General features: G+C 45.8%; 1 protein-coding gene across 1 annotated transcript; it reads right to left on the bottom strand.

Annotated features, from left to right (window-relative positions):
- Positions 1-58,116: 58,116 nt before the first annotated feature.
- Positions 58,117-203,593, bottom strand: LOC144784205 (vomeronasal type-2 receptor 26-like). Its single transcript, XM_078662862.1, has 7 exons — positions 203,516-203,593; positions 190,749-191,576; positions 187,209-187,277; positions 176,179-176,241; positions 154,215-154,442; positions 92,323-92,446; positions 58,117-59,033 (listed from the first exon to the last, which is right to left on the bottom strand). Exons 1-7 carry the CDS (start codon positions 203,591-203,593, stop codon positions 58,117-58,119), a joined length of 2,307 nt encoding a protein of 768 aa, XP_078518988.1.
- Between the last annotated feature and the right edge of the window lie 84,765 nt (positions 203,594-288,358).

The following is a 288,358-nucleotide window of genomic DNA, read 5'->3' as shown; positions in this document are numbered from 1 at the left end:
CACCTTTGAATCCCCAACCTCCCAACATTTGATAAGTGTCTTCACATTGACTTGCACCTACAAAATAATTGTCAAAAAGCGTATTATCTCTTCTAATACAAAGCTTTCCACTTGCAGGTTTATCTATGTGAATAGCAACATTCTCAGTTCTACCATTAAGCTTCTCATCCTCAATTTGCCAAAACTTAGATTTGGTTTGTTTCAGCATTTCATTTCTTTTATAAATTGCTCTTCTCTCTACAACCATGTTTAAGAAAGATTTCTCTTCCGATCTCAACTTGCATGTTAGATTATTTCTAAAAGCATACTCATAAGTAAGTTCATTAGTTACTATGAAAAATTCCCTCATCTGTTTAGCATGTTTCAGTTTATTCAGGCTGTTGTCAACTTTTAGATTAGCAAAAATGTTGTCGTAGTGAGAGTAGTAATACTCCAAACGACCTGTTTTATAGAACAGACTAGCTATTACACTGCATGTGATGCCATAAGTAAGAGGAAGCATGTTATAAGTAACCCCTTCCGAAACAGAAGTAGGGTAATTTCACACAAATGTAACAGTCTTTCACATTCATAACCTTAACATATTCAGATAAGAGCCTTGAAAAAGTATTACTAGAAAAATCACCAACAGATCTATCTTGGTGGATCTCTGGTTTGTGATCAATAACTCAATTAGTTTTACCAACTACATCATGATTATCTTGTTTAAATGCAACTTTACTTGTCATATTAGCTTTGTACATCTCTTTGTCAAATCCGAAAGGAAAAACAACAGCTAAAATTAACCAAACCAAAATTAATAAAATCACACAAATGGAAGACATTTTACAGCATCTCTTAAGTATTGAACATCTTGAATTGTTATTAATATAAGGCATCTTTACTTAGAAACAAGAACCTCTCAGAAAAAACAACATTTTCAAAATCACTAAATATTAAAATAAACCCTCCTGTTTTTTTTTAAAGAAAACTCTACTTTCTAACAGCTTTTCTTCGACCTTACGTCTTACATCAAATGTGTTTTAATTCAGCTAACATAATTTCTTCGACCTTGTGTCACCTAACACAATTTCTTCAGCCTTATGCCAAATACAGATTTTAACCTAATGTAGAAACAAAATTAATCATTGTCACTTGCGTCATCCAAATCTTCCTGACTACTACTATTCACCAATCAGGTGATAGTGATCCCTAAGGTGATGGGGAACACACAGTGTTGTTTAAATGCCCCTCACACACCAACAGGCCCCTTGGTGTCATGCTTCATCATCGGGGCCTTCGCACCCCTCTACGGGATGCGGCGTGCTACGACTCGCGAATACGCAGGAGCACTTGACGTGAACTATGTGTGGGGGTGTGTGTTTTTAACAAGGATGTGAGTGAGGTGAGGTGAAAAAAGTGGGTGGTTAAAAAATACCTGGCACGTGGGAAGAAAAAAAAAAAACTTTATTAAATCCCCGGCTGGTATTATTAAAATTTAAAGTGCAGGGCGTGGTTATAAAAAGATACGTATTAGGGTATCAAACCACTGTATTAAAAGTCAACATGTTTCGGAGGTCAGAGCCCCCTTCTTCAGGACAAGGGTGTATGCACTTACCCTCCCCTTACTCACATGTAAAATGTAAAAGTGAAAAATAAAATTACCACAATGTGTAATGTTCCTCACAATGTTATATGTAAGTGAGTGTAGTTGCGCCCAGTTGGCGTAAGAACCTGTGGAAACAAAATCATATATAAACAGACAGTTTATCACAGTTTTAGAGGAGAAGGATAATGCTTCTCTGAAAAAACATCAGGTGAAACCAAAAAATAATTGGAACCTGGAAGAAGAAAGAAAAAAGACACTACACACATATACACACGCATACCAACACAAATTGCTGCTCAGATGGAATATGAGCAGAACAAAGAGAACAAAAGATCTTACTTAAAGTTCACAACTAGAGGACTTCATGAGCCTTTAACGTATATTGGGGAATCCTTTCCTAATCAGAAACCTAGGAAATCAAAGGTTCAGCAAATCAGTGGAAGAACTCAAGCATCTGAGCGCCACAAGAACAATGTACAACTGCTTCTCAAGATGGTCTCATAACTCACGGTTACAGCAACAACAAATCGCCTGCCATCCCTCAACGCGGCTCCGATGAAGTGAGCAGCAGAGGGGTTCGGGCCTTTAAATACGCTTGTCTGGGGGTAATTAGTGAGGGTTAATTGATTAATGCAAAACGGTACAAGCCCAAATACGGAGAGATATCACCAAATACCCGGTAATGCGCTAACGTCCTACACTGATCCTTCGTGCATGCGCACAACAGAGTACAGCCGGCGCATGCGCGATAGACTGATCTAATGCGCATGCGCACATGCAAACGCTTTGTAAAAGACGCGAAGCTAGCGGTATCATATTGAAATGCTTGGAAGTGGATGGCAAGATCTAATGCGCATGCGCACCTGCAAATGCTTCGTGAAGGACGCGAGGCTAGCGGTATATATTGGAATGCTTGGAAATGAATGGAAAATGGCCTATTTAAACCCAAAAAAACAAAAATAAGGCAGGGATAAGGTGTTATGGCCAGTAGACAAAAAGAGGATTACCCTATTTCAGGGGTGTGCCTACCATTTCCGTAGTTGCTCTCACGGGTGTATTTCACATATAATAATTCTTAAGAGGAAATTTTTAAGAAAGACTGTGGTGAGAGAGGTTAAGGTCAGCTCCAGAAAGGGTTCAACATCCATCAAAAATCGATGGTACCACGTTGAGCTGATGTGTATAACCCTATTGGTCCACAAACAATTATTAAGTAACCATATGAGTATATTGACCAAAGCTCATTGTAAAGGGTGGGCAGATCGAGTGTTTATCTAAGAAGGTTCCATGGAATGGAATCATTCAGTCCAGTGGTGTCGGTCCCCAACCGAAACACCCACCGTTGTTCTTTTTCCAGCAGACCTGTCTCTGAGGGCAATTGTTCAATAACTGTCCACTGCAGCTCATTCACACAGTGTTGATTTTCAATATAATGGGTTGACATTTTGGTAGTTTGTTTCTTGCACCTGATGTTGCTCTTGTGTTCATTTAACCTGACCCTAACAGGTCTGGTGGTCATGCCCACATATTCCTTTCCACATGGGCAGGTAATTAAGTAAACTACATTTTTGCTGTTGCAGTTAGTAAATGCCCGCTGTTCCCATGTGGTGCCATTGGAAAAGATTAGGTTCTGCGTCTTTTTTGTGAGGTGGCAGTTATTACAGTTTCCACATGGGTAGTGCCCATGTATGCCTTGCAACCTCGTCTGATCCTTGACCGGGGGGGGCGGTCGAGTGTGGACAAGTATGTCCCTCAAGTTCCTACCTCTTCTGTGTGCAAAGAGGGGTTTCTCCAAAGACAAGCCACCACTCGTTAAAGTGCGCCAATGTTTGTGGACCAACTTAGTCACTTGGTTGCTGACCGGGCTGTACGTGGTAACACAAACCGTCCTATTGGCGGCTTCCTCCCTTGGTGGATTGTCCTCCAGAAGGGCATCCCGGTTGTTGTTACGTGCTCTGGTACAGGCTTTTTGGATCACCCTTTCCGGATATTTTCTCTGTCTTAACTTTGCACTCAGATCTTTGGCTTGAGTTTTGTATCTGGCTACATCGGTACAGTTCCGCCGTAGGCGGAGGAACTGCCCATAAGGGAGGTTCTCTCTCAGATGACGAGGGTGAAAACTGTCAAATCTGAGGAGACAGTTCTTAGCCGTTGGTTTAAAATGTGTTTCAGTTTTTAACATGCCTGCTTCGTGGTAGATATTCAAATCTAAGAAAACCATGTTGGTATTGGATGCCTGGTAAGTGAATTTCAAAAAGGCATTCTGATTGTTGAGCCAGTCGATGAAATCCGTTATCATGGTTGCATCCCCATCCCAGATAACCAGGACATCATCTATATACCTTCGCCAGGAACGAATCCTCGCCCTGTGTGGATTGTCTTGGTGCAGGATTTTGGTCGATTCCAAATGGTGGACATAAAGTCCAGCTAGGCTCGGGGCAAAAGTGCTGCCCATACTGGTCCCATGCTTCTGCCAGAAAAGAGTGCCCTCATATTCGAAAATTTTTTTCGTAAGTGCCAGGGAAATGCACTCCATCACTACATTCCGTGGGGTGTGATATTCCCAAACTGTAGAATGTAGTACCTCCTCAATGATTTGAATGGTCTCATCGTGGGGGAGACTCGTGTAGAGGCTCTCCACATCCAGGCTTAGCAACATTTGCGAGGTTGGGTCAAATGGCTGATTGTTCAGCAGTTGTAATACTGCTTTTGTGTCACGTAAATAGGTGTCAGTGGCCTGTACCAGAGGTCTCAAGAAGGCATCAGCAAACTTGGATAAAGGTTCCAGGAAAGATGAAATTCCCGAAACAATGGGGCGACCAGGTGGGTTCGCCAGGTCTTTATGCACCTTCGGGATGGTGTAAAAGTAAGGAATACGAGGGTTCTTCTGGGTCAGAAATTCTGACTCCTTTTTCGTAATCCAGTCATGTGTGAGTGCCTCTTCCACCATACCACCAATCTGAACTCTTAGAGATTCTGTCGGATCCTCAGTAAGGATCTGGTAGTTCCTGTTGTCGGAAAGAAGCCGTCTGCATTCTTTATCATAGGCTATGGTCGTTTGAATGACCACTGCACCCCCCTTGTCTGCTGGTTTTATAATCAGGTTTTTGTTCATCGCCAGTTCTTTTATGGCCTCATTTTCTGTTCTACTCATATTCTGAAAGACCTTCTGTCTGGTTTCTAGGCCCTTCAATTCCTGCATCATGGCCTTTTCAAAGGCCAGGACTTCCACAGGAAGCTGGTTATCAAGTGGAGTGAATGTTGACTTGGGTCTCAGACCAGTGTCAGAAGACTCCGTTGGTAGGTCCTTATCTTTGAAGAATGCTCGCAACTTTATAGTTCTTATAAACTCCTGCATTTCCTTATGTAGTTGGAAAATGTCTGGTCTGTTGGTAGGGACGTAACCCAGGCCTCTATTCAGTACCTCCTTTTGCAGGTCTGTCAGGGGCCCTGGGGTTATATTGATGACTAAGTCCCCCTGTGGCTTGTCGACGCCTGATTGGCTGCCATGCTCCTGGTTACGACACGCGGGTCTGCCTCCTCTGTGGGCTGCCAATTCACATTGTTGCCCTTCTTGTTCCGCCCTCTGCGGGATCCCTGGCCCCAAGATAAAAAAGGTTGTTGATTCTGGGGTGCATTGGTTTGGTCTGGGACCCACTGGGGGTACATTTGTCCCATTTGGGGTGGGACAAACTGATACTGCGGGAATTGAAAAGGAGGTTGATAAGGATTAAACTGAGGACCTTGGAAACCACGCCAACCTCTTTGCCGTGGGAATTGGGCTCTTTGTTGACGAAATCCGCCCCTTTGCTTTCTTTGTTGGAAACCCCCCGATTTGGTACTAGAGTTACTGCCATCTGAGTTGACACTGTCTGTGTCGCTCATATTATTCTTCATGACATAATCTGCACGGGTATACGGGTAGGCTTTTTCAGGGGTAAAGCGGTCTTTATCTTTTTTCAGTTTGTTAAATTTGCTTTGTTTTAAGCCCGCCTCAAATTCTTTCATCTGTTGGTTCAGTTCCTCTAGGCCCTTTTTGAGATCCGCTGGTGAGATAAAGGCCTTAAGCTGTACTTCAAGTCTTTGGATCTCTACTTTCAGCTCAACTGACTTCCTGGCTGCAGTTTGGACTATAAGCACTAGCCAATCCCTAGTGCAGTGCCAAGAGATAAGTGACCATGCCTTTTTAAAAACAAGGTCATCCTGGAAAATAAACGGTTCAGTTTTGACCAATAAACCCTGCGGGGCCATCTTGTTCCTCAGGTACTCCCTCATCAATAAGCCGTGAAGGGCTGTCCTGATTTGAACCTTGCGGGTGTTCATCAGTTCATCCCAATCAGCTACTGCAGGCCCCGGGTCGCTATTGCTGAGGCCTTCAAAAGGTTCATCGTCTGCTAGAATGCGGTCGATATCATCCTCAGTAAAAGTCAATCCATGTTCATCCTCCATGTTGACAGATGAGGACGACAGGAAGCTACTTTGAAAATGTGGAGTGGTTGCGTGTGGAAAAACTATGCGTGTAGGTCCGAAGGGAAAGAGAGAAGGGGACTCCCACAGCTGTATGCTGTCTACAAATAACTACTAACAGGAGGGGGGAGAGAGAGAGTCAGTGGATTCAGTCTCCCGAGTCATATACATAAACAAAGTGGAATCCACTCAGGTGATAGTGATCCCTAAGGTGATGGGGAACACACAGTGTTGTTTAAATGCCCCTCACACACCAACAGGCCCCTTGGTGTCATGCTTCATCATCGGGGCCTTCGCACCCCTCTACGGGATGCGGCGTGCTACGACTCGCGAATACGCAGGAGCACTTGACGTGAACTATGTGTGGGGGTGTGTGTTTTTAACAAGGATGTGAGTGAGGTGGTTTGATACCCTAATACGTATCTTTTTATAACCACGCCCTGCACTTTAAATTTTAATAATACCAGCCGGGGATTTAATAAAGTTTTTTTTTTTTCTTCCCACGTGCCAGGTATTTTTTAACCACCCACTTTTTTCACCTCACCTCACTCACATCCTTGTTAAAAACACACACCCCCACACATAGTTCACGTCAAGTGCTCCTGCGTATTCGCGAGTCGTAGCACGCCGCATCCCGTAGAGGGGTGCGAAGGCCCCGATGATGAAGCATGACACCAAGGGGCCTGTTGGTGTGTGAGGGGCATTTAAACAACACTGTGTGTTCCCCATCACCTTAGGGATCACTATCACCTGAGTGGATTCCACTTTGTTTATGTATATGACTCGGGAGACTGAATCCACTGACTCTCTCTCTCCCCCCTCCTGTTAGTAGTTATTTGTAGACAGCGTACAGCTGTGGGAGTCCCCTTCTCTCTTTCCCTTCGGACCTACACGCATAGTTTTTCCACACGCAACCACTCCACATTTTCAAAGTAGCTTCCTGTCGTCCTCATCTGTCAACATGGAGGATGAACATGGATTGACTTTTACTGAGGATGATATCGACCGCATTCTAGCAGACGATGAACCTTTTGAAGGCCTCAGCAATAGCGACCCGGGGCCTGCAGTAGCTGATTGGGATGAACTGATGAACACCCGCAAGGTTCAAATCAGGACAGCCCTTCACGGCTTATTGATGAGGGAGTACCTGAGGAACAAGATGGCCCCGCAGGGTTTATTGGTCAAAACTGAACCGTTTATTTTCCAGGATGACCTTGTTTTTAAAAAGGCATGGTCACTTATCTCTTGGCACTGCACTAGGGATTGGCTAGTGCTTATAGTCCAAACTGCAGCCAGGAAGTCAGTTGAGCTGAAAGTAGAGATCCAAAGACTTGAAGTACAGCTTAAGGCCTTTATCTCACCAGCGGATCTCAAAAAGGGCCTAGAGGAACTGAACCAACAGATGAAAGAATTTGAGGCGGGCTTAAAACAAAGCAAATTTAACAAACTGAAAAAAGATAAAGACCGCTTTACCCCTGAAAAAGCCTACCCGTATACCCGTGCAGATTATGTCATGAAGAATAATATGAGCGACACAGACAGTGTCAACTCAGATGGCAGTAACTCTAGTACCAAATCGGGGGGTTTCCAACAAAGAAAGCAAAGGGGCGGATTTCGTCAACAAAGAGCCCAATTCCCACGGCAAAGAGGTTGGCGTGGTTTCCAAGGTCCTCAGTTTAATCCTTATCAACCTCCTTTTCAATTCCCGCAGTATCAGTTTGTCCCACCCCAAATGGGACAAATGTACCCCCAGTGGGTCCCAGACCAAACCAATGCACCCCAGAATCAACAACCTTTTTTATCTTGGGGCCAGGGATCCCGCAGAGGGCGGAACAAGAAGGGCAACAATGTGAATTGGCAGCCCACAGAGGAGGCAGACCCGCGTGTCGTAACCAGGAGCATGGCAGCCAATCAGGCGTCGACAAGCCACAGGGGGACTTAGTCATCAATATAACCCCAGGGCCCCTGACAGACCTGCAAAAGGAGGTACTGAATAGAGGCCTGGGTTACGTCCCTACCAACAGACCAGACATTTTCCAACTACATAAGGAAATGCAGGAGTTTATAAGAACTATAAAGTTGCGAGCATTCTTCAAAGATAAGGACCTACCAACGGAGTCTTCTGACACTGGTCTGAGACCCAAGTCAACATTCACTCCACTTGATAACCAGCTTCCTGTGGAAGTCCTGGCCTTTGAAAAGGCCATGATGCAGGAATTGAAGGGCCTAGAAACCAGACAGAAGGTCTTTCAGAATATGAGTAGAACAGAAAATGAGGCCATAAAAGAACTGGCGATGAACAAAAACCTGATTATAAAACCAGCAGACAAGGGGGGTGCAGTGGTCATTCAAACGACCATAGCCTATGATAAAGAATGCAGACGGCTTCTTTCCGACAACAGGAACTACCAGATCCTTACTGAGGATCCGACAGAATCTCTAAGAGTTCAGATTGGTGGTATGGTGGAAGAGGCACTCACACATGACTGGATTACGAAAAAGGAGTCAGAATTTCTGACCCAGAAGAACCCTCGTATTCCTTACTTTTACACCATCCCGAAGGTGCATAAAGACCTGGCGAACCCACCTGGTCGCCCCATTGTTTCGGGAATTTCATCTATCCTGGAACCTTTATCCAAGTTTGCTGATGCCTTCTTGAGACCTCTGGTACAGGCCACTGACACCTATTTACGTGACACAAAAGCAGTATTACAACTGCTGAACAATCAGCCATTTGACCCAACCTCGCAAATGTTGCTAAGCCTGGATGTGGAGAGCCTCTACACGAGTCTCCCCCACGATGAGACCATTCAAATCATTGAGGAGGTACTACATTCTACAGTTTGGGAATATCACACCCCACGGAATGTAGTGATGGAGTGCATTTCCCTGGCACTTACGAAAAAATTTTTCGAATATGAGGGCACTCTTTTCTGGCAGAAGCATGGGACCAGTATGGGCAGCACTTTTGCCCCGAGCCTAGCTGGACTTTATGTCCACCATTTGGAATCGACCAAAATCCTGCACCAAGACAATCCACACAGGGCGAGGATTCGTTCCTGGCGAAGGTATATAGATGATGTCCTGGTTATCTGGGATGGGGATGCAACCATGATAACGGATTTCATCGACTGGCTCAACAATCAGAATGCCTTTTTGAAATTTACTTACCAGGCATCCAATACCAACATGGTTTTCTTAGATTTGAATATCTACCACGAAGCAGGCATGTTAAAAACTGAAACACATTTTAAACCAACGGCTAAGAACTGTCTCCTCAGATTTGACAGTTTTCACCCTCGTCATCTGAGAGAGAACCTCCCTTATGGGCAGTTCCTCCGCCTACGGCGGAACTGTACCGATGTAGCCAGATACAAAACTCAAGCCAAAGATCTGAGTGCAAAGTTAAGACAGAGAAAATATCCAGAAAGGGTGATCCAAAAAGCCTGTACCAGAGCACGTAACAACAACCGGGATGCCCTTCTGGAGGACAATCCACCAAGGGAGGAAGCCGCCAATAGGACGGTTTGTGTTACCACGTACAGCCCGGTCAGCAACCAAGTGACTAAGTTGGTCCACAAACATTGGCGCACTTTAACGAGTGGTGGCTTGTCTTTGGAGAAACCCCTCTTTGCACACAGAAGAGGTAGGAACTTGAGGGACATACTTGTCCACACTCGACCGCCCCCCCCGGTCAAGGATCAGACGAGGTTGCAAGGCATACATGGGCACTACCCATGTGGAAACTGTAATAACTGCCACCTCACAAAAAAGACGCAGAACCTAATCTTTTCCAATGGCACCACATGGGAACAGCGGGCATTTACTAACTGCAACAGCAAAAATGTAGTTTACTTAATTACCTGCCCATGTGGAAAGGAATATGTGGGCATGACCACCAGACCTGTTAGGGTCAGGTTAAATGAACACAAGAGCAACATCAGGTGCAAGAAACAAACTACCAAAATGTCAACCCATTATATTGAAAATCAACACTGTGTGAATGAGCTGCAGTGGACAGTTATTGAACAATTGCCCTCAGAGACAGGTCTGCTGGAAAAAGAACAACGGTGGGTGTTTCGGTTGGGGACCGACACCACTGGACTGAATGATTCCATTCCATGGAACCTTCTTAGATAAACACTCGATCTGCCCACCCTTTACAATGAGCTTTGGTCAATATACTCATATGGTTACTTAATAATTGTTTGTGGACCAATAGGGTTATACACATCAGCTCAACGTGGTACCATCGATTTTTGATGGATGTTGAACCCTTTCTGGAGCTGACCTTAACCTCTCTCACCACAGTCTTTCTTAAAAATTTCCTCTTAAGAATTATTATATGTGAAATACACCCGTGAGAGCAACTACGGAAATGGTAGGCACACCCCTGAAATAGGGTAATCCTCTTTTTGTCTACTGGCCATAACACCTTATCCCTGCCTTATTTTTGTTTTTTTGGGTTTAAATAGGCCATTTTCCATTCATTTCCAAGCATTCCAATATATACCGCTAGCCTCGCGTCCTTCACGAAGCATTTGCAGGTGCGCATGCGCATTAGATCTTGCCATCCACTTCCAAGCATTTCAATATGATACCGCTAGCTTCGCGTCTTTTACAAAGCGTTTGCATGTGCGCATGCGCATTAGATCAGTCTATCGCGCATGCGCCGGCTGTACTCTGTTGTGCGCATGCACGAAGGATCAGTGTAGGACGTTAGCGCATTACCGGGTATTTGGTGATATCTCTCCGTATTTGGGCTTGTACCGTTTTGCATTAATCAATTAACCCTCACTAATTACCCCCAGACAAGCGTATTTAAAGGCCCGAACCCCTCTGCTGCTCACTTCATCGGAGCCGCGTTGAGGGATGGCAGGCGATTTGTTGTTGCTGTAACCGTGAGTTATGAGACCATCTTGAGAAGCAGTTGTACATTGTTCTTGTGGCGCTCAGATGCTTGAGTTCTTCCACTGATTTGCTGAACCTTTGATTTCCTAGGTTTCTGATTAGGAAAGGATTCCCCAATATACGTTAAAGGCTCATGAAGTCCTCTAGTTGTGAACTTTAAGTAAGATCTTTTGTTCTCTTTGTTCTGCTCATATTCCATCTGAGCAGCAATTTGTGTTGGTATGCGTGTGTATATGTGTGTAGTGTCTTTTTTCTTTCTTCTTCCAGGTTCGAATTATTTTTTGGTTTCACCTGATGTTTTTTCAGAGAAGCATTATCCTTCTCCTCTAAAACTGTGATAAACTGTCTGTTTATATATGATTTTGTTTCCACAGGTTCTTACGCCAACTGGGCGCAACTACACTCACTTACATATAACATTGTGAGGAACATTACACATTGTGGTAATTTTATTTTTCACTTTTACATTTTACATGTGAGTAAGGGGAGGGTAAGTGCATACACCCTTGTCCTGAAGAAGGGGGCTCTGACCTCCGAAACATGTTGACTTTTAATACAGTGGTTTGATACCCTAATACGTATCTTTTTATAACCACGCCCTGCACTTTAAATTTTAATAATACCAGCCGGGGATTTAATAAAGTTTTTTTTTTCTTCCCACGTGCCAGGTATTTTTTAACCACCCACTTTTTTCACCTCACCTCACTCACATCCTTGTTAAAAACACACACCCCCACACATAGTTCACGTCAAGTGCTCCTGCGTATTCGCGAGTCGTAGCACGCCGCATCCCGTAGAGGGGTGCGAAGGCCCCGATGATGAAGCATGACACCAAGGGGCCTGTTGGTGTGTGAGGGGCATTTAAACAACACTGTGTGTTCCCCATCACCTTAGGGATCACTATCACCTGAGTGGATTCCACTTTGTTTATGTATATGACTCGGGAGACTGAATCCACTGACTCTCTCTCTCCCCCCTCCTGTTAGTAGTTACTACTATTCACCTCCACCACAGGTGGGATGATAATATACATCCATTCAGGGGACTTATACTTCTGGTTAGGCTGTACTACTCTCTTTGTTCTATTACTAATCACTTCTATTGTCTTTCCTGCTTGATCTTTCTTGTCTCCTTTCTGACTTGAGATCTCATTTCAAACTCGCAAAGTTAAACTTCCATAATAAAATAACTGTATTAATAAGTTTGTGATGAAAAGTACTAATCCACTTAGTTTTAAAATGCATTACATGACACAAGGGACTAATTTATGTGCTCTTTGTTGCACTTGCAAGTACGTTGAAAAATAATAAACTAATCTTGTCTATTGTCTTTGTCAGTATTACATGCGGCTGTATAACTAATGGCATGTGCTTATTTTTGTGCTTATGTTATTTCTTTTCTGTGTCGAAAGCTCTTGGAGAATATTGCGGCCTAAATGAAGATGGTAGATACAAAACGCTGCTTTTTATGCTAAAGCTAGGTAACATAATTAATGGGTTAATTATTAGCAAAGGGTGGTGGGTAACAGAGTGGGTTTCAACACTCTAATTAATTAATGTCTTGTCTTTGTTTGAATACTAGTTTCCAAGGGAGAGAGGCTTAAGGCCTAGCGTTTTAAAGATGGTGTTTAGAATCCTGTCCAGAGTGAAGACCTGCACGTATTCGAAGTGGAAGCCTTTACCACATTGACAGTTGTCAAAGAAATACATTCAAAACGAACTGTGCAGAACGCGCTTTTGGAGAGACAAATCCAAGGACAGAAAGCGGCAAGTTTGCCAAGTTATGGAAGTAACGGACTGTTACTCAACAAATGTTGCATTTCTGAGGAAGCCAAAAGTCGTGTATTAAATTGAACAATAGAGTCAAATAAAAGGCTCGATTTTGGTATGAAGACGTGATGACACGTAATGGACTGACATCAGTCAGCCAATAACGACACTGGACGGCAAAGAAAAATGTATTTCTTAGTGGAGATTAGCTAGTTAGAAAGGTATAAAACCTAGTCCCATGGGCAGGAGGGCATCTCTCGCTTCCTGGTTCCTGAAGGGTGTGTTGTGCTATTGGACTTTGGTGCATGTAAGGACAGCAGTCTTTAATGACTATTCTTTTAGGTGGAGCGAGTTTTAGACAGGGAAATAGATTTAGGGAATGGAAACTGTTATTTACTTTGGCTCATGCTGAATGATTTGTTTTTTAATGTCAGTCTAATAAGTCCTTTCCTCAATAAAATGCTGCTAATTTGCTAATAAATAAAGATTCTTATTTGAAAAATGCACATACTTTGAATAATAAAGCTAATAAAATTAGATTTTGAAACGAAAAGCTGGTCTTGTTCATTCATGGTCTAGTTACCATCAGTTGATCCATTTACCTTAGTGACTTAATTACATGATTATTGTTTAAAACCATGGTTAGAAATGATAAACTGCAGATGTATGTAAATGTGTAAATAGTTTTATAAATAGTTCTGATTAATTAGGTCACATGATTCAGTTGTCCAAAATTTGTCTCGTTAGTTTATGGGCCTTGTGAAAGATTTGTGATTAATGGTGAGTATCATGGTGTTGGGTAGCGTTGTTGAGACAGATTTTCCATAGGGGCGCTGGATCAATTACTTGGTAGCAGAGTTACGGTTACTATGGTAACGGACATGCTACATGGTAGTTACATAGGATTCATGACTAAAACATGTTAAGTTTGTCAGGTTCTTATATATTGTCGAAAAGGTTTTTTCCAGCAGTGTGAAAATTCCTGTATGCCGGCTAAAGTGTAGTGTAACAGGTGAAGTTGCACAGTGCATTTGTTCTGTTTCAAAATAGTGGTATTGTCATATATCACTAGTGTTGTGGACGTACAGCACAAGTTTAGGGATTTTAGGTGTGCTAGGTTAAATGTAAAGTGAGGATTGTCTATGAAATTGTAGCTTTGAGTATAGGGACTTGGAGCCTGTTTTAAAACTCACTGTGTAAAGAGTAGTAGAATTATCCAAGCTTGAGTGAAAGGTAAGGAAGCATCGTCTATCTTACTGGCGAGTGTGGGTTTTAATGGTTGGTTAAAATCCTACCAAGATTCATGTTTGAATGATTACGGTTTCTTCCGTTTGAAAGTGCGCAAATAATTTTGTAATTACGATCAAGTCAAACTTTGAATTACTACCATATGTGCATTCATACGGAAACAAGTTAGTTATTACTTGTTAGAAGGGTGGGTAAGGCTACTTACTTTATCAACGAATCTGAATATTCTGTGAGAATAGCGTCGTCTATTCCACGCAAAGAATACTTGAATGATTGTAAAAACTATCACATTATTTTAGCGAAACAGACAAATGGTTTGTTTTTCTGTAGTTACTAACTGAATTCCATTGAAAAGAATTGTTAAAATGGCGCTGTGAAAATATTTTGTAAAGGAGGGGTGAGTTTGTGGAGAGAGAGACAGCGAAGCTGCAGCGGCAGTGTACGTCACAGAGTCCGCGCCGTGATTGGCTAACATACGTCACAGCAAGCACGTTGATTGGTTCACGTGACTAAAAAAGTCAAAAGTCAAAAGTCAAAACCACTTTATTCGATTTAGTTAAAAATCATAAAAGCATTCTACAATCATACAAACATCAAAAAGCAGAAAAATTCATGAGCAAATACAAGTGCATCGTTCAGTAAACATTCATAAAAGTACAAGATTTAAAAAAGCGACATTGATAGTTCATTAATATACAAAAATACATCATAATGGATAAAATACTCAGTAAAATAGACATTTAAAAATGATAACAACGTCCCGTTCATTTGTCTTCACAGAACACTAATATTTATATCTTTCAATCTTTTCCTCCTGCTCCTAACCGCAGCGACAAGATAATTAGCCACGCTCCACATAACCTGCGTAGAATCCATTAATTGGAGAAACAAGAGAGCAGGTTTTGCCTGAAGGAAAGCTTTTTCCTTCAACAATGGTACAAGATATTTCTGTCTGGGCTCACTGAAAAAATCACAAAATAGCATAAAGTGCATATTGTTTTGTGCAGAAAAACTATCACATTTACAAACAGGGGCATCCTCCTCCTTAAACCATCCGTGATTGTCACATAAAACAGTATAAATCTGGTTAAACCGAAGTTTAACCAGAAGCCACCTATGAAAGGGGATAGTGACGATGGTAAGGTACGGTTGAATGGTAAGACGCGTAATGGTCAGATAATGGGCTCTGACTGTGGGCTTAAGTAATTGGGATTCTTCCCTCACCACATTTTTCCTATATACAAAATTGGCCTTCACCCAGATTGAATCTGATTTCTTAAGACCCTGAGGGAAAAAGAAAATATCAGGGCGGCCCAAATCCAAAGAGCACTTCTTTACATGTGAAAGCCAATTTATACTTTTATAATTATCCAAATTTAAACAATCCACCAAAATTTTATGGTTAAGAACCAGGTTTTTGTTGGTCCAGAGCCTTATCCATAGCAGAATAGGAGCCATAAGAAGGGTATCCGATATATAACCAAACCCCACTTCCTGGTGGACTGAAAACGTAGCTGTGGATTGGGGAAGCCCTAGAGTGGAACGCAGGAATTTATTTTCTTCCCTTTGGATTGTATCGCTATTTACGTAGCCCCACAGACCAGCGCCGTACCTGGCTATTGCCAAAGATTTTGCCCTGTATAAATTAAGTAAAGCACTTGTTGGCTTCCCACCCAGTCTCCTTGCGAAACTTAGGATGGCATTGGTTGAGCTTCTAACCGATTTAGTTTTGGCTACAATTTGCGGAGCCCAACTCCCCTTGTTATCAAAAATTATGCCCAGATATGTGAAGATTTTAACATTTGTAATTACATCGCCATTACAAAAAAACTGTCTGGAGTTGTTTTTACCAGTCCCTATGGCCATGACATGTGATTTGGAGTTGTTTATCACTAGGTCTAAGGATGACATAAAATCATTAAAAGCATTTAAAAGTTTTTGTAGACCAATGGGGGTCCTCGCTATTAGAGCGGCATCATCCGCGTACAGAAGAACGGGAATACGAGTTTCCCCTGCACGCGGAGTGTCCAAAGTCGCGGATAAAAGAGTTTCCTCAAGTGAATTAATATACAGGGTAAATAGCATGGGCGCAAGAATGCAGCCCTGCCGCACTCCCCTGCTAGATTTGAACCAGGCGGTACGATTACCATCCTGATCCATTCTGATCGATGCTTTCAAGTCTTTGTGTAATTCTGCCAGAAAATATACAAGGGGGGGGTCCAAACCCAGCTTTAATAGCATAGTCCACAGTCTAGCTCTATTGACCAAATCGAAAGCTGTGGATAGGTCCATGAATGCAACATAAATTGACCCTTTTTTGACAGTTGTGTATTTCGAGATTAATAAATGAAGATTTAGGCATTGGTCCTCAGTCCCCCTCCCAGCACGAAACCCATATTGGGCATCAACTAGAATGTTATTTTCTGTGGACCAGGTGTTGATTCTAGCAAGCAGGACTTTACCCAAAATCTTCATTGATGAATCCAATAATGAAATTGGCCGAAAACACTTTGGGTCATTTCTGGAACCCTTTTTAAAAATAGGTACTATAATTGCACATGACCATGATTTTGGCAACCCCCCCTCATAAACACAATTAAAAACATTGGCTAAAATTTCAGCCCACAATTCAGAATTTAATTTGTATAGGTCCGGCGGCACCCCATCCGGACCCGGGGCTTTATTTGCAGCTGAGCCCAAAATAGCCAGCTCTACTTCAGATTTGGTGAAATCAAGAGTCACAGGAGAAACGGAGGAGTAAGGTGTTTTAAACACCTCCGGATTTTCATTGGAACCATATATGTTGGAAAAATGATTAATCCAATCAGCTTCCGGTATATTGATATCAAGGTCCTGATTAGATGTATGAGAGAACAAGGGATTATTAATTATAGCCCAAAATTTGGAACTATGCTTAAGGGTTATGGGGTCCATCAAAGAGTCCCAGGCTTCATCTTTAATGGCCTTTTTACGCAGTTTAACTGCCAAAGTATATTGTCTTCTTAAATCTGCTACCAATGTTCTATCTCTTGGCAATTGTTTGAGACCTTTCAATAAAGCTGCGTGTGCCTGTGAGCAGGAGTGGTCAAACCACCTATACACAGGGAGCGAGCCCCTCCCTGGTTTGGCTCTAAGGTCTTTCTCAACTCTAGCACAAATGTCTTCAAAGGCGCTCACAACTTCCCCTCCCCTCAACTCTCTATTCAAACAAATCCCAAATTCAACTCCCATATCCTGCACAATACGACCATAAAAATCCTCTGGGCAGATTTTACACCATTTAAGGCGTCTGCCTTGATCTTTACTCCTCACATCTCTTATAGAAGTAGTCCTAACTACTCCTTTATGCAAACCCGAGAGAGAATCTAAAACCAATAACACAGGGTTGTGGTCACTAAACCCACTGACAATTGCATTATAAAATAATACATAACGAAGGAGCCCTGGGGTCATAAAAAAATAATCTATAATTGTTTCACTACCCCTTGCGTTATACGTAACCACCCGGGTTGATATATCTAAGAACCCTGGTTCATATAAATCATTTGATGAAAGCATGTTTTCCATTGCCACACCCTTTGGACTATGTTCAAAGTGTGGCGGTGAGGTGTAATCAGGAGCGTTTTCATCAATAATCTGGCAATGGGACTCACACAAATGGACATTAAAATCGCCCATCATTATACACTGGACAAAAGTGGTTTGTTTTGACATGTATTTAGTTAAAAAGTCTAAAAAGGCTATCTAAAACAAAATTAGGGGGTCCACCCTGCATGGAATTATAACAGTTGATCAATACAATCTTGTTCTTGTCTGCCAAACCAATTTCCAGCATCTGAAAATAGTGGGAGAAGCTAGGAATTTCTCTGACAGTACCGACAATTTTGACTGAAACAAGAAATAGCAAACCTCCTCTGTCCCTACCCGATGTAGAACCCAGGGCCTCAACAAAATAGGAAGTATATCCTTCTACCCAGAAACCTTTATCTTTCGTCCAGGTTTCCTGTAGTGCTACAATATCATGATTCTTCACTACTTGTAGCCAGATAGAGTCATCCTGTTTCGCCCGTAGGCCCGCAATATTCCAAGATAGTAGCCGTAAATGCCCTTCCCCTAGCTGGAATGGGTCATTAATTACAGAATCAGATCTAACAACAGGTAGGGTCACATCAGTATTCATTTGAAGTTGACTAATCGAGTTATCCTTTTCAGGTACAGATGCTAGTCATTCAATATCTATGCTATCAGCCAAGGCTGAAAACATGTTTGACAAAGGTAGATTGTTAGGTGGTATATTCCTTGCAACATTTACTGTACCATTAGCTTTAGTGGGCTTAGTTGTCCAAACATTAAAAGGCATGGTTGATATGAGGTTATCATCTGCCCAGGAGTTTGCACTAGACCGTAACTTAATATTCTCATTCACAGCTAACCTATGTGGACGAGGATAGAAAAAACGTTGATTGGTTCACGTGACTAAGACGAGCTGACAGCTGATTGGTTCATTCTGAAAGCAGCAATTCTATTGGTAGAGCAAGGTGGTGATGTAGCTTAACCTGCTAGGCTTGTTGGTGAGTTTCGCGCACGGATTGGCTGGTTTTGCGGAACCACAAGTAAATATTTACGATCATTTAGAATTAAACGGATTTGATAAAAAACATGAGTTATTACTACAATAAAGAGGAAAAGAAGCTTTCATGGTTTCAGAAATTGAAAAATATATTTAAACCTGATAAGAAAATTAAAACGCGAGGTGGAAGATTACTTCATAAGTACAAAACACCTGCAGCTTATATGGAAGGTGAATATGGTTATCATACTTGTCTTTGGATGGAGAATTTGATGGAATATACCAAAGATGATGGTGTATTAGCATGGCCGGAAGACAGATCATTTAATATTAAGGTTTTGAAAAACTTGAGAGAAAAAATGATGGCTCTTGTGCCAAAGCCTAGACCTACTCAATTTGAGGCTTTAGTTGAATGGGAGGATGAGATGTTTGAACTCGAACGAGAAAACAGAGGTGTAACAAGAGGTCCAAAATTAGATATTAATAGGGAAACTCATGAGGATAGAATGCGTCGATTGATTGATTGATTGATTAATTTAACTTTCATTAACAGCATCATTCAGGCATGAAGCCTGCATACTGCAGATGAAACTCCGCTGGCACCACTTCTACCATTGAGTTGGGTAGTAATAAACATCTGTTATTCAGTGCAAAGAGACCCACGGGTGAGCATGCGCTTTACAAACAAACATGTTATGTGTATGTTGCTAGACCCTTTGCAAGGGGCTGAGAGACAAATGGATATCACCACAGTCAGTTTAAGTCCATGTGTGGCATGAGGCAACAGCTCACTGGCCCAGCACCAATTCACCTTTGATAAAAAGCTTCTTTAAAGTCCAAACAAGAGGGCGCAGCAAACGAAAGCTTCAGTCCATCAAGCCTGATGAAACAGGTACAACATGATCGACTTTAAACCCACAAATAATAGGTGAAGAAACTCTAGAAGCAGCAGACATGGGCATCCCTGTCGTCACATGGGGAAGGGGCTCTCCTGTCAACCATGGGTGCAGTGCCTACAGCAATTCACCGCCAAGCCGATAAATAGGAACTTCAGATAGATCTTCTTAACATACTGGCAGTACACATAGTGAGCATTGACAAGAAGCTGCAAGCCCTCAACGATCTGATACAGAGGGCTCAAAATCACAATTATACACAGCGGGTTACATGCCAGTGCTCAATCAATTTTAGAGGTCAAGCCACAAGCTTTATCAATTGTCCTTACCAACATATTGAGAGAAGTAAAGTCGCCAGCAGCAAAGCTTAAAAAACTCCAAGTCCTAGGATTTGATGCAAAAGAAACATCAGTAATTAAGGGCAGACAAGAAAGCAAGGACCTCACAGTGACGGCTACTCAGACCCCCTGCCGGGGAAATGGACAGGCGGCAAACATCTGCGACATAAGTCCCTGAAAGGAAGACGAAAACAGGTAAATGAAGAGCTTCCTTAATTGGCATCTAGCAGAGCAGTCGTCCCGGCAGTAACTGCCATAATCCCACATTCTTAGTTCCATGCAAGGAACACCAAGGAAGAATGTCACAAGAAAGCCCTTGAGGTAAGAATATGAAAACACCCAACACATCCCCCTCCCTTCACTAAAAAAACACCCACTCCTATGACCTAAATCATAACAACGAATACCCCTAACCACCCCCACCCATCACATAACCATAACAATGTGCTTCTGTATATGAAGATAACAAAACTAACAACAGAAAGAAGAAAAGTAAAAGAAAAAAACTAAGATCTCACATAATCCTGAAATTTGACAGGAGAAGACCTAGTTCTTGAAGGATTTCTTCGAGAAACAGCGTTTTTGTTCAGTACTATATCACTAGAAATACCAGTAGGGAGAGTCGAACAATGAGTACTTCCTCCAAAGTTGCTTCTCACAAACTCAACCTTAGACTTAGGGACCTCCGAGATAACAGACTTGTTCCAAACTTTCCCATTCTCCAGTACAACAACATGGCCTCTCACTTCTTTGACCCTAGCAGGAGCAGAAAACCGAGAAGAACCCTTTATAAAACAAGAATGGGTTTCTTAATCCTTACCCAGTCTCCTTGACCCACTGGAGACACTCTGGCATTATCAGATGCATACTTGGCTTGAGCAGCAGCTCTAACATCAGCCACTTCACTTATTTTTTTCAAATGCACTTCCTTTCTCAACATCCAGTCTTTATTAAGCTTGGGTCCTGCTACTCTGCCTCTGAGCAAAGAAAAAGGAGGCACACCCGTACTAGAGTGGGGAGCAACTCTCATTGCCCATAGCATGTCAGAAATTACCTCCTTCCAGTGAAGACCGGTTATGGAAGCCAACAGTAATTGATCTTTTATTACCCCGTTAAGACGTTCCACTAAACCATTGCTACAAGGATGATAAAAATTCTGCAGTTCAACAGACACAAGCTGAGTCCCGTTGTCGGTTACCAATTCCTCCAGAAATCCCTCCCGAAGAAAAACATCTTTGAAAAAGTTGACAATTGTAGCAGAATTAATACCATACACAAACCTAACCTCTGCCCATTTTGACATTTAATCAATTAATTAAAACTAATGCATATTTGGGAGAACAGCCAAGACCACTAAATGGACCAGCCACATCAAAAACTAGTTTGCCCCAAGGAGATTCTTTGACCTGGGTTTTATCACTTAAAACACACGCTCCGTACTCATGAACACAGTGCTCAATAGACCTATCAACACCGGGCCACCAAAAATCTTCCCTAACTCTCCGCTCCGTAGCACAAATGCCTAAATGACCTTCGTGAGCTAAATCCCAAACATTTTTCCGTAGAGATAAAGGAACAACCAGTAATCCTCCCCTGCGCAAAATCCCATCTACAAGAGACAACTCTTCACTGATCCTCCTATAGGGAACTAACTCAGAAGGAAGGACGGTATCATTAGGGCAGCCTTGAGCTATAAAATCTATCACTTTACTAATTTCAACGATTCACAGATCTAACTTAAGACATAATCCTAAACTTACTACCATTTTGGTATTCACAGAAGGCACTTAGGGCTATATATATCAAGCACTACTGCGTTCACAAACGCTGAAATTATGCGAATTTCAGCATTTGCGAACACATTTGTGCTAAATTGTATGTATGAAAGAAATCTGCTTGCAAAATAAGGAATCGTAGAATTTGTGATTCCTTATTCTGCGATTGCATTTAAGGAATCGCACATTTTGCGATTTCTTAAATGCAATTTAAGAAGCATTAAAAAAATGCAAATTGGCCTTAAGGAATCGCAAATTACCACCAACTTCAAGTTGGTGGTAATTTGCACTTTCCTTCATAAATGCACTTTTTTGCATTATTCAAAGTGCAATGTGAAGCACATACATGCCCTTAGGGCATGTATGTGCACCACATGTGCACCCATGCTAATTTCAGGGGTGCAACAGGGTGTCCTTTGGACACCCCTGCACCCTTGAAATTATTCTCAATTTGCGATTTCCAAATTGCGAATCGCAAATTGAGAATAACTTCCCATTCATTCCTATGGGCCTCCTGGCCCATAGAAATGAATGGGAAAGTATTCCTTAATTGCGATTCGCAATTTGCTAATCACAATTAAGGGCTACTAAGAAATCGCAAAAAAATTGCAATTTTGTACATACATCCCTATTTGCGATTCTCCAAATAGTGATTTCTAAAAAATCGCTATTTGAGAATCGCAAATCAGGTTGTTGATGCATATGGCCCTTACTCATTTTGGTATTCACAGAAGGCACTTACTCATTTTGGTATTCACAGAAGTTAGGAGTCCTAACATTAGGACTCCTAAATGCCTTCTGTGAACACCGAAAGAATTAAAGTTAGGATATTTCTCAATTTAGAAGTCCTAAAGTTAGCAGTCCTAACTTTACTACTCCTAAACTGTGAAAAATCCTAACTTTAAGACAGTATTCACAGAAGGCATTTAGGAGTCCTAAAGTTAGGAGTCCTAACTTTACTACTCCTAAACTGAGAAAAATACTAACTTTAAGACTGTCAGTATTCACAGAAGGCATTTAGGAGTCCTAAAGTTATCAGCCCTAACTTTACTACTCCTAAACTGAGAAAAATACTAACTTTAAGACTTTCGGTATTTACGGAAGGCATTTAGGAGTCCTAACGTTAGGACTCCTAACTTCTGGGAATACCAAAATGAGTAAGTGCCTTCTGTGAATACCAAAATGGTAGTAAGTTTAGGATTTTGTCTTAAGTTAGTTCTGTGAATCGGGCCCGACATCTTCAGAGATGGCAAGTTTCAAATCAACTTCAGATAAGGCAACTCCTGTCCAGGCTACCGTGCTGACAGCACATACCATTTCTAAATGATCATTTTCAGGTTCACACACATTCTCAGTAATGGGTAACCTCGAAAGGCAATCAGAAACACAGTTTTTTACACCAGCCACATACTCCAGACAGCAATTAAATTCATTGAGTCTGTACTGCCATTTAGCAATGCAAGGTGTGGCCCTACCAACGCTCTTAGTAGTGAACAGATCCACCAAAGGTTTGTGGTCGGTCCTTAGACCAACACCACGAAAATATTGTACACCCTACCATAAGGCTAATGCTTCCTTTTCAATTGTGGAATAAGTTCCTTCGGCATCCCGGAGTGCTCTAGAGGCAAAGGCAATGATCTCTTCCCTATTGTCAGATCTTTTCCTGGATAAGAACAGCCCCAAGACCAACATTGTTAACATCAGTGGTTACTATACATCGATCATTTATGTTGAACAATTTGAGAGGACGTGCTTGCACAATTGCCTCTTTCAACAATTTAAATCTTTTGCACAATGGTCAGACCATACATAGTTCACTTTTTTTTAGAAGACTACGCAAACACACAGTTCTATTGGAAAAGTGAGCTACAAATTTTGCATAGCACTCGACTAACCCCAGAAAAGAACATATTTGGTCCTTATTCTGAGGTTCAGGTGCATTTTGGATGGCATCTAGAAGCTTCATTTTGGGCTCGATTCCACTAGCAGAAATATGATGACCCAGATAGTCTACACCTTCTTTAAGAAATTTGCATTAATCTTTCGTTAGCGTTAACCCTCTGGATTTAACAATTTCTAGCACTTGCTTGACCCTGACATTGTGCTCTTGTACAGTTTTTCAGTGAATGTTATCCTGAAAAAATACGACTCCCGCAGTGTTCTTAAATAAGTTTCAGGCGTTGGAACACTATGGAAGCCAATGTCAACCCAAACGGCATACATAAATAACGGACCGCTCCATCAGGAGTCACAAATGACATGAGGTGTCTGGATTTATTACATAATTCAATTTGATGGTAAGTGAAAGATATGTCAAGTGAAGAAAAATACTTTGCACCCTCTAAAGTTGACAACATCTCATTGATGTTGGGCGAGGTTTGATGGTCTACCCATATACAAGCATTCAGATCGCGCACGTCCACACACATTCTAAGTGATTTGTCCGCTTTGCTCGCTAAATCAATGGGGTCAGCCACTCAGACCCCTCAATAGGTTCAATCACTCCCATAGAGCATAATCGATAAAATTCTAGTTTCAGTTCACCAGGCATACTTAGTGGTACCTTGTGCACTTTTTGTGCTACTGCTCTAGCAACTTCTTTAAGAACAATGCGATGTTGAAATCCTTTTAGCTTGCCAAGCTTATCATTAAAGTCTTCAGGATAATTTTGAAGTCACACTCAACAGATGAATCAGTAGTAACAGAATGTACAAAAGAAACATCAGGAAGACTAGCATAATATTGTTTAGCTTCACGTCTAGATAAAACCATGTCAGGATGATTGGGATCAAGAATGATTCTGAGCTCACTCTGTTCCTGCCATCCCAATAAATTGGCACCTTCTTTCACAATATACACTATGCCCAGAGTACAATCACCTTTGAATTCTAATTTTCCCTTAAACTTGCCCAAAACCTCTACTCTTTTACCACCATAAGCAAAGATTTTTATGCTTGAATGAGCTACAGAAATGTCACCAAGACTCTCAAAATCTTTGATATTGATTAGAGTAAAAGGTGAACCTGAATCAGCAAGAAACTTAGTTTTTTTGCCATTTGAACTTATAGTAAACACAGGAGATTTCTTCCTTTGAGACTTATCGATAGAAGCAATTTCTACTGCACCCTCAGATTCTATAGAGGAAGCAGATAGCATTAACAATTCATAACTGGTATTATCCTCTTCATGTTCCACACTGTCATCTTCGATGGCTTTCACAGTGCGTGACGGTCCTTTGTGAACCGTAGTCGTTTTACACATGCGTGCAGATGTCCCTTTTTTTCACACTTGAAACAAGTTTGATTTATGGCAAAACAAAACTTGAAATTGCCCAAGTGAGATATACTGCCACCAAAATAGCATGTTAAGTCTTGTCCATCAGTTTTAGTTCTAGGTGGATTGTGTGCAGGTGGAGCACAAGAAACATTCGTATTGGCACCCTTGATTGGTTTGACAGTAGGTTTTGTGCTAACCAACTTGACTTTATTAGATGTTGTAGATGGTGTAGATACACTTAACTCTTTCATACAGAATTGAAAATGTTCAATGCTCTTTGCTAGAATGAGAGCAGTCTCTAAATCTGGATCCTCAGAAGATAAACGCTTTTCCTGAACTTTTTTAGAGAAGTGTGGCTCAATGGTTAGAGCGGCAGACCCTGATGCAGAGGTCTAGCCCGGGACCAGGGTTCAATTCCCCGCCTCGGCGGGTCTTGAGCTCAAAAATTCCACGGACCTGTTCATTCTCGCCTCGGTACCTATTCCAATCTTGGAGTCCCACTCTGCAACTCTGGGCAATAGCTTGCTTAATCTCCACAACGGCCCCCACAACGCTAATGATGCCTGGCCTCCACCTTGGGGGTGCCCAGGAGTGGACACCTCACAGTGAAAGCCAGGATGGGTTGATAGAGATCGCAGGTCACCCGACCAATAATTCCATCACTAATGTTTCGGGCCCATATACTTCAATTCACCATATATACATTGATCAGATGACCTTACAATCTACTACCAATATTCTAGAGTCCTTTCTAATATTTCCAAAGTACCCGACTTACCATCCACCGTTACGGGTACCTAAGACCACGATGGGTCAGGGAGCTAACTGTAAAAGGAAAGGCAGCAAAATATAAAACCCACTTTAATAAACTTTGATATTCATAAAATGACCACGGACAACTGAGAAGTTTTATGTGTTTTATCTAGAAATCAGTTTCAGATAGCATCAGATTCACTGTAATGAGACCATCAATAATCAAAATGACGAAAATCACATATCCATAAAGGAACAAAGTAAGGGTAACCATTTAGGCTTTCTAATGATAGAGTAACCGGGAAAACACGCTAAAAATGAAACTTAAGAATAGACATTTTAAAAGGGTCAGTTTATGCAAGTATACATTTATACTTTGGGCATGAAGATGAATGGGAAATTAGAACTCTTAAACAACTATAACCAAGTGAAAAGTGGAATACACTATTTCTAGAGATTTACTTCAGTCAGTTTTATGTGAGAAAATTATAGACCACATCAACAAATTACAAACTGCAATGGAGAAAATGATTTCTAAAAGGTAGGGTAACATAGGAACATGCTATGAAATTAAATGTAAAATGACTTAGGATATGCAATGGTTGCGGAAAGCATGGAAAAGTATCATATGCAAAGGTATGTCTTTATTGAAGCAAAGACAGAAAAATAGAAAGGTGCATTTAGAGTTTGCAGCAGTATATTTACCTAGACTGGTGTGAAAACCAACCCTGGCCACGGGTCAGTTAAGGACAGGAAATACCCCCAGGAAGGAGAGACATCAACGGGACAGCAGGTGTAGAATGGACAACCCAGGACAGGACAGGAAACCCAGATTAGGATCAGGACAGGACCACCAAGGCACGACCAGCACCCACAGTTCGGAAGCAACGCCTGCGCTCCACCCTCTCTGCAGCTATCAGTCAGAACCCCGATTGGGTTAGCGAACTCCCCAGCAAAGTGCTCCGCCAGCACTTAAGGTTTAGTAAAACCTTAGAGTCTATGGTCAAATTCGGACAGAGTGCTCCGCAGCTCTCTGTATTCAGTCACCAATTGAGTGCGTTGGGTCAGTGACAGGTCAGCTATTCGGACAAGTTGGACAATTTCTCTAGCTAAACCTAGGCTAGATATACTCTTTTTGGGTCAGTGAACCACCCCCAAATGTTGCAAAGTGTCAGAATCCCCAATTTCGATTGGTCCTAAGGTAGGATGGGTTAACACACCAATCAGAACAGACTTTTCTCAGGCCTAATTTACATTTTTGGGTACCGCCTAGCAAGGTTGGGGTTCCCATGAGAAGTCGCACGGAATACAATGGGAAGAATACATTGTAAATAATGTAACACAATTTTGTTTCTCTGGCTGGGTGAAGGTGCATCTTCTCAGGCCCGTCTTGGCAGCAACCTTCTCTTGGCTCGGTTTCAATGCCACCTCGCCTTTTCGGGTCCTGCGCAGTACTGCACTCCAAGATGGACGCACAAACCCCCATCACCCCTCCGTGCCAAGGATACATGAAAAGTAAGCGAAAACAAATTAAAACATAGAAATAAATGAATGTATTACATATCACGATTTCGTACTTCAGGTTTATCATTACAAAAATATACTATGCGATTAAGGGTAAGTGCTACACATAACGATACGATGAGCAACAGCACGAGCCTCACTTTGTTATCTCATTTAAGCAGCCATCTTATGGCTATTACGCATGCGCACCCTTTCCCTCCAAATCACAACTGCGTCATGTCACGTGAGTGTGACTAACGCATGCGCAGAAGCGACAAGTCAAGCAGCGGCCATTTTTAGAAACATAAATTAATCGTATTAGTAAACACATAGGCAAGCATCCCTAAGATACATGCACATTCAAAAATAAAAAGGAAATTAGTACAACATACAAATTTTGTTACCAGGTTATGACAGATTTCGAGGTTTTTGACTCGAGCAAGTCGTGATACGAAATCTTGCTCTATCAATCCCCTCTTTGATGATATTTACTATCATCATAAAATAACGGAACCAGATGCCAACTTTCTTTCACACCTTGTACATTTCTATCTCCTCCAACAGGCGATTCAGTTTCTCTTTCTCATTTTTGGTAGGGTGAGAATTTTTCACCCTTTTGTAAATTTCATTATTCATTTCTTCCAATTCAAGCTCATCCGCACTTCGTTTCACACCTCTCGCATTCACTTGATACTTCTTTGTGTGTTTGCGACATTTGCAACATACGAATATGAGAAAGAGAATAAGGCCTACAATTCCAATTGGCATCAATACTTTAAACAGTAAGCTTTTACCTAAGCTAGCAAACCAATGACCTACATTGGAGAGACCATCAACCAGTCTCTTCCAGGCACTGTCAACCTCGAGTGGTTTGAGTTCCTTTTCCAAATTAGTAATGTTTTTCACATATCTTTTGAGTTGCACACTTTTGTCCGGAATGTAAGTGCAACAATGTTGCGCCTTCAACATCCGGCAGACTCCGCCCTCTTTTGCTAATAAGGTATCAAGCGCAAGTCTGTTCTGCAAAACCATCAATCTGATCGCAACCATTTCGGTATTGACCAGCAGAAATCCATGAGCCGTGTCAGTAGACAGCACATCCACTACTGTGGATAATTTGCAAATTCTGTGAGTGTTCAGAACCACTCCCACTCCAGGTATCAGTGCACTAAAAATACTACCCATTATTTCACCTACGCTTTCTCTTTTGCTACGCACTAAGCCATTAGTATTTTCATTGCTTCCAGCAATTTCATTCACATGGTATATTTTCGGGAAGACAATGCCAAAGTAGCAGCTTCCATACCAGTGATCCGGCAATTTGAAATAAGCCTTGTTTCCACATATATAATAAATTCCGGGAAACACAGGTTCTGACCCATTTTTGAAACCCCAACCTCCAATTACCTTGTAATTGTGTTCACATTGACTGGAACCAATGAAAATGTTATTATAATAACTAGTCTTCTCGCGGTGAAGACAGAGTTTCCCTTTCCTTTCGAAATCCAGCAACAAAGCAGGCCCTGCCCCGCCACTTGAGGTGCTTTCCATGTCTTCAGCCCATTTTGGGGTTTTCTGTCTTTTGTCATGTGCCTTTCTTTGGAAACTCTCCCTTCTTTTCTCTGCCATGTTTAAAAATATTTTCTCTTGTTCATGTAATGAACAGGTTAAGTTGTCCCTGTGTGCGTCATTTAGGTCTATGGTACCTATAATCAGAAAGTACTCTCCCATATAACATGTAACGTCACTTTTAGTATGTACAGGATTCAGATTTCCACGTATAGGAAGTTCAGAAAATATCACGTCTGAATTAGAGTAATAGTACTGTAACGGTCCTCTTTTGTAAAATAAGCTTGCTAAAATACTACAAGAAATTCCGTAAGTCAAAGGTAAGTGGTGATAAGTCATGCCTTCAGCTACAGAAGTAGGTAGCTTCATGCAGACATAGCAGTCTTCTATTTCCATAGTTTCTACATAATGTACTAACAGGTTTGCGAAAACATTTAAATGAGTCTGGTTCTTAATTCCATGATAATGTAGTCCTTCCTCATCTGATGTTTCTAAGTCTCGTTTTGTTTGTCTGAGTGCTTTTTCACGTCTTTCTACCCTTCGTGTTGTCAGTTCTTCAGTGTCAGTAGTCTGCGTAGGGTCAATATTAGTATTTTTGCTTACCATAAAATGAATAAAAACTGTTAGGCCTATCCAAACTAGTATAACTATAACTATACTACATATACATAACTTGCAGCATGTTTTGCAACAACTGCGGCTAGGTCTACCACTCACGTTTGAATCAGACATTTTGGCTCAGAAAAGAGATTTTCAACCCCTCTTTGTAGCCTCGCACTGGTATCTTTACTGAACAAATTCACGGTGGTTCGTCCTCTTCTTCTGCAGAGTATACAGCAATCGGTTCCCCGTCGCTTTCGTCAGTGATATCAAGCTCCTCAAAATTTTCCAAAATCAAGTAAGTCCACTCAGGATCTTGATATTTCTCGTTCAGTCTTTTTATTCGATCACTCCTTCGTTTGGAGCTTTCTCCAGCTTGTTCTGCTATTCGTATGCTTTTTCTTCTGTCAGCAAGTTTCTCATCTACTGTTTTTATTCTCAGCTTTAGTCTCTTAATATATCTTGGTTCGATATTTTTCTTTTTCTTAAGTCTTTTGACTGGCACTGTGTTTTGACTTTCTTCTAATGCTCTTTTGTTTTCACTTGGTTGTGGCACTTCTGTCTCTGTTTCTTCCCTTCCTATCTGACTAGTCCCAGGTCTTGAATCTATTTCTTCTGCCTGGTTACTAAGCTGGCCTTGTTCAGGTGAATTTTGAGCTTGGCTTTCGAATGTCTCTGTTTCTGTGTCCTGAACACGTTTTTCTAGTTCTGTCTGATCCTGTTCAAGCACTTCGATCCCTTGATTTTCTTCTGCTCGAACTTTTACACTAGTTCTAGTCTGTCCCTTCTCAATTTCAGGAGTCAGTGGAGGAGTATCGATCACTTGTTCTGTCCCTGTCTGACCTTCTTCTTCGTCCTCAGACTTGATGTGAATCTCAATAATCTGAGGGTCTTCGCCTGTGCCTATCTCGACCTCCCTAGTCCACTCTCTATCTTCGTTTATTCGCTCTCTTGTTCTGATTGGGTCCTCAGTGAGATTGATTACAGGTATCCAATCATCTGGGCTGGTGCTCGGCTGTTCGTCATCAGCTACTTCAGGACCGACATCCGCAGACCCCTCAGCTGGACAACCTTCAGCTCCAGGCTCCTTGTCTGGAATTACCTTCTGTGTATGACTGGCATGGATCCACTTGGGAACGCCTGCACACTTCACCGCAGTCATGGTCACCAGTATTACTTGGCGTTTTTCTCCCCACCTCGGTGCAAGGCACCTCGAACGAGTGTGCTTCTTTATTCTAACCCAGTCACCAGGAACCAATTTGTGAACTGGAGTTGTCGGGTTGGCGATGGCGTCTTCCCCAATCTGGCGAGAGATAGAACGCACTTGGTCACCCAGTTGCCTGCAGTACTCAAGTACCAAATCATCAGTAATGCTTAACAGTTTGTTTCCTGGTACCCATGCTTGTCTCATCACTATTCCCATTATTATTTCATGGGGGCTCAGGCCTGTTCTCCGGTCTGGAATACTTCTGAGTCCCATCAGTACAAGGGGCAATGCAGTAATCCAATTCATTCCAGTTGAGTCACACATTTTCGCCAATCTCGATTTTATTGTGCCATTTATTTGCTCTACCACTCCAGAAGCCTCTGGACGATGTGCACAGTGCAACTTTTGTGTGATTCCAAATGCTTTACAGAGTTGGTCCATTATCTCATTCTGAAAATGTCCGCCTCTATCTGATTCAATAGTGACTGGCACCCCGAACCTAGGTATCAGTTCTTTCAGTAACAATTTGGCTACAGTTAAGGCATCACTCTGTGGAGCAGGGTAAGCTTCCACCCATTTTGAAAATAGGCAGACAATGACAAGGACATATCTTTTTCCCTCGCAACGAGGCATGGTGATGAAGTCAATTTGTATTCTCACAAAGGGACCCCCTGATTTTCCAATTTTCCACAGTTCCACTACTGTTCTCTTGCCCGCGTTAAACTGTTGACAGGTCAAGCACCTCTGGCAAAGGGATTCTGCTACCTTCCTGAACTTCGGGTTATACCAGGTCTGCTGAAATACCAGAACCATGGCATCCCTACCAATGTGTGATCCTTGATGTATCAATCTGGCCATAGGGGCAAGCAGGTGTCTAGGTAACACAGGCATACCATTTGGGCTCACAATGACACCATCCTCACGTCTTGGCCGACAACCGAGTTCCTTCCATTTCTCTTTCTCTTCCCAGGGCACAGCATGCTGCCATTCTCTCACTTCATCCCAGGTAGGCACTTCTTCAAACACCATAAGTTGGCAGCTGTTTCCAGTCCCACCCAGTCTGATATTCATTGACATGCAATCTCTAGCGCATTGTTTTGCTACCCGATCAGCAAAATCATTTCCCAATGACACAGGGTCAAGGCCCTTTTTATGGGCAACACATTTGACCACTGCCAATTCCTTTGGTAATTGGATTGCCTCTAGAAGGTCTTGGATAACTTTTCCATTTCGAATGGGAGTACCTGATGAAGTCAGGAATTCTCTTTGTAGCCATAATTGGCCAAAGTCATGCACAACCCCATAACAGTACTGGCTGTCAGTATACACTGTTATTCTTTTGTCTTTTCCCAATTTGCAAGCTCTTATCAGAGCAATCAATTCGGCTACTTGTGCAGACTTTATTCCAAATAAACAGGATGCTTCTTTAACTCTGTCTAAAGCAACCACATCGTAGGCAGCACTTAGGCCTACTAGTTCGTGTCTCATACACGAGCCATCCACAAACCATTCCTCATCATGTTCAGGTAAGGGTGTTTCTTTAATGTCTGGACGGGGTTTGGTACTGAATTCTGTCAGGTCAATGCAGTTATGCTCATTTTCACCCCCATCTTCCATAATCATTGAGTCAGGGAGTAGAGTGGCTGGATTCAAAGTATTACACCGAGTAATGGCCACATTTGCAGCACCCACGAGAATCCTCTCGTATTTAGTCAGCCGACTAGGGGTGAGGTACTGAGTTTTAGTTCGGGTCAGCAAAATTACAACTGCATGGGGAACATACACAGTTACAGGATGTCCCATGACAATGGATTCACTCTGCTCTAAGCTAGTGCAAGTGGCAGCTACCGCTTTCAGACACCCAGGTAATCCAGCAGCCACTGGATCCAAAGTGGCAGAAAAGTATGCCACGGGACGTCTGGTCAGACTATGCTCCTGTGTTAAGACTGACAATGCACAATTATCACGAGTGTCACAGAATAGAGCAAATTCCTTAGAATAATCAGGCATCCCTAGAGCAGGTGCTGTACACAGACAATCTCGTAATTTAGTGAATGCTGTTAAGCTTTCATCATCCCATTCCACAGGGTCCTGTGCTCCTTTCTTTGTCATTTTTATTAAAGGCTTTGCTAGGACTGCGAATCCCACAATCCATTGTCTGCAGTAACCTACAACTCCAAGGAACATTCTGATTTCTTTCTGAGTACGGGGTAATTGCATCTTTTGAATTATTCTGACTCTTTCTGAGGTGACTTTCCTGATTCCTTTTTCTATCTGGTGCCCCAGATATTTCACTGATTTGGAACAGAACTGCAATTTTTCAGGGGCCACTTTATGTCCCTTTTCACTTAGGTGATTCAGTAGGGCAATTGTGTCAACCACGCAATCTCTATGACTTTTGGACGCCACCAATAGGTCGTCAATGTATTGCACCAAAACAGACTTTCCAGGTAAGACTAAAGTTTCAAGGCATTTTTTCAAGATCTGATTAAAGATAGAGGGGCTTTCTGTGTACCCCTGGGGGACACGATTCCAAACATACACGTGACTGTTAAAAGCAAATGAGAAAAGAAGTTTGCTGTCTGGATGCAATGGGATCGAAAAGAATGCGTGACATAGGTCTATCACAGTGAACCACTCAGCATCCCAAGGAATCTGATATAGGATTACTGCGGGGTTCGGGACAATAGGACAACAAGGAACCACAATTTTGTTTACCTTTCTCAGGTCCTGCACTACTCTGTACTTGCCACTAGGCTTCTTGATTCCAATTATAGGGGAATTACACGGGCTGCTCATCACTTCTTGTATGATGTTTGCTTCTAACAATTTTTGTATTTCAATGGCAACTCCTGCTCTCACTTCAGCACTCATTCTGTAAGGCTTGGTATTGGGGTAAACTGCATTTTCTTTCATGGCTATTTGTATTGGGTCTACATTGGCCATTAATCCTACATCCTTTCCAGTAAAGTCCCATACTTCTGGCTTCACTGACTGTTGGAGTTCTTCAGGTAAGTCTTGTATAGTCATTCGCTTAATTTCTGAGTCAGGTCTGATTAACATTAGCTTATAAATACCATCCTCATCTGGGGTTTGTATTTCGACGCCCTTTGGGGTGCAAAAGATAGTGCAGTTCATTTTGCACAGCAAATCACGTCCCAGCAAGTTCACTGGACTAGTATCACAGACGACAAATCTGTGCATTTCTTTAAAGTTTCCAATTGAGATCTCCATTGGTTCTGTAACGGGGGTACTAATCAATTGATTAGATACACCCACTACTTGGATTGCTTCTTCCGAGAGGGGTAGGTTTGGAACGTCCGCTGTTCTCACAGTAGAACGGGTAGCACCAGTGTCCAATAGGAAGGTGACATCATTTCCATCAACCTTTCCTTCTATGTATGGCCCTGACTGGTGTACCGGCAAGGAGGCGCCAAGTACACACTCCTTGTCCTCCCCTCTCAGGCCCCGTCAGTACTGATCGTCACAGAAAAAAGTATCACTTAGTAAATACTGTGAAGTTGCTGCATTTCTGTTCTCAGTGCCCCCCCAGATCTCTATGTCATCCCCCTGCGGGGATTTTCCCTTAAAAGTGGGCTTGGGCGCTCGAGGTACCTGAATCGTTTTTACCTGTTGCTGGGTCTTTCTTGGCTTTTCATTCTGCGTCTGTGAAATTAAATCAGGGGTTTGGGTGTTATCACCTTGTAAATATGGACACTCGTCTCTCCGGTGCCCGATTTCTCCGCACTGGTGGCAGGGAAATTTATTTTTAACTTCCTCCCTACTCAATTTTGCTCGGGGCTTTCCTCCACTTCCACCCCCTGTTACTTGATTTTGGGTATTTTTATTTATTTTATTCAATTGCTTTTCCTGCTGTTCTGCGAGTTTTACTTGTGCCCACATCACTTTTTCCTTGAGTGCCTTTTTCTTTTCTGCCATTTCGTCCTCACAGTATTTTGCATACCGTAGGACCTCGTCTATTTTCTTGGACTGCCAACAGATTTTGTTATCTTTGATCCACTGACAAATTTCGGGTCTTAAATCGTTTACAAACCTGTAAATGAAGTGAGTCATGTCCTTCATCTCGATGCTATCTATACCACTGTATGTTTTGAACACCTGTAACAGCCTTTCATAATAGGAATGCACAGTCTCGTCCCTTTCCTGCGTTGTTCTATCTATCTTGGTCCAATCAGTTTCCTTTGCTGGCACCTTTGACTTCAGATGCTGAATTACCTGATCATATTTTCTCATTACTTCTTTAGATGGTTCTCCTGTTTTAGAATCCCTCGCGTATTCCTCACTAGGCCAGGCTATGGCTATCCTACACTCGGTCCATAAATCTACAGGGACCACAATATCAAAGAACCCATCCAAATCTTTCCACAGGCATTTCTGCACCTTTACAAATCTTTCTACCTGCCTGTACCAATCCACTGGTTTTTCTCGCAATTTTGGAAAGTCATTAGTAAAGGACACAATATCCTGCCTGGACCATGGAACGTGCACATATTTTCCACCTGGCACTTCGCGCATAGGATACAACTGCTCTGGCTTGTCAGCTTCTTTTAGAACAAATTCTGGGGTCGCCTGTCTGGATCTAGCCTCATCCTGAAGATGAAGTCTTCGGGAATTATCCCCCTCACTGGAAGGTCTATTTCTTTCATTATAAGGAGGCGGACTTCTCATAAATAGGTCATCTAATAATTCATCATCCGACTCTCCAATAGGCACCCAATGTTTACTTTTTTTCTGTCTTCCTTTCCCCTGCAGGAGGATCATTTACTGGCATCATTGGAAACAATCCTTCTACAATCATACTCTGTGCTACCAGTACAATACTGATAGAGATCGCAGGTCACCCGACCAATAATTCCATCACTAATGTTTCGGGCCCATATACTTCAATTCACCATATATACATTGATCAGATGACCTTACAATCTACTACCAATATTCTAGAGTCCTTTCTAATATTTCCAAAGTACCCGACTTACCATCCACCGTTACGGGTACCTAAGACCACGATGGGTCAGGGAGCTAGCTGTAAAAGGAAAGGCAGCAAAATATAAAACCCACTTTAATATACTTTGATATTCATAAAATGACCACGGACAACTGAGAAGTTTTATGTGTTTTATCTAGAAATCAGTTTCAGATAGCATCAGATTCACTGTTATGAGACCATCAATAATCAAAATGACGAAAATCACATATCCATAAAGGAACAAAGTAAGGGTAACCATTTAGGCTTTCTAATGATAGAGTAACCGGGAAAACACGCTAAAAATGAAACTTAAGAATAGACATTTTAAAAGGGTCAGTTTATGCAAGTATACATTTATACTTTGGGCATGAAGATGAATGGGAAATTAGAACTCCTAAACAACTATAACCAAGTGAAAAGTGGAATACACTATTTCTAGAGATTTACTTCAGTCAATTTTATGTGAGAAAATTATAGACCACATCAACAAATTACAAACTGCAATGGAGAAAATGATTTCTAAAAGGTAGGGTAACATAGGAACATGCTATGAAATTAAATGTAAAATGACTTTAGGATATGCAATGGTTGCGGAAAGCATGGAAAATTATCATATGCAAAGGTATGTCTTTATTGAAGCAAAGACAGAAAATTAGAAAGGTGCATTTAGAGTTTGCAGCAGTATATTTACCTAGACTGGTGTGAAAACCAACCCTGGCCACGGGTCAGTTAAGGACAGGAAATACCCCCAGGAAGGAGAGACATCAACGGGACAGCAGGTGTAGAATTGACAACCCAGGACAGGACAGGAAACCCAGATTAGGATCAGGACAGGACCACCAAGGCACAACCAGCACCCGCAGTTCGGAAGCAACGCCTGCGCTCCACCCTCTCTGCAGCTATTAGTCAGAACCCCGATTGGGTTAGCGAACTCCCCAGCAAAGTGCTCTGCCAGCACTTAAGGTTTAGTAAAACCTTAGAGTCTATGGTCAAATTCGGACAGAGTGCTCCGCAGCTCTCTGTATTCAGTCACCTATTGAGTGCGTTGGGTCAGTGACAGGTCAGCTATTCGGACAAGTCGGACAATTTCTCTAGCTAAACCTAGGCTAGATATACTCTTTTTGGGTCAGTGAACCACCCCCAAATGTTGCAAAGTGTCAGAATCCCCAATTTCGATTGGTCCTAAGGTAGGATGGGTTAACACACCAATAAGAACAGACTTTTCTAAGGCCTAATTTACATTTTTGGGTACCGCATAGCAAGATTGGGGTTCCCATGAGAAGTCGCACGGAATACAATGGGAAGAATACATTGTAAATAATGTAACACAATTTTGTTTCTCTGGCTGGGTGAAGGTGCAACTTCTCAGGCCCGTCTTGGCAGCAACCTTCTCTTGGCTCGGTTTCAATGCCACCTCGCCTTTTCGGGTCCTGCGCAGTACTGCACTCCAAGATGGACGCACAAACCCCCATCACCCCTCCGTGCCAAGGATACATGAAAAGTAAGCGAAAACAAATTAAAACATAGAAATAAATGAATGTATTACATATCACGATTTCGTACTTCAGGTTTATCATTACAAAAATATACTATGCGATTAAGGGTAAGTGCTACACATAACGATACGATGAGCAACAGCACGAGCCTCACTTTGTTATCTCATTTAAGCAGCCATCTTATGGCTATTATGCATGCGCACCCTTTCCCTCCAAATCACAACTGCGTCATGTCACGTGAGTGTGACTAACGCATGCGAAGAAGCGACAAGTCAAGCAGCGGCCATTTTTAGAAACATAAATTAATCGTATTAGTAAACACATAGGCAAGCATCCCTAAGATACATGCACATTCAAAAATAAAAAGGAAATTAGTACAACATACAAATTTTGTTACCAGGTTATGACAGATTTCGAGGTTTTTGACTCGAGCAAGTCGCGATGCGAAATCTTGCTCTATCAGGGTTCCACAGCGGTATTCGTACAAGCGCCTTGAGACCCTTGCGGGTGAGTAGTGCGCTATACAAGTATCAATTTACAATTTTCATCACAAGTGCGTTCAATTAACTGGTCATGAATTATTTCATCTCTAAACTCTCTGTAATTACAATTCACAGCTAAAATTCTTAAAGCAGCAACAAAATTGTTTATGAATTCACCAGGCATTTGTGCAAGTTGTAAAAATGTATGCCGCTTCAAGACAATATTCTGCTTAGGGTTAAAGCTTTTTTCTAGTGTTTTTACAAGTGCAGCATAATCATCAATGACTTGCGAATCACCTTCATCACTTCCACTGACACATGTTCTTACTTGTTCAAGAGCTAAAGTTTTTAAAATGGATCTCCCTTCAGCGCCTAAGTTGCAGACAAGTAAAGCTTTCCTCTTTTTGGAGGTGAAGGTATCACCATCAATTGCCTCAAGATATGCTTCAAATGTATCTTTCCATTGTTGCCAAAGCATGGGAGGAGTGCGAGGTGACTGTAAAAAGGGAGGTGGTGCAATTACTCCATCCATTAGGTGACCTTGCGTGGGTGAGTTGCTGCCTCAAAGAAAGTCACAATAAAATGATAAATTCCTCTTCCTTCTTTATTATTTTTTTTTTTATGATTACTGACACACGTTCGGTGCTTATCAATGAACCACGATGAATTAATGCAGGTTGGATGGGAGTGCACGCGCCGATATGCACGTCGAAGACGGTAATGAATTTACTTATACAACGTAATGCCTCAAAGAAAGAGTCAATAAAATGATGAATACCTCTTCCTTCTTTATTTATTATATTTTTTATGATCACTGACACACGTACTGTGCATATGACTTAACCACAATGAATTAATGCAGGTTGGATGGGAGTGCATGCGCCGATATGCGCGTCGAATACAGTAATGTATTTACTTATACCACGTAACTCTAATGATGATGTATAATTAAATTGACTCTGTGAAAATTTGTTGAAATGGTGCCAAGATCAATTAAAGGTTAAACGTTATATTATTGAGCAGCACTTTTGGGAAGAATCACAGAGAACTGTCTACAGCAAGCTGTGAGCATTAGAGTTATGGTCGTTGTCAAAATTATGCAGCATTACGTTAAGCGATGCAGACGCGGTTGTCATGACAACGCGCGTCATGTGCACTGAAAACCGCTGCAAGAAACTCGCGCACCGGGGAAATGGCAAAAGCGAGACGGAGACAACGAATCAAAACTGTCTCACTGGACAAGGATCATCAGAAGGCACAAGCACACGACGTGGAATTCTTCAAACTCAGATGACTCCACGACCTCCGAATCTCGATGACAAAGCGTAGGGGCTTCTGTCGTTGCCTAGAAGTGGAAACTCTACCACAACGCCCGGCAACTTCCGAAGAGGGAGACTGGATACTGGACCAGTCCGTCGACAGTGAAAGGAAGCTGAAAACAGGTAAATGAACAGCTTCCTTTATCGGCATCCAGCAGAGCAGTCGTCCCGGCAGCAACTGCCGTAATCCCACATTCTTAGTTCCATGCACGGAAGAATGTCAGGAGAAAGCCCTAAAGGTAAGAATAAGAAAACACCCAACAGTCCCTCATGACAAGTAACAGCTGACACCAGAAGAAAAACTCAAGCACCTAGCGCTTTGGAAAGAATAGAGTTGGTGCAGGCGACTACAAAAAGGGTAAAGAAAAAGCAAAGAAAAGCATGCAAGTAAGGTAAAGTTCCACAACAAAACACCGTATGACAGCTATTCTCTCAATGCATAAACGTGGAGGCCTCTGATGCAGAGAAAGTAAAAAAAATTGAAATTGAATTAATAGAAATACCGCAGGATAATACACATGGAACAGAAACCGCCCTAGGCCCCCGAGTACACAATCTAGTGCATCAGCAAAACAACTTTGAACAGTCACCAAATTGTCATGACACAGTTTCAAGGGCAACAAGTACTCAGGTGGTTATAACCACACAGTGGGAAAAAACTAGAACAAGCATATAGATAAAATACAGCAACATTTTGAAGAGCCAGTCTCGAATTCAAAGATCAACAAAATTGCCCAGTAAGCAAGGAAAGCCCTAACACTGGAACGACATGGAGAAAGATCCAAGTGCAACAAGTTGAAAAATCAATTCAAGGCTCCGGGCAGGTGCAACATTGTCAGGAAGATGAGGGCCAGCCTCCAAACATTCAGGATCTCCCAAGAATTAAACTCTCTGAGTTGCAGTAAACAATAGGGGGTCTCATGGCTAACACACTCTTATTAACTCATAACTACACGTAAATAGGGGTGTTCAACACTTTAAATGGAGGAACCATCATAAAGTTAACAAACAAAATAAAGGACCTTGCGTACTTTAAGTCTTCAGTCGAATTCAGACCCCATCCCAATAGAAACGATAGAGAAACGAGAAATAACGTGGGTCTTTCCTGATATAGTTGACCAAATGTTAGCAAATCAAGTCAGCTTCAATTCATGGGGGATAGAGCTACAAAAGATCAATCCCCCACGCCCCCACTATTCAGGACCACTGCTCCTATAAAAGCCAGAGGGAGTTGAGTCCTAAGGGGAGCGGCAGGGCAGGATTGAATGCGAGAACTTTAGAAAACCTAACAATTGTGACATTTTCAAGCAATAACCATCAGGGCCAGGTCCAGCAGGTGTATTATGGCTTCTCAACAGTCAAGTCATCAACCAGTCCTGACAAGAAGAACAAAAGCTCTGAAACTGAGTCAAAAAACATAAACACATCTGGTCATGGAATACACATGGGCTGGAGAATCTGCTACAAGAAGAGGACATGTGGTCATCTCTCCAGAACTTTTACATCATCCTGATTCAGGAAATGTTGTGTTCCGAACCAACACAAATTGTAAGTTATGTAGAGTATCATGTACCGTTGACAGAGTTTTCAAAATTCCAAGGGCTGCCTCTCCTGGTTCTGTGTTAGAAAACGCAACCGGGCCATAGAACAAATGGATCTCTATGTAACCTGGATTTTAGCAATTAAACTGGAACCCAAGAAGGCATGTCTCATGCCCATGGCAGTGCTGTCTACAAATGTATACATTCATCCCAGCAAAAAAAAAAGGGAAAACATGCAAACTTTGCTCAAAATAATACAAACATTACAGAAACAATACAAGCAAGCAATCTTCATTATCTCTGTAGATTTTAATACAGAACTAAGTAATCTAAGTACAAAAAGGGGCAATTTCGAAGGTGGAAGGATTTTCAGAAGGCAGCTGGAAAAACTAGAACTAAGGTTTCGGAGCGGAAATACTTAAAAGGACTCATCAGCATCAACCCCCTTCGAGGTAGAGAAAGCTCAATAGTAGATCATACATTGATAAGTGAATCTGCCTTGCCACAGGTGTGTAAATTTCAAATCCTCACTCACACAGAAAGTAATCCTTTTCCCCATTTTATCTGGACAGTGTGTAAGATCTGACAGCTGCGTCCAATAAAAGATCTAATCACCTCCACAGCAACTTATAATTTAAAAAGTTTTAAATGGTGTGGCCTGGGTATTGAGATGCTGATGGCAGAGGTTTATCAGTGTGCCAGAACCATTGAGGTCATAAAAAGAGAATCTAAAAGTCAGGAAAAAGCAAAAATGGAAGTAGGTGAATGAGAAAAGGCAAGAGCAATTTTAAATGATCCACTATTGACAAATGTATGCAGCAAAAAAAACCTTAAAAGAATAAACACATTAAACAAAAAAGTTGGTACAGGAAGGTAAGTCTGGTATATCAGGGAGCTACATAATCAAAAATCTCAAATTATAAGAGAAACTAATAAACTGACAAAGCATTTACATCAAGAAAAGAGGATGGACACAACCACACGACGAAATTTGAGAATTAAATATACTGTTGGTGACAACAAATAAGATACAATGAGGATCTGTAGAACAAGCTCCTCCTGTTCAGTAAACAGCTGAACAACAAAACATTCTGGCGGCTGGTGAATGTGTTGTCAACTGGAAAGGCCAGATATCACAATGCAGGGATTGATACAATCTTATGGAAAGCCCATGTGCATGCCATGTATGTAGCATCAGAGATAGACAGCGTGGGGGAGAGTCTGCTTGCAAAATCCAAAAGAAAAGTATATCCAGCTCAGGAAGATGGGTTTATGGTGCAGTAACTCCCCACTTTTTGCCAGATTTCTGATGCACCCATATAGATTCTTAGAGGGGCCCCCTGAAAAATAAGGTCAGTGGCCCATTGGCTACTGAACTGAAGACCCCTAAAATGCACCCTAAATATAGTATTTAGGGGGCAGCCCTGAATCAAGATGGCAGATTCCCACAACCTACAGGGAAGAAGGATTAACAAACACACCCAGCAGAGGAGACTGCGGAGAAGAACTGACTTGGCCCCAGCTCACCGGCCCGTCTGCAGTTTCCGTAGATCCTGCACAAAAAGTCACCTTGTTCTGCAGCCAGCAACCTCCAGGACCCCTGGGAGGGTATACACCCATTACAACGCATTTTTTACAACGCACTACCATTACAACGGAACTTTTACAACGCAAATACTATTACAACGCATTTATTTACAACGCATGTTTTTACAACGCAGGTACTTTTACAACGCATACCATTACATCGTAAGTATTGGTAAGTATATAATTATATTTAAAATGTTATATGTTAGTTTTTTTTTAAAGGGGTATTTTTAGGGTTCAGGGTCAGTTTTGGGTTTTTGGGTAAAGGGGTATTTTTAGGGTTCAGGGTCAGTTTTAGGTTTTTGGGTAAAGGGGTATTTTTAGGGTTCAGGGTCAGTTTTGGGTTTTTGGGTAAAGGGGTATTTTTAGGGTTCAGGGTCAGTTTTGGGTTTTTGGGTAAAGGGGTATTTTTAGGGTTCAGGGTCAGTTTTCAGTTTTTGGGTAAAGGGGTATTTTTAGGGTTCAGGGTCAGTTTTCAGTTTTTGGGTAAAGGGGTATTTTTAGGGTTCAGGGTCAGTTTTCAGTTTTTTGGTAAAGGGGTATTTTTAGGGTTCAGGGTCAGTTTTCAGTTTTTGGGTAAAGGGGTATTTTTAGGGTTTAGGGTCAGTTTTGGGTTTTTGGGTAAAGGGGTATTTTTAGGGTTCAGGGTCAGTTTTGGGTTTTTGGGTAAAGGGGTATTTTTAGGGTTCAGGGTCAGTTTTCAGTTTTTGGGTAAAGGGGTATTTTTAGGGTTCAGGGTCAGTTTTGGGTTTTTAGGTAAAGGGGTACAGGGTAAAAATAAAATAAAATTAAATTTAAATTAAATTAATTAAATTAAATGAAATTAAATTAAATTAAATTAAATACAATTACATTACATTATATTAATTTTAAATAATATACAATTAAAAAAAATATATATACTTACCAATACTTACGTTGTAATGGTATGCGTTGTAAAGGTACCTGCGTTGTAAAAAAATGCGTTGTAAATACATGCGTTGTAATAGTATTTGCGTTGTAAAAGTCCCGTTGTAACGGTATGCGTTGTAAAAATATGCGTTTTAACGTCATATATCCCCCTGGGAGGACTGACTGCCTTCAACAAAGACCAGACCGCCTCTGAACAGCAGCTCTGTTCAAAAGAAACTTCCAAGACAGACTCTGAGCCTGCTGAGAACTAAAAACCCGATGCCTGGAACTGCCACAACACCCGTCGCCTACAGCCCGAGTACGAGTGGCCCACAAGTCTCAGCAAGAGCCCACAGTGCTTCAGAGTCCAATTCCACCATGGGTTGACCCCTCTAGGACTCTCCGACGTCGCCTGCAGCCTCTGCAGGGAAACCCCCCCACTAAGGTGAAATCCAACCTCAAGAATCGCATCTGTTAAAATCCAGTCAATGCAATACGCAGATGACACGATTTTCCTTGATCAAACTCAGGTGGGCCTTCAACAACTTTTTCATTCCTTGGCAACATTTTGTGATTCAAATGCTCTGAAGATTAATATCTCTAAAACCAAGGTGATGATAGTCTCAAGATGTTGAGTGAGGCAGCGCCCCTGGTACATCGCTGCGAAACCTACAGAGGTAGTTGCCACATATAAATATCTTGAAGTCTGGCTAGACTACAGAGGGAGCCTGGGTCCACAAATCACTGCAATGCAAGGTGTTGCTCGCAGCCTGGAGGGGGCCTTCTTAAGAACCAAGAAAGTTCTCCATTCTCCAGACTTCACCCCGTTAATCAGAGTGATAGATGCCAAATTACTATCCACTTTAGCCTTTGGCACCACTACTTTTAAAGATAAAATGTTAACCTGGTTGGATAGAATGCAATCAGCTTGTTTTTGCAGAGTGTTTCACTTACCCAACACGACCTCTCACGCCCAAATCCGTATGGAGTTCCGCTTGCTTTCCCAACATTGGATCATGAAAGCAAGATTTATTGCCTACTGTGCAAAAACCAAAATGGCTCATGACTCCACACTAAAGAGTTGTATCTGGTCACTGTTAAACAACCCCAGCACTTCCTGGAATACATTTTTAATATTCTGCTTGGATGCACTAGAAGCTCATGATTTATGGGCAAGTTAGCTGCCCATAGGGGTGGCTGCCAAAGTTCTGACCAAACAAGCAAAGATCCTCTCAGTTGAACACGATGCATCAGCCGTGAAAAATCTATCCCATGGCAGCAGGACATTTAAATTTTATGATCTTAAAACCCTACCATATGATCTGTCATCCTCCATGAAGCCATCAGTGAAACTTTTATTAGAAACCAACAAAGGAGCGTCAACCACTAGTTCAAGGGATGACTACCAGTGAAAGCAACAAGAAGCCATTACACTCTGTTGTTTGAAAGGAAAAAACCATAGTAGGTTTTTATTGAAAGCCCTCACTCACCGACCTGGTCAGTGACATGCTTCATCATCGGGCCCCACCAGGAATGGCCTAATGCCATCCCGGTGTGCTTCAACGCCAGTGTTACTGCGGAGCTGGTTTTGTGATTGTGCAGTGAAGAATTTAAAATGGCCAATTTGATCAAAAAAATCTTTTATTAGTTTCGCCAAATGGACAAATAAAAAATGTGAAGGATAACGGACACCAATTAAAGGTCCACTGTTACCCCAAGTGAAGAAACGGTCAACATGTTTCAGCCTATGTGATAGGGTCTATCAGGCATTCGTCAGGACCAAGTGAGTGTGAATATATTTACAGTGCTGTGTGTAAATCCTCGGTGGTATGGACGTGCTAAGGCCCACCCAACCAAAGGACTGTTATGTTACAAATACAAAAATTATGTATTTGATTCCATTAGGATTGGAACCAAGTTTATTCTGTTTGTGGTGCAAAACATATAAAACAGAACAAGAGACAAACAACAAGAAAAAGAGAACGACAAAAATTAAGATGGCATCCTCATCAGTACATAGCAAATTGCCAATATACAATGTTAGAAGTGCTTCAATAGAAGTTGCTCATGGTAGAACCAGTGTGCGTGTAGCCAAGATGATCTCTACGTACACATAACTTTTTAAAAAATAGGTGCACTCATACAAAGATTTAATGCTACCGGTGAATTGTAATTATGGTCGTGCGGAGGCCTCTGAATGTGGAACTCAATATTATGTGGTATATCTAAGGGCGAAAAAGGAGTGATAGACGCAGGCCTGCGTCTACAAACCAACCACCTACACACGACTATGGTGTCTGGATACACATGAACAAACGGTGATAGCTGGTAAGCGCGTCACTCTCATGCGTGTGAGAATTCGGGGCAAAGAAAAAGCCGCAATCCTTACAAAAGTGCTCTTTCGGCACTTCATAGGTCACGGGAGGGGGGTGATAGCTATTTGTCACACCCTATGCAAAGAAACATAAAAAAAAGTAATTAGAAAATGGTCCGCATTTTCTACCGATATGTGGGAGACGGCATTGCTGGATCGCAAGGCGCGTTGTACTCACGCCCTGAAAGCTATGCACCCGCTTGGTCCCTATCGTTTCCTCATTAACCGGACCCCGAAGATCTATGCTGGAGGGGTTGTTCCGATATAAATCGACACAATAAAGTTAATCGCCATTGTTGACGGAGCCGCCAGCAGCCGGCTCTCCAGAAAGGACTTACGTGATTGGACAGAGAGCGCTCACGTGGTAAGCAGTGGTCCAACCACAGCGCGCGTAGTTAACCAATGGCAATGTTGCTTAGTGAACATGCACGTAAGGGGAAACCAATCAAGAAAGATATATGGTTGTCATGGAAGTAGTACGAACACACAAACAAAAACTGGCAGAATTAAAAACGGTGTATCGCAGTATGATATTAGTAGTGGAAGAAGGACCCACATAGCTCACTTAAGGGTGATATAGAGTAAGACCCTTATAATACGCTAGAGATATTGTCATGTTAACAAGACCCACGCGCGTTGCCAAGGGTCAGCTGTGCTCAGCGAGACATACATCAATGGATGTTATGATGCACTAAAGTTGCAGTTTTCAGTAGTTCAAAGATCGCTTTTGTCTAGAAGGTCGCATTACAAATAAAAAGGCTAGTGACTGCGGGATACATGCAAAAGAAATCATGAGGAAATACAGCAATACTATTTGGTGGAGAGAATCATCTATTCAGTACAGAAATCCACGGAATATTGTCGTTGAGACCGTATTTATGGGTGCCCAACCGATAGACCCATCTTTGTTCTTTCTCCAACCGGTCCTCTGAGTGTTCTTGTTGGATTGTATCTGTTCGATGATGTTCCACCGCAAATCATTAGTCGTATGATTTTGCTGTAAAAAATGTTCACTCAATTTTGTCGTAATGCGACCACACCTGATGTTACTGCGGTGCTCGCAAATCCTCTGTTTTACTTTGCGTGTTGTCATCCCCACGTAGCGAAGGAGACAAGGACAGGTGATTAAATACACCACATTTGTAGAGTTACAATTCGTGTGTGCTTTCTGTATCCAAGTCTTGCCTGGTTCCAAGTTGAGTGTCTTAGTATGAGTAGTTAAGTGACAGACACTACAACTAGAACAGGAATAGTGTCCTGATACTCTTGGCAGTCCCCACACTTCTGTTATCGATCTGATGCCCCTTTCAATCGTTGTTATAGGGCGAGTATTGACCAAACTATCTCGCAAACTGCGTCCTTTTTTAAAAGAAACAAGTGGTTTCTCCCACTTTTTGTTGTTACTATTAAGTATGCCCCAATGTCTTTGAATACTCGTTTTCACTATATCTGAGGCAGTGCTATATGTAGTGACACATGTAAGGGGGATATCTCCCAGTGGTCGTATGTAATCCTCCAAAAGCACTTCCCTCGGCTGATTTCTAGCCCTTTTGAAACCTTTCGACAGAATGCGCCTTGGGTAGTTTCGGTTTGTCAATTTTTGTGTCAAATCCATTGATTGTGCTTTAAAATCTTCTAATTCTGTACAATTGCGCCTTAGACGGAGGTATTGACCCTAAGGGAGGTTTCCACGCAATGCTCGGGGGTGAAAACTTGTGAAGTCAAGCAAATTGTTTAGTGAGTTTTGATTGTAAACGACCCATTCTTTTTGGAGATGATTACATCTAGAAAAACTACCTCCTCCTTATCCACTGTGTGTGTAAATTATAAGTTGGTATCCAGCGAATTGATCCAGCTTAAGAAAGACTCCAGAGATTCATCGGTCCCTTGCCATAACAGTAGATCATCGTCAATATACCTCCTCCATAAACCTATGGAGGAGAGATATGGATTGGTGGAATTCTGGATGTTCTTCTGTTCGAAGGCATGTACGCACATTCCGGCTATGCTCGGAGCAAAGGTACTCCCCATTGAGGTACCGGTACACTGCAGGAATAAGCTGCCTTTGTACTCAAAGAACTTTTTCTTCAATGCTAAGGTGGCACATTTCAATATGAAGTCTCTCTGAGTGTTGTACTCCCACAGCGTGTCATTCAAAGCCTCTCCCTGGACTTGGATGGTATCGTCCTGGGGAATGCTTGTGTAGAGACTTTCTATGTCAAGGGGGACCAGTGTGGTGTTGGTCGGGTCACACTGCAAGGCATTGAGAAGGTTCAGCAGACTTTTAGTGTCTTTCAAGTACGTCGGTGTTTTCTGAACCAGGGGTTTAAGGGCTCCAAAAGTGACCCTATCCCCGAGACTATAGGGCGACCAGGAGGCGGTGTTTTTCCCTTGTGAATTTTCGGGAGTATATAAAAATAAGGTATAGTCCGTCACCGTCCGTCAAAAAAGAGGCTTCATTTTAAGAGATGTGACCATTTGATTCTGCATCCTCCACCAATTCCATGATCATATGTCTTAGATCAGCTGAAGGATCTACGGTTAGTGGAATTTAGTTTTTTCTGTCATCCAGCAGTCTCTTACATTCGAGTTCATAGTCTTTCGTATCCATGACCACTACTGCGCCCCTTTTATCTGCTGGTTTTATGGTTAGGAGCGAGTTGTTACATAGCTTGTCAATGGCCTTGAACTCGTCTCCCGTAAAATTTTTAAAGGTGTTAGGAGTCTCCAAGTTCTCTATGTCATTAAAGACAGCCTGCTCAAATGTGGTAATTTCCACTGGCCCGGTGTAAGGTGGTGGATTAAAGGACGACTTCACCCGTAGTGAAGTGTCCTCTCTCGTGCCTTCTTGTGTCTGGTCTTCTTTTCCCTCGAAGAAAGCTTTTAATTTCAGCTTCCTAAAAAAGTTTGAGAGTTCACAATGGAGTCGAAATTTGTCTAAACGGGCTGTAGGAACAAAGCCTAAGCCCTTCTCTAGGACGGAGGTCTCGTCCTTAGTTAGAGTTGTAGTAGAGAAATTTACAATCAGACTCCCAGACTGCTGGGGCCGGCTACGGGTTCCCTGCTCCTGGTGTGATTCCCCACTGGGTCGTCTTGTTGCCAGTGTACTTGTGGTTGTCCTTTCCTTCTCCCTCTTCCCCTTCCGACTCTCCCTAAAAATGGCGGGCCATGGGGGTTTGTTTGGTAGAATTGATTGGGGGCAAAAGGCGGATTCCAACCCATTGGCATCATCGGTTGATGTTGATATTGCATTGGGTACATTTCTCCAGGCCCCTGGTTGGGGTAACTGGGCCATATTGGTTGCTGGAAGAAGGGACGTGATCTCCCTCTCCTGCCTCTCTGATTTCTCTTGTAGCTACCAGTGCTGGATCCGCTACTGATTGAGGAATTGTCATCCAAACTCCCCATGTTGGAATTGGGTTTGTTCGTTGTTGTGTAATCCGGCTCGGAATACAGGTATACTTTTGCAAAACAGAATTTTTTCAGGTCTTTCTGGAATTGCGAAATTTTGGATTGAGTTAGACTGTCTTTATAGTCATTAACAGCCTGATTCATGTAGGTAAATTGCACTCGCAAAGGGCCAGATTCTGAGAATCTGGCCCTTTGCGAGTGCGATTTTTGCATTTGGTATTCATGATACCAAATGCAAAAATCGCTATGTAAGAATTCGCATATTTGCGTGGAATGGCATTTAAGGAATCTCTAATAGAGATTCCTCAAATGCTATTCATGACACAAAACAAAATAGCGATTTTGGACTTTTGGGGCCGCTATTTACCGACAGGTCAGACCTGTCGGTAAATAGCAAAAACTCAGAAAAATGCTTTTAAAAGCATTTTTCAAAGTTGCATGTAGCACACACACATGTCCTTTGGACATGTGTGTGCGCAACACCTGTCCAAAAGTGCATTTTAGGGGTGCTACAGGGCGTCCTTTGGACACCCCTGCCACCCTTAAAATCGCTATCTTAGTTGCGAGTAGCAAATTGCTACTCGCAAATAAAGAACATGTAGGAATCGCTATTTAAGTAGCAATTCCTACATGAATGCCGTTTTGCGTGTCCTCAATAGCGAATCGCTATGATTCGCTATTAGGGACACGCAAAACGGCATGTACATGAATCAGGCTGCAATATCCTTATTTATATCATCTAACCGTTTCTTATAACCAGTCAAAGTTGTTTTGAAGTGGGATTCGGTTTGCGTAATCTCCACCATGATGGCTTCCGATAGTCTTACAGCCGTCTTTATGATGAGAACGAGCCAGTCGCGTGTGCAGTGCCACGCGATCATGGCCCATTCTTTTCTGAAGAGTGCATCCTCCATAAAAATCCTTGGCGCATTAGTAACTAGAAGACCCTTGGGGGCCGTGTTAGTCCTTAAATATTCCGTTAAAATCGTGCCATGAAGAATTGTGCGTATCCTGTTCTTTTTAAGTTCAGAGAGTTGTTCCTATTTATTGGTATGAGTGACCGCCTGTGATATTGACGGGTCTGCAAAAAGGGAGGGTCGAGCCAGAATTGCATCTACCTCAACATCTGAGAAGGTAAGCCCCAGATTCGCCATGACTGAGACTATAGTCAAACAAAGGAGGAGGCTCTCACAGCTGTGCGCTGCTAATTTACTTAGTAACAACAAGAGAGAGATGGAGACCAGGACGCTCCTATACCCCCGGGATAATATTAGAAACTAACAAAGGAGCGTCAAACACTAGTTCAAGGGATGACTACCAGTGGAAGCAACAAGAAGCCATTACACTCTGTTGTTTGAAAGGAAAAAACCATAGTCGTTTTTTATTGATAGCCCTCACTCACCGACCTGGTCGGTGACATGCTTCATCATCGGGCCCCACCAGGAATGGCCTAATGCCATCCCGGTGTGCTTCAACGCCAGTGTTACTGCGGAGCTGGTTTTGTGATTGTGCAGTGAAGAATTTAAAATGGCCAATTTTATCGAAAAAATCTTTTATTAGTTTCGCCAAATGGACAAATAAAAAATGTGAAGGATAACGGACACCAATTAAAGGTCCACTGTTACCCCAAGTGAAGAAACGGTCAACATGTTTAAGCCTATGTGATAGGGTCTATCAGGCATTCGTCAGGACCAGGTGAGTGTGAATATATTGACAGTGCTGCGTGTAAAGCCTCGGTGGTATAGACGCGCTAAGGCCCACCCAACCAGAGGACTGTTATGTTAAAAATACAAAAATTATGTATTTGATTCCATTAGGATTGGAACCGAGTTTATTATGTTTGTGGTGCAAAACATATAAAACAGAACAAGAGACAAACAACAAGAAAAAGAGAATGACAAAAATTAAGATGGCATCCTCATCAATACATAGCAAATTGCCAATATACTATGTTAGAAGTGCTTAAATTGAAGTTGCTCGTGGTAGCCAAGATGATCTCTACGTTATGTGCATTGGTAGAATCTTACTCCCCTTTCGAATTTTTGGGTTGCACCCCATCTAGAGAATTCTCAACGTGCGGACATGCCAAGAAGCCTTAAAGGAGTGTTTGAAGGGGCACTCAGCTCAGATGGCCACCCGATTTGTAAAATTCATGACCAAGATTAACTCATTTTCACCAGCAGATACCACCCATGAACCTCCCCTTTTCCTTTTAAAAAAACGTATTTTAAATCGAGAGCTTAAAGTGCTTTTTATGTTATTTTTGTATGAATTGCAATTATTTTAATTAGTTGTGCAAATAAAAATATCTACCTATCTATCTATCTATCTATCTATCTATCTATCTATCTATCTATCTATCTATCATATGAGTGCATTGACTGCTTTCTTGTGAAAATTGTTGTGTGTGTGTGGAGTTGGTTTGTATGAAACCCTAAGAAGCTGCAAAAGTACAAAAACTGATTTGCTTATTTCTCCTGTAGGAAATTTCCCAGTGTGATATCTAGGCATATCACACTGAGTGGAAACAGTAACTTAAAAACTAATCTGCATAGTAACTTGAAAAGTAATCTGAAAAAAAATGCAAGTTTTTTTTTTATAAACAAATGACTTACTCATAGCTGGAACAGACAATATTGTCAACTAAAACATTTTCTTATCTCTGCATTTTGCTAGAGGATACTGGTTCGTGGAGCGCTGCCGTAAAGAGTAGGGCTCTCTTATTCAAAAGATCCATAGTGGCGTGATGTCTTTTAAAAAACAAATGGGTAGGAGGCCACCAGAGATCCTATTAAAAATCTACCAGGACAAGTGTATAAGCATCGCCTCATATGGGGCAGGGGATTTTATGACGTAACACCAATTCAGGTGGTTGAAAATGCTTTTCTTAGATTTATATTAGCTCTTCCTCAGAGTGCAGCTGTTTTTAATTGCCATAGTGAACTAGGTATCCACCACATTACTGATGTGATTAAAATGCAACCTATGCTACTTTGGCATAGAGCCTGGACCGGACCCCAGCTTGGGTTAAACCGAGATATACTTAGAGACTCTATTGGCCTGGACCAGGTAAGAAAAATTCCTTGGCTAAATTACATCAGGAAATTATCCAATGATCTGGGGAGACCTGCGTTCTATAGTGACCCTGATTCCTTACACTCAATAACTAGAAAAGACCTTAAAGCTGTGTGCCTGAACCATTTAAGAATGGGGTCAGAGTTTACCAAAAAAACGATGATCCAGCATCAACTTACCCTGGTATATAGCTCCATTCAATCTTCCTTAGTATGGTGTCAAGGGGGTTTACGATAGATACATCTTGACTATGTTTAGGTTTGATTGTTTTCATCGCTTGGTCTCATTTCCTAAAGTTAATGACTGGTCCAGACAGCTTTGTCTCTGTCCGTGCGATGACTCATCTAATGAAACGACCATGCACGTGACTCTTTTTTGTACATTCTACACAAATGAACGGACCAGATGGATTATTCCTTTTCTAAAAAAGGGTACATGGCACCAATGCCGTCCGGCGTTTTTATTTCTCAAATTATTGAACAATGAGTACTGTGTTTGAATCTTGTCTGTTTTTTTAAAAAGCATACTGAGAAAGATAAAAAGTTTAAATTGATTGCTTATTGATGTGTTTATTGTATTTTTAAATGTATATATTTAATGAATTGACATTTTTTATTTTCTGCTTTTATGATTTTATGAACTTAAAAAATCGAATAAAGCATTTTCTGATTCTGACTTACCTGTAAACAAATCAAACATGCATTCAAAGTGAATTGCACTGCATAATTCTTGCAAAGTGTTATTGTACTTACCTGTAACAGGCCTGACTTGGTTCTAGAAAATAAAATACAACTAACATTTTTTAAACAGACAAATTAGTCTGAGTTCAGTCTTTGAGTCTGTGACATCATTTCTTGCCTGAGTGTGTACAATAAATGCTTAGTACTTCATTCTGATTGAGCCTTACTGCTCGCCCACACTACCACAAATAGAGAGTAATGTATAATCGACTTTTATCTCTGCCTACCTTTGGGGTTCCACTGGACTCTGTGCAAACTAAACCTTACTTTGTGTAGTAACTTGGATCCAGACTGAAGGTAGCTTTTAAGTAGATTTATTAGGACAAGTTATACATATACAAAAACCCCACCAGGAGCGTCTGGCTAGATGCTCAGCCCAAGACCAACTGTGATGAATCAGGTCATAACATTCTAAATGACATCATATTTACAGAGTTCCACTGGTGGAGTAGAGGAAGACATGTGAACACATTTATTAAGATATTACATATCCTCCTTTCTCAAAAGAACACAAAGAAAGAAACTTAGATAAGAAAATAATACATCACAGAAAAGCATAAGAGTGAGCAGAATCAGAATAAAAGACGTTCAAAAGAGAAGTAAAGAGAATTGAAGATCCAGCAATAAAAGTAAAGACAATATAAGAGAGATGAGGAAGTAAATTAAATACAAATAGAGATTCGTTATTGAATTCCATAAAAGATATAATACTCATCCTCTTCTCTAAACACAGAAAAGGAAGAAAAGATAAAGAAGAGGTAGGAAAACCATCAATGGCAGTTCAATTCACACCTACTGGCCAGGTAAGTTAGAAAAGGACAACACAGATCAGGAGAAAACGAATAAACAGTGAAGGAAAAGAATAACATCTCTTAACCCTCACTATCATATAAGAAGAAAATTAATTATAAGAAAAATTCAAACTGGGCAAAAGTGGAAAACACAAAACAAGTATGATGAACAAAAACGCCCAGAGTAACTTAACCCATGTGTCAAGGTGACAGAGACCAAGCACCCATAAAGGGTAATATTTACTTAAGCATGGGTATCCTCGAATGGAGGAAAATAATTTGCACAGTAGCAAACTAAACTAAACCCACACTAAACATTAGAAGGAATATAAGATGTGCACAATAGTGAGGGTTTATACAAGTAAACTAAAATGCATATAATAATGGGAAGACCCAACAAACAAACCTTAGGAAAGGTTAAAATGTATGCATAGTAAACAGAACACCCCTTGAAGAGGTCTACTTTGTGCACTGGAATGACAGGACTAAATATGTTTTCGTGATACCCTTTGCGGAGTAAACAAAACAATGTGTATTAACAGACAGGACCATAACCCTGTGAGACACCACGACTCGTGGTACAGATTGTGCATCGTAAAAAAGAAGTACAGAAAATCGTGCACTGCAAAAAAAACAAATTTCCTGTAGACATTGTATACTGAAATAACATGAGGTACGTATTATTTGGGTAAGAATCCAAAAGAAAATGAGAATCATTTTTTTGCCAACTCTTAAGAAAGAGAAACAGCTATACAACTACAAACCTTGAACCGACTGAAGCTTAAAATTTGTGCACTGTGAGACAAAACGAATATACACTGTATAAGACTAAACTTAATTGTGCACAAATAACTGCTGTATTATTATAATTTTATAAACTGTACTGTGCTTGAAATAATAACGGCATTACTGTACGCTAATAATGCGTAAAATAAAGTTGAAAGCATGACAATAGTGTGCCTAAAAAAAACGAGGTATTTTTGAGCTCTGCAGAAATAGATTTGTCAACTTGAACATAAAATGAATTATGTAATACTAACTCGACTCAGAAGATGGCAGTATGGTATAGTAAAATGAATTCTGTGGAAATATAGGAATCTTACAGATAAATTTGACGAATGCAGAACACTCTTATGGATTGTTAATATGAAGCAGTCCAGCATTGGGGCTCAAGTTTTCATATGTGTTTTGACAATAATTTTTGCATGCCATAGCTCGATCTTAGCCTCCGTGAATGTATCCTCATTGAAATGAGGAACAAACTGTCATTAAAAGAAATAGTAGATCCATAATACCTTCTCGTAGGATGTCCTTCAAGATCAAACTGTAGAAGTTCACTTCCAAAACTCCCATCGCAGTGGTTTGTGAAATGTAGAACGACGGGAATTAATTCCGGTGGTGACAGGACATACTAGTGTAACAAAATAAAAGATGGCGGCACGTACAGTGGCGTAAAGTCGGATGGCTCACGGTGTTTCTCCACATTAAAGCATTGGAGAATCTGGCAGGGAAGGCAGTGCGTCATAGGAGCTCCGTAACAGAAAGCAGGTGAGTGCGCAAAGCAAATGGCGCGCGCTGCATTTTTTTTTTGTTGTTTTAAACGTGGAAAGGCAGTTGAGCAGTTGATATGACGTTGGATTAAGTTGCACGATATTTCTTCAAGCTTATTAAATATTGAAAATAATAGAATCATCACAATTGTATTCAAAACTTGGCATAAAAATTAACGACAGTTTAAGACGACCAATTTAAGACAGTAAGGTTTGTTCTGTCGTAGTTGCGTGACCCCAAATCCATCTCGTGACCTGGTTTTGCTCTTCCTAGTATCACAACAGATGAGATTAGGGAAATAGACATAAATCAAGCAGATTCTTTATGTATGTCCGTTTGAAGCCAGATGGTCAAAAGTCAATTACTTTGGGAAATGCGAGTTAAACAAACGAACTGGCTATTTGTACTGAGAGTGTCTCTGTGCAGTTTCTTACACGCATGTAATATTAATTTGTTTGGACATTGAACAGTACTCTTTAGCTGTGGTTAAAATGAATTGCTGTAAGGGCAGTAGGGACTGAGTTCTTGATGCGCTGTTGGAACAGCTTGTAGGACTTTGTTGAAGTCCAGTTATAAACAAAATGTCAAACTCAGCTTACAACATGCAAAGCACAGCAGCCAAGGGTCTCAATATTGAAGGAAGACCAAAGCAGGGCAGAGTGTGTCTGGAAGTAGTGTAGATCAAATAAAAGTAATTGTCTGCTCACCCTGTTTTGTAGATTTAGCACGCAAATATAGTTGAGGAGTGGCTTCATACCCTCATGAAATCATCGCTGAAGACATGGGTTGTGGAGTGTCTTGCTTGCTCTCACTGGGAGCACAGCACGGGAACCAACTTGAAGGCTGATGAGGGCGACCGGTGTAGAGGTCACTGGTGGGGTTGATTTCTTGGTAGTTGGTTACAGCAGTGTAGATAACTTGAGGTTCCCAGACACATCTTCTTTTCCTTTTTGAGGTGGAAATTGTAGGTTCTTTCTTGAAATCGTCGCCAAATAAATGTAGTAACTTGGATCCAGACTGAAGGTAGCTTTTAAGTAGATTTATTAGGACAAGTTATACATATACAAAAACCCCACCAGGAGCGTCTGGCTAGATGCTCAGCCCAAGACCAACTGTGATGAATCAGGTCATAACATTCTAAATGACATCATATTTACAGAGTTCCACTGGTGGAGTAGAGGAAGACATGTGAACACATTTATTAAGATATTACACTTTGGCATAGCATATACAGAGCCATCTTCCTACATTCAGTCACCATCAAATTACGTTGACCAAGTGAATGATGACAAGTATAAGGATTACACGAAAATCATCACAAAAACAAGACTTCAGTAGTGGATACAGAACAACTGATGAAGATTTTAAAGAAACTAAAACCAGAAGGTGCAGCAGCTCCGAACAGAATCCCTAATGCATTATTCAAAGGAGACCTAACTGACCGGGCTCAGTATTTTGCACTGTTTTTAATAGGTTGCATTGTACCAACTGAAATCCAGATTGTTGGAAATGCAGCATCTTAAAATCTATCTACCAACGTGGAAACCCAACCTTACTAGCATACATAATAATAAAATAAATAATCCATATTGTATCCATCATGAATTATACTCGCCTAATCAACATCGAAGCGAAGCTCTGTAATAAAAGAGTACGGTTGGTTCATAATTAAGACCATTGAACTCTAGAAGGCGCTTGCACTTTATTTGAGATTTGAGCAGCTCACTTACTCAACATTGGATTGCTAGATTCTAGGTATGAACAAGGTACCTGAACTTTAATTCATAGAGGGAGCAAGCAGGCACAAAATATCTGCTGCTAGTGGGGAAATAGAATTAGCAAGGTCAGATGACCGGTTAGTCACTGGTTTACTTAAGACCACTGGTTAACAGGTGCAATATTGGACTAACACTGGACTCACACCTACATTCACTTGTACTTATTCACAAATGTATTTTACTTGCAGGATAAATGGCATATCACTAGGTTCATTGTATATAGCAGACAGCCATAGCAGAGGTCAGTGTACAAAGTTTTCAGAGTCGTTATTTTTGTATTTTAAAAAAATGCATTTGAAATATTTTTTTACTGGCATGAAGTAGTTTTTAAACTATACAAACAAACTTTACTTTGACACACATCATGGCCGCTCCAGAAATCAAGGTGGAGTTTATGTCTAGTTTGCACCTAGATTTGACAAGCACATGAAAATAGTTTTGCAAAGGGCATTTTTTGTTTTAGCGCAAAAATATAACAGTAGGCACAGATTTAAATAATTTGAAATCATGTCTCTCAGCAGTAAAGCTTTTATTGCTAGAATACTAAGCTGATGAAGTATTCACTAAAGGATCACATGTTCAAGGCAGTAGAATTGTGATGTGTACAATACAAAGCTATATTTGTGTAAATGATGAACTGTGACAATACCCCAGTACAACATGACATCTCTGCGCTCGCTCTTAGTTGGCCTCTAGTGGATTTTTTATCACAAAATGAGTGCAGTATATTGGCTGCACAAATATCAAGTCAGGATGGCGTCTGCAGATGTATTGTCAAGGTAAGTATATTGGTAAGTTTAGATTTTGGATCATATTACTGACATCTCATGCAGCGTGTCACCTTGCTGTGCTGCACTGCATGATAGGGAAAGTGCAGGAATGAACCTTACTTAACACTATCTGGTGCGTTCCCGACATTTCCCAGCACTGGTGCACAATATGCTGCCTGGTGCTAACGCAGGCACCCTTGCACATGGTGCGATGGCACCTGCATTGTAAGCTGAATTGTATTTGTGCAGAAAAGGACACATTCCTCGCCATAACAAATTCCATGAGGTATTTTCCTGCATAATGGAGCACAGATAGAAAGAGGAAGTAACAAGGTGAAATACAGAAACTCGTTATGCCTCATATGGGAAGACGTAGCATTCTGACACATTCCCAGGTCTTCCAGTATTTGTAAATATGGGAATGCTTCAGTACAAATGGGTGGATGCATGGGAGCACCCACGGTTCACCCATGGAATGCCTTCCCAGGGCAGAGTAACACAATGCAATGTTGTACTGCGTTGAGTTTCTCTGGATTTATCAAGCCACTCCGGGCCACTCCGGGCCTCACAAGGTGGCTTGTATGGCTTGATAAATCAGAGGCTTTGCGCTGCCCTTGGGCCCCGTTGCATGGCGAAAGAGTAATGCAAAACCTAATTAAATAAGCCCCCTAATATTTCTAACTCCACACCAATGTACCTTGATGATATATATTTTGTCAAGAAGCATAGATGTGAAGTTAAGAACAGTAAATGTAAACACACACTTATATATACCTACATTGAAGAGACCGTGCTATCCAATATTCTGCACTTGGTATTGTTGCAGGTCGATAATTTCCCACTCATTACTGTGCTATAAGTCCCAGGTGTTTACTTGTTTTCCCATTAGATAGTCCTTGGTGTTCAGCTCAGGCCTAAGGAGGATGAAGTAGACTTTAGGGATGAAGATACAGCCTAGCAGTCCAGAGCTGGAAGTAAGGATGGCGAAGATCTCCACGGCCACCATGTACCTGCCCTTGGTGCTCAGGTACGCTGGGATGAAGGAGACCCAGACGCTGAAGAACACCAGCATGCTGAAGGTGATAAATTGGGCCTCGTTGAAAGTATCTGGTAACTTTCTAGCTATTGAAGCAACAATAAAGCTAATAAGAGCCAAGAATCCCACATAACCAACCACAGCAAAGAATGCAGCGACAGAACCTTCGTTACACTGTAGGATCATCTTCCCGATTTCTGATTTGGTGTCAGTGTCTGGAAATGGAGCAGCGAGAAGGAGCCACACAGTGCAGATCACCACCTCCCCCAGTGAGCAGCCCAGCATCACAAAGATGGACAATCGAGGGCCCACCCACTTTTTGAGTTTACTGCCTGGCTTTGTGGCATTGAATGCGATGATAACTGTGAGAGTTTTTGCTAAAACTGAAGAAACAGCAATAGTGAAAATTATCCCAAAGGCAGTTTGACGGAGGAGACAGGATGTCTTGGACGGGCGCCCAATAAACAAAAAACAGCAGAGGAAGCACAGCATGAGGGAGAGGAGGAGGATGTAGCTGAGATCCCGGTTATTGGCTCTAACCAGAGGAGTGTTGCTGTATTTAATAAAGATTCCCAGCACTGCAGCAGTGAGGAGGGAGAACAAACTTGTAATGGAGGTTAAGGTAACTCCCAGCAGATCCTCATAGGACAGGAACTCTACCACCCGTTGAATGCAGGAATCTCTCTTCTGATTGGACCACTGGTCTTCAGGGCATGTTAGGCAGTTTGGCATATCTGCAATGAAAGAACATTTCTCAGTATTACAGAAGATGCTTTCAAATAGAGAAAGATGAGAGAGATTAATGGCATGTGACAGTCTAATTATTATGTCCTGTCCTATGGCTAGCTATGCACCTGTAGGCCCCTACTTGGAAAAAGTCTCCATACTGTATTTCCACTGGTGCTGCTGGATTGGAACTTCTACCCCTTCTACTACATTGTGACTATCCCAGTTCAATCTAGTCTCCTGATCTTACATAAGCCTCAAAAACACCAAGGCCCATCCACTGCAGCATACACACAATCTTGAAATGACTCATCTCCCTGTTTTTTCTCTAAATAACGTTTATGTCATAAACATTCATTCCCTTAAATAGATAAATATATTACTAATACCATAAAAGCCTAATATGGTTAGACACTGAAAAAATGAGCACAGGCAAACTTTGTATTTTTGCCAATGTGTTACATTTTCTCAAATACAAGTGAACTTTATAAACCTCAGCAACAGTGTCATTTGGTTTGCCCTCTATCCAAAACTAGAAGGCCCAACACACATAGCTGGGCACACATTGGATTTCATATTCAGAACTTCTCCTAACCTATAGGTCAAATCCCTCACGACTCAGATCTGGACAGACCATTTCTCTAACAATTTTCTTCTCCATGTGGGAGAATCCCAGGACCTCAAGACCGTGTCACCTAGAAAGGTCAGACGTGGAGAAAGGTGTCTTTACAGTCCTTTACTTCACATTTTACTCCTTCCCTCCCTACCCCTCACAGAGATATTAATCTTGCTCTGATTTTGAGGAAGCATTACCCAGGCAATAGATATCATCACACCTCGAAACTCAGAAAGCCATGTCTCCCTGGTTCTCTTAGGCTCTAAAGGCAGAAACCGCAGTCTGTATGAAGCTAGAACACAAGTGGAGAACCACTAATACTTGTGCAGACAAACTCACTAAGTAGCCTCAGGCATTTACCAAAGAAACATCAAAATAATTAGGAAGTCCCATATAGTGGATTGAATTAACAACAAGGGAAAGACGACGAAGGAATAATAAATGATTTCAAATGAATTTACCAAGCATTTGGCATGTGCCTAATCGACCCCAGCATATCAGTCTCTGTGTGATGACTTTGCCAATTGTTTTGAAGTTTAAACTCATTTCATATGCGGATGAGACACAACTTATAATGACCATGGGGAAAATGCTGAATCTACTAATATCAGTTTCAGGGAATATATGAAGAATGAAGCCCTCTGGTCGTCGTCCAATTGCCTTCAACTAAACACAGGATTAATTGATTGATTTGAGATTTGTATAGCACTTGAATGTCCAAGGGCGTCTTGGTGCTGTTGCCAGCAAGAACCAGTAAGCTGCCTATGAAAGAAATAGTGAGTATTTCAATTAGTAAAAAGCCATGTTTTTAGAGATTTTCTGAAGAATAATAAATTTGGACTGTTATTTATATCTGCCAGGAGCAAGTTCCATGTTTTGACAGTTCATAAAATGAAACTCCTTCTTCCCCCGTGTGATCTGCTGAAGCTGGGGGTCTGTAAGAAGTTACTATGAGAAGACCTTTAGTTTCTAGAAGGTAAATTCTAAATCAGATGGTTCTTCAAATAATGTAGACCATCACCGTACAGTGCCTTATGTGCTAAGCAGAGGGATTTGAGTTTCCTCCTTTTCCCAACTGGAAGCGAGTGCAGTGTTCTTAGACCATGGACAACTGTCTGATATTTTGGGATATCCACAGGGGCGTAGCTAGAAGGGGGCAGTGGGGGCGGTCCGCCCCAGGCGGCACAATATTGGGGGCGGCTGCGCAGCACTGGTGGCCCGTTGCGGCCTTTATCACTTATTTGGGGCCACTGGTGTCCAAATAAATTATAAAGGCCGCAACGGGCCACCAGCTCCACGCGCGTCCCAGTTTGAAAGTGCGCGCTTGAGTGCACCTGACCTGCTGTTTAACTGCTAGTGTGCCAGCGGCAGTCACAGTGCTTTCAAAATTGCGGCCACGACGTCCTGCCACCACATTTGTATCTGCTCAGCTCTTGACTGTTGGTCCACAGGTCCTTCAGGTCCCTGGGCGACATTAAATGCTTTATTTTGGCCAGCCCTGCCCTCGCGATGAGAGCGACGTAGCAGTGACGCATCATACGCTTCACCACTATGCGCTCTCGTGCTCATTCTGGTCTGGGGCAGTCAGTGCAGTGCTGCTCTCTGAGCGATTTGCTGGCTCTGGAGACTGGTCTGGCTGCTGATTAAGTTCGGACCAACCACATCTGCCTGCCATAGAGACCCTGGAGCGAGTCACAAGTGAGGTACGAAGAGAGTTTTCAGAGGGGATATTTAGTTATTGGCAGAGTGGCAGCATAGCTGCCAACAGGGCTTTTAGTGGGATGAAGAAACTGGGGGTCTCTCGAGGGGGGTGACCGATTTAGTTAAGGACGTGGCTTTAGAACACTTACGCTAAAAATCTGTGTTAAGCATAGTGTGCGGCCTGACTTGTATTTTGCTGTTTGTCATTGCATCCAGTCCAGTTATGTGATACAGCAAGTAACATCATACCTACAACCAGGCCCGGTTCTAGAGGGTGGACCAGGCCCACACAAAGATTGCCCTGGCCCACCCTAGGCCATTGTGAACAGGAAAATGAGCATTTTTCATCCTAATGTCTCACAGTGGCTTGAAGCCCCATTGTGCCCTGCCGCATTGTTGTCTTTAATTGTTAACCATTGACATGCTCTGGTTTAAGGCCTGGGGACAGGTGTGAAATCAGCAGAGATAGCAGCTGCTATGATGTGCAAATGAACTGCACAGACATCCTGAACACTTTCACTCACTCACACTAAAGAGGCTGCAGGCTTCCATCACAAGGTACCTAGGAGTTGCAAAAAGTGATATGACAGAAACTCTTTGCAAAGGATTTCCTTTCTCCCCAAAAGTTATTGAAAATGTGTTTATAATTAGCATATAGATTTACTCATGTTTTTCTTTAAATTTCTTCCAACTTTGATGCCATTACTAACTTGCAGTATTACATAAACAATAAATTAATGGAGAAGTAAAACAAAAATATGTATGATCTTTCCCTTGGGTAAATGAAAAAACATTCTACTCCTCATTAATTCACACCTCAATAATTTGTAAGTCGATTGTTACAGGTGATAGAATGATTCCTTGAGCAGGGACCTATGGGCAGGGCCACCCGAATTATGTTGTTGTGCAGGCGTGGCATTTTTCGCATAGCTAAGGATTTGCCGCATTTGCCATATAATCCATTATCTTCTGCATAATCTGCACATTTTTAAAGAGGTTGTTTTGAGCTCAAATGGTTCAAAAGTTATAAAATTGCATTGACATGTGGTGGCGCTGAGTGGAAGGTTCTTTCCTAAGGTTGACGAGTCGGGGCGTGGCTTGCAGGGCTGCGAAAGGGCCGCTGCCTAGACGAGCTCGGCCGGCCCAGTCCTTAATCCTTCATCGAATCCTTGTTTGGCATCGCCTCTGAGGGCACGACGGCAGAGATCCATGCCCTGAACCCTGCTGCATTAACTGGCTGATATCCGGGCAGGTTCCGTACTGAGGGCGGCGAGATATCTGCATCGCCGACGCTGCGGAGGACGACCGCGGCTGCCTGCCGGGGGGCGACGACCAGGGCTGTAGGCGCCTTTCCGCAACGGAGCTCGGGGCTTTGAAGGCCGTGACCGTGGGCGCGGACCGGGACATGCAGGGTGCGCTGCCGGCTGCACGCAGGTAAAGCGAAGTGCCCCCACCTGTGAAACGGTCATTGCGACCTCCCGCCGACCGCCGCAAACCCTATCTGGGGTCCGCACCCTGCCGCGCTGCCTCAACAAGTCTCTCGGGGGCGGCGGCCATTACACTCGCAGCCTGTGAGGAGGACCGTGTGACGACTGGGGACATGGAGGCTAGCTGCTGAACTCCCGGGCTGGCGCTGAAGTCTGGCCCTCTTCTGTGCACAACCGAGGCGGCCCAGCATAACAGTGATCGCCGCCTCTGAGGGGACTCACGCTTTTGGGGATAATCCACTGTGCCCACCTGTGTCCCCCCCTAAAGCCTTGGCCAGGAAAATTGCGTCTAGGTGGTGGTCACTTGCCTCCCTAACACTGCTACTGCCGCTCAACCACCCGGCCACAAAACGCGCTGTATGCTGGCTCCATTTTGTGTCTTTCATCGCATGTTGGCCTGAGCTACGGTGCCATCCTCCCTGACTGTCCAGTACGCCTGGTGGGTAGATTCACTGCGAGACTGCTGCTCAGGAGGATATTGACTGATAAATATTCCGGGAGGGGGGCAGTCCCTGTGGTTGTGTTGCCATACTATAGCCTGAGCTACACCCTACAGCCATTTTGCTTGCTGGAGTGCGCACATGGTGATACAGTGATACTGCACGCCCCCCTTGTGGCTTGAGCTTGGCGACACCTCTGGAGCTGGGCTGCTACTCCTGAGGGTACACACTACTGAGTGACTGTTGGGGGGGCGGGGCGTGGCGGAGGCGGTGATAGCACGCACACTTGATATCCTTCTGTGTGCTGCCTATACTGCGCCATTACAGACAGTGCCCCCAGTGCCCCCAGATGATGTCATTTTCGGACCTCTTCAGTGACAAGTGTTGATAGGTTCCCAACTGCAAAGTGGGCATCACATTCCTGAAGGGACGAGCTAGTTGATAACCTGTTATTGCCTTGTCCTGTGCCCTCCGACGCGCTGCATCGTTGGACTACACAAACTGCGATCCTGGTCGCTCATCGCAGCTGCGCCATTGGTAAAACTGACGCCAGGCAGCCCAAGATAACCTTCACCAACACAAGAGAGGGCAGACAGCCAGATCAAAGTCAGAAAGTCCACGGTGCTACAGGAGCTGGGGATGGCTCGGACGAACAAGGCGAAGACCTGAATGCGCTTATGCTCGAAATGAGGTCAAGCCTGAGGAGCATAGACGCAAAATTAGACACCCTAACATCGCAACTTGACATAGTTAAAACACAGGTCAATACGCATGAAACCATGTTAGACAGCCTAGAGAACAGGCAGACGGAGTTCCACGAATTCCAGCAGGACACCAAGGAACAACTTCTCAACATGGATAAGCTTCCAACGGTCATAAGGGCGATACTGGCAATTGGTTAGCTTATGTTGCTTGCTATTTTACGCTAAATGTGAGGAGAGATACATTTTATATTTTCGTTTCTGCTCTTTTTTTTCTGTCCCAGTGTGCTCTGGTGTCTTCGGCGTGGACTTAAGAAGGCCCACCTTCTATGTGTCTTGACATACCAAATCTAGCCTTAGGTGAGTGCTTCTTCTCTCTGTTTTGTGTTTTTTTCTTTGTATTTCCATCTTTATTTGGTTCTGCTTTACCTTTCTACGTGGTTCGGATCACTACTTGTACATATAGCACTTTTGATTCTATATCTGAATGTCTTACTTGTTTTTTATGCAATGTATGGGTCTATGGTATCATGCTTTCTTACTCAAGTTTGTGGTTTAGTTATCACATCACAAATCTTTGCATGCCGTTTTCGGTCACGTGATTTGGTAATTCCAATTCTCTTACTTTGCTTATACTCCAGTGGTCCTATACTTAAACTGGCATCTGTAATGGTTTAACTACTATGAAGATAGGATGTTTGATCCATTTTCAAGGTATTTCTACTTTGAAAATCACAATAATATTATTACTGCTGCTGACACCTATTGGTGTTTTGATCGTGTTAACAACTGGGGGGTTAGGTCACAATATGATTGTTTAATATTTTTGACCCCAAACTCAGGCCACTTTGTTTTGCTGTGAATCTTTTATGGGTACTGTGGTTTCCCTTGTAATATTTATCTTCAGTAAGTTTGAGTTTTACTCAAAATGAACAATTGTTTTTGGTTTTACACCTCTGTGATTATGTGTATTGTAACTTTCTAGCCCTGAAGAAGTCGTTTGGTTACCACACCAAGACGAAACACGTGTTGGCGGCTAGTGTGTGTTTGTTTGAAGAAGACTGAAATAAATCAAGATGAAATGATGACTAATCGTCTAATTGAATTGAATTGATGAACTATAATACTTGGCTTGGAGCTCAGGATATACCCCTTGTTTTTCTGCTTTTTCTTGTTGCACAATTGTAAACACTGCTGCACAATTTGACCCATGCTTCAGCCTGAATTTTCCGCATCTACATTTTAAATTTGTGACAAGCAAAGTCCTTCTCCTTTCCCAAAGCTAGAAGGGCAACAGAGAAAGTGAAGTCAATAGCTCTTTGGGTGGTAGTTATTGTCTTAAAAATGTCAAAAGAGGACAGGTGCCAACACCTAAAATATTGAATCTCTGAAATACTTACTGGAACCCATTTGCCTTCATGGCCCACCCATGCTTCTTATGGCCTACCCAAAAAAAAGATCCTTGAGCCGGGCCTGCCTACAACAAGTCAGGATGATTGGCTTTGCCAATGGTTATTAGTTCTATAAGATAAATAAGCTCCAACTATGGCTTGTTACATATTATATTGAAAAAGCTTCCACTTAAAGCCCTGGTGACAATACCACAATGTTGCTGCTCTTGCATTCCAAAAAGAGAAGGGAAATCCAGAGAGAAAATGACTCTTTAAAGGATTTCCTTTCCCCCACAACACTCATCTGACATGACGTCATGCCGTAACTCCACTAGTGAGAAGTGAGCAGTGTGAGCTAGCGCACATCGATGTGCTTGCTGTCTCGAAATGGGTCTCCATCTGTCTGTTTTGCGCCCTGGCACTTTTTTCCAGACTGCAGTGACAGCAAACTGCTGTCACTGCAGTCCGGAAAAAAACAGACCATCTGTGCCAGGTCTCAAAACAGAGCCCGATAGTGACCTGTTTCGGGGCCCCCTTTAAAAAACTGCCGCTGCTCAGACCCCTTGAGACCCAGCCCACTTAAAGCCCATGCTGCCAATGTTTCAGATGTGTGACATTTCCTCAAAACTTCAGACTCTTCAGTGTAATTATAATTTACATTTCAACGGCTATGAGCATAGCTGCCAAGGTTTCAAATTGCTATGTGTGACATTTTCATAATTAAATTGTAATTATGAGTGTCATTTCAACAACTATGAGTGACACTTTTTTGTTAGCAAAACTCAAGCAATGAAGACAAGGGAAACATGTATATTTCAGTAATTAGACCCATTTGAGCAATGAGAAACTCTAAGAAGACTAAAACTGGTGCAAATGTCTGAGGTGGCGGACTCATAATTACAATAAAATTATGAAAATATCACACCGAGCAATCTGAAAGCTTGGCAGCTATGCACTTTGAGGCTACTCTTTACCAACTGACATTGGAACTACTCAAAACAACAATGTTCAGAAGAACGCTTCTTACTGTGTATCATCTGTGACTTGACCATGCACACCAAGGGTTGAATCTCTTTGGCAGGACCCCCATATAAGTCATGTAGATTGCACAGTTTTCTTCTTTAATGTATAATTCAGATGTAGCTTACTCACATTATTTTAACTTATGTTGGTAATATATTTTAATGGGCACATCTAACGGGGTCACAGTAGTGTAGCACAATACAGCCCATCCCATAATCTCCATGATTATCTCATGTACATCCAGGGTTCGACTCCCAGTCTTTACATCCCTTCATTTTCCGTTTGATTGTTATTGTCTTCTTTATTTTAGTCATAATGTGTGGTATTATTTTGACAATATGTTTAAATAGACACACCTAACAGCACCTCATGAAGTTTAGCATAATGCAGCTTACCTGGTTTGCTCAAGACTCACCTATGTACATCTACTACTTCCTTTAATCTAGGTGTATTTCACTTGTATTTTAGCAGCTGACAATCACACTTGTTGTGCTTCACGTTGTCTTTGTCTTATATCTATTTATTTGCCCTGCACATTTCTTTATTTCGAAACATTGACCATTCTTGGCCCACATCACTGTGGTAGAACATGCTTCACCACCTATCAACCATTAATCCCCAGGGCTTGATTCTCAGGTAGCATCTTTCAACATTCCATTGCTTTGTTTGCTTTCTTTTATTGTAATTAATTTTCTAATTACTTTTGTGATGGTTAACCCTTAACGTTGCGCCAAATCTCTGTATTTCAACCAGATGACTTTACATTACACATACATTATGCAGCTTCAGTGCTTTCTGCAAGTGTGTTAATGCGCCTCACATGAGTGTTACAAACAATTATGTCACTGGCCTCCACCAGGTGACAAACTATCTTATCTTATGCTGCGTGCAGTAAATGTTATACTGTGTGTATAACATTTCTCGGATTTTCCTAACTTCTTCCACTGCTATTAAAAGTGTCGTTTCTGTACCACGTTGTGGTCAAAATCCATTCTGTAATGGATGTAGATGAGAATTGTCTTCGAGGAAGAAGGATAATGTCAAGTTTACATGCTTCTCTGCTAGTTTACCCATACCTGGTAATAAAGAAATAGGGCGATAGTTATCCAGATACATCGGGGTCTAAATTGTTTTTTTCTAAAGTGCTCTCACCATGTCCTGTTTACATTGCGAAGGCACTGTTCCAGTTGCTAAAGAGGCATTTATCACATTTAAAACAGCCAGAGATACGTCTCAGTAATTAGAATATTACGGGGAGCTAAATCTGACGGTGCTCCAGATTTAGGCTGACTAAGAAGTCCTTGAAGAGAGGGAAGACTTAAAGGAGGAATAACTACAATAGCAGGTCTCTATCTTGGCTTATCTCTTCAGGTACCGGTAGGTTATGTGGGGCCAGCACTTGAGGAAAGGAATTATAAATCGTTTGAATTTCATTAAATAAGAATTCTGCCATATCATTACACCATTTAGGTGTGTCTACAACGATAATGGGAGCCGTGGGGGGGGTGATAAGAGCCTTTACGGCCTGGCAAATTTCACATGGACGATTTGTTGACAATGTGATTCTTTCCTCGTAGTAGAGAGCTTTGACTGCCTTTATTTCTATTTTGTAAATCGTTATAGCCTCTCAATATTTGTTTTTATCAGTTGCGGACCAGTGTTTTCTCCACATTCTTTCCATCTTTTTGCTAGATTGTCTAAGCTCCCTAAGTTTAGGCGTATACCAAGTATTTTGGTTGGATCCCGGTTTATTATGGATCCGTTTTTTTGGTAAGACCTTGTCAAGAGATGACTCAAGCCAATTTACTAGGTTTTAATTTGCGGTGACTGGGTCAATTTCCAGATTGGGGGTCGCATTTTCCAAGATAGTCACCCATGATTTTATGGGCAGCTTCGACCAGATCTTCCCCAGCTTGCTAGTTTTTTGGGCGGAGCAGTTCCAGCCTGTATTATCCAGGAATATGGTATTAAAAAGTGATCAGTCCAGGGTAGTGGTATAGGATCGTTGACCAGGAGATCAGAGATATTTGAAAAAATTGGATCCAATAAAAGGCCTTTACAGTGAGTAGGGCCTTTCACTAATTGGGTAGATTGAAGCATCTCCAGTCCTTCTATTAACTCGACTCTAGATGGAGATAAGGTATCATCAAAATGGAGATTAAAATCCCCTAGAAGGGTCAGGTTGGGAAGAGAGCTAAATTGGCAACCGTGTCAGGGAAATCTTTACAAAAGTTGCCTAAAGGTCCTGGTGGTCAGTATATAAGAATCCCTGAGAAGGTCCTGATGTGGGAAATACTCAAGATAAAATGGAAACTTTCGCAATCTGGTAGGGGGTTATTGGTGGAACGACATTCAAATTTATTTTTGTATATAATAGCTAGACCGACTCCTCTACCAGTGACGTGATCTAGCCTTAATATTACATATCCTGGGGGGGTGCTTGGACAGTCATAGGATCGGCCTCCTTGTTCAGCCAAGTCTCTTAAAAGAGAACATCCGGGCTTTCCTCTTTGAGTAAGAGGTACATTTCTAATGAGTGTTTAGTTAAGGAACAACAGTTCAATAGAAACATTTTAATGGTTTCTGCGGTTGAGTGGGCTAAAGATGCTTCAATTGGGGGGAGAAGTTTAAAACCACAAATATGACGGTGCTTATTGAAACTATTTGGGGACATTGTGTGTAGGCACTTACTTCGTAGTGACCCTCTAAAGGAGGTGAGTTGGTCCTTTGTATAGGTAATTCTTTCCCTAGTGAAACCGGCAGGGGATGTGGCCCCTGGTCCCGGTTGGGCAAGGACAGGCTCAGACAAGCTTGCCTTAGATGCGCCAGCGGCATGCCAGCTGTGCGCGTCTGCTGCGCAGTCGCGTCATCGGCTTCTTTTGAAGACCGGGAGGAGCACGTCAACGTTTGGAGACTAGAGCACTGACCTAGGATAGTGCCGATCATTCAACCCAGGCGCACCGTAGCATTGAACACAGCTCCTTTCAGTGCAAGGGTCAAATTAGCAGCATGAGGTAAAGTTTAAAAACACAATTTCAATTAAAATACAATTAAAAAATGTACCCCACTCTGAGCATTGAACACAGCTCAAAGAGCGTAAGACCAAAAGTAGCATCCTAGGATAGTTGTGCAACTGATTATAGTTAGAAACGCTGCTCCATATAATGCTCCATATCCCGTACTGTGAGTCCCCTCCATCTGTGGGGAAAATCAGTTTGTTCAGGACTGTATGCTGGGAAGGCGAAACGGAAGGGCAGCAAAGTAATAAAGAAAAAATTTAACCTATTAGTGAAAAAAGCATGACAATTAAAAGTGACCCAATAGCCCACTAGGCCCAACTACGACACCAATAATTAATTTATTTGAGAGGTTGTCATACACCAATAATCCAATCTTCCCCCAAAGCTATGCACCTGAAAATTGGTTATCTGTGGACTGAGTATGCATGGTTATGTACTGTGCTGCATAAATGGAGATTTGTGCTCTGACTAGGCAAGATGCTGTAATGTGGAAACTGAAATCTGTGCCCTGAGTGTGCACAATACTGTACAGTGGCAGTAAAATGAGGAATATGTACAGGTAAATGGAAGGAGTTTGGGCAAGAAGGGATTTAGGAACAGGTAAGGAAGTGTTTATGAAGGAACACTCTAATACATAACACACCCACAAAAGAATAAGACCGTTGTTATTCACAAATTACATTTATGAAGTTGCTATGGCACTAAAGGGGACTAAGCAGCTGCAAATATACACCAGCCAAGCCTTGGAGTAAATTCAGCACCACACAAGGCCATTCACAGGTTCTGAAACACACTTTCATAGAATATAGTGGGTGTAGGAACTTAATTTAAAAGCCCATAGGGATTATGTTTGTAATAATTTAATTATTTTGACTTTTAAATTATTATAATTGTAATCCCACTTATATAGCACTTATCACCCCTGCCAAGACATTAATGCACTTAACAGACTTTACGCCAGGCAGCAGACTGCTACAAAACCCAAGGTTAGTAGTTAGTCCAGTGATATCACTTACTGTTAGTTAATTATGTGCATAAGTGTATGTGTTTGTGTGTTTTAAGAAGTGCACACAATTAATATCTAAATATATTATTAGTTTAGCTATTAATATTTGCCATAGTAAAAAATATATATTTAAAATTAAAATGTAATATACAATAATTAAACTCAAGTTTTAATTCAATGTGTTTAATATCAATTGAAAATAAAATTTCTAGGTTATATATTTATTTTTTATTTAAAAATGTATATTTATTACACTTGAAAATTGTGAATACCCAAAAGTATGAAGTTCACAAAAAGTATAAGAGTGAATTCATGCTCACTATTTACAAGGAAAATATACAAATCTAAATGTTAAAATGTAGACTTGCAGTGTGCAATAAATTTACTAGCTTTGGCTATTAACCATTTCTGAATATAAATATACTACATAGGGGCTGATTATATATAGGGGCGGATAGATGGCGGATATATATATATACTAGGGGCGGATAGATGTTCACGGCCGCCCAAGGTTCTACCGGGCTCCGTGTTTACTCTAGAGGCGACGTGATATTTTAACATTGGAATTGTGTTCTTTTTATTGAATCCTGCACACTGTGTTCTAACCCTCTTTTGTTGTACAGGCTAATTTTAAAAATTGCAATTTGCACATTTAGAGCATTTGTCCTAGATTTGTCCCCTGGCAGGCGATTAAAGCACTGCCCGGGACCCGACTTTGGCCGCCATTTTGGGTGAGGAGACTGGAGTGGAGCGGAGGCGAGCGGACTAGCCCTCGGCCCCTCCCGACCTCAGCCCTACAAAATGGCACCCCTCCCCAGGAAGCGCAGCGGACGAGCGCAGCGGGCGCGACGCAGGCGCGCCGGATTTGCGCCTGAGTTAAGCCCGTCTGCGCTCGTCCGCGACCGTATGGGACCTGGGGCCCCCCCCTTGCTTCTGGCTCCATTATCTCCAGACTAGACTAGCTTTGGCTATTAACCATTTCTGAATATAAATATACTACATAGGGGCTGATTATATATAGGGGCGGATAGATGGCGGATATATATATATACTAGGGGCGGATAGATGTTCACGGCCGCCCAAGGTTCTACCGGGCTCCGTGTTTACTCTAGAGGCGACGTGATATTTTAACATTGGAATTGTGTTCTTTTTATTGAATCCTGCACACTGTGTTCTAACCCTCTTTTGTTGTACAGGCTAATTTTAAAAATTGCAATTTGCACATTTAGAGCATTTGTCCTAGATTTGTCCCCTGGCAGGCGATTAAAGCACTGCCGGGGACCCGACTTTGGCCGCCATTTTGGGTGAGGAGACTGGAGTGGAGCGGAGGCGAGCGGACTAGCCCTCGGCCCCTCCCGACCTCAGCCCTACAAAATGGCACCCCTCCCCAGGAAGCGCAGCGGACGAGCGCAGCGGGCGCGACGCAGGCGCGCCGGATTTGCGCCTGAGTTAAGCCCGTCTGCGCTCGTCCGCGACCGTATGGGACCTGGGGCCCCCCCCTTGCTTCTGGCTCCATTATCTCCAGACTCACTTATTCTCGTTCTACTTTACATAGTTTACGACCTTCGCCCAGTAAGTACTGCTCTCGCTTGCGTGGTCATGACGCCCCTCTATCTTGCCCTGTATGCGCCTTGGCTCTTACATCTCTCCCCTCGGAGCTGTGTATTCCCCCTTCCCCTCTCTGGTTTGATACCCCTCTCCCAGTGAATGCTCATCTGTCCAACCCTTCTCCCATTTTCAGTTTTATTAGTTTAAATTGCCGCTCACTGCCCAAACACAAGAGGGACATATTTGATCTCCTCACTTCATCTAGTCCTTCGGCCTTGTTTCTAACTGAAACTTGGCTGAAGGACTGCTCTGGGCCGGATATTGCCACCGCCCTCCCTGATGAATACACCTTTGTGGGGCGTAATAGACCTCTCAGGGATGGAGGAGGCATTGACATTATTTTCAAAAGGATCTACTCCTGTAAGTGGGAAGACCTTGACATCCCTAACTGTGAAGCAGGCAATTTTAAATTGCTATTATCCCCGAATTTCACACTGTCTGGTGCTCTCTTGTATCGCCCGCCTGGTGCGGCTGGTGCATGGGCAGCTGCCCTTCCGGAACTTATTGCCCCCCTTTTGCTGGACTCTAATAACTTCCTGTTATTGGGTGATATGAATATACACTTTAGCGACACGCTTTGCCCTACTAGCACTCATCTAATACAGGACTCTGCCGCCCTCAATTTAAGTCTCCTAAACTCTGGTCCTACTCACAAAGGCGGCAACTTACTAGACCCAATCTTTGCTAATATGGACACTGTTACCTGTCTACCTTCCAGACCTATTAATTGGTCGGATCGTTTTATTGTAGAGTTTCACATTAAGACAATGGGTGCACCCTGCCCCCTTACTAGCCCACACTCCCTTAGAACTAGTAGAAACTGGCAAAGACTTAATCTGGAGCAACTTAATAATTCCTTAGAAAAAACCTTACCTTCTCTTGATAACATTTCCACCGATGATGTGGGCAAAATTAACACCTGGCTTACCTCTGCTATCGACTCTTGCCTTCCGACACGTAAATGTAAACAAAAGTTCCTACATCCACCTGCCCCTTGGTTTAATGAAGAACTTAAAATGGAAAAATCTCGTTGCAAAAGATTGGAGCGTATCTGGAGATCCAATTACTTTTCGGCAGACAAAGGAAACTACAAACTTGCATTACATAAATATCACACTCTATGTAATACTGCCAGGGCCAATCATGTTAACAACACGATACTGAAAGCCCAGAATCGTCCTAAAGTCCTCTTTAAGGCAGTTCAGGAACTATCTGGTATGTCATGTGCCCCAAAAGCTCCATGTCTGGATAGCAAGCAATGTAATTCTTTGGCAGATTTCTTTACAATGAAAATTGACAACATCTATGCGGGTTTTAGAGCTTCACCATCCGCTCCACCCAGGTCATCCATTCAGCAATACGATCGTCCTTCCATACAGGACGACCCAGAACGACCCTCTTCTCCTTTATTAGATAAGTGGGAACGTATTTCTTTGCCCGCTTTCCAGAAACTATTGGCAGAGATCAAATCTGGCTCTCCATTGGATCCCATGCCCCCCCAGATTCTCTGTACTTTAGCCACCGTCCCTCTGGACTGCATCTTGGCTCTCTTGAATGCCTCTCTCATGGAGGCAATTGTTCCTAACATCTGGAAACATGCGATGGTGGTCCCACTTCTGAAGAAAGCTAATGCGGATGTTAGCAACCCTGCCAACTTCCGGCCCATTTCCCTGCTTCCCTGCCTCTCGAAGGTGTTGGAGAAGCATGTTAATCGTCACCTCACCAGCCACATTGAATCAGCGAACGTTCTCCACCCTTCCCAGTCAGGTTTCCGGGCGGGCTTCTCTACGGAGTCCACCCTTCTGGGAGTCTCGGAGACAGTTAGGCGTCGGGTAGATAGAGGGGAGACAGTGGCACTCATCCTTTTGGATTTGAGTGCCGCTTTTGACACCGTCTCCCATAACATCCTTCTCTCTGCCTTGAAGTCCGTTGGTATCTGTGGCTCTGCTCTTGCTTGGATCTCTAATTTTCTTTCTAATCGTACTTTTCAGGTCTTTTCCCCCTCTTCTGTGTCCACTGTTCACAATTCTCCATATGGTGTTCCCCAAGGTTCTATTCTCAGTCCTTTATTCTTCAACCTTTATGTTAGACCTCTTGCTTTTCTTGCTGAACAGGCTGGACTTTCTATTTTTTCTTATGCAGATGACACTCAAATCATTTTCTCTCTTTCTTCTAATCAGCACTCCCCCCTCCTCCTCTCTTTGTTCTGGACTCACTGACATCGCCAATTGGATGCTGGCGAACAAACTAAAGTTAAATGGCGACAAAACAGAGCTTCTCCTGTTTGGGCCGGACTCTGCGCTCTGGGGCCCGCAACATTGGCCTCAGCAAATGGGACCATTGCCGGCCCCAGCAACTACAGCACGCAATCTCGGGGTCCTCTTTGATAATCAGTTATCTATGAGACAACATGTGGTCAAAGTCTCAGCCACCTGTACTACCATCATCAGGTGGTTGAGGAAGATCACATGGATGCTTCCTCCAGACACCCAGAAGTCAGTGGTCCAGGCCTTAGTGACATCTCGCCTGGACTACGGTAATGTACTTCTTCTGGGCGCATGCAAAGAGGTCACCCGGAAGCTCCAAGTGGTTCAGAACATGGCCGCCCGTCTACTCTGTAATTTGCCTAGAACTACCTCAGTCTCTTCTTCCCTGCGTAGCCTGCATTGGCTGCGCATAGAATCCAGGGCCAAATTCAAAGCACTATGCTTTATGCACCGTATCAAAGCTGGAAAATCCCCCCACTATCTATCCACTTTAGTCCAACAATATTGTCCCTCCCGCACCCTTAGATCCTCTACTCACTGCAGATTCTCTGTCCCCGGTTTCAAGCGTGCTAGAGTTGGTGGGCGCTCTTTTTCATACCTGGCACCCACGCTCTGGAATTCGCTTCCCATCCCTTTGCGGTCTGAAACGTGTTATCTTAAGTTCCGCAAAGGAGTGAAAACCTGGCTGTTCTCTTTGTAACCTGTTCCTTACACTTCCGTTTGCCCTCTATTACTTCTGTTCTCCTAGCGCCGGGAAACCCACGGGTAGCTGCGCGCTCTACAAAATCAGATAGAATAATAATATAATAATAATAATAATTACGATGTATGCCATAAAGCCTCCGACCCTAGGTCATCGTCGGGTTCAATTCCGACTTTTTGATTATCATACAGCCAGTCAGAATTGAAATGGGCTGGTCATTCCGCATAGCTCTGACAGGCTCAAGGAGCCCATTGGCCAATCGTAACCGTCCCATAATCAATATGGACGGCGGTTTGTGTCGTCCGGATTATGATGCGGGGTTTCTGGCAGGGTTTCTATCCCAGCCTTTCTGACATGGAAGCCCTGTCAGATAGCGTGTTTGGGGGCCCCTAGCAGTGCCCCCTTTCCCGTGCCACCTCCCGTCGGTGGCCGAGGGAGCACCTATGATGCCTCCCTGTTAATCCCTGCACCTTGTGGTAGGCACGCTGATGTGCCTGCCACGAGGTGCAGGGATTAACTCAACCTCCCATTTCCCTATGGGAGCATGTCCTAAGGCAAGTTTATGGCTGTACCACATGCTCCCATATGGAAATGTGGGAATGCAACTGCACCATGTGCGGTCGCATCAAAATTAGGCAGTCGGGACCATCAACTGGAGGTCAATAGGCCCAGTTTCCACCACTGTGTCGTCCAGAGGAAACTCTGACTGACATCGTAATAGGACCCTTAGTGTGGACTTACTTGTCCCAGTTCCCTGAAACCAGGAGGTAGATCCTCAAGGGCGGAGATCTCCTAATGGTAAAGTATAGGATCATATTTAAAAATGTATTAAACTTTCAAATTAATTATAAAAATAGTTCTACTACATATTAATGTAAACTAATTTTATATATGTACTTTAACAGTAGAAAAAATGAAAACTATTACAGCACAATAAATTTAGTTTTGAATTAAATATTTAATATTTTGAATATATTGAATTTTAATTCCTACTTAAATAACATGTCCATATTTATTTATTAGGTAGTAATGTTACCAAAAATATTCCATAGACTTAATTTAAATTAAATTATGTTTAGATAACTATTTTTAAGTAATATGTTATTTCTTTAACATTAAATTACAGTTATACACTGGTTTTAAAATTCTAAATACATTATTTTATTTTAACATTATCTGCTATAAATTGCTGCATGCAATAGCAAATTTAGCGGCACAAATATGTAAATTTTGAGGCACTTAATTTTAGGCATGTTTAAAGTATCTGTAGCTCTACAGAAGCACAGCTCCAGTCCTAACCTCGTGGGAGGGAGCTGTATTTCTCCTTGGGATGTTCTAGTGCCCATGTGTGCGCCCCTGTCGGGGCACCGCTCGCTGCCTCTGGATCTGAGAGGCAGAACACCTCTTCCTCAGACACAGGATCGTAGTGGCTGATCCAAATAAGGGAGACAGACTGCAATGGGAGGTCACCTCCTTCTTACCTGGTCCAGTCCTCTTAGTTCAACTTGGGCACACACCTACCACCCTAGTACTGTTTTTTGCATGTTGTTGCTTTGTTGGGTTGGCCTGCAATTGCTGATTCTATCTTGGGCAGTGAAAGGACTGGACTGAACTATCTTTACTTGTGCTGAGTATCTTCAAGGGCTTGAAGTAGAGTTTGCCTCCTGTTCTCAAGTCTCAGGGACTGCAAAGACTGCACAACCTCTAGGTACCACTTTTGGAACCGTTGTTTCAGTTGCCACAGAGAAGGGAAAAGCAACCGACCCGGTCACCAACTTTGTCGCTGGCTCCATGTCCTGAAGGCACTGCAGAGGGCACTGCCACATCTCAAAATGGAACCCTGGTCTCACTGAAGATGATGACGACTGCTGCAGCCAAGCCGCAGCTTGCACCATGACCTGTGGGCACCGCACTCTGCACCGCCTCACTTCACTTCGGCGCCTTGGTCTCACAGACTCCATCACTGCCTGCTGACTTCAACACCTGTGACCGCATCGTGGCTGGGGGCACCACTCATAAGTTTCATGGCGCACCGCCTCATTCATCACCGCAGTCTGGGCTACCACTAACCGGCTCTGTCACTTGCACCTTGACCTGCCAGCACTGCAACAAGCACTGCCTCACTCTGCATCATAGCTCTGGTCCCACTGATGCCGTTGGATGACAGTCACCAAGCTGCTTCCTGCACAGCACCTTGAGGGCACCGCTTCACTTCACATCACAACTGTGATGGTTGCAATGACTGACTCGCACCAACTTGTCGGCCGCAACGCAAAAGATTCTGTTTACGAGTCTGCCGACACCCCTGACCGACGTGGTCTTTTCAGTACCGCATTAACACCGGATGGAGCTACCAACCCAGAAGAACTGTGTCTTTTAGATATTTCTGCACTTTCAAAGGATATCTTGCAAAGTATATATTTTTAAGTACTGTATATTGGATTCGTATTGTTTTGGTCTTGTTTTGGATATATAAAAATATTGGATATTTTTCTAAACTGGTGTGGTGTCCTTTTGTAGTGTTTTCACTGTATTACTGTTGGTTATGTGCAAATGATTGCTCGTGCCAAACTACCAGGGGGTTGAGCAGTGTTATTTCAGGAGTGTAAATCCCTTGCCCTGAGTAGGAAGCAGGGTCCCTACTTGGACTAGAGACTCCCATTTCTAACATTGGTTGTCAGCAGTGAGGATAGGACTTGTGTTTGCACTTGACTTACAGTGATTGGTGTGCACTACTACCATTTTGTAGACCATTACATACCACATGCTTGTACTTTCTTTCTTTTTGGCCTATTTTTGATCTTGCCAGATTGAACTTGCTAGTTCAACATGCCTGAATCTAGAGCAACATCAAATGCATAAATGGAAATTGCCTTTGAGGAGGATAGGTTGGAATCCTACAACGTCAAGGAATTGAAAGCAATTTGCAAGAACCTGAACGTTTAGGTCAGATGCCTCTCCGCGAAGGATGAGCTGCAAAAGGCGCTGAGGGCCTGGGTACGCTCTGGTGGTAAAACGTTCAAAGTATGTGCTGCCTCCCACTGGAACAAGGTCCATCTCCATTCGGATGATTTAGGAAGAGCTACCATTCCGAAAAGCCCTGAAAACATTCCTATTCTGCTAATTCCTTCTGAGTCAGATCCAGTTTACACTCACACAGGAGCGCCGGGACACCCCATTGGGGTAGCTGCGCGCTATACCAAAAAATACACTAAATAAAATAAAATAAATAGCAGACAGACATGCCAGTGGGAACTCTGGTGATCTCAGCGGAGAGGCGGAGGAGCGTACTTCTAGGGTGGATGAGCTTTTGGGAGGGGGGGAGCCCTCCAAGCTAGGCAGCAGTCGCTTGTCCCGAGAGGAGCTGGAGGACAGGCGGGAAGCAAGGAAGTTTGAGTTGGAAAAGCTCCGGATGGAGAGGGAAATAGAAGACAAAAGAATGGCCATGGAGGAAAGAAAGAGGATCTTGGATCATGAACTTAAAATGAGAGAACTGTAGCCTGATTGTGAAGCCAGTAGGGTTTTTGTCCAGCCCAGATGGTGGCAGGAAAAATGTAATGTCCAGCACTGAGAGTGAGGTACAGGGACACACAGATTTGGGGCCCTGCTTCAAGGAGGGGGTTGACATACACCAGGGGGTTCAGGATTGTGAGGTTACTCCAGTGGTATGCAGTGTCCCTGAGGTGCATTGGGGAACTGGCACAGGGGATCATATTCCTGGTAGTGGGAGGGACACTCTACTGACTCTAGATGAGAGGTGCAGGGAGAGAGGTTCCCCATGATAGAAGCCCTGATAAGTGAGTATGGAGACCAGCCAGAAGAGTATGGGTTAAGACAGCAACAGTCAGACACTGTCTCACCAATCTTGTGAGAATGATGTGGGATACTTGTCTGAGGCACTGGATGGTTGGGTGAAGGGTAGTGTGATTAACATATGTGTGGGGCTGTGTGTTTCAATTGTTGGAGAGCATATTTTAAATCCCTGTTTTCCAGAGCTATGCCAACACCCGGTGGAGTGTGAGCTCTCTGACCCAGGGATCTTGCAATGGAGGCAGACCTTTTGGTGGATTCCACAGTGTCTGGAGAAGCATCTGGGGGTAACCCGGAAGGAAGTGGATTAGGTATTTCTCAACTGAGGGTGGTGGGAAACGTTTGTGGTAGCCCAGACAGATCCCGGTGTCGTGGGAAGGGTGTAGGGACTGACGTCCTGTCTCTGCAGAGAAGGAGTGAGAAGGGGCTGCGGCCCAAGGTGCCCAAAACCCGGTGAGGAGCCTAAGCTGTACTGCAGGCAACCCATTAAGGGGATCCCCTAGTGTCTGGGGAACTGCGGGAGACTGCTGTAATGAGCATCCCACTGGTTCTGGTGCCTGGCAACACTGCTCCAGTTGGGAGGGTGCAGAAGTCCAGAAAAGGGGTGAGAGGGGGATTTGTTCCCCAGTGGGAGAACCAGTGGCCCAGGGGCCAGCCAGAAGGGTTGAGCCTCGTAGGAGTGGCCATGGTGACACCACTTCTGTCCTGGGGATCTTCGTGCACTGTCAGATGGACAGAGGTCAAGAAATCTGCACCAGGCAAACTATCACACAACACATGAGTCATGTGTTACCCTCAGGGGGGTATGAGTGTTCCCAAGGAAATCCTGGTGCGCCAGGCAGGTGCTCAGCTGCAGGATTTAGTCCCTAGGTTGGGAGGTTCAAGTCCTGCCTGACCTGGAGGGAAGGATGATTGTAAGCAGCATCCTAACAGGGTTGTCTTCTAGGGGTATCACTCCAGGTGGGAGGGTGCAGAACTCTGGAAGGAGGTGAAGAGGGAGGGGTTCTTCAACTCTGACCCTGGTTCAACCTGAGGGTTTAGACCATAGGACGGTAGACCAGTTGCTGGAGAGAGGTCCTGAACTGGAGGGCAAATTGGGCAGGACACCTGCTGCAGGTGCCCTGACAATACCAAAAGGACCAGTGGGTCAGGGGTTGCCCGCTCTGAGGTCAGAGCACCCCAGGACTAACCGTGGTGAGGCCACTTCGGGCCTGGGGGGCCTTCATCCTCTGCCAGGTAGACAGGAGGCTGGAAACCTGCACCAGGTGGACTCTGGCACAACTCATGAGGAGTGTGATTCCCTTTTGGGGGGTGGGTATACTCCCCCAGAAGTCCTGGGTTGCCAAGCACAGGTCCAGCCTAAGGGTACAGACCCTGGGATGGAGGGCCACGTTCGGGGTGTCCCCCCTGACCTGGAGGGAGAGGTGACTGCTAACAGTCCCTCTACCAGTTTGTCTTCTGGGGTGCCGCTCCACGTGGGAGGGTACAGAGCCCCAGGGAGGAGGACCGGGTGTTGGAGAGTCCACCCCAGTCCCTTGTTCAGCCAAGGGTACAGACCCTGGGCTGGTGTACCAGTTGCAGGATAGCACCCTTGAACTGGTGGGTGAGTTGTACAGAACACCTGCCACAGGTGACCTGACAATTCTGGAAGGGGGCACCGCTCCAGGTGGGAGGGTAGAGAGCCCCATGGAGGAGGACAGGGTATGGGAGAGCCCACCCCAGCCTCCTGTCCCGCCACAGGGTACAGACCCTGGGCTGGTGGGTTAGTGTTAGGATGACATCCTTGACCTGACAAAAGGGAGAGTGGACAAAGTGTGCCAAGCACCTGGGGCTACCACCCCCCACTCTCTGATGCCACAGAGGATAGAGAGCCCTGAGAGGCATAAGGCCTGGGTCTCTCCACTGACAACTGTTGGTAACAACTGTGGCTTGCTGTCCTGGTGGACAGGGTTGCCCCTGGGAGGGGGACAGTAGTCTTTCTCTGGGGGTGGACTGGGCCACACCAGTGTGTTGGCCATGTGGGTACTGTTGGCCTGTTGGGATACATTTGTGTGCAAAGTAAGTTTAGGCTCTGGACAGATGGTGTTCACAGGTGAGGAGAAGGTTTCCGCTTAGTGGACCCTGAGAGTATGGATAGAGGGATCCAACTAGGTTCAGGAAGGCATAGAACGGGAATGAAACCCTTCTGTTGCTTGCCAGGTTCCATGTTCTATCGCCCAAAGAAGAAAAGTCCATTGAGGTATGGATTGGTCTACCCTGGCTTTAGGCTGGAAGGGGGTTGTGTTGGAAATGGCCCTTTTTGCAGGGCTATCCCTAAACTTTTTGCTTTTTCGTCCTATTTTTTTCCTGACCTATGTGTGTTCGTTTTAGGACTTTGGGCACTTTACCACTGCTAATCAGTGCTAAAGTGCATATGCTCTCTGTGTAAACTGTGTTATGGATTGATATTTCCATGATTGGCTTATTTGATTTATGTGTCAGTCTCTAGGAAAGTGCACTGCGAGTACCAGGGCCCTTAAATCAAATGCTGTTGGTGGGCTGCAGCACTGGATTGTGCCACCCTCGCAAACAGCCTGTAAAGTATATCTCTGGCCTGCCATTGCAGAGCCTGTGTGCACCTTGGGGCTGCCATGTCGACTTAGCAAGTGCACACACTTGCCAGTCCCTAAACCTTCCCTTTTCAACATTTGAGTCACCCCTGAGGTAGGCCCAAGGTACCCCCAAGGTCAGGGTGCGTTGTATGTGAAAGGTAGGGCATGTCCTGGTGTGTGTGTGGCATGTCCTGATAGTGAATTAGAGTCTACTTAGTTTTCACTACTGCAAGGCTACCTGCTCCCCATAGGCCAGAGTTTAGTATGCCTGAACTCGGAACGATAAAATGCATCTTTTAGTGAAGGAGGTTTTAACATTGTGTATTTGAAAATACCACTTTTAGGAAGTGGGTATTTTCTGACCTAACCATCCAGCCTGCCTCTGCTAGCTTGTGTATTTTCTGTCTGGTTTGTGAGTGACGGGCTGGGGGAGATTCCAGGAGACAGGGTGAGTCCGCACAGGGCTGAATAGACACATCTACACATAGATGGGTGGAAGGAGTAGCACCTGGGTCTGAATAGGGCTGGGCTTGCCTTCCACAATGCTGGCTCAACCTCCTGTGATGCGTCTGAGGACCCTTGCCCACACTGACAAAGGAAGAAGGTGCGCACTGGCAGAATGCACCCAAACTGGTTTGCACTAGGTCCTGGCCCCTCTGTCTTCAGAGGACAAAGAAATTGCTGGTATAAATATTGGGGCCCAGTCCCCATGACTTTAGAACTCGCTGGAATCAAGGAACTGCCAAGAAGAAGAGCTGAAAGAGCTGACAGGAGGAGTACTGCCCCTTTGCTGTGTTGTTATTATTATTCCGAGTTTTGTATAGCGCCTGGTTACCAATAGGCATCCCCGCGCTTATCAGAACATAACACAGCTACAAGAATGCAAGGATCAAACAGAGAACAAAAATGTTTTAAAAAAATTGTTGCTTTGTTGGGTTGGCCTGCAGCTGCTGCTTCAGCCTTGGGCAGTGAAAGGTCTGGACTGAACTTTCTCTACTTGTGCTGAGTATCTCCAAGAGCCTGAAACTTAACTGGCTTCCTGTTAAGAAGTCTCAGGAACTGCAAAGACTTCACCAAGCTCTGGTGACCACTCCTGGAACCGCTGTTTCAGTTGCCACAGACAAGAGGGAACCGCGACCGACTCTGTCACCGACTCCGTCGCTGGCCTGGTGTCCTGAAGGCACCGCAGGCCACACCGTCTCCTTGGTCTCACCAACGCCGTCTGCGCGATCGTCATTGAACCACTGCCTGCACTGCATCGAGAGGACACCGCGGCCCGCACTGCCTCACTTCACTTCGCTGGCTTGGTCACACCGACACGATCGCCGCTGGGTCGACATCCGTGACCGCCTCGTCCCGCACAGCTGTCTGACTCCGCCAGCACCAATTCCTGCCAACCGGCTCTGTCGCTTGCATTGCAACCTGCCAGCACAGCATCGAGCACTGGCTCGCACTGCACCGCACACCTTGGTCTCACCAACGCCGTCTGCACTATCCTCACCGAGCCGCTGCCTGCACCGCAATGAGAGGATACCGCACCCTTCATCGCTTCCACTTTGCTCCTTAACAGCGACAGACACCACGATTGGCTCTGTCACCTGCATCAGAACCTGCCAGCACTGCATCGAGCACCATCTCATCCTGCACCGCAAGCCTTGGTCTCACCGACATCGTCTGGACGATCATCACCGAGACGCTGCTCGCACGACATCGAGAGGACACCGCACCGAGCACCGCTTCCACTTTGCAATACATCTGCGACGGATGCCAAGACTGACTTGCGAATTAACTATTTTTAAAGTACTGTATTGTGGATTTTTATCGTATTTGGTCTTGTATATAAAAATATTGGATCTTTTTCTAAACTGGTGTGGTGTCCTTTCGTTGTGCTTACACTGTATTACTGATGGTTATGTGCAAATGCTGTACACACTGCCACTGAGATAAGCCTGACTGCTCGTGCCAAGCTACCAAGGGGGTGAGCAGTTTTTTTGGGAGTGTAAATCCCTTATCCTGACTAGGAAGAAGGGTCCCTACTTGGACAAAGGTGCAGGCCCTTGCCAACTAGAGACGCCCATTTCTATCAGTCTGTATAAGGACCTGTCTCTGTTAATTTGGATAGGTGGTTGTTGAAGTATCAGTGGTTGGCCATTCGTGATGCTGGGCTTACTCCAGGTCGAGCTGGAATGCATTTACAAATGCTTCATGACCTTTTTGCCTATGGTAACTACAGAAGTGCAGTTTGTGAATGTCAATGGGCTTACTGTTTTGGGAGGTGAATGTTTGAACCTTCCTAAACCTCTCCTTAACTAATTTGCTAAAAACTTTATTTTACCATGTGCAGTGACTAAAGCTATCCATTAAGATATGGTGATGTTGCTCTGTCCTCTATTGCTGGCATACCTTAGGCTGCCTTGTACCAATTACACCCTAAACAATAGGGAGAGGGTGATTGAATTATGTCAAATAAAACATTTATATTGAAAATGTATCCTTCCAGCACAAAATTCAATGTTTGATAAAGTTACAACTTGCCAATTAGAAATATTTTCTCCAACTTTACTCCTGCCTTAGGGCGCTAGAGGGCGCACACGCGGAATGGCTGCCTGACACTGCAGCTCCCGCACCTTGGCCAGATATCCTCCGTATATCCTTGACCACAACTGACCAGCACTACCTCCGACCCAGCCATCTGACGCACGGAGCTGCCTGCTACCTCCGTTCCGGAGCCCGGCTTTGTCCTACCCTTGGGAGCGGAGATCTCGCCGAGGGAAATCTGCCCGGTGGGGACCCGTGCTGCTGCTGGACGCGGCGGCCGGCTGCGGGGATCTGCGCAAGGCCGGTGCTCGCCACGCGGCCCTAGGCCCCACTTGCCCCGGAGCCCGCGGACTTTGCTGTGTGCCTCATCCTGCCTCTGACTCGTTGCAGCGCCGGGTGCTTCGTGGCCCGGTTGCTGGCCCCTCACGGCGTGCGGGCACGGGGGGTGCCCCTCCTCTGAGGATTACCGGCGGGACCTCCGGGTGTCTGGGCTGCCTGGCGGACCTGTGCCTTCTACTGCTGCCCGACGGAGGATTTCACTGCAGCTCCGTACGTGGTGAGTGGCGCTTTCCCCCCGCGGTGCCCACCTTCTGCTTTTGCCCTGCGCCTGTCATCCTCTGCAGCTGGGGCGGGCTGTGAGGCCCCGCACCGCTCCTGGCATATCCTGCTCGGGCCCCGGGGCCTGCCGACTAGCTTGTGCTCACCCTGCTCCGTGTGGGAGCCCTGGGCGCCTGCCGCCTCACTGCAACGTGGCCCTCCACTTCTCCTGATAGTGCTCCTGGTCGGGCCTGCTGGATACCAGTACCACCACTATACATTGGCCTCTCTGAGCCTGGGGTCGGACCCACCTCGCCTGGGGGCCCTTGCGCTGTAGTGGCCCCATCAAGCTGTGCGCCTCCACCGGGCCTGCCGGACACCAGTGCCACCACTTTCGGCGTGCTGTGTTTCCCTCCGCGCGTCTAGGCTGGGCATTGAGCCTGCCTCCCTGGAGAGCATTTGCGCTGTCGTGGGCCTAGCTTCTCTCACAGCCGCACAGTGGACTACCTGGACCTCCGGCCTACCCCCTCTCGCTTGCCGCATCTGGTGCTGTGCGTGCTGCGTTGCCCTCTTGTACCGCGGTTGGACACTCCCTCTCATTGTTGTCGGGAAAGGGTTTCTCCACGCATTGCGGCCTTCCTGGCTGTCTTGACCTGGCTGGAGCTGCGCCGTTGCGGCCTGCACTACTGGTGGCCCCGACCTAGAGACCCAAGATGGTTCGTCCCGAGAACCGCCAAACGAAGATCAGCTTCGATGGCGCCAGGAAACCCACGAAGGCAGTTCCTGCTGAACCTAGCTCCAGTGCTGCTTCCACCTCCGCTCTTTCTTCCCCGGCCAAAGAACTTGACCTGCACCACTTATTTCAGGAAATGCGACAGGGTTTTGCGACAGTGGTGGAGAAGGTGGACGGTGTCACCGCTAGACTTGATTCTCTAGCCCACAGAGTGGATCGGCATGAGGAACGACTTACCGCTACGGAGCAACGCATTTCCGATGTAGACGATGTCGCCTCCACTCATACCACACAGTTGGCTCGCATGGACAACCTCCTCAGGATTATCGCTGCGAAGAACGAGGATTTGGAAGCCCGTAGCCGACGCAATAACATCCGCGTCACGGGTATTCCGGAGTCCACCAACACGGGCAGGATGGAGCTCTACGTGGAAAAGATCCTTAAGGGTTCCATAGGCGAAGATGCTTTTTCACCGCAATTCATTGTCGAGCGGGCACATCGTTCCTTGGCGCCTGTGCCTAAACCTGGCCTGCCACCCCGGCCAATCATTGCCAAATTGTTGAACTACCGTGACCGGGATGTGGCTTTGAGAGCTGCACGTACTCAAAGAACCCTCCAATATGATGGTGTAACTTTTTCTATCTATCCGGATTTTACCCCTATGGTGCAGGAGGAACGGCGTAAATTTCTTCCCGTGAAGAAGAAATTACGTGAAGCGCAACTGGACTACGCCCTACTCTACCCGGCGAAACTGCGGATCACGCACCAAGGGAAACAGCGTTTTTTCACTAACCCCCAAAAAGCTGAGGACTACTTGAAATCACTCCGCAGGGCCAGGAATGGCGATCGTGCTGCTGCTGACGACCTGGGGGATGATGATCCCACTGCTGAGGGGAACGATAACTGATCATGAACATCTTGCTGCACTGCCTTTGCGCCCACCCAGTGCAGGCCTGCTACCTCTTCATCCTGTTTGATCCGAAGTGGCTGCCTCCTTGTTGGGACTTGGTGATGTCTGGACTCTTCTGTGGTAATGTATACCAGGATCCGCTTGCCTAGCCCTGGCCTCCACCGAGGGCGGTACAGTTTTTGGAGGCCAATGGCGGGTACAGCGGTTGTGCGCCCTCGATGTTGTTACCCCATCGGGTGTACCCCACACTGACTGTTGATATGTTGGACTTTCCTGTTGGGGGTGGGGGAGGGGGAGGGGGATTGGGGGGGGGGGGTTGGATGGCTGCAGACGAGTTCGGGGCGCTGCGGTGGGTGGGGGGGAGGGCCTGTTGGGATGGGGGAGGTCTGCACACAGAGTATTGTTTTGGATTATGTTATTTATTGCTATGAACATAGGATCGAGCCCTTTGAGAATGCCTGCATTGCTATGCGGGGGTCATGATATTATCGTACACCGTAATACATGTCGGTCTTGGAGCCTCTAACACAGTTACACTGTATGTCATGGAATGTCCGGGGGCTCAACAATGCCAGGAAATGTCGTAATGTTCTTGCTTACCTTACCAGGCATAATGTGCATGTTGCCATGCTCCAGGAAACTCACCTGTCGCCACAAGGGCGGACCACCTTTGCAGGCAAATGGGCTTCCACCCGCACTTTCTCATCCTACTCTACATATGCTAGGGGGGTGGTCATTCTACTTAGGAATACTGTCCCGTTTCTTAAATGCGGGGAACTGATAGATGGGGGAGGTCGTTACGCTTTGCTCTGGGGGAGAATGGGTCATGACACTGTTACCTTTGTCAATTGCTATGCCCCTAATGTGGACACTCCTTCTTTCTTCAGCACACTTTGGGGTAAAATCCTTGATGTGGGCTCCCGTCATCTCATCTGGGGAGGGGACTTCAACCTTGCGTTGGTGCCCAGCGAGGACAGAGCTGATGGGGCTGCCCTGTACAAACCTAAAGCGCGAGAGGCCCTTAAGGGCATTATGGCTGAGGGGGCCTTGGTGGACATCTGGCGGGCCCTACACCCGATCAGACAGGAGGGTACCCACTTTACTTCACAGACAGGCACCTGGGCACGACTGGATTATTTCCTTGTTACCCCCGGTATGACCTCCGGAGTCTTGACGGCCACACATTTACCGAGGACGTACTCGGACCATAGCCCGGTCCTGTTACATACTAGGCTCCCGGGGTGGGACTGTCCTAGACCCCCTTGGCGCTTGCAACTGGCGGCCCTGCTAGATGCACTTTTCCGAACTGAGCTGGGGGAGGAAATTGCGGACTTCTTTCCGAGGAACAAGGGGTCGGTCGAGTCGGTGGAGCACATCTGGGAGGCCTTCAAGGTCACTGTTAGAGGCTTCTGTATAGCTAAAAGTTTTGGGGTCCTCCGGGACATACAGGCCACTATCCGTAGACTGCACGGGGAACTGCGAGCGTTGGAGAACCGTATGATCGTGGGGGGTACTCCCGCCTTACATGCTGAGTTCAGGGCCACTCTATCCAAATATGAGGAGGAGGCGGACAGGGAGGCGAAATTCAAGGGGAAACACTGGCAGGCTCGGAGGTTTTGTGAGGGGGACCGCCCGGGTAAGGCCCTAGCGGTCTTGACTCGGATTCCCCGCGACCGTAACGCAATTCTGGAACTCACTGACGCACAGGGTCGCAGGATCAGGGACTCGGAGGCGCTTCTCTCCACTTTCACTTCACATTATCACGATTTGTACTCCACTGCTGCTCCAGCAGAGATGCCGTATGCTGACTATCTGAATGCTGTGGCGCTTTGTTGGCTCAGTGACGGCGACAGGGCCTTTCTGGCGGCCCCGTTTGAGCTAGACGAAATTCGTGAGGCCATCATGTCCCTTAAAAACGGCAAGGCGCCTGGACTAGATGGTTTGCCAGCCGAATTCTATAAAACGTATATCGATATAATGGCCCCAGTTCTTCGTGAGGTATATGAGGAATCGCTTGCTGATGGCGTTCTTCCAGGGTCCATGCGCGAAGTGGTCATCACCTCCCTTCTTAAACCTGGTAAGGACCCCTGCTCATGCGGCTCTTATCGTCCCCTTTCCCTCCTGACTTGTGACGTGAAGATATTAGCTAAGGTCCTCGCTACAAGGTTGTCCTTGCTCATGACTAGGATTGTCTTGCCGGATCAGTCGGGGTTTGTTCCCGGGCGTTCCACTTCTAATAACCTGCGCACTTTATTTTCGCTTCTCCGCACAGTTCATCCTGATCTTCCTGTTGCTGCAGTGTTTTTGGACGCTTCTAAAGCCTTCGATTCGGTCGAATGGCCCTACCTGTTTTCGGTACTGTCAAGTATGGGCTTCCCCAGGCTGTTCCTTTCCTGGATAAAGCTTCTTTACACACGACCGACGGCGCGAGTCCTTATCAACGGCAACCTCTCTCGCCCGTTTGACGTCACGAGGCGCACGCGCCAGGGCTGTCCTCTATCCCCCCTCCTATTTGCGATCGCAGTCGAGCCCCTAGCTTGTCGGCTCCGCCAGCTGCATCGGGAAGGCGCCGTGCAGTGCCTGCAGCGCCAGATAGATGTCTCTCTCTATGCGGACGACATCACCCTTTATGTTAAATATCCTCATCTTCATCTCAACCCTTTATTGAGGGAGTTTGTAGCTTTTGGGGGCATGTCAGGGATACATATCAATTGGTCTAAGTCCCAGCTCTTTCCCCTCACGCGATCCGTGATTGACTTTCCCCTCGACTACCCTCTAGAATGGTGCCGTTCGGACCTTCGCTACCTGGGTATACAGATTTCGCGGGATCGGGAGGAGACCCTTCGCTCTAACTACGGTGTAGCGATCACGTCCCTTACTTCCACGGTCGACCGCTGGATCGCGTTGCCACTTTCCATGGCTGGTAGGGCGTCCCTCATCAAGATGGTTGTGTTGCCCCGCTTCCTGTACCTATTCCTCAACATCCCGTACTATCCGGGCGCTTTTTTTTTCAAGACCCTGAAATCGGAGCTTTGTCGCCTTTTCTGGGGTGGTAAGTCCCCGCGGCTAAAGTGGTCCACACTGATATTGCCCTACGAGGCTGGAGGATTTGATGTCCCTGACCTTGAAGCTTACTACCTTTGCGCGCAGGCCCATTTTGCTTATCATTGGATGGCTCCCACGCCCTTCATGCCGCAACTGGCGGTGGAGGACTGGATCGTACATCCCACACCCCTTAATGGTCTACTTCATTGTCCGGAGTCGATGATCCAGACTCCGCACACATCGGTTTCCTGCACCCTGGACGCTTGGCGTCGTCTGGCCAGGAGACTCTCCTGCTCTTTCCCATACTCTCCCCTCCTCCCCTTGTCCTTTCATCCCTCCCTTGAGCTTCTGCAGGAACGTGGCTTCCGGCTTCTCTGCGGTCGATTGCGTATTGTCAACTGGGGTGATCTTTTTGCGAATAGAGTATTCAAGTCAATGGATGTCTTCTTCGACACCCATCTCCGCTCCCCACTCGATGTCTTTTATTACCTTCGCCTCCGACAGGGGATGAGGGATATCCTTCCGGATTTTCCCCATGAGCCGGAGCCCCTTTCTCCATTACACTTTCTACTTAGTTCGCAGGATGGGGCACACTTGGTCTCCGGCCTATACCGCCGACTCCGGTCGGACATCGACCCTCTTGAGGCAGGTGCTCGGGCGGCCTGGGATGCAGATTTACCGGTCGCTGTCACTGATGAGCAGTGGCGGTACTGCTGCTCACTCACTGCCAAGATCTCAGCTAGCAGCAGGCTCAAGATGATCCACTACAAGTTCCTGCAACGACTGTATTATACTCCGGTCAAAAAATTCAGGTTCCGTCTCGCTGATACTGACGAATGCGAGCGTTGTCATGCTGCTCATGCCGGCTTCCTGCACCTCGCTTGGGAGTGTCCAGCCGTGCGAGCATACTGGCAGCAAGTGGTGGAGGCTCTCACTGAGATGACCAAGATTACCGTGGGAGCAGACCCGCTTGTTACTCTGTTGGGGCATACGTCGCACTTTCCGTCTTCTGATAGGAAATTCATAGACACCGCTCTGCTCTTAGCTAAGCGACGTGTGGCATGTCGTTGGGGCCGTGGCAGGGCACCTAAGTTCAAGGACTGGATTTCGGATATGACCTATTGCCAAGCTCAACACGTCACTTATTCCGAACTTTTACCGCTTTCGACTAGGCCCAAAGACATTTGGGAGCCACTAGTCTCCTATTTGCTTCATTTGGACGACGATGGTACGTCTTCGCCTTGACGACCGGGGCGGTGCCTGGCTGGCCTAGACGCCCGGGTGCCCAGAGACGTGTGTCCCCAATGCTTTCTGTCCTGCCTCTCCGGCGAGTCGGATGTCTCCCGCCTGACACATCACCTGTTCCGCTGCGACGCCCAGTGTGCCTGGCTGTTCCTTCCCGTGCCCCAATGTGAGTCATACTCCCGCCCCTTCCACACGCCCATTGCTACATTGGGACGTGATACATGATCCTGGACTTAGTGCTGACTGTGCCCACTGGTTGCCATGATCGCCACCACTGATCCGACTTGTGCTCTGTACTTGATATTCTCTGAATACCTATATGGACTTGTTCTCTTTTCCTTTTCCCTTCTACTCAAATGTGTAAGGCCTCTCAATGTTCCCTTTTTCTTTGCTTTTTCCTTTTCCTGTTTCCTTGTTTTGGGTTGATGAAAGTTGGGGAGAAAACACTAAAAACCTGTTCTACTGCTGCGAATCCTGATGTGAACATGCCTACCCGCCCTCCCATCCCCCTCCCTCCACCCGCCCTCCTCCCTCTTCTTCCCTTTCTCTCCCCCCTATCCTACCCACCCCTTTTTTTTCCTTCCCTCCCCCTCTCCCGCCCAACGCCCTCCCCCCATCGCATCCCAATTCGGATTATCGCCACCGGGCCTCCGGGATGCCGGTACCCAGGCTGTGTCTCTCGATGTTAGTGCTTGACCTATGCCACTATTGTACTCTTGCTGCCGGCCTCCGGGTTGTGGGCATACACAGCAGTGTAATTTTCTAACTATGCAATAAAGCAGTTTTGAACACCAAAAAAAAAAAAAACAAAAAAAAAAAAAAAAACTTTACTCCTGCCTTGAGGATGCCTAATTGTTTGATGGCTATCCCTTTCTATTAAAGTTTGTAGATAGGGATTGGTGTCAACATTCATCGGTGAGTGCATGTAAACATCCATGTACTACCCATGGTACGCCTCCATGGAGTAAACTAGCTCATAGTGCAACTTTGTGCTACATAGTGCAACTGTCCAAATCAATTCAGGATCTGCCTGGAAAGTAAGCCTCAAATTATACTTTGCACCAGGTTTGCATCACTTTTCTGATGCAAACCGGGAACAAACTCTTATTAAATCTGCACGTAATCATAACACAATGAGTGTTATTAAAATTGTATTGCTAGCTAAAGCAGTCCACTTTCCCAACCTTAGAATGACACAAGGTTGAGGGGAATAAACCCTAAGGTTCTGAGTCTATGCCTTTCTATTTGCATGCAGCATCTTGATGCCACTTCAAAAAGAAGTGTTTCTGCAACAAAAGAAATCCCCACTAAGATATCACCAGAAAATACGAACATGATTTGCAGCAGGAGCATTATACGTTGTGATTTGCAGCGGGAATATTAATACTCCAAGTTACTATTTCATGAGTCAAAACTGTGACTAGCTAAATAGCAGATCTCTCCTTGTAGTGGTTTAACCACCATGGGTATCATGCCATTGCAATTATCCCCTGAAAAATGCTGTGCATGCAAAAGATCTCTGCAGGCTGCTCCTATATTGGTTCAGCCTGCCATGCAGGGGATGCACCCTTGATCTTGGACCTGGCGCGATGATGTCAGTCACACTACCCGTAAGCCAGCATTGGTTGGGAGTAGGTAGGGAGAGAGAGCAAAAAAGAGAGAGAGAAAGGGATTAAGGTGCGGTTTAGTTGATGACAATGGACTGGTTCTGGCTTTGGCAGATCCTAAGATAATGGTATAATTCTGTTCAAATAATTTTATTTCCATGTTTCGGACACAGAGAAAATATGTAAACTAAATAAATAAAAACTACAAAGGCAATTCAAAAAGGTAATTTACACTTGTGAGTAATTTACATGTGCAAGTCTTCTCCTTCTGGTGTTAGGAAAGGATCATTGGTTGGCATGCAGTGTTTTATCACCTACCACTCTTGTTGGTAATCTCTCCTTCTGGGCAGAGGGCACAGGCATAGCAGCAGATGGGCTGGCCCTCCAGAGGGACCTTCCTGTACCCAGGAGGGCAGCTCTCACTGCACACAGAGCGAGGGACCTGGAAAGGAGGCGAAGAAGGGCTTTTTTGAGAAATAAACCGGGCAAGAGGCAAACATCCAATGTGACATGATCACACAAGCAGCGGATTGAGAGACAACTTGTATATATGCTCATATGAGTGATAAGAGGAGGTATAGATAAAGGGCAGATGTCATAGCATCAATGTGAGCGATACTTGAAGGAAGAGATGCAGGCACATGTGATAGCATCAGTGCGAGGATCTAGGGAGTGAGAGATGTGGAGCACATGTGAGTGCATCAGTGTAAGTGATACTTGGAGGAAGCAATGTGGGCACATGTGATTGAATCAGTCTGAGGGATTTGATTGTGTAAAATTACTTTAAAAACAAGATTATTTTCTGAGTAAACAAACATGTTTGTGGGCATTGACAAGATTTTTCTGACTCATTCCCACCTTTTAAATGGTGGAGATTTACAAAAGTCATGAGTAGAGTGCAAGTGTGCAGGAAACAACTCCAGTATTTGTGAAAATGCAGAGGAAGTGGTTCTCAGCAGTAGTGCAACATTTGCTTTCTAGGAGTACTTCTGAAAATGTTTAGGAATTCCCCCTCCCAAAAAAGGGGAAACTTGATGGATTATTTGTATATTTAAATTTGTGTATGTGACAGTCACAGAACAAGTCCTTGGAGGGAGAAGAGAAAAGGGTAATCTGTCAACATATTAATAATAGGTATCTGCAATTCAATTAAATGTCTATTTATTGTGTTATGGAACTCAACAGAGTTCCACATAAAGAATACAGTAATTCATTCTCATCTTCAATACAACAATAGTAAAGCAAAAAAAAAAAAACATACCACTATTGTTGAAAGATAAATAAGTTCATCCATACAAAGGTATCACACGGGATCCATAGGGCATCCCTCAGATGGCCTAAAACAGTGTAATTGACAAATCGAATACAAAACCTTATTCGCTGAGAATATATACAACCTTATTAAGTACAAATACACAATAACAGTACTGAATACAATGCTCTACTATAAATATAGTACAGGTACGCAATTAAATCAATTTAGGCAATACAATAACGTGATCTCTGCAGTAAAGAATGCTGTACACTCTGTTAAAAGGCATGGAGTAAGAAGTGCAAATGAGCAAATAAAGTGCTTGAGGGGCAAAGGATAGGCAGAAAATACAGTGCTGAGCCTCATTACATCTGTCGAGCATACAGCTTCACACAGCATGTAAACTACTAATTAAGCTTATGATGAGCATAATAACATTTACTGTCCTCAGCAATTCAAATAAAAGGTAGAGGGTAATTAGTCATATGATTACAAAATGTAAAACATATTTAAAACATTTTTATATTTATGTTTCAGTTGGGGGGTACGCATAGACATTAGCGAGCTTCAACTGTTATAGTTATGTTATGCTTTAAAAAGAACAGTCTTAGAAAGTATGACTTCCCATGTTCCAGTGATGGAACCTTAATAACAGAATTATTCTGTTTACTCCGTGTCAGAGATTCCATGAAAATTAGGGTTAGGGTTTTTTTTGCAGATGCTCCTCTCTATTATAGTTTCATTCCTTACATGCTGTGAAAAAAACAGAACATCCCTTTTTCAACTCATTGGTCATTGCATAGAAGGATTTTTAAATCACATTTTGAAAAAAAGGATTTTGGAAGGATTTTGGCTAGTCTCAAACAATTCCAGAGTATATAATTGGAATAAAGGGTGCCTCTTCCCTTCAAGCTATGAAACATTTGAAGCTTTAGTGCAGCTCGGATAGAACCCATTCCACTTCACAGTACACTATACCCACACCTCAGGACGCCAGCCATAGCAAGTACGATTGTAGAAGGTAGCCCAAATTCAAGCCGAAAGGCAGATGACAAAGAATCCAGGTCATAAATTTGGCACCATTTGTGTGTTTCTACTTTCTCAAAGAAGGATCAGTGCCGCTTGTCCATCACTACATAGGGATAACTCAGTGATGGCGGTATATTTGTCTTATCAATCAATCAATCAATCAGAGTACTTGTAAAGCGTGCTACTTGCCCTGTCGCAGGGATTCCATTCTCCCACAGCACTGTGCATAGAGACTAGGAACCTCAGTGAATTAGGGTGTGCCAAAATTCACCTTGTACAGGAATGTAAATGTACAGGAATTTATATAGCGCAAATCACCGAGCGGTTTCTAAGCGCTTGCTTAGGGAACCCGTCCTGGTATTCCCCTGTGAGATAACCCCGGCAGGGTATCCGCAAAGTCAAGTCAAAGTCAAAAAAGTTTTTATTTGCTTTGGTACTCTACTGAGGACCACAAATTTGAAAACATTTACAGAAAAATAAACATACACATCAATATAGTATTAAAAAAGATTTAAAAAATTTATAGAAATTATAACAAACCCATTCATCTGTCGGTTGTTTACATAATGATAATAAACTATTTACTGAAGTAATGTTGCATTTCTGATATATCGGCTGAAGATATCTTATCCGCGCTCTAACTACGCTTGCGTGAGGACAAACAAATAAGATGTGCACAATATCTTGATCACCGCCTAAACAAAGATTACAAATAGGGGAGTCTCCTGTTGACCATTTAGATGTAAAGGCAGAAACAGGTAAGATGCCTAAGCGCAACATAGTTATGGACCTTCTTGCTCCGTGTGTAAGACAAAGCCCCAAATATGGCCGCAATTGCTTATATTCCAATGACTCTATGAAGATTTTATATGTAGATAGCTTACTACAATGCATAAAGTCGAGATCATAGCTTAACCTTGGAGTAAAGCATTTCAAAAAAAGTTTTAACTGGGATTTTGTCCAGGATAACAGAATATCTTTAGTAAGGTTTGCTATTTTAAATGCTTCAGACATATTCTTGGAAAAGTTAAGATGTCGAGAGTCTAATTTAAATATCTCAGTCTTTAACAAGAATCTCAGTGTTCCTTCTTTTGCATGCAAGATGTTATAGGCCCATCGGATGACATTTGCCACAGCTGTGGCATACGAGCTTGTTAATGCAAATTCCAGTCTGATAGCCTGCACAGATGTTGATGTAGAAACCTTTAGTATTCTTTTCAAAATCTTTCCTTCTGTTATATTCATGAACGACCATTGGCTTATTGGTAAGTGTTCTGTTGCATATGACAGGACCGAGGGTATTTTTACTTTATACACTTTGAGCAGAGAGGAAAAATGCCTATTTCCTGTGGCAGTATACAATCTCGAAAGTGCCCCAGCATGGATCTCAGATTTTTTCTTTAGATTGTTTATTTGTTTAGTGTTTTGTAAATTCTTTGTAAAAATCCTCCCAAGGTAGGTATATTCTTCTACTTCCTCTACTCTTATCCCATCAAGATTCCAGTTATACTTGGCACTATTTTTCCGGCCAGAGAACGCTACCACTTTAGTTTTCGTTAAATTAGGAATTAAAAAATGATCCTTCGAATAAACGTTTAAGGAATCCAATAAATTTTGGAGGCCAAAAGGTGTGAGGTCTAACATAACTATGTCATCTGCATACAACAACGCATGTATCCTCTGAGAAGCAACCTTTGGGGGCAAGCTGGTGCATTGTTGTAGGTGTGATGGTAAATCGCTCAAGTATAGCGAGAATAAAATTGGTGCAAGAAGGCATCCTTGCTTAAGACCATTCAAAGTATTAATCGGTTTCGTCAAACCTTTTTCACTTCCCATTTGTACTTGGGACCAGGTGTTAGTATGTAACATAATTATAAGTTGCAATAAGTTTTCAGAAATCCCCAGTTTTCTCAATTTTTTCCATAAGGTTAACCTATCAACGCGATCAAACGCGGTGGAATAGTCTATAAATGCAGCATACACTGGTTGTGATTTCCTCTCAATGTATTTGTCAAGTATAGTCTGGAGAATTGAGATGTTATCTGTTACTGAGTGATTGGGACGAAAGCCAGCTTGATACATCGGTATTATTCCCTGCGAAAAGCACCAGTCTTTTAATCTATCCAGTACCTCCGCAGCGAAGATTTTGCCTGTTGCGTCCATTAATGCAATTTGGCGGTAGTTACTAGCAATGTTTTGGTTCCCTTTTTTATGTATGGGGATTATAGTACTTCCCTGCCATGATTTTGGTATTCTCCTGGTACAAAAGATAAAATTAAACAATGATGTTAACATCTGACTCCATTCTTTGGGATTGGATTGCAAAACTTTGATCGGTATCAGATCAGGGCCTGACGCAGAAGTATTTCTCGCTTTTCTAATGTGTGTTTCAATAGAAAAGGCTGTAGTTTTTTCAATTAATAATAGTTTATTTTCCGTGCGAATTTCAGCAGCATTACTTTCAACTTCAGTTGAGTTTGCTTTGTATAGGTCAGTTAGATAGGCTTCCCATTCCTGAGGGGGTACTGGTATGGCATATAATTTCTTTTTAGTCCCAGTTATTTTGGCTATCATAGACCAATATTTTCTTTGATTGTATTGTTTTGCCGCCTCGTGAATGTCCACCCAATTTTTGTCCTGTAGCCTTCTCTTTTTGCTATTCTTTTCTCTTCTTTGTTGGTTTTTTAATTTATTTATCTCTTGCTGTATTGTGGGTGAATAATTTAAAAATTGCCCTCGTATAAGTTTGTTGAGTTTGCTCCTATTAGTATTTTCGTCGGAGGTCTTGTACATTTTGTTTTACGTGGTTTTTCCCTGTTAAGCAGAGTTCTTTTAAGATTTGTCATAATACATTCGAAATTTATTATTTGATCTTCCGAATGTTTTTTAGTTAAAAAATTGTTTTGTAAGATCTTTCCATTTATATAGTCTAAGGTCCCAGAGTTCCAAAAGATTCGCCTCTGTTTTTTATTAATTTCAGTATTCCCATTAAGGTACATAATTGGATTCAACAGGGAAGATTTTAGCGACCACCCAGTATTTAAACAGAGAAGCGCATGGTCACTATCTTCTGTCAGGGTATCCGCAAGGTGAAAGCCAGGCATCCCGCCGCGAGGGGTCGTTGTGGAGATTAAGCAAGCTATTGCCCAGAGTCGCAGAGTGTGAACCCGTGAATCGAGTAGGCACCGGAGCGAGAATTGTCGAGTCCATGGACTTTTTAGGACTCAAGACCCCGCCGAGCCGGGAATTGAACCCTGGTCCCGGGCTGACCTCTGCTTCCAGGTCTGCCTCCTCTAACGAGTGAGCCACACTTCTCCACTTCTACACCTTAGTACCCAAAAGTCTGTGAATCAGCGCTGCGGTACGGCCACACCCATACAAAGTGTGTGCATGAATCAACTGCTACTAAGACGTACTTATATGCAGTATCTGAAGAAAAAGGACCGCAGTGATCTAAGTAAACACAACCTAGTGGTTTATTAGAAATGAACAACTGTGTTTGGGGCGGACGTGCAGCAGTTGAAGGTTTAATCTGCTGGCAAATGTCACATTGAAGGACATAATCTCGCGTCTGTTTGTACAGTCCCCGCCACCAAAAACGCTGTTGTAATTGAGACACAGTGGCAGAAACGCCTGCATGCGCAGACGCAACACCTTCATGTGCTGCTGTGATCAACGTGTGTCTGCGATCCGAGTTGGGAATCAATCTCTCTCCAACATCAGGTATTTTCACATAAGGAACCTTATCTGGACTTAAGTGGTATGTGTACTTCGAAGGGAACCCTTTAGGATATTTACCTCCCTTCTCAGTGGCAGCAACAGCCGCCAAGATATCATCATCCATCTTACTTTTGGACCGTGCAACTCCTGCAACTAAATATGACGACACCGCTGATTTCGTTGCCTCATCAGCAAGCGAGTTGCCAACAGCGTGGACTCCAACGCGCTGATGACCAAGAGTATGAATTACAAACACAAGTGGTAACTGCTCTTTGAGCTCAGCCACTTGGACCCAGATCATTTTATGTTTTATTGTGCTACTCTTGGAGTCACGAAAATCATTCTGAATTCAAAAGAACAAGTTTTCATTGTAAGACTGGACACAGTAGTAAGAATCTCTTACAATAAGAGTCGTTACACTAGGATCAGCGTACTCCAATGCAAGCATCAGAGCACGAAGCTCTGCCAATTGTGCGGTGCAGTCCCCTAGAGTGTGCGTGTGCACGACTCTGGACTTGAACTCATCGTTCACCATGGCACCTACCACAATGGCGCATGCAGAAACGTAGGCGTGTTTAGAACAATGCGCAACCTGGGCCAAACCATCAGTGTATATGATGCAATGGAAATCCTCCAAAGGCCGCATAGCCAAAGGTGCAGGATGAACAAATTCATATTGCAAAAACTCCTGCGACCGAAAGGAGGCATCAAAAATAAGTGTGATATCCGGAGATGTCAATGAAGCTGCCCATTGTATCCTCCGAGGGTGCAAAGCCTTAGAATTAGGTACACTTGCTTTCGTAACTGCTTCCAAAGCAGGACACGGGGTAACAACCAACACGCGTTTTCCCTGTGACAGAGCACGTCCCTTAAGAATCGCCATCTGCACACCCGTTAAAACCTTCTCCACAGTAGAAAATCGCATTTCAGCCGAAGTGTACAAGTGTGACTTGTAGGCAATAGGTACTGTGTCTCCTTCGTTAAAAGTAAGGTACGTGAAACCCACCGTCCCAGGAATGATTATTATCACCAGGTTGGTGTGGTTATCACGAGTCAGTAAGTATTTAGAAGCGAGCAGATCAGCCTGCAAAGATTGCAGTATAGCGGAGTGTTCAGGCAGCCAGCACGATTTGGTAAAAGTAGGTTGTATCAAAGCATACAAAGGCTTGATACGCTGGGCATATTCCAGAATGTATGTCCTCCCAAAATTTAAAAATCCCAGCAAAGACTGTAATTTTTTCAGAGTTGTCGAAGCGTGCAATTGTGCGCATTTCTCCAAGAAGTGAGGAGCCAATCCTCTAACTTAATTGTTGAGCTCATAGCCCAGGAACAACACTGTGTACTCTGCAATGTGCGATTTTGCAAAGTTGAATTTGTAACCGAAGTCCGCAAAGCTACAAATTAAACGGTCAGCTTGACACAGATGCTCCCAAAGTTCGTCGTCTGTGAGATAACTGTCATCCACATAACAAAATGTCATAGGTAGTTGTGAGATTTTCCCAAAATACCCCTTTTATGGTACATTGTATGTCACCTTCAATGAACAGGACTATTTCATAAAGTCTGTCAGGGGGAGCAACTCTAGTGTCAGCTGTTTCTACAACAACATAACGGTCAGTCGCTGTCACCTTCAGTAGTGGACGGAGTGCCTCTTATACTATGGTGATCTCCGCCGCGTTGTCCAGCAAGGTCAGAGCCTATGTCTGATTCCGAAACTGCGTTCACAGTATCTGTGGCATATCGCGCTGTTAAAGCGGCTTTCCTTTTCTTAAACTGGGGTCTTTCCGGTGTAGAATCGTCCTGCTTGCCTTTACCGTCTTTCGGGCGGGGCTGGTCGCGTCCTTGCTAGCAACCCCGACCCCTGCCGCCTCCTCCTCCACCGGTCGCCGATGACTCCTGAAAAGAACAAGGAGAGCGTTGATCAGAAACCTGAAATCGATAAGGTGATTTTATCGTTGCGCGAACGCGCAAGTCATAAACACGTTCTGTGGGCACAGGCAATGGGGACGCAGGACGAGACTCCTGTCTCTGTTGTTGTTGCTTACCCTGTTTTTGTTTTTTTGGCCAATTTAGTTTTTTGGTCTTGGGCTGTTCGTCAGTTTCTGACTTCTGCCCTTGGGGTTGCTTTTTCTCTTTTGTAGAAAAAGGCTTGAGACCCCTACTATTGCGGCCCACGGTTTTATAAGCCACAATAATACGTGCTAACTGTCGGCGTTTGTCGACTTCGGGAATTGCCTGCAAAGCATTGGCTACCTGAAAGTTCACCGCATCCCACTTGACATTAGCAATAATGAGATCGTAAACTACATAAAAGGAGCCACAAAGGCGCATACCCAATTCAACAGCAGCCTCAGGTCCGTGCTCATCCTGAACACGCTTAAGGACCGTCGGCAGGACAGTCATAGATGGAGTGCGGTAACACCTCTCATAGACTGCTGCAAATGTTCTTCCCCATGTCTCACAGTCACCAATTTCTGGGGTCAAGTCTTTTGGCATGCTAATTGTCAGAATCCTGTGATTTTCACCAGGCATCGTGTTAGGAAATACTGCTTCCAACTGGTCAAATTTCTCGGCAAGCCAGAAAGGAAAGTCATCCCTATCCTGGGGGCACCTGCCCATCACAGCATTGACCATCACGGGACTGAGCTTCATACTGCCCTGTCCAGCAGGAAGTACCGCACCTCCAGAGGCCCTGCCTGGGAGATTACGGTTTATGTATTGTACCGAATCACGCTAATTGCGACTACATGAAGTCGTCTTAACTCAACCACGGAACATGCGCCGTGTTGAGGATGAGGTGTAAATCCAGCCAAAACAGGCCAATTTGCGCCTGGAATGGACAAAGGACCTAACCTCGGAGCTGTCAAAGAGTGGGGTAGGGCACCATCAAACCAAACGCGGCGCTGCCAAGCATCAATAGAAACTTCCTGTGCCCTATATGGAGTATATTCCTGTGGCACAGCTGTGGCAGTGTATGTTTCGAACACATTAGAATTTGCGTTCACTGCCGGAAAGGTCACCCACGAATAAAAGATTTCGTAAGAGTAAGCTACCTCCGCACTCACGACCATAATCACGGCCATGCCGTCCACGGTAACATTATAATGCTGCAAATGATTGCGCACCGCAATGCGACTATGCTGCGGAATGTTCACCGCGGCCATAACGACACAGAAAGAAAGAGGTACAAAGCAATCTTTGTAGCACAACTGGGTAGTAATTGAAGGAAACCGTTTTTTTGAAAGATTCAAGCTTGAAAAGACCTATGCAAACATAGGTACGTTTGTCCGACACCACCGTTAACCGGAAACAATAGTGAAGGGGTTAAGGACTGAATATTGCACTGCTCAAGTGTCATGTTATAAGACCACCAAAACGCTGGGCGCCATGTCGCAGAATTCCGTTCTCCTACAGAACGGTGTATATAGACTTGGAACGTCAGTGAATTAGGGTGTGTCAAAACTCACCTTAGTACCCAAAATCCCCTACCAGACTAGCTACAGTGTCTCATTGGTCATTACAAACTCCCAATGCTTAGACAAACCAGAACATGGACTTAGAATACCTCAGGTAACGTGGAACACATGAACACTCTTTCATTATATAATCATTTCAATCCAGAACTAGGAGTAGATGAGGACGCGTGCACATTTGAAATGTTTATTTACTAATGCAGTGTTCTTAAACGCAGTATCTTAGCTAATACAAGCAAACATATTATAAGAAGCAAAGTAATCAGCATAGTTACTAGTCCATAGAATACAAAAGGTGACAGCATGCTAAAATGCTAAAATGATTAGGGTTAAACAACACCTAATTCTCACCCTCCCTAGCTAGTATATTATATTATATCTAAGAAGGTCTCTTTGGGTTTTAGCAGGGCGGTCCTATACCTCAGATCCTAGTGGTAAGGGATCACATCATCTTCCACCACCTCTGTGCATGCGAAGCACCATCAAGTGTGTGTGTATGCTCTGTGCAAAGCAATATAAAACGTGCCTAAAGCCAGAGTTTGGCCGCAGCTGCAAGTATGTTTTGTCTAGAAAGGTGCTAAGATCAGACCTCACAACAACCACTGTGTCGAGTTATCCTTGAAGGTTTCAGCACTCACTGTACAGACACAGCTCACTAAGCAAAGCTGATATCAGAGTAACAACATATTATTCTCGTGTGAATCAAAACACTCTACTAGGTTCAAAGCTAAAGAAAAAGTTACTTACCTTCGGTAACGCTTTTTCTGGTAGATAGAATATCTGCCTGTGGATTCCTCACCTTGTGAATATACCCTTGCGTCAGCAACATTCGGAAATTCTTTTCGTAGCATCGCGCCGACGTGGACTTGGACGTCATAGAGACACGGCCTCGCACGCGACTCCGCTGACGTCACCGAAGCCTATAATAGGCCCACGCCGGCGTGATGACATCAGTTCCGCCCTTTTTACCGTGCCATCGAGGCACACGGACGGACCAACGACAGTAGATATATACAAAATATACACAGTACACAATAGTCAAGGCAAAACACACAGTCTAAAGCAAATGCAGGAAAGCAATTGAAAAGTGTCCTTGACAACAAAATAAATATACATTACATTACAGTAACTCTGGCATAGAAGAGAGGACAACGGGGAGGCGGGTGGGTCAGTGAGGAATCCACAGGCAGATATTGTATCTACCAGAAAAAGCGCTACCGAAGGTAAGTAACTTGTTCTTCTGATAGATACATCTGCCGTGTGGATTCCTCACCTTGTGAATAGAGTCCCACAGCAGTCCCCACTCCCGGAGGAGGGTGTCCACTCTTCTAAACCAGGAAATCCTGAAGGACAGAGCGCGCAAAGTGTCCGTCCCTCCTCACCTCGGTATCCAAGCAGTAATGCTTCGCGAACGTGTGGAGGGAAGACCAAGTTGCCGCCCTACAAATGTCCTCTACAGGAACACCTCTAGCCAATGCTGAGGTTGACGATTTAGCTCTAGTAGAATGAGCCCTTATACCCTCTGGAGGTTCCTTACCGGCCAAAGAGTAGCATATCTTAATACATAGTATGATCCATCTTGACAAGGTTCTTTTATGGACCGCTCTTCCTCTTTTGCAGCCAGCAAACCCAACGAAGAGCTGGTCATCCAAACGACAGTCTTTAGTTCTGTCCAGGTAAAAAGACACCGCCCTCTTAGGGTCCAGACGGTGTAACCTCTCCTCCTCCTTGGAAGGGTGTGGGGGAGGATAAAAGGTAGGGAGGGTAATGGATTGACCAAGGTGGAAAGGAGTAACCACCTTAGGATGAAAAGCAGCCCTGGTCCTAAGAACCATTCGATCAGCATGAATGGTCAAGAAAGGGGGCTTGGAACTAAGAGCCTGAAGCTCACTTACCCTCCTTGCAGAGGTTATTGCAACGAGGAAGACTGCCTTAAGAGTCAAAAGCCACATTATTTGTGAAGAGGCTCAAAGGGAGCACCCATCAGAAAGGTCAAGACAAGATTTAAGTCCCACTGAGGCACAATAAGAGGAGTTGGAGGGAACTTATTTGTGAGGCCCTTCAAAAATCTTAAAACTACAGGAGACTTAAAAAGAGATGGCTGTTCAGGCAAACAGAGAAATGCTGACAGCGCAGAAAGATAACCCTTAACTGTGGCAACAGCAAGCTCTTGCTGCGCCAGAGAAAGGGCAAACTGGAGAACATCAGACAAATGGGCTCTCAAAGGGTCAATAGAATTCCCTCCACACCAAGCGACAAATTTCGACCACCTATAAGAATAGATGGACTTAGTGGAGTCACGCCTGGCTGACAAGATGACATCCACCACGTCAGGCGGGAGAGAAAAGGAATTCAGGTTGCCCGTTCAATCTCCAGGCATGAAGGTGCAATGTCTGGAGGTGGGGGTGTAGAACCTGCCCCTCCATCTGAGAGAGGAGATCTGCCCTGAGAGGGAGACGGAGCGGCGGGTGAGAGGAGAGGTGGAGAAGATCTGTATACCACACCCTTCTTGGCCAGTCCGGGGCGACCAATATGACTTGGGCCCGGTCTTGGCGAATCTTCCTCAGAACCCGAGGAATCAAAGGTATGGGAGGAAACGTGTAAAGGAGTTGATTTCCCCAACTCAACTGAAACGCGTCCCCCAAGGCTCCTTGCATCGGATACTGGAGACTGCAGAAAGACAGGCAGTGAGCATTCTCGCGAGTGGCGAACAGGTCCACCCGAGGAGTCCCCCCACATCTGAAAGATGTCGTGAACCACCTCCGGGTGAAGCCTCCACTCGTGGTCGGCAGAGAACTGCCGACTGAGACTGTCTGCACGAACGTTCAGAACCCCGGCCAGATGATTTGCCATCAGACAAATCTGATGGTCCTGAACCCAGGACCAGAGATGCAGAGCCTCTCTGCAGAGACACTGCGACCCCACTCCTCCCTGTTTGTTGATGTACCACATCGCGGTCGTGTTGTCCGTCATGACCTGTACCGACTGACCGCGAAGGGAAGGGAGGAAGGCCTTGAGCGCCAAACGTATCGCCCACAATTCTAGAAGGTTGATGTGAAGCAAGCTTTCCTCTGGAGACCAAAGACCCTTGACCTCCAGATCCCCCAGATGAGCACCCCACCCTAGAGTGGACGCATCCGTAATCACTGTGGCCACCGATGGAGACAGTTGGAAAGGCTTCCCTTGAGACAGATTGCCTTCCACGCCCCACCAAGACAGATCCGCCGCAGCTGCTCTGGAGATCCTCACTGACTCCCCGAGATCTCCGTTGTGCTGATACCACTGCCTGCGGAGGCACCACTGGAGCGCCCTCATGTGCCAGCGCGCATGGTTGACCAACAGAATGCATGAAGCCATCAAACCGAGCAGGCGAAGGACCTTCAGGACTGGAACGACCGCTCCATTGTAAAATAAAGGAATCATTTCCTGTATGTCACGAATCCTTTGAGGAGGAGGGAATGCACGACACACAGTTGTGTCCAGTACGGCACCTATGAACAGGTTGCGCTGGGAGGGCACCAGGCGAGACTTGGGTACATTTATCGAAAAACCCAACCTGTACAACAACTGGGTTGTCTCTCGCAGATGATGGAGCACTCTCTCTGACGACTCCGCTTTGATCAGCCAGTCGTCCAAATAAGAGAATACTGGAATCCCTGATCTTCTGAGATGCGCCGCCACCACTGCCATCACCTTGGTGAAGACTCGAGGTGCAGTAGTAAGTCCAAACGGAAGGACCGCAAACTGATAGTGCTGCGATCCCACCGTAAAACGGAGATACTTCCTGTGTGACTTCAGGATTGGGATGTGAAAGTAAGCATCCTGCAAGTCGAGTGACACCATCCAGTCTTCTTCTAGCAGCGCTTGAAGAACCTGAGCAAGGGTGAGCATCTTGAATTTCTCCTGTTTCAGATAGAGATTCAAGATCCTGAGATCCAGGATTGGACGAAGTCTGCCATCCTTCTTGGGAATCAGGAAATACCGGGAGTAGCATCCCTGACCCCTTTCCTGCTCTGGGACCATCTCTATCGCACCCTTTCTAAACAGAGTCTGCACTTCCTCCTGTAGAAGCAACAGGTGTTCCTCGGTGCAAAAACCTTGACAAGGCGGGTAATTGGGAGGGAATTCCCGAAAGGGAAGGGCATACCCATTTTCTACAAGATTGAGAACCCAAAGATCTGATGTAACCGATTCCCAATCCTGTAGAAAATGGGTAAGCCGACCCCCCACCGGACCCACATGCTCCTGAATGGCGGATTTAGGACTGCTTTTCTGGGGCAGGGGGGTTGGAGGAAGTGGAGGAGGAAGAGGCTTGACGCCCACGAGGACGTGCTCTCTGCTTTCCCCTGTATGATCTGTACATGGAATTTTGCTGCTGCTGCTGTTGTTGCTGCTGCTGCTGACCTTGTTGGTAATTCCGAAAGGAAGAACGACCAAAACCCCTGAATCTCTTGTTGGTCGAAGAGCCCTTTATCTGAAGACCTAAAGACTTAGCAGGTGCCCTACTGTCCTTAACTCTCTCAAGGGCTGCATCAGCCTTCTTCCCAAAGAGGCCAGACCCATCAAAGGGAAGATCCAATAAAGTTGCCTGAACATCCGCCGAAAAGTCCGACGATTTTAACCAAGCAGACCTTCTAGTAGCGACAGCAGTGCCCATGATGCACGCTACAGAGTCCGCAGTGTCCAGACCACTTTGTATAACTTGGCGAGCTGCTGCCTCTGCGTCTGAGATCACCTCCTCAAAGTCCTTCCTGTTGGCATCAGGAACCTTAGGAGCCAGAACACGCAAAGAATCTATAAGGGCATGCACATATCTCCCCATCAGACAAGTGGCATTTGTTGACTTTAATGCTATACTTGCAGAGGAGAAGGTCTTTTTAGCAACCTGATCTTGTTTCTTTGCCTCTTTTTCACATGGAACCTGGGGAAAGGCACTTACATTCTTCTTAGAACATGCAGCTTGAATGACCAGGCTCTCCGGCGAAGGATGAGAGGTCAAAAAAGCAGGGTCCTCAGGAGCCACCCTGTACCTCCTGGCCACACTCTTCTAAACCGCAGGAGCACACAATGGTTTCTTCCATACCTCCAAAATGGGCTCTGTCAAGGCATCATTAAATGGAAGCAAAGGCTCCCCACAGAACTTGGAGAATGCAAAACCTCAGTGAGGATATTGGATTTAAATTCCACAGTTGGCAGTCAATTGAAGAAGATCAGCAGCCTTCCTCATAACCAAATGGTAAGGTTGGACGTCCTTAGAAGGAGTACCAGAGCCTGAGGGCAACTCCCACTCCGGAGAGAAATCCAGGCTTCCTGTGTCAGCCAACTCCTCAAAACAGTCTTCCTCTAATTCACCTTCTTCCACCTCAGAATGTGAATCCAAGTACCTTCGCTCCTCCAACAGGCTCTGAGCCTCCCTTCTGGATCTTTCTTTCACACGCCCTGCAACCGGATCCACCAGTGGCTCCGACGGATTCGGTATCGACGCCAGTATTGAATCCGATGGCTCAGTGGGATGCCCTCGAGGACGACTTGGAGCAGGCAATGTCGGAATCGGCGTCGAAGGCCTCGGTGGAGCCGGAAACTGCCAAGGCGGCGTCGGAGCCGGCATATAAGGCATAAACGGAGCCGGAGGATAGGAGTGAGGAACTCCTAAACTGAAAGCCAGAGGACCCATGGGACCCGAAGGTGCACCAGAGGGGTACCACGCCCTTGAAAAGACGCCATACATAGCGTTCAGAAATGCAGATGGGACCCGCCTGGGGTTGAAAAGGGTGGCTGAAAACCCTCAGGCTGGCCTTGAGGAGTGCTCGGATTCGGCTCTTCGATAGGCGCGGAATCCACATCCTCCTGAACCACTTCCTCTTCTCGGGCCGGGGACGGCGCCGGAGACGGATTCGGAGATGGAGTCGGAGACTGCACACGCGACTCCGAAGGTGAGGCCTCACCTTCAGGTTCAGATACATCCAGAGTAACCACCTTAGAACGTACCTTCTTCGGTGACCTCGAGCCCGACTCCTTACCGGAACGATGTCGGGACTCATGTCTCCTCTTCTTATGCTTCTTCTTCGACTTCGAAGCATGATCTGAAGCCGACCTCGAAGATGACCCCTCTCGAGATCCAGACCTCGACTTCATTCTCGACCTCGACCTCGCCCTTCGAGAACGAGACCTCGACGATTTCTCCTTCCCAGCTTTCAACTTTGCCACCAGGAGCTTGGTCTCTCTTTCCCTCAGGGCCTTCGGGTTCATCTTCCGACATGAGGAACAACCATCCACATCATGGTCAGAACTTAAGCACCAGATGCAGTCATTGTGCGGGTCGGTAATAGACCTCATTTTACTGCATTCCCTGCAGGGCTTGAAGCCGGTCTTCTTTGAAGTCATCGTCGAAGAGACAGGATACAGAGAAGCAGAAAATGGCAACAAAAAGACAACAAAGTATCAGTTGGCTACTGAGATTAACCGTTAGCGTCGACGACGCGGAAAAAATGGAACTGATGTCATCACGCCTGCGTGGGCCTATTATAGGCGTCGGTGACGTCAGCGGAGTCGCGTGCGAGGCCGTGTCTCTATGACGTCCAAGACCACGTCGGCGCGAGGCTACGAAAAGAATTTCCGAATGTTGCTGACGCAAGGGGATATTCACAAGGTGAGGAATCCACACGGCAGATGTATCTATCAGAAATAACAGTTATGTGTCATGTGCAAAAGCAGCAGAAAGGTAAAATGGCGTTTAAACATCTAATAAGCTCATGCTAACTTAACACAGTATATAGGCAAAGCATATCTATATGACAACCCGTGAGGGTCTCAAGGGGCCGAGGGAAGGGGGTGCCGCTACTGCTCGAAGAGCCAGTCATGAGGAGTCTTCTGAAGGCGAGTAGGTCTTGGGTCTGCAGTAGGTGGATGGGGAGGGTGTTCCAGGTCTTGGCAGCGAGGTAGGAGAAGGATCTGCCGCCGGAGGTTGTTCGTTGGATGCGGGGGACAGAGGCGAGGGCGAGGCTGGCAGAGCAGAGCTGGCGGGTGGGGGTGTAGAAGCTGAGTCTGCTGTTCAGGTAGGCTGGTCTGGCGTTGTTGAGTGCTTTGTGTGCGTGGGTGAGGAGCTTGAAGGTGATCCTCTTGTCGACGGGGAGCCAGTGTAGATCTCTTAGGTGGGGGGTGATATGGCTGCGGCAGGGGATGTTGACGATCAGTCAGGCGGAGGCGTTTTGGATGCACTGTAGTCGTCGTAGGTGTTTGGCTGGGATTCCTGCATAGAGTGCGTTGCCATAGTCCAGTCTTGTGCTGACAAGGGCCTGTGTCACCGTTCTTCTTGTTTCGGTCGAGATCCACTTGTAGATCCTGCGGAGCATGCGGAGGGTGTTGTAACAGGAGGAGGAGACGGCGTTGACCTGCTTAGACATGGAGAGGGAGGAGTCGAGGATGAATCCTAGGTTGCGTGCATGGTCAGTGGGTGTTGGTGCTGTTCCCAGTGTGGTTGGCCACCAGGAGTCATCCTAGCCTGAGGGGGTGGGTCCGAGGATGAGGACCTCTGTCTTTTCCGAGTTCAGCTTCAGACGGTTGCTCTCCATCCAGTCGGTGACGGCCTTCATTCCCTCGTGGAGTTTGGTTTAGCGGTGTGTGGGTCCTTGGTGAGAGAGAGGATGAGCTGGGTGTCGTCAGCGTAGGAGATGATGTTGAGGTTGTGATGGCGGGCCACTTGTGCGAGGGGGGCCATGTAGACGTTGAACAGCGTCGGACTGAGAGATGAGTCCTGGGGGATGCCGCAGATGATGTTGGTGGCTTTGGATCGGAAGGGTGGGAGGCGGACGCTCTAGGTTCTGCCGGAGAGGAAGACGTGGTCCAGTCAAGGGCCTTCTCTTGGATTCCGGCTTCTAGGAGGCATGACTTTGCTCTTAGATATATTTATTTTTAGAAAGTGTTCTTTCTGATATTTCTCCAATACACATAGGCGTTTATGCATGCTTATTGGGGTTAAGTCCAGAAAAATAACAAGACAACCAACATACATTAAACCTATTTAGATGGATCCCCCTTTGTCAGGCCAACTCTACATGGACTATCATGAGTGAAGAGTGAGGAAAGAAGAGGCGCAAGCAGGCAGCCCTGCTTTAGACCATTATGCATCGCCACTTCACGGGACAAACCCTAGTTGCCTCCCATCAGAACCTGAGTCCAAGTAGAAGAGTTCAAGGCAATTATTAACCATCCAAAGATGATCAGGCATCCCAAGCGCAGACAATTTTGTCCACAGCATCCCTCTGTCAACCCTGTTGAACACTGTGGAGAAATCAATAAAGGCAGAATACATGGGCCTTCCCCTAGCCAAAGGATATTATCAAGGAAAACACAATTCCTACGAAAGCCAGCCTGCTCAGCAGGTATGCGCTTATTGCAGAATGCCCTTTCCCGAAGGCGACATACAATACTTTTGACACATAACTTGCCAGTCTCATCCAGAAGGGCGATTTGTCTATAGCTGTCAGGAGAGGCTTTTGAATCCCTTCTATATAAGAGTACCACAATACTTTCCTTGCAAGAAGATGGAACATCACCAGACCAATAGAAGTTCTGAAACAGAGGAAATAAAAAGATAGCCCTTAAGGAGGCTTCCTGTTTAATGAGTGCTATCGGGAGTTCGTCAGGGCCCACAACACCTGAAGTTTTTGCACCCTTAATGAATCCCTCAATCTCCTCACAGTAAGGCGGGCCGTATGGTTCCAGTAAACCTGCTTCAACACTAAGCACAAACTGGCCACTGCGGCTTCAATATTTACGAGAACTAAATGAAGTAGCAGCTTCCCTTAGATTGGTCCATTTCCAACCATCCTCCTTCCTTCATTCAGACACCTTCAGTCTAGTTCTTATACGCTCAAGGCGCTTGGTTTCCTTCTGCTTCAGAATTAAGGAACATTTAAATTGTTTTCTTACTAGGGAGTTTATTTCACACTTCACCTTTTTCAAAGCCCAAGGGATCTTAATAGGTGACTTGACACTTTTACCTCTATCTTTACTCCCACATGCTTGAAAAAAGGTCAACTGCTTTTCAAACCAGGAGATTTGGTAATCTAAATGAAAAGCCAGAGGGGCCCAGGCTTTCTGTGTAAATACTATGGCCAGGTTCCTTATGGTGTCACATGACCAGAAAGTGCACCCATTAGATTTGTTATAGGCTACACTATCTATCCCAGAGTTCCAGGAATATAAATCAATAGACACTGAAAGTACACTATGGCAACTTAAATCAGTCCCCAAAACCTCCAATTATTTACACACTCCAAACATTTGATGGGATAGCACCATAAAATTGATTCGGGATTGCCCTCATGGGGGGTGAAAAGTGTATGAAAGTCTTCAGGAAATCGGTCATTTAAAAAAAATTATTTGTGTAATTCAGGCTTTCCAGGAAATGTAAATTCTGCCTGTCTGATCTAACCTTTTCAGATAAAACACCGTCGGAATGCACCACTCCTCATCAATTTGGTGTTACTAAAGGTCATGCAGGCAGAATTTCAAAGTTTAGCATTGAAGTTCCCTATAATAATAACCAAAGAGCACTGCTCCAAAAAACTAATGCTATGAATGAATGAAGCGGTACAAAAGGGGGTGGTGATGGACGGAGAATCTGAATCAATCAAACACTCACACCCAGTCAAAAGATCTGGGTTTAATCCATCACCGTTCTTTAGCCCACTCTGCCACCCCAGTTCAGACATGGCTATATGCAAATCAGTCTGACCCTGTGCCTCATGGGAACAGTCCAGCCCGAACTGCCAAGCCATGCCTTCCCTGGACCGGAAACAATCTTCCGAGGACCGGTTTCTGGCATTCCAGCCGTCTTCATCCCGGCTTGCTTGAATCCAGTGGCAAAGTGAGCAAGGGACTCACGTCTGAGCATACCCTGCCACACTTATGGGGGCCAAAAGCGGAACAAAAGGGGGTGGTGATGGACAGAGCATCTGAACCAATCAAACACTCACACCCAGTCAAAAGATCTGGGTTTAATCCATCACCGTTCTTTAGCCCACTCTGCCACCCCAGTTCAGACATGGCTATATGCAAATCAGTCTGACCCTTTGCCTCATGGGAACAGTCCAGCCCGAACTGCCAAGCCATGCCTTCCCTGGACCGGAAACAAGCTTCCGAGGACCGGTTTCTGGCATTCCAGCCGTCTTCAGCCCGGCTTGCATGAATCCAGTGGCAAAGTGAGCAAGGGACTCACGTCTGAGCATACCCTGCCACACTTATGGCGGCCAAAATTGGTACAAAAGGGGGTGGTGATGGACGGAGCATCTGAATCAATCAAACACTCACACCCATTCAAAAGATCTGGTTTAATCCATCACCGTTCTTTAGCCCACTCTGCCACCCCAGTTCAGACATGGCTATATGCAAAGCAGTCTGACCCTTTGCCTCATGGGAACAGTCCAGCCCGAACTGCCAAGCCATGACTTCCCTGGACCGGAAACAAGCTTCCGATGACCGGTTTCTGGCATTCCAGCCGTCTTCAGCCCGGCTTGCTTGAATCCAGTGGCAAAGTGAGCAAGGGACTCACGTCTGAGCATACCCAGCCAAACTTATGGCGGCCAAAAGCGGTACAAAAGGGGGTGGTGATGGACGGAACATCTGAATCAATCAAACACTCACACCCAGTCAAAAGATCTGGGTTTAATCCATCACCGTTCTTTAGCCCACTCTGCCACCCCAGTTCAGACATGGCTATATGCAAATCAGTCAAAAAGTCAAAAGTCATGGTGGCCAAAAGCGGTACAAAAGGGGGTGAGTGTTTGATTGGTTCAGATGCTCCGTCCATTACCACCCCCTTTGGTACCGCTTTTGGCCGCCATGGGTGTGGCAGGGTGTGCTCAGACGTGAGTCCCTTGCTCACTTTGCCACTGGATTCAAGCCAGCCGTGCTGAAGATGGCTGTAATGCCAGAAACCGGTCCTCGGAAGCTTATTTCCGGTCCAGGGAAGGCATGGCTTGGCAGTTCGGGCTGGACTGTTCCCATGAGGCACAGGGTCAGACTGATTTGCATATAGCCATTTCTGAACTGCGGTGGCAAAGTGGGTTAAAGAACGGTGATGGATTAAACCCAGATCTTTTGACTGGGTTTGAGTGTTTGATTGGTTCAGAAGCTCCGTCCATTACCACCCCCTTTTGTACCGCTTTTGGCCGCCATGGGTGTGGCAGGGTGTGCTCAGACATGAGTCCCTTGCTCACGTCTTCCGGGTTGCGGCTCGATTACACTGAATCAGTTTCACTTGATATATCCTTATTTCTTCTTGGTGAATGATACACATTTTCCCCTGAAGAAGTGATATTTTTAGCACGAAATGCATTGGGGCTTTAAATCAAATCGAGAAGAATAATGTAATGGATTGCTACAAATTTGAATTTATTCATTTTCATAATCCAAACAACATATGAAGTTAATATGTCTTAAGGATACCTTTTGGATTTACCTGAAGTACTCCACTAAATAAATCTTCTAAAAACAATTGGAGGACTGTTATATTGCTGCAGTTTATTACTTTGCCACGCCCTATTTGTGCACCAAGAGTGCTCTGGGTCAGTTCTTACCTCCTGTAAGACTTTCTTGATATCCCTTGCTCACTTTGCCACTGGATTCAAGCAAGCCGTGCTGAAGACGGCTGTAATGCCAGAAACCGGTCCTCGGAAGTTTGTTTCCGGTCCAGGGAAGGCATGGCTTGGCAGTTCGGGCTGGACTGTTCCCATGAGGCACAGGGTCAGACTGATTTGCATATAGCCATGTCTGAACTGGGGTGGCAAAGTGGGCTAAAGAACGGTGATGGATTAAACCCAGATCTTTTGACTGGGTGTGAGTGTTTGATTGGTTCAGATGCTCCGTCCATTACCACCCCCTTGTCTACCCCATGAATGAATGAAAGCATGGAATCGATGAAAATATTGTATTTTCCAGGGGGATAAATATACTTACAAGCAAACGAGATGATGACAGCCCTCCATTCTCATTAGACAAAGCCAACTTTAAGCACAGGCAAAGATTAGAAGGGTGAGCAAATACCTTTGAATTCCAATTAATATCATTGCTAATAGGTGTAAACCAGCATTTATTTATTTGATTTATTTAGTGTTTTCTGTAGCGCGAACATGACCCACAGTAGGGTATCAGAGCGCTGTACATCAGCATTTCAACAAACCAGACATTAAAGAAAAACCGGGCATTACTGTTTTACGACATTACACTTCATGGTAGCATATAAACACATATACAGTCAATAGTTAAATTACCATAACGCAGCTTAGGAACAAGGATAACCTTATGTACAATACCCAAGGTTAGCGGTACCTTGAACACAAATGAACAGTTTATAGACACAAGTTCTGCTATTTGGCCTTATGGGAGAAATGCACTCATATAATACAATTTTGCTTTCTTTTTGAATGTTGCGATGGATGTAATTCTAATGTTTGGGGGGAGTGTGTTCCAAATTCTCGGTACTGCCCCTGAGAATGCTCAGTTATAAGTCTTTTTCTTGCAGGAGCGAGCCGGTTTCAGTAGTAAGTCTGTTTTGCTCCTGGAGGATCGGTTTCCTCCCGAAAGCGTGAGTTTCTTTACAAGGTAAAGTGGAGTTTTAAGTTGTTTTGCTTTATGAGTGATGCATGCTAACTTGAATTGAATTCTTGCTTCGAAATGCAGCCAGGTTATTATTTTCAGGTGAGGGGCGATATGGTCAAATTTTTGGATCTCGCTATCAGTCCTGTGGCTGCATTAAGACATGCTTTCAATGGGGCTGTTGAGATATTGGGGAGCCCAGCCAAGGTTGTGCACCCATATTCGATCCTTGAGGTGACCAGCGCCTGAACTGCTGTTTTAAGATCTGGTTTATTTAGGAATGGTTTTAGTTTTCGCAAGTAGCTAAAGTGGAACCGGGCGTTTTTTGCCATTGTATGGATATGTGCTAACATGTTAAGTTTTTTATCTAGAGTAATTCCCAGTGATTTGGTGGAGTCGACAATCTTTGGAGTACAATTTAGAGCAGTGATAAGGTTGACCCATTCATTCATTCATTCATTCTTAATCTTTATTTCGATCACAAGATCATAAAAGATATACACTTAATACTATACAAAATTTAAAAGGCATATTAAACAACATTGGTGATCGGCTAAAACTAAGTTTAAAATATGACGTAGTTTTAAGAATGTCTTGAGACTACAAGTTCCTAACACATCATTTTTAAGCAGCGACATCGGGCATACCACATTGCGGTTAAAAATTTTGATAAAGCAAATACTACAGTGGGGGATATGTCTGTTTTTAAGACTCTGTAGGCAGGTAGAAAAGTTCTGAATCCCAAGTTCTTAAGTAAGGGGACCAGCCAGAATTTCCTGCTTCTTGCATACCCCCTGCAAAAGAAAGCAACGTGTATGTCATTCTCCTTTGCGTAGCCACAAGCCAGGCAGGTTTCTGAAGAGGAGTGAGAAGACTAGGATGCTGTAAAAGATGCTAAAGGGAGAGTTCCATATCTCCATTGGAGAAATAATTTCCTTGTTAGTTGTGGAGATATGGGATCGAGGACGCTTTCAAGGTGGTAGGAGTCTTTTACTTGTGTGAACTTATTGGACAATGACCCCTCCCGTGCACGTGCACTATCCATGGATCTAAGGAGCATGTGATCGTAATTAACCCTGGGCGTAGTGGGCGTAGTGGGGCTTCGTGGAGCTACGTGAAGTGGGCGAGAAACTACGCCCACCTCCGCACTCCGCGTAGCCCCACTACGCACCGCAGGCCTCCCTCCCGCCCTCCCTAAATACTTTAAATTAAAAGTGGAAAAGAATTAAAAGGCACTTACCTTGCCCGCCGCTGCCCGCCGCGTCCCCGGGGCTCGCTATCTTCATGGCTTCCGTCTTGTGTATCTAATGCGCATGCGCGGGCGACCGCGCATGCGCATTTCTCGTGAGAAATGCGCATGCGCGGCCGCTCGCGCATGCGCATTAGATACACAAGACGGAAGCAATGAAGATAGCGAGCCCCGGGGACGCGGCGGGCAGCGGCGGGCAAGGTAAGTGCCTTTTAATTCTTTTCCACTTTTAATTTAAAGTATTTAGGGAGGGCGGGAGGGAGGCCTGCGGTGCGTAGTGGGGCTACGCGGAGTGCGGAGGTGGGCGTAGTTTCTCGCCCACTTCACGTAGCCCCGGGGACGCGGCAGGCAGCGGCGGGCAAGGTAAGTGCCTTTTAATTCTTTTCCACTTTTAATTTAAAGTATTTAGGGAGGGCGGGAGGGAGGCGGGTGGCGGCCAGCTACGCTCCGTCTGCGGAGCGTGCATAGTGCCGGATTCTACGCCTGCTACGCAAAATGCGTAGAAGCCGGCACTACGCACACTCCGTGCATGGAACGTAGCCGCCCGCCCAGGGTTAATCGTAATAAGCTCTCGCCAGTGTCTTTTTTGAAATTTTTGGGGAAGTGTTTAGTGGGTCTGTCCATAGTTCATAAAGTCCAATTGCCTCCAGCGTTCTCCTGATGTAAATCAACCATGGCATTGTTTTGGCATTAGGTAGCTCTAAAAATTCTTGGAACTCAGTTCTATAGCTTGTGAGATCTGGACTTCTCCATAGACGCCGCCAAAATGTAAGGGGCTTTAGTCCCAACTCCTCCGTTATAGGTCGAATGTCCAAGTCCAGTCTGAGTGGGAGTAGTGGAGTACTCTGTGGTAGAGCAACTATCCTTCTCAGAAATTTATTTTCTGTTATTAGTAGTTTAGGTGAAGGAATGTGCCCCCACAGCTCACCCCCATACGTGACACCACCCCGTGCTTGGGCTTTATAGATGTGTATAATGGGGCTGAGTTGGCGGAAGGGAGATTTGTTCGCCAGTTTCATGATTCCACCCACCAACTGTGCCAGTTTGATATTCACTTTCATCTGGTGAGACGACCATGTTAGGTGTTCGTTTAAAGTAATCCCCAAGTATTCGATTTTATGGACTCGTTCCAGTTGTACTTCTCCCAACCTAGGCGGGGGTCGATTGTGCGGCCTAGGATTAAGGATCATATATTTAGTCTTTTGGGGGTTAATTTCAAGTCCTCGATCTAAACAGAACTCCATAAATCCGTCTAAGACTCGTTGGATGCCCATCGGGGATTTAGACAGCAGCAGGGTGTCGTCTGCAAACATAATTGCGGGCACCCTGCTGCCAGTCAACCTTGGAGCATCGGTGTTCGGAATCCTGGTTAGGTGGTCAATTATCCCGTTCACAAAGAGGCAAAACAGGGTTGGTGCAAGCACACAACCCTGTCTTACCCCTCTGGGAACAGGAAACCTTTCAGTTAGATTGCCCCCTCTACCATACCTAACGCGGGCATAGTTGTTATGATGCAATCGCATCAAAATACCCAGAATGTCTCCAGGGACTTTCAGCTCCTCCAACACCTTCCACAGCTTCGGTCTTGGTACCAAATCAAAGGCGGCACGCAGGTCCACGAAGACTGTGTACAGGGTGCCGCCCTCGATTATAGCTGTCCTCCAGTATAGCATGTTCAACCTAAAAATTTGGTCTGTTGTGGATACTCCTTGTCTGAACCCTGCCTGGTAAGGAGTCAGTATGCCCATCTCATCAACCCAGTTCTGCAGTCGGTTCAGAACCAATCTCCCGAAGAGTTTCTGTGATATGTCTATAAGGCTAATTGGACGGTAGTTGGCTGGGAGCAGAGGGGACCCCTTTTTATAAATTGGGACCACCTCTGCGCCCAGCCAAGTATCCGGAATTTCCATGCCTCCCAGTATCGCATTAAATATTAATGTGAGGTATGGGGCCCATATTCCTGGTTCTTGTTTAAATAAATCCCCAGGTACCCCGTCAAGACCGGGAGCCTTTCCAGCTGGAAGGCCAGCTATAGCCGCCCTCACTTCTTTTTCCGTAACACTATCGCCTCTTATACCTGGGCCTGGCATGCTGAAAGAGCTGTTAGGAGACCCTTCCTCTTCTGAGTATAGTGCCTCGAAATGGCTCTGCCATATGCTGGGAGCAATATTAGGCTTGGTAGCTGAGGATAACTCCTCTGTACCGTTTGAAACCAGGCGCCAAAATTTGCGCGAGTCACAAGTACTTAATGACCTCGAGAGATTTTCCCAATATTCTTGGTCCCATTCGGTCCTTGCATCTACCAGGAGTTTCTTATAAGATCTTCTCCTTGCCTGTATTTCATCCCTATCCTTACCGCTCTTAATAGCAGATAGAAGTTTGGTCTTGGATTCCCGACAAATAGCATTGTACCAGGTGGACCTGGCTGGGGGTCCCGTTTTTTTTCCTGATTTGAAGAAAAGGTCCATCTCTAGGGTGCCAATTAGCTCACCATGGACCCGAGCGAGCTTTTCCCTATTGTCTGGCCCTGGTACTTCTTTCCCAATCTGGAAGGCCTTCTCCAAGTGCGGGATGATCCTAGCGTATAGTTTAGGTAGACCATCTCCCCTGGTAGCTAGTTTCTCCCACCTAACTTTCCTCCGGTTGTTTTCTAGTAAAAGCCCTGACCCATCATTATCTATACGTAACAAAGTGGGTTCATCCCCTGGTGAGATATAGATAAGTTCAATGGCATTATGATCACTGTCCCTTCTCTCGGTGATTTTCAAATCGACTACTTGTGGCCACATAGATAGTTTGACCAAAATATAATCTATTCTCGATTCCCTGCCATTTTTATTATATGTGCAAATGCTAGGTATATCTGATTTGCAACGGCCATTGCAGGCCCTTAATCCTTGATTAAGGGTGAGGGCTGTAATCTGCAAGGCCAGGGGAGTCCATGCTCTCGCAGGGGGTGACGCAGTCGCCGGGATACGCCAGCGTGTGTCTTCCTCCAGAGAGAAGCCATCAAGTAGACCTACTAGCGGTTCATACTGTGCGTTTAGGTCACCTCCCACCAGACAAGGCAGTTCCCCGGGAATGCCATCTAGGAACACAGAAAGTTGCTCTATGGTGTTTGATTCCTTGGACATTGGTACCGGCCTGGAATAAATGTTTACAACCACTAATTTCGATAAATTTGGCCATTCCATCAAAACGGCCAAGATGTCATCTGAGTCTGTCTCTAGGGATTTTGCCTGGCAGCCTAAATCTGTTGCTATCCATGTTACAAGTCCTCCCGATGGTCTTCCCCTTCCACCCCATTTAGCAGGTTTGGAAAAAGATGCAAAACCCTGGAGCAAAATTTCCTCTCGTGCCCAGGTCTCCTGGAAAAGTATAATGTTTTTGGATCTAATGAACGATTCCCAGTCAGGAGAATCAATCTTATTGGCCAATCCTGCTACGTTCCACGACACCAGGGTTAAGGGGCATGGTTTTGAAAGGAGTGGACCCGTGCTGGTGCTGTTATTGGCTTCCTGGCACCCATGAGTAGCCACCTGGTGCGCCAAGGGACGTCTTATTTTATTTTGGATCACCTTAGGAACCTCTAATAAGGGCTCCAGTGCTTGGTTTGGTTCCAAAGGATTTCGTGTCCCTATAGGCAGAGTAGCTAATAGAAGTGGGCTATTCCTCATCCCTTCCTGTAATGTCTGCTTGTCCCTCATATTGTCCATGTGTCAATCCACCATTTCCAGAGTACTATATCTATTGTATACCGGGAGATGTACTGGATAGTGCATTCTATGGGGCCCTTGGATACCTCTGACGGGTCCTCCACCACGACCCCTCCTCCTTGTACTAATTTCCCAACCTTCATCTTGCTCAAACTGCGTGAAATGGTCAGTAGATTTTCCTCTAAAGTTGGGGGGGCCACTTCTCTCCCTTCGGCCATTTCCCCAATCATCTAGCAAGTCTTGGTGATGTCCCCATCTTTGGTCCTCCACGTTATATGGGCTTGATGGATAAAAGAAGGAGAGGGGGAGAGGTTGAATAATGCTGTCTTGGTCATCAGAGTCCCAGTCACAGATGTAGGCAGCAGTGCCCTGTTCTCTAAATGTGACCAATATACAGTCTCCCTTTACTGATTTTCTGGAATATCCCACCCATGTAACCCGCCTGGCCATTGAAATGTCGCTAATTATTCCTCTCGGGAGTGGTCTATATGTGGATAGCCAACTAATAACTTTATTTCTGAGTGATGATGTTGATTCTATTGTTGTGGATTTTAATTCTGGAACCCCTGCCAAAACTAACGTGTAAGGGGCAGCCTCAGGAGGGAGATTGACAAATTTTGATTTGCGATTGTAGTTGGACTTATCTCCCGCAAGTGTTTGATCACCCTTGGGTTTAGACTGGGTAGGAGCTGTGTCTTTAGGTGTGTTGGTAGTAGTTGGTGTAGCTGTTTGCGATTTGGGCATAGCTGGTAATGCCTTGTTGGCGTTTGGTTTGGGCGGAGGTAGAGGACTAGGGGCTACTAGATTATTAACGTCAGTGGAGGATAGAATGTTCTTTGCGACTAGGGTTTCATGATCTTTTTTTGGTTTGGGGTCATGTACTACTATGGGTGTATTAGAGTCAAGTTTCCTTGAGTCAGCTAGTTGGACAATAGATCTTTCAATATTAACTAGCCTGGCCTCTAACTTGATCAATCGTGCTTCAAGAGGGCTCAGTAGTGATCTAAGTAGTACACCAATGTCCTCCAATGTAATATCATCACTGGAGTTATTAGCTGGAGTGGTAGTTGTGGGCATTACTGGTGCCATTATAGTGTGGGTTGTGAGGGTAGTTGTTGTGCCCTCATTTTCTGGATTATGTTCAGTGGGACCTTCCATCATCCCTTTTCCCCTCGGGGGTTTCGATTTCAGGGATTTTGTCTTATTATCTTCTTTGGTGGGGACTCCCCTCTTTTTTTGTATAGCGCCTTCCCTTTCCCCCCTGTGTCTGTCAGGGTTGGGGTCCTGGGGCTTAACTACCGTAATTTTTGGGTCAAGCGGTAAAGGTAATATTACCGGTGAGGTAGATGACAGATGGATGTTTGGCAAGGCCATTATACTAAAATCATCTATTTCACTGTGGACATCGATAGTTCAGTCCGTGTCAGTAATATTAGGGTTAGGTAGGTGGAGTATTACCTGATTAGTACTTTCTTTGGTTAAGGTTTCACTTCTCCCCTCGGGTGTTTTGGCTTGAGCTAATGGCCCCATTGAAGAACGTCTAACCCAGTCTATTTCTTGGGAAATTCTTCTTTCCAGGACCGCAATTTCTTCGATTATCAGGGAACCGGCTTTAACAAAGTAATTGTCTATTGGGCCCTTCGCGGTTCCTGCCGCAGCTAATGTAGATTTACTTCTGGTTTCTCTGGTGCACATTGTTCTGTGTGGGAGAAGGGCCGGGGTTGATGAATCAAAGGGGGGGGGCCCGGGCCGGGCTCTCACGTGCTCGAACGGCCTCAAACGGCCCGCTCTTTGCCCGGTCTTCGCCCCGTGCTTCGTCCAGCGCGCGTCCCGCGTCGCGGTAGTAACTGAGCCTGTTAAGTACGAGTAGGCTGGGGGTGTGGCCGCCGGGGGAAGAGGCACCAGCTGTGTAAAGCTGAGGATGCTGGTCCTCGCAGTCCCCCGGTAGGCTCCACGCGCTCTCCTCTGACCAGAGGGCTCTACCTGGTCCGTCTGTTACTGGGAGCGTTTGTGCTCTCCGCCGACTGCGGAGCCGCTCACACCAGCGGAAACGGACCCAGGGAGCAGATGAGCGGCACCCGCGAAGCGGGTGTCGCGAAAAGTAGCCGGGCAGAGGGGGTCTAAGAGGCAGCAGAAGTCTAAGGCAAGCCGCGTGTCCAGGGGAAAATCCAAGTGAGTCACTCGCTCAGCCGATAATCCCAAGCGTTAATGAGAGGCTGGGGGCGTGGCCGCCGGGGAAAGAGGCACCAGCTGTATAAAGCTGAGGATGCTGGTCCTCGCAGTCTCCCGGTAGGCTCCACGCGCTCTCCTCTGACCAGAGGGCTCTACCTGGTCCGTCTGTTACTGGGAGCGTGTGTGCTCTCTGCCGACTGCGGAGCCGCTCACACCAGCGGAAACGGACCCAGGGAGCAGATGAGCAGCACCCGCGAAGCGGGTGTCGCGAAAAGTAGCCGGGCAGACGGGGTCTAAGAGGCAGCAGAAGTCTAAGGCAAGCCGCGTGTCCAGGGGAAAATCCAAGTGAGTCACTCGCTCAGCCGATAATCCCAATCGTTAATGAGGTGCTGGAGGCTGGGGGCGTGGCCGCCGGGGGAAGAGGCACCAGCTGTGTAAAGCTGAGGATGCTGGTCCTCGCAGTCCCCCGGTAGGCTCCACGCGCTCTCCTCTGACCAGAGGGCTCTACCTGGTCCGTCTGTTACTGGGAGCGTGTGTGCTCTCCGCCGACTGCGGAGCCGCTCACACCAGCGGAAACGGCCCCAGGGAGCAGATGAGCGGCACCCGCGAAGCGGTGTCGCGAAAAGTAGCCGGGCAGACGGAGTCTAAGAGGCAGCAGAAGTCTAAGGCAAGCCGCGTGTCCAGGGCAAAATCCAAGTGAGTCACTCGCTCAGCCGATAATCCCAAGCGTTAATGAGGTGCTGGAGGCTGGGGGCGTGGCCGCCGGGGGAAGAGGCACCAGCTGTGTAAAGCTGAGGATGCTGGTCCTCGCAGTCCCCCGGTAGGCTCCACGCGCTCTCCTCTGACCAGAGGGCTCTACCTGGTCTGTCTGTTACTGGGAGCGTGTGTGCTCTCCGCCGACTGCGGAGCCGCTCACACCAGCGGAAACGGACCCAGGGAGCAGATGAGCGGCACCCGCGAAGCGGGTGTCGCGAAAAGTAGCCGGACAGACGGGGTCTAAAAGGCAGCAGAAGTCTAAGGCAAGCCGCGTGTCCAGGGGAAAATCCAAGTGAGTCACTCCCATTCTTCTGTCTTTAGTTTTAGTTTTTGTAATCAGTAGGAATTCGGTTTTCTGAGGGTTTAGCTTCAGATGATTCTTGGTTAGCCATTGGAGGGTTCTCGATAGTCCATGGTTCATGGTCTTTATATCTTCTGCTGATGCGACCTTGATGTACAGCTGAGTGTCATCCGCATACATATGGAAAGCGATGTTTCCTTTTTGTAATATTTCCGTGAGTGGTTCAACGTATAAATTGAATAGCGCCGGCGAAAGCGTTGACCCTTGTGGAACTCCGATTGTATTACTGGTGGGCCTGAAAGGGTTTGGTTGACAATTAATTTTTGTGATCTGTTCTCTTTTTTTATTTTTTTATTTTATTGGTCAACTGGAGATTAGTACAAAAGCATTCAACAGTATGTACAAAAGACATAAGACAAGGGAAAGAAACAGAAGTCATTTCGACTATATTTACATCCTTCCAACCTAAATCAGTTTAACACAATGCCTTTGTCGGTCAAAAACAATGACCCCCAAATTGTCATAAACTTTACCATTGACTTAGGGCCCCTTACTTTAGACAACGCCTGCTCCTTATCGTATATTTGTCTCACCAACCACCACCAATCCATAACAAATGGTGGTTTTGGAGATCCATTCTCTGGCTATAGTTAATCTAGCCGAAACTAACAGTATAGAAAATAAGCTATTATTTTTAGACTGCTCGGGGCTATAACCCATCATGACCTCCCTAAGTGGTAAAGAAGCCCCTATCCCCAACTTCTGAGATCAGACCCTCCGTACATCTAACCAAAAAGTATCCAGTTCTGGGCAAGTTACACACATATGTGTTATATCAGCAGCATATAATTTACACCTGGGGTATCTTAAACGTTCGCTGATCGTAATATTATCTTTAGGCCATCTAGCTATTCTTTCCAGAGTATTCTTACAGGAGACATAACGTACGATGTTGTTGCAGTCGTAGATTCGTAGAATGAACCGCCTTATCTATTATGCTAAAGGCTTTTGAAATAAGTCCTGCCGTTATAGGCTCCCCTAACACATTGCTCCATTGTCTTGCTAGTCTACCAGCTTCCTCTATTCTATGACTATTTAGCCACTTGTAGACTCTACTAATCAATTTCTTTAATTCTCCTGCAATTAAAAAACCCCATACCTCCGAGTCCGTTGTATTCAGCAGTTTTATGTCTCTTAAGAAATAATCCCATATCTGATAATATTTAAACCTCATATAATCAGGCAGCCTATATACAACCAGCAGTTTCTCAAAAGACATAAAACCATTATAATCATATAAGTCCCCCAGGCTTTTAACCCCACACGTGTCCCAGCTGTTGCCCATTGCATCCCGAAATATTTTTGCAAAGCCTCGATTATGCCATAGTGGATAGTTATAATGATACACAGACATATTATTTTTAATCATAATAGCATGCTATATGGATACGTTATCCTGAATAGTCTTAAATTTAACTCTTTTAAAATAGTTTGGGTCAGTTATCATATACAGAAACATATTGACCTCATCAGTTAAAGCAAACTCATGGCAAAAAAGAATATTCTCAGGGTTAATAAGGCTCCGAAAATGAATAAAGCAAGCGCCCCAAAAGTACAACTTAAAGTCTGAAAATTCTAAACCCCCTTGTGTAAAAGGTAATTTTAATAGTTCTATCTCTCATCGCGCTTTCTTGTATCCCCATATAAAACTACTTAGAATACCGTCTAATTGTTTGAAAAATAAATTCGGGATCCGCAATGGTATAGCACGAAAAATAAAAATAAATTTGAGTAATACCTTCATTTTTATTATATTAATTCTACCAATAATTCCTATAGGTAGATTGTGCAATTTGTTCAGGAATTTACCTGTTTCTTTCAGTAGTTCATCGTAATTCAAAGAGAAAATTCTCCCTATTTCCGCAGTTATTTTTATACCCAGGTATGTAGCCACCGAGCAGACTCCCGGTATAAAATCTGATGGTTCATAATTTAACAAAGCTTGAGTCTTGTTTTTGTTTAGCTTGTAGCCTGCTACTAGAACAAACTCGCAGGCTGTTTCATGTATCGCTATTAGCGCATCTGCTGGCTTTGTTGAGAAAACCGCTACATCGTCTGCATAGGCGATGACTTTAAGCGATTTAGTTCCCACCTCAAAAGCACTTATACATGGATTATTTAAAAGGACTTGTATAAACGGCTCTATATACAAAGCAAATAATAACAGTGAAAGGGGACAGCCCTGTCGAGTGCCACATAATATGGGGAAAATAGATGATTGCAACCCTAAATATGCAAGTTTAGCTCAAGGTTTATCATATAGAGCGAGTATCAGCTTTTTAAATTGGCCCTTAATCCCAACAGCTGATAGTGTTGCCCATAAAAACTTCCACCCCACAAGGTCAAACGCCTTTTCTGCGTCTAATAATATCATACCGAGTGGGGTGGTTGTAGTCTCTGCCACATCAAAAGCAGTCACTGCCAGATTAACGTGTGCTGTTGTGCCTCGCCCTTGGATAAACCCGTGCTGATGGGAGGAAACTAGATTGGGCATTATAGGGGATATCAAATTAGCAAGAATTTTGGCATATACTTTTACGTCTGCGTTTAAAAATGAAATCGGCCGGTATGACCCACACTCCTCTGTTGGTTTGTGCTTTTTAAAAAAAAAAGATTATTTTAGTCTTGTTCCAAGAGTCCGGAATTTTACCATTAATGCCAATAAATTCTATAACCTTGCTAAAAGGCTCCAGCATGACATTTTTAAAGATCTTATAGAATTCCAAGGGGATTGTGTCCTCCCCTACTGCCTTACCAGAAGGCAGGCCACTGATTGCCCTCTCTAATTCTTCCACTGAGATACTTTCATCTAATAAATCAGAAGTCTCCTTCTCCATACTTTTTAAACAATTATTTTTAATGTAGCTGACAATATCCTCTTGATGAAGATCAGATAGAGGAGTATAAAGTGCTTGATAGTATGAAACAAACTTATCTAATATCTCCTTTAGTTGTTTATACAAAATACCATCTTTTGCCTTCATTGCCTTAATTTGAGTCTTAGCCCTATCATCTGCGACCTTATAAGCGAGAATCTTACCTATTTTTTCACCAAACTAATATTGCGATCTATGATATTTATTAAACTTTACCATCATTTTCTCTAAAAATTTGCTTTTAAGCTTTGACCGAAGATCTATTAAAGAGGATCCCAGTTCTTCCAGTTTATTGAAACCCCTAGCCCCTTTCATTGCGACTTCTGCATGTTGGTCTTTGTGATCTGTTCTCAAGAAAGGAGCTGAACCAATTAAGGACTGTACCCTCTAGTCCCATTCTATTTTTCAATCGATCTAGAATTTTGGCATGGTTTACCGTGTCAAAAGCTGACGACAGGTCCAGCAGGATTAAGAGGCAGGTTTCATTGTGGTCAAGAGCCAGCAATGCGTCATCTACAATGTGCAGAATTTCAGTTTCTGTACTATGGTTTGGTCGGAAGCCAGATTGGCAATCATTTAACAGGTTGAAATCAGAAATGTGTAGACTCAGTTGTTGTTGTACATATTTTTCCAGGACTTTGGCTAACATGGGAATGTTAGTTAAAGGTCTGAAATTGCTTGGATCAGAGGGGTTCTCTGTTGTTTTTTTTTAATAGAGGAATGAATTGTCCTGTTTTAAGGCAGGCCAGTATTTGTCCTTGTGATAATGAAGCATTTATGACCTTCGTCCAAAATGGGATTAACAGGTGGTTTATGATGGACCAGCACTTTGCTGGTAGGGGATCGATATAGTGGTTGTTAGGTTTAGTGGTCAACATGATCTTTGAAATGTCCAATTCACTGTCCGGCTTAAATCCTGACCATCTGGCATTGTTTTTGGGTTTAGTTAATTCTAGTTGAACCAGTTCTTCATCCCTCGTACCCTTCAAATTTTCAATGTCTTCTGCTGCTTTTTTGAGTTCCCTCTCCAAAGAGTTAGCTTTGTCTACAAAGAAGACCGAGAAATCTTCACTATTTAGGCTATTTTTAGTGATGACTGGTGCTAATTTAGCTGATTTATTAGACTGTTCTTTAAGTAGATCAAATAGTTTCCTGGGTCTATTTACTGCATTATCCAATTCTTTCCTGAATAAGTCTTTTTTAGATTTAATAATGCTTTTATTGTAAGCTTTCCTAGATTGTCTCAATAGGGTTAGGTGAGGCAAGGAAGAATGTGGTCGCCATTTGTTTTCTGATAGTCTCATAGATCTCATTTCTTCATTGAGGGCATCATTGAACCACGGGTTTTTGACTTTGTCAGAGAACCTTTTCAGTTTTAAAGGTGCTATGTCCTCGATAATGTTTGACATTGTCTTGTTATAGTGCAACGTGAGGTAATTGACGTCAATCATGCTCTTGGGTGGTTGGAAATCTAATTCACAGCGTGCGGCTATGCTTTCCATATTAATTCCTCGAGTGTCCCTAGTCCATTTTCTGGGTTTATTAGCTTGTGCAGACGATTTTTTTTTTTTAGGGTATTTCGAATATGATCATGTGGTGATCCAATCAAAGGTGGAGCCTTTTGCAGTGAGTGGGGAGATGACATCCTTGGTCTAACGCTTGCTCTGCCAGGAAGGTTTTAAGGATGGTGATTTGACTGTCAACCTGATCCTCCCAATGAATATTAAAATCTCCTAACAAGATATCGTTAGACTGCGCTGCTCGTATACTGACTCCCCGGGGGCGGCTGTCGCGTCTCAGCCACTGAGGACAGATGGACCCTATTGGAGCGGCTACAAGCACAGAAGGCACAGACCGGCTGGCAGCCATTTTCTTTCCCGATTCCCCATCAGCGGCCTGGGAAGAGAAGGTGAAGGAACCGCAACGGACATAACACAGGTGGGGGTAACACGCAGTTATCATCATGGGCTATCCAGGGCTGTTTCAGAGCCTGGTACACACTTGGAAGATGGTGTTTTGTCTCGAGCGAAGGAAACCCCTGTTGGGCCACAGTACAGTGGAACCCGGTGCTTTCCTTGGCAGCGGTCGCCACGGACCACCCTGCGAGCTCCTGAGACCTGGTGGCATCTGCACGGACCCGGGAGAAACAGCACGACCGTCAGGGTGCACCCATTGCTCTCTCATGAGGAACACACCCGACTGCGCTAAAACGTGGGCCGATTGCTTGGTCCTAAGATGCGGCGCCCTAAAGAAATCAGTAACACTGACTCTGCCTTTGTGTGCCATCAATGCTGCGGCAGTCCTAGAGAAATGTGTCATGGGAGTGCTTTTGTTTGTGCGTCTGTGCGTGTATAAGGGGGTGTGTGCGGATGCACGTATGTGTGTGTGCGCCAGTGCCTGTATGAAAAACTATGTTCACATTTGTGTGTGCTTGTGCATGTCTGTGCGTGTGATGGTGTGGACATGTATTTGGGTGTTTTAGTATTAGAGCATATGATACTATTTGTGCTTTTGTTTGTGCGCGCAGATGTTTCTGCATGTGTGCTTATGTCTTTGCGTCTGATGGTGTGTGCATGTATTTGAGTGTTTTTATATTAGACCATGGGATTGTATGTGTGCGTGTGAATGTTTCTGTATGTGCGCCCTCTGTTCACGTATGAGAGTGTGTGATCACATTTTTTGTGTGCTTGCGCATATCTGTGAATGTGATGGTTGTTGTGTGTATTTGTGTGTACGTCCTTGGGTATTTTTATACAAGAGCATGTGATTGTTTGTGTGCTTGTGTTTTTGATAGTTCCTGTATTGCGTGCTTGTGTGTTTGTGCGTGTCTGCGTGTATGAGAGTGAGCGCATTAGTGTGTGCTTGTGTATGTCTGTGCATGTGATGGTCTTTGCGTGTGCATGTATTTGGGTATTTTTGTATTAGTGCTTGGGATTTTATGTGTGCTTGTGTTCTTGGATGTTTCTAGCTATGTGCGTCTCTGTGTGCATCAGTGTGCATAAGAGAGTGTGTGCTCACATTGGTGTGTGCTTGTGCATGTCTGTGCGTGTGATGGTGTGTGCACGCTGCATTTGTTATTTTGTGGTGGCCGCTGTTCTGGTTATTGACTTTAACTGCCTGATGCCTGACTTTAGAATGGCACCAGAGTACCAGTGTACCGTACAGTCCCCTGCCTGACCCCAAGATGGCTTTCCATAGTGGACCCCGACACGTTGTTTTACTTCCCTGGGACAACAATTGGACATTGACCAGACCTTGAACCTATTCCCTAACCTGCCTACACATCAGGACTTGGAACCTGCAGAACTTACCCCAGACTGTGGGGACCTAGTGATTTGGCTGATGCCCGGTGGAGTTACCATATAGTTAAAGAGGAGATGGGTTGTGGACTCCCCCTCCCTGCCGTCACCTACCCAGCCGGACCTTGGGCAAATGTTCCCCTCGTCTCTACATCCCATCTTCAGCCTACCCCTTTACCCTATCCCCTTACCCTTCCTTGCTCCACTCACCTTGTCCCCTATGTTCTTTAAATGCTTTTCTTAATACTTATGGAACTTTTAACTGTTGTAAATTGCCCTGATTCCATCTGGTCTAGCCAGCGCTTTATAATAACGTATTAATTAATTTAGTACTCTTTCTCTCTTTGTCTTCCTCCCTAGCTCCTAGCTCCTATCCACTCTTCCCTGAATCTCTCACCTTGCCTGCTAGTCTGCCTAGCCCCCTGTCCTTTGTGCGCTTTTACTAAGCACTCCTTCTCCCCTTGTTGGGGAAAGATCCACTATTTATACTCTGGAGTCTCAGTGTACCGCTGAGAGAGTCCACTGCGCCAAGGGAGCCACTCACATCTGAGGTATGTTATGGCAGCCCTTGCCAAAGCACTCCCTCTCCCCTTTTTGGGGAAAGATCCAGTATGTAGGCCTTGGAGTCTCAGAGTCCCCTCTGAGAGAGTCCACTGCATAAAGGGAGCCTCCTGCAACAGAGATAGGGGGTAAACATCCTTCACAACGCGGTCAAAACACCTCGGTGCCACTACGACGCGTCTTTTACAAAGCAAGTCGTTACCACGACTTGCGCTGGAGGGCGCTCTAGACTAAGGAATAGTAGATTTACTATTCCAACACCTTCCCTACTGTACATAGGCAGGAGTTGGAATAGTAAATCTTACTATTCCAAAGTCCAGCACCCTCAGCGCAAGTCGTGGTAACGACTTGCGTTGTAAAAGATGCGTTGTGATGTACCGCGATCATTTTGATCGTGTTGTAACATCATACATCCATTCCCCTAGGATCACAGTTTACTGGACTTTGGACGTTGCTTTGACTCGTCTACAGGTTTGTGTCCCAGTCACCCTTCCCCTCCTCTTTCCTTGCGGTGTCCTACACCCTCCCCTCCTTTTTCCCGCCTTCATTACCTGTTTACTTCCCCAGCTCCTCCCCCCGAATCCTTCCCCTTGCCTGCTTTTCCCCTTACATATTTGTGCTTATTGTTTATCCTGACCTTACAAGTAAATATTTTGCCATGCTCTAATAACTGTGTAACCTTTGTAACGATGTAACCTGTAACTATGATCTGATGCTCATGTAAAGCGCTCTGATACCTCCGTTAGCCAGAGCTATATAAAACCTTTAAAATAAATAAAATAAAAAAATAAAAATATTCACAAGACTCTAATGGGTCAGCATTTATTTTTGTGATGAAAATGTCTGATCTGTGAATACAGGAGATGCCTCCACCCAGTCGGTCATTTCTGTCCTGTCTCATAATCTGGTAGTTCGGGGGGGACTAACAGGTCTAAGCATGGGGAAGACGAGTCAGAAAGCCATGTTTCAGTTAAGATGGTAACGTCTACTTCATGGCTTAGTATGAGGTCAGCTATGTCAGCCGCGTGTTTATTTGCTGAACGACAGTTCAGTAGTATACACCGCATGTGTTCCTGATCATTGATCCTAGGCGGAACAGACTCTTCAGGCATTAATGGCACATTCTTTAGGTTGTTGGCATTAAGCCTTCTATCCTTGGACTGAGAAGTTCTGTCCACATTCGTTATGATAGTTTGGATGTGATTTTCTCCTGTCTTGTTATGAGAAGTAGAAGTGGGTTCATATGAGACAGAATGGATAATAGCTCACTATTTGTCAGATAGTTGAGTTGAGAATGTGGACGGTAAATTCTGTTTGAAGCCGCCATAGGGGTGGACCGGTGTTTAACTTGTGTTTCCAGTGAGGTAATTTCTAGCAAGCCATTTCTCTGATAGGCACAGCAGGTTTTTCATATCTCTAATAGCTGATAGCATAGCTTTGTAAGTCTTGCTAGATTGTGAACTGAGATTTATAAAATCCCCATTTGTAAGTGGGGTTCTGTTTTTTCCCACGTCAGATCTGTGAAGTATACTAGTGGGTTGTTGAGTGGGTGCTCCAATTGGATGGCAAGTTTTGACTATCTCTGCAGTATCTGTGCGTGTTTTTTTATGCCTAGAACTGGATCCGCAGCTCCCTGTGGTGTAACCATGCGTGTCCCTCCCGCTATCATATTCAACTAGTGATTTTTCCAACCTACTGACTGTTCCCATTAGAGGGTCAAGATCAGAGTTAGGAGTAGGATGAGAGCTAGAGTCGAAGGGTGAATTGGAGGGTGAGGGGACTGCTGAGCGCTTTGTGTTGATGCCCCTACCTTTAGACTTGCTAGCTTCCTGATATAATTGTTGTGGCTCATCATTGGATGAAGTGTCTTTAATGACAAGGCAGGATCCAACTGTTGTGGTTCTAAACTCCTGGTGGTTCTAGTTTCGCTATTACTAGAAGAATTGACTTCCTGGGGTAATATTTGAGGCTCGACATTGGGGTTTATGCTAGCTAGCTTACATCCGCTATCAATTGTAATAGTCTGCGAAATATTGGTTTCCTGGTACAATGGTTGGGGTTCTTCATTGGTGTTAGTGTAATGAAACGATATACCTTGAATAGACTGTTGTGAGACACTCTCCCTGCCTATTTCAACCATAGCTGGTAGGTTCCCATGTGGGACTATGTCTTGAGGGTTCGTATGTGGATTACGTCTTCTTGAGGTGGAACTGCTTTTGACCTGTTTTTTTAATATTGAGAAGTATTCTTCAAAGCGTTCCAGATCTTTGTTGGCAGCTTGAATGAGACACGTGCCATTTTTATAACACGTAATATTTAATGTTGCTCGCAGATTTCTAGACAGAGTAATGAGCAACTTAGTTCCATAGGGAATATTTTTTCAATTCTGAATTTTCAGCGAGTTTCTTAATGTGTTTCTCAGTCTGGCCATTGTAGTAGTAAAGAAAAGAAAGTCATTAATAATCGCACCTTTTTTTAAGTTGAATGTTTCTGGGTTAGCTCTGAGAATGTTTTGTTTAAATGATTTGGAAGAATTTTTTGTCATAATGGTAGGGTAAATTATTGAGTATGAGTTCATTCCTTCTGTTTTTAGATGGTGCCTTGACCACTGGCGTAGCTATCGGGGGTTGGGAGTGGCGGTCTGCCCCAGGCAGCACTATTTACGGGCGGCGTGCGTCACTGATGGCCCATGGAGGCGGGCTTTATAATTTATTTGCAGACACTGACAGTGTCCCCAAATAAATTATAAAGGCCGCCGCCATGGGCCATCAGTGCTGCGCAGGCAGGTGCTGCCACGTATTTGGGTCCCAGAGCCATCAGTGGTAGCGCGCGAAAGCGCAACCAATGATGGATCTAGGAATCATTTTTGACCAGCCCCCCCTGCCGCTGCAGTGACGTGCTCCACCACCATGCACTCTCGAGTCTGGAGAGTCCAGGGAGATTTGCAGCGGCTTGCTGAACTTGTAGTAAAGAACCAAAATAAAGTCATCAAAAGTGTGTTTTAAGCACATTGGAGCCAGTGCATGTTTTGTTCCCGCTGAACATCTCGAGGCCTGCTTCATGATGTCAGGGAGGTCACGGCGGCAGAGGGCAGAACATGTATTCAAGCTACGAGGCACGGTTAACACTGAGTGAGCCGCCAATGAGGGGATCACGGCCAGACTTCAAGTTGTGCAGAACACGGCTGCTCGCCTTGTTCTTAATGCCCCGGCTCGGACTCCTTCTAAACCCCTACTTAATAAACTTCATTGGCTTACGGTAAAACAAAGAGTGATGTTCAAAACTTGTTGTATCATTCACAAATGCCTGTCCGGTAATGGCCCGGATTATCTAACTAAGAAATTTATCCCATACATCCCCGCAGGATCTCTGAGATCTGGAGACCGTGAATTACTGTGCGTCCCCAGATTCTGGAAGACACGACAAGGAGGAAAGGCTTTGTCAGTAGCGGGCCCGAACCTTTGGAATGAACTTCCATTTGATATCAGATCATGTAGGGAACACTTTCCCTTCAGAAAAAAATTTAAAACGTTCCTGTTTAACTATTAATTCTGGTTGAGCATTTAACAACACATGACAGCTACTTGCTTTTTGATAATGCCAAAGGCGCGGAGATACTCCTCAGGGAGTCGATTCCCAGCGCGGTACAAGTGTGCAAATAAATAAATAAAATACATTTACAATATAATAAACGCCTTGTGGTGGTAATGAACATGTCCCAAATGACGTACAGCCGGTTTTATTGAAAAACATTTGCGTTTGTTGCTGTTACGGGGCCTTTGTTACGCCACTGGCTGGGACAGATTTTAATAATATCGGTGAAATTTGCAATGACTGGAATACCAAGTATTCCTGCACTGAGTGCCAGCAAATTCAAATGAGTCATGTGCTGTGAAGTTAAAATTGCGCAAACGTTTTAGGTGTAGTGGAATTATGTTAAAACAAGTTGCAAATGTTGAATGCATCACCTTGTTGAAGTGATAAAGAGAGGGAAAAGAAGAGAGGAAGAGTGAAAGTGTGAAAGAGAGAGATAGAGAAATTGAAATAGCTTACAACATTGAAAGAAAATTCCTTGTCCAGATCTGAAGAAACTGTGTAACTAACAACCTTCAATCAATGTGTGTGATTAAGCGTCAACCACCATTTGTTTTCTCAGTCAGTACGTTACAAGTATGCAGGCACATGCTGATATGTGCAGTATGCAGGTTCCGAAGGAAATGAGGGTTAGCCAAGATTATTGTGCTCTTACTGATGTACTGGGTTGATTTGCTTACTCAACTTCTAAATACATTCGATGTTTATTGATAAAGCTGACTACAGGTTGGAGAGTAGAAAGGATACGCTGCCCTAACAGCCATGCTCCCTAGTACCCATTAGGGGTGCCTATCTACTGGGCTTCATTTGAGTGTTGGTTGCAGGTGGGATCCACTGACACTCTTTGATACAGGTGGCTTGTGCACATGTCTCAATTTACTTAATGGCAAGTATTGTATTGTAATTGCATTTATATAGCGCTTACCTTCCCTGAAGAGGGGTCAAAACGCTTTTCGGTGAGTAGCACGCTACTCTGGAACTTACTCTGGAACTTAAACACTATTAGTTGATTTGGTGTAATGAAATTAATTTGAGTGTGGACATGTTAAAATATTATTTGGACTGAAAAGGAATAGTGGGGGATATGTGGAGTTGGACAAGAGGAAGTCATTGGGCCTCTTTTTATATTTAATACCTATGTTTTGTTCGAATTAATAATTTTTGTATTTCAATTGCAAACAGCGTGCCAATCGCAGGCAGTTTAGCTTGCTTTGAGGTCACTTAAAACATTGATGTATTGTCTTCTTCTCTTTAAGTGTCTTGATCCATAATGCCTGTCAGAGTAGTATGTATGTGAGGGGGTTGGCAGGGCAGCTGCTGGAAAACGATTACTTGCATAGTTGTAGATTTAGGTTTCTCTCTGAGTTTTTCAGATCCAAGCGTGAGGCGCTCACTCAATGCATTTTTTCATCAGTGAGAGGATGTAGCGTTAGGGCCAAACTCCAACAACTATGAGTGACACTTCCACACAAGCCAAATCAAGCAATGAAGAGGAGGGAAACATATAAATATTATAATTTACAGCCATTTGAACAATGAGAAACTATAAGAAGATCTTAAAATGGCTGGAAAGCACCAGAAATGGACAGGCACGCACATAGCTAGGGGGTCACAACCCAGGCTGGAAGGTACTGAATGTGGTGATGAGGAATAAGGTTAAAAATACATGATAATGGGATGGAATAATGTAGTATGTATAACGTTATGATGTAAAGCATGCTAAGAATGTCAGAACACATAAGCAGTGTGCGATTTCTCTGTCACTAGGCCTTGTGTGAAATGAACTACAATATATCAATAACAAGCTGGAGGTTTTTGGCGTGACAAAGCCAAGCTACCTGGTTGACTTCATTGGGGGCTCTGGAGCAAATACGTCCTTTTTTATGCAGCCCTCTCTCCTCCCCCTCCCCGATCCCGCTATCGGCCAGGGGCGGCAATCTGAGGGATAGCCCCGGGCGCCAGAAGCTCTAGCTACTCCTCTGGCCCTGACATGTTTTAGATTGGAGAGTTCGGACCTTATTTTTACTGATATGCTTCAGAGGTAAAAAACACTTTCCCTAGATTCTTTGGCAGAAATCCAGGCCAGTGAAAAAATAAAAGAACAGTTTTCAGTTATAAACAGAGCTCTGCCCCAACCAAAATGGCTGACAAGGTAGCATCAGGATGGAGTGGAGTGAAGTCCTATGTCTCTGTTAGTGGATTAGATTCCCTGAGAATAGTTGTCCTTTGTTATTTTTACTCTACTAAAATAGCAGTCCTTTGTTAATTTCTACTCATCCCTCTCTGAGCTGTAGTCCTCTGTTAACTTCTATTCAAAAGACCCACTCGCTGCAGTCCTCAGGTGCTTACTTAGCTCATAAGTCCTATCTCAGTTTTCCTTCTACGCCATTTTGCGCAGAGCCTGACTACTTTCCATCAGTTCGAACAGATAGCTCCTCAAAATGGTGGGTGCACCACTTATATTCTAGATACGCCACAAATATGGTCCAGCTTGTTCTGCAAATAGCCCAGGGGTGTACCAATGTTACTCACAATCCTTGATGTCTTAGTCATTGTCTGCTGCATATTCAGCATTAAATGCTTCTAACTCAAACGGACAATCCTGCAGATCAATGTGGATTCTGACAGTCTTTAAATGCCTACCCGGTCGGCGCCCTGGATGTTATTGTATTCTGCTGTTCAAGAATGTGGGATCCTCTCTGCAGATGGTGTCTCAAGTTTCAAGTTTACTTTATTTGCATAGTTAATTAAAACCATTGCAATACAAAAAATATACTCATTTAAACTATCATGTACATAATTAAAACTCTTGTCTCTAAAAAGCCATATTGTCTGGATTCTTGAATCATATACTCAGAGTGTTCACAGACCCCTTGCGTTTATGCAAGTGCTATTTCTGGTTCGGTTCCTGTTGTCAGTAATTCTGGCATCTTGCTGCCGCACAGTCTCAGATATTTTACTGTTCTACAGTTCAATTGTGGGTTGCTCGGTTCGAAACATGCTAGCAAAGCTTGCCTCCTGGTGCGGATCCCTCGTTGATTTAAAGGATGTTTGAGAAATTTAACTTGTTCCTTTGTAAGTTCTTTACAGGAGCATAGTAGGTGCAGCATGTCTTCCTGAGCCAATCCACATAGGCGGCACGCAGACCCAGCTTGGATCCGAAGCCAGGGAGGGAGATGCTTGGCACAAGGGATCAGTCCGAGCCTATTTCTCATAAAAGCAATTTTTAAGTTTTTATCATAACCTAAGTTGAAATAGGTTTGTATGCCAGGGCTTCGTGTATGTGTTCATGGTCATCCAGCCGTGGGATCTCTTTGATAGTGCATCCTTGTCCTCCAGCCATGAGAGGAGTTTCACGGTTTCCATACTAATTTTTTAAAAGTATGGCTGGTTGTCGGTATCTCCCAGAGCTGGTTTAGCCTCAAATTATGAAGGCTACTATATAGATATTCCGCGGCTGGTAATGCAGGGTGCGATTGTAGCTCCTTCCACGACTGTTCGTTTAGTGTGCCACGTTTTGCTCTTCGCACTTTGTCCCAAGTGATGATGAAGGTCCCTTGTCTAGCAAGTGATTGTTTCAGAATGCCGAATTCGAGTCTAATTTGGGCCGGTCAGGTGTATTTCGGCAGCCCGAAGATGACCCTATATGCCATTGTTACTGTGGCATCCAGTATTTTTGCATCCTTCCCTTTCTGTACCTCACTGCCATAGGTGATTGTTGGCAGGAGTTTTGCCCGAGCAACCTCAACAAGTGGTAGGATCGATGGGCCTGTTAATTTAGAGTTTAATGTTTTTAGGGTAATTGCCAGAGCTAGACCTTTGTGTCTTATGCTGGTCTTCTGTGCCACAAACCGGCCTCCTGTATCCAACTTCACGCCTAGATATTTATATTCCATTGTATCCTCTATTCTGGTCTCGCCCCAGAACCAGGCAGCAGTTTGACGTCTTTTCCTCCTGACTATCATTGTTCTTGTTTTGCCAAGGTTAATGGTCAGGTCATTTGCTTGGGAAAAATCCTGCGTTGTGTTTAAAAGATGTTGTAGCCCTACTTTTGTTTTGCTGATCAGGACTATGTCATCTGCGTAGAGGAGACAAGGTAATAAAATATCTCCTAATTTCGGGGCATGGGAGTTGCAGCTGGTTAGTAGCGGGACTAAATCGGCAATGTACAGATTAAAAAGTGTGGGTGCTAAGACGTAACCCTGCTTTAGCCCTTTTTCTGTCGGTATGCGCCTTGATAGATGCGTTCCGTTTCCCAGCTTCACCTGTAGCCACGTAGTCGGCGTGTAATTTGGCTCAGAGATCTTCCTCCTTAGCTCTGTTCGCGTCTCTTTTCAGTTTTTTAAGGGCTGCCCTTTGATTCTGTAATGCTTACAGTCGAGTTTTATCACTGGGTCTGTCCCGAAGGTATCTCAAAAGTTGGTTAATCCTTTTTTTTGCATATTTAATTTCTTTTTTTGCCATGTGTGACATGGGCATTATGCCACTGAATCTTTGCTGGTTTGGTGGTTTAACCTTGGTAGCGTATGATTCCATCCCAGATAAGAAGTTTTTCCATTTCTCGACTTCTCCGTTTCCGACCCTTTAAAAAAAAAAGTTGTTTTGCATTTTCCAGCATCTCGCCGCTTGCTGCTAATTTGAATTTAATTCATCTTAGGTCGATGGTAGTTGTAGTTCCTTGAGGCTCCCAGCAGCATTCGAATGTTGAGGTCACTATTCTCAGAGCTATTTCTTGGGGCCGGTGATCGCTGTCGCCTTTATCGCCCATCTGAAAAGATGTGATTTGGTGGAAGAGGCCTAAAGAAACAAAGGTGTATGCAGATGGTGTCATAAACCTCATGTAGCTGCTGTGGTGGAAGTGACTTCACTATGGCCCAGATTTACTATAACTGTGTGTTGTGGTTGCACCACTTTTTTGATGGAGCTGCGACACAAAATATGTTAGTTCATATTTGCTAAGCCACTCAATGGGCGATCTCCTTGCATGGCTTGGTAAACAAAATGTAAAACAATAACGCCTTGTGCTGCGTTGCATTACACATCACCTGGGTAGCAATCCATGGGTGGAGTATAGGTGTTCCCAAGCACCCACCTATAGATGTTGGCGCATTCACAGAATTACTCCAGTTAAAAATGCTACACCTTCTTCAGTGAGATGTAATAACTCGAAATATGCCAATCTCTCCTCTTTACTTTCTCTTCCTATGCGTGATGCATTCTCCATCACCAATAGGAAGTTGAAATTGCATTACAAGATTGTTTTGTGCAGGACGGTATACCTTTCTGCACAAAAAACAACTTTGCCCCTAATACAGGTTTTCTTGCAGCATGGTACAAGGATGCCTGAGTTGGTCCTTTGAAGCAATTTGAGGGAGCTGACGAGGACCATATATTAGTAGATCTGGCGATATATGGAGGCATATAGAATTGTCTGCACTGGCACAAGTGGACTGATGGTTTCTTCAATTTCCAGCTGTCTAATGTCAGCGTGGATCTGGTGTAGTATGTGTGTACAAGCAGTAGCAGTTTAGGAAATGGCAAAGTGCCGGCTGCACAAAAAAGAGAGTTTCATGTTGATGGGAGTAAATTAAAACAAAAAAGGTTTTTAAACAGTTGTAGTTGGGTGCACTGCCAGTTTGCACGCGTTCAATTATGATCATTAGGGTGTCTAAGGTGCTTCACGGCGAGTGGACAAACCTGAACCACTCTCTAGAGTAGAAAAAACTACTACTAATTACTTTGCAGATTGCCGAAGCACTCTAATGTGAGTAATAGAATTGTCCAGTTAGACTTCACAAAATTACAAACACCAATTCTGACAGAAGTAACAAGATATCCAAAAGATGAGTAAATCCTGGAGTCTTTAATGGGGATTACAGCCAGCCGACACGTGTTTCATCGCCTTCGCGATTCATCAGGGCTGAAACAAACAAATAGGTAGCGTCTAGCATATTTTGTGAGCACTAACAGTTACATACAAGGCCATAGTATCTGGCCGTTATGTCACATTCAATACAACTTCCTCCTGCAGTGGACATATAGTGAGTGTATCATTTCACACGTATTGTCTCGCTCGTGCCACCACAACACATCCGTGTCGGAATTCCGGTGTATACTACCGATTATCCATAATGACGTGCCTATATGTGATAGTGATGGTAATGGACATGTGCGGGGACGAGATCACCGTTGTATCTCTGAAAAACAAGCAATGACACATGCTCTATATTTATGGCTAAAGTGTCCTAATCGTGTACGGCTCTTGCATCATCCATGCTAGTCATTTTGTGAAAATCGTGAGAGACAAGTGTCATTTCAAAAGCATACCTAGAAGGCCGTATCGACGTCAGAAGGTCTGTATGTATTAAAGAAAAGAAAGAAAAAACCGAAAAAATCTCATCACTACCTATAATTCCGGTAATATTCAGGCAAAATGTCACCAAATGAGACTGTTAGCCACTAATTGTGCGCCAGCTTACCACTCAGCTGGTGATAATTCCGACCCAGCCGGGCCCTTGAATAATACTACTGGTAGTAGTGCGTCCAGCAGTGATCAGTATCTCTGTTTCTATAACAAAGTGAAATAATTTATGTTTTATTCAAAGTCGAAGAAAATAGTCAATTTCTGTTCACTCAGACTTCAAATGACCTTCTCACTGGAGTCCTGGTATTTACAATCCAAGATTTAATTATAAACTGATATATTAACGGGTAATTCTCTGTATTCTACTTCAACCTAAACCTATGATCCAGCGCACTATCATTATCTAGCGTAGTACGTAATACACATATATTGCTCATCCACTTACATGGGTGAAGATTCAAAACATTTGATAAAGGGCTCGGAGGTGACCCGATATAGTCGTTCTGGTTTGCGATTTTCGTTATCAATTGATATTACTGTTAAAGAGATAACACATATGTTACTTTCGATGGGAGTAAACCCACTCATGGTTTTAATGTTCTTTTATCTTTTAACCATTATGTGATTAATGAATTGTTAGAGTGTATGTCCTATCTGGGATGTCCGATATAGCACTTTATCTCAAATTTGCACATCTTGCAACTGGGGGGGCAACGTAACCCATAGACACAAGTAAGCCCATGTTCTAGAATGCCACTATGGCAGTTTCAGGATTGTCAATTTCGGCACTTGTGATCCTAAATTTTAACTCGATGTTGTGTAACCCTCTGTAGAACTATGCTCAGCACCAATACCCTCAACCAATTATTTTTATTATTCCTTTATATTATAATGTATTTAATGAGCACTTGCACTCTCTGTGGTCCAAAATTTCTCTTGAAACTTGTATCAAGCACGCAGTCAACATGTTTATAATCTCATAGTGTTATGTATATTTAGATTTTAGCTTCTGTGATAATGAGCTATTTATCAATGTATTAATGTTTCTGATTTCTGATGATATTCATTATGATTTTGTTTTTATGTTTTTTTAATGTATGTTGTACTTTTATGATCCTGGAGATCGAAATAAATGTATTATGATGATGATGATGATGATGATGGTGGTGGTGATTTTTTCTTGAGAAACAAAAAGTCAATTGTCCTGGAATTTAAGGATTTTTTTCTGTTGGACATGGCCCTTCTTAGGGGAAATTACCCCAACGCTTTTTGCTTTTTTTGCTAGCTTTTGCTGTATCTTTCTGCCTGACCTTAGGACTCTGGGCACCTTCCCGCTGTACTGCAGAGGGAAGGCGTGCGCGCCCTTCCTGCACGCAACAGGATGGTGTGTGTATGTGGTTGGTTTTGGTGCCGTACCTACACATACCCCATAAACAGGTACCTCACATACCCTCAGCAAGGTATGACACTGGCTAGTAGTGGGACATAGCACTGAGTGTGCCACCCACTGGATAGCCTGTCAACCATGTATTGGACTTGCCAACGCAGGCCTGTGGGCACCATTACGCCCCTGATTAGATTGGCATGATTCATGCCTCAGACAATTCTGAGTGGACCACTAGGACACCGCCAGGGAAGCCCTGAGGGGTGAGAGGGTGGTCGGCTGAAGGCAGGGTGGGGGCAGATAGCTGTCCTCTATCCAGGTAGTGAGGAGCACTCGTGTGGGTTTTTCTCTGTCTTGGAGTTTGAATCCCCACGGTGTACTCCTGAGGCAAATGCTCTTTTGTGGCTTTAGGGCCAGAGGCCCTTTCTCACCATACAGACCATACATGTCAAGTCTGCCACTGCAGGCTTATGGGTGCACACTTACATAGGCATCTGTCCTGCTATCGCAAGTCAATGTGTGCATACCAATGAAGATGATGTTTCAAGAACCGGGTCAGGACTGCAGTTGCCAGCCTAAGTGTTTGCGCTTGCACCCATATTGTTAGTGGCTACGTATCCGCCCGGCCATCACAGGCCTTTGTTAGCACACTTGCCCCGTAGTGGGTACACCCCGGTCTGGCCTGCCATTGCATACTTGCGCATGTGCACCTGCACCTATGGTGCTCAGGGCTATGTGTCCCAAATACCCTTGCAGGCTTGGGTGTCGGACTCGCACCGATGGCACTAGGGACTACATGTCCCACCTGCCTTGTGACATGAGTGTGTGCACTTGCACTGATGGTGCTAGGCACATAAGTCTTGCAGACTTATGTGTGCGTGCTTGCACCTATGGTGCTCATGACTATTTGTCCAGACTGCTCTCGCAGGCTTGTGCATGCGCACTTGCACACATGGTGCCCTTGACGACATGTCCAGCCTAGCATTGCAGGCCTATGGGTGAGCACTTGCATCCAGAATGGCTAAACCCATATCCAGTCTGCCATTGCAGGCTTCTGTGAGCACACTGGCACTGATGGTACCAGGGCCCATGTGTCCATCCTGCTATTGCATGTCTGTTTCCTATCAATGGATTCTCCGTGCCACAGCTGGTTTAGGCATAGCTTGCTTAGAAATGCCACTTATAGAATATGAGCATTTCTATGTTCTAAAACTCTTTTTTTGCCTTGGGGCCAGGTTCCAATCAATCCTGGAGGACAGGGGAGCACTTCTGCACATTCCCCAAAGGCAGCTATAAACCATGGGCATGCCCTGGAATAACAGACCTCTGCCATTTCAGGGCAGAGTGCAATAGATTGGTACAGTGAGTTGTGACACTTAGCCTCTAGGGGCCATGTTAGACCTGGCACCATTTGTCGCTTCCATCTCCTCTGTTCTTGCTGGTATTAGAAGTTCTGGGTGCTTAGCCACTGCCATTCAGTGCCACAGCGCAAATGCTCCTTATTATCAACTGACCATATGAATTGGTATTCCCCTAATTGGTTCATAGGAGTTGGTCTGGTAGTCTTATGCCCTCCTGACGAAGTCTCAGGGGCATAAGACTTCACCCCGCCAGCCGTCCGAATTCCTGCGACAGGGATACTACCTACAGGTGAGGCTCCTGTCGAGAACTCCAGGGCCTCTGTGTTACTGCGAGGGTGCCGGCTGGGAATAATTGTCACCCCTACGTGTGGGCCGCTGCAGCCAAGAGCTGTTGCCGCTGAGTGCTCGCACTTTGCATCGCAACCGGGCAATCGTCATTGTTACTACTTGTGGGCCGCTGCAGCCGAGAGCTGTTGCCACAGAAGTGCCCGCACTTTTACCGCACCGAGGGAATAATCGCCATTACAATCTGTGGGCTGCTACAGTCATGGAGCTGTTGCAGCTGAGTGCCCGCACTGTCCTCATCTCGAGGGAAGCATTGCCATCGTCATCTGGGGGCCACTGCAGCCGGGAGTCACGTTCCAACGCCCGAGCTGCGGCCGCTGAATGGTCCGGATATAAACATTACATGGGGAAAAGACGCTTGCAAATGACTAACTGCATCTAATAGACGATTAATACGAACACTGTCGCTTTAAATGGGAAATTCTGCCTGTGCATGAGTCAGTCTGACTGACGTGTGTCTGACGTAGTATAGATGGTGGGAAAACTTGTGCATGAGCAGTGATGCTTAAAATGGCGTCTTGCCGACTCGCAGGCATGGCACCTGCTTTGCTATATTTTCAAGCCTTGTAAGCTACATGAAATGCCTCTGCTTAACATATAAGATTAACATGGGGTAGAGGTGGGTGGTGAACACGGATACACTAAGTTTGAAATTCTAACGTTTTTCTTTTCTGCTGTTTATTATTAGTATTCATTCGGGCCGCTCAAGAAAAATAACGTGGGCTTGAGCGTCATCTTGCGCACATGCGCAGAAGGAGTACAAACCGACCCGGGGAACTCATTGCAGAGCTCCTGCCAAGTAGTCAAGAACAAGCAAGCCTGGGAAAGGTGCTCTATGAACTCTTTTTTTGAATGACACCTTTATATGAATTGAATAAAATGTATTACAATCAGTGTTCCCCTGACGTCAGCGCGCACCACCTAGCGTGGAGCACGCACACAGGACGTCCCTAGAGAGTCGCGCCGCCTGCCGCTTTTAAAAAGCGAGCGGCGCGATCATGAGGCACTTTTCCGTGTGGCGGCGGAGCGGGCGTGAGTTCAGGTAAGGAGGCGGGGGGGCTGTTGGGGGCTGGTGGCGATTGTGGTGCTTGCAGCGATTGTGGCGCTTGCGGCGCTTGCGGCGCTTACTGCTGTGTGAGGGCGTGGCAGACTGTGTACTTTTGTTTAAGTATTGCTGATATTCAGAGCCCGTGAATGGGCTCTGATTATCAGCAATACTTATACGAGAGGCTACAGCGGCTGGGGAACGAGCGGAACAGATGGCAAGATGGCATAAAGGCACAACAACGAGTGGGACAAAGGGCATAAAGGCACAACAACGAGTGGGACAAAGGGCCCGAAGGCACAACAACGAGTGGGACAAAGGGCATAAAGGCACAACAACGAGTGGGACAAAGGGCATAAAGCACAACAACGAGTGGGACAGAGGGCAGAAGGGCATCAAAAACGAGTGGGGCAGAGGGCAGAAGGGCACCAAAAATGAGTGGGGCAGAGGGCAATAGGGCACCAAAACCGATGGGACAGAGGGGAAGAGGGCATAAAGGCACAACAACGAGTGGGACAGAGGGCATAAAGGCACAACAACGAGTGGGACAGAGGGCATAAAGGCACAACAATGAGTGGGACAGAGGGCAGAATGGCACCAAAAACGAGTGGTGCAGAGGGCAGAAGGGCACCAAAAACGAGTGGGGCAGAGGGCAGAAGGGCACCAAAAACGAGTGGTACAGAGGGCAGAAGGGCACCAAAAACGAGTGGGACAGAGAGCAGGAGGGCACCAAAAACGAGTGGAACAGAGGGCAGAAGGGCACCAAAAACGAGTGGGACAGAGGGCAGAAGGGCACCAAAAACGAGTGGGGCAGAGGGCAGAAGGGCACCAAAAACGAGTGGGTCAGAGGGCAGAGGGCACCAAAAGCAAGTGGGACAGAGGGCAGAAAGACACAAAAAACGAGTGGGACAGAGGGCAGGATGGCACCAAAAATGAGTGGAACAGAGGGCAGAAAGGCACAAAAAACGAGTGGGACAGAGGGCAGGAGGGCACCAAAAATGAGTGGGACAGAGGGCAGAAGGGCACCAAAAACGAGTGGGACAGAGGGCAGAAGGGAACCAAAAACGAGTGGGGTAGAGGGCAGAAGGGCACCAAAAACGATGGGACAGAGGGGAAGAGGGCATAAAGGCACAACAACGAGTGGGACAGAGGGCATAAAGGCACAACAGCGAGTGGGACAGAGGGCATAAAGGCACAACAATGAGTGGGACAGAGGGCAGAAGGGCACCAAAAACGAGTGGTGCAGAGGACAGAAGGGCACCAAAAACGAGTGGGGCAGAGGGCAGAAGGGCACCAAAAACGAGTGGGACAGAGGGCAGAAGGGCACCAAAAACGAGTGGGGCAGAGGGCAGAAGGGCACCAAAAACGAGTGGGACAGAGGGCAGGAGGGCACCAAAAATGAGTGGAACAGAGGGCAGAAGGGCACCAAAAATGAGTGGGTCAGAGGGCAGAAGGGCACCAAAAGCAAGTGGGACAGAGGGCAGAAAGGCACAAAAAACGAGTGGGACAGAGGGCAGGAGGGCACCAAAAATGAGTGGAACAGAGGGCAGAAAGGCACAAAAAAAGAGTGGGACAGAGGGCAGAAGGGAACCAAAAACGAGTGGGGTAGAGGGCAGAAGGGCACCAAAAACGAGTGGGGCAGAGGGCAGAAGGGCACCAAAAATGAGTTGGGCAGAGGGCAGAAGGGCACCAAAAGCGAGTGGGACAGAGGGCAGAAAGGCAAAAAAAACGAGTGGGACAGAAGGCAGGAGGACACCAAAAACGAGTGGAATAGAGGGCAGAAAGGCACAAAAAACGAGTGGGACAGAGGGCAGAAGGGCACCAAAAAAGAGTAGGACAGAGGGCAGGAGGGCACCAAAAACGAGTGAAACAGAGGGCAGAAGGGCACCAAAAAAAAGAGTGGGACAGAGGGCAGAAGGGCACCAAAAACGAGTGGGGCAGAGGGCACCAAAAACGAGTGGGGCAAGGGCAGAAGGGCACCAAAAGTGAGAGGGACAGGGGGCAGAAAGGTACAAAAAACAAGTGGGACAGAGGGCAGAAGGGCACCAAAAACGAGTGGGACAGAGGGCAGAAGGGCACCGAAAACGAGTGGGACAGAGGGCAGAAGGGCACCAAAAACGAGTGGGGCAGAGGGCAGAAGGGCACCAAAAACGAGTGGGGCAAGGGCAGAAGGGCACCAAAAGCAAGTGGGATAGGGGGCAGAAAGGCACAAAAAACAAGTGGGACAGAGGGCAGAAGGGCACCAAAAATGAGTGGGACAGAGGGCAGAAGGGCACCAAAAACAAGTGGGGCAGAGGGCAGAAGGGCACCAAAAACGAGTGGGGCAAGGGCAGAAGGGCACCAAAAGCGAGTGGGACAGGGGGCAGAAAGGCACAAAAAACAAGTGGGACAGAGGGCAGGAGGGCACCAAAAATGAGTGGAAGAGAGGGCAGAAAGGCAAAAAAACGAGTGAGACAGAGGGCAGGAGGGCACCAAAAATGAGTGGGACAGAGGGCAGAAGGGCACCAAAAACGAGTGGGACAGAGGGCAGAAGGGCACCAAAAACGAGTGGGGCAGAGAGCAGAAGGGCACCAAAAAAGAGTGGGTCAGAAGGCAGAAGGGCACCAAAAGAGAGTGGGACAGAGGGCAGAAAGGCACAAAAAACAAGTGGGACAGAGGGCAGGAGGGCACCAAAAACGAGTGGAACAGAGGGCAGAAAGGCACAAAAAACGAGTGGGACAGAGGGCAGGAGGGCACCAAAAATGAGTGGGACAGAGGGCAGAAGGGCACCAAAAACGAGTGGGACAGAGGGCAGAAGGGAACCAAAAACGAGTGGGGCAGAGGGCAGAAGGGCACCAAAAAGGGCAGAAGTGCACCAAAAACGAGTGAGGCAGAGGGCAGAACGGCACCAAAAGCGAGTGGGACAGAGGGCAGAAAGGCACAAAAAACGAGTGGGACAGAGGGCAGGAGGACACCAAAAACGAGTGGACAGAGGGCAGGAGGGCACCATAAACGAGTGGGACAGAGGGCAGAAGGGCACCAAAAGCGAGTGGGACAGAGGGCAGAAGGGCACTAAAAACGAGTAGGGCAGAGGGCAGTAGGGCACCAAAAACGATGGGACAGAGGGGAAGAGGGCATAAAGGCACAACAACGAGTGGGACAGAGGGCATAAAGACACAACAATGAGTGGGACAGACGGCATAAAGGCACAACAATGAGTGGGACAGAGGGCAGAAGGGCACCAAAAACGAGTGGGGCAGAGGGCAGAAGGGCACCAAAAGCAAGTGGGGCAGAGGGCAGAAGGGCACCAAAAATTAGTGGGACAGGGCAGGAGGGCACCAAAAACAAGTGGGACAGAGGGCAGAAGGGCACCAAAAACGAGTGGGTCAGAGGGCAGAAGGGCACCAAAAGCGAGTGGGACAGAGGGCAGAAAGGCACAAAAAGTGAGTGGGACAGAGGGCAGGAGGGCACCAAAAATGAGTGGAACAGAGGGCAGAAAGGCACAAAAAACGAGTGGGACAGAGGGCAGGAGGGCACCAAAAACGAGTGGAACAGAGGGCAGATGGGCACCAAAAACGAGTGGGACAGAGGGTAGAAGGGCACCAAAAACGAGTGGGACAGAGGGCAGAAGGGCACCAAAAACGAGTGGGACAGAGTACAGAAATGTACAAAAAACGAGTGGGACAGAGGGCAGAAGGGCACCAAAAACGAGTGGGACAGGGGGCAGAAGGGCACCAAAAACGAGTGGGACAGAGGGAAGAAAGGCACAAAAAACGAGTGGGACAGAGGGCAGGAGGGCACCAAAAACGAGTGGCATTTGGCACCGCAGACAAGCGAGGTTTCGTTCCTGGCGCACATAGCCATGGTTGCAGCGCACAGAGACCCTCCACTGCCGCACACAGAGGAAAAAAATTAGAGGGAACATTGATTACAATGTATAATAAATTTGTACAAGTAACAGGATATTGAATAATACATTAAGGGGCAGATTCAAGTAACAATAAAGTCTTATACATTTGCATATTCAGCAGTGGTGTGAGCCTGACACCCCCTAATAGGTCCAATCAAAGCCCAAATTTAGAGGTAAAAGTTACTTTAGAGAGTGGGACATGAATAAAGTAAGGTATAACTAGGGTAGATTAGACAATTAGTTGGAACCAGATGCAGAGATCGAGAGACTCCTGAATCGAGATTCCAGAGACGCAGATGCAGACACCGACACCCCAGAGCAGTGCAGCACAGACTCTTGAGAAAAATTACTGCAGATCCAAAGCTGATTGCTGATTAGAAGAAGATTTGCGGAAGAACACTCGAGGAGGGAGAGAGCTGGAGTAATGGTGCGGCGCTGGTCGTCGGAAGCGCAGAAGAGGTCCAACTGTTCTATCCTGTCCTGATCCTGTCCTGAGTCCTTTGCCCCCTGAAGTCTTGTGTCGGGAGGCCCCGATGGTCCCTAGGCCTGGGGATTGGTTTTCCAGCATCTCATTTGGGTAATATATATTTTCAGAGATTAAGTTAATGATCTTCTCAATATGTACTTTTGTCGTCTTCTCTATCCACTCCATATTGTTCAGGTGACAGTAGTGACTGATTTTTATGAATTTCTGCTAACGCATATTTTCTCCTTCAAGTATTTCACTGTATTATTAAGTGTTTACATTTCATTACAAAATTTTAGATAAAGATTTAAACGACAAACAGAGTCCGTGGCTATTGGCGTCCGTAGTTATTATGCGTGAGAGAGTGACAATTGTTACAATAGCCATGAGCGTCTAGCCAACTAATTAGGATTCATCGAGTGAAAGAATTGGTCTATTTATGTAGGGATCGGGTAAGTAAAGTAACAGATCCTGAATTGGTAATAGAAAAATAGATCAATCCAAGCAGGAAGTCAGAGAAGAAGGGTGTAAGTCGGGAAAACATCAGAGGTACAATGTATGGTTTCAGGTGCAGAGTGAGAAGTAAAAGAGGAAAGGGCCCAGGTGAGTACCTGATAAGGCATGGGTACTCACAAACTTTCTTCGGGGACCAAATTTACAGTGTGGTTTGTGTCCGAGGGCCGCACCGGTGGAGGCGGGGTCAGTGGGGGAGGGGGCAGGGCTAGAGCAACAAAAAAAACTGTGACCATGAGGTTGAACACAGGTTCCTGCAGCAGACGCCTTCGCCCACTGAACTACCAGACCCGGAATACACACATCTCTCTCTCTCTCTCTCTCTCTTTCTCTCTCTCTCTCTCTCTCTCTCTCTCTCTCTCCCTCTATCTCTCTCTCTCTGTCTCCCTCCCTCCATCCCTCTCCCTCTCTCTCCCTCCCTGTCTCCCTCTGTCTCACTCACTCTGACTGTCTCACTCCCTCTCTCTCTGTCACTCTGACTGTCTCACTCCCTCTCCCTCTCTCTCCCTCACTCTGACTGTCTCACTCCCTCTCTCTCTTCCTCTTTCTCTCTCCTTCCCTCTCCCTCTCTCCTTCCCTCTCTTTCCCTCTCTCCTTCACTCTCCCTCCCTCTCCCTCCCTCTCCTTCCCTCTCCCTTCTCTCCCTCACCCTCCTCTTCTTCCCTCTCCCTCACTCCCCTTCCCTCTCCCTCACTCCCCTTCCCTCACCCTCCCTCACTCTCCTTCCCTCCACTTCCCTCACTCCCCTTCCCTCACCATCTTTCCCCCTCTCTCCCCTTCCCTCCCTCCCTCCCTCACTCTCCTTCCCTCTCTCTCTCCCTCACTCCCTCCCTCCCCTCCCTCCCCTCCCTCCCTCATTCCCTCCCACACTCCTTCCCTCACTCCCTTTCCCTCACTCCCCATCCCCTACTCCCCTTCCCTCTCTCCCTCACTCCCCTTCCCTCACTCCTCTTTGATGGAGCAAGGTTTTGCATGTAAAGTGACTTGCTTGTACTCAACCCTCTCGAAATGATAGCTAAAATATTAATCAACATGTTTTGTTTACTTATAATTACATTACCCGACATTTCTAGTATCTAGGAGAAGCTTTTCAATGTGCTTTTACTAACGGTAACCCGAGTGATCTAATATGGCCGCCGCAATGTGGGAACTGTACTGCGCATGCGTCTGTCACACTCACGTGACATGTTGTCTTCTCTACTTGGTGGGAAACCTTTGCTTCTGTGCACTAGAACTAAGATGGCCACTTTATGTTTTAATGTGCTAACACTTGCATTGCTGCTTATACTAGTTGTTCGTTCTGCCTAATAGCTAATGCTATAGTTAAAATTAAGTAATGGGAATAGAGTAGAGATAAGTGGTATATAGTATATTAATTTATTCTGTGTTCTAAAATAGTTTCTCTTTGAATTTGCTATTAGCTCGTATTTGGGCCTGGTGTAACCTTACCCAACTCCATTTTGAAAAACTTGAGTCTGCGCACAAGATTCCAAGAATCCTCAAGGCATGGCATTGGACCACTGCCGACGACAGTCTTGACTGAGATGCGCATGGGAAAGTGAACCCATGACGCTCCAAGAGGAAGTCAACTTACAAATCTTCTTCTACATTGTATTCATTATTGAAACATTAACTGTCGGGTGGAATAAAAGTGCATGGGAAAATAAAGATATTGGCGGGAACGTTAATTTTAATATTTGAAAGAAATGATCTCATAATGGTATGGTGTGATGACCTCTCCTCATCTCTTGACCAATCAAATTGTGGGAATACACGAACTCGCAACATTGGGGGTTGGTACACTGCCCTGGAAATGGTATAACTAAGGTAGGCTTAGCTAGCTAGTTTGTCCGACTTGTCCGAATAGCTGACCTGTCACTGACCCAACGCATTCAATAGGGGATCGAGAACAGAGGTGCCAGCGGAGCACTCTGTCAGAAGATATCGATAACCCAATCGGGGCTCTAAGGGAGAAGATTCGATAACCCAATCGGGGTTCAAAGGGAGAAGATTCCATTACCCAATCGGGGTCCAACTGTTAGCCGCAGAGAGGGGTGTGACGCTGGCGTTGCACTTAGCTGGGGTACCAGTCCTGACCTACAGCTATCCTGATTTTGCCTTCACCTGTCCGGATCTGAACCTGTTCTTTCCTGTGGACACCTGAACTATCGGAAGGTTCTGTTTCTTGTCTCAGCCCGTGGCCAGGGTTGGTCTTCACACCATTCTCGGTAAATATAAATTCATGTGGGTATGTTATTGTACATTTCCCATCCTCTCCCCTTCCTCTGTTTTCAATGCCTAAAAGAAATATCATAACATTTCTACATATCATTGCTTTAGTCCTTATTTTCTTAATCGAAAAGGCCCTGATTTCACATTTATGGATTGTATTATTTGAGAATTTACATAAATGAAGTGTTCAAACTTTTCCTGAGTCTGTGGTTATTTAAGGAAATGTTATGTTTATACCTATTATGCTAACTCCCTTGATCCTTAGGACTTTAGGTGCCAGCGACAAGGATTGGTAAGTCAAGGTGTACAAGTTAAGTCCTAAATGAGAATATATATATAATCCCTGATTAGAGCAGGGTTACCTGGTTAATGTGTGTATGTTTATGGGCCCAGGTGAGTACGATAATTAGTCAGGTGACCTCGTGCTCTATCACCTTACTTCACTCCCCTTCCCTCACTCTCTCCCTAATTCCCCTTCCCTCACTCCCTCCCTCATTCCCCTTCCCTCACTCCCTCCCTCCCCTTTTCTCCCTCCCTCCCTCACTCCCCTTCCCTCATTCTCCTTCCCTCCCTCCCTCCCTTACTTCCCTTCCCTCACTCACTCCCTCCCTCCCTTACTCCCTTCCCTCACTCTATCTCCCTCACTCCATCTCCCTCACTCTGAATCCTTCCCTCTGTCTCCCTGTCCCCTCCTCCCTTTGTCGCATTCCTCCATCTGTCGCCCTCCTCACTCTGATGCCCTCCTCCCTCTGTCTGTCTCCCTCCCTCTGTCTGTCTCCCTTTCTCTGTCTCCCTTTCTCTTTCTCCCTTTCTCTGTCTCCCTTTCTCTGTCTCCCTTTCCCTCGGTCTCCCTCTGTCTCCCTCCCTCCCTCTTCCTCTGTCTCCCTCCCTTACCCTCCCTCCCTGCCTTTCCCTCTGTCTCGCTCCCTCTCCTTCCCTCCCTCCCTCTACCTCCCTCTGTCACCCTCTGTCATCTCACCCTGCCTGTGTGTCAGCCCTGGCTGAGACAGCTTCCCGGGCACACACTCCGCTGCACCCGAACACTTCACAGGTCTTTAAAAGATCATTTGCATGTTAATGGGGATGTGTTGTATTTCACCTCCTCTTAGTATGAGTACCCATGTGCTAAGGTAACCATTTGCCTTTGGTGATGAAGAGATAGGTGTTTCCCAGTTACTGCCCAATAAACATGATTTCTGCTCCATCAGTCTGATTCATATGTGCGACCCTCGGAAATCGGTGTGTACCCGTAGTAGTGCCTCATTCTACTTCATATTGCTCTGCTGAACTTGCACCTTTGTGTTTGACCAGGCTGGTCTGGCGTAACCCATATCAACATGAACCGGTCATTGTGCCTCATTTCTAGGGACATACGGAATATACAACTCTTTGTTTGTGTGACCTGAAGTGGTTGGTATGACTCATCCCAATGTGCACCAGACCTTGTGCCCGGACTGCCTGGGTATGACACAGATCCACATGTGGCTGAGGGGGTGCCTTCTGCATTCGAAAGGCTCCCCTCCGTTATTCCCCATTCATTTTTGCTTCCTTCCTGACCCTCATCTCGGCAGACCAACTGACCTCTTCTCACCTGGCCTCTTCCAAAGACATCATGGCACCAGGTAGTAGCAAACAGATTAACTGGGCTGGAGCAGTGCTTCTGAGTCAGTTCAGAAGCGGGTCAAGAGACTGCGTGACTTCTTTCTGTTTTGAGACCTGTGGGTGACTTCCTGAGTGGCGGCCAAACACCTGATATTTATGTCTAACTCTTAATTAAACTTGTTACTTTCTTCACCTGTTCCCGAGAACCCATTCTAAGTGCTATCTGGGGATCTTCCATCCGGGGTTGTGGAACAGCCAGGGTGAACTGGAGGGTGGAGGAAGGTTTGGGCCACGGGGTCTGCAGAGTGTTATCAGTTGACCTGCTGAGTATCAGTGCACTGCATTTGGGTGCTGAGTGTGTATGAGTGTAAGAACATTCCGTACAGACTGGCTGGTACCAGTGACACCGCGTAGCGGTTTGGAGTGAATGTGTGTGGAAGTGACAGTGTTCGTACAGCCAGTGTTTCACAACATTGGACTGCAGTGCGGTTTTATGTGTTGATTTCATACCAAAAGCACTTTACATTTAACACTGGTTGTACCTGCATGGCCCTGGCCCGAGGTGCTGCTAAAAAGTGGTCTAATTTCCTAAATGTACATGTTTCTGATTTTGCTGTGACCTAGGGTGCCCCCTATAACTGTGTGGGATTAAATTATAAGGATTGTTGGGGTGGATCTGGGTGTATAACGTTTTGCACAGCTTAAGCGTGCTATGTACTGTGTGGGGGGGTTAAATTAGGAATTGTCCCCAGTGTGCATATTCGTGATATTGTTACAACACAAGTGAGCCTAGGATTCCTAGTAATAATTCCAAGTGTGATTTATGCCAAAAAGTACATGACGTTGATGTTGCATTGATTATATGCATGTGCTGAATACAAACAATTTCTACATGCTTCTTGTGTGAAATCTCTTTTGTACCGCGTGGGGTATTTATCATTAGTGAGTGCTCTACCAATGCTTTACACATTGCCTCTGCGATAAGCCTGACTGCTCAGTGCCAAGCTACCCCAGGGTGAGCTCAGGTTATACAGTGAGTGTAATCACCTGCCCTTTGACGGGGGTGGTGGTTTCTGTCTGGCTGGATCTTTGTCTCAGCCAACCAGAAAACACTGCTGCCAACATTGTCCTTGAGTTTCGGAGTCATTAAACAATTCCCCTGCCATGGGTCGCCAAGTCTGACATTATAGCCAGAACTATGTGTTGACCTTCGTTCTGCCCAGTACAACACTTGCGTCTGTTACTATAAGCTGGTGGTCAAGTGGAAGACAAGCCATCAGGTAAAGGTTTCTGCTATCTGAGCCAATTTAAGCTCTGTGATGGAAACCCCACATTATTCCATCTCTAAATTGACCAGGGACACTTTTTTTGGCGCACCAGCCATGCAGAGTGCTGACATATCTACGAGGCCACGCAAAACCACTTTATGTGGCTTTTCATGTTCTTGTAGATATGAGTTAGGCAAAGCAGCGCAAGTCTCTATGTTGCCTTACTCTGCGTCAAAGAGGCATTCCTTGGGCGGCTCTGTGGGTTTAATCCTGGGAATGCACGAGGAGAAATAACTTTATTTCTCCTCTTTCTTTGTGTGCTACATTCTGCAGCACACATGAGAGAAAAATTACTCCAATTTTTGTTTTTGTGTGGGAAGGTGTCCCTTCCTGCACAAAAACAATAAGTACTATAATTCAGGCACCCTTGCACTGGGAAACATTGTTTACAACGTGGGGATTACATCGCGATGCTATTACATCGCGTTTTTCACAATGCTAGTCGTTACAACGACTTGTGCTGGATGGCGCTCTAGGACAATTAATAGTATAATTTACTATCCAACACCTTCCCTACTGTATGTAGACTGGAGTTGGAATAGGAAATTATAATACTCCTAAGTCCAGCGCCCTCCAACGCAAGTCTTTGTAATGACTTGAGTTGTAAAAATCGCGATGTAATGTACTGCGATGTAAATGTGTGCGTTGTAACGTCATACATCCTCTTGCACCATGGTGCAAGGGTGCCAGCATTGACGCTAGGCAGTCAATTGTGCGCCAGCGAAGTGAGAAAGCACAGGAATGCACCATATCTCAGCGATATGGCCCATTCCTGCACTTTTCTTTTGATGCATTGTAGCGCTGCAAAGTGACTTGTTGCTTTGCCATGCATCAAAAACTAGTAAATAAGCCCCTTAGAGTTTTGTGGGGGAACCGAACTGTGATTTACTGGTGTTCACCCTCTGGTACAAACTGTCAATGAAGCAACAATTACTTTTCCATTCGATTATTATTTTCCTTTCACATTCACATGTTTCTCTCCTTTTTTCCAAGTTTGTTCCCAAATCAGACAGGAGCCATTACCTCTTTAAAGTTGGGGTGCCAGTGAATGGCGCGGTCATCAATGACGAACTGTTCTTCCCCGGAAGGGTTTATTTGGAAGCTTCCCACTTTGATCCTTGTGGCATTTTTGAGGTCATAGTAAATCCAACTGGAAATGTCAAAGCGTGTGGGAGGGTCCCCTCCAAAATCAAAGTAGATTTCATCACCAGAGGAAGTTTTAAAATGAAGATTCTGCATGTAATGATGTAACTGGAAGAAGACAGAGAAATTGAAAGAAGACACAGCAAATAACCATAAGCCCCAATAATACCTACAGCAGTGGGCAGGGCATGACTTAGCTGCTGCTTATCGACATACCATTTTTGCAGAAGAAGCTTTGAATAAAGCACATTTGGTGGGTCAGAGGTCATAAAGGGTCCACCCCAATGCAACTCAGGACAACTGCAGTTGTCCAGGTGTATTTCTGCAGCAGACGATGCAGTGAAGAGCTGCAGCCATGCCAGACTGAGGCAGTGAATTTGCTCTAGTAATAACAAGATGGCTGGAGTGGTAGAGACCACACCGTGCCTGTTGAAGGGGCGTTGGATGCTGGTACTCAGCAGACGCGTGCAATTGAAGTGATAGGTGTCGCAGGAGTTGGTCATGCCATGAGGGCAATAACTGGAGTCATTCAGTGGTCAGTACCAGGATAGGGGTGGCAGGACTTGGTACAAAGGGGCAGATTTACTTAGGGTTTACGTTCCCCTTGTGTCATGCAGGGTGACGCAAGGCAAGGCAAGATCTGGAAAGCCACCTTGCATGGCTTTGCGTGGCTTAGTAAATCCAGAGTAACAAACAGCATCCCCAATCACTGCCTTGCAGTACCCAGGTTCTGAAAATATTTCAAAGGTGGGGCATGGGGTTTCCCAAGCTTCCACCCATGGATACTGATGCAAACCCTCATGTAAAGCTCTCTGATACCCGATGTCTCAGGTCTAGTTCGCACTATATAAAACTTACAAAAAAACAAACAAACAGAGTTAATCATAAGAAGTGAACTGGGGTTGCATCAAAAGGACACGCCTTTCCAAGTGAGATGTAATGAGGCAAAAGAACTTTATTTCTCATCCTTATTTCCTTGTTCAATGTGTACTGCATTCTGTGGCACACATAGAAAGAGGAAAATAGCTTATAAGATTGAATTAATCCTCTTAACACAGGCCCCCTTGAAGCATGGTGCAAGGGAGCCTAGTTTGGTGCTAGGCAGTACAGAGTGCAGCGGTGCAGGGCGTGAGCAGAAATGCAGCATATCTTAGTAGATATGGCTCTGTCCCTGACATGCATCGCATCACAGCAAGTTGTCCTGCTGCGTTGCGTTGCATGACTTCTTAGTAAATCTTCCCCAAAGTGCCTATGTCTGCGGTCGTGTACTATTTATTGATGAGGGAGGTGAAGCATGGGTGTGTAGAATCTGTTGTGCTCATGCAGAGGTCATCACAGAGATACTCATGGCTTTGCTAGATCAGGGAGTGTTGTCTGAAAAATGACCTGGGTAAATCTGTCTCTAACCGCCCGGGTATTTCGATATTGGCTTCTTGTTCTTTATTGATATATTTATTTATTTATTTAGAGGTGTTTGGATGCAGGTCTGTCTGTGGCAGCGGCAGACGCATCCACTTGGTGTGAGCTGCTTTGCCTGGTACGTGAGGTCCCCGGTGACTCACTCACTTGTCCCGCAAATTGTTTTTAAATTTAATCTTTTTTAACATTCCTGTTTTAAAGTTGAGCTGAATATGATCTACCTCACTGTCGCTTTTGTGGCCTGCCCCGTTCTGCCGCGTCCTTGTGGGCATTTGTTCGCGGAGGGTGAGGCAGCCCAGAACTTCCGGGCACGCCAGGAAACAGGGAAGCGCTCTAGTCGCGCTGTCCTGCCCCAGATTTAAGAGGGTGGTTCTGTGGCCGCGCTGTGGATGCAGGTCTGTCTGTGGCAGCGGCAGACGCATCCACTTGATGTGAGCTGCTTTGCCTGGTACGTGAGGTCCCCGTGACTCGCGCATTTGTCCCGCGAATTGTTTTTAAATTTAATCTTTTTTAACATTTCTGTTTTAAAGTTGAGCTGAATGTGATCTACCTCACTGTTGCTTTTGTGGCCCACCTCGTTCCGCCGCGTCCTTGTGAGCGTTTGTTCGTGGAGGGTGAGGCAGCCCAGCACTTCCGGGCACGCCAGGAAACAGGGTAGCGCTCTAGTCGCGCTGTCCTGCCCCTGATTTAATCCGGGTAGCACAACGGCTGCGCAGCGGGTGCAGCGGGCGCGCCGCCGGCCGCCGAAGGCGCACCAAAGGCAAGCCAGTCTGCGCCCGTCCGCGGCTGGTCGCGGCCAGGGGCCAGAACCCCTGCCCGAGTTAACATCGTAGGACTAAGTAGGTCACAGTATACCAGAGAACAGCTGCTTAACTGGTGCCCCAAGGTTGTATGGAATGCGCCTATGATGCCTTAGCATTGTGTGGTAACGGGGGGGAGGAAGAAACAATCAAAGCTATTAGCATGATGCTGCTGAACTGGCGCTCTCTGAATAAGCACAAACTGGAAGTCCACGACCTATTAACGGATGGCCAGCCGGATGTGCTCTTTCTGACAGAGACATGGCTTGACGAGTCATCTGCCCCATAGATCCTAGAAGCCCTTCCTCCAGCATACGGCCTGCTAAGAATTGACAGGGGGGCCCAGCGAGGGGGGGGAATTGCGATGGTTCACAAACGGGAGCTAGCGTGTGTGCTAGATGCAGTAAACATTACGAATAGTGAGGCAGGATTCTTTTCGATCAAAGTTTCCCCGAAAAACACTATTAATGGCTTTCTTATTTATCGGCCTCCAGGGACGGTCACTCAATTCATAGATAGCCTGGTAGAGGTGGTAACTCAGCATGCACTTCGCTATAGCAAGCTCCTCATTTTGGGTGACCTTAATATGCACTTTAAGGACGCAAGCTGTACAGAGGCGCAAGCTGTCATAACCGCTATGAAGCCCTTGATGCTAGAACTTCAATCACTGACACCCACGCATCAATTGGGCCATCTGCTAGACCCTATTTTTGCTAATTGGGAAGGAGTGGATGTTCAGCCCCCCACCAAGGTTCCCTGGTCTGACCACTGTCTAGTATCGTTTTCCGTGGCATACAGCTCGACGGAACTGAAAGAAAGGCAACCCCTACTCCCCAAACGCAGGAATTGGAAAAAATGTACCCAGGAATCATTCAAGCTGGCCTTGATGCTAGAGCCTCCACCGCGTAGTGACACCCTCAGTGAGGCCTGGAAAGTCTATGAAGAGTGGATGGCGAAGGCGTTAGATAAAGTGGCCCCATGGACGAACAAGGCCCCTGTAAGGCTTACTAAAACTGCTCCATAGTTTAACAAGGAGCTTATGGCAGCTAAATCTATATGCAAAACCCTAGAACGTAACTGGCGCAAAGATTACGGATTAATTCCCAAACAGCAATATAAGGACAGTTTGAGGAAGTATCACAAACTGATAAGAAAAGCGAAAGGAGAATTCCTTAAGGAGAGGATTGAGTCAGCGGAGAATCCCTCCAAGGAATTATTCGCTATATATAAGGAGCTCACGGCTCCCACCAGGATAGTAGCCCAAGACACCTTTTCCGAGGAGGCCTGCAAATTGATTGCAGACCACTTCGAAAAAAAGGTGGAGAAAATATACGCCTCCTTCCCGGTTGGGACCGGCATGTATACAATTGACCCGAAGAGTTGCATGAAGCACACTGAGGACATACACCTGAACTGCTTCGAAGTTCCTTCTAGACAGGAATTGCTGAGCATTGCGTGCAGTATTCAATCAGGCTCCCCCAATGATGCTGCCCCACCCAAGAGTTTTAGGAATCAGTTAGAAACTGTAATTTATCATATTGGTCACATGGCCTTACTCTCCTTTCAGGAGAGCCATGTGCCTGATGAGTGGAAAAGGGCCCAAGTTATTCCTTTAAAAAAGAAAGCAAACCTCAACATATCGCAACTGGAAAATCTCAGACCCATCTCGCTTCTTCCGTTTTGTATGAAGGTTGTGGAAAAAATAGCAAACATCCAGCTTATGAAATTTATGGAAGAAGGTCAGTTTCTCCATCCGACACAATCTGGCTTTAGGGCCAGGCATTCACAGAAACAGCCCTTCTTTTCTCTACGGAGATTCTCCGGCAAAAAGTGGACGAGGGACAGACAGCGGCCTTGGTTCTATTGTACCTGAGTGCGGCGTTTGATACCGTGTCGCACACTACGATGCTGACTCGCCTCACAGAAATTGGAGTTTAGGGATTGGCTCATAAGTGGCTATGCTCATTTTTAAAGGATAGAAGCTTCCAAGTACACTGTCCTCCTTTTAAATCTACCTGCCGATGGCTACGGCACAGGGTTCCACAGGGCTCGAGTCTGAGCCCCACCTTATTCCACCTTTACATGGAGCCCCATGCACGAATTGTGGAATCATACGGGGTGGATATTGTTTCATACGCCGACGATACACAATTAGTGATTACCTTAGCCCAAAGCCAGGTCGAGGCGGCAGCAAAATTTTCCACCTGTCTTATGGCTCCAGCCGATTGGATGAATAAAAACTGCCTGCGCCTTAACGGAAATAAGACCGAGATACTGGTGATCGGGAGAGCACCCTCTATCTGGTCATCGGCCTGGTGGCCGTCTGAGTTGGGACCTACATCTACCCCCTCAGGGATGGTGAAGAATTTAGGCGTCCTTTTGGACACTAACCTTTCCTTTGGACAGCACATTGGAAGGCTGTCAGGTAAATGGTATGGCATTTTAAAAACCTTACGCAAAGTCCTTGACCTTCTTCCCGTCAACTCTAGGAAAATGTTAATACATGCCCTAGTCACCCCCCATCTGGACTATGGGAATTCCCTACTCATTGGCCTGAACAAGAAAGGGATTCAACAGCTCCAATGTCTTCAAAATGCGGCGGCCTGACTTGTCCTGAATCTGTCTAGAAGGACATCAGGGAAACAGGTCTTGTCGACCCTTCATTGGCTTCCCATATGGGAACGCATTTTGTTCAAAAGAGTGTGCATTACACACCGCATCGCTCAAGGAAGAGGTCTTATTTATCTACAAAAACTGTTGACCATTCAGTGCCCCATACGCAATTTGAGATCGCTGGGAAGTATGCAGTTCCGGGTCCCCCGCATCCATAAAGCGCGAATGGGAGGTCACACATTTAGGTACCTCACCTGCAATCGGTGGAACGAACTTCCCATTGAACTCCGTATGGAACCGTTGGAAGTAAGGTTCCGCCTCAAACTCAAAACACACCTCTTCCCGAGAGTCTAATTCTTGTAAGTGGGGTCTCTACCTCCTCGTGTTACCGAGCTACCAAAGTCATGCTCCCTTGTTGGACTGTATCTATAGCGCGGGGACACACTGATATAGTGTAACCAGGCGCTTTATAAATGATTTTATTATTATTATTATTATTATTATTTGTTTGTGAGGAAATACTAAGTACCGTTTGTATACAATCAAAGCACTGACATAAAGGAGAATTAATATAATTTAAGGAGGACATTGGAAGTTAGAGTCTACTCAGCAGGATACACCCAAAAGCAGTCTTCATGAAATGTGGAGCTGGTTTAGCATGTTCAGTCTTTTAGAGGACCTAAACATGTATAATGCATTGTATCGAATATTGACTGAATCTGACACTCAGGGCAGGTTTACTTACAATTCAAGCAGCGAGGCAACTTCTTGCGCAGTGCTCCGTGAATGGGAGAGAGTTGAAAACCACCATAACTATATGAAGCTCTTGAGCTCTCTCCCGGTAGTGGCACACTTGTGGCTGTCTAGCACAAATGTATCTATCCTGAAATCTAGAAGCATTTACACCAGCAGTTGCAATGCTGCAGCAAAGTTTGGGGAAGCTGTAGAAGAAGAAACAGTGGGACTGTAATTAAGTAGGTTGAGCGGAGAGCGTAATTTGTCCTTTTGGGAATCTCTGAGCTCAAGTGGTGGTGGAGGCGCAGTAGCGCCACAGCTCGAGAGAGCAGCGTGTGCCAGGCTGGGCATGCAGTGGTGGCCCATAGAGGGCAGACCAGAACTGTCCAGTGCTGGAGGAAAACAGTGGCGGCAGGCAAGGCTCACAGGTGGTGGGCTGAGGGGCTTGTGGTGCAATCTTGCCACTGGGTCCCGGGTCTCTGCTCCTGATCTCCTCGTCGAACTCGAGGAACTGGAAGCACAGCCAGGACCCACTGACCAATCACATTTGGTCTGAGCGTCCTGGTTCGACGCTCAGCCAGGGTATGGGGGCCTGGACATGTTCTCCACGTATGCTATAATGCAGCCTGCATGGAGAACAGGGAAAGTGCACATGACTGTTATAGGTGGCCCGAGAGGGCCTGCCAAACAGTCATGTGCAATTAGGAGTGGGCAAACCACTCCTCCCCGGCCCTGCTCTGAGAGCTCCAGAGGCAGAACAGCCCTAGTAGAGCAGCACAATGCATAAAATGATAACTCACAGTTATTATAGTTTTATGTTTCTACTTTGCACTGCTTAAAAGCAGTGGGGCGACGCTCCTCTGCCATAGGGAAGGAGCCGCCACTGGAGGAAACACATCATAGAGCCCGTTGCTCACTGGTCTCAAGATGTTCTGCTGACAACAGGATCCGGATTCGAACAGGCCGTGGCAGCCAGTATAATTATCTGGCCCGCCAATATGCCCCTGACAAATTTGGTGAGTGGACCATGACAAGACTGACATGGCCCGCTAGGAAATAAATGCCGGACGTGGAAGCTACACTCCCAGCCACACCAGAACTGGGCAATGAGAGCTAGGTGCCACAGGGAAGGGTGGAAGGCTGAGGGGGTGCAATATAAATACTGCCAGTGCTACTGGCAGGCAACATTGAGTCTCACCCCTGAGCTTGTTAGGTGGGGGCATTCTGGGGGGTTGCAGAAGCACACAAGGGGTTGCAGAAGCACACAGGACCTTATTAGAGAGTCCTCCCCAGGGACATTCAATATCTGGCAGAAGGGGTGGAAAGGGTAACCAACAAAACAAAATGGATAAATATGCGTTGTCTAAGACATTCTCAGCACTGCCTTCCCATCTGGGGGATCAAAGCAAAAACAACAGTTGATGGACAAAATGCAGAACAATGTCATACATTCACCCCAGTACAGAGATCTGGGCCTAAATCCATCGTATTTTTGCTCACCTTGCCATTCCAGTTTGAACTTAGCCATATGCAAATCACTCTTGACCCTGTGCCCCATGGGAACAGTCCAGACCGAACTGCCAAGCTAGGTCCTCCCTGGACTGGAAACAAGCATCCTAGGACTGGTTTCGGGTTTTCAGCCATAGAAAAGTCATATCTGAACTGGGATGGCAGAGTGAGCTAAAGAATGATGATGGATTAAACCCAGATCAGTTGACTGAGGGTGGGTGCTTGCATTGTTCAACACTCCGTCCATCATTCCCTTTGGTTTTGCTTCACATCTGGGGGAGCAGGCACCCCATCTCTAAACAACAGAACCACAGCAAGAAATAAAGCTCTCCTTAAAAGATACATTAGTGCTTATCCAAGGAGTGCAGGGGTCGCTAGACTGACATCATGAGAAAGGGTGAAAGGGTCACAGAGACCGAGACCTCGCTGGCCACACTAAAGGCTGTTGAAAAGGCCCTTTGGGGTCAAGGGGACCACTTAATGAAAGACAATTTGATGATGATGTCCAAGCTGTGAGACTACGAGGGCTCCTCCAGAAGGAACAATATTTGAGTGGTGGGGTTCTTGAGTGGGCAGAAAGGCCAAGTGTTGAACTCTACCTGGAGGACTTTATAATGCACGCTTTGAAGCCCAAAGCCCTCTACAAGTTTATTTTAGTAAAACGTTACTATAGAGCCCCATCATTACCACCCAGTCCCGTAGCCCCACACCAAACCATTATTGCACACATTTCAATCATTGAGATAGGGATGCAATCCTATAAGTCCTTAAGAAACTTACAATATTAAAATGCCATCATACATTTTTTCACAGACTTTAAGCTAAAAGTACAACACTTTTGAGGGAGCTTCAATGGTATGTAAAAGGTACTGAGAATGAAAGACCCTTAATATATAATGTTTTTCCGCTGAAAGTACGAGACCTGACACTTTGTGACTCTAGAGAAGAAGAAGAGAAAGCCCATGTGAAGCATTTGATGAAGTGATAGCAACACTGGGATTGGAGACTAGGGACTTTTCTAGTGCTGTTGATTCCAGTAAGACCTTGGAGACTACTGAACTGGTAGATGCCTTCCTTCATCATAGTAGCCTTGGCATACGCACATCGCCTGGACTCTTCTGGACCTCACTCCTGCTGTGTGAAGCCCCAGATATGACTTGGAAATATAATGGTATTCTTGGGGGTGATAAACGATGACAAATTATCAGGGACTTCACACAGCAACCTGTTCGCTCTACACTTTCTTTGGAGTAACAGGTGCTCTGCATTGTTGGGGAGGCAGGTAGTTTCAAGTCTGGCACACAGCGTTGCAGGGAGGGGGGAATTTACCAGAGGGAAAGTTTGATTATGTTTGAATCTTATTTTTCACATCCACTGGGAAGAAACCCTGAAGTAACTATAACTTGTGCCCCCACCATGCACAGTATTATCAATGATGTTATTTCAGATGTGACTAAGGATGTTATAAATGTAGTTAATGAATATGTCATGAGTGATTTACAATGCAAGGGTAAAAGCAGTGCATGGTGAGGGCGCAAATTATAGTTACTTTAGGGTAGAAGTTATAGTTACTTGAGATAACTATAGCGTGAATTTCAGTGGTTTTGGTAGTTTCAAATGGTATGTTTCACATGAAATTCTCATCTAACTATAGCATCCCTTTAACCTTTAGTTTTTCAGCGAATTTCGAAGGTTTTTTAAATGTAAATGTAGATATTCTTATAACTTCTAACAATTATGTCACTGTAACCTTTGGCTTTTTCAGTGATTTTTTTGTTAAAAAAAAAGTAAAATAAGAAGCCTATCGTAATGCACGGTAGAGGGGTCTGGCCTGGCATTGCCCGTTGTGCTGTCCCATCAATGCTTTCCGCCCCTGCCCTACTCTTCCTTGCCCTCCATAGCCCAAAACCTCTTCCCACTCGTTTAGCTCTGTGTGGCCGTTGTTCTGCCATTGCCCTTCCCACCTGCCCTGCACAGTTAGCTTGCTGCCAGTACCCACTTCCTCCCTGCCTTCTGTTGTCCGAGTCCATGTATCTGCCTCCTCCCTGTTGTCCTGCATGATCCGATGTGCTGCCACTGCCTTCTAGTCAGCTTGATATTCCTGCCACTCCTCCTACCCTTCACTGCCTGAGGCTATGCTCTTATCATAATGCGAAGCTCCTTGGATGACTACAGGTGAGGAAAGCCCTGACTGGAGTCCCACTGGGATTATCACTGAGCCCAACACTCTTCAATATCTACATGGTCCCACTTGCAGCCATCGTCCGAAAATATGGCCTCAGCATCGTATCCTACGCCGATGACACCCAACTCATCCTCTCCCTCACTCGAGACCCCACCACTGCCAAACTCAACTTCCACAAAAGAATGCAAGACGTCGCAGACTGGATGACCTACAGCTGTCTGAAACTCAACACCGAGAAAACAGAAGTCCACATCCTTGGAACCACCCCTTCAGCATGGGACAACACCTGGTGGCCGACAGCCCTCGGGAACCCACCCACCCCCTCAGACCACGCAAAGAACCTGGGTATCATCCTCGACTCCTGACTCACCATGAACTGACAGGGCAACACCGTCACATCTAGCTGCTTCAACACCCTCCGCATACTCTGTAAGACCTTCAAATAGACCCCCCCCGAGTCAAGGAAGACCGTCACCCATGCACTCATCACCAGCAGACTGGACTATGCAAATGCACTCTACGCAGGCATCAACAAGTCCCTACTCCGCTAACTCCAGACCATACAGAACACCACAGCCAGACTCATCCTCGGCATTCCCCTGCAAGAACACATCAGCCAACACCTACGAAGACTCCACTGGCTCCCCGTGGAGAATAGAGTCACTTTTGAAATCCTCACCCACACCTAGAAATGCCTACACAATAACGGATCTGAATACCTCAACGAAAGAATCAACTTCCACATACCCAAAAGAAACCTCCGATCCTCCAACCTCGCACTGGCCAAAATCCCGCGCATCCACAGAGCCAGAGCAGGCAGAAGATCCTTCTCTCACATTGCAGCCAAGACATGGAACGAGTAACCAGCAGACATCAGATGCGCATCCTTCCTGAACATCTTCAGAAAGACTCTCAAGACATGGATCTTCGGCTAAACAGACCAGTGGACCCCCCCAACAGCGCCTTGAGACCCACACGAGTGAGTAGCGTGCTTACAATGACCCTAATGGATTGATTGATGGATCATTGCACTCTTGCTTAGCCTCTGTGCCTAGCTTGCTGCCCCTACCTTCCTTCCCCCTGACCTCTGAAGTCTGTGTGCACACCCCTGTTCCCGCCCTTTTGCCCTCCAAGTTCCATGGATCTGCCACTGCACCTCCTGTCTACTCTGAGTGCTCGGTTGAGCTGCCACTGCCCCTCCTGCCTGCCCAGCATGGGCAGATGGCTGTCACATATCCTGGACCCTGATCCCTCCACCCTTCCTTCCATTGACCGAGTTCCATTACCCTATCCGCTCACTTCTGTCTTCCATGGTCCATTTTGCTGCCACTCCCTTCTGCCCTCCATGATCAGTTGTGCTACAACTGCACCTCCTGCCTGCCCTGCGTGATGTTTTGTAAAGTCCCTGTTCCATTCCCCTGCCCTCACTTGTCTGTTTCCAGCCCCTACCTCTCCCTTCTGCCCTCCACGGTCCTTTGTGCTTGGTCTTGCCCCCTCCCTCTTTCCCTCTATTGCCGTTGTGCTGCCATTAACCCTCCCGCTTGCAATGGATGGCTTTTTGTGCTGTCACTGCCCCTCCCACCTGCCTTGTGTGGCCAGCTTGCTGCCCTTGACCCCTCCCACCTTCCTTATGTTGTCTGTGTGCATGCCATTAACCCCTTTGCTGCTAGGCCTCCCCCACCCCCAGTGCTAAGCCTTTTTTTGGCTATTTGGGCAGTTTCCGCTTGGCCCTTGTAACTTTTTGACCACATAAGGTATCAACACCAAATTTGCGTCCTTTTCTTCCAACATCATGCAGATTTTAAAGGTGCCCAGATTTTGTTGATTTCCCTGGAGTGGACCCATAAAGTAGCCAAAATACAGCTAAATATTTTTGATTTTTTTGAAAAATAGGAAACATGTGCTGCAGATGAAAGTGTCTGTTTTTTTCCCTGCAAATGGTATCAACAACATCTTACCAGATTTAGGTGACTGACAGACTTTAGTCAGAAAACCAAAATTGTCTACGCAGTTTGGTATTTTACTGGGACATAGCCTATTTTTTTTTTTTTTGTGCTTTCAACCTCCTTCCAGTTAATGGTAGAAATGGGTATGAAAACAATAATGGATCGTGAACAGCTACACATTTCTGGAAAGTAGACTAAATTCTGAATTCAGTAAAGGGTAATTTTTGTGGATCCTTCAAGGTTTTCTTATAGAAACTAACAGTTAAAAATAGGAAAAATTGAAAATAAGTTGAAAAAAACAGCCATTTGTGCCAACGTTTTCACCTGCAACTTCTTCTAAGTATGACAGATTTTTAAAGCAATATAGCGTTAATTCCACAGGACCCTTCTGGGTGTGGGGATATATAAGACTTGTAGGTTCACCTAGAATCCGAGGAACCCAGAGCCAATAACTGAGCAGCATCTTGCAATGGTTTTTTATTGTGTACTGGGTATATAGCAATTCATTGGGGAACATATTAATAGTGAAAAATCGGTATGAAAGACACCTATGTATTTCTAAAATGGGACCAAAATATAGAGTTTAGAAACAGTAGCTATTTGCACATCTCCAAAATTGTGGGTACCCAAACAAGCATGTGAATTATAGGACATTTTTCAAAGTGACATCTTTTTTACACATTGTCTTGCATTTGGAAGGCAGAAATGCATCGAAAGTCAATAGGTAGCAAATAGTTGCTCTACAATTCTGTGTTCCCCTAAGTCTCCCAATGAAAATGGTACCTCACTTGTGTGGGTAGGCCTAGTGCCCGCGACAGGAAACGGCCAAAAACGCCACATGGACGCACCACATTTTTACAGTGAAAACTGACCACTTTTTTTGCAATGTGCCTAGCTGTAGATTTTAAACCCTAGCTCTGCCGGCACCTAGGGAAACCTAGCAAACCTATACATTTTTTAAAACCAGAGACCCAGGGAAATACAGGATTGAGTGACTTGTCTGGCTCTCACCAGGTTCTGTTACCCAGAATCCCTTGCAAACCTCAAACTTTGTATAAAAAAAACATTTTCCTCACATTTCTGTGAAGGAAAGTTATGGAATCTGCATAGATCCACAAACTTCCACCCACCCAGCATTCCCCAAAGTCTTCCAATAAAAATGGTACCTCACGTGTGTAGGTAGGTCTAGTGCCCATGACAGGAAACGGTGCAAAACGCAACGTGGACACCTCATTTTTACGGTGAAAACTGACCTTTTTTTTTTTTAAACTGCCACTGCCTAGCTGTAGGTTTTGAACCCTAGCTCTGCCGGCACCTATGGAAACCTAGCAAACCTGTACATTTTTGAAAACTAGACACCCAGGGGAATTCAGGATGGGTGACTTGTCTGGCTCTCACAAGGTTCTGGTACTCAGAGTCCCTTGCAAAGCGCAAACTTTGTAAAAAAACAAAAACAAATTATCCTCACATTTCTGTGATGGAAAGTTCTGGAATCTGCATAGATCCACAAAATTCCATGCACCCCGCATTCCCAAAGGTCTTTTGATAAAAATGGTACCTCACTTGTATGGATAGGCCTAGTGTTAGTGACAGGAAATGGCCAAAACCTCAACGTGGACTCACCACATTTTCACCGTGAAAACTGATCATTTCTTTGCAAAGTGCCTAGCTGTAGGTTTTGAACCCTAGCTCTGCCGGCACCTAGGGACACCTAGCAAACCTGCAAATTTTTTAAAACTAGACACCCAGGGGAATCCAGTATGGGGTATCTTGTCTCTATCAATTCTGTGATGGAAAGTTCTAGAATCTGTGTGGATTCACAGAATTCCACCCACTCAGCATTCTCCAAAGTCTATTGATAAAAATGATACCTTACTCGTGTGGGTGGGCTAAGTGCCCACGCCAGGGAAGGGCCAAAAACTTATTGTGAAGACATCACAATTACCTATCACAAAACAACCTGGTTTTGCAAGGAGGGTCACCTGGGTATTTGGCCCCGGGCTCAGCAGCCATCTAGGAAAACCTACTAAAGCCACACATTTCTGAAAACAAGACACCCGGGGGGAGTCCAGGGAGGTATGACTTGCGTGAAACTGACTAACATTTTCCTACCCAGAATGCCCTGCAAACCTCAAATTTACCTGCAAAACATCACCTTTTTCTCATATTTCTGTGTGGGAAAGTTGTGGGATCACTGGGCTAACACAAATTTCCTACCACCCAGCGTTCCCTCAGGTCTCCCGATAAAAGTAGTACCTCACTTGTGTGAGTGACCCAAGTACCTGCGGCAGGCAGGGGTCCAAAACATATTGAGGAGACATCAAAATTACCTATCACAAACCAACCTAGTTTTGCAAGAGGGGTCACCTGAGTTTTTGGCCTGGGGCTCGGCGGCCATCTATGGAAAACTACCAAACACACACATTTCTGAACACCCGGGGGAGTCCACGGAGGTATGGCTTGCGTGGATCCCCCAGAGTCTTTCTACCCAGAATCCAGTTGCAAACCTCAAATTTTGCTGAAAACCAAATTTTCCACATGTTTTTGTGTGGGATCACCGTGCCGGCACAAATGTCCTCTCACACAGTTTTCCCCTCAGTCTCCTGAGTAAAATGATACCTCACTTGTGTTGATGTCCAATGCGGAATTGGCTGAAAACATATTTTTTTTAATGTAGTGCTTCAAATTCACTGTTCTATACCCTTAATCCCTATGTTTTTGGCTTTTCCCAGTCACAGGCCTTTTCCCCACTCACACAAGTGAGTACTCAGAATACTGAGGGAAACGCCGTGTGGTAGGACATTTGTGTCGGCACGGTGATCCCACACAAAATTTCTTGCGGAAAGTCTGTTTTCTTCAGCTAAATTTGTGGTTTGCAGAGGATTCTGGGTAGGAAAACTTTGGGGGATCCTCACAAGCCATACCACGCTGGAGTCCCCTCGGTGTCTAGTTTTCAGTAATGTGTGGGTTTCATAGGATTACCTAGATGGCCGCCGGGGCCAAAAACCCAGGTGACCCCCCCTTGCAAAATTAGGTCGTTTTGTGATCGGTAATATTAAAGTCTACTCAATACGTTTTGGGCCGTTGCCTGTCGCGGGTACTTGGGCCACCCACACGAGTGAGGTACCATTTCTGTCGGGAGACCTGGGGGAATGCTGGGTGGTAGGATATTTGTGTCAAGTCAGTAATCCCACAACTTTCCCAAACAGATATTTGAGAACAAAGTGATTTTTTCAGCTAAATTCAGGTTTGCAGGGGATTCTGGGTGAGGAAACATTTGGGGGTCCACACAAGCCATAGCTCCCTTGACTCGGCCAAGTGTCTAGTTTTCAGAAATATGTGGGTTTGGTATGTGTCCCTAGATGGCGGCCGAGCCCACGGCAAAAAACCCAGGTGACCCCCCTTGCAAAACCAGGTTGTTTTGTGATAGGTAATTTTGATGTCTCCTCAATATGTTATGGGCCCTTGCCTGTCGCGGGTACTTGGGCCACCCTCATGAGTGAGGTACCATTTCTTATCGGGAGACGTGGGGGAACGTCGGGTGGTAGGATATTTATGTCAGCAAGGTGATACCACAACGTTTTCACACAGAAATTTGAGAAAAAATTGATTTTTTTCGGCAAAATTCGAGTTGTGCAGGGGATTCTGGGTAATAAATCTTTGGTGGGTACACACAAGTCACACCTCTTTGGTCTCCCCCGGCTGTCTTGGGCCATTTCCTGATGTGGGCACTAGGTCTACCCACACAAGTGAGGTACCATTTTTATATGAAGACTTTGAGGAATACAAAGTGGGGTAAATGTGTTTCGTTTTACAAAGTTTGAGGTTTGCAAGAGAGTCTAGGTAACAGAACCGGGGGAGAGCCACACAAGTCACCAAATCCTGGATTTCCCTGGGTGTCTAGTTATACAAATTGTATAGGTTTGCTAGGTTTCCTTGGGTGACAGCTGCGCTAGGACCCAATAGCCACACGTAGGCACATTCCGAAAAAATGTCGGTGCCTAGTGGGCTTTCTTGTTATACCCATTCTGGGCACCCCACCCCTATGTTTTAAAGCCAGCATAATTACTGGTGCCTAGTGGTCTCTCTGCCCAGCGGGGGCAGATCAGGGGTTACTGCACCCATCTGCCTCCTGTGGGGGAAAGAACGACTGTGGCATCCTTTTTGGAGGCTGGGAGCATTGGAACACCCATTCTGGGCAGCCCTCACCCCTGATTTCTTTGATTTTTTATCCCTGGTGCCTAGTGAGCTTTCTGGCCTCCGGGTGGCAGATAAGGGGCTACTGCCCCCATATGCCTCATGGGAGGGCAGAAAGACTGTGGCGTTTTTTTGTTGGGGTGGGGGCATTTGCTTGCCCATTCTGGGCAGCCCCCAACTCGAACTTTGAAGAAAAAAATCTCTGGTGCCTGGTGCGCTTTCTGCCCCCACCGCCCCCACGGTGGCAGATATGTAGCTATTGCCCCATCTCCATCCCCGGGTGGGACATAAATACTGTAGCATTTTTTTGGGAGGTGGGGGCATTGACATTCCCATTCTGGGCAGCACCCACCCCTACGTATATATATATATAAAAAAATCCCTGGTGCTTGGTGGACTTTCTGCCCCCCTGAGGGGCAGAAAGACTGTCTGTACCACAATTTTATGGGGATAGCAAATGCCTTGCCCAAGGGACTGCTCACCCCTTCCTGATGGCTGGTGGGTGGATCCCTGCTTGGGGATCATCCTCCTGGGGCGCTCCCCAAGCAGGGATCCACTGGGGAAGGGTACCATTGGAAAGGGGAGATTCTCCCCTTTCCAATGATACCTCTCTCAAGAGTTTCGGTGCTCGGGGGACTAAGATAGCCCCACAAACACCGAATCAATGAAACTGAAATAAGTTTCAGTTTCATTTTCAATGCAATGACATCAGTGCGCCATGCGTGTGATTGTCATTGCAATGAAAATGGAAAATGGCCTCGGGAGGGTGGGGAAGCTCTTCCACAACCTCCAGAGGCCAATATTAAATAAAGGAAATCCCTCTGCTGTCTGCAGCAAAGGGATTTAGTGCCCCTGTTCTCATGACAGAATGGTTCTGTCATGAGCACAGGAGCATTTGTGCTCATGACGGAACCATTCCGTCATGAGCACTGATAGGATTAAAGTCTCCCTGTTGCTCACCATGGTGTGTTATGATTTCAGTGCCTATCCTGCCTACCCTGCATTGTCATGTTGGTTCACCTGCCCTGCCATCTTTCCCCCCTGCCCTCCTTTTGCCATGTGCTGGCCCCTATCCCATCCATGGTTCGTTGTACTGCTCAACGAACTGTTGTACTGCACTGCTCCCCTGCTTGCTCTGTGTGGTGTATTGTGCTGCTGCAACCTCTGGTGGCTGCCCTGTAAGGTCAGTTTGGTGCCCCTGCCCACTTCCCTCCTGCCATCTATTGTCTAAGTCCATGAACTTGGTAAGAGGAAAATTGTTAAACTAATACATCTGGGAATTGATTTTCTCCTTCGACTCAGATCGAAAAAGAGGAGATTTTAGGCAGGATACAGCGAAAATAAAGTCTTTTTAGGGTTAAAAACATTGTGAGTCTCCTACCCGAATCGGGTCCATTGGCATGTATGGTTGTACTGACACTGCCTCTCAATTCTGCCCTCAATGCTATGCTGTATTACCGTAGCCTCTCTTACCTGCCCTACATGGTTGATTTGTTGACCCTGTCCTCCATGGTCTATTGTGCTGCCACTGCCGCTCCTGCCGATCCCAGCATGGCCAACTTGCTGCACCCTCCTCCTTCCTGCCCTCAATTGTCCGAGTGCATGCCCCTTACCTCTGCCTCCCCACCGTGTTCTAATGAACAACTAGATCACTAACATGCTATGTTTATTGATGGATTGAAAACTGTAATACCTAAAGCATTTCCTTTACAAATTATAAGCATTAGGCGGTCTTTGCCCATAGAAATTATGGTTAGTCCTCTAAAGAACTAATATGAGCAAACATTTATGAGTTCTCAAATAGCGGTAATGCGCTTTTAAATGATTTGCTATATCAATATATTTGTATCCAGTTGATCACTTGATTACTTGTTGCACCTAGAATCAAGGTTATGGCATTACGGTCAGAGCTGCAGACTTTGCAACTGGGGAGCCAGGTTTGAGTTTCAACGTCGGCTCAACATCCGGTGATTTTGGGCAAGTCATGTAATCTCCCCATGCCTTAAACCAAAATGAATGCTTCCTTGTGTAATGTAACCGATGCTCATGTAAAGCAAGCCAATATCTTTGGGTCAAGTCTCTGCTATATGAAACTGCAACAAAAAAAATGAAGCCTTTTTCACACATCTGTCATTGAGTATACTTGGGCTACATTTGGATGATATTTGTGCTACATTTGGGCTCTTTTTCTCTGGGGCCCATCTTGGAAGACCTTTTGTTATGAAGCTCCCTAATTTCCTCATTTAGTGCAGTATCCTCAGTAGAAAATGCTTTCAGTTTTCCACTTCGATTCCATCAAGATAGTGGTCAGATTGACATTCATTCATTCATTCATTCAATTGACATTCATTCCTATGGCCCTCCAGGCCCATAGGAATCAATGGCAAATACCGAATCGGTAAATACCGATTCGGTAATTACCGAATCTTACCGATTCGGTAAAAAATACCGAATATTTACCTACATCAGATTTACCGATTCTAAAATACTGAATCGGTAAAATTCGGTATTTTAGAAACGGTAAAAATGATTTACCAACATCTAGCCCCTAGTGTTGTTTTGTATTTTTTCTGCACAATGTTAATCATTAATGCGGCACTATGTGCATTTTGAACTGCAAATGTCTTTGTGCAAGTGTTTAAATGTCTGTAATCTAAAACTAGATGATATGAGTTGTCCGGTTTTATTACGGGAAACAAAGGATTGTTCATTGGTGAGGTACATGTTTCAATGACCCCTTGGTATACAAGTTGATCTAAGATCTCCCTGACCTGTTTTTAAGCTTCTTGCTTTATTGGATATTGCCTCTGTCCATTTGGATAAACTTTTAACGGAATCACGTAGTTGGTTGAATCCTCATCCCATCCAGCATGATTTTTGTATAATGCCGGAGCTAGGGCTACTACCCTCTCCCGTGCATATGTGTGTTTAAAATTAATGGGAACGAGGTCGGAGAAGGCTGGTAAAATTACAGTTTCTCCCCTAGGGCACTCCATAACGAATGCTGGCGGCCAATTTTGTTCACCTAATAGGAAGTCATAACCAAACGTCAGGTTCTCCCAAAAGAGACCTCTAACTTTCCTGGGTTTGTCCCCCTCCATCTGGAGTGTTATTTCATATAACTTATCAGGGACACTCACCCTAGTATCAGGTGTTTCCACCATGATATAATCATTCAAGTCCGCTGTCACCAGAAATTCCATCAGGTTCTGGCGAGCTATTGTTACTTCTGCCGCACTGTCCATCATCGTCAGAGCCCATTCCCCTTTCAGAAGTCGTGTCCTCAGAATTCTGGGTATGTCTGATCTTTAGACCTGCAACCTTCTTCTTTTTGAACTGTGGCTTTGATTTTGTATCCTGATACCTGTCAGGTGTCCCTATTTCTAAGGTTGTACCTCCTTTCGGATGGTATACCATGAGTTCTGGTGTAGATTGCAGCGAAGACCGTACCCCAAGTGGTACAATCCTCTATTTGTGGTGTAAATCCCATGGGAAAGCAGATTGTCAGAACTCTGTGTTTTTCATAAGGGCTGGTATTTGGAAATACTGCTTCTAACTGTGTTATTTTCAGAGCTACCCAGAATGGCAATTGTTCACGTTTCGAGGGCATTTTTCCCATTACTGCGTGCAACGTTTGAGGTGTAATTTTAGTTGCTGTACTCTGGGTAGGAGCTGTATATGTTGTAACTATTGTTGGTTGGACTGTTAGTGTCCTCATGACGAATTGCGTCATGTTTCTGTAAAGTTTTATCAACTCATTGTGTTGTATGAGTAATTCATCTTGTGGCATTGTGTCAATGTGTGTAGGCCGCTAATGGACATGTTGCTCCTTCTTGTCCGAGTGGACCAAGCCTTACTCTATACTTCTTATATGGGGAGGGCGCCATTAAACCAGTATAGGTGTTCCTGGTACTTGAGTGGACCTTCAATGCCCTCATTCAATGCCCTCATACGGACCATATACGGTGGTATTCCTTCTTCTAGGTAATAATGAGAATGTTTTTGTTCTTGCATTTGCTGCTGGGAATGTAACTCTCGAATAGAATATCTCTGTCCGAAATGCTTTGTGCGCCTCAATCACGAAAAGTACTACGCCGCCCCTAGTTGCTAAACCATGCACAAATAGTTTTAGGGTGACTGCATGTCTGATGTTTGGTGCAAAATGTATTGCATTTTCATCTTCCTCTTCTTCTGAGAGGTTCAGTACATTGATTACAGGAACTATATTTTCTTCCTGTTCATTTTTTTTTTTTTTAGAAAGGAAGACTTTCTAAAGGGAACTAAGAGAAGGTGTTTTGCACAATTTTAGGAAAAAAGTGTCCTTCAAGCATGATTACCCAGCAGCTAATAAATAAGATTTTTCGCCTACTCAGCTGTGGCTGAGTTTGCGCCCACCACTCCAGACGACTCTGGGGTATTGTGAGTAGGGATCTCTGAGAATAGCAATACTGAACTACTCAGACTCTACTGTTAAATAAGTACCCAACCAAAGTTGGTGGTGAAATGTCATGTAGTTCCTATATAACCTATACAGGACCTGCACGTTTGGCTAACATAAACTGTGGGATTGGTGGCAGACTGGTTCCGTATGTTAGCCTTTCTGTATTCGCTAGCTCACAGTGCCACTAGAATCTCTTCTTACCAAGGAGAGAATAGTTATTGGCAGCCAGAGAACATGGCAAGCCTGATCCCTCAGGATCATGGAAACTATGTACTACCTTTCTCTCAGTCACTCGTGCTTACTTAGTTTGTCTCAGAGAGATACACAGAATAAACAGTTGGGCCTGTTACAATAAGAATTTAGTGCACGGTTGTTATTCTAGTGTAGAATAGATGTGCTGCAACAACTGTTAGACAGTAGCAGAGATATATGATCAGCAATACAATAAAAGTAAAATGATGGTATAGTTCTACCTTCTTGCAGTAGTCATGAATACATGCAAGTATCTAAAATACATGACATTAAAAGGTACATACTCCTATGATGCGACCTAACTAGATGTACCTAAGTGTACTCAGGGGTTAGAGGCAGCAGACCCGGAAGCTGAGATCGGTCCTGGACCAGGGTTCAATTCCCCGCCTCGGCGGGTCTTGGGCTAAAAATTCCACGGACTCGATAATTCTCGCCCCGGTACCTCCTCGACTCACGGGTTCACACTCTGCGACTCTGGGCAATAGCTTGCTTAATCTCCACAACGGCCCCTCGCGGCGGGATGCCTGACTTTCACCTTGTGGATACCCTGCTATCTCACAGGGGAATACCAGGAAGGGTTCCCTAAGCAAGCGCCGGGACACCCACTGCGGGTAGCTGTGCGCTATATAAGCTCAACTACATTTACATTTACATTTACCTAGCATGTGTGTAGGTGTTAAGCCAAGAATCCCTCTGGGATTTAGTCTAACCCCATTACCTGAAGTGAGAGAATGTGGGACCCCGTCCTGGTCTCGAGTTGGACACCCCACAAGGGATGTTAGACCACTGCGGGCTGGAGTATCTGCATGCAGGAACTTCAGCGTCTCTGGTCAGTGTGTGAGCCCCGGAAGTCTTGGTCTCCTCTGTCTTTCTAAGCAAGACATGTTGTATATATACCCATAGGTCTCCCCAGGGGTCCTACCTTGCTGTGTTACTGTGTCGGCCTCAAGGGTGATGTCGGACCTGAAATTTGTACAGAGACATTATACAGGAGATGGAAGTCCTGCTGTGCTTCCAAGAAATATCATGTATAATGTATGCGACTCGAACATAGGGAAAACCCACATTCTGAATGCAGTGTCGTAATTGGGTAAAAGGTCAGTTCCTGTAAACCGTTATGTGTGTAATGTAGGGAAGGATATAGGTAAAAGGTTGCAATGTTACCTGAGCCTATATTAGGGTACCTATATGGAATATAACAATGTCGATAAAACACAACACTCCTTCAACGCCTCCTTTGTTTCAGACATCCAATGCCTGAAACACTACCTGCACATCATCCCTACCTGAAGCTCATTTCAACCAAGGCATGGTTTACCAAGAACAGCCTACAATAACCAGCATAAACCTGCCTCATTGACATGATCACTGATGGTTTCAAGCCCCAAATTTCACCAAATCCCAAGTTACTTATATTCACTCTGAACAACAGCCAAACCCTCAGCTCTCTTCTCTAAAGAAAGTAAAATTCTTCCTTCCAGAAAACAGCTTCAGAACTGCTGCTAAAACCTTCATACACTCACATTAGGATGGTGGAAAACCCCTGTGCCATGGCCTCTCAGATGCCCCTGGGGCACCACTTGGGAGCATTCCACATGCTGCAGCATGTTTCATTCAGGGACTGAAGAAATATGATTACATAGTCCCTATCCTGGTGGAAATCCATTGGTTCCCCTTGTAGTCCAGAACCATCTTCAAAACCAGCTGCATCATTTACAAAGCTATCACGACCAGCATCCCCGCTTACCTTGCAGACAAGCTTACCATCTCCGGCGATTCTCAGTGCATCCATGGCCAGGACACCGTTAGACTACAGATTAAGAAATGTTAAAAAGAAAAAAATAAGGTAGCAGGCCTTTTCTATTTATACATGCTAGATGTTGAACAACATCCATGTATTCATCAGGACCGCCCCAGGTTTCTCCAATTTCACAATGCAAAAAAAGGCCGCAAAAAAAGGCCACAAATCAACTACCTCTCCTATTGCTCATGGACTTCATGCTGGTCCTGTACCGAACTCTAATTCTTCTTGGTTACGTTTGCACTATAGAAAATCCACTTTCATGCAAACAAACATACATAGATACATACATGATTGTCTGTCAAATGGGGGAGTATGTTGGATACAAATGTGGCTCTGGATGACAGTATTTGAGAAGTATAGCTTAGCTAGTTGTAATACTTTACTCGAAAAAATATTTCACAAAAGTACAAGTATTCATCATACGAAATACATAAAACAGTGTTGCAAATGTTACAGATCATAAAGCATTAGAAGTACATAATGAACGGTTCTTACTTGAGAAAATAATCAAACATTGGGTAACAATTTCGACCTGATGAACCAAGCATTCGCCACATATTTGGCTACCCCACAAACAATATACATTGAAGAAGCATTGGTTAGAAAAACACGCATTGCTGATCTGTGGTCCCTAACCCCAAGCTCCCTACAAACAGGTTTCAGGCATTTTGCTCTCGTCTGTTTATATGCAACACATGCAAACAAAAAATGACCCAGCGATTAATTCGGGAAAGAGAAACCTGGGCATTTTAGATCAATTCCTCTCCATCCCTTCCACCCTTCCTTAAATGAATTAAGGGGTAAGATGCCATATCTTAGTTTTAGAAACAAAGTTCTGTCGCGGGGGGACTGGATGAAGTCCAAAAATGGCTCTAACTTTCTGAGGGGCTTGTGGTCGAGGAATATATTAGTCAAGGGGCCCCAATTTGGATTCCTTGATTCCTTTGCCATCACCCAATCCCAATACAGTTTTTTAACAGTTAGTTTTGGCGGGGGGGTTTGTGAAATCCAACAGTCCCCTAGACCAATAGATATCACCAACTTCTTTAAATTGTTGAGCCATTTTATTTTGTTAGCTACATTCAAACTGATTAGCTCGTCCAATACTAATGCATAATTAAAAAGTTTGGGGGTCCTTCTAAGCCGAACCCAGTATAGCAAAGGGCGAAATTGGACTAAATCAGAGATATTTCTTTTACCCAGGTCTAAAAATAAAGGTTTCAGAGGGGTCGATAAAGGCAGCGAGACTATATCTCATATAAACTTATTTTCAGCCACTGCCAATGCTTTAGTGTTCTCCTCACCCCAAAGTTCAGAACCGTATACTGCCGCTGCTAACGCCTTCCCCTCATAAATTCCCAAGGTGGGAGCTATGGGTCTGCTGGTAGAGAGCCGCTGATTCTTTGTTATCGCTCCGGATACCCTTTTAAGGTTTAAAATCATTTTAGCGATATGGCAAGTCCAACTCAAATTGTTACTGAGTCTTACTCCGAGATAATCAAATTCTTCCACCACCTCAAGGGGAGTGCCATTCAACAAGAGGTTAACCTTCCTATGTTTTTTATTGGCGGACAACACCATCAACTTTGTTTTGGTGGTATTTACCGACAATCCCCGGTCTTTACAAAAAATACAAAAGCGATCAAGCAGTTTTTGTAGACCCATGGGGGATTTGGACATCAGAAGGGTATCATCGGCAAAGAGTAGTGTAGGTGTTTTCTCTCCTGCGAGGACAGGGGCATCGGCGGGGTCCTCCCTCAAATGGTCCACCACCCCATTTATAAAGAGGGAGAACAGGGTGGGAGCCATCACGCATCCCTGTCTCACTCCTCTATTGACCGGTACCTTCTCTGTCAGATGGCCCTGACTTCCCCATCGAATCCTGGCATAGTTCCCCTCATGGAGTTTAATAATGAACTGCAGTAAATAACTTGGGAAACCCATGTCAGATAGGACTGACCAGAGTTTGGCCCGTGGGATAACATCGAATGCTGTCTTCAAGTCTATGAAAGCCAAGTATAAACTGCCCTTGACAATTAATACTGACTTCTAGCAGACTGCACAGAATCGGAAGACCTGGCCTATTGCACCGACATTGCTCCCGAACCCAGCCTGGAAGTGGGACAGAATGTCCTTGTCCACAAGCCATGCTTCGGTACGATTTATGATGACCCTGCCAACCACCTTTTGGACAGTATCTATCAGACTTATCGGTCTGTAGTTGTTAGGGTCATCTCTTTCGCCCTTTTTATATATAGTTATGACCTCTGCGCCCTTCCAGGATTCTGGAACTGGGTGGCCGTACTGGATCAGATTCATCAGACATGCTATAAACTCTGCCCATGTTTTGGAATCATACATTAAGAAATCCCCCAGAAGGCCATCTGGCCCGGGTGCCTTCCCTGGTAGTAATTTAGAAATGGCGTCTTGAACTTCACGCTGGGAGAATAGGTCTACCTTAAGAACTGACTGCTCACAAGATTTACTTTGAGGGTTGGTAGCTGGTGATAGTATTGAGCTTTTCAGACTGTCCTCACAATATGATTTAAAAAACATGGGAATACCATTGCTGCTCGGTTATATGATTTAAAACAGGTGCTGCCCCCCTTCTGTCAAATGCATTAATTAATTTCCCAAAAATAACTGAGTTTTTCCCGCAGGCTGCGACCTTCAGCTGCTGCCAGTGCTCTTCCTCCCAATATTTCTTTGCTGTTGTTAAACTATTAGAATATTCCTTTCTGGCCAGCCGGACAGCCACAGGGTCCTTGCTTTTTATTGCTTGGGTAATTGCTTTCCTTTTGTTCCTACAATTTGTCGAATACCAGGGGTTACTCTTTGAGGGATCACAGTTAGAACGTGATTTCACCCGGGGCTTCTTACAGAAATGGGCTCCCAATTTAATTATTAGATTTTTATAGGAAACCAGCAGGCTACGTTCAGCATGATTAAAAGATGCTGATGCCAAGGCAATAAGTCTGCTGGTTTCTTCTAAAACCAACTCTTTGATGTTTTGGAGCTTTTCCTCATCGCATTTGACCACATTCCATTTTAATTTCCTATTGTCATTTGTAGGGAAAACCTCTTTTGTGATCATCTCTGGTTTCCCTCTAATATCAATCCCTCTTACCCAGTGGATTTCCATGCATAATGGATTGTGGTCGCTATCGGAAGACTGCCTAATCTCCATATCAATTACGTCAGGCCAAGATTGTATATCTAAAATGATATAATCAATACGAGATGGGCAACCTAGCCTGTTAAAAGTCATTGCCCCATCGCGATCCGACCTGGTCCGGCCATTGAGAGCCCGTAGGTTGTGTTCTAACACCAAGGCATTCAGCTGGATAGCTCTGGCTGTCCATTTCTTAATGGGTGCAAGCACTAGGGGAGGTATAAACTGTCTACAATCCTCTGCATTGAAACCCAATACCTCTTCATCGTCTAGGGGTTCAAATGTACAGTTAAAATCCCCCCAACCAATATTTTAGATCTGGGGGGAAGGTGTGATAACCTCACATCTAACAGCTCAATTATTGGGGAGGATAGCCCACCCTGGAGGCCTCTAGCATAAATACAAAACAGTTCAAAACTATGACCCCCAAAAGGTTAGCTAGCTTGTATGGAGCTTCCCCATTGGTTACTATTGTTGAGCTACAATCGTTGGATTTTCTTGGTGAAAGCAATGTCATAGCTGCTGCCCAGTTTTATATAATGTTGCCTGTTCTTTAATCGGAGGATGGTGTGTGAGAGGCTGGCCTGGTGTATGATGTCCACTGATGTAAGTGGGCACCTTGCACCAGTTCAGACAACCGTTATGGTGATTTGGGATATCTCAGACAACCTTAGAAAGCTATCCAAGTGGTAGCTGTGGAGAGCAGCCTTCAGGCCTAGTCTTGCAGTAGTGTAAAGCAGCGTGTTTCACCAGAATGCAATCTTATAGTATAGATTAAATGAAAAGAACCACACCAAGTGTTTATAAAAAGATGTATTTATTATATAATACTCTCTAGTATGTTCCAATGTCTCCAACACAGAGATAAACTTAACCCACATAATACTTTAGCAAAGTAACACAGTAAATAGCATGAACTACACAGTGGGCCCCATGGGGGAACCAAACCATTTACTAAGAAATTGGTATAAAAACCACAACTCTACTCAGGACAATGTCGTAAGGATGTAGAATTATTGGGGACCCACAGAACCACCCAAGGTAAGTAGATAGTGACCCCATGGAGAGAGTGTGCAGTGTGTGAACACAACCTCATGCTCCGTACAAGTTTATGTGCGTGTTTTGGTTGGATTTTTAAAGATTAGGGAACCTACCCCGTGAACCAGGAAGAAACCCAGTGGACGACAGAAGGTTGGAGAGCCAGCCCAACCGGGATACTTTGGTACTAAGTTACCTATCCCAGGGAAGCTAGATGCATAGGTGTGAAGTGGATCCCAAAAGTAACAAGTGTGATTGTCAAGTGGACCCACAGGCCTGAGACACTGGAGTCGCGAGAGGACCTCAAGCAGCTCACCAAAAGATGCAGGCCACGATGCACACAATGTGGTGTGGCCGAAGAGTCTGGTCGCTGGAGGTGCTCGAGGTTGGGGCTACTTAGAGCCCAAAGTTCTTCTTGCAAAGATGACAACAAGCCTTTGCAACTGCAAAATTGACACAGTAGTCAGGGGTTTGGTTATTGCAACCACCACAAGGACTACTGGCCTAAAACTTGGTGAGAGGGTAGAGCAGACATCGGGACCTGTGGGAAAACCACCACCTGTGTTGCAGAGCTCACAGAGTCCGGAGGAGCTCAGGATCTACAGACCAGTCAACTTAGTTGCTGTGCCTGCGAATGCAGGGTAGTGACTCTTTCACTCCAAGGGAAATTACTTTGGTTGTCCTTAATGCTTCACAGGCCTTTGAAGGTTCCTGTATGATGCACTGGCACAGGCCCAAACGAAGTCCAGCGAAGTACAGAGTGCCCAGACAGTAGAGTTGCAATGTTGTCTGATCTGAGTCTTATCCCACGGTTAATCTAAAGACCTACTCCCAGGTAAGCCCTTAAGTACCCTAGGGAAAGGGTTGGGAAGATCCAGGGGACCCTCTCAGGGGGGAATCTGGACAGAGGGGATGTTACTCCCATGTCATTTGTCCAGTTTCGCACCAGAGCGGGAGCCAACGGCTCTCAAGTCTGGTTTGAACTGGACTATGCACAGGGACACAAAATGTGCTCCTCATGCATACTTTCTGGTGCTGGCAATCCCTAATACAGCCCTAATATACTAACTCCTGTCTGGGAGGTGGTCACACCTCCCTGTGACAGGATGTCTGTTGTTCCTCCTTCCTCTGCTTGGTCTTGACTCAGCAGCAGGAGTACTAAAATGTGTCTCTGGTTGGCAGCAACCATTTTGTGCTGTCTGAGTCAAGAAGGCTGGTACCGGGAATACTGAGAGCATAACGGAGGGCTTTTCCAGTGCTTGGAATCATACCCCCCACACCGATTACGGTGTGGGGGGTATGATTCCAACATGTTCGATACCAAACATGATGGGGTTCGTTTCAGCCATTTTCGAAATTGTCATTGCGCGATTACACGGTGCCCCTCTATATAGTATATGGCTGCTTCACTGACAACCCGGGAGAATGGACTCCGTAGGCTGCAAGAGTGTTCTGCTCATGCAGGGGCACTGTAGAACTTGGCCTTTTGGTTAAAGTTCCATAAACTTTTTGCTTTCCCCCTAGACCGTTTTCCTGACCTAGATATGCAAATCGGAATGCTTAGTGTCAAAGTACAGGAGTTCCCTATATAAAATGTAATGATGATTGGTTGGCCATGATTGGTATGTTGCCTTACTAGTAAAGGTCCCTAGTGATGTGCTCTGTGTGTGCAAGGACTAATAATGCAGAGAAGGGAATTCAGGCCTTCAGTGTAGGGCCTGCTCGCAGAATGCTAAGTTAGCACGTAGTCCTGACAAGTGCAACCACTTGTCAGGCCTGACTTTTCCTTTTACATACACATGGGGCACCCCGGTGGTATGTACCAGGTAACCCCTGGGCAGGGTGAAGTGTAGGTAAAAGGCAGAACATAAGCTGAGGTGTCTGTTATGTTCTGACAGTGAAAAACTCTCTTTTCCCTGCTAAAAGGCCATTCTGCGCATAGGACAGAATGGGGGAGGCTGGGTGTGTGTTTCTTAGCCTAGTTTCCTGTCAGTTTATAATGGAGAGGTGGTGTTTAGTATGTATGGATTCACAGTGTCATAATGCATCTTTCTGTGAAGTTGGTTTTGTCACTGTGTGTTTATAAATCACTCTTTTAGAAACTGGCTGAGTTATGTGCTCTGACCATGTCTGTGTGTCTCTGGAATGTGAATTGTCTATCTGGAACTGAAAGGTGAGAGGAGCTGGGAGAGGTCTTAACCCAGGGAGGGGTTGAGAGATGGGACCAGGCTGCCCTGTATCTGGAGAGTAGGGGAAGGAGAAGCCCGGGAGGTGAAAAGGCCTGGGCTGGTGCTATAAACCAATTGATCCATCTCCTGCTGAGTGATTAAGGATCTGGCCCCCAGTATCAAAGGGAGAGAGGTGACACTGGGAGGGAGACACCCTTGACTGATGTAGGGAGGGGTCATGGACCCCTGAGCACATACAAACTTCAAAGACAGTAAGGGGTATAACTATGAGAGCTGAAACCCCTGAACATTGGAATGAAACAGATATGGATTAAGACTGAAATGGCTTGGACCAATTCTGTGGTCAAGAGGAACCTCTGCAAAAGGAGCAACTGAAGAGACTGCTGTGGGTAGACCAATCCTTGCTTTGTGATCTGGGGCTGGTCTGCACTATGCTGTTCTAACTAAGGAAGAGGGTGTTGGGACTGTGCTTGGAGGTGCTGGGTCCCCCTGCTTGAAGAAGGCTATGCTTTGTGCTGTGTCTTGTAACCCCAAGGGGCTGAGGTGAGCTGGTTCACTGTTTTGGAAGCACATGAATATAAAAGTTTCCAGAGTAGACCCTCAGATAAGCCATGTGTGCGTGTGCTCTGTCTAGCCTGAGACCTTCGCTAGTTGTGCCCCGTGATCTTGGGCACCTGGAGCTTCAAGTGAAACTTGGACGCGCTGGGAGCGTGTTGTGGTCCAGCCCGGGTGTTGGTGAAGAGCGCCTGGGCCTCGTGTGCACCAAAGGAAGAAACGAGACCCTGCCACGCAAGTGTGCATGTCGTGGTGCAGCCAGGGCATTGGTGAGGAGCGCCTGGACATCGTGTGCACCACCGGAGGAAGTGAGTCTCGACGCACTGGGTGCGTGTCGTTATGCAGCCCGGGTGTTGGTGAAGAGTGCCGGGGCCTCGTAAGCACCAAAAGAAGAAGTGAGTCTCCAACATGCAAGAGGGCGTGTCGTGGTGCAGCCAGGTCATTAGGGAAGAGTGCCTGGACATCGTGTGCACCGGGAGAAGAGGTGAGACTCGATGTGCAAGAGTGCGTGTCGTGGTGCAGCCAGGGCATTGGTGAAGAGCGCCTGGACATTGTGTGCACCGGGAGAAGAGGAGAGGCTTGAATGCGCAGGGTGTGTGCTGAGGTGCAAGCACCAAAAGAAGAAGTGAGTCTCCAACATGCAAGAGGGCGTGTCGTGGTACAGCCAGGTCATTAGGGAAGAGCGCCTGGACATCGTGTGCACCGGGAGAAGAGGTGAGACTCGATGTGCAAGAGTGCGTGTCGTGGTGCAGCCAGGGCATTGGTGAAGAGCGCCTGGACATCGTGTGCACCGGGAGAAGAGGAGAGGCTTGACCGCGCAGGGTGCATGCTGAGGTGCAAGCGGAGCATTGGTGAAGAGCCCGGAGCGTCATGAGCACCAGAGAAGAGGCGAGTCTCGGACGCGCGGTGTATGTGTTGAAGTGCATCCTGAGGCGCTGGTGAGGAGTGCCGGGTTAGGGTGTGCACCCAATTGAAGTCTCCACAGTGTTGAGGGCGGGTCTTGGTGTGGACTGAGAGCGCCGGAGTGAGGGCCAAGTCGTTGGGGCCCTTGGAGTCGATCAGCAGCGGCCCGGCAGCCACGGAAGAACTGAGCCACCGGCCAGAGTCCGCTGCAGCCCGTGATTGAGTTCTGGGTCAAGGCCCATGTCGCTGAAGTCGGGGAGGAGAGTGGGATCGCTCCACCCCAGGTAACGAGGAGCAACACCTGGGGTGGGGTGCGGGCCCGGAGGGACACTCTCTCGGCATCCCGCTTCAGTTAGCTGTGCGAGCCATTGCTTCGGCTCGGATCCCGGCCAGTGCTGACCCAAGACAGGGCAGTAGTTTTTGTGTCATCATTTGATCCATAACGGGGGCACTGTTAACGGAGCACGTAAAACTGTCGTATTACACTTTGCATTATTACTGCTAACGAACTATCGAACTGTCGTATGACGCCTAACCTCATTTGTGCCGGACGAAATTTATGTTTGATGCATTACGTACTGCGTTATTTCTCCCTTGCATATTACCTGATTGTAACGTGGTGCATTACATTATTTCTTCAGTGCACAGTATATGAGTATAACGTGGTGCAGTGTATTCATTCTTCATTGCACCGTACAGGATTCTAGCGTGACGCATTGCTTTGTTTCTTCCTGGTACTGGGCATGCTGGTGGTGATACACATTGCATTATTCCTTCAATTTCAAAGTACATGACTGTGGCACTACGTATGGCAATGTTTCTCTGTTGCACAGTATAAGAGAATATCGTTACGAATTGCAGTATTTGTTTCCTTTTGCAATGTGTGTGATTCTAGCAATACGACTGGCCTAACTTTTTGGAAACGGTTAGAAGTGATCTTAACTGTTGTTTAGGAGTGGTGGTTGGGATTAGAACCTACCAACCCACCGCAAATAATACTACCCATTCTTATATGTTGATTTTGTATCGTGTGGTCAGATCGTACAATTGCTTATATAAAAATTATACTCATTTTATCAATACTCGTGTGGAGTCTATTTGTGATGACATCATGGGGTTACTGTGAGCGTGGTTGCACATACTGAACACTTGTGCCTTGAAGATTAGCCTAGCTGCTCGTGCCAAGCTACTAAGGGGGTGAGCAGGGCTATCTCAGACGGTTTCCTTACTTAGCCTAACGTATAAGCGAGGAGTCGGGGACGCACACCTCCAGCATTTGGTGGTGGCGGTAAGCGACAGGGACCTCCACTTCCAACAGTCACCCTCTCACTTAGAACCACACACCCGGCCTTCAGGATTGCTTGGGCCTGCTACAGGGGTGACTTATAGGTTTTAAGTGCAGTTACCCTTAGATATAGTAAACCTATATCTTTAGTAAGTGGTGCATGCACCAACTTACACAGACTCCAAGGGCAGGCCTGTAGTTCATTGGTCTCCCATGAGTGGCATAATGCATGCTTCAGACCATGGGAGACCTCTGGGGTACCTATGCCCTGGGTACCTTAGTACCATATACTAGGGACTGATCCCAGTAATCAATGTGGATTTTACCTAAGTACTCAACACAACAATTTATGGAGAAAGCAGAGAGACTGGGGTCCTGAGTAGCAGAATCCCAGTCAGACTTGTCAAAATACAGCATAGCCCCAGGCAAAATGTGGGGATAACCATGGAAGTAGATCCTATAGTATGAAAGAATTACAACTTCAACTGACTCAAACATTAACTTTCTCTTTCCCTTTCTCTTGCTCTCTCTGTTTTAGACTAAGCCAGACATCTTGACAATAAAATGATTTAATATTACCAGCTGTTCTGTGGGCAATTGTTTATACTGGACTTATTCTTCCACGTATAAGTAATGGTTCAACCCAACAGGATTTCCTATTCTGCATCAAAGTAACGGCGTGGATGGTACCAATATTACTTTGATGCAGAATAGGAAATCCTGTTGGGTTCACTACCTTTGAACCATTACTTATACGTGGAAGAAGAAACGAATATGACCTTCTCCACCAGAATCTTAAACATCGGAGCGTGACATTTCACTAATAGGGGAATTCTCATAATCATCCTGTGAGCCCTGAAGAAACTCCTTGGTAGGGAGTGAAACGCGTTGGCTGACTCTGTTGCAAATTGCATTGTGACTGCTTTTAAAAAGAATGAATAATATTAAATAAAGAGAAACTTTCATATATCCAAAACTGACAGCTCTCTCTTGGACTTCTTTCCTGTGCGCCCCCATATGAGCTTAACAAAAAAAACCTCAATTTAATATTGAGGGGCTTCCCTGAAACTTGCCTCCTCAGATTTGAGGAAGAAAGAGGAAGGATTGAAGAGCCATTCTGACCCTCACTTCTCCGACTTCCCTCAAGCTTCAATCCGATGCCTACAGCCTGAACCTGAGGGGTTCCTCCTGACCGCAATCAGAGCTGGTAAAAAGAACCTGATGCCAAAAGATACCCCTGCACCAGACGCCCCTCTGCCTTGTGTGGCCAACCGATGGTGTCCAGGCTTCCCCCAAGATCCCAACTTATCTCTCCAGCCAGTGGTTGCCTTCAGGAAGTTTCCCTGCCTGAGCCTGCAGCACCTCTGCTTAACCGAAGGTCTCCATTGGAATGTACAGGGTCCCCAACGTCTCCTTGGCACACTGCACCCGGCCGTCCCTGTGCTGCAGCTCCTGTGCTGATTGTTGTCTCCTATAGTGCAGACTTAACCTGAAGAGCTTTGCTCCCACACTTGAGTGGCCTGCTCGCAAGCAGTCCCTGACCGAAGGCTTCCTTAGCCCCATTGTCTAATGTTGGGCACCTGCACTCTGCATCTGGCTGCCCGAGTGCCACTGGTGGTGCAATTTAAGTGCCTGACAAGACCTTGGGTAATCTTGGTCCTAACCCCTAAAACGCCCACTAGTAAGCCATTTACTTACCTGAGAACCGTTAAACCTTTTTCTCCCATAGGAACCAATGTTACAAGTATTGTTCCTAAAAATATTTTGTGTTGAGTTGAACTTTGGATGAAAGAAAGTAACTAGATTGCAAATCTTAAAACGTCTCACTTACCTTGTATTGTGAGATCCTCAGTGTAGTATTTAGGCATTCCACAGAGTAGGCACTGTAATCCAAAATGATCTAAAAGTATTTCAAAAGTAATTACTGTATAATTTAACCTGTTTTTGAAACCCAATACAAACCTCTAACGATTGCAATTTCATCTACAACTGCATTTCCTTATAACGTTTTGCATTTGAAAGTATATTTTAGTTACCTGTGCCAAGTCCTGCTTTGTTCTAGAAATAAAACAGAAGTATATCTATTTTAGAATTACCTAATTGATTTGGATTCTTTCTCAGAGTGTGTGTAATCTGTCCTTGATTGTGTGAATACAATAAATGCTTTACACACCCTCTGGAGAAGCCTAACTACTCACTTGCACTACCACACAGAGAGCTGTTAGTTCCTGTCTAATTTAGCCTCTGCTATACCTCTAGGGACACCCTGGACTCTGTGCATACTATACGTCACTTTGGTATAGTATATACAGGGCCAGCTTCCTACACTCATCACTTGTATATGCCCTTTCTTCAAAACTGAGTTGGTTTGATCCCACTGAAGGGCTCCTGTCTAGACAAATTGAGGGTAAAAATCAAGTGTGAAAGTGAGTGAGTGTAAAGTAAGTGAGTGGGTGAGTGAGTGAGTGAGTGAGTCAAAAGTGAGTTAGCGAGTGGAAAGTGAGTCAGTGAACATATCATTTAGCATGTAAGAAGGTTATCAAAACAGTAAGGGAGGTTAGAAGAGAGTACTAGAGAGGCCAAGTAAGTAAGTTAACAAGTTGATAATTATTTCAGTGACTAGGGGGTCACATAGAGTTTGGGGAAGTTCTGTGACTAGGGGGTCCTTTAGAGTTTGGGGAAGCAAGTGGAGTGCCATAAATTGGCAATTCACCCATCTGCCAAACTCATTGTTCTGCCACCATGTTTAGAGGTTAGTGAACCTCGGCGGTTCCATCGGTGGAGTTTCAGCTGGTTCCTCTATCAGAAAAATTTGGCCTATCACTTGCTCTATTGGTGCTTGAATCCCTTGATTAGGATGAGGCAACAATAATTAGATTTCCCTTCATCTGACCTCCATGGGAAGCATGATGGTAGCAGGTATGGAAATCCATCAATTGCCCCTAAGATGCAGGAAAAATCTTTGTGCATCAGGGCTGTTGATTATTTTACATAAATTCCCACTTTGGGAGTATATTTATCTAGAACAGACAGAAATGCTGAGCAGGGTTCGAAACAACATGGTGCATACTCAACATTTCACTGAGCCTATAGGGGAGCTGCTGATGGGACCGTAGCTAGAAGTTAGCGTTCTCCAACTGGGGCAGACAGTTCTCTGCCAGGAAAGTGGAGGCCACATCCCACTAACCTGGTGACCCACAGGGTCTCAAGCTCACATATAGATGTGCCCTGCAATGAAGAGATATGGATACTCCACCTGTGACCCCATAGATAGAAAGGAGCCTAGGAAACACTTTCAAAGCAGATCCCTGCTTTGTAGCTCATGCCATCCTCACATCAATATTGTACTCTCAGGTGTCAACATACAAGGACCCGTGCTTTGGAAAGACTTTGCACTTCTGTGTCTTATTAAATAGTTAATTGACCAACCTCAGAAATGTATAAATCAAGCTCTTAGAGAGCCTGAACCTTCAGGTCCAAGCTGACAATAAAAAAGCTTTGAAAGCTCGTCACTGGCAGAATCGAATATCAATTTTACAATACAGTGCATTTTAGTCTAGATTGACAGGAACAAAGGCCTGGGATACCTGCTAAGGTCAGCATCTTACTTCTTCTTGAAACAGCACAACGTCGCATCCCATCCAGCAATCACCTTGCAAACGGCTGGAGCAAGCAAAAGTTTATTGGTAGTCGAGAGCCTCAATGCCATTTCCTGTTTGTAAGACTAAAATAATGGGCCGATTTACTAGCTGGTTTGCATCGCTCTTCTAACACAGACCGTGGTGCAAGAGCGGCGCAAACCTTAAGTTAGATTTATGAAGCCACACAAGCCACTTTGCATGGACCTGAGCGGCTCCAAAATCTGGAGTAATGTAACGCAGTACAAATCGCTGCGTTGCCCGACTCTGCCCTGAGAAGGCGTTCCATACGCATTGCATGGATTAACCACACAACGCTAACGGTTTTTGACACATTGTCAGATTTAGTAGAACTGGTAAACCTGGGAATGCGCCAAAAAGATACGCCTCTCCAGGAGAGGTGTAACGAGGATAAATATCTTTAGTTCTCCTCATTACTTACTCTTTCTATGTTTGCTGCATTTGCAAACATAGATAGAAGAAGATGGAGGAATGTGCCTCTCAGGATTGTTTGTGTGCAGGAAGGTGTTCTTTCTTGCGCAAAGACCATCCTGCATGCAATGCAGGCACCCATGCACCAAGGGTCAAGAGGGCCATCATTTGCACTAGGCGGCCAAAATGGCACCAGAGGAAAAGGCAGGAATGTGCTGTATTGTGTTCAATATGGTACATTCCTGCCCTTTCCCTGTCATGCTGCCCAGCAAGGTGATTTACTGCGCTGCGTGACATTTTCATAAATTGACCACTAAATTACCAACATTTAAAAAAAAAATCACAATTTTAAGATTCCATACAATATTCAGGAATAGAAGGCCATAGAAGTATATCTACCCACTGACTGGACTGGAAGGAGTAGATTCGCTATGTTTTCGTGCATCCAGTCCAGCAACCACATTTGCTGCGTTTCATTGCGTTGAAGATAGGGAGCAGAACTGCACCAAATGTACTAAGGCGTGGTGCTGCTCCTCTCTCCATGTGGTACTGTAATTCAATGTGCACACCCGCACACTCCTGAGGGTGTGTGCACACTCGCACACTCCTGAGGGTGTGTGCACACTCGCACACTCCTGAGGGTGTGTGCACACTCGCACACTCTTGAGGGTGTTTGCCTAATGTCAAGCACAGTTTATACTGTGCTTTGCCAAGTTGAACACTCTTTTGAAGTTTGTGTTGTACAGTGCAGCAGACATGCAAAGCTGAACAAAGTTTGAGAAATAAAAACTTTTCTTAAACTTTATGCCTGCCTCGAGAAGAAAGAGGAAAAATAAAGGTCAGCAACGAGCAGAAAGAAAAATAAAGGTCAGAAACAAGCAGAATGAGGCCAAATAAAAGTTAGAAACAAGAACAACAAGACAAAATAAAGGTCAGAAAAAAACAGACAGAGGCAAAATCACAGGCAGAACTTGCAGAGAGAGGTAACATAGAAGGCAGAAAAAGGAGCAGAAAGTGACCAGAAAAGAAGGCAGAAAGCGAGCAGAAAATGAGCAGATGAGGCACAAACCTAAGGTAGCAGAGAATAATGGACTGGGGGGAAGCTGGACAGGAGAATGGTTGCAGGGGTAGATGGCACGAGGACCTCAAGAAGTGACTTCAATGTGACAGGCTGCAGGGTGCCAAATGTCAATTACGTAAATTAGTTTATCTCTTGGGGAAGTGCATTAAAAGTGCACTATTTGAGTCTAACAATATTTGGTTGCGATATATATTTAGAAATAGAAAAGTGCCTCTCCTACCTGCCATGGTTGGAAGTCCTTGCTCAGACTTTCACTAACTGAGGAATGTCCTGAGTTGGCTTTGGCTGAGATCATGTTGTGTAAAGCGTGAGCAGCTGCGTAGACCGCAGTGTAAACACTGTATGTAATGTAGAAATTGTAAGCATCATATCTAAAGAGGTCCAACATTCGCATCGTCTCGTTCCCTTTACAACGAGGGAAAAAGGATTCGTAGGCAAAAGTTCCATCCGGCAAAGCAGGAGCGCACCTGAATGTTATCACCCAAAACTCCACAAATATGGAATAGTCTGAGAAATTTAAAGGTTTCACACTGTATAGGAAATCTGTCAGTCCAGGAATCTGTCCCTTAGGAATGGAAATTTCTAGTGAGCCATTGAAAAGATTCCCTCCAAGGTGATAAATAAAATCTTTCAAATGTGATGAGATTGCAGAAGCGATCCAAACTTTGGCAGGCAGTTCTTTCAAGGACCAAATGAGGAATGGATCCATGTAAGCTCTCGAACAGTGAACTATCACCACATTGACAGAATAACCACTCATTGTTTCAGCTATTTGCCTCATCTCATTCCACCCGGTGTAAGGGGGCTTGCGGAGTCTTTGTAAGAAGGCCACACAACCCCCACTGTTGGTGATGTCTCTCTCCAGCTCCTCACCAGCCCTCCTGCCGCTCTCATCCTCTGATGTCAGGATCCCAACCCAGGTCCAGCCAAAGTGCTTGAGCAGCCGGGCGATGGCGCGCGTCTCGTAGATCTCATTGGGGACAGTGCGGTAAAAGGATAGAAACCGATGTCTGTCATTGAAGATTGGATCCATGGCTCCATAGCTGACCTGAGGAAGACATAGACATGAGCTATTAGACATATAGTGCCGCAGTCCACTAACATGCATCACTGGACGATGGTGCGTGGCTTGTGGATCTCATTGAGGACAGTGCGATAAAAAGATGGGAACCAATGCCTGACATTGAAGATTGGATCCATGGCTCGATAGCTGGAAGGCATAACCATGAGCTATTAGACATATTGCACCACCATCTACTAACACGCATCACTGGTGGATGACGAGTGACTTGTGGATCTCATTGTGGACAGTGTGGTAAAAGGATGGGACCTGATGCCCATCATTGCAGGTTGGATCCATAGCACCATAGCTGACCTGAGGAAGACATAGACATGAGCTATTACAGGGAGGGCTGAATGTTTCAAGTCAAGGTGTTTGCTGCAGTTTGTGAAGATGCAACAAATCCCTTTAGGTCCAACATGCTTTCTCACTACAGGAACAGAAGTCTATTACTACTTCACAGTGACATAGATCAAACATGTTCAGACAATTTGCATTACTTGATACCCGGACAATATATGAGTATTTATCTATCTCAATCACATCTGAGAATGAGTTTCTTTTTAAAACGGCATATCTGCTCCATAGTTTAATACATCACATGCCATTAGATTTAGCATTTTCCTCCAGATCTGCCCAATGTTGTGATGTAGTGTTGTTTCTCTAACAAGAAACTCTTCCCTCTTCCCTGCGGCATTCTCATGCTCTGCCATCTCGGGGGTAGGGGGAGAGGGTATATTTACTAAGATTTTGGGCCATGTTTGCATTCACAAAAGTGACGCAAATTAATGCAAAATCATTTTTTAATAATTTACTTTCCAGCGCAAAGCTTGTTTTGCGCTGGAAAATCACTTGAAAGTAGCGCAAAGCATAGCGCTGCTTTACATTACTTAGTGTCACGTGGCCATTCTATGGGGGATGCTTGGGCATTCCCTTGCTACCACCGATGGTTTTTTAATGCGAAACCATATTTACTAAAAAAGTAGACAGGATTTGCATCAAAAAATAGAGCTCACCTCAACCAGGCGCTATCACTGAGAAATGCTTTTATTTCTCTCTTCTTTTCCAACTTTGCCTGCGTGCTGCACTGTACTGCACGCATATAAGGTGGAAAAAGTTTTAAAGTTAGTCTAAGCATTGTAGGGCATATTTGTAAGCCCCTTGCGCTGCCGTAGCATCACTTTTTGTGGATGCCTAGCAGGTCGAGCAGGTCTTGTTCCCTGTCAGGATGTCCGCCAAGTTGTGTGTCAGCTGCTGCTAGGTGCGCATGAGGCCTTTGGTGCCGTGCATACAGTGCCGCACTCACCCTCAGAGAACCTGATAATCCTGCACGGCTCAATCCTTCTTGGGCCTGCTGCCTACATTGAGGGAAGGTGGCACTGCACCCGAAAGATGAGCACAGCCAACTCTGCCTCACCAAAAAATATGAGCAGGTCAGAGCCAGGAGAAAATAGCAGGAGTAAGCTGAATAAAATAAAATTACAATGCGCTTGCATTCCACATTGTGTTGTTCATTCTGATTTTCAGCGAGGGACATGCTACCGGCAGTAAATCTCTGTACAGCATGCATTTTCTTGTGGAATCCCAAAGAATCTAACAGAGTTTTATGTAACTTCATGGAATGCCGCTAAGTGAAATGCAGTGAGTTCCTCTCAGGTCCATACTCGATATGGAGGTTGACAGTGGTCTGGAAATTTACCACAATTCTTTTTTTCTCTCCCTTGAGCAATTAAGTAGCCTAAAAACCCTACACTTTAGTTTTTCACATAGTCATCTCCTGGTTGCGAACAGCCATGCAAGTCGGAGACAAGAGTTTGTGTTAATGTTTAAAGTTTTAAACTCTGATAAAAAATTCTTCTGTAATCGCATAATTACAACACAATGTTTTCTTGTCCACCATAGATTGCCCACCTTCTGATTTTGTCTGCCCCCTCATTTCCCTTCGTGTGTGTGCCCTGATGAAGGTGCGATACAGAAAAGGGGGTGGTGATGAACAGAGTGTCTGAATTAAGCAGACCACTCTTACCCAGTCCAAAGATCAGGGCTTGATCCATCACCGTTATTTATCTCACTGCCCCATCCCAGCTCAGAACCTGGCTATATGCAAATTAGTCTGTCCCTGGCCCAGTGCATCATGGGAACAGGGCAGACCAAACTACCAAGCCAATTCTTCACCAGAAAGGAGACAAGCTACCGGGGACCGGTTTCTGGCATTTCAGCCTCTTCGGCCCGGCTTGCTTGAATCCTGATGGAGCAGTGAGAAAGGGACTCATGTCTGAGTATACCCTGCCACACCTATAGTGGCCAAAAACGATACAGAAAAGGGGGTGGTGATGAACAGAGTGTCTGAATTAAGCAGACCACTCTTACCCAGTCCAAAGATCAGGGCTTGATCCATCACCGTTATTTATCTCACTGCCCCATCCCAGCTCAGAACCTGGCTATATGCAAATTAGTCTGTCCCTGGCCCAGTGCATCATGGGAACAGGGCAGACCAAACTACCAAGCCAATTCTTCACCAGAAAGGAGACAAGCTACCGGGGACCGGTTTCTGGCATTTCAGCCTCTTCGGCCCGGCTTGCTTGAATCCTGATGGAGCAGTGAGAAAGGGACTCATGTCTGAGTATACCCTGCCACACCTATAGTGGCCAAAAACGATACAGAAAAGGGGGTGGTGATGAACAGAGTGTCTGAATTAAGCAGACCACTCTTACCCAGTCCAAAGATCAGGGCTTGATCCATCACCGTTATTTATCTCACTGCCCCATCCCAGCTCAGAACCTGGCTATATGCAAATTAGTCTGTCCCTGGCCCAGTGCATCATGGGAACAGGGCAGACCAAACTACCAAGCCAATTCTTCACCAGAAAGGAGACAAGCTACCGGGGACCGGTTTCTGGCATTTCAGCCTCTTCGGCCCGGCTTGCTTGAATCCTGATGGAGCAGTGAGAAAGGGACTCATGTCTGAGTATACCCTGCCACACCTATAGTGGCCAAAAACGATACAGAAAAGGGGGTGGTGATGAACAGAGTGTCTGAATTAAGCAGACCACTCTTACCCAGTCCAAAGATCAGGGCTTGATCCATCACCGTTATTTATCTCACTGCCCCATCCCAGCTCAGAACCTGGCTATATGCAAATTAGTCTGTCCCTGGCCCAGTGCATCATGGGAACAGGGCAGACCAAACTACCAAGCCAATTCTTCACCAGAAAGGAGACAAGCTACCGGGGACCGGTTTCTGGCATTTCAGCCTCTTCGGCCCGGCTTGCTTGAATCCTGATGGAGCAGTGAGAAAGGGACTCATGTCTGAGTATACCCTGCCACACCTATAGTGGCCAAAAACGATACAGAAAAGGGGGTGGTGATGAACAGAGTGTCTGAATTAAGCAGACCACTCTTACCCAGTCCAAAGATCAGGGCTTGATCCATCACCGTTATTTATCTCACTGCCCCATCCCAGCTCAGAACCTGGCTATATGCAAATTAGTCTGTCCCTGGCCCAGTGCATCATGGGAACAGGGCAGACCAAACTACCAAGCCAATTCTTCACCAGAAAGGAGACAAGCTACCGGGGACCGGTTTCTGGCATTTCAGCCTCTTCGGCCCGGCTTGCTTGAATCCTGATGGAGCAGTGAGAAAGGGACTCATGTCTGAGTATACCCTGCCACACCTATAGTGGCCAAAAACGATACAGAAAAGGGGGTGGTGATGAACAGAGTGTCTGAATTAAGCAGACCACTCTTACCCAGTCCAAAGATCAGGGCTTGATCCATCACCGTTATTTATCTCACTGCCCCATCCCAGCTCAGAACCTGGCTATATGCAAATTAGTCTGTCCCTGGCCCAGTGCATCATGGGAACAGGGCAGACCAAACTACCAAGCCAATTCTTCACCAGAAAGGAGACAAGCTACCGGGGACCGGTTTCTGGCATTTCAGCCTCTTCGGCCCGGCTTGCTTGAATCCTGATGGAGCAGTGAGAAAGGGACTCATGTCTGAGTATACCCTGCCACACCTATAGTGGCCAAAAACGATACAGAAAAGGGGGTGGTGATGAACAGAGTGTCTGAATTAAGCAGACCACTCTTACCCAGTCCAAAGATCAGGGCTTGATCCATCACCGTTATTTATCTCACTGCCCCATCCCAGCTCAGAACCTGGCTATATGCAAATTAGTCTGTCCCTGGCCCAGTGCATCATGGGAACAGGGCAGACCAAACTACCAAGCCAATTCTTCACCAGAAAGGAGACAAGCTACCGGGGACCGGTTTCTGGCATTTCAGCCTCTTCGGCCCGGCTTGCTTGAATCCTGATGGAGCAGTGAGAAAGGGACTCATGTCTGAGTATACCCTGCCACACCTATAGTGGCCAAAAACGATACAGAAAAGGGGGTGGTGATGAACAGAGTGTCTGAATTAAGCAGACCACTCTTACCCAGTCCAAAGATCAGGGCTTGATCCATCACCGTTATTTATCTCACTGCCCCATCCCAGCTCAGAACCTGGCTATATGCAAATTAGTCTGTCCCTGGCCCAGTGCATCATGGGAACAGGGCAGACCAAACTACCAAGCCAATTCTTCACCAGAAAGGAGACAAGCTACCGGGGACCGGTTTCTGGCATTTCAGCCTCTTCGGCCCGGCTTGCTTGAATCCTGATGGAGCAGTGAGAAAGGGACTCATGTCTGAGTATACCCTGCCACACCTATAGTGGCCAAAAACGATACAGAAAAGGGGGTGGTGATGAACAGAGTGTCTGAATTAAGCAGACCACTCTTACCCAGTCCAAAGATCAGGGCTTGATCCATCACCGTTATTTATCTCACTGCCCCATCCCAGCTCAGAACCTGGCTATATGCAAATTAGTCTGTCCCTGGCCCAGTGCATCATGGGAACAGGGCAGACCAAACTACCAAGCCAATTCTTCACCAGAAAGGAGACAAGCTACCGGGGACCGGTTTCTGGCATTTCAGCCTCTTCGGCCCGGCTTGCTTGAATCCTGATGGAGCAGTGAGAAAGGGACTCATGTCTGAGTATACCCTGCCACACCTATAGTGGCCAAAAACGATACAGAAAAGGGGGTGGTGATGAACAGAGTGTCTGAATTAAGCAGACCACTCTTACCCAGTCCAAAGATCAGGGCTTGATCCATCACCGTTATTTATCTCACTGCCCCATCCCAGCTCAGAACCTGGCTATATGCAAATTAGTCTGTCCCTGGCCCAGTGCATCATGGGAACAGGGCAGACCAAACTACCAAGCCAATTCTTCACCAGAAAGGAGACAAGCTACCGGGGACCGGTTTCTGGCATTTCAGCCTCTTCGGCCCGGCTTGCTTGAATCCTGATGGAGCAGTGAGAAAGGGACTCATGTCTGAGTATACCCTGCCACACCTATAGTGGCCAAAAACGATACAGAAAAGGGGGTGGTGATGAACAGAGTGTCTGAATTAAGCAGACCACTCTTACCCAGTCCAAAGATCAGGGCTTGATCCATCACCGTTATTTATCTCACTGCCCCATCCCAGCTCAGAACCTGGCTATATGCAAATTAGTCTGTCCCTGGCCCAGTGCATCATGGGAACAGGGCAGACCAAACTACCAAGCCAATTCTTCACCAGAAAGGAGACAAGCTACCGGGGACCGGTTTCTGGCATTTCAGCCTCTTCGGCCCGGCTTGCTTGAATCCTGATGGAGCAGTGAGAAAGGGACTCATGTCTGAGTATACCCTGCCACACCTATAGTGGCCAAAAACGATACAGAAAAGGGGGTGGTGATGAACAGAGTGTCTGAATTAAGCAGACCACTCTTACCCAGTCCAAAGATCAGGGCTTGATCCATCACCGTTATTTATCTCACTGCCCCATCCCAGCTCAGAACCTGGCTATATGCAAATTAGTCTGTCCCTGGCCCAGTGCATCATGGGAACAGGGCAGACCAAACTACCAAGCCAATTCTTCACCAGAAAGGAGACAAGCTACCGGGGACCGGTTTCTGGCATTTCAGCCTCTTCGGCCCGGCTTGCTTGAATCCTGATGGAGCAGTGAGAAAGGGACTCATGTCTGAGTATACCCTGCCACACCTATAGTGGCCAAAAACGATACAGAAAAGGGGGTGGTGATGAACAGAGTGTCTGAATTAAGCAGACCACTCTTACCCAGTCCAAAGATCAGGGCTTGATCCATCACCGTTATTTATCTCACTGCCCCATCCCAGCTCAGAACCTGGCTATATGCAAATTAGTCTGTCCCTGGCCCAGTGCATCATGGGAACAGGGCAGACCAAACTACCAAGCCAATTCTTCACCAGAAAGGAGACAAGCTACCGGGGACCGGTTTCTGGCATTTCAGCCTCTTCGGCCCGGCTTGCTTGAATCCTGATGGAGCAGTGAGAAAGGGACTCATGTCTGAGTATACCCTGCCACACCTATAGTGGCCAAAAACGATACAGAAAAGGGGGTGGTGATGAACAGAGTGTCTGAATTAAGCAGACCACTCTTACCCAGTCCAAAGATCAGGGCTTGATCCATCACCGTTATTTATCTCACTGCCCCATCCCAGCTCAGAACCTGGCTATATGCAAATTAGTCTGTCCCTGGCCCAGTGCATCATGGGAACAGGGCAGACCAAACTACCAAGCCAATTCTTCACCAGAAAGGAGACAAGCTACCGGGGACCGGTTTCTGGCATTTCAGCCTCTTCGGCCCGGCTTGCTTGAATCCTGATGGAGCAGTGAGAAAGGGACTCATGTCTGAGTATACCCTGCCACACCTATAGTGGCCAAAAACGATACAGAAAAGGGGGTGGTGATGAACAGAGTGTCTGAATTAAGCAGACCACTCTTACCCAGTCCAAAGATCAGGGCTTGATCCATCACCGTTATTTATCTCACTGCCCCATCCCAGCTCAGAACCTGGCTATATGCAAATTAGTCTGTCCCTGGCCCAGTGCATCATGGGAACAGGGCAGACCAAACTACCAAGCCAATTCTTCACCAGAAAGGAGACAAGCTAACGGTGTTGGATCTAGCCCTGATCTCTTGACTGGGTGAGAGTACTCTGCTTAATTCAGAGACTCTGTCCATCACCACCCCTTGTTGTAAATACTGATGAAGGTGCGGCCGTAGATCGGGCCTGGCACCGAAACGCGCGTTGGCGCTTCCACTCTCCGTCCTGATATTACCACCTTGGGTCTCCGGCATTTTGCTGAGAGGATAATGCAGGACATCTTCAGTTTACAACTGTTGGATCTGTTTGGATTATGATGTATTGGCTGTTATGAGTTGGATGTGTTGAATGGCTTGTATGAGGATATGTTAGTTTGGTGACTCTGTTGTGTTTGAATGAATGACGTTAGGGTAATGTGCGGTTGTTTTTATGATTGAAGTCTTGTCATATGAAATGTTTTTTTATGATGTAACTAAAATAAAAAAGTAAAAAACATATTCTTTGAAAAAAGAAAATAAATAAAACTAGGTTTGTATCTTCCTATCTCCTGTTCTGTTCATGATGTGGGGCAGCCTTGAAATGTAGTGAGCTCACTATTGCGCATCTGAAATCTCTGGACTCATTTTTAGCCATTAATTTAAACTTATAGGGCAGCCATTCCTTTGATTGTAACTGGTTTTTCCCCCTGCTGGTTTGCCCTACATCATTCTCAGGGGGGCCCCTTCTTGTATTGGCTACACATTGATACTGGTCTCACTCGGCAATTCTGGTCAAATACAGAGATGCAGGCTCAGCAGTGCCACACAAAGTAGAATGCAGTACTACTGCGGGTACACCCTAAACTCTGAGCGTCGCACCCCATTAATCTGACACAGCAAGCAATAAGCATGCAGTCGGCGTTTCGCACGAGAGAGATGCAGCACTATCGACAAAGCGGGCCACTCTGGATTCTACAACCAGTGAATCTGCTCACCACCAACAACACACTTATACTTGTTGAGGCCCCCGACTCCTTAGATGAGGGCAATGTTTTGGGGCTATGCACCAGGCAATCCGGTCTCCATCCACAATTCTTAGTTCCACGTTCACACTGCGCTATCAGTTTCTATTCAGCAGACGCTGTGGGCACTTAAGAGGGCACATCTCTCCAGGTGTCACGGGTAGATGGTGTGGGTCCCTTGTGGGATGTCTTTGATGTTCCTGACACCTCCGCAAGAGAACAGAGGGCAAGCAAACAAGCCCTTGGAGAGCAAACTTCAGGGTGCCACACAGCAACTGGTTGTCATCCCAAGCCAGGCACTATTAAGGAAGGGCGCGTGGTCTCCGTTTAATGGCATAATCCTCCTTGTGCTCAACACATTTCTCTGGCAGTGAGCACAACGTAGTTCCAGGTTCTCTGGTCCCATGTCTTGACAAGTGTATGTCTGACCTGCTGAAGTACGGCAACAGTAGTTATACTGGAGTGTGCCTTTGAAGTTGGAGGTGGTTCAGAAGGTTTCCCTTCGGACCAAAGATGTCTCACCTAAATTTCAGTCCTGTCTGTCATTAGACCATGGAATGCAGATCCTAATCTTTAGTGGGGCCATGATGTGGCTCCAGAGGCCAAGTGTCAGAACCTCTTTCTCCAATATATTCAGCTAGGCCCTCAAATGTCAGAGGTCTGTCATTCCCATTTCATGCCCAATGTTTATAGCTGTCACTGTGGTATGCAGGAATGTGCTCACCAAGCCTCCAGTGTGGGATGGAATCAAACTAAAAGGCACACAAGGAGTTTTAGAGCAGGGAAATGGCCACTTTCTAGAAGTAGTACAAGAAAGAGTGGGAGACCCAATAAACCCTTGGAGGCTTGGGCAATCAGTGTATTAGCAGGTAAATGTGCCTACAATGGATTTTCTTACTTTCGCACAGTTTAATATCTAATAAGCAAACAATGATTGTAAGCTTTATCCAAAACTTCACATTGAGTTATTCAAAATTGAATTGGCTTATTCCAACTTGGATGACTCTGTCACAGATGATTTAAGACAGGTGTAGATTTTTCAATACGTACATTTATAATGAGAAACTTCTCAGAGAGTACAAAAAACGAATACATATATCAATATAAATCGACACATGGTGACTGAGGTTTACAAATGATTTGTTGTTACAGGCATAATTCTCAATGAATTTCGGAAGCCCTTCCGACTGGGTTTCCTAGGGGTGGGCGGAATTTTCGTAGTCACACTACACAAGTTCCGGGAAACGGTAAAAAATCTCTGCGAGCATGCAGAAATTCGTGAACACGCGGAATTGCTTGTTCCGCCCGTTCTCGATGCTTTTCTCTTGTTGAATGCTGTTTGCGTGCTTGGGGGACATATCTCACAAACACGCATTTTGAAAGCGCGAACAAGCAAAAAATTCCGCAAAGCAGCGGATTGCGGAATTTTGGGCAATTCCACATTCTCCGCAGCACGCAAAATTGCCCAAATTACCCAAATTCGGCAAACGTAACGGAATTCACTGCCCACGCCTAGTTTCTACCACAAATCTTCAAGATAATTCCTCTAACAACCTCTACTGCCACTCCAGTAAGAAGAATCTTTTTTTATATATTTTTTTAATTTCGTCATATTGTAAAAAATACATTAAAAGCATTTCATACAAGATAAAACATCAAAAACACACGTAATCAAACATCCGTAAAAAATCAAACAGGTAAGGGTGGATTTACCCAGCTAATTCCATGCCATGAGCCAATATACTGACTGGCTAGGCAATGCCATAAAACAACTGGTACCCCAAAAAATCATATCCAGAAACAGATCAACTCCGTCCGCTCCATGGTTTTCGGAATTGTTAAGAACGCAAAAACAAATTTGTAGGAACAGGGAGAGGGCCTGGCATAAACTCTATGATGCAGAAAACAAGTCTCGTTACAAGGCTTCTTTGGCGAACTATAAAAAAATGATCACCGAGGCGAAAAGAAATTATTTTAGCACCCAAATTGAGACTGCAAAAAACTCAAATAAACAACTATATGAGGTCGTTAAACAATTAGCCGGGAACACCCCTGATCTGGCTCCGCCCCCGTCTCAACTATTTTGTGATGCACTAGCTGACTTCTTTTATACCAAAGTTAATGACATCTATATAGCCTTTGCTGCCAAGGAGGATCCTTCCATACTTCCTACTTGTTTCACACCATCTGATAGTCCTCTCTCCCAATTTAAAGAAATAACTGAGCAACAAACCATGGATATCATTAAATCCATAAAAACAGGATCGGCCTTAGACCCTTGTCCCCCTAAAGTTCTTCAACCTGTGTTGGACTTAATAGTTCCTATAGTTACGCAACTTTGTAATAGTATGTTTAACTCAGGGAGCTATCCCAAAGTTCTGAAGAACACTCTCGTAAAGCCGCTTTTAAAAAAGCAGCATTTGGCCATGGATGAGCCGAAAAGTTTTAGACCAATAGCCAGTCTCCCGTTCTTGGCCAAGGTAGCCGAGAAAGCTATAAACCAGCAGCTGTCTGAGTACCTGAAGGAACATCAACTGTTGGACAATACCCAGTTTGGCTTCCGAAAATACAATGGAACGGAAACCGCCCTCATTAAAGCCGCCGATGACATCATTCCATTCTGATCGACCGTGTCGGAAGGATGGGCCTTCAATCGGGAGCCATAAGCCTACTAGCATCTTTTTTGTCCGGCAGAACTCAGACAGTTATGCTAGGGCCATTTCCATCAGCTGAGCTGTCATTACCTTGCGGGGTCCCCCAAGGCTCATCCCTGAGTCCCACACTATTCAATATCTATGTGTCAGACCTAGCTAGAGTCATCAAGCAATATGGGATGGGCCTTACCTCTTATGCTGATGACACCCAGCTAGCCCTCGCCATTAACAACAACGGGGAAGAGGTGGCGGAGCATTTGTAGCAGGGTATGCAAGCAATAGGAGAATGGATGTCCTCAAGCTGCTTGAAATTGAACTCCGAGAAGACCGAGGTGGTTATCTTCGGAAAACTTTCCCCTCGCTGGTCTTCTGTCTGGTGGCCTGCATCATTTGGAACCCTGCCTAACCCTGATTCGAAGGTCAGAAATTTGGGAGTTATGTTTGATGAACATCTCAACTTCTCTGCTCATGCTAACCAGACAGCAGCTACAGCTTTTTACAAGTTAAAACTGATTAAAAAAATTATAGCGTTCCTGCCTGATAGTGCAGGCAAAACTTTGGTTAGCACTCTGGTACTATCCTCACTCGACTACTGCAATGGCATCCTCGCCAATGCTCAAGTTCGGGTTGTTAACAAAATGCAATCAATTCAAAATGCAGCAGCGAGAGTATTATCCAAAACACCCAAATTCAATTCTATTGCCCACATTATTCGGAATTACCACTGGCTACCAATAAAAAAGCGTATACAATTCAAAACATTATGTCTGGTGTTTAAAGCACTGCATCATCTAGGTCCGCAGTTTCTTAGGAGTCAATTCCAACTCTATCTTCCGGCAAGGCAATTAAGATCCACGACCTTGCACCAATTAATGGTGCCTCGCACTAAGACTGTCACCTGGGGTGACAGACGTTTCTCAGTCACGGCACCCAGACTGTGGAATTCCCTCCCGCTTTCAATCAGACAAAGCCACTCCCTTTACTCTTTTCGGAAAGATGTGAAGACTTGGCTATTTGCCCAGTAAATCATGCAGCAAACACATGGGAAGAGACACGAGTTAAGTTCTTAGCGCCAAGACGCCCCCGGGTAAACGTTCACGCTTAACAAATTTCAAAAATAAATAAATAAATAAATAAATAAATTCCGGGACCACAGGGGAACATGGCGGCGCAAGGTAAATGGTTGCGGGATGCCGGGAGAGGAGGGCGCATGTAACGGACTCCCCCCCACCCCTCATCCCTCCGCTCCACCCGTCTGTATTGAGAATAGAGTTGTCAGCAATGCAGTCAAAAACAGAAGTTTCCCGATGGAGAATGATTAAAAGAATACCTGAGAGCTGCCCTGGATCCAGCGCCGGGGGAGTGAGAGAATTGGCATGGTTTGCGAGTACCGGGGCTGTTCCGGCATGCTAGAGCCACGTGCGTGTTGCAGGGCAGCGTTGGTAAAGTCAGCCCCAGTCGGAGTGCGGTGTGCACGGAGTGGAGGAGTGTATCACAGGGTGCATGTTGCAGAGGGGTGCCGCAGTCCAATGGAGGGGGTCTGAGAACTCTAAAAATCATACAGTGTCCATGCCGGAGGGGGAACTCCCATATGGAGAAGGTTAACTGCACGGCAGAGAAGGTTGGTGAGAAGGTATCAAGATAAGCTCTGCGTGAGCGAGCCTTTGGTACGCTAGGCGTTAACGGGGTAAGTGACGGTTCTACTTTTTCTGCCAATAGAACCCCGGGAGACAGTTCTGCCAGCATTATCCCCCTAAGAGTGGTCAGGGGAAAAAAAGCATCACAACTGCAACAGAGGAGCCCACGGGGGCGAGAAAAAAAATCTCCCCTACACTACCTAAAGTCACCCCGTCTTTAAGATCCTATTATAAAGTCCTAACTCACGGGATGGCCTCAGGAGAGAAAGTGGTAGTTGGGAATATAAGTTCAGGGGAGCCGTCAATGCCACACACTGAAGTGGAGATAGGTGATATAAGTGGAACTGACCCCAGTATGCCAGAATGTAGCATTAGTGAAGGAGGATTAAGGGGGTATAAAACAGGGAGTAAACAGGACGACAAGACTCTTTTTCTGATCACCACTCAAAATATGTTTAGTGCGCTGGCCACTCATGAGGTGTACGACCAATCTGGAATGGAACAAGAGCAAGAGAATGTGTCAACTCCATTAAGTTGCCCCCCACAAGTTGAGCCTTCTACAGTTATTCGGCCCAATCTAGATACGCCATTGGCATCCATTCTTATGAGCCTTCGGGACGAACTTAAAACGTGATTTGAACCATCAGAGGCAAACCAAGCTGAACTCAAAACGCGATTTGAAACATCAGAGGCAAATCAAGTTGACATTCAGGCCTCTTGCTCAGTGCTGGGGCAAAAATTATATGATGTGGTCGCCCGGACAGGGCAACTGAAAGTGGAAGACAGCTCAATGCGGAATGATGTAACCAAAAACTCAAAAGAAGTAGAGGCTCTGCTCAAAGAAAATGCTAACCTTAGAGACGACATGGAGCGGATTGAAAACCATTCCCGTAGGAATAACCTGCGGTTCATCAATATACCCAAAGCAGAGGAAGGACCAAATATTAAGACTTTTGTGGTATAATTATTAATGGAGACAGCCTTAAAAGAAAGACCGGACATTAACTTGACCTGGAGATCCAGCGGGTCCACAGGGATCCTTTCAAGAGGAACTTGCAGCGTCAAAAGCCAAGGAAACTTTTGGTCAATTTTCTATCATACTAAGTTAAAGAGACTATTCTGCTTGCTGCTCTAAAAAATGGCCCTTATACACTTCAGAACCAGACGTTTAATATCAGATCAGAAGCAATGAGAGCTGGGGAAAAGGATGGGGGAGTTAAATAGCCTGGGGGCTAAGGCTCAACTAAAATTACCAGCAATGCTCTGTGTTATGTTGAATAACCAAAATGCGTAACATACGATCTGTGGAGGCGGCAGATAGCCTGATTGCAGGGGCGTAACAACCGCCCCCACAGCCCCTGCAGCGCGGGGGGGGGGGGCCCACTCTCTTCAGTAAATGAAGGGGGCCCGGACCTCTCAGCTCTTCGGTGAGAGCTGTGAGAGAGGCTTGCGCTGAAGCAAGCCTCTCTCCCTCTAAAGCAGGTGCAGGCTGCAGCCTGCTCTGAGCCCCTCCCGCTGACTGAAGAGAAACAATGTTTCAACTAACATTGTTTCTCTTCAGTCAGAGCCAGGCCCGGAACAAGGGTGGGGGTGGGGGCCCCAGAGACAGCATACCCCGCAGGGCTCTGCTCCTTAAGACATATCAGCTACTCCCACATCCCACCAGTGCCAGTCTCACACTGTGCCATCAGTGCCTGATCCTCCCACTTCCCACCAGTGCCTGCCGCTCACTCTGCCACCAGTGCCTGCCGCTCACTCTACCACCAGTACCAGCCTCTTACTCTGCCACCAGTGCCAGCCTCTCACTCTGCCACCAGTGCCTGCTGCTCACTCTGCCACCAGTGCCTGCTGCTCACTCTGCCACCAGTGCCTGCCGCTCACTCTACCACCAGTACCAGCCTCTTACTCTGCCACCAGTGCCAGCCTCTCACTCTGCCACCAGTGCCTGCTGCTCACTCTGCCACCAGTGCCTGCCGCTCACTCTACCACCAGTACCAGCCTCTTACTCTGCCACCAGTGTCAGTCTCTCACACTGCCACCAGTGCCAGCTTCAGCCACTGCCCGCCCATGCCAGCTTCTCACACTGCCACCAGTGCCAGGCTCTCACACTCCCACCATTGGCAGCCACTCACTCTGCCACCATTGGCAGCTTCTCACACTGCCACTAGTATCAGCTACTCCCACTTCCCACCAGTGCCAGCCTCTCACATTCCCACCATTGGTAGTCTCTCCCTCTACCACCAGTGCCAGCCTCTGACACTTCCTACCAGTGCCAACCTCTCACTCTGCCACCAGTGTCAGCCCCTCCCACTACCCACCAGTGCCAGCCACCCACTCTGCACCAGTGCCAGCCTCTCACACTCCCACCACTGCCAGCCTCTAACTCTGCCACCAGTGCCAGCCTCTCACTCTGCCACCAGTGCCAGCCCCTCACACTGCCACCAGTGCCAGCTGCTCACTCTGCACCAGTGCCAGCCTCTCACTCTGCCACCAGTGCCAGCCTCTCACACTGCCACCAGTGAGAGCTGCTCACTCTGCACCAGTGCCAGCCTCTCACATTCCCACCATTGGCAGTCTCTCACTCTACCATCAGTGCCAACCTCTCACTCTACCACCAGTGCCAGCCTCTCACTCTGCCACCAGTACCAGCCTCTCACACTGACACCAGTGCCTGCCGCTCACTCTGCCACCTGTGCCAACCTCTCACCCTACCACCAGTGTCACCCTCTCACACTACCACCAGTGCCAGCCTCTCACTCTAACACCAGTGCCAGCCTCTCACACTACCACCAGTGCCAGCCTCTCACTCTGCCACCAGTGCCAGCCTCTCACTCTGCCACCAGTGCCAGCTTCAGCCACTACCCACCAGTGCCAGCCTCTCACACTCCCGCCATTGACAGCTGCTAACTCTGCCACCAGTGCCAGCCTCTCACACTGCCACTTGTGGCAGCTGAGCTCCTCTGACTACCCACCAGTGCCAGCTTCAGTCACTACCCACTTGTGCCAGCCTCACACTCTGCCACCAGTGACAGCCTCTTACACCACAAGTGCCAGCTGCTCACACTGCCCATGTTTGCTACACTCCTGCCCAGTGCCAGTTCCTGTACAGTGATGCCACCTATACCACACTGTGCACCCACGCCCAACAGTACCAGCTCTGTGCACTGCCCTCATGTGTACGTCAACCCCCCTCAGGTAGTTGATGGAAAGGTTTAGACTCCTTGGCCAGCACTAATATTTGTTCACTGTCTCGCAGCTTATCTTTTTTAGCCTATGTTTTCACATGAAATCCCCTTAACTCTGTGCCCAGAATGCATTTGAAAAGGTTCAGTCAAAGCGCTATAACTTAAGATACCTAATTCATTCAATAAACTTCTCACTACACAAAAGCCAAAGCAATTATCTCCATTAAGTAGGCACAATTAGGCACACGGCTGTGAAATTCATTGGGGCCTCTTCGCAAAGGTAAGTTTACACATGTACATTTACTCAGGGCCCAAGTCCTAAAAAAAGAAGTGGGGGGAGTGCTGTCGTCACGACAGTAAGTGAAGTGACGAAAGGTGGCTTGCACCATCAGACTCATTGCCTCCCCTCACTCACCCCTTATATACGATTGCATCAGAGAAGCCGGCGCGTGAGCAGCGTTATGAATAAGCTCTGATCTCGCCCCGAGAGGCCAAAAAGTGAATGCGTGGCTCCATTTGCTCCAGTTATTGCCGTCCACCCGCGTGGTACCCCGACTCGAGCCCTGCATTTACTCCTGTAAACCCCTGCACCTAGGTATAAATCTAAACATTTTTGCCGTCCAGCATGTCCTACTGTAGATCTACACCTAAGTGTAAGCTCACATGTTTCCACCCACTAGTGGACTTTCCTTCAATAGGATTTATGAGTCTAAAATAACTACTAGTAACTTTTCACTCGTAGGTAGTGATTTCAACCACTGTAGTGGAGATCTCCCTATGAGGAAGTATAGGGAAATTATTAAAGCTTATTTTTAATTTTAAAAAAAACTGAAAAAATTGAAATATAAAATATAAATGTCAATTTGTTTAGGATATTTATAATAAATCTAGATGTAATAAAAAAAATGTTGCAGCTCGAGAGACAGTGGAGAGAAAGTGGAGAGAGACAGTGGAGAGAGACAGTGGAGAGAGAGTGGGGAGAGTGGAGAGAGAGAGAGTAGAGAGAGTGGAGAGAGAGACAGTGGAGAGAGAGTATAGAGAGTGGAGGGAGACAGTGGAGAGAGAGTGGAGAGAGAGAGTGGAGAGAGTGGAGAGAGAGAGACAGTGGAGAGAGAGTAGAGAGAGAGTGGAGAGAGAGTGGAGAGAGAGAGTGGAGAGAGAGTAGAGAGAGAGAGTGGAGAGAGAGAGTGGAGAGAGAGTGGAGAGAGAGAGTGGAGAGAGAGAGAGTGGAGAGAGAAAGTAGAGAGAGAGACAGTGGAGATAGAGCGGACAGAGTTGAGAGAGAGAATGGAGAGAGAGAGAGAGTGGAGAGAGAGTAGAGACTGACTGACTGACTCAGAGACTGAATACTGACTGACCGAGAGACTTACTGGCTGAGAAACTGACGGAGAGAGAGAGAGAGACTGGCTGACTGAGAGAGTGACTTACTGACTGACAGAGAGAGACTAATTGAGAGTGAGACTGACTGACAGAGAGACTGACTGACTGACAGAGACTGACTGCCTGGGGTAGGGAGATACTGACTGACAGAAAGAGAGACTGACTGACAGAGAGAGACTGAGAGAGAGAGAGACAGAGACTGACTGACTGAGAGAGATAGACTAATTGACTGTGAGAGAGACTGACTGACTGAGAGAGACTGACTGAGAGAGAGACTGACAGAGAGAGAGAGACTGACAGAGAGACTGGCAGATAGGGAGAGACTGATTGATATAGAGAGATAATGACTGACTGAGAGAGACTGACTGACTGGGAGAGAGAGAGACTGACTCAGGGCACAAGTCCTAAAAAAAGAAGTGGGGGGAGTGCTGTCGTCACGGCGGGAAGTGACGTGACGCAAGGTGGCTTGCACCATCAGACTCATTGCCTCCCCTCGCTCACCCCTTAGATACGATTGCATCAGAGAAGCCAGCGCGTGAGCAGTATTCTGAATGAGCTCCGATCTCGCCCCAGAGAGGCCAAAAAGTGAATGCGTGGCTCCATTTGCTCCAGTTATCGCCGTCCACCCGCATGGTACCCCGACTCGAGCCCTGCATTTACTTCTGTAAACCCCTGCACCTAGGTATAAATCTAAACCTTTTTGCCGTCCAGCATTTCCTACTGTAAATCTACACCTAAGTGTAAGCTTACATGTTTTCACCCACTAGTGGACTTTCCTTCTATAGGATTTATGACTCTAAAATAACTACTAGTAACTTTTCACTCGTAGGTAGTGATTTCAACCACTGTAGTGGAGATCTCCCTATGAGGATGTATAGGGAAATAATTAAAGCTTATTTTTAATTTAAAAAAAAAATAAAAATATTAAAATATAAAATATAAATGTAAATTCATTTAGGATATTTATAATAAATCTAGATGTAATAAAATAAAATGTTGCAGCTCGAGAGACAGTGGAGAGAGAAAGTGGAGAGAGACAGTGGAGAGAGACAGTGGAGAGAGAGTGGAGAGAGAGAGTGGAGAGAGTGGAGAGAGAGAGACGGTGGAGAGAGAGTAGAGAGAGAGTGGAGAGAGAGTGGAGAGAGAGAGTGGAGAGAGAGAGTGGAGAGAGAGAGTGGAGAGAGAGTAGAGATAGAGAGTGGAGAGAGAGAGTGGAGAGAGAGTGGAGAGAGAGAGAGTGGAGAGAGAGAGTAGAGATAGAGAGACAGTGGAGAGAGAGAACGTGGAGTGAGAGTAGAGAGAGAGTGGAGATAGACAGTGGAGAGAGAGAGTGGAGAGAGTGTGGAGAGACAGTGGAGAGAATGAGCGAGAGAGAGTGGAGAGAGAGAGAGTAGAGAGAGAGAGTGGAGAGAGAGAGAGATTGGAGAGAGAGTGGAGAGAGAGAGAGAGTAGAGAGAGTGGAGAGAGAGTGGAGACAGAGTGGAGGGAGACAGTGGAGAGAGAGAGTGGAGAGAGATTGGAGAGAGAGAGAGAGAGAGAGTGGAGAGAGAGAGAGGGAGAGTGGAGAGAAAATAGAGAGAGTGGAGAGAGAGTGGAGAGAGACAGTGGAGAGAGAGGAAGAGAGGAGAGAGAGTAGAGAGAGAGTAGAGGGAGACAGTGGAGAGAAAGCGTGGAGAGAGAGTGTAGAGAGATAGGAGAGAGAGAGTGGAGAGAGAGAAAGAGAGAGAGAGAGGGAGAGGAGAGAGAGAGAGTGGAGAGAGACTAGAGAGAGAGTGGAGAGAGTGTGGAGAGAGAGTGGAGAGAGGGAGGAGAGAGAGTGGAGAGAGAGTGGAGAGAGAGTGGAGAGAGTGGAGGGGGGCAGTGGAGGGAGACAGTGGAGAGAGAGTGGAGAGTGAGAGAGAGAGTGAGAGAGTGGAGAGAGTAGAGAGAGAGAAAGTAGAGGGGGAAATAGTGGAGAGAGAGTGGAGAGAGAGACAGTGGAGAGAGAGAAAAGTGGAGAGAGGGTAGAGAGAGAGTGGAGATAGACAGTGGAGAGAACGTGGAGAGACAGTGGAGTGAATGAGCGAGAGAGAGTGGAGAGAGAGAGAGTAGAGAGAGAGAGAGTGGAGAGAGAGAGATTGGAGAGAGAGTAGAGAGAGAGAGAGAGAGTAGAGAGAGTGGAGACAGAGTGGAGGGAGACAGTGGAGAGAGAGAGTGGAGAGAGAGTGGAGAGAGATTGGAGAGAGAGAGTGGAGAGAGAGAGAGAGTGGAGAGAGAGAGAGAGTGGAGAGAGAATAGAGAGAGTGGGGAGAGAGTGGAGAGAGACAGTGGAGAGAGAGGGAGAGAGTAGAGAGAGTAGAGAGAGAGTAGAGGGAGACAGTAGAGAGAGAGCGTGGAGAGAGAGTGGGGAGAGATTGGAGAGAGAGAGTGGAGAGAGAGAGAGAGAGAGAGAGAGAGAGAGGGAGAGGAGAGAGAGAGAGTGGAGAGAGACTAGAGAGAGAGTGGGGAGAGTGTGGAGAGAGAGTGGAGAGAGAGTGGAGAGAGAGTGGAGAGAGTGGAGGGGGGCAGTGGAGGGAGACAGTGGAGAGAGCGTGGAGAGTGAGAGAGAGAGTGAGAGAGTGGAGAGAGTAGAGAGAGAGAAAGTGGAGAGAGAGACAGTGGAGAGAGAGTGGAGAGAGAGACAGTGGAGATAGAGTGGATAGAGTTGAGAGAGAGATTGGAGAGAGAGAGAGTAGAGATGGACTGACTGACTCAGAGACTGAATACTGACTGACCGAGAGACTGACTGGCTGAGAAACTGACTGAGACTGAGAGAGAGAGAGAGAGAGACTGGCTGACTGAGAGAGTGACTTACTGACTGACAGAGAGAGACCAATTGAGAGTGAGACTGACTGACAGAGAGACTGACTGACTGACAGAGACTGACTGCCTGAGGTACAGAGATACTGACTGACAGAAAGAGAGACTGACTGACAGAGAGAGAGACTGAGAGAGAGAGGCAGAGACTGACTGACTGAGAGAGATAGACTAATTGACTGTGAGAGAGACTGTCTGACTGAGAGAGACTGACTGAGAGAGAGACTGACAAAGAGAGAGCGACTGACAGAGAGACTGGCAGAGAGAGAGAGACTGATTGATGTAGAGAGAGAATGACTGACTGGGAGAGACTGGCTGACTGGGAGAGAGAGAGACTGACTGGGAGAGAGAGAGACTGACTGACAGAGAGATAGACTAAGAGAGAGAGAGAGAGACTGAAAGACTGACTGGCTGAGAGAGAGACTGACAGAGAGAGAGACTGACAGAGAGAGAGAGAGAGAGAGACTGACTGAGAGGGAGACTGACTGACAGAGACTGACAGAGAGAGAGAGACTGAGAGACTGACAGAGAAAGAGAGACTGACCGACAGAGAGAGAGAGACTGACTGACAGAGAGAGACTGACTGAGAGAGAGACTCACAGAGAGAGACTGACTGACAGAGAGAGAGACTGACTGACAGAGAGAGAGACTGACTGACAGAGAACAAGACTGACAGAGAGAGTCACTGACTGAGATAGAGAGAGTCTGCCTGAGAGAGTATGGCTGACTGTGAGAGAGAGAGAATGACTGACTGGGAGAGACTGAAAGAGGGAGAGAGAGAGACTGTCTGGAAGACTGAGTGACTGAGAGAGAGAGACTGAGAGAGAGGCTGCGAGAGAGAGACTGACAGAGAGACTGAGAGAGAGACTGACAGAAAGAGGGACTGACAGAGAGAGAGACTGACTAAAAGAGAGACTAAGAGAGAGAGACTGACTGACTGAGAGTGACTGATTGAGAGAGAGACTGGCTGAGAGAGAGACTGACTGATAGAGAGACTGACAGAGAGAGAGAGAGAGACTGGGACTCTGACAGAGAGAGAGACTGACTGACAGATAGAGAGACTGACTGACAGAGAGAGAGAGACTGTCTGACTGAGAGAGAGACTGGCTGACTGAGAGAGAGAGACTGACTGACTGAGAGAGAGAGACTGACTTACTGAGAGAAACTGACAGAGCGAGACTGTGAGAGACTGACTGACAGAAAGGGAGAGACTGACTGACAGAAAGAGAGAGACTGACTGAGAGAGAGAGAGACTGACTGACTTAGAGAGACTGAAGGAAAGAGAGAGATAGAGAGACTGACAGAGAGAGAGAGAGAGAGACTGGCAGACAAAGGGACTGACAGGGAGATAGACTGACAGAGAGACTGACAGAGAGAGAGAGACCGACTGACTGACAGACTGACAGAGAGAGAGAGAGACTGACTGACTGACTAAGAGAGTCTGACTGACTGAGAGAGACTGAATGACAGAGAGAGACTGAATGACAGAGAGAGACCTACATGTACCTTGTATGCGCGTGCTCCTCTGCGCTGCAACTGGCTATTTTTGCGGGGCTTAGTTAGACTCTAGGGCTTCTTGGGAAGTGCTTGCGGTGTTTGGCCGCCATCTTGGGTGGGTGTGCTTGGAATCGGGCCAACTTTAGGCGCCATCTTAGAGTGGGTCCAGTGGCTTCACTCGTTGGGCTCCGGCGCACTGGAAAGGTATTTAAACCCCTCCTTTTCAGTTTTCTGGTAGACCTACATGTACCTTGTACGCGCGCGCTCCTCTGCGCTGCAACTGGCTATTTTTAAAACTTTTATTCGCTATTGGGAATTCGCGCTATCTACCTCGTTTGTAAGCGATTGTAAGCGCTCATAGCTGTACTTAGGGGGTATTAGGGGGGCAGACAGTCAGGCACTCACCTGCACTATAATTGTTGTCCCACCCGCATTTGCAGGGCTTAGTTAGACTCTAGGGCTTCTTGGGAAGTGCTTGCGGTGTTTGGCCGCCATCTTGGGTGGGTGTGCTTGGAATCGGGCCGACTTTAGGCGCCACCTTAGAGTGGGTCCAGTGGCTTCACTCGTTGGGCTCCCGCGCGGCACACTATATAGGGAGATGCGCAGACAAGCGCGCAGCGTGGGCGCGCAGCGGGCGCGACGGCGGGGCGCCGGAGGTGCGCCAGAGGTAAGCCCGTTTGCGCCCATTCGCGCTCCAGCCGCGCTCAGCGCCTAACACGCTGCTTCAATTCGCCTGGTTTATTCCAGGGAAGAACTTTGTCTGGTAATTCAATACCCTTGTATGGGTAAGCTACCAGTGTGCCAGGCGGCCCCTCTGGTGAATGTAAACTGCGGATTACTTAATGTCCGATCGCTCTGCAAACATCATGCAGAGACGGCTCTTCTCATTGAGTCACTACAGTTGGATATCTTGTTTCTGACTGAAACCTGGACTAGAGCGGAGAGTAGTGTGGAGCTCGGCTGGGCTTGTCCGTCGGGTTACGCTATTAGGCTTATCCCGCGAGCCACGGGGAGGGGTGGTGGAGTGGGCTTTATTTTTAAGGACTCACTTACGCTCCCATATCTCGAAGTCAAACCGGTTCTGGGCTTTGAGCTCATGGGTTTTTCTCTGAAAGATCAGAGTGGAACACTGGCTGCGGGTTACTTTGTTATCGTCCACCTGCCAGTGCAACTTCATCTCTTCAAGATCTGATAGACTTGATTTACGACTTGTCTAACTCCCATGCTAGGTTCTTATCCTTGGGCGATTTTAATTTATGGCCCGGTGGTTCTTATGAGCCTGCATACCGGGAACTTTGCCAAGCGTGCAGCAATCTCCATCTTATGCAGCTTGTATCCGCTCCTACTCATGCACAGGGTCACACTCTGGATATGATCTTTGCGACTGAGTCGCTAGTCTCGATTAAGGAGGTAGCGGCTCAATGCTGGACAGACCATGCACTGATTCATTTTTCAATTCTTTTACCAGCCGGTTCACTGAACAATAGCATCCCAGGCAGGCCTAAATTTAGTAGGCAATGGTCTCGGCTGCTGAAGAGCTCTAACCTACCCACACTACTGCCTGTTTTTTTTCCCTTAGGTCAGAATGTGGAGGAAAGCTATTCCACCCTTTTGTGGAAAAGTAAATTTTGCCATGTTCTGTGTCCCTACGTGTTCCCCATCTTATGTTATATGTGCATGATTAATATGCATATGAATTCCCTTATGATCGATTAAAGACGCAATTCTAGTTGTGTCCAACTCTAGTATGCTAGTTTCCAGTTCTCGTGAAAGCTACGAGTATCAGGCCTATGTAAAGTTATGTTGCCACGTTCCACAGTGTGCACGTTAATTCAGTCAAAGTCCCCGTTTCTAGGCCTCAAAAGGGCCCGGACACCAGATTCAGCTCCTGTCTCCTGAAACCTCGCTGAGGAGCGATAGAGCCCCCACCTGCATTCCTGACCCTTCACTTACTTCCTGCCTCACAGTGCCCGGCACGGCCTGGCTCTGCCTGCCAGTCTGCCAAGAGTATGTTATGATTCTAGTTATCAGTCCAGCCCTCCTTCTCTGCATTCCTAAGCTACTGAATCGCATCAATAGTTTCAGTCATCGTCTAGCCTTTACGTCTCCATGTGAGAGAAATACTGTATTAATGGTCATTTAATATTCCTCGACACACACTACATGTAGAATAATGCATGCACCAGTCTTAGTGTCTGTTAGCCTTTACCCTGATAACTTTTGGATTCTATCAACATGTTCTCTAAACATCAGATACTAGATAGTGTTTAGGTACATGTCGCTCTGACTCTCCAGACTTTAGTCTCCTTTTCTAGCGCAGAAGTCATACCCCCAGCTTCTCCCTGGTAACACGTCATTGCCAGCTTGCGCGCACCACTAGGTCAGAGGTCCCGGCTCCTTAGGTAGCCCCCTCCATGTTTCCGCCCCATTTATGACATATTCTGTTACGTTTGCATCACATGTCTATGTATACGCCTCTTGTTACACCCACTTTCAGCCTTATCTTTCGCGACTGCTACAAACCCCGCCCACTGCTACGCCTACTGTATGTACTGCAATGCAATTGTTTTACTATATATATATTGTACATTGTTATTAAAGTTAGCTGTTGTCCCGATCCTGCCCCCGGCAGCTGCCATCCTATTCCCGTGCAGGTTGTCCTGTTGCTGTCCTTTATGCTGTATTAAAACCTGCGAACTCCAGCTACCTCGAATCTTGACTCTTATTTATTGAGCTATCTGTTATTAGTATATCTTGTCAAAAATAGCACCGGTATTTAATTATTTATTTACCACATAATGGCGCCCGAATAGGGACTTGCCCTTTCCCCAGGCGCCGGAGAAGCCACGCAAGCCCCCTGACCCTCTGCAGCCGTGACGGAACCATACCGTGCACGTGCAGATATTTCTGCTTCAAGTATCCCTCAGGCCCACGGAGGAGACGGAGGTTGCGGTCCAGCATCCAGACGAGGCGGTGGAGGAACGCGGCGAGTCCCGAGCAGAGCCCAAGCCGAGAGTCCAAGGTCCGAGGTATCCGGAGGCCCACCCGTAACTGAAGTCCGAAGTTCGTCCGTCCGTCGTCGTAGCAGTCCAGTCCAGTCCGAGGCCTTCCGTTCTTGCTGCCCGGTGAGTACCGTTGCTGGGGTAGTATCTAGACAGGGTCAATCTAATTGTCTCTGGTCCGTGGGTTTGGGTACACAGATCCAACACGAAGTGTCCACTTAGGTGGGTGCGGGTCCCGACGTGTCTCTTTATGAGACCGGTAAGTTTCGTACTGTTTCAGCAGTGCATCTAGTAATTCTAGTAAGTTCTGTTCTCGAGAAATTCATGTATTTCTGTTCTCAAGTATTCCAGGTAATGTTTCTGTCCGAACTGTTATTTTAAATGTTATTTCAATGTGTTTTCAATGTCGTGGTATGAATGTGTTGTTATTGTGTATTGTATTGTGTCTAGACTCTAGTTCAGCCATGCCTCTGTTCTCCAAGTTACGTCAGTTAAAAACTAGAAAAGGGCTGCTCGAGGAAGCAGTTCTTGTCCCGCCTAGGGACAGTCCAGGTCATTTTATGTATCAAAAGCATGGCATAAGTGCCATATTATATCTAGATTTATGGTCTGATTATACCAGACATCTCAAAGAGAAATATAGATGGCCTGTATCAGGCACATGGGATGCCGAGTGCATCATGCGAGTAGAGGAAGTATTATGGAAAAAGAAAGCCAGACAGTCACAGAAAGATGCCATCGAGTTATGGCGCAAAGAATCTCATAAAAGAACTGAAAAAGAAATCAGAAAGTCAGAATTAAGTAGAGAATCCTCAGAAAGAGCCCAAGAAAGGGAACTAATCGAAATAGGTGAACGAGTTAAAACCGAACAGTCAGACAGACAGAGGAATGCCCTTATTAAGGGTATGTACCCTCTTCTTGCCGAGGGCTTGCCAACAGCAACCCCAGAGGCATCCAGTAATTTTCCGCCACCACTAGTTCCGACCAAGCCACGTCACAAACCGACCGCAGCTGATATTTTTCTCTCGTCCTACTTGGACGACACAGTCCCCGAATATGCAAATCCTGTTCCGCCAGCTCCTGTAAATAATGTAATTCTTGCTCCTCCAGCCACCGGGGCACCTGTTACAGTACCCCCGGTCCAGCCTACATTACAAGTACCCGCTACATCAGTCACTCTGTCAACACGAAGAGTATCAGTCGACGATTCCAGTTTAGGGGCCGCGGGAGAAGGTCCCCCGGGAACCCCGCCGCCACACAAACGTGTAATATTAGCCGAGTTACATGAACGTGCGTTACAGCGCACCCCAAACACCAGTCCGTTGCAGATATCAGGCGAGCTCTTACCGAATGTCGTTATGATCCAGTCCCAGGTGATGATAGTATGGTTATATATTCATTGCGTGTAAGACGGGTGACCGAGTATTTGGACACCCTACCGAATATGAAAGAAGATCTAGACAGAATATATCGTTTTGTCCGTACAGGAGAAGACCCAGAAAGTGTTGGCGAAGTTATTTCTCTGAGGAAAGCTGAGACCCAGCTCATACTATTAAAGTTTCTAATTAATTGTTTAATAAGGGAACAAGATTATCCGACTAAAGATCAGACCGAAATGAAAGTTCTGACAAGGTGGAGTGATAATATAGCCGAGGGTAAACACAGAACCATCAGTAGTATAGAGAGTATGTACAAGAAAATCCGTAAAGAAATAATAAGGTTACACGAGAAACGCAGAGAAGCACTAGTAAGCGAGAAAGAAAGTAATTCTGATACCGAGGAGGTAGACGACGAGAATCCCACCAGAATAGCGTATGTAGGTAAATCTAGACTTTCCGACCGACATTCACGTCTGGACTACAAGAAAACTGTTCCTCTTCCAACACCAGAACAAGGTTCTCTAGAGCAAGTATTTCAAGCTACCGATCACATTCTGAAATCACGAATCGGTTATAGTGCACTTAGTACTATGCATGAACAAGAACTAGCCCGATCAGCAGTCCGATGGGCTACTGATTCTACCACTTTTCCAGACGAAATAGTGGCACAAATGTTTCTGAAACTGCCCCCAGCCGAGCAACGACTGGTGGGTATGTATATGATCCAACACCTCATCACACTGTATGAGGGTCAGCATTCTGATCCAGGTCCGTTACATGATGTTCTGAACGAGTTACTCCAGTATAGATGGAAAGGTCTAGGTACCGATTTAATTAGTGTCATTCTAGAACAGCGCCACAAATATAGAACGTTCCTGAATCCGCATTTTGTTCACGTCTCACCCCCAGAAAGTAAGTCATTCTACATAGACAGACAGCATCCGTTACGAGAAGTACACCCAGTTAGGACACCAGCTGGTGAAATGCAACGAGTATTTGTTTACACCCCGATTACAAAGATGGAACTCTTAGAGATGAAGAAATTAATTCCCTGTCACGACAAAGATCCAGCAGGGTTCCACCGTGAATTAAAAGACATGCTCCGTATGGGAGAATACACGTATCCAGATATAATTAAAATGTTAAAGGTCCTGTTGCCTGCGGGCACATATGAAAAACTCAAAGAAAAAGAATGGGAGGTGGGCGAGAAAAAGATAGATTGGGCAGCTTTAGAAGCTGAAGAAAATACACGTGTACCAGGTACCGGTCTAGGAGGTAAATGTAAGGAATTACCCGAACTGTTAATACAAGTTTTGCCAAGATTACTAGCCACGAAAAAGGAAGACTGGGATGCAATCTCAGCCTGTAAACAGAAACCAGACGAAGATACTAGTGATTTTTATTCTAGGTTTGAGAAATGCTTTAGCATTAACAGTGGTCTCAAGACGAGTAGTGAGTCATACCCTCATCTTTTTGTTACTAAACTAGTCGAGAATTCAAGTCCACAAGTTAAAAATCGAGTTCTGAAAGTCGAAAGTACATGGCAAGCTAATACTCCGTCCCAAATGCTTCAGATGCTTCAGTATCACCAGAATAGAATCAGAGAAGAGCAAGATCACGAAAGAAAACGTATGAAAGACACGAAAATGAAAGTACTAGTTGCACAATCTGTTCCTCAAGACAGTCAGAAGAGGGGTACAAATCAAGCCAGTCATCCTGCAGTTCCTGTTAAAGGGACCTGCAATTATTGCAAACAGCCAGGTCATTTTATAAACGAGTGTGCAGTTCTGAAACACAATATAGCTACCGGTAAGACTAAAGAAAGACCACGTCCACCTAGACAAGAACAAGTTTCACAGACTTCTCAGCCACCGCAGAAGGCACCACAGACAGTTCCAGCACCGCAGCCTATCGCTGCAACACAGCATGTTACACAGCAGATGTACCAGTATGCACAGTCCAAGTATCCAGAGTACCAGCAGTATTCATGAAACAGCCTAGAGAGGGAGGTAGGCTTGCCTCTCATCGAGATACCTGTAGATCAAGAGGGTCCCTATGTTCACAGTCAAGTATTAGGGAAAGACAGAAAATTTCTGATTGATACAGGGGCAAGTAGGACTACTATAAGTCATGACGAGGTTCCAGGGGCTCCGCTCTCAGGCTCTAGAAATGTTTCCCTTGGATTTTCAGGAAAGCCTATTGTAAACGAGATTTCTAAACCAGTTACTTTAGAAGTAGGTCCATTGTCCCGAACTACTGACCTGTTACTTACGAAGTCATGTCCAGAAAATTTGTTAGGTATTAAGACATTGAAAGAATTAGGTGCAGTTATTTGTTGCTCCCCAGAAGGAATACGTTTGTTTTTACGTGACTTCAAGGGTCACTATGTATTACGTGATTTTGATCCAAGATTACTGAATGTCCCGCAGCATCTATGGGCACAAGGTCCAACTGATGTTGGTTCTATGCAAATCACACCCCATCGTGTGACTCTGAAACCAGGTGTAGTGTTACCACGAATCAGACAGTACAGATTGCCACCTGAGGCTGTAGCAGCCTTATCCAAAATTATTGACAAGCTCATTGCTCAAGGAGTGGTTGTAGAAACTGACTCCAATGTATGTAATTCTCCTATCATTCCAGTCATGAAACGTACTGATCCAAATGCACCTCCAGTATATCGATTAGTGATTGACCTTCGAGAACTTAATAAATGTATCATACCCCAGTACCCAGTTGTTCCAGATATTTCTTCCCTATTGACAGCCATTGATTCTGAAGCTACGTTTTTCACAGTCATAGACCTTAAAAATGCATTTTTCAGTGTCCCCATTCATCCAGACAGCCAGTTCCTTTTCGGATTCTGTTTAAATGGAAGGAGCTATAAATTTACACGAGCTCCTCAAGGTTTCACAGAAAGTCCTGGTATTTACAGTCAAGCACTTAAAAGACAACTAGACAATATTCACATGCCAACTGACACTGCCCTGCTCCAGTATGTCGATGATCTACTGATCACAGCCCGTTCTGAACGTGACTGCGAGCGTGCGTCACTTACAGTTCTGTATTTCCTAGCCGAGATGGGGCACAAGGTGTCCCCTTCGAAGCTTCAATTCTGTGTCCAGCAAGTGATCTATTTAGGCCACTTACTGTCCAAGAGGGGTAGGCAGTTGACACCTGACCGTATCCAGTTAATAGCGAGTCTTCCTCAGCCCAAGACCCAGAAGGAGGTACGAGCTTTTATCGGCCTCACTTCTTATTGCCGACAATGGATTCCCCAGTATGCATTTCTAGCTAAACCACTGATACAGTTAACGACACAGGAGGCAGCCGTATCGACTGTCCTCCCTTGGACATCTGAACATACACTTGCTTTTAATGAATTAAAGAAAGCCTTATGTCAAGCTCCTGTTCTAGCAACACCGAACTACAGTAAGCCTTTTACACTATTTGTCACAGAACGCGAAGGTACAGCATTGTCTGTCCTCACACAAGATCAAGCAGGACAATACAAGCCTTGTGCTTATTTTTCAAGCACACTAGATCCAGTAGCCCAGGCGCTGCCTGCGTGCCTCAAGTCAGTTGCAGCCACAGCACTAGCTATCAGACAAAGTGATTCCATAGTATTAGGACATTCCCTGACAGTACAAGTTCCACACTCCGTGGAAGTTCTTTTAAACCGAACACAGACTCTGCACTTGACAATTGCACGTTTAACAGGTTATGAATTAACACTGTTCCAGCCACACATAGAAATCAGACGCTGCAACGTTCTAAATCCTGCTACACTGTTACCGTCAGTTACTTCAAATCCTGCCACACATGACTGTGTGGAAGTTGTTAACACCATGACAAAGCCAAGACAAGACCTGACAGATATTCCATTATCAGATCCCGACCTGACACTTTATGTGGATGGTTCATGTATGAGAACAAGTACAGGAGAACTAGTAGCCGCGTATGCAGTGACTACTGACACTGAAGTTATAGAGACACACCGCATTGACACTCTGTCCGCTCAAGCAGCAGAGCTAGTCGCTCTGACCCAAGCCTGCATACGTGCCAAGAACCTGAAAGTTAACATTTACACAGATTCACGTTATGCATTCGGAGTCGTACACGACTTTGGAGTGCTCTGGCAAGAAAGAGGTTTTATGACTTCTCATGGAACCAAGATTCAGCATGGTCTCCTTATTCAAGCTCTGTTAGATGCAATACATTTACCGACAGCTATCGCTATCATGAAGTGCAAAGCACATACGAAAGTCACTGACATTATTTCCCAAGGTAACGATCTAGCAGATCGAACAGCCAAGCTCACAGCCCAGACTCCAGACATTCCAGTTAACACGACACTGACACGCATTCCAGATCCGACTACATGTATGACAGTTAAGGATCCCACTCAAGATGTCATAGATATCCAGTCACATGCTACTCCCGATGAAATCAAGAAATGGTCCGAACAAGGAGGGGTCCAGACAGATCAGGGATGGTTGACGAAGGGAAAAGCCACATGGTTTCTCCCCGACTCAATGGTTCAAGTCATTATTAATACCGCACATAGTCCTGCCCATTTAGGAGAAAAAGCCATGTTAGACAGTATCCAGAACATTTGGTTCAACAAGCATTTACGAGCTGCAGCCAAGCAGAAAGTCCGTACCTGTATGATATGTTGTCAGTTCAATCCAGGTAAAAGTGTCCCGGTGGAACAAGGGGGATTCCAGCCTCCTGACCACCCTTTTGAAGTCCTCCAGATGGATTATATTCAGATGGAGCGATGTCAAGCTTTCAAGTATGTCCTTGTAGTTGTATGCGCTTTGTCCAGGTGGACAGAGGCATATCCAGTTCCAGATTACACAGCCGCGACCACTGCCAAGCAGCTGGTTCGTGAATTCTTCCCTCGTTATGGACTCCCTAGGGTCGTGTATTCAGACAACGGCCAGCCATTCTCATCTGAACTCATGAAGCACGTTTCCCTTCTGTTAGGGTACCAGTGGAAGTTTCATTGTGTACGCCATCCTGAAGCAGCAGGTCTCGTAGAGAGACATAATCAGACCCTGAAAATCCGCATTGCAAAAATCTGTAAAGAGAAAGGTGCAGACTGGCTAGTAGCTCTGCCAGTCGCCCTATTCTATATGCGCATGGTCGCACATTCCAGATCAGGTCTGTCCCCTTACGAGGTCGTATTCGGCCGCTCCCCGAATATGTGGGGTACACCTAGACCCCGAAGTATTACAGATGTTTCCAGTAATATGCTGACAGATTACCTAGCTTCCTTGATGTCTGCCCTCCACTCTTGTCGTTCACAGGTTGCCGCCGCATTTCCAGACAATACCGAGGTGAAATCACATGAGGTCATACCAGGCGACCTGGTCCTCGTCCGCAATTTTGATCGTTCAAGTCCGCTGGAGCCTCGTTGGAAAGAACCGAAGCTAGTCCTTCTGACCACCCGTACGGCCGTGAAGTTGGAGGGCCGTAAGGGTTGGGTCCATCTGTCTCACGTCAAGAAATTCCATGGATGTCGCATAAAAACTTTGAACTGTTCCATCTCTAAGGACTGCCAGAACTTTAAAAACTGCCCTATTCTCAAGGACTGTCCCGCTACAAACTTTGATTCCAAACCTCCCCTGTTAGAGGAAACTCCGCAGCAGGAGTATAAATTAAAGCTCCGGTCTAGTAAAATAAGTCAGCCAGTTTAATTGTCTAAGTCCCCCTCGGGTGAAACGGTTAGACAGGTTTCTGACATGTATGAGATAGACCCCCATAGTGAGAGAGTTAGTCAAAACTCTATCAGATGTATCGTTATTCTATGTTTTCTTCTATTTTTGAGTTTGATGGTTACCTGCACAAGTTATGCATTGCATTTATGTTTTCCAATTTCTCATGTAAATAAGTCTTCTAATGCTACATTAGAGCACACATTTAGTGATCTGCCTCCTCACGAGTTATCCTACCGTCTTGCTATGCGAAACAATACATTCATCAGAATGCTACACTATTCACACCAGACCAGCAATGCCACTAATTGTTGGGTGTGTGGTCGACTCCCCCCTTTCCAGACACCGAAGGGAGTTCTGCCACTCTTTCCTTATCCATTTTCACATAATGGTTCGTGTGGAGCATGGTCCACGTTAACGTCATCCTCAACTGATATGTCCCTTCTAAACAGTACATGTTTTCCAGACAAGCAAGGTCTTTCCCATAGAACCGGGTTAGATCTAGAAAATGAAGTTTATAATTTAGGTAATTATTCTTCGAATTTTATGGTCCTGAATGTTCAGTCTGATACTACTCCAGATCTACCTGCAATTTCAGTACTACCAGTCAAAGGCGAATTATGTGTCCGAAAGAATGGTTCCGCACATGTAGGACATAGTGATTGTATTACTATTGTCAAGTATGGTGACAGTGGGAAATCTATTTTCAAAGCCTCACGTCATTCATATTTTGTTTGTGGTCAGACCGCATATGTTCGTCTGCCCCTCGATTGGGATGGAACATGTTACATTGCCTTCCTACTGCCACCAGTTTTTCTAGCCCCATCCGATTATCATAGAAACACACATCTAGTACACATTAGACATAGAAGGGAGATCGAGTCCCCGATTGTCGATCAAACTGAAACTACTCTAGAACAGTATCAAGATTTCAATAAAGGATTCTTCTTCTTTATAGGCCCTGTCCAGAATAGTAAGCTAATCCGTAGGTTAACCAGAACTCTTGAAGCAGTAGTGAATGAGACTACTTCTGCTCTAGGTAACCTAACCGAAGAGCAATCTGCTATGAGATTTGTCGTTTTGCAAAATCGTCTCGTCCTTGACGTCATACTGGCCGATAGGGGCGGGGCATGTAGAGTCATCGGATCTAGTTGCTGCATTTTCATTCCTAATAACGCGCCGTCTGTTTATTCAGCTATAACCAGACTTCATAAAATTGCCCATCAGTTACACCAGAATCCAGGCACCTGGACATGGTCCGGTTGGCTCTGGAGTATAATTTCTGCCTGGGGATGGAAAGTATTGTCATTCCTAGGTATAGCAGTAATGATCATTTTCAGTTGCTGCCTCTGTTTACAATGTGGCCCTGCGATTTGCGGCATTTGTGCTACATCCTGTATTCCTAGTCTAAGTCCTAGTCCTAAGTCCCGTTCCAAGCAAATTCGAGACGAACAAATGATACTGTATGAGATGATAGATGGTATCATGAATATTGATGTTTCCTGATGGAAACGTAGTGACAAGGAGGGAATGTGGAAAAGTAAATTTTGCCATGTTCTGTGTCCCTACGTGTTCCCCATCTTATGTTATATGTGCATGATTAATATGCATATGAATTCCCTTATGATCGATTAAAGACGCAATTCTAGTTGTGTCCAACTCTAGTATGCTAGTTTCCAGTTCTCGTGAAAGCTACGAGTATCAGGCCTATGTAAAGTTATGTTGCCACGTTCCACAGTGTGCACGTTAATTCAGTCAAAGTCCCCGTTTCTAGGCCTCAAAAGGGCCCGGACACCAGATTCAGCTCCTGTCTCCTGAAACCTCGCTGAGGAGCGATACAGCCCCCACCTGCATTCCTGACCCTTCACTTACTTCCTGCCTCACAGTGCCCGGCACGGCCTGGCTCTGCCTGCCAGTCTGCCAAGAGTATGTTATGATTCTAGTTATCAGTCCAGCCCTCCTTCTCTGCATTCCTAAGCTACTGAATCGCATCAATAGTTTCAGTCATCGTCTAGCCTTTACGTCTCCATGTGAGAGAAATACTGTATTAATGGTCATTTAATATTCCTCAACACACACTACATGTAGAATAATGCATGCACCAGTCTTAGTGTCTGTTAGCCTTTACCCTGATAACTTTTGGATTCTATCAACATGTTCTCTAAACATCAGATACTAGATAGTGTTTAGGTACATGTCGCTCGGACTCTCCAGACTTTAGTCTCCTTTTCTAGCGCAGAAGTCATACCCCCAGCTTCTCCCTGGTAACACGTCATTGCCAGCTTGCGCGCACCACTAGGTCAGAGGTCCCGGCTTCTTAGGTAGCCCCCTCCATGTTTCCGCCCCATTTATGACATATTCTGTTACGTTTGCATCACATGTCTATGTATACGCCTCTTGTTACACCCACTTTCAGCCTTATCTTTCGCGACTGCTACAAACCCCGCCCACTGCTACGCCTACTGTATGTACTGCAATGCAATTGTTTTACTATATATATATTGTACATTGTTATTAAAGTTAGCTGTTGTCCCGATCCTGCCCCCGGCAGCTGCCATCCTATTCCCGTGCAGGTTGTCCTGTTGCTGTCCTTTATGCTGTATTAAAACCTGCGAACTCCAGCTACCTCGAATCTTGACTCTTATTTATTGAGCTATCTGTTATTAGTATATCTTGTCAAAAATAGCACCGGTATTTAATTATTTATTTACCACACTTTGCCAGCACATCCTTGAGTCGCTTGATAAGGTGATTCCATTGCGTAGGGTGTAAGACAAACCGTTAAAAGCCACCCCTTGGTTTTCCAGTGACCTGTTCCAACAACGTCTTCGCTGCAAACAGGCAGAGCGGGTCTGGCGAAGGCACTATCTGGAAGCAGATAAACTGCTATATAAAAAATCCCTTCAGGATTATAAAACGCAGATTAGGGTGGCTAAAGCTAAATTCCTAGAGGATACCTTGGCTAAAGCAGGTAATAAGTCTCAAACCCTATTCAAATTAGTCAAGAACCTCTCTAATCCCGCATGTGCTTCATCTACTATCCCGGCTTCCCAGGAGCTATGTGATTCCTTAGCCTTGGCGTTTGAGGATAAAATAAAAATTATCCTGAATGGCCTCTCAGCCTCTAATGTGACCAGTCCCCTCGCCCTTTGCTCTGTGGAACCAGTCAGTACAACGTCTTGGGAGGCCTTTGAGGAGGAGGCAGTACAGCCCCGGCTGACCTGCTTTCCCAGTCCCTCTTTGGAGGACTTTTGCGTATTGGCTAACAGCGTCTCATCTGGTTCCCCTTTAGACCCACTGCCACATAGGCTCTGGTAGCTGTTTCAGGGGGAGCTTTTTCCGCCGCTCCATTCCATCTGCGGTCAGTCCCTTGCCACGGCCACGGTCCCCGATAGCTGGAAACTGGCAGTGGTCACTCCTCTGCTAAAGAAGGCCACATTGGACCCGTTATGTCTGGCCAATTATAGGCCCATTTCACTCTTGCCTTTCTCGATAAAAATCTTAGAGAAATTGGTTACTAGGGTCCTGTCCAGCTTTCTTGAAACTAACAATCTTTTGGATGTGGCCCAGTTTGGATTCAGGCCGGCCCACGGTACGGAGTCTGCCTTGGTGGCCGTTCTGGATGACCTGCGATTGCGTGTCGACATGGGAAGAGCAGCATTTTTGGTGCTGCTCGACATGTCGGCCGCGTTTGATACGGTTGACCATGCGGTGTTACTGGGCAGGCTCCGGGAAACCGGGGTGACCGGCCTGGCTCTGGACTGGCTGGCCTCATACCTCCGCAACAGGCAGCAATCTGTGGCCCTGCCGCCGTTTCGTTCAGCCATAAAAGATGTAAATCAGGGCGTGCCGCAGGGCTCCGCAATCAGCCCGATTCTTTTTAATTTATATCTTCGCCCTCTAATAAGTTTGATTAAGTCATTTGGCATTTCTGTTATCAATTATGCTGATGACACTCAACTTATTTTTTCTTTTGAGGGCAGGGAAGGGGTTTCCATGGAATCCTTTCATCGCTGCATGACTGCTATGGCGGACTGGTTGCGTCAGAACTCACTCCAATTCAATGGAGCGAAGGCCAAAGTTCTCCATTGCTCACTGGACCGATTGCCCCGTCCTTTACCCGAGGGGTTCTGGCCTTCTACTATTCTAGGCACGGTAGCGGCGGCAGACTCCGCCCGCAACCTAGGCGTCCTGTTCGGGCCTAGCCTCCAGCTGGATGCCTTCATCAATAAAACCACGGCGACTTGCATGCTACTACTTCGCATGTTACGGAAAATTCTCCCGCTATTTCCCCCCGTGGTTAGGACGGAAGCAGTGCGTAGTATCATCCTCAGTAGATTAGACTACTGCAACGCACTGCTTCTGGGGGCCCCCAATACCCTGGTCTCGAAGCTGCAACGGGTGCAGAATATGGCAGCCAAGTTGGCCCTTTCACGACCACGGTCTGCCTCTTCCTCTCTTGCGCTTTCGGATCTTCATTGGCTCCCTGTTCAAGAACGGATTCGTTATAAATCTTCCTGTCTGGTTTTCAGAGCCTTGCATGGGTTGGGGCCAGTGATGTTGCAAGATCTATTTTCCTGGTACTCTACCGCTAGCCCTTTGAGATCTTCCTTGGTGTTCCTGGTGACAATTCCCAGGATAAAAAGGGTGAGGATGGGCGGCCGCTCCTTCAGCTTTGCGGCAGCCAAACTATGGAATTCCTTACCGATGTCCCTAAGGTGCAAACAGGACCTCTTGTCTTTTAAAAAGGAGCTCAAAAGTCACCTCTTCCCGAGAGCAGTGTAGTGTTAAACATCTGTAGGTAATGTTTCGGTCAAAGCGCCAGGATACCCTTTGGGTGACAGTTGCGCTCTAAAAGTGTGTCTACATTACATTACATTACATTACAGATAGACTGACTGACTGAGAGAGAGAGACTGACTGACTAAGAGAGAGAGACTGACTGACTGACAGACTAACAGAAATAGAGAGATAGAGAGACTGACAGAGAGAGAGAGACCGACTGACTGACAGACTGACAGAGAGAGAGACTGACTGACTGACAGACTGACTGACAGAGAGAGATTGACTGACTGAGAGAGACTGAATAACAGAGAGAGATAGACAGAGTGACTGACTGAGAGGGAGAGACTGACTGACTGACTGAAAGAGAGAGACTGACTGACTGAGAGAGAGAGAGAAAGAGAGAGAGAGAGAGAGAGAGAGAGAGACCGTGATAGAATTGGGGTCAAAGTGTATATGAAGTAAGCATGGGCGGATTTTGCGAATTGGCAATCCGCGAACTTGCGTATTTACGGATTCGCAATCCGCAAAATCCGCGAACTCTCGCGAATTTGCGGATTTTTTTTTTTGGTGTTCGCAAGGATTTCTGCCAGTTCGCGAGGGTTCTGTACCAGTTCACAATTGCGAACTTACTTGTCGGCTCGCAACGGCCGCGACTATGTTGTTTCTACATCTGGTTCATCATCACAGGTTCACAGCACCCTCTGTTTCACCACTGCCACCCTCTGGTACACCCATGCCACCCTCTGGTACATCACTGCCACCCTCTGGTTGGTTTATCACTGTAAATTATGGGGGTGAAATAAAGCAAGCACACCTGCCCTGCTTCAACTGACATGAATTAATTTGGGGTTGATTAATGTGTCACTGAATTTAAACTTCCAGTCTGGCTGGCACCTGCTTCCTTATCTGTAATTTGCTTTCTGTTGCAGTGCAATTTTTTTTCACAGGACCTTTGTGGCCTATAGTTGCAAGTAGGCAACTGAACTCTGAAGGGGCCCCTCAGGAAGCACTACAGGGAATGGTTACTAATGATAAGATTTAACTTTTGCACCTGCTGAGTGCTCTCAGTTTTGTCTGTAATTGCTTTCTGTTGCAGTGTAATTTTTTAACAGGACCTTTGTTGTATACTTGTAGCTATTCTCTGAGCCTGCTGTGAGGGTCAGAGCAGGGTCATAGAATAGTTGCAAGTAGGCAAATGAACTCTGAAGGGGCCCCTCAGGAAGCACTACAGGGAATGGTTACTAATGATAAGATTGAACTTTTGCACCTGCTGAGTGCTTTCAGTATTGCAAAAATCCAAATATCCAGCAGCATCCACAAAAAGTAATCCTTCCAGGTCAAGATCCAAATCAAAGTGACCAGCACATGAAGAAAGCACTGGGAGGAGCCTGGTGGACAGGAACAGGAAGTTGGAGACTGTGGGGCACTTCCTTCCTCCCACCCCCACCCCCAAAATGGACTCCTTGCAAAGAAAAAGTGCAGGCAAATGTCAACCTGAGGAGTTATTCTGATAAAAATCATAATTTTCAAGGTTTATGCTGCCTGCTGGTGGATTTCTTGTGCGAAATTGCAAATTTTGCAATCTCGCAATTGCGAGATTGTCGCTGCCCGCCGCATCTACGTGTTCGCAAGTGTTTACTCCCGCGAAATTGTATAGTATTCTAGTTGGCAAGTGCGACCAAGCAAAAAATCCGCTTTGCACGGATTTTACGAATTTTCGGTAAGTTCGCGAGAGTTCGCGGTTTGCGAATTTACCGAAAATCCGCAAAATCCGCGAGCGGAACGGATTTTACGCCCATGCTTAGTATGAAGCTATGCAATTCCTCTTAAGATTGCTATTGTCTACTAATAAAAATGTATTATCAAAATGTGTAGTTACATCTGCTTTTGAAATACTGCATTGTCGCATTGTCTAATGTTTTAAAACGGAAAGGAGAAGGAGCAGTGGATGCACTTTTGTCAAAACTGAACGATGAGTGGGCCTGATGTTGTATATCATGACAAGAGTCTGCATCAGGAAACCCACCTAGAATTGGGCAAACTTCCCCGGCCTACTGATGGCAGGGACCCTGTAATGAATGGACCACGACCTATGATAGCCTGCTGGCAGACGAAGCCCAACCTTTAACTCCACCATCCAGTGTTACTTATCACGGCTGTATTGGTGACTGTGGCGTAACAATAACCCTGCATCCCCTGCAGTATGGCGGGTCGCTGGCCTGAGAGCTCTAGACTGGCACGGAGAATGGGGGGGCCCTCCATGTAGTTTGCAGGGGGGCCCCCTCAAGTTTCGTTACGCCACTGCCTGATTGATGATATAAAAAAAGGTGGGCGGCTTTGAGGAAGAAATGGTTGATTATATTATTGTCCGCTCAAGGAAGAGGTAACTTATATTAGGAACACATCTAAAATTAAGAAGCGTAGAAATTAATTCAAACAGGAAAATTCACATACACAACATTATGAAAAAAAAAAGATGGTGAAGGGGCGGGTGGGGGGGAGGGAGGGAGGGGAGTGTTTCTTCCACAGTTACTTAGTAGTTGGCCCTACCTTCCAGATAGTCTCACAGGTACACGCCTGACATTAGAGGGAGGGTTCCCATGGGGGGGTTAAGGGGTAGGGATGGGGTACGGGGTGGGGAGCAGTGGGAAAAATACATAAAAACAGTCCTCTTTTTACATACCACGATGTTCTTTCTTTAGAAATATGAAGCAAAGATCCCCGGGTCCAAGTCAGCCAGAACACTTATAATAGATGTCAGGGAAGGATGACAAATTACAATTTACAATTTACAATGTGGAATGTTAATGGTTTAAGAACAAAAAGGAGACAAGGCTTGGTAATGAGGTATTTGGAAGAGTCACCAGACCACATAAGTATCATTCAAGAGACCCATCTAACAGCGATTGAGAGCAGGGAGCTTTATAGAAAACTGAATAGAGAGCTGTGTTGCCTCTGATAAAATGGAATATTTAAAGGGAGTGGCAATAATAATAAGTAAAGGGTCTGGAGTTGAGATAACTTCCTCTAGACTGACAGTTCAGGTAGATGGGTCATGACCACTCTTAGAGGTACATATTTCGAAATCACCTGCGTGGGGTTTTATGGCCCGAATGTAGATGACCCCCAGTATGTAGTAGATCTGCAACTTATGGTAGCTGGGATAGCAGCACCGGTAATAATAGGAGGGGATTTTAATACGTTATTAGATCCAGTTCTGGACAGGATAACTCGTCGGATTGGCGCCCCACACCAAGGGATTAAATCTAGACAAGCTCTTAAGCACATGCTATATGAGCTGGGCATGGTTGACTCCTGGAGGTATTTGAATCAAGGTAAAAGAGCGTATACTTTCTAAAGCAAAACATATCGCCACTTCTCACAATTAGACTACTTGTTAGTAGATAGGGAATTGGCAGGGAACCTTAAAGAGGTATGCATACGTCCAGGACACATCTCTGACCATGCTATGGTTAGTATCCTACTGAAGGGTGTAAAAAAGAGGAACAACTCGAAATGGACATTAAAAAGGTCTATATTATCAGACTTAGTTGTGACTGCTCACTTGAGGGAAGCCTCCCTTGAGTTCTTTCAGATTAATACCCAATCAGCTCCAATAGGAGTTATTTGGGATACTTTTAAAGCCTATCTCAGGGGTATTTTACAAAATTCGGTCTCCTTTAAGAATAAGGCAGAAAGGACTGACCAAAAAAAATGGAAGAGGATATTTGGATATTAGAAAGTAGAGCGCAGCAGGGAACACACAATATACTCCAGAGGGAGGAGATCTTGAAAAACCTTGAGGAACTTAGAATGAATTATACAATTAAACTAGACCTAAAATGTAGGGAAAGGTGGGCCACTAGGCATATGAAACACTTTGAGTGTGGAGAAAAAGCTGGAGCACTATTAGTGTGGAAATCTAAGGCTGAGAGAACGAGAAATCACATCGGGGAGTTGATAATTAATCAGGAGGGAACCATCATAAACAAAGAAGAGAAAATACAGGAGAACTTGGGTTTCCTCTTCTCCGAGTTACATACAGACTCAGTGCGGTCAGATGGAGAGGCATTGAAACACTGGCTAAATACTTTAGGTCTCCCAGTTTTCACAACTGCGGGCAGGAATAAACTTGATGCTCCAATCACAGAAAGGGAAATCAGAGAGCAGCTCAAACGTACGAAAAACGGCAAAGCAGCATGACTCTATTCTAGACCTGCTGAAGTCTGCAAATTGTTAGTAGAAGTGATAGTGCCAGAAATTAATGCTCTTTTTAATTCAGTTTATAGAGAGGAAGGGTCGACACCGAGGTCATAGAGTGAGGCTATAATTACACTGATTTTAAAACCAGCTAAAGATCCGAGGAAGGCTGACTCATATCACCCGATCAAATTACTGAATGCAGATCATAAAATCTATACAGGTATTTGGGCGGCTCGCTTGGCTAAACTGGCCCCTCAATTAATCCATACAGATCAGAAAGGTTTCGTTCCAAAGAGACAAATACAGGATCTTACATTGTCCTTGATTGGAACAATTGACCTAGCAGTTGCTAGATCGATTCCGTTGGGCGGTACTCACCATAGATGCCACCAAGGCATTCGATCAAGTTAACTGGTGGTTTTTATGGGGTGTTTTGGATATCATGGGTTTTAGTCGAGATTTTATACGGGCAATGCAAAAGTTGTATGATCATCCCACAGCTAAAATCCTTATTAATGGCTCCTTGACTAGGTGTTTTGAGATCCATAGATGGACTAGGCAGGGCTGCCCCTTGTCCCCACTTCTTTTTGATTTATATATGGAACCTTTGGTACATCTGTTGAGAGCCGATGATCGAATTATACCCAAACAGCAACTTCCGTCACTCAGCAAAATCGCATTATATGCGGATGATTTAATAATATATACTTCTGATCCAGCCCAAACACTAATTAGAATGGAAGAACTAACAAATGAATATGGGGCCCTTTCAGGTTATCTTAATAAAATAATAATAATAAAGGGGCTTGTAAAGCGCACTGGTGACGCCATCCCGGCGTGTCCCCGCGCTGTGGAGAGAGAGACAGAGCAGACCGAACCGATACTACTGAGTGAACAGGTGGGTTTTTAGAAGCTTCCTGAATACCGTTTCGGACGTGGCCATCCTAATGTCGATGGGAAGGATATTCCACTGGTTGGCTGCCAGCACACGGAAGGAACGACCACCCATTCTGGCCTTCTTAATGCGTGGTACTTTCAGAAGGCCCATGCCCAAGGAGCGAAGTGCTCTGGTGGGCTGATAAGGGATGGCTAAATCCTTCAAATAATCCGGGGCTTTTGAGACGGTAATCCTGTAGCAGAATAGCAGTGCCTTGAACAGGATCCTTTTTTTTATAGGAAGCCAATGAAGGGCAGACAGAGCGGGTTTTGACGCCGTTCTTTTGGGGAGTCTGAGAACTAGCCGTGCTGCAGTGTTTTGTAGCACCTGGAGCCGCCTAATGTTTTTCTCAGTAGTCCCCAGAAGCAGTACATTCGCATAGTCCATGCGGGAGGTAACTAATGCTTGGGTCATGGTGCGTCTGGCCTCCAGGGGCAGGAGGTCCAAGGTGCGGTTAAGGGTCTTCATTATCCCAAAGCATTTCCCTGCTACTTTGTTGACGTGGCTCTCAAAGGACAGTTTTGGATCCACCCAAACTTATCTTATAAATCCATCAAAGACAGAAGTGATGTGTTGGAATATGGAGGATTGGGGTGGCATAAGATGTAAAGAGATGAGATATTTGGGGATAAATATTGCTGATGAAATTGAGGAGATTCCCTCTGGTAACCTGAAGCGAGTTATGAAAGAGGTGGAGAAGCAATTAACTAGGTGGAAGAAATTACCTCTCTCCATCTACGGGAGAGTGAATTTGATTAAGATGTCGGTCTTACCGAAGTTAACATATCTTTTTAATGGTATACCTCTCAGTTTTTCTAAAGAAGAAATAAGTAAAATTCAGGGTAAAATATTGAGTTTTATTTTGGCCTTCCGGGGTGTGCGCCTGTCAAGAAAAAAATTACGGAGCAGCCTTAAAAAGGGTGGGTTAGCCCTGCCTGATCTCCAACTTTACTGCATGGCTTTCGAATTAAAAAAAATCTGTATGCTGTTGTGGGAGCCTTTGAGCAGCACATGGGGACTAATTTTGAGAGAAATGGTCAATGATTTAAGCTCTAAAGCATTTTTATACAAATTTGGAGCCCACATTTATTTTTTAAAAAGTGAGGCTAAAAGTCTTAAAATCACAGTGAGATGACTATTAAAGATTGGCTATTTCTCGGAGTGTTCTCCAATCTGGGAATCCCCGGAACACCAGAGTGTATGAAAGATGCTCTGAGTTTGCCATTAAAACAGGCGGGAATAACACATTGGGGGGACCTCTTATCAGCAGGTGGAATGATTCCGTGGGAGGCACTAAACAACAGGATAGGAAATAAGCTATCTAGGTTTAAGTACCCGCAACTCACCATATGGTCTTCCACTAAGGCAGAGGAAGCGGGGAGTAGTTGGAACTTTGAAACCTCACTACAGGACATTACCCCATGTGTTAAAGAAGTGGCAAAATGGTATGGACAGCTCTTGGAGGCGAAAGAAAACAGAATGAAGGCCCCCTCTGACATCTGGACAGGTACACTACAGGAAGATGGCATACAATCTTTGTGGATGGAATCATTGAAAACTTTATATGCCTATGTATTACCAGCCAATCTTAAACGTCATCATTTCTTTGTCATCCATAGGATATATTGGACACCACAAAGATTAGCCAAGTTTGTATCGCAACCGGTTCCAAGTTGTAAGAGGTGTAATCTCTTAAGGGCTAGTGATGTCCATGTGTTTTTCACTTGCCCAGGTGTCCGAGAATACTGGAAGAATGTTGAATATACCTTGAGGGCTATCCTAACCAAGAATAGTGTCTTGACGGAAACACTGGTGTTCTTCGGAGTAGATAGTGTATCTCGACAGGTTTTGAAAAGCAAGTAAGGGGGGCTTTTATTTTATTTATTGCTTCTGGCTAGAAGAGAGATTTGTATAAAATGGTTAGACCCCTTGTCACCCCATCCAGCAGCTTGGTTAAATTCAGTAAATCGAGCATGTAAACTTGATATTAATTGTAACCCACACAGGCCAAAAGAGTTCTGGAAGGATTATTTGAAGTGGTTAGCATAGGGTTTTTTGAAACTTGAAGTGTGTTGGTTTGGCTACGAATTCGTATATTTAGTCCATCATGCCATGGATTTAGTGGAGGTGGTCTCCGTTTGTTCCACACAAGACTAGGGCTGGGGAGGCCAAAAGTCTGAATCTGCATGGACCATGGATGGCTCGAGGGTGCACGCAGACGGTTCAGAATGCATTAGCCATGGTGAAATGAGGACTATAAAAAAAAATATTCAGATAATTCCAATCATTAATTCATGACAGAAAAAACTCTCACTACTACTAACCAGGTTGAAAACTATATTATGATATATTATAAACTACACGGACATGCATGGGTTGGAGATTAAACAATTACTATATTCCATTAGGCATTATCGGCATTGATAAAATCCTATCTAAACTTTTTCCAAATCTTAATAAATTTGAGCAACAAGCAAAGGCCTCTTGCTTTAGGCAAAGCAGGTTCTAATTCATATATTTGAAAAAGAAGAATGCACCATTCTGCATCTTTGGGGTCATTCTCTGAGATCCACGCTCATGCAATACAAAGTTGGGCAGATATCAACATTGAAAGATTCAACCGGACCCTTGATGGCATGATCATGGGTCTTGAAGAACCAATGAGGTGTAAGTGGGACGTCCTCTTGCCATGCCTTCTGTTTGCCTACCGAGAGGTGCCGCAAAAGTCCCTAGGGTTCAGCCCCTTTGAGCATTTGTATGGTCACCCGGTAAAAGGACCTTTGAGTCTGATCAAGGAAGGCTGGGAGCAATCTCCCAGGAAACCTCCCCAGTATGTATATAGCTACATGATGGGCTTCAGGAACGAGACTCGCCATTTCAGGGATCTCGCTCAGGTGAATCTGGAAGCCAGCCAGGAGGAGATGAAGCGGTGGTACGATCAGAATGCCACTAAGATTGAGCTTCAACCGGGACAGAAGGTTTGGGTCATGGCCCCTGTGGAGCCTTGTGTGCTCCAGGACAGGTGGACCGGTCCATATGAGGTGGTGGAGCGCAAGAGTAAGGTCACCTATCTGGTGAACTAGCGGTCTCCAAGGAACCCTTTGAGGGTCCTACATGTCAACCGCCTGAAGCCCCACTTAGAAAGGACCGAAGTGGGCATGCTCCTAGTGACAGATGATGGAATGGAGGAGGAGACCGAGCCTCTTCCTGACCTCCTGTCTGCAACAGAGGAAGATGGGTCAGTGGATGGTGTCAGCCTCTCTGCCACACTGACTCCTGATCAGCAGCAAGATTGTCGCCAACTGTTGGGACAATTCTCTGATCTATTTTCCTTGGTTCCTGGTGTCACCGAGTGGTGCATCCATGATGTGGACACTGGAGATAGTCCTCCTGTGAAGCAAAAGGCTTACAGAGTGATGACGAGGTTAGGGCTTACATTAAGGAGGAAATCTCCAAGATGTTTGCTTTAGGGGCCATTGAGTCCTCACACAGTCCTTGGTGTCCAAGTGGTCTTGGTCCCAAAGGCTGCCTCGCCGGGTGCCACACCTGAACTCCAGTTATGTGTGAACTACAGAGGGCTCAATTCAGTCACCAGGACTGATGCACACCCCATCCCCAGGGCTTATGAGCTCATTGATCGGTTAGGGGCTGCACGGTACCTCAGCAATTTTGATTTGACGTCTGGGTACTGGCAGATCGCCTTGATTGATGGGGCTAAGTAGAGGTCAGCAATCTCCACACCAGATGGGCACTACCAATTCTGGGTTATGCCCTTTGGGATGAAGAATGCCCCTGCAACCTTTCAGAGTTTAGTCAACCAGGTGTTTGCTGGACTGGAGGATTTCAGTGCCGCCTACCTGGATGACATTGCAGTGTTCAGCACCAGTTGAACATCTGCACCACCTCTGGGAAGTGTTGATGGCACTGCACAAAGCAGGCCTCACGATCAAGGCGAGTAAGTGCCAGATCAGGCAGGGTTCCGTGGTGTACTTGGGGCACCAGGTAGGAAGCGGCCAGGTGGCACCCATACAACCCAAGATTGATACCATCCTGGGATGGGAACCCCCAAAGACTCAGACACAGGTGAGAGCTTTTTTAGGACTCACAGAGAACTACAGGAGGTTTGTCAAGGGGTATGACAACATTGTTGCACCCTTGACTGAGCGGACTTCCAGGAAGCAGCCCAAGAAGTGAACTGGACTGACACCTGTCAGAAAGCTTTTGATGCCCTGAAGACTGCCATGTGCACAGCACCCGTGCTTCAGGCGCCCAACTTCTCAAAAGATTTCATTGTACAGACAGATGCTTCAGAGCATCATGTGGGGGCCGTTCTATCACAGATTAATGAAGAGGGCCTAGACCAACCTGTAGCCTTCATCAGTAGGAGGTTACTTCAACAGGAACAGAGGTGGAGTGCAATTGAGCATGATGCATTTGCTGTGGTCTAGGCACTGAAGAAGTTGAGACCATACCTGTTTGGGACTCACTTCCGAGTTCAGACCGACCACAGGCCCATCAGATGGCTAATGCAGATGAACCCAAAGTTGTTGAGGTGGTCCATTTCCCTATGGGGTATGGACTTTACGGTGGAACACCACCTTGGTATAGAACACGCCAACTCTGATGGTCTGTCCAGATTTTTCCGCCTTAGTGAAGAGAACTCCCAAGGGGAAGGGTAGTTCTCCCCACATTTCAACTGGACATGTGCTAGACCTGACATAATTGGCGTGAGTCTCCCTTCCATTTTTGATGGATTGCCTCCTCTGTTTTGATATGTTTTTGCTGGTTATATGTTTTGGGCACTGTGCCACTGCAAGTGCTCCCTATGTTAAATTGATGTATTGATTAGTGATTCCATGATTGGGTTATTTGATTTACTGTCAGCCCCTAGTACAGTGCACATTTGTGCCCAGGGCTTGTAGATCAAATGCTGCTGGTGGGCTTGCAGGACTGGTTGTGCCACCCACAGAAGCATCTTGTAAAGTGTGTGCAGTCTGTGACTGCCATGTTGACTCGGCCAGTGCACCCACTTGCCAGTCCCTAAACCTGACCCTAAACCTTCCCTTTGCTTCATATTAGACACCCCTATGGTAGGCCCAAGGGCAGGGTGCATTGTAAGTATAAGGTTGAACATGCTCTGATGTGTGTAGCATGTTCTAATAGTGAATTACAGCCATTTTCGTTGTTCACTATTGAAGGCTACCTATTCTCCATAGGTTAGAATGGGCAGTTAGATTATTATATTCTTATAATCCTAACTGACTCAGGGAACACAGTGGAAATTCAAATTTAGTGTGCCTGAACTCATAATAATAAAATACATCTTTTAGTAAAGTTGGTTTTAATATTCTGTGTTTTGGAAATACCACTTTTAGAAAGTTGGTATCTTCTTGCCTAACTATCCAGGCCTGCCTCTGTTGGGTTGTGTATTCCTTGTCTGGGTTTGTGAGTGAAAGGGCTGGGGAATTCCAGGAGACAGGCTGGGCCAGTCCAGTGGTGAATAGAGAGATCTATATCTAGATGGGAGGGAGGAGTTGCACCTGGGACCTGAATAGGGCTGGGCCTTCCCTCTACAGTGCTGGCTCTACCACCTGTGGCTTGTCTGATGTCTCTTCCCTGCACTGTGAAAGGAGGAATCATGTCAACAGAGTGCTCCAGAGCTATATCTACCCTCCCCTGTGCTGGCGCCACCTCCTGTGGGGCGGCTGATGTCTCTGCCCTGCACAGTGAAAGGAAGAAGAGAGTCATGTAAACAAAGTGCTCAGGAACTGGTTTCGACTAGGCAGGGACCTCTCTGCCTTCAGAGAACAAAGGATTTTGGGGTACAAATATTGGAACCCTAATCCCAAGAAATTAGATCACTTCTGGACAAGAAACCTTTCTGCCAAGGGGAAGAACCAATGAAGCTGCAGGAGATTGGACTGCCCCTCTGCCAGTGTGCTGTTTGCTGGGTTGGCCTGCAGTGGTTGCTTCATTGCCAAGGGGCCCGCAGGCCGAGAGTCTACGCATCACCGGTAAGGCTCACGACGAGTCCCCTACACTGCGCAAGCATTGAGGCAGTATGCAACCGTTCCCCCGGATCATGGAACCGACGCATCTACCCTTTTGCGAGCCTTTTGTTTACTTTGCATTATGCATCCAGGTACTTTGTTGAGAAATTTGTCGCATTTACCGTCAACTTGAACTAAGCAACGTTTATCATTTTTAAGTCAACTTTAAGTATAATATTGTGGATTTTTGTCATTTGTGGTCTTGTGTTAATTCTATATAAAGAAAACTTATTTTTATGAAAACTGTGTTGTGTCCATCTGTAGTGTTTTCACTGTATTACTGTGTATATTCACACATGCTTAACACACTGCCTCTGAGATAAGCCTGTCTGCTCGTGCCAAGCTACCAAGGGGGTGAGCTGGGGTTATTAAGGAGTTTAATCCCCTTATCCTGACTTAGAAGTAAGGGTCCCTATTTGGACAAAGGTGAATACCCTTGCCAACTAGAGACCTCCAGATCAAACAGGGTACAGTTTTTGCTGCCATATAAACCAGAAGTCATGGTATCCCTTTAATAGCAGTAATACCAGATGTATTAAGACAATACAGAATGAGTATGGAGCAGAACCTGATCTGAACTTAAGGATGAAATTGTTAGGACATTTTGCCCAGGTATCAGCTATTATATTAGCAAACAAGGGGAGACAGCAGCAGTGGCAATACGCCAACGCCTGAGGAATTTTACTCCTTAACAGCAACAACGCGAATTACCAAAAATTATCGGACACACCTATGCTGAATTAGGTAGAGATAGTTTGGGAGCTAGAGCAAGAAAACCTTAACTCACCGGTGTTCTTGAAAAAGAGAACACCAAGCAAGCACTTGATTCTTCCAAGAAATAATGGGATAACAATAAAAAACAAAAGAATAGAGAGAACAGATCACAAGCCAGGGGTGGGTGTCCTCAACAGGAGCCCTCAGAAAGGAGGTACAACGTTAGGAATCGTGATAACATAAAAGAAAACTGAAAGGTATCAGGATACTGATACACGTTCCTCTCGTTCCTTTTATGGATCATCAAAAAATTCCGAGTGGGAAGGACGGTCAGAGCACAGAGAAGAAGAGTGAACAAACTCCAGAGACACGCAAAGCACTACAGACTATAGTTCCAAAAAAGAAGAGAAAACAAAATCAAAACCTCAATTTGAAAAGAAGAAAGTATCAGATTTTAAAGTTAGACATGCCCAGAATTCTGAGGACTCAACTTCTGAAAGGGGAATGGGTTCTGACGATGGCAGACAGCACAGCAGAAATAATAATAGCTCGCCAGAACCTGATGGAATTTCTGGTGACAGCGGAGTTGAATGAACATATCACTGTGGCGACACCTGATATGCGGGTAAGTGTCCCGCATAAGTTACATGAAATACCTCTCCAAATGGAGGGCGACAAACCCAGAAAAATTAAAGGTCTCTTATGGGAGAACCTGACTCATGGATATGACATCCTCTTGGCTGAAACAGATTGCCCGCCTGAAATTCTTAGAGATTGCCCAAAGTTTGCCGATGCCCCAAGGGTATAAAATAGCCACTGGGTTGTTCTCGGCTAGGGTTACTTCAGAATTTGGATGAAGAGACATTTTCCTATGTAGATGATATTTATCTGACGGATGATGATTTAAAGGATCACTTGACCAGGGTGAGCAACATTATTTTGGGGTTTGCCTCTGAGGGTTAAAAATTTAACTTTAAAAAATAAAAAATAGCCCACCTCAAAGTCCTATTTTTAGGATATGAGCTCTCAAGTGAAGGGAAAAGCCTGGCATGCTAACTTTTTGGAAAAGTGCGTGCTGCTCCAGTCTCCTAAATCCTTGAATAATTTGCAATCCATATTGGGATTTCAAAAGTTTAGCAAAACATACATTTTAGATTACACAGAAAAAGTAAAAACTTTCTACAACCTAATAAGATCTGATTTTTCAGTTAGGCATTGGACACAGGAAAACACAGAAATCCTTTGTTCCTTACAAGCTGACATGATAGCTTCCAAACACCTACACACACGTGTAAACACCACACATTTGGTGATCTGATGTTATATCGGGTCAATCAGGATATACTTACCTAACTTTCAATGAACGGGAAACAGTACCCAAAGCATACAAATCACACTTGTACGCAAACGCTGAAATGCTTTTTTCTTCTACAGAAAAAAGTCTGACAGCAGTCGAGACCACTGTAGTGAGGGAAAGAGTACTGGCTCAGGGGAAACTAATAATTGTTGTGACTCCAGTACTGTCCTTAAAGGCTGTTACAAAAGCAAACAATCCGAATCCTAAAGCTTTACTTCCAAGATGGATACAATGGGCTAATTCTCTCACTGAATCAAAATATTCTCTTCAGAATGAAATAATGCCTCTAGATCAGTATGAATATAATATTTACACTGACGGATCTGCTCAGCCGGCCATAGGGAGTAAACAACAACACAGCACCGCATGTGCGATTGTAAAGGGTCATATGCAGGAAGGCAAGTTCCATCCTAGCAGTACGAAGACACAGTCTCTAGGAGACTGCACGGCACAGCTGGCAGAATTAAAAGCCCTGTTACTGGCACTAATAAATACTGATCGAGAATTCCCCACACTGATCGTATGCGATTCATTTTACTGTGTCCAGTCAAAAAATAAATATCTTCACTACTGGGGTCAGAATGGGTTTAAAGACTCAAAAGGTTGCCCAATCAAGCATAAAACGCTATGGGAACAGGTAGCTGAGTTGAAAAACGAACTACCAAGAGCTCACGTGATACACACACTAAGTCATCAACGTGATGGCGTTCATGTTGAAGGGAATTCATTGGCCGATGAAGCCGAAAAAGGGGCAGTACGAACTGCTGCCGTAGCTGCAATCACTTGTTCGAGAACAAGAATAGACGGAAGTATATTAATAGTTGTCAATACTTTACGCAAAAACAGCACAGCCTTGCTGGAAGGTTTTTCACTCAAGTACTCCTACCAGTTAGATGCAAATAACATTCTGTATGCTCAAATTCCAGGAGCGCGAGATAGAGTAATACCAAACATGGAGCGCAGATTAGGTGAATACTAGCTGCACACAAGGGTCTAGGTTCTGCACATGCAGGGATTACTGCAATGGTTTCTTTACTGACACAACGCTATTGTTCGCCAGGACTAACTAAACAGACAAAGAATTTTGTCTTAAAGTGCAACATCTGTTAGCAGATGAAGGTTCCACCGTGGCATGTCCAGCGCAGACACCTTTACTAATATCAGACAAACCACTTGCTTGTGTCTATTTGGACCACTGCCGCTGCCCACAATCAGATGGGGCTTACAAGTATATCTTGGTGGCAGTGAATACTTGCTCTAGATTCCTGTGGGTTTGGCCTCAGCGCCCAGCTGACGCTCGAACTGTTATAAAAGATTTGCAAGTCTTCATAGGGACATACGCTGTTGGCACATTACATTCTGATCGCAACCCCGTGTTTAACTCTAGGGCTTACAAGGAAGCAATAGGATGTTTGGGTGCTGCATTGTGGTACTCCTCTCTGTACCATCCCGAGGGAAATTCAGTCGTGGAGAGGTAAAATTGAGACTTAAAGCAATCTTTGACAGCAAGGGTATTAGGTTCGGGTGGTAGTTGGGTCAATCCCTTATATGGGGTCCATGGCACTCAATATTATGCCAAGAAGTTCCGTAGGAGGTGTTATGAAGTCATATTTGGAACAAGAATGTGGGTACCTGATCTTGATTGTGAAAGCACAGTGGTGGATATAAAAAACATTTGACATCAATAAACGTTTGGCTGTTTTACAGGATCTAAATGAATTCTGGGCACTACAAAGCAATGTGCAAGTAAAATGCACTGCCACTGGGGAAGTCAAATCAGTCACAGCAAGACCTGCCTGGATCCCTAAAGTCAAGGATCTGGTCAGAGAAAAGATTGTGGACAAGAAAAAATTTGGGCCATCATACAGAAAGCCTTTACCGTCCTGGCTGTCAAAGGAACAAGAACAGTACTTCTTCCACCTCTTGCCGGCAAAAAAGAAAAGAGATTTGTCTCCATCGATCTGATCAAACCACACTATGCGGCCAAAACTGAATAGTATGCCTTGTGGGATCCTGGGTAGCCGATGCTCTCCTCTCGCTACTATACAGAAAGTTTAGACAGAAAGACTCATAACGTTTGAAGAGTCACCAATACAGATTAATGGACTTTCCAACAATGAAATGGAACTATTTCCTGTTGAAACAGAACATTAAGATACAAATGAACAACAAATATCAATTCGGCCTAACACCGACATCTACATAAATATGACTCTACAAGGGACGTCAGCCAGTTCAACTAAAACTGCTGAGCAAACAAAAATAGATCGAACTGCCTCTGTCTACTTAGTTGATTTTGATACCTTCTCTCTGGATCCCAGTGAACCTGATTTTCTATTCTGGATTGGCGTACTGACTGTCGTTTGCTTACTCATGAATGGAAACTATCTCCCAGAAACCTCATACTTCATCTCATTGTGAACAAAGAGACTTGTCCTTTGTGAAGATTACAGGTATTTCAATTCCTGATGGTATAGTTTGGGACAGAGTTTCATATGATGTATTTGGTCCTACAGAACTTTTGAAAACACCTAATGCATTCAAAATTTCTTAAAATGATATAATTACCTCCAGTACATTTTCCAACGATTGGGATTTTGAAACTGTAAATATTATGTTGTGTGATTTAGAAAAATCCGCTGCATTTTCAAGCATTGAAATGTTGGAGGACACATCTGATTATGACACAATGTATTGTTGCCAACATTATGGTCATCGCTTTTTACATAAATCCAGTATCCCACGTAATGTATTTACATACCACCAATGGGAACTTTTTCCAATACCACTGAAAGGTAGTTATCGAACATTTGCACAGAAATGTTCTTAATTTTCAATGTTTAATACTTCTGACCCAACCTCATATTACTATAAAGTTGCACTTGAACAAAAAAATATGATAACGAACACCAAACAAATTTATTCTGCATCCTTTATTCCCTAACTGTCTGAAAAGGGTTTAAACTTATGGAAGGACACTATAGACATAAAATGAGTCTAGGGTCCAAAGGAATGGCAAGTTCAAGCGTGCCTCATTCCACAGCAGATAATATTTCTGAACGACACTGTGCAACAGACTTCCTGTCTTGGAATAACCAAGAACAAAGACTTGAACAAACCTCGGATTCCCTCACCATTACACTTTGAAGGGTGGCAACATTTTACGAGACGTGGTGGGGATACAGTAGATGACATCATAAATACAGTTTCATACAATTCATCAGACCCCAATTAGAAGGGATGGCTAATTTGGCCCACAGGCACAAAAAGGTGTCAAACAAGATTCAGGGGTACTTCCAAAGGGTTTAGTATCCATAGGCCGGACCAACGCTATGTACAACAAGAACATCCGGGGTGGTGGCATCATATAGTGTTGAAAAGTTATGCCTCGATTGGCTATAAACCTCGACACTGTCCCAGGTGAAACAACACTAATCCTTACTATCAGAAGACATGGATCTAAGGGAATTTTAATTGGGCCCCCGAAAGCCACTTCAGAAACGTTTCTTATACGCTGTTTATAATGAAATCTGGAAGATCTCTCAACAAGAAGCTCCGGAGAGACTTCGTGAAATTGATAGAATTAACCTAGAAAAAACCTTAGCTTTAGTTGATAATGGTATGACTACATTAACATTCAGGATTTATTCATTGGTTGACACTGTATCTTCTGCTATAGATATACTAGAACAGGATTTGTCCACACTACAGCACGGACAGTCTACTACGTTGTATTATGTTGTTTAGCTGGACACTACAATCATTGCGCTCCCGTTATGTGCCTTGGTGATTTAGTAACAGTACGCCCTTGTTCTCTGCATACAATCTAACTAAAAAACAGATAACTAAGGCACAAAGGGGAGCAAAATATACAATGTTGATTATTGAAAAACTAGATTAATTACCTTTCAAGGTGGAAGAGTCACCATCCACTGATATATATTTATTACCTACTGGCGGTCGCCAGTAGGTAGTTATAGTTAGTACCTATTATCCATAGGAAAAGTGTTTTTTGATTTGCCAATATCTTTGGCTCCATTTGATGAATCTTCGCAAAATTTTCAAAACTGGTGGGGCACCCCGGTCAGCTCCTGTCCTGAAAGTTTTGAGGTGATTCATCAAGCGGGGCTGAGAAAACAGGGGGGTCCCAAAGCGCGTTTTCCTCATGTTCATTTCCATAGGAATTTTTGGAACAAGCTACAGCTGAACGGAATTACACCAAACTTGGCAAAAAGGTAGCTCTTTGTTGTAAAACCATTCAGTAGTTCCTGAGAAATTAAAAAAAGAAAAAATATAGATATCTGAGCACTGAGGAGGAGGAGTGACTCCTCCAGAGCACGAGCTTCATTCTAATTGACTGCCAACACACCAAACCAGGAAGTGTTGGCAGCATCTTGTGTAACCGAGTCACAAGAAAAAGGTAAAACAAAAGTAGAAAACAAGAAAAGGGGGCAGTGTATAAACACCCTGACCCCCTAGGCCTGCTCATGGGGTCCCACAAGGACCCCCAGGCCAAAGAAAAGCATTTAAAAAAGAAAAAACTGCCAAATTTGCGCTGGGTACGCGAATCTGGAAGAGAAAATAAAAAAAAAACAAAGCGCAAGCTCCCGCACTTTGTTATCTGAAATATATATATATATATATATCACGTCAGGCAGAGACGGCAACAGAGTCAGAAACTCATCTTTTAATTTGTCCAAGATCACACCATTTAATAAGTGGTCAAGTTTTGAATCACACCGCTGTCCCTTGGGGAGGGGGGATACAGGTATCTATTTTTGTAAAGTCTAAAGAGTTGGGAGGCGCCCACCTAAGCCGTTTGAATTGAGAAGGTGTGTCGATGCAGCGGGACATATGTCTTTTCGTACCAGAAACGTTACTGGTGCAGCAGACACAAGTGTTCAAGTCCTTTGCACCTCACCAGTACCAGGAAGTCACATGAGAGGCCATGCACAGACCAAAACTGAATGTCACAGGTACAAAGTAAACTGGCAGCTCTGAATCTGCCTTTCATCTCATGCAAATAAAGCAAACCTGTCCCACTAGGTAATGAGAGCAGTTACAACTGAAGTGCCAGGAGGCAATCGCTTTTCTGATATTGTCTCCTTAATAAGCCGGTTTTATTGTTATCATTTGCATAATTTTTAACCCTTCTGAATGTGCCCTAGTGCCAGGTAAGAAAGATGGTTAACCACGCACACGCGCAGCGAGTTACTAGGAGCATTAACCTTTCCCCTCTTCCATCGCACACCGAGCCAGACACACAGACTTCTTTTTAAACAAATGCGATATTTGTGGCCCAATCTGGATGTCTCACAGGGTGTTGCTTTCTGTAGTGTAGCAAGTGCTGTGTATTTAGGGCCCAGCGACTCTCCAACTGAGGGATAGTGGGTCCTTTTCTTCCTGGGTGATCTCATAATGTGAGTTTCATGTGAAACATTCCTGAATATGCACAATGGGGGCCCTGGGGGTGACATTCGAAGAATGTCCACCCCCGGGCTGCTTCTGGCCGATGGAATGGCCCAGAGCCAGCGCATGCAGGCAAGGCACCTGCTTTAGAACAAAGCGTTTTCAAATGCCGCGTTCAAATTGTTAGACATTTGGGGGTCCCCTGAGGCAGGTAGGTGGCAGTGTTTTGTTTTTTGTACCACATCCCACCCTCCCACCCTTTAGTTCATATATTTAGGCTTCCAAGGAGCTAGGCTTGGGTTTTTGCAGGGTTGAGCGAGGCTTAGTTTTTCTGTTAGGCAGATTTGGACGGGATTTAGGCAGGCAGGAAGGGTTGGGGCAGGCAGAATAGCTTGGGACAGAGACAAAACAGATTACATAGGAATGAGGCAGGAGGTAGGAAGGGGGACACACTAAGGCATGGGTACTCACAAACTTTCTCTCGGGGGCCAAATTTACAGTGTGGTTTGTGGCCGAGGGCCGCACCGGTGGAGGCGGGGTCAGTGGGGGAGGGGGAAGGGGCTAGAAAGAAAAAAACTGTGACCATGAAGTTGAACACAGGCCCCTGCAGCTGACACGTTCATCCACTGAGCCAACAGACCAGCATACACAAACATATCTCTTTCTCTCTCTCTCTCTCTCTCCCTAACTCTCCCTCCCTCTGTCTCCCTCCTTCTATCTCTCTCTCTCGCGCCCTCTTTCCCTCTCTCTCTGTTTCCCTCTGTCTCTCTGTCTCTGTCTCTCTCTGTCTCCCTCCCTCTCTTTCCTTCCCTCTCTCCGTCTCCCTCCATCTGTCTCCCTCTATCTGTTTCCCACTGTCCATCTCCCTCTGTCTCCCTCCCTCCGTCTGCCCTCTGTCTGTCTCCCTCCCTCCCTCTGTTTGTCTCCATCCCTCCCTCTGTCTCCCTCCCTCCCTCCCTCCCTCTGTCTCCCTTCCTCCCTCTGTCTGCCTCCCTCCCTCCCTCTGTCTGTCTCCCTCCCTCTGTCTGTCTCACTCTGTCTTTGTCTACCTCCCTCTGTCTGTCTCCCTCTCTCCCTCTGTCTGTCTCCCTCCCTCTGTCTGTCTCCCTCTGTCTTTCTGTCTCCCTCCCTCTGTCTCTCTCCCTCCCTCTGTCTGTCTGTCTGTCTCTGTCTGTCTGTCTCAGTCTCCCTCTGTCTGTCTCCCTCTGTCTCCCTCCCTCTCTCCCTCTGTCTCCCTCCCTCTGTCTGTCTCCCTCCCTCCCTCTGTCTGTCTTCATCACTCCCTCTGTCTCCCTCCCTCCCTCTGTTTCCCTCCCTCCCTCTGTGTCCCTTCCTCCCTCTGTCTGTCTCCCTCCCTCCCTCTGTCTGTCTCCCTTCCTCTGTCTGTCTCACTCTGTCTTTCTGTCTCCCTCCCTCCCTCCCTCTGTCTGTCTCCCTCCCTCTGTCTGTCTCCCTCTGTCTTTCTGTCTCCCTCCCTCTGTCTGTCTGTCTCCCTCCCTCTGTCTGTCTCCCTCCCTCTGTCTGTCTGTCTCCCTCCCTCTGTCTGTCTCTGTCTCCCTCCCTCTCTCCCTCTGTCTCCCTCCCTCTGTCTATCTCCCTCTGTCTGTCTCCCTCTATCCCTCTGCATCCCTGTCTCCCTCCCTCCCTCTGTCTTCCTCCCTCTGTCTCCCTCCCTCCCTCCGTTTCCCTCCCTCCCTCCCTCTGTCTCCCTCCCTCCCACCCTGTCTCCTCCCTCCCTCCCTCTGTCTCCCTCCCTCCCACCCTGTCTCCCTCCCCCCTTCCCTCTGTCGGTCTCCCTCCCTCCGTCTCCCTCTGTCTTTCTGTCTCCCACCCTCTGTCTGTCTGTCTCCCTCCCTCTGTCTGTCTCACTCCCTCTGTCTGTCTCCATCCCTCCCTCCCTCTGTCTGTCTGTCTCCCTTTGTCTGTATCCCTCCCTCTGTCTATTTCCCTCTGTCTGTCTGTTTGTCTCCCTCTGTCTGTATCCCTCCCTCTGTCTATTTCCCTCTGTCTGTCTCCCTCCCTCTGTCTGTCTCCCTCCCTCTATCTGTCTCCCTCCCTTTGTCTGTCTCCCTCTGTCTGTCTCCTTCTCTCCGTCTATCTGTCTCCCTCTCTCCCTCTGTCTCTCTCCCTCTGTCTCTCTCTGTCTGTCTCTCTCTCTGTCTGTCTCTCTCTCTGTCTGTCTCTCTCTCTGTCTGTCTCTATCGCTGTCTGTCTCTATCGCTGTCTGTCTCTGCCTCTATCTGTCTCTGGCTGTCCCTGTCTCTGACCCTATCTAGCTCCGTCTGTCCCGGTCTCTATCTGTCTCTGCCTCTATCTGTCTCTATATGTCTTTATCTGTCTCTATCTCTATCTGTCTCACCTCACCCAGCTCTCACTCCCTGCTGCCCTCTGTCACCTCACCCGGTTCTCATTCCCTGCTGCCCTCCCACCTCACCCAGCTCTAACTCCCTGCTGCCCTCTGTCACCCCACCCGGATCTCACTCCCTACTGCCCTCCACCTCCCTCACCCGGGCTCTCACTCCCTGCTCTGCCCTCCCACCTCCCTCACCCGGGCTCTCACTCCCTGCTCTGCCCTCCAACCTCCCACACCCGGCTCTCACTCCCTGCTCTGCCCTTCACCTCCCTCACCCGGCTCTCATTCCCTGCTCTGCCCTCCACCTCCCTCACCCAGCTCTCACTCCCTGCTCTGCCCTCCACCTCCCTCACCCGGGCTCTCACTCCCTGCTCTGCCCTCCCGCCTCACAGGGCTCTCACTCCCTGCTCTGCCCTCCCACCTCACAGGGCTCTCACTCCCTGCTGCCCTCTACCTTCCTCACCCGAGCTCTCACTCCGTGCTCTGCCCTCCCACCTCACAGGGCTCTCACTCCCTGCTCTGCCCTCCACCTCCCTCACCCGGGGTTTCACTCCGTGCTCTGCCCTCCACCTCCCTCACCCGGGCTCTCACTCCCTGCTGCCCTCCACCTCCCTCACCCGGCTCTCACTCCCTGCTCTGCCCTCCACCTCCCTCACCCGGGCTCTCACTCCCTGCTCTGCCCTCCACCTCCCTCACCCGGGCTCTCACTCCCTGCTCTGCCCTCCACCTCCCTCACCCGGGCTCTCACTCCCTGCTCTGCCCTCCACCTCCCTCACCCGGGCTCTCACTCCCTGCTCTGCCCTGCCACCTCACAGGGCTCTCACTCCCTGCTGCCCTCCACCTCTCTCACCCGGGCTCTCACTCCGTGCTCTGCCCTCCCACCTCACAGGGCTCTCACTCCCTGCTCTGCCCTCCACCTCCCTCACCCGGGGTCTCACTCCCTGCTCTGCCCTCCCACCTCCCTCACCCGGGCACTCACTCCCTGCTCTGCCCTCCAACCTCCCACACCCGGCTCTCACTCCCTGCTCTGCCCTTCACCTCCCTCACCCGGCTCTCACTCCCTGCTCTGCCCTCCACCTCCCTCACCCAGCTCTCACTCCCTGCTCTGCCCTCCACCTCCCTCACCCGGGCTCTCACTCCCTGCTCCGCCCTCCCGCCTCACAGGGCTCTCCCTCCCTGCTCTGCCCTCCCACCTCACAGGGCTCTCACTCCCTGCTGCCCTCCACCTTCCTCACCCGAGCTCTCACTCCGTGCTCTGCCCTCGCACCTCACAGGCTCTCACTCCCTGCTCTGCCCTCCACCTCTCTCACCCGGGGCTTTCACTCCCTGCTCTGCCCTCCACCTCCCTCACCCGGCTCTCACTCCCTGCTCTGCCCTCCACCTCCCTCACCCGAGCTCTCACTCCCTGCTCTGCCCTCCACCTCCCTCACCCGGGCTCTCACTCCCTGCTCTGCCCTCCACCTCCCTCACCCGGGCTCTCACTCCCTGCTCTGCCCTCCACCTCCCTCACCCGGGCTCTCACTCCCTGCTCTGCCCTGCCACCTCACAGGGCTCTCACTCACTGCTGCCCTCCACCTCTCTCACCCGGGCTCTCACTCCGTGCTCTGCCCTCCCACCTCACAGGGCTCTCACTCCCTGCTCTCTGCCCTCCACCTCCCTCACCGGAGCTTTCACTCCCTGCTCTGCCCTCCACCTCCCTCACCCGGGCTCTCACTCCCTGCTCTGCCCTCCACCTCCCTCACCCGGGCTCTCACTCCTTGCTCTGCCCTCCATCTCCCTCACCCGGGCTCTCACTCCCTGCTCTGCCCTCCACCTCCCTCACCCGGGCTCTCACTCCCTGCTGCCCTCCACCTCCCTCACCCGGCTCTCACTCCCTGCTCTGTCCTCCCACCTCACCCGGCTCTCAGTTCCTGCTCTGCCCTCCACCTCCCTCACCGAGGCTCTCACTCCCCGTTGCCCTCCACCTCCCTCACCCGGGCTCTCACTCCCTGCTCTGCCCTTCACCTCCCTCACCCGGCTCTCACTCCCTGCTCTGCCCTTCACCTCCCTCACCCGGCTCTCACTCCCTGCTCTGCCCTCCCACTCTCAGTTCCTGCTCTGCCCTCCACCTCCCTCACCTGGTTCTCACTCCCTGCTCTGCCCTCCCACCTCACCACGCTCTCAGTTCCTGCTGTCCTCCCCCCTCCCACCCCCTCTCCCCTGTGCGTCAGCCTGGCTGACACAGCCTCCCGGGCACCCCAGTACTTAACAGGTCTTTAAACGACCATTTGTTTGTTAATGAGGCTCTGTTCACCTCTTAGCGCCCCTGCAGCTCCACTCTTGACTGTGGCTGGAATCGCCCGGGCCCCCACAGAGCAGTGTCTCTGACTCGCACTGCTGCTCCCCGAGGTGTTTGCTGAAGGTAAAGAAAAAACCACACACAGGTGCGATGTCTAAAGCTCCGAGGGCCGCCACTGAAGGCTTGCCGGGCCGCTACTGGCCCGCGGGCCGTACTTTGAGTACCCCTGCACTAAGGGGTTGGGGACGAGTTTCAGTATGGGGAAAAATTCATGGGGATCAATATGGAATGGGAGATCAATATTAGGGAAAATTCATGGGGAATCAATATGGAGAAAATTCATGGGTGATCAAGTAGGGTTGTCAGGGGTGGTTACATTTGAGTTCTGTTAATCCTGCTTGCATTATTGTAACTGCATTGATTGTTGCTAATAAAGCGACCTTTTATCCCATTCGGTCTGTGATGTAATTCATTGCCCGATAAGCACATCCGAATGTGTAATTGGATTTCTGAAAGGCGGGAAACGTGCCTTTGATTTTCACTTCTGCTCGATGGATAAGTTAAAGAGGGAATGCCTTTAACAGAACAGTATTCCCTTTTTTATTTGCTTATATATTTTCCTTACCAGTGCTTTTTGAGCTGTACTCACAGAAGGCACCATAAGGAAAACTTGTGAGCGGTCCTTAGTTTGTCGCAGTTTCTGGCATTTCCAACCATGACATATCTCATATCTGACTAGTCTACACAATAACAGCACCTGGGTTCGAGGAGGAGTACGGGGCCTGGAGGTGGATTTCAACGCCACACCGCTCTAACCCCATTAAAAATAGATGTGGACGTATCGATAACTGCGTAATATCGATTAGGTGAAAGGCCTGTGGTGATTTGTGTCCCCTGAATAGGCTGGAGATGACAGAGTGTGCTTAGCACTCCAGGGATTAACCTGAGCCTGAGTGGAAGGAGCAACTGTCAGAGTGTGTGGGGGGGACTTATCACTCTACACTTAAATATGAAAATGCGCATTTATGTATCAGACAATTGTTGCCACTCTTGCTATATGAGTATATACATCACTTAGACAGTCCTGAATGTTTCGCAAAGCGTTATCCATATTGTGGTCCACTGCCTGGAAGTCATCGCGTTGTACGCATGCGTACAGCCAGCGTGACTGAGGAAAGGGTTTAGCGAATGTGACACAGAAGCAGTGGGGAGCTTATGTGCACTACTAATATAAAAAAAAAAGAAAAATACCGCACTCTCAAACCTTGACCTAGGTCAAAAGTTTGGTGTTACCTGGAGTCGCAGAGGATAAGGCCTTAAAATGCAGTGCAGTTAAAAAAAAGGAATTCAACATTATGTATACGTGAATGAATGCATACTGTATGATGGATGCATACTGTATGCTCTTCATGGATTGCATACGTTGTGAAGAAAATGAGGGCCGACCTCCAGCCATCGTCATAATACACATGAGTGATTTGGCCTCTGGCATATGGTCTGCAGATTGGCAATGCGTTGGTTTAAAGCTAGAACGATGGTACTGATGCCTCCAGAAAAGCAGTGGACATTCCTTTCCTGTAACACTCAGAAAATAGAAATATATTTAATGACTTTCACCCCAAATTTGTGCTCTCACACGTACCTTTTTCAGCACTGGCGATAAAAGATTGGCCGTAAAGTGATATTGTAATGGTTTATGAATACCCATTGGATTTTCAGCATTTTCCCTGTGTCTACATGTCCTTTCCTTCACTGCATCACCCATCTTTCTACCCCCAGGGACCCCACCTCTGCCAGCCATACTCGTGGTTCTTGCACACTGTGAGCCTAAAGCTGGTTCGTCGCGCGGGCAGGGGACACCTTTTGGCGGACATGTGCAATTTAGATGCGCACAATGGGGCAGATTTATGATGACTGGCACATCCCCAGGGATGCGCCAGTCATCCTGCGCCGCTGCTCCGCCACCCATGGTGCGCCGCATTTACAATGCGGCGCATCATGGGGCAAAAACGGCACAGATGCGTGACGCAAAGGTGGCGCATTGCTGGAGCTGCATCGCAAGAGCGACGCAGCTCCAGCAAGGCTCGGGGGTGTCCCATCTCCACAATGCTGCGTCAAGACCTGCGCCTGCTTCAAGCAGGCGCAGGGTTTTGACGCAGCATTGTCCTGAAAGTGATGAGTAAAATCTCATAGATTTCACTCAGCCACTTTTAGGAGGCGTTCCTGCGCAGGAACGCCCCCCCCTGCGCAGGAACGCTTCCTTATGGCGCAGGGCTTTACAACGTGACGCATCTCCTAGATGCGTCACCTTGTAAATAGGGCGCATTGTTTGCGCTGTCGTTGCGTCAAATAAATTGACGCACCGGCGGCGCAAGGCCTTCATAAATCTGCCCCAATGTTTTGTGAGGTGAGCCAGTATAAACTCTACACCAGGTCCCTGTGCTATTAGACATCACCAGAGTAAGGCTAGCATGCTTCATTTTCCCCTCCCCCACTCCCCCAAGAATCAGGTGCAGTTGGTACATTCCTGGTGGTCACAGCCCCTCTTTTCTTTTGAGTGAAGAGACTTGAACCTTTGGGCCACGCATCAGGGCTGGGTTTTGCTCTGTTGGCCAAGACAGTAAAGCTGACGGGCCAGACACGGTACAGAGGGCAGCCGAAGAAATAACTTAGGGCAGAACAGAAGCCACGGATGTCTAGTTTGTATATTTATTCCCACAGAAGCGCAAAATTTCTTTAAAGGCTGCTCTGCCGTGCTTGGTGCTAATCGAATGAGTAATCTACTGAGTGGATTATGCAGAGAATCCTGCTGTCTATAATCATGTTTATTTACACGTGTTTATATGTATCAAAAACCATGTGCTCGAGTTCCCAGACAGTTATAATATGCTGACCGGGACCCAGCCAGTCCCCGTGAGGAAATTTAAAATAGAAAAATCAGTAATACTCTTAGCATATAACAATAAATCCAGATGTTATTTGCTACCACATTTAATTAAATATTTTGAAAAGAAAAAACCCCTGTGATTTTTTTGCCTTATGTATTGATCCACTATTGATCCCTGGCGTCCTGCTAGCCCAACTCTTGCATTTGCTAAATGGCTGCAGTGCCTTTGAAAATACCTAGTTATGAATTACTCCTAAAAATACCGGGAAAGTTTGCCTAGAGTTTTTCTATCACGCATGGTTGAAGTAGGTTTGAGGATGTAACCTTCCAGCGCAGGGCTTTTTCTGCATCGCCCTCCCACATGTCAATAATGTCGCAGGCTGGAGCAAAATGAGACATGACATGCTCTACTGTGACAGCAAACTAAGCATGGCAGCGATCAGATCATTTGTACAACCTATGGCTCCCTACTGCCAAGGTTCCTGCCTACTTGGCCATTGGTTTGATGACCAACTTGAATATTGCACATTCATCTATCAGTCCATCCATTCATCCAGCCATCCAGCCATCCATTCATCCATCTATTCATCCTCCTGTCCTTCCTTAATCGTCCATCCATCTATCCACCCAACCACCCAACCACCCATCCTTCTGTCCTTCCTTAACCATCCATCCATCCATTCATTCAAGTTCAAGTTCAAATTTTTATTGTGTGATTAATTAAAATCATTACAACCCCCCCCCAGGAGAAAGGAATAAAAAGGTACTTAGACGAATGTCATTATCGTACGATAAAATTATCAATGTACGTCACTATTTTATGTTACAAAAAGTATGTGGCAATAAAATTCAATTGTTAAAATTATTGTTTTACCGATTTAAAATTCAAGTAGCAGATTTGACATGATTTACCCCTTGAAAAGGTGTTGGGGTAATTTAACGTGAACTTATATTTAGTCTACGTCATCTTGCCAAAGGAGAGTATTGACAAATTTCATGAATTTAACTCCTCGGCAAGCCAGGATACACGACGAGCCCTCCAGCCAGCGTATCACTGCTTGCCTCCTGGACCGGATGTTCAGTTCATTAAAAATAGATTTCAGCTACTGTCTCTTTTGGGCTTGAATGGCTGGACAGGCGCATAGTAAATGTAGCAGGGTTTCATTTTTGAATCCACATAGTTGACAGGATTCTGAATTAAAAACAGCTTTCCATGAGGGGTATAGGTCCTTAGAGTCATACACGCCCATTCTAAACTTTACAAAGCTCGTTTTTGAGTAGGAGCAAAAATGGGCAGATAGATAAGCTTGTGGCTTTGAAGACCTGTACGAGTTTATAACTGTCCACCCGTGCCTCCTCTTGGTGAGCGCCATTTTCTCCTCCAGTAAAGATTTCTTTTTAGCTGCGACGTAGATTGTTTTGACGAAAGTTCCTCTTTCCATCCCTGTGTCCCATTCTGATTGTAGATCCATCTTGACCAGGGAGTTACTCGGGAAGCTACCCCAGGAGTTTGGCGTTTCATGCTCCCTCTGAGACTTGATTTCGTCCCAGCATAGGCTGTTCAAAGTACCGGGGTCAGAGGAACGGAATGTGTGGCATAGTTTTATAACGGTGCTCATTCCCCTGTACTTCTGGTGCTGGAGGCCAAATTCAAGTCTGACCTGGGCGGGGGAGGCACATTTCGGCAGATCAAAGACAGCTTTGTAAATGTTTGACTGCAACTCATTCAGCATGTGCGCGTCTATTCATTTATTCTATCCAACCATCCATCAATCCATCCATCTATCCATCCTTCTGTCCTTCTTTAATCTTCCATCCAGCCATCCAGTCATCCATCTGTCCTTCTTTATCATCCATCCTTCTGTCTTTCCTTAATCATCCATCCATTCATTCCATAGATCCATCCATCTATAAATCCATCTATCCATCCTTCTTTAATCTTCCATCAATCCATCCATCCATCCATCCATCCATCCATCCATCTGCCCCTCCTTAATCATCCATCCATCCTTCTGTCTTTCCTTAATCATCCATCCATCCATCCATCCATTCTGTTCATCCATCCAACCATCCACATATCCATCCACCCAACCTATCCATCTATCCCTCTGCCCTATTATGTACTAGGGCCTTACAGGGGAGGTCATGGCAATCGCAGGGGTACCCAGACCCATAGTGTACCCTAGTGTAGGCCTGGACTGTAAATTCAGTTCAGTTCACATAATTTGGGTAATTTCGCGGTCTGCAGAGAACACGAAAATGTAAAAAATTCCGCAATCTGCGGCTTCGCTGAATTTTTGCTTGTTTGCGCTTTCAAAATGCGTGTTCGCAAGATATTCCTCCCCGAGCACGCAAACAGCTTTAGCGAACAGGAAAAAAGCATCACGAACGGGCAACACAAGCAATTCCGCGTGTTCGCTGAATTCTTGCGTGCTCGCTGAGATTTTTGACTGTTTTGCGGAATTCGGCATAGCGCAACTACACAAATTCCACCCACCCCAACTCTAGTGTATGCCAGTGTTTTCACTGTATTCTAAGTGTCTTTCAGCATAGCACTGGCTCCGGGCCTGATTAGTCTGTCAGTTACCACCAGTACCAGTCAGCAAAAAGTTGGGTGCACAGGATGACTTTGCAACAAGGCCTCTTTCTGCACCTCTGTTGGTTCTTTCTGTATATCTCTTGCTTCTTTTGCACCTTTCTTTGTCTTTCTGCATATGTCCTACCTATGTAGACGTAGTTAGAAATTAGGATTTAAAAACCCCTGAAAAAACCATAGGTTTCAGGGACGTCATTTGAGATGTCATCAGTGATGTCATCAGTGATGTCACTGAGCATGTCATGAGTAATATAATATGTGATCTCAACAGCAGTGCATTGCGGGGGCTTGAGTTATAGTTAGCTCTACAAACTATAACGGCTGAATTTCTCTGGTTTTGTACGAGTAAAATGTCCAACTAATTATAACGTCCCTGAAACCTATGTTTTTTTCAGTGAATTTCTAAGGTTTTTTTAAATGCTAATTTCTAACTATAACGTCCCTGAAACCTATGTTTTTTCAGTGCAGTAACCATTTTATGAAGTGATCAAAGAAAATAAAACATTTCCGAGGACAAAAGAACATCAGTATTAGGATCTTCAGGAATGGAGGCTGCAAGGAAAGATGTAGTCTCAAAAATACCTTCATCAATTAGCATGAAATCGCTAATATCGGTTTGTACCATAATCGCGGCATTAGTATCATGAATTGATATTTTCTGTTTGGGGGTCAGAGTATTGACACAATAGGAGCCACAAGCTGGGAGACATTGTATGCAGAGGCAACAGGTAAAGAAGATACCGGCAACCACAGCCAAGAAAGTGAGGATCTTCCAACCCCAGGATGTTAGCGTGTTAGCGTGTTCCAAATCCATCCTGACAGTGTCCAAGTACCTGCTTCTTGGTGTATTTCAGACGATATTCTATGTAATTAATGTATAGCTGAATAAACATTAGGAGCGTTATCAGGTATATAAACACAACAGCTGCTGCCTATGACGTGACAGGCCCCACCCCGGTCTACAAGTATAACTTCTAGCACCATCCTGTTCTGTAAAGTGACTAATCTCGTAGCCTGGAGCTCAGCAGTGACATTTGTCATTATCCCAGCAGTTGTTTTGATAACCACTTCCACAACTCTTGTTAACTGATGAACTTGAAGGCTATTAGCTATGGGGCCCCAAAAAGGTAGTAAGCATTTTCGCAGCATCTCCAAATTGCTGTGCGGTGGTGTCAGTCTGATCTAAATCCTTTGTGTCAACAACCCTTTTGACTTAGGTCATGAATGTACTTCTATGTTGCACCCGATGAGTTTTGTGATAATTAGACAGGGCAACATATACAGGTTGAAAAGGGAAAGAGAGATAATATGTGCCTGACCATCCTCTCGGGAGCCAGATGTGTGCTTGTGACCCACAGACAAAATAGACATTATGGGGTAGGATCAAAGGAGGACTACTAGTCATATTCAGTTTGTAGGCGAAATTACACTCACTCTCCCCCACCTTTATCTCCCCAGGCCCCTGGACACAAAACCCAGCTGTCTTATAAACCACTGGCATAGGTATTGGTTTGTCTTTGGTAATATTTTGTCCTTGGAAGGATTGAAAATACTCAGAAATGTTAAACCATTGGAAATCGGCCATTTCCATTTGAAAACAAGTCATTATCCTTTACTCTATGGTACATTTTCAAACATGACTTTGAGGACAGTGTCCCTAGAGTCCCTTGCCCTGCCTGTCGAATGGGGCAAACCCGTGGTAGAAGTGTAAATATTCATTCGCAGTGTGAGAATCAGTGGATGGTATTCCCAGAGTAGGAAGTTGAGTTTGGAAGTACACCAGCCTAAACAATTCATACCAACCCTCGCAGCTACCAATTTACGACAGTGGCATGGACAACATATTGTCGCTCCTATGAGTGACAGAAGGGAACAATCCACAAACCGAACAATTAGTTGTATTGGACACATTATGAGCATGATGCAGCATTTGTGTAAATACATTGTCCGTGTAGGACTGCCTATGCACTTCTTTTTGTGGGGCTAGTGTAACAAAAATGTGTTCAGGGGGAATGGGAGTTGTACCTACCAAGGAATGTACAGGAAATTTCTCCTCTAGAATCCAGGATATTTCAAAACCTGCCGCTATTGCAATCACAACAATTAGTACACAAATTATTTTACTCTTTGTCGGCCAACCCCTTATTAAACGTGGTGGTGCAAATGGTTGTTCCTCCTCATCAATAGGCCGACCAAAGGGATGCATAATTAAACAGGGAGAGAAATGCAACAAAAGTGATAGTAGAGGTAAGTGTTCCCAGTGACAGTCAGAGCCTCACTGGTATAGGATCCAATTGTTCATCAATACGTTGGCGCTCTTGAGCACCGGCGGTGGAGCTTAGTCTGTCCTAATCTTGCACTGTCCCACATCAGTCAGGATAATGTACCCCAAAGCGATACCTTTTGATGTATCCTGTTTAAAGTTCAAAATAGTGCACAAGTCTCACAACACCCAAAACTAATTTCGTTGGTACTATGGCAAGTACACCTGACTAACACAGTCCATCCATATCTAATATGACTTCTCCTTTTATAAACCGTTCCTCAACTGAGGACACAAATTGTACCTGGTAGCCCCCAGGCACAGAGGGTTCAGTAAAAAGGGGCTCTTGAATAGCTCGTATTTCTGGTGGAACTGCTGCATTCAGCACTTCATCATTTTCTTCATCTGTGTGGGTCCAAGTCAGCCTGGCGTCACTGAAAGGGATAAACCGAGGCACCTTCTTGCACTCAGAGGCCCCTATTCCGTCCCTCACCCATTGGTCATAGGGCAAGGGCAGAGGTATCATGCATGAGTGGCTTGCACCCAGTTCTTTCAGCCGGTGACCTTAACAGCAGTGCGTGTAGATAGGAGGACCTGCTCAGGTCCCTTCCACTGTGGCTCCAAATTCTTCTTCAGTGGGAAATTGCAAATTACCACATAATCGCATGGCTGGATCTCGTGTCCAGGCCCCTCTGGTGTAGCTGCAGGGCTTCCCGGACCGGTTAGTGAATAGAACGCAAACTTTCAGTTATCTGGCAAAGATAATCTATTAGCAGTGGGTACTCAATATCTGAGAACTGCTGAAGGCGCAGAATGCCCCAGACATTTACTGAGCGTCCAAACACGACCTCATACAGTGACAATCCTGTCCTAGAATGTGCTGTTTTTCTTGTTGACAAAAGAGCGAATGGTGAAGCATCAGGCCAATGAAACCCTGTTGTCTCCTGAATCTTAGCCAATTTTATCTTGAGAGTACCATTGTACTTCTCAACCAATCCTGCTGACTGTGGGTGATTGGCAGCATGAAATGTCTGCTTGATACTCAAACCATCACATATTAACTGAATTACCTTGACATTAAAGTGACTTCCGTTGTCACTCCAGATCAAACGAGGCAAACCGAAATGAGGAAAGAACTCCTTCAGGAGTACCTTTGCAGTTGTAATGGCTGTGTTGTCTTTAGTGGGATAAGCCTCAACCCATTTACTGAATGCACAGACAACCATCAACACATACTTCAAATTATTGCACCTGTCTAGCTCTATGTAGTCTATCTGAAGGACCTCAAAGGGGAAAATAGGTGGTGCAGAATTACCGGGTGGTGTAGGGGTACCTTTTCCAGGATTGTGCATCATATACATCATACAGTATTTCACTAAATGTGCAGCTGTTTTCGAAATTTTATCATTCTGCCACGCATCGGCTAACAATTTGTAAATACCCTTAGCACTGATATGGGTTGGGCCATGGGCCATCGTAACCACAGGAAGAACATATGCATCCGGCAACATCCATCTCTGTTTCCCTGACTTATCAGTCCAACATCCATCATCGTTCAATTGTGCTGCACTTTCTTGCATATTTCAAAATTCTTCTATTGTAGCCTCACTTTGTATCTCCTTCACGTTCTCAAGTGTATCCTCAAATATGGCAACTTCAGGCACCCATCTAGCAGGCCTGCTTCAAATATTCTCTTCATTTTAGTCTGTGCCAATTCCTTAGCTGGATGGTGAGCAAAAGCATTCCCCCTACCTACATCATCAGTAATTTTCCTATGGGCGCTACACTTCACTATTGCCAACTTCTTAGGGAGTGTCAAAGCATACAAAAGCCTCAATATAAGGTGACCATGTTGGATCTTGGTACCAGGGGAAGTAAGGAACCCTCTCTCAGACCAGTGTCGCCCAAAATTGTGCTTGCCCCCGAAGGCATACTGGCTGTCAGTATAAATATTGACAACCAGTCCCTCGCTCAAATCACAGGCTCGAATAAGGGCAGCTAACTCAGCTGCTTGGGCTGACTCATAAGGGACTCGTGATGTCTCTACGAATGTATGCAATGTGGTGATAGCATAAGCAGCTGTTGTAGTGCCATCTGGTAATTTGAAACAAGAGCCTTCGACATATCGCTTGCCTTGTGGGTCAGATAAGCGAACATGAGTCAAGTCTACCCGTCCTTTCGTCTCTTCTTCCGCCTGGAAGATACAATCATGTTTCTCAGTTTCATAATATTCTAAAGGGAGGGGCAGTAAAGTGGGTGGATTCAGAGTGGCACATCGCTTGATTGTGATGTGTTTAGCGAACAATGTTAGTTCATAGCTAGTCATACTTGCACTGGTGAGGTGCTGTGTCTTAGTCTTATTCACAAATATATCCACAGCCTGAGGTACCATGACCGTGAGATCCGTATCAAGCTCGAGTCCAGCCGATTGTCTTATCGAGATGGCCACAGACGCAGCGGTTCTTAGACAGCTCGGGAGGGCTCTTGCGACTGGGTCAAGAACAGCAGAGAAATAAGCACACAGCTGTTGTTTATCTCTAAATGTTTGTGTTAAAATAGAAAGTGCACAACCAGCCGTCTCATGGACGTACAACACAAACGACTTACCATAGTTGGGTGTGCCAAGCACAGGAGCCAAACAAAGCGCTGCCTTTAATTGCTCAAAAGACTGCTGACATTCAGGCGTCCAACACAGGGGCCCATGCATATCTTTAGTGATTAGGTCAAGCAAGGGTTTGATTCGTAAGGTGTAGTTAGGTATCCACTGCCTACAGTAGGAAGTGATACCTATGAAAGCGTTCACATCTTTCTGAGTCTGTGGGATGGGCATTTTAACAATGGTACTGCTGCGCTCAGGGGTTAATCGCCTATCCTCCTTCGACAGTAGGTGACCTAAATAGGTGACCTTCTGTCGACAATACTGAAATTTTGAAAGGGACACTTTATGTCCATGCTATGCCAAATGCAACAGCAATTTAACTGTGCTATCCCTGCAACCTTGTTCTGTGTCAGAAGTGATAAGGAGATTGTCAACGTACTGAACCAATACATTACCTGTAGGAAATGACAGAGAATCCAATTGAATCTTTAAAGCTTGGCTGTACATACTTGGACTCTCTGTATAGCCCTGAGGCGCTCACCAGAATCTAAAGCTTCTGCCAACTAGTTTAAAACCGAACAAATACCTGCTATCTGGATGGATGGGAACACTGAAGAATGCATGTTTCAAGTCAATGACAGAAAATAATTTAGCAGTGGAAGGAATCATTGTCAAAAAAGTAGTAATTTCAGGGACCACAGGAAACTTTATCTTAGTAACACTTACCCTACGCTCCATGGCGCTTTCTCCTCCCCGGTCCACCGTATCAGCTAACTGCTTTTTGTTTTGAGTGGAGGGAGGTCCCTACCAGACGGTCTTTTTCCACCGGAATACTCACTTCCGGTGTGCCACACTACTCTGCCATATTGGAGGAGAGACACTCTAGTTCTCCGTCCAGGTAGTCAGCGTTAGCTACAAAGTCGGCTGATTGTGCCGACTTGCGCAGCGAGCAAGCCGGCAGTGCACCAAAGGCAAGCCCATCTGTGCCCATCTTCGCCCGGCTGTGCCCGGCCGGGTCCAGGGGCCAGGACCCCATGTCAATTTGTGACCTACTAGATTTACGGGTGCTACCCCTTGGGAACTACATCTTGGACAAAAGGCTAGAAGACACTCTGAGGTCAGAACATATAGTGGGAAATAAAGGGGGTGGCGGATGCATGGCCACACAGCAATCTCCCCACAAAAATACAGAGCCTGGTAACCTGCCAGGACTCAAGGTGGCAGTTTTAAACACACTCTCACTGTAGAAACATTGCCATGAAATCTTCTCGCTCCTCTAGGATGGGGCTATGGATATCCTGGCGATTACTGAAACCTGGCTTGAGGACACCTCAATCCCAGATGTCCTGGTTAAGTATGGGCGAAATTTGTGAATTCGCGGTAAGCGATTTGGCGCGAATTGACGGTCCACAAAATCCGCGAATTTGCGAATTTTTTTATTTTTGCGTGTTCACAGGGTGCTTTGCGTGTTCGTGTTTTTTTTTTCAGCAAGGCGACCATGAAGTTACCCATGCGGTCGTACATGCGTGTGGCCATCTTGTTTTCAGTGTTTGCGTTACGTATTTCCTTTTCCGGGTGCCAGTTGCATGCTCGCGTTGTGCATTTCCTACGTGCGGGCCGCAATTGCGTGTTTGCGTCTGTTTTTACGTGCTCACGGGGAAAATATTGCGCTAACTTACCCACGTGGTCGCAATGGGAGCGGCCATCTTGTTTTTCATTCATTGCTATGGTTCTGGGCATGCTTTTTCTATCCTACTTTCATCTTTGCAATCCTTTGTTTGTTTGAACTTTTTTAAAATCTTTTTTACTCATTATCTATCCCTCTATTTTTCTACATCTATATTTTGTGTTTTTTTCAACTTTTTGTTACTTTAATAACTATTTTTTTTGTTTAGCTCTCTCTTTTCTTTTATTTACTTTTTTTCCCTATTCTTTTCTTCTTTCACCCAGGACCATGGCAAAGGGATCCGGCAAGTCTAAGGGGAAGGGTTCCGCACCCCGTAGCCGGCTCCCTTGCGGGCGCTTAAGGGGGGAGGAAGTAACTGCCCGGGAGATCTTTAGTGCGGTGAAGGTGGCTGCACTGGTTTTCTACGTCCAGCGCCACCTCCCCAAGACCATCATGGCAGGCCCAGTACCTGGTACGGGCTCCCGGAACGTCACCAGCTATGGGGGAAGGTGTGCCAGGCCATGTATCGGGAGTCTGGGGTCCGACGCACCTACAACCAGTCAACGCACCGGTGGTGGGACATCCTGGACCGGGAACACAACCTGCTAGACCTGCTTGGCGTGGAGATCCCTGGGCTTGGTGAGTAGTAGTAGCTATTTAATCACTACTAAGTATTGGCAAATTTTGCAGATCTGCGGTCCGCGAATTCACGCGAAATCGCAAAAAAGTCTGCGAATTTGCAGATTTTCCCACCAAATCGCAGATTTTTTTGCGATTTCCATCTACTCAACTGGAGTACTTTCTACTGGCTAATCAGTAAGTGCTACCTCATTGGGTAAATGTATAGTGCTTTTCCTACACTAAAGCCTCCTGGTTACAGGAACGGGGATTGCGCTCTAGAAACTCAGGGATGCAAAGACTTTCCTCGGGTATTAGAGCTAATTTCCGATGGCAGATATGGGGTTAAAGCACACTTGCCCAGCCTCGACCAGCCACTAATGCTTTTGGGCTGATTAAAACGTTACAGAATTTGAGCTTCAACTCGGGCACCTGCTTTATATCTGTAAGTGCTTCCTGTTGAGGTTTAATTTTTGTGACAGGAGCCTCGTGCCAGAATGAATCCAGCCCTGCATAGTTATCCATGAAGATGCCACCGTTTTGTGCAATACCTCAACTCAACTGGAGTAGTTTTACTAGCTAATCAGTAAGTGCTACCTCGTTGGGGAAATGTATAGTGCTTTTCTACACTGCAGCTGCATTAAGGGCCAGAATATTTGCCTCCAGTGACCGTGTGTGCCTGTAACTTTGCCACCGCGCCAAAAGGCACTGAGGTCCCTTGAGTGAGCTGTCCATCATAGTTGGGAAAGGGCGGGAAGACGTTTGATACAGCTAGTGTGTGGTGCGGGGTTTCTATGCGTGTCAACATGCCTCTTGTGAATAAAATGTCAGAGAGCGAGCAGGGCAGCAGGTGAGGAGAAAGCAGCCTCCTGGTCCAAGGAACTGCATGGGGATTGCCCGCTCCCGAACTCGCGAATTTTTCGTCAATTTCGCGAGATTCGCGGATCGCGAAATTGCTGAAAATTCACAAATTTCACGAGCGGAGCGGATTTTGCACCCATACTTAATCGCTACTTTGTTTTCACCTGCTCTGTGTTATTATGATATTGCAAATATTTGTTTTTTCCGAATAGCAAGAATTCTGCCGATTACATTGCAGTTAAATTATGTTTCAAAAGCTTCTGTGATTGCAGGTGCTCGCATGCTCACTGGCGGTGCTACTATGCTTACTTGTTTTCAATTTTGTGCTCATTTGGCCTGGGTGATTATGTATGAGTGTACTTTACACTGTTTAAAGAAGTGCGTAATGCTAGACACTAGAGATTACATTGCAGGTAAATTATGTTTCAAAAGCTTCTGTGATTGCAGGTGCTCGCCTGCTTACCGGAGGTGCTACTATGCTTACTTGCTTTCAATTTTGTGCTCATTTGGCCAGGGTGAATATTATGTATGAGTGTACTTTACAGAACTGCGTAATGCTACACACTAGAGAGTAGACTCAAGTTCAGTCCTTCCTTTGTACTGCTGCCACTAAGAAGAGATAGTGGTGGTGGATTGATAGTTTGAGTATATTATGACTGGTTATTTAGTAGGAAACTTTAGTGGTCTGCAATCATGACGGACTGTGACTGTCACTTCGCGTGCTGCGGAGTGCTGCCTGCCAGTCCAAGTAGAACATTTTTGTAGTTGGTTTAGTGAGTTACATAACTTTCCAAGTAGACGTCCGCGAATACAGCAATACTAATATCCTAGTAGACCACATCAGATAGGTCAATACATTTACTTAGTGCAATTGTTGTCTATTTCCCAGAAATAATTTGTTATTGTTTTTTTGAAATGTTTGATTTGGTTGACAACAATCATCCATGTTTGTGTCTTTCTTTCATGTTGTACATCAGCTTCCCCCAGGGGCAAGAGGACAGAGGAAGTAGCGGTGCCGGCGGAGCAGGAACAACAACAGGAAGGCCAGGATAGGCCCGCCGAGGGCTCCTCTGCTGGCCCCAGTAAGTTTTCCTGTTAATATTATTAATCATATTTCCCTATCTTTAACAGCACCTATTTATTACAAATGTTCCTCATAATTCTATTTTTCCTAAATCGTCTTTGATCTTCTTGTAGACTGTTTCTAATTCTTATCCTGCCTCTACTATGACTTTCTGTGCTACTACTAGATTATTATTAGTCTGTCTGTGTAGCTAGCTAAGCTTGCACAGTTGGCAAAAGGTGTACTGTTAAACAAAACTCCTATTCAGCAATAGCTCTAGGCACTCAGTGCAGTTGTTTGGGTTGTCCATAATGTCTATTGAAGTCTTCTAAATGTTTATGCTTTGAAAATTCCCAACTATAAAATGTCAATGGCCACCAAGAATAAGGTACTAGTTTACTTTTTGATTGGATAGGAGGACATACTACTACTGTTGCAGGGACTATTCTGCACATACAGAACTATCGACAAGAAATAGGGCATTGGTTATAAATTATAATAGGCGCAGTTAGATTTTCCACATACCTCAGTCATAACAGAAGTTGAACCCTCAATCTCCTCACTGACTAGCTTGTGTCAGAGAGTCAGTATTTAGCTCCTGAATGCAGCGATGATCCTCAATGATTATACAACCCAGAACATAAGACTATGGAGTCAGAGTCCTGACCTCTCAGAGTCATGTACTCATGTTTGCAAATTGCAAACCGTTTCGCTCACTCACTCATGACCAAAAACCACAGAGTCTATGTAAGTTTTAAAGCTTTATTAAAAGTAAAACAACTAGCTCTCTATGTACTCTGTAAAAATTAAAATTGTGTATTATGATTATATAAAAACATTTATTAAAATCAATGTCATATAACAAACGGTGAACGACTGAAAAGTGGCTGATTCCACACATTAATTGTGAGACATCCCTCAGCTGGTTGGAACTTAAAGTCTTGGTGGGGATGAATCGTTGACGACTCCACCTAAGATATGATGATGATCTTGTTCTTGTTCGTAGAAGGGAAGCTTCTGTCTGTTAGGAGAAAAATGGTGCGTGTTAAAAAGCAAGCATTTATCAGTTGTGCCAAAAAGTGTAGCATCACATGTTATGGCTAAGCATAAATAAAAAACACCCTTCCCTGAAGAAAGGGACATTTTTAGTCACAAGTTATTTTTTCCTAGACAAAGTAGGGAGTGGTGAATATGGGATCTAAGAATATTAAATGTATTTTCTAGGCGTAACACCATCGGCACAGCCATCCACCAGTGCCGGGGCCAGCGCGGAGGTGGTCACTACAGGGGTGGATGCGGTGCCACAGCCAGCAGGAACTGCTGTGGGGGATGCCACGGTAGTGGCGGGCAGTGGTAAGCTGTTATATTCCTTACTTATTGAGATTGCAGAGTGGGCTCTCTGCAGGGGTGTATACGTTGTACAGTACAGGTACACTTTACTGTTAAGAAGACTTACAAATTTAGAACTAAGTTTTTGTCAGACTGAGTGATCAAAAGGTAGGGAGGAGGAATAAATGTCCATTTACTTCCCCAGGTTTGGTATACAGGTTATCAAATGTGAAAATGGACACTAGTTACAAATCTAAACCATTGGGTAAAGATACTATGGTACCCTCAAAAAACTCAATGTTTTTTCGGTTTTGCGGTGTATATCTATTCTCCGCCCCACATTGTAGTTTGTGGCAGTTATCATTGGGTACCATAAGTTGTGGTTTGTGCCCGCCTCATCCAGAGGCTCCTCTGGTCTAGCTTGCAGTGTCCAGAGATGGTTTTAAGGGTACCCCCACCAGGAAAGGGTAAAAATGGTGAAAAGTGAAATTAAAAAATATAGAACTCTACCCCGAAAGAACTTTAATAAATGGTATGAGTCTATAGTGATAAAACATAGAAGGTACTTGTAAGAGATCAAGTTACTGGATCTCTAAGTATTATCAGAGTTTTGTCGACATGTTTCAGCCCCCCTTGGCTCGAACAAGTCTATGGGGCTTTCATCAGGACTTACACGTATACATACAAACATATAGCGGTGGCTTGTACTTACACAATAAGTGTAGTGGCTTATTTGGTTCACTGCCTTATTGTAGGCTTTCACTGCCCAATCACCCTCTGTTGCGCTGTGAATAGGGAGAGACAGAAGGAAAATACAGACAAGAAAAAACATTCGTACAATTTGCATAGTTATTTTCTGTATTATGTGGGGGGTAAAGAAAGAACTTCTCTTCCATTATGTAGGTATCTCAATTAGGATTGCCTGTTTAATATATAAAAAAAAGTGTTTCTAACAAATGGGTAGAAGGTTGTACGGGGACAGAGGACTGAAGTTACAGAAAGCGGTATGTCTTATACTCGTAGTGAAGTTTCTTGTAGTCTAAAAACTGATCATAGCGAGTTATCATTAACACAGTGAATTATTGACTCTCTGGTATCTTTTCTCTAAGGAGCAAACTTTGCGCACAATGTTTTCAAGGTGTATAGTTATTTACGCAATACTAGGTGATCAACCTATTACAATTGCGCGCTCCTTCTTTAACTATGCACATGTTTTTTGACTATGCACATGTTTTTTGACTGGGAACAAAATCGGTAAATGTGTCTCGCTAGCCACGTTGTTCTAGGGGGGTTAATACGTTAATCCTCAACGTGCTGCGAGAAAACTAGCAAACAGTCAGACAAATGTTTATTTTCATGCCTGTGGACAGAATATGTCTTACCTTGTAGTGATTGTCAGTTCGTATCATCAGGGGGTTCCAGCTTCCTTGAAGCTCAGAGCTAAAGGAAAGCGGAACTGAATTTAGCAAGAGACTGGTGCCGTCTTACCGCATAGGCAAAGTGTTGGAGTCTGCAACGGCCAGACGCCATTACCCGCGTGGGTTCCAATTTCGCTGCTTGTGCTGACTCTGTCCCTGGATAGGGAGGGGTCTCGTGTGTTCGTTTTTTAAAGGGCTTTCACTTCAATTTTGATAGGTAGCTTTATTGTCCTGATGCAGGCAACACAAACAGACACTCGATACTCCGGGAAAGATAGGGATTAAGTGTAACCGAACGAGCGATGGGATCTTTTTATTTCTCTCCATCGCATCCATGGAATTCTGGTGGAACGCTTCCTGTTGGAAGCGTTCCACCAGAATTCCAAACCTTTGAACAAGCTCTATTGAAAGGAGTGGATGCGATGGAGAGAAATAAAAAGATCCCATTTCAAAATCTGAGCAGACGTGAACGACAAGCACTAAAAGGCCTTGAAGACAATGAAGATATAGTGATAAAACCCGCCGACAAGGGTGGTGGGATTGTGCTCCTGAAGAAAGAGGGCTATAATCAAAAATGCCTCACTCTCCTGTCAGACACCAAGTTCTACAAAAAAAATTGAAATAGATCCTTCAGAGAGACTTGTTAATACTATCAAAATGATGGTCTATGAGGGTGAAACACATAGATGGATATTAAATAAGGAGGCTGACTACCTTTTGGCAAAAGAACCCAAGACTCCTTATTTTTACTCACTTCCCAAAACACACAAGAATAAATTCCCACCACCAGGACGACCTATAGTTGCAGGTATAGGTTCGATCCTTGAACCGCTTTCAAAATTTGCAGATGAATACTTAAAACCTTTGGTTCAGAAAACGCCCACCTACTTAAAAGACACCAGAGACCTGTTAACACAGATTTCCGATAAGACATTTGATAAAAAAACAATGCTCTTGGTAGGTCTGGACGTCGAATCACTATATACGAGTCTACCTCAAGACGACACCCTACAAATGCTCGAGGACGTCCTCTATAAAGAAAACTGTGAATATCAAACCCCGAGACATTTTGTTCTACAATGCTGCAAATTGGCCCTAAAAGAAAACTTTTTTGAATATGAGGGAGAATTATATCTACAGAGCCATGGCACCTCCATGGGGAGTGCCTTTGCTCCTTCGGTGGCGGGACTCTATGTGAGCAATTTTGAGAGTCAACACATACTCAATGATTCAAACCGGTACTCTTCCAGTATTCTATACTGGAAGAGATACATCGATGATATCCTTGTTATATGGGATAAAAAACATGATTTACAACAATTCATTGAATGGCTCAACAACTGTGACCCATGGTTAAAGTTTACGTGCACTGCAGATGACTCAACCATTGATTTCTTAGACCTTACCATTTTTGTTGAGCACAACACCCTACATACAAAAACTTATACGAAACCGACTGCCAAAAACAGCCTACTTTCATATAAGAGTTATCACCCTAAGCCTCTAAGAGACAATCTGCCTTACAGCCAGGTTTTACGAATCAAAAGAAACTGCACAAAAGATGTCGATTACAAAAAACAGGCACAAGAACTGAGTTAGAAGTTAAAAGCAAGAGACTACACAACAGCCACCATCAACAAGTGTAGAAAACGTGCGAACAACCAACCCAGAGAATGTCTTTTACAGACATACCCGAAAGACCCTGTGCAAGATTTGACAACATGTGTAACCACATTTTGTCCCTCTACTTATGAGGTACAAAAGCTAGTGAACAAAAACTGGAGCATCTTAACCACAGGTAAATTCACTTGGCCAAAACCACGATTCGCAAATAAAAGAACAAAGAACTTGAGGGACAGTTTAGTCCATACACGTCCCAAGAAGAAACAACCATCCAGAGTTACCATAAGAGACATAACTATGACACCCATAACAGGCCACCACCCATGTGGCGACTGTACTGCTTGCAAATTTACGACGACTTCTAAGCAATTGCAACTCACAGATACACTCCTATGGACGCAGAGACAGCATACTAACTGTAACTCAACCCATGTTTTATACATGGCAAGCTGTCCCTGCCAAAAGAAATATATAGGGATGACTTGTCGAAAAGTTAAAACTAGAATAGGAGAACACAGGAGCAACATAAGACTCAAGAAAACAACGACAAAACTCTGTGCCCATTTCATTGAAACAAAACACTCTTGTGATGACCTACGTTGGACAGTCCTAGAAATGCTTGAGGATAAAAGCCATGAAGCAGAAAAAAAACTATATGAGAAAGAACAAAGGTGGGTGAACCATCTTGGAACCCAGATCTGGGGCCTCAACGATGCCATACCTTGGCATCAATTTGCAAAATAACACCTCGAAACAAGATCACACCATCACTACCCTCAGAGTAATAGTGCATAATAACGTAAGGGTATCCTATTGGACTAACAAGGCCTCAACAACAGTCAACCTGATTAATCAAACTACTCTGATTACGCAGCATTTACAAAAAAGAGTGTGTCCAAGTGATAGCTGAATGACCCCAATATGATCTTATAATGAGAACTCTGAATATTCTCACATGTAAAGGAATATAAAACGATCCAACACATAGCAAAAGAGCGAATTGTCTCAAGAAACGAAATGTTCTACATCAATTCAATAGAAATGGTCACATCGGGATTTCTAGAGTTATAGAATTATAATCTGAATTGCCGATGGTATGAACATTTAATGACCCGAGTCCCATCGCTCGTTCGGTTACACTTAATCCCTATCTTTCCCGGAGTATCGAGTGTCTGTTTGTGTTGCCTGCATCAGGACAATAAAGCTACCTATCAAAATTGAAGTGAAAGGGGGGGCGTGGCTTGGCGGGCGATCATGGCGGACGTGGCTTGTTAGAGCTCCCGCCGGCCCGATGATTATCCTTTGAATTCTCCTGGCCCCCGGACCCGAATTGTGCACCACGTCTGGGGTGACGGTAGCGGACGACGCCGGGAGCCATCCGGTGCCAGGAATGACGCGCTGAGACCTTTCTCGGCGGTGAGGCGAGTCGGAGCGGTGGGCGGCCTAGTGCCAGTTGGACAAGCCGGGGCCTCAATTTTGGCACGCCCGGACCGGAGGACTTGATCCGGGGCCTGCGGCGCCACTCTTTGGCCACGATCCGGGGCTGCCTGCTGCCGGCGACCCGTTGCGGGATCCCCTGCCTTTCCTCACCATACCAGCGGTGGGGGCTTGTACCTGGAGGGGGCCTCGGAGGACCTGCGGCCTACCTGGCCTTGGTGGAGCCGGGACCTCGAGTTTGGTGGTCCCCGCCCAGAGTCACCAGCCCTGATCCTTGGACCGGGTGTGCGGACACTTCGGAGCCCCCGGGGCTGAGGGGTCAGTCGGGCGCCTGGCCCGGACTATTGCCTTTCCCTACTCCTGTGGTCGCCGGGGCAGCGGCCGGAGGGCCTGTGGACTGGACTAGAGTGGCCCATATCCGCACCGAGCTAGGAGTGCCGGTGGGCCCGGTGTGGGCCTGGCGCCGACCCTCGGGAGGGTCCATCGAACCGTGAGTGTTGCCCCCTCCCCCCACCTCGTGCTGCGGAGCCTGCTGTGAGACGCTGTGCCCGGGGAGATCATTGTGGGCCCTGAACAGACTGTCGGGCCGGAGGTGTCCCCTGGCTGTAATTGGGGCTTGTATGGTGCACTGGAGCAGGCGGAGGAGGTGGACATTTAGGGAGAGGTGCCCCGGGCGGCGCTTACATGCGCTGGGACCTGGCCTGCGGGGGTCTGCGGAGACGACCTACTGCACCTTGGTGAGGCGGCGCTACCTGGGGGCCTACCTGATCTGCGGGCTGGTGGCGAGGGGATACCGAGTGGCTTGGTGTGCTCTGGACGCCCCGGCCGGGGCCTGAGTAGTGGACTATCGCGAGGTGCGACCCCAATACAGGTGCGTGCTGCTGATCTGCTGTCTCTGCGGCCGCCATGACTAGGGGCACGGCCGCCACTAAGACTGGACCCATTGATAAATTCACCGGCCCTGGCGGAGGAGCTGGAGCGGCTGGTGGGGGCCAAAATGCTGGACCGGACAACGCGGCGTTGCTGACAGCCATTACACAGTCCCGCGACATGCTGGATGCGAAGATTGGCGCGGTGGGTGCCGACGTAATGCTGCTGCGTCAGGATCTTCGTAATGCAGTCGCCCGCATTACTGAAACGGAGACCAGGGTCACGGCAATGGAAGGAGATGTTGGTGCCCTCAAGAAGAAGGTTGCCGACATGGAACAGACTCAACGGGGCCTAGCGCTTCGTGTGGAAGATGCCGAAGGGCGGGCGCGACGAAACAACCTGCGCTTTGTTGGCTTTCCGGAGGACTGTGAGAATGGGCCCATGGACGCTTTCCTGTCCCGGTGGCTGGAGGGCTGGCTACCCCCGGACTCCCTGTCGCGCTGCTTCGTGGTGGAGCATGCACACCGCGCCTTGACGCAGAAGCCGCCGGCCGAGGAGCGGCCTCGCCCGATCTTCGCCAGGCTCCTCAACTTCCACGACAGGGACGTTATTCTCCGGGAAGCGCGGCTTAAGGACACTCTGCTCTATGACAATCATAAAATTATGATATTCCCGGACTATACCAGACTGGTCCACCAGCAGAGGCACTCCTTCCTGGCAGCCAAGGCCAAGCTGCGTGGCCTGAAAATCCAATACTCGCTGCTCTACCCGGCTCGCCTCCGGGTGATCTTCAACTCCAAGACCCTTTTTTTCGATACGCCGGAGGCCGTCTTCAATTGGACCGATGAGGCGGTCAGACTTCGACCACACGTCCGACCGGGGTTGCACTCTGGGTCGTCGCGTGGCTCGTCTCAGGACCGGAGCAACCCGTCAGGCAAAGGGAAACGACACCGCAAGTCCCGCTCCCAGCGGAGGTCCTTGTCCCGGGACCCCCTTTTGGGGGACACACAGCCCGATACGGATCAATCTGGCAAAGACTCCTGATCACCGTCCGCTAGGACTGTCTGCTGGTTGCCTTTCATCTGTGACTGTACACTGCGGATGCTGAGCTTTGGTCGGTGGGACAGACATTGGCTGGTGCAGTATTGACTTCTTCTTTGGCGAATGCTTGGGCCCTTGTGGTCTGGTACCTTCCTGTGGTGCTTTGCTTATGACTTTGCTATATGTTTGATAGGGTTCGGGGCACGTACTATGGGCTGCCTCCTCCTGTTGGGACTGGGGGGTGGTTCTGGGAGTGTGTCTGGTTGGTTCGGGGGGGACTAGTTGGGATCCATTGGTATGGCTGGCTTTAGGCGCTGTGTTTTGGGCCTGAAGTACCGTATACCGCGACAGATACTTCATCGTTCATTGAGGCATGGGGGTGGGGGAGGAGGGAACTGGGGTGTTTGGTTGCTTGTGGGTTGGGCCGGGTTTAGAGGGGTAGTGGGGTTCAGGGTTGTGTTCTGGGGGTGCACGTGCTTCCTATGATGTTGGCAACTGGAGTGTGGGGGGCCTAGGTCGGGTACCGGGGATGGCAGGAACTGGCTCATCGTGACAATGGCTGATGCTCCACGGCTTGTGTCTCCGGGCACTTCCATGCGTATACTGAGCTGGAATGTTCGGGGGCTCCTGGACAAGATCAAACGGGGGGCTGTGCTTCGCTGGGCGAAAAGGGACTTGGCAGATGGGCTCTTTCTTCAGGAAACACACATGTTGGGCACTAAGGCACTGAGTCTGCAGAGGTTTGGCTTTCACCAGGTGTTTCATGCCGGGTTCACTAGGGGGTCGAGGGGCGTGGCCATTCTTGTCCACAGACGGTTGGCTTATACTCATGAGCGTCAATGGCTCGATCCTCAGGGCCGGTTTGTGTTTGTGCAGGGTAAGATTGGTGTGGAGCCTGTGGTGTTCGGTAGTGTGTATGCCCCTCCCCCGCTGCAGTGGACCCTTGCGGAGCGGCTGTTTGCCTTGTGGGCCAAGCTTCCCCGTTCCCTGGCTGTGATTGGAGGCGACTGGAATGATGTGGTGGACATGACTTTGGACAGACAGAGGGGACGAGGGGTCGCGGCTGTAGCCTCCCCTACACGGCTGAGTGCCATGATTAATGGTCTTGGATGGGTGGATGTATGGAGACATCTGCATGCGGAGAGGCGGGAATACACGTATGTTTCTGCTGTGCATGGCTCTCTCTCGCGCCTAGATTGTGTGTTTGTACCGTGGGCCTTCCTTGACAGGGTGCAGGGGGCGGCGATCCGGCCTCGCGGGCTGTCTGACCACTCCCCTGTGGCAGTTCAAATTGATCTCTGTAAGGCGTGCCAGCCGTTCCGGTGGTGGATGTCTATGTGGCACCTGCAGCGACCGGATTACTCCCAGCATCTGCGCGATGCAATTGCCCACTACTGGCAGGACAACCTTACGGTGGGGATGGATGCAGTGACGGTATGGGAGGCTATGAAGCCCGCCTTGAGGAGTGTGGATATAGCCTGGTGCGCTTCTGCTCGCCGGACTCGACAGGAAAGTATTGTTACTGCTGCGGTGCAGGTGGAGGTGCTGGAGGCGCGACACAGGGAGGCGGCCGATGATGTGACACTGCGGCTGCTTTTACAGGCGCAACAGTCTTACTCCTCGGTCTTATTGGATGAGGCTCGCCAGGCGTGGCTGGCTACACGTAGTAGGGTGTATCAGTGGGGTGACAAGTCTTGCACCATGCTCCACAGGCTTTGTCAGCAGACTCTGCAACCGATCACCTTGCCAGGGCTTGTTGATGACGCGGGGGTGGCAATTACGGACCCCACGATCCTTGCGGCGAGCTTTGCACGCTATTATGAGCATCAGTATGCCCCTCGGGAGAGCCTTTCCTCTGATGGCATTGAGGAATACCTCGCGGCGGTCCACCCACATGCGGTCTCCGATGACGTGCGTGACGCTTTGGAGCTTCCCCTGACGGCAGAGGAACTGGGCGACGCACTGGGCCAACTAAATGTGGGTAAAGCACCGGGGCCGAGCGGGTTCCCCAGCTAATTCTATCGGAAATTTCACCTGCAGCTCGGGCCACATTACAGGTGGGCGTTGGAACTGGCGCCGGAGCGTGGCAGCCTCTCCCCGGACTGGCGTCATGCCGAAATCGTGGTCTTTCAAAAGCCGGGTAGACCCCCTGAACGCCATGAGTCGTACCGTCCCATATCCCTTATTAATTTTGAAGCCAAGCTCCTGGCCAAGGCGCTCGCGAACCGCCTGCTTCCGCATATCTCAGCCCTTGTCCACCCGGATCAGGCGGGCTTTATGCCGCACCGGTCGACGCGGCACAACATTCGGCGGGCTCAGGCCGCGCCGACGCGATCGGGACAACCGGGGATCAAGCGGCACTGTTGTTGGCAGACATCGATAGTGCTTTTGACTCGGTCAGCTGGACCTATCTCTTTGCTCTTCTGCCGCTATTGAACTTGGGTCCAGTTTTCGTCTCCTATGCATCGGTGTGTGTTTCTGGGGCGGTCTCCGCGCGGTTTCCTGTGGCCAGGGGCACTCGGCAGGGATGTCCCCTCTCCCCGTACCTCTTCGCGCTGGCTATGGAACCTATGGCCGCCCGGGTGCGCCAGGACGCGCTTTATCGGGGCTTTGTGTGGGGGGCGGACCACTCGGACCGCATAGCCTTGTATGCAGATGACGTGCTCTTCTTTATGACTGATCTGCATCGTACGGGCCCTCGCGTTCTTGAGATAATGCATGAGTTTGGTCAGGCGTCGGGGCTCTTTCTTAACCCACGCAAGTCGACCCTGTGGGTGTTGGGGAGTGACTCGGTGCGCTGCCCGTGGGCTGCGTCCCTTCAGGTGGCGGTTGATGGCATGAAATACTTGGGCGTCTTCCTCTCGGCCTCGGCCACGGTGGCGTGGGATCGGAACATTCGGCCAGTGTGGGACAGGGTCCAGATGGACGTTAAGGCCTGGACGCGTATGCCCCTTAATATCTATGGTCGGTCGGCCATTTTCAAAATGGTAGCCCTACCTCGGCTCCTCTACCAACTGCAGAATCATCCACATAGAATCGACCCGCAATGGTTCCGTAGTGTCAACTCGGTGCTGGGTAGGTTTTTGTGGGCCGTGGGTGCCTCTAGGGTTGCGCTACGTACCTGCTTTCTCTCTACATACTGTGGCGGCTTGGCGTCCACGGATCTGTTGTCTTATTACCAGGCCTCCCACCTCCTAGTGCTCAACGAGTGGTGGTATGGGGACCGTAGTGATCCGGCCTATGCTCTGGAGCACTCGTTGATGGGTGGTGCCACGCTCCACACGTTGCTGTACTCGGCCAGACGGAGGAGGATGTTGCCGAGGGTCACTCAGGTGGTCTTTGCGGTCTGGCGGCAAGCTTTGCACCGTGTGGGGTGGTGGGGCAGACTGACGGCCGAGACGCCGTTGTGGCGTAATGGCTTGCTTCCGGCGCTGGCTTCCCTGTCCGGGTTTGACGGCTGGGACGCGATCGGGATTTCGTCCCTCAGTCACGTTCTCACTGGAACTACACTTAAGTCCTTTCAGGACCTTAGTTCTGAATTTAATATGCCTAAGTCCCAATTCTTTCGGTACCTCCAGTTCCGCCATGCCCTCGGCCCTAGCCTGGTGGACTTGGAGCAACTCCCCGACTTCAGTCCCATCGAGGCAAAGCTGTTCATGGGCGACCTAGGCGACAAGAAGGTCTCTCAGATATATCGCTCCTTGGTTACACACTGCTCCCCCTCTCTCTCGACATTGAAGGCCTCCTGGGAGAATGATGTTGGTCCCTTGGATGATGATGACTGGCGCGAGGCCCTTGAATCCCCCCGGGGAGCTGCTATAGCCGTCCGTCTTAGATTCATTCAATTCAAATACCTTCACAGGGCCTATTATACTAGGGAACGGCTGTGGCGAGCGGGCCTTATAGCCGCTCCGGAGTGTCTGAGGTGCGGTGATGAGAGGGGGACGCTATTCCATACCGTGTGGTCCTGTGGGAGGCTGACCAGATTCTGGGCGGGGGTTTGGAACTGCCTTTCGGAGGTGTTGGGGTGGGACCTGCCCCGTACCCCTAGGCTGGGTCTCCTTCATGTCCTGGAGAATGTTGGGGGTAACACTTACAAACGTCACTTGCTGCTGTTGGGACTGGTGGTGGCCAAGCGAGATCTGGCCCAGGCCTGGAAGAGCGAACGTGCCCCCCCACTTGCATGGAAAGCGGGACTGGACTTTCTTATGGGCCTAGAACTACCTGTTTTTGAAGCCAGAGGGTGTCCCCGGAACCATTACAAAATTTGGAAAAGATGGGCGGACTACAGGGGTCTGGCCCTTGATCCCCCGGCTGATATTGATGATGTGTTGCCCCCTGATGTGGACCCCGTACCTTAGACTGTTGGCTGACACCGCCTTTGCTTTCCGTCTCATGTTGCTACACTGTGAACACGTGCACTGGGTTAGGGTGGGATAAGGGGTGGGTAGCTGGGGGGGGTGTTGAAGGGCGTTTTTGGGGATGGGTGGGATGGGAGGGGATTAGGGTATGTTTTTCTACAACTCTGGGTTCACTGCAATGCCTTTTACATGTCTGTTGTTGACAGTCTCCTCCTGACTGTGGAGGGCTGTACCGAATCTTGCTTAAACTCTCAATAAATACGGTTTTGAAAAAAAAAATTGAAGTGAAAGCCCTTTAAAAAACGAACACATGAGACCCCTCCCTATCCAGGGGCAGAGTCAGCACAAGCGGCGAAATTGGAACCCACGCGGGTAATGGCGTCTGGGCGTTGCAGACTCCAACACTTTGCCTATGCGGTAAGACGGCACCAGTCTCTTGCTAAATTCAGTTCCGCTTTCCTTTAGCTCTGAGCTTCAAGGAAGCTGGAACCCCCTGATGATACGAACTGACAATCACTACAAGGTAAGACATATTCTGTCCCCAGGCATGAAAGTAAACATTTGTCTGACTGTTTGCTAGTTTTCTCGCAGCACGTTGAGGATTAACGTATTAACCCCCTAGAACAACGTGGCTAGCGAGACACATTTACCGATTTTGTTCCCAGTCAAAAAACATGTGCATAGTCAAAAAACATGTGCATAGTTAAAGAAGGAGCACGCAATTGTAATAGGTTGATCACCTAGTATTGCGTAAATAACTATACACCTTGAAAACATTGTGCGCAAAGTTTGCTCCTTAGAGAAAAGATACCGGCGAGTCAATAATTCACTGTGTTAATGATAACACTCGCTATGATCATTTTTTAGACTACAAGAAACTTCACTACGAGTATAAGACATACCGCTTTCTGTAACTTCAGTCCTCTGTCCCCGTACAACCTTCTACCCATTTGTTAGAAACACTTTTTTTTTATATATAAAACAGGCAATCCTAATTGAGATACCTACATAATGGAAGAGAAGTTCTTTCTTTACCCCCCACATAATACAGAAAATAACTATGCAAATTGTACGAATGGTTTTTCTTGTCTGTATTTTCCTTCTGTCTCTCCCTATTCACAGCGCAACAGAGGGTGATTGGGCAGTGAAAGCCTACAATAAGGCAGTGAACCAAATAAGTCACTACACTAATTGTGTAAGTACATGCCACCGCTATATGTTTGTATGTATACGTGTAAGTCCTGACGAAAGCCCCATAGACTCGTTCGAGCCAAGGGGGGCTGAAACATGTCGACAAAACTCTGATAATACTTTTAGATCCAGTAACTTGATCTCTTACAAGTACCTTCTATGTTTTATCACTATAGACTCATACCATTTATTAAAGTTCTTTCGGGGTAGAGTTCTATATTTTTTAATTTCACTTTTCACCATTTTAAAACCATCTCTGGACACTGCAAGCTAGACCAGAGGAGCCTCTGGATGAGGCGGGCACAAAGCACAAACTATGGTACCCAATGATAACTGCCACAAACTACAATGTGGGGCGGAGAATAGATATACACCGCAAAACCGAAAAAACATTGAGTTTTTTGAGGGTACCATATTATCTTTACCCAATGGCTAAGTTTTTGTCAACCAGAAGACAGTCACCCTTAAATTAGCAATAGCATTAGCGGCGGGAGTTGACCAGTAACGAATGGCCTCCTCTAAATTTGACTTCAACTCAGCTGTGAAAGTTTTATCGAGAAGCCTAGTCAGATCAGAGATGAACTTGATGGATGGGATGAATGAAAAAGGAAAAAAGGGTGAAGGAAGGACGAGTGAGTTCAAATTAATGACTGGCAAAGAATGATACATGTTTTTGAATGCTGCTCGAAGTGGTTGGTAATCTGATGCATTGCTGGTTGAAGGCTGAAGCAAGGATGGGTGGAAGGAGAAAGAAAAGAGGACTGCCTTGGTGGGTGAAACGGAAGCTGTATGTATGCGCAATATATCCTTTGGTTCAAATTCAAATGCAAGTCATGCACGGATGCATGGCTGGTGGTTTACAAAATAAAATAAAAAGGTTGTTTTTCGGTGAGGAAAAGGAAGGTTTGTCCAGTTGAGACATTATGAAGAGTGATTGACATTTACTTTGAATGGATGGATGCCGGGATGGTATCTTCCTCATAGATAGCATAGGTGTTTGTAGACAGAGTAGACGGTCACTAGATGAATAGTGTTACTTTGAAGAGAATGTAACTCCGCACCTCCCTGCACGAGGAGCAAAGCCGAGGAAAGAAGTTGTAATTTTTCAGAATACTACCATGACTAGTAACAGTAGTTTGCAAGTACAGCATATATCCGGCGATTATGGGGAGTCGGGGACCACTCACTAACTCTGTTAATAATCTTTTTGCAACTCTGTCATTGACATTGATGTGTGGTCTATTGGTGTTCAGTCAATCAAAAACAAAGCACCTAAAGTCATCCCATATGTAAGCAAATACCCAGTGAAGGGATAGATGATCATAATATCTTCTTCATTTTCCTTTTGTAGTAGTCAGGGGCAGACCATGGTGAAAGTTAAATTAATTGAGCAGTAGCCCTTGTAACAGAGTATGACCAGTGCCACCCGTAATAGAAAAGTAAGAGCTTCACCACCTGTATGTACTGGACTGGTAACAGTAACGCAAGTCTGTGTCATCATGGCTTGCGTCTGTTTTTCTCGGGTGCAAGTTGACTGCGCTGGCATTATGTCAGCTTCCACAAGTTTACGTACCAATTTCACTAAACAGGAGAGAAGAAGAAGACTGGTGTACCGTCTGACTCTAATTTAGTGTGTCCATATAGTGCTAGTAGAATTCCTTAAACTCCACACATAGATACATGCCACAAATGTTATGTACTGTGCTTGCAAGTTGCTAGTGCTACTGTGACACAACTTTCTGCTGAATTATTTTGTGTGAATCTTAAAGAGCATTGGTTACAGTATGTTTTTCTTTCTTCATATAGATGCTCCTTCAAACTAACAAGGAAGGAGTTGGCTAGTCGGGCCCGGCAACTGAAGCTGAAGGCAATTGTCGCCGAATATCTGCGGCTGGTGGCCCAGGAGTAGGAGGACATGCAGTCGCAGTCGACAACATCCTCGACAGCTGCATCCTCCTCCGCTGCCCCCGGGTCATAGGTCAGTGCAAGCATTCAGCGGTACGGAGCCGTGGTCCGGCAGCCACCCGCCACCGGCAAGCAGCAAAAAAATCAGCTGCCCCCCACAGTACCTGCAGGTGCAAGGCTTGTGTGCACCGCTTGACCCTCAGAGTGTCCAACCTTGAGCAGGAGGTGGCGCGGCAGAAAGCCCTGCTCAAGGATCTTCCGGAGAGAGCTGCGTGACTACCTGGCCACAGGACACCGCCGGCGGTAGTAGAGGAGAGACTGTCCCTTGCCCCTTTTTTAAAGACTTTTGGGGGGGGGAGAAATTGGGCGTTGGGGTTTTTGGACTTTGGAGTGTTTGATTTCATGGACATTTATTGGGATTAGGGAGGAGAGTGGGTCGGGTCTTCTTGTGGGATAGTTTATTTTTGTTAGGGCTCCAATAATTATTTATTATTACTTAAACATAGAATACCCGTTTTTTTACTGTTTTGTGGGGGAGGCGAGGGGGTTAACTGTACGTTTGTTTTCCTGAAACTTAACTGGCTGGTTGATTCAAATTGTCTAATCGCCTACATTTCTACAAAAGTGCCACTGACAGAGTTAGTGAATTCAATTGTCCTACTACTTTACTAGTACTACCGTCAGTCTCTCCTCCTACTCCATTATTCTTCCTCCCCCAAAATGCTTATCTTACCTGTATTTCGTGTTTGAGAATAGGGCTAGACACAACGCTGGGTGCATGGCAAATGGTGATTAAGGTTGGCAATGAAATCCTGGACAGATGAAATGTCATCATTGTGGTGGTAGTAGTAGTGGTACACACCGGCAGTAGCAGCATATGAAAAAAAAGGAAATGAAACATTGAGTGGCCTGAGTGTAGCATTAGAACAGTATGATAGATAGTACAGTACACAAGAACAGTGCCATAAATTGTAGCCTAAGCAATGCTAAAGTTTTCAAAATATAAGTACTAGTTGCGCGGAGTATGGCTACTACAAGAAATAGTACTGAAGGTGAAGGACACAGCAGCGTAAGCATTCGATTTGTCACGTGTAGGAGGAGGATGCCGGTGATTATCAATCCACTTGATGGCGCACATGAAATTTTGATTTGATTTGCAAATACTCATGGTGGGTGTGTGTCAAGCAGAATAAGAATAAGAATATATCCTCGGATTCCTTCACCAGCCTTGAAATTGATTTTCTGTTGTTTTGACCTTATCCCCCCCAGCAAATGTGTGGAATTATTGTTGTCATTTAGTCACACCTCAATGAAAACCACACAGCCCGGGGGAAGAGGGTTAGGGTTTGAAAATGAGATGGGAATGAGGGTTTTTGGGAAAGTTTGGCGAAGAGAGGAAAAAAAACACAGCATAGACAAAAAACAAATGAAAAAAAACAAATCTTTGGATACAAAGCTATCCATAAATCTTTTAAGGGACATAAAGGAAGTGCACTACTGCATGCATGAAGTTGTTTGCTAAATGGATGGTTAGGTTACTGAAAAGTAGTACTTACTATAATTTACTAACTATGAAGAAACAATTTGACAGTACAGGGCTGCAGTAATTATGCAATTTCACTTGCCAATCTGCAATCAGAGAGAATAAACACGTATTAGTACATTAAATTCGTTTTAAAAATAGAAAAGAAACTTATCAAATAGCTGGAGGGATGAATTTGAAGCAGAGAGCAAACAAACGCACAGAGTCCCACTCATAGAAGTACACAACAATAACATTATTTAAAAGATAAGGAGAAGTGAAGAGGATACTGTAACTGTATGTTGTAGTTGTCCTGTTCAATTTGGGAAGTTGCATGCATCCAGCCATTCCTCTTATTCGCTGTACTCCTCCATTCCATCTGCTGCTCCGTCGATCAATCTTGGTGACCAGACAGGCACACTGTCCACTGCCTGCCTGGCTGATGCGGAATTGCGGATCACTATTGGTAAGCCTGAGTAAATCGTTTTTCCCATCGCACAGGGTAAAAGCCGGCCTGTAATTGTTGATGGAAAAATCGGAAGTGATATTAAAAAACACCACAGAGAAACAAATATAAGGTACGGTGTTTAGTGCAAAAAATAACACTTTCAGTTTCAGAGGCGACAGTATTGCATACAAGCATCATTTCTAAAGTGCGTACTCAGAGTCTCCTTTTCAAGCATAGCAATTAGCACACAGCAGGCCACGACCATGCAGACGGTCAAGGCAGGCACCACTGAGTGAAGCAACCTGATGTAGCATACCTCTTTGACACAGACAGACAAAGCATATCTAATTATATGCAGCAAGCCACATAGCCGCAATTTTACATGAACTGCTGTCTGGACTCTGGCATAACAACACTACACTGGCTTGACCACTCCATACCACGACTAGACACACATGTAGTTCTGCTGTAGTTATTGTTGACTGGTTTACCAGTTTGCCACTCACGAAATGACCATAGTTCTTTCGGAAACCGACGATGATCATCCATCCATCCCAGTGAGTGACTGTAAAGAAAAAAGATAATATGTAAGTTTGATCGTCAAGACTCATCATCATCATGGTATATTGGCAAACTCAATGTTGTTCATGCAGTCGCAGTCTAGTAGTCTACACACACAGTGAGTCCAAGGACATTTTGCATATTAAAAAATGCAACGTAGTGGCCCCTGCAGTAGAAGTACAATTTGAATTAGACAAGGTAAAAAAAACAGAGTAGACTTGAGTTACATTTAGTGTATACAAGATTAAATAATAACAGAAGACATATGATTAATTTCATGCACAACAAACAAACAGCAATTGCTTTCATCATAGCCAGACAGCCATTGCTGTCCACTCTATGCCATCTCATTATTCATTAGTACCTGTTCCACTTTTTGTCCGCATCTTGTTCTTAAAGTGAAGGCCCACAGGGTAGCCTCTTGTTTCAATTTCTGAAGTAACTGTCAGCAATCAGCATATAGTCAGTAATTCCAGTCCCACTTCTTTTGAGGGGACTCGTCTACGAAGCAACAGTTTCTTCATTCTGCGTAATCCAGCGTTCTGCCTTGAGGGAAGTGGATAGGGGGAGTCTGGAAGATGAGGATAGAGGAGCATGACTGAGTTGTGAACTTCAGGATTGCAGACAGCGGCACCTTCAATAAGGAAATAAGACGAAGACAGTGCTGCTGATGGATTTGTTGTTATTAGAGTTTTGTTGTGGTAAAAGTTGCAAAACAAAGAAAGACACACAGGAGTAAAAGTGAATAAGGAGTCAGGACAAAAAAAAGGAAGTCAGTTTCAGGCCTAGGTGTCAGGGAAGTAGAGCTCGTCCTCAAACTCTGTGAATTGAGACGGGAGTAGGTCAGCTAACAGAGAAGAACTTCCGCCACCTAAGTTGGTGTCCTCTTCTTCCTGCGTGGATTCACGTATTTTGTAATCTGGTGGTATGAAGTGCTGATTCATCTTGATCATTGTTAGCCTCTACACATTTTTGGGCGAGAGGCGGGTCCTTTTTGAAGTTACAATGGCACCAGCAGCACTGAAAACACGTTCAGAAGACACGCTTGCGAGTGGGCAAGACAAATAATTTAGAGCCAGCTTGGTGATCAGTAGTCATTGACCCTTTTTCCCATACCAAGACAGCAATGGGTTGTGATCAATGTAGACCTCTGTTGGGACATCCAGATAGGCCTGCACCACCACTTAAGGTCATCCAGGGGTGCTGAACTTTGCGTACCATCTGAGGCCTTTGAATCAACACTGGAACGAGCAAACCCTTGATGAGTTATCCAATCCGCTTCCGACAATATTATGGCTGGGCCTGGTGCAGGTGAGGATGATGATACGGTTGCTGGTGTCGGTAACGGCTGTGAATGAAAGTGACTGCCTTCGGCCACAGAAGTGGACATTGACGCCGGATGGCCTGCTGATTCAGTTCAATTCAATTTCCTGCCGCTCTTTTTCTAACTGAGTGGCTGACAGAGCTAGCCAATGTTTGTACTTTGAAACATCTACTTCATTAAAAGGAATGAATGCTTTTCTGGCAAGTGCCTTTTTGTACCATGGATCCAGAATAGTGGCACAAATGTAATGTTGTTCTGTATGTATTTTTTTAAGCCTTTCATTGTCAACTAGGCGGGTTAATAAGCTCTCCGCCAACTGATATTCCTCTTGCTTGTCAGTGTCATCTTCGAACGTTGAAGACACCGCCTTCAGTTGGTGCTCTAGCAGGCGCAACAATGGGATAGCTTTGCCCAAAGTACAGTCCTCCCTGCTGACTCGCGCGTGAAGACCTCAATAGGACGAAGCATGTCGGTCAGGCTTTTAACTAGGCCCCATTCCTCCAACTCTAGCCTGATGTCTTTCATAGAAGAACCCAGTGCAAAGACATACTCATTGATTACCAAGCACTGCTCAGACAGACGCTCAGGCATGTAGAAGGTTGAGTTCCAACATGTTACCACCTCCTGGATGAGTCCTCTGACTGGCACTCTACGCTCACGTTGCATGATCCTCAGCTGCTTCCAGGCATTAAAAGAATGGCTGAAATGAGTGCAGATTCTTCGGCAGGTGGTCAGTAACTTGCTGACTTTGTTTTCTTTTTTCAAGAAATCTTGAACAACAATGTTAATACTGTGCGCCAAACACGGCACTCTGAAATAGCCACCATCATTCATGGCCCTAACTATATTACTGCCATTATCAGTGGAAACATAACCAATCATGTGCTTTCTTGGATGCAGCCATTAAAAGACCTTACTGTTAAACTCCTCCAAAATGTTTACCGCAGTATGAGATTTCTCCATGGCAAACATGGCTACTGTTGCATGTTTTCGACTAGCTTGAAAAACTGAAGCAGTGTCAACACCTGCATACATCTTGTCTCTAACCCCTGCAAAAGAGACCCAGTGTTGAGTGATGCACATGTAATCAAGGGCTTGGCAACTGGTCCACATGTCTGTTGTCAGGTGGATAGTGTGAACAGCACTCTTCTGCAAAGCTGCCCCAATCACCTCCAGCACATATTGATGTAGTGCTGCAACCGCAACTCTGGCAAAATAGGACCGGCTGGGAACCTGCCATTTAGGGCAGACTGTTGCCACAAATTTTCGAAAACCCACCCCTTCCACGAAAGAAAATGGGAGAAGGTCCCGCGCTAACATTTTAGCCAGCATTGCATTATAAAGACGTGCCGTTGGGTGGTTGCGTTCCAATGGCGCCTCCGACCAAAACATGCTTTTAATGGTGGTCTGGACCGTTTTCATACGTAATGATGATGATGATCCAGACTTCTTCAACCCAGTTAGGCTCATTGATGTAGTTTTTCGCATTGGTGTCTCTCCCAGACTCTTAGTGTGCCTCATAGATGTTGCTGGGGTAGAGGGTGTGGGCGCTACCACTGCAGTGCTGCTGCCAGGGGTACTGTGTGTACCAGAAAAAATGTCTGTCGCTTCTTCACCTCCCCCCTGCACGATCATTAGCCCCTCGTCATCATCAGATGCAATATCAATGGATACATTTGGATTTGTTGTACTTTTGGCTTCCCAGATCTTACTTAGGTGCGCCTCCCACTGGATAGTGTGGTGTTTTTGGAGATGACCTCTCTGGCCTCCGGTACCATAGTTGGTACCAAGCTTACCCACCTAACTACATTTTTACAAATCAAACAAATAACTAGGTTTTCTGCCTTTTTGCTAATAGTAAAGAAGTCCCAAACTGGGGAGTTGTTATTTCTTTTGGTGGTGGTGGAGGTGCTACTTTCAATGCCAGATGAAGTGGAGGATGAGCGTGGCCGAATTTGACTCTGGTGGGCCCTTACAGTTACAGCACCACTACTTGAGGTAACTGAGGTCGAGCTGGATGGAGGTCCCTACCGCCCTTCTGAAGAGAAAATATGGCAGCTGTAGGTTGTGTTGGTGTAGTAGTTACCTGTGTTGGTGGTGGTACCAGTGCCACGCCGCCCACATCCCGCTCAGCAGCAATTCGGGTTAGGGTAAAAATGTCTGTCTGCTGCATGCCCGCTGGGGCTGGAGTGACGACTGTGATGACTTCATCGTCAGACTGTTCATCAGCAGCAGAATACACCACTTCTTCTACTTCTTGTTCGTCGTCATCACCCATAAGTGAAAGCCTTGCGTGAACCTTCCTTTTAGGCTTAGCTACCTTTGTCGGCTCGTGGCGTGCCTCCCTCTCAGATTGAATTGGTGGATTCCAATCAAGATATAGATCATCAGAAGGACGGGGGCTTGAAGAAGAACTTGTACTAACCCTCGACCTTTTTCTTGCTGGGGATCTGGACGACAATGGATCATCAGGAGGAGTGGCTTGCTCGGATTATACCTCCGCTTGAATCTCGCTTTCCTGATGTGCCCCTACTTCTGGAGGAATAAGCATTGTGGACAATTGTGCCTCTCCATGTGCCTCTCCATGCGCCTCTCCATGCGCCTCTACTACTTGTGCCTCTCCTTGTGCCACTCCTTGTGCCACTCCTTGTGCCACTCCTTGTGCCACTCCTTGTGTCTTTCCTTGCGCCTCTCCTTGCGCCTCTCCTTGTTGCTCTTTGGTTGTCGTTGCGTTGATTGAATGCTACTTTCTTGTGATGAGTCAACGCCAACATCACTGGTCGATGGTGATTGAGCAATTAAAGTGGCTGCCTCTGCGGCACTCATGGCCTTGGGCCTAACTTGGCGTGGTGGCACTGAGACCGATGAAGCTGAGGTGCTGCTCCCAGCTTGGTACCCGGCGGACACCGCTGCTGCAGGCGTAGTTTTCTTTCCCCAAAAACGTGTCTGTGGGCACACCAGTCTCCTTGGTAAGTGGTGCCACTTGCTTCTTCTGCTCCTTCCTACAGGCAGTGGCACTGGCACCTTTCTTGGTAGAGGAGCTACGGCTACCTTTCTTTGTGCCCATCTTCTTCAGATGTCAGAACCGCAGGCCGCAGTTGCACGAGATGCAGAGTTGTTTGTGGCCACACGTGACGTCACGTGACGTTGTGCTGCACACACCGCAGCAGGACTTCTTCCTGGCACTGATGATGAACGATGAGGATGATTTGTGGTTCTCTTTGTGCACCTAAAAGCAAAGGAAGCCAGAGGAACATCAGTTAAATAAATGTTGCATATGTCGTGCTTCAATTAATATTTGCAACTAGGCATTTATTATTCATTCATTCATTATTATTACAACACACCCAAAAACGGAAAGACCAAAAATACAAATTGCAATTATTTCTAATCAAAAATGGATGTTTACCACACAGAGAGAGTTGTTTTATGCACCACTGAGTACCCCTGGGCATAATGGATTAAAGGAGGCAGACTGGGTGCAGGCCTATGGCACAAAGCACACTGCCTGGCTTCAAAATGGCCCCTTGACCCCCACCCAAAATGTTTAACTTTTTCTCAACTTTAAAAAAAATATAATTGTAGGTAGGTACAGTATCCAGTAGGCCCAGGGTTAGTCATGGGTGCATGATACTACTGTTTCTGTGAGCTTTGTTGAACTTAAATATCATTTATGTCATGGAATTGAATAGCTCACTGTTATATGTGGAATATGTGCAATGCCCCAAACAAACAACATCAACTTACTTGTAAAATCTCAAATCCAAAAGTAATTCAAAAGTGATCCAAACAAAAAGTCCTCAAATACAAATATCCAGCAGCAGCCACAAAAAGTAATCCTTCCAGCTCCAGATCCAAATTAAAAGTAA

Source organism: Lissotriton helveticus, chromosome 10, assembly GCF_964261635.1.
Source record: "Lissotriton helveticus chromosome 10, aLisHel1.1, whole genome shotgun sequence".
In the NCBI taxonomy this organism is placed as follows: domain Eukaryota; kingdom Metazoa; phylum Chordata; class Amphibia; order Caudata; family Salamandridae; genus Lissotriton; species Lissotriton helveticus.
This window is presented reverse-complemented; position numbering and strand designations above follow the sequence as displayed.

Coding starts and splice junctions, on each gene's coding strand:
- LOC144784205 (XM_078662862.1), bottom strand. CDS start 203,593: ATGCCGGAACAGCCCCGGTACTCGCAAACCATGCCAATTCTCTCACTC. Junction 154,443..176,178: donor ATGGTAAGCTTGTCTGCAAG/GTAAGCGGGGAT, acceptor GTCTTCTTCCAG/TTACATCATTACATGCAGAA. Junction 92,447..154,214: donor GGCACCCCAACTTTAAAGAG/GTAATGGCTCCT, acceptor CCTCCTTTCCAG/GTCCCTCGCTCTGTGTGCAG.